Here is a 247,281-nt window from a genome sequence, read left to right on the forward strand (position 1 = left end):
ATTTCGACTTTCAATTTGGAGCTGATCCGACCCGAGAACCGATATCTTACTCGGTTCGGCCCACGGGTCACTCAAAATTCAACCCGACCCGAACCGTGCCCAGGCCTATAGGGGCCACCCCGCTCTCCGGCTGTCTTGAGGACTCCTTGATCTTCTCTCCAAACTCCTTTCTCTCCTCACAGGTGATCTGGATCGACTGCACATTAAAAAAAGCGAAATGAATAATTGAGTTGTTAAGAAACTAAACTGAACACTATGCTGTGCTTTCTCTTGATATCATAGCCGTTGGTATCAATAACTATAACAACCGCGCGTCCTTCTCCTGCCAGTGAATGGGACAAGTCTTTGCTTCACGTGGGCGCTAGGCTTTCTCGTGAGGCCCGCTTCGGTTTATGGACTGCAACCAACCACACCCATACATTTTAGACACTGCGGTTGGGCTTCAAGCTTTAGACCCCAAAACAGGTCCATTGGGGGATGGTTTGGTGGCTTCAGTTTCCAAACTGTAAAAGCCTCCATTGGACTTGCTCTCACTATAGTAATTTTAAGCATTCAGCTACATTATAAAAGAGAAATTGACTTTATGCCAACCGGGTCTAAGGCCATCCCCAATAGTTGGGACTCTAAAAAGGGTTTATAGAGCCCCATTTAGAGCTCCGATGGAATCTTTGGGGCTCTAAGGGAATCACTCCCACAATGGGAAGCCCTATATTCATGGCGGGCTCTATATTTTTTTATGATATAATTTGATTTATGTGGTTTTTTTTTTTTTTGGGTTAACTATTTTAGACAAGATTTGGAAATCAACATTTATTTCATAGATACAATACAACATGATTAAATTAAAACAAGAGATTAACAAAAAAAAATTACAAAAAATTAAATAATCTAGTGAGTGAAAAAATTTGACAAATTGATCAAGAGTAATAAAGATGTTGCGGTGTGTAAAAATTATGAGAGATATGGTGGATATTTTATAGGAAGAATTGAGTTGCAAATCTTTTTTTCTTTTTTTTTAAAGAAAAAAAAAAGAAACAATATGGCCCTGTATAGCCGTTGGACATAAATGTAGCAGTTTATATTTGTTGGCTTTGAAAAAATGGTTTAACAATATAGCCGTTTACACAGCTTTTGAAAAGTTGGTTTAGCATGTTGGGTCAACATGCTGTTGACAAAACCAAAAAATGGCAAGTATGGCCTTGTACAATCGCAATGCAAGTGAGAAAGCCAAAAAGTTGGGTTGCAATCTTTTTCCTTGCGGGACCCACTCGATTTCAAGGACTTCAACCAAGCACATACATTTAGCTATTACTCCGGTTGGGCTTCAAGTTTTAGAGCCCCAAATTTGCACCATTGGGGATGCCTTTTTGAGGAAAGTTTGTATATGTGGGAGCCTTGTGGTGGTTGAGCCCCAAATAGAGCCCTCATTGGGGATGGCCTAACCCAATGGAAAATGACCTTAATTTGCAGTCTAGAGATCTCATATCCCTACGACATCATAGTTGTGTGTGCATGAAAAATCCCTCTTCAAATAGTTAATAAGCGTTTTTATTATATAAACATGTTATTTATAAACATGTCATTTTTATTATATAAAATATTCTACCCATATTGTTTGACTCTACTTTCATTGGAGTTACGACTCAAGATAGCGTCAGAAACATCTGGAGCACTAGCTTACTTACCCTCGTTCACTCCCACGCCGATCATACACCAATGTTTGGCGACGAAATGTTAAAGAAGATCGCACACAATAAGCAGTCAATATTGTAAATTGATTCTTAGTTATTTACTTACCTATTTCTGTATTTGGTTAGTCGTAATTGTAGGCAATAGAATAGGAATGTCTTGTACAATTCTAGTATAAAGCTGTAACTCTTGTTCTGTGAATATACAATAAAATCAATTCTTCCACATTTGGTTTCTCTTGATGGTATCAGAGCGACGATCTGAATAAACCTAACCAAATACAAACATCACCCTAGCAGCACAGTCATGGGTGACAACATCGAAAAGAAGTCAACCGACACAGGCATGCCTTCAAAGCCAAAATGGGAAAACCCCAACCACCCGCTCTACCTTCATCATGCGGACCAACCCGGCGTAATCCTTGTCCCGCAGCCTTTGGTAAAAGATAACTACAGCACATGGGTTCAGTCCATGAGCATGGCCTTAACGATCAAAAACAAGATTGACTTCGTTGATGGGTCAATCAAACAACCAAGTGGGGATAAACCTGATGAATTGCAGCAATGGAAGCGCTGCAACAATTTCGTCAAGACATGGCTATTGGGGTCGATGTCGAAGGAAATTGCTGGCAGCGTCATTCACTGCAAAGACGCGAGCCAGATGTGGCTTGATCTCCAAGAGTGATTTTCTCATGTGAATACTGTTCAGCTTTTCCATATCAAGAATGAAATCCATGATTGCGTACAAGGCAGCATGACTGTGAGTTCCTATTTTACTAAACTTAAGAGCCTTTGGGATGAAAGGGATGCGTTGTGCTCAATTCCTGCGTGTAGCTGTGGAACAACCAAGGAGATTGCTTCATACATAGAGACTCAGAAAACAATGAAATTTCTCATGGGTCTAAACGACTCATATGCCACTGTTCGTAGTAACACGCTCTTATTGGAACCGTTGCCCACAGTAAACAAGGCATATTCGCTGGTCCTTCGACATGAAAGGCAAGCGGAGATTTCTAATGGGAAAACTTCTACCCAACCAGAAGCAGCTGTTTTTGCAGTAAAGAACTCGAGTCGTGAATCCGAATCAGAAGAGAAGGGCCTTCGATGTGCAAAGTGCAACAAGATGAATCATAGCACCAAGAATTGCCGTGCTCACCTTAAATGCACCTTTTGTGGCTGGAAAGGTCACTCATTTGATTACTGTCGCAAGAGAGCGGCGGCATTAGAAGCTGAACAAGGTAGTCTCTCAAAGGGCAACCAGGTTGCATCATATGCATCTGACGCGAAGGGGACGGTGTCCAATTTCCCTTTTTCACATGAGGAATGTAAACAGATTCTCCACATGTTGAGCAAGAAAAAATCCTCTATGGCCAATCAAGTTGGTAATTCTTCAAATCATGAAGAACTATCAGGTAAAGCTTTTTCCCTTACTTATAATGGCAAGAAGAACACTTGGATTTTGGATAGTGGTGCTACGGATCATATGGTTTGTAGCCCTGATTCGCTTACACATTCAAAGACAGTTGAAAATCATACTGTTGAATTACCAAATGGTTCATTTGCTCAAGTCACCCATATTGGACAGATTGTTTTCTCTCCCAATTTCATTCTCAATAACGTCTTATGCGTACCACTTTTTCAACTCAATCTAATTTCCATTAGCAAGTTAGCTTCAGATTCCTCTTGTATCACGGTGTTTCTAAGCCAATTTTGTGTCATACAGGACCTACGCTCGGGGAAGATGATTGGGACGGGATTTGAGCGGGAGGGACTCTATTATCTCGATCAAGCAAAGAAAGGAACATGCAACTTCGTTCAAACTCTAGCCTCTGGTCTTTGGCATCAACGCCTTGGACATCCATCAAAGAAAGTTTTTCAGTTATTTCCCTTTTCCAAAAATAAATCTTGTGATATAGACAAGTGCCTAATTTGCCCATTGGCCAAACAAACAAGGTCACCATTTCCGTTGAGTTCCATTTCCAGTAAAGTATGTTTTGATTTGATACATGTTGACATTTGGGGTGGTTATAAAATTGCTTCTCTTGTTGGTGCAAAATATTTTCTCACTATTGTAGATGATTTTACTCGCAGTACATGGGTTTATTTGATGAAACATAAATCTGATACAAGGGATCTTCTAGTTCAATTCATTCACATGGTTGAGACTCAATTCAATTCTAAGGTCAAAATAGTGCGTAGTCGAGTTCAAACTTGAAAATTTTTACGCCCTCAAAGGCATTGTTCATCAATCTAGTTGCGTCAACACACCACAACAAAATGGTGTTGCTGAGCGCAAACATAGCCATTTGCTCAATGTGGCACGAGCCTTGCTTATTCAAGCCGGGCTACCTAGACAGTTTTGGGGAGATGCAATTCTTGCTTCAGCATATCTCATAAATAGAACACCAACCCCTCTTCTCCATGGTAAAACGCCATATGAGAAATTGTTTCATCAAGCTCCAACTTATTCTCACTTAAGGGTATTTGGTTGTTTATGTTTTGTCTCCACCCATGCACAAAAACCTTCAAAATTTGACCCTCGTGCTACTCGTATTTTTCTTGGATACCCTTATGGTCAGAAAGGGTATCGTGTATTTGATCCAATCCTCAAAAAGGTTTTTGTCTCACGGGATGTTACTTTCTTTGAAGAAAAATTCCCTTTTCAAAATCATGCTCATTCCGCTGCACCACCTCTCTTTTCACAACCTCATGCCCCCCTTTTGACATTTGATGTTGACTCTTTCCCAGAGCCAATATCTTCAACCCACATATCAGAAGAGACTTCTTCTTGCCCAACACCACCAGAAAACATGATCACCTCCTCACCTTCCGCAACCCCATCATCTGATACTACAAACAGTGTGATCACCCCATCTTCACCATCACCCACATCTTCTTCTTCTTCAATACAACCACCGTTACGGCGTGGTGCACGTCAAACCAAGCCTCCACCATTTTTGTAGGACTTTCATGTCGAGGCAGCCCTCCAATCCAGACCCGCACCTTCATCTTCTACGAACGTGGTCAAGTCTTCAGGTACTGCTCATTCTCTTTCACAATTTTTGTCTTATGATCGACTTTCTTCTGCTCATAAAGCCTTCACTACTCACCTCACTCTTCTCAAAGAACCCACCAGTTTTTCACAGGCAATTACAGATCCAAAGTGGCGAGATGCCATGCAACATGAAATTGCAGCTCTCCAAGCAAACAACACGTGGACTCTCATGCCCTTGCCCTCTCATAAACGTCCCATTGGATGCAAGTGGGTTTACAAAATCAAGTTAAAACCAGACGGGACCGTCGAGCGGTACAAAGCTCGGTTAGTTGCGAAAGGATACAGTCAAATAGAGGGTGTTGATTACAAGGAAACATTTGCCCCTATGGCAAAATTGGTGACTGTTCGTGTTCTTCTTAGCATTGCAGCCTTACAAGGATGGCACTTGCACCAGCTCGACGTGAACAATGCGTTCTTGCACGGTGACCTTGATGAGGATGTATACATGACCTTGCCTCCTGGTTTCGGATGAAAGGGGGAGACTCGTGTGTGCAAGTTAAACAAATCCTTGTATGGCCTAAAGCAAGCCTCGAGACAATGGTTTCTCAAACTGTCAACCGCTCTCAAAGCTGCTGGATTTCATCAGTCATTGTCAGACTACTCATTGTTCGTCCGAAATCGTCAAGGTAGCTTCATAGCATTACTTGTCTATGTTGATGATGTGATATTGGCAGGCAACAACTTACAGGACATTGAGGACACTAAGCAATTTCTTTCCAAGAGATTTAAGCTCAAAAACTTGGGTAAGCTTAAATATTTCTTGGGGATAGAGGTTGCAAGGTCAAAACATGGTATTACTTTGTGTCAACGAAAATATGCGTTGGAAATATTGGATGATGTCGGGTTCCTAGGTGCTAAACCTTCACGGTTTCCTATGGAACAAAATTTGTCACTCACACAGACAAATGGAAGGCTACTGAATGATCCATCTTCATACAGAAGGCTTGTAGGTAGGTTAATTTATTTGACCATCACAAGACCTGATCTAGTTTATGCAGTTCATGTATTGAGTCAATTCATGGATAAATCCCGGCAGCCACACCTTGAAGCAGCGCATAAGGTTCTTAGATACATCAAGCAAACGCCTGGGCAAGGAATTCTCTTACCCTCCACAGGTTCATTACAATTACGGGCATTTTGTGATGCTGATTGGGCTCGATGTGCCGATACAAGAAGGTCGATGACTGGTTATTGCATTCTACTTGGCCAAGCACCCATTTCTTGGAAAACAAAGAAGCAAAGCACGGTATCTCGATCAAGTGCAAAGGCGGAGTACCGTTCTATGGCCACTACTTGTTGTGAGATTACATGGCTGAAGAACATCTTAAAGGATTTGAGAGTAAACCACACACAACCAGTTATACTCTTCTGCGACAATCAAGCCGCTATGCATATTGCTTCCAATCCGGTATTCCATGAACGAACGAAGCATATAGAGATAGATTGTCACCTAGTGCGCGAAAAGATTCAAGAAGAGATGGTACGAACAGCTTACATACGAACCATGAATCAACCAGCCGATTTGTTCACTAAGCCATTGAGTTCGACACACTTTGAAGTATTGCTCAGCAAGTTGGGTGTCATAAACATACACTCCAACTTGAGGGGGAGTGTTAAAGAAGATCGCACACAATAAGCAGTCAATATTGTAAATTGATTCTTAGTTATTTACTTACCTATTTCTGTATTTGGTTAGTCGTAATTGTAGGCAATAGAATAGGAATGTCTTGTACAATTCTAGTATAAAGCTGTAACTCTTGTTCTGTGAATATACAATGAAATCAATTCTTCCACATTTGGTTTCTCTTGATATATACTATTGGATGATCATTACAAGGCAAAGTTGTCTGCCATTGGACAATCACGATTGTTCAATGAACCTTATTTGAGCTCAAATTATATTAGCTCAATTTCAAAGGAAGGATACTTTGACCCTCATTTTCGAAAAAGACTAGCAGAAAAGAGTGACGTCTATAGCTTTGGAGTTGTCCTAGTGGAGCTACTAACAATTCAAAAGCCAGTTTCTCCTCCTGGGACTAGTGTTGTGAACCTGGCAAGCTTATTTCGAACTTCAGTGGAAGAGGGTCGCTTGAACCAAATTCTTGATGCTCAAATAATAGTCTATGAAGCAACTTCTGAGACAGCCAAAAAGGTGGCGGCTCTGGCAAAAAGATGTTTGGGGTTACAAAGGAAGGCAAGGCCATCCATCCATGGAACTAGTAGCCGTGGAGCTTGAGGGATTGCACAAGTTTATGGAGAGTATCAAAGGGGAGAAGAGGTAGAACCCAGTTTCTCTTGATATCCCAGAGAGGCCGGACTCATTGCAACCGAAAACAACAATAATAAATTTTTTAAATAATAACAAGCAAGGTACATTTGTTAGTCTGAGATAAATAACATGTGTGTCGCCTACTTCCAACAAAATTTGTCGGCAAATCAACCTCTAATAATTCTCTGTTTATATTCTCCTCTTGCCTGATAAGTATTATATTAATCCTGTTCGGTTCGGGGAAAGAAAAACAAAAACAAGCCTGTGTCTTGTACGCGTTGGTGGCTGAGAGACATCGGTGAAGAAGTTGACAAACTATGGTAACATTAGAAACTCCACTAATTGGTTGCTTCAGAAATTCTTGTAAATATGTCACACCGAAAATTGCTGGATCCGAATCATAAATTACCTATTGCCCCCACAGAAATCCAAATTCATCATCTTAAAAGAGAATTACAATTTTGGGCTAGGAAACAAAATATTGAAAAAGTTCCACTTGAAAGCAAGAAAATTGTCACACTAATGTTCATGTAAAACCAGCATATATATGCCATCAAACTGCTTTCAAGCTGATTCACTGCCTCTTGGAGAACCATGGTTATCTTCATCATCTTCAACAGGGCTCCTATCACCCCTGCGGATGGGGCTTGGGCTGCGACTGCGACTGCGGCTGCGGCTGTGACCATTTTCTTCAGCAGGGCTTCTATGCCTTCTATCCCCGTTCTTGTCTCCTTCAACATCGTTAATAGGGCTTCTACTCTTTCCCCTGGGACTCCTACTGTAATCGGATCTGCGATCCTGGGGGGAGAGGCTACCCCTCACTCGTGGGCTCCTCCCTTCGGGTGTACGATCGTGCTTCCTCCCCTTGGATGGTGGTGGTGAAGCCCTACGCCTCTTAGGGCTCCGGCTGTCTTGAGGACTCCTTGATCTTCTCTCCAAACTCCTTTCTCTCCTCACAGGTGATCTGGATCGACTGCACATTAAAAAAGAAGAAAAGAATGATTGAGTTTAAACCAAAATTATGCAGAAATAGGTCAATATCACATAGATACTTCAAAACCCGCTACTCCCGCCAAAGATTTGCTTCAAAGACCTTTGACAGATCAGGCACAGATCAAAGGCAAGCAGTAAAAAGTCCGGGAAAAATCTCATGAGAAAAGGGATGATGATAAACCTGTAACTATGACCCCTGCTGTAACTACGGCTTCGACTTCTGCCTCGCCTTGGACTTGGTGAACGTGAATGACTACGCCCTCTGCATATAAAATAAATAAATAAATCAGAACTGCAGAATGTCAAAAGGCAGAGAGAGAGAGAGAGAGAGAGAGAGAGAGAGAGAGAGAGAGAGAGAGAGCACACACTTGGTTTTCTTTGGACTATTCTGGCAGTTTCTTTCAATGTGCCCTCGTTCTCCACATCGATAACACTTATTCTTCCAGTCCCCAGCTTTGCAATCTCGAGCCCAGTGCCCATCAAGTCCACAATTGAAACAGCGTCCTGATCCAGGAGGAGGCCCTCTCCCAAGATACTCACGAGATCCGCCAGGACCGCGTGGTGCCTGAATGCAAGCCAGACATCAAGCAAAATATTAGTAACACTTTCTGCTACATTACGAGCGGAGGGAGGGAGCACAAATATCAGGCAAGACAAAAAATAATTATAAAACTAGACCCATGCCACTTTATTTAATGATACATCAATTGGGCAAACAACTATTCAGGGGTTAAACTCTGCAATGCATGATAACAAAAATCAAACAAAAAACATGGGTCAGGAACCACTGGCAATAATATACTAGTAGCACACATTGCCAAAATATGAGAAGCATTCTAAGCAAATAAGTCAGAACATACCCCCCTTGCAAATTCCACAATTAGACGGCTCCCATCAACATCCCGACCGTTCAGGCTATATCTTGCATCATCAGCATCCCGAGGGTCACTAAATTCCTGTTTTTAAGTAAAAAAAGATAGAACAAGCGGAAGATAAAATTTGCAAAAATAAAACAGATCATTTGAGAAGGAAATAGATGATGAAACCACAATAATCAAGTGGAAGAATGGATGAGCACATGCCCGTGCATGTGTGCGCCTATGTGTAAGTGAGAGAGAGAAAGAGAGAGAAGGGTACAGAATAACATACAACAAAGGCAAAGTCGCGCTTCATATCCACATCACGTACTCTGCGTAAACGGGTTCCAGAAACAGTAAGGCCATCATGACACAAGCATCAAAGGGATGATACTTCGCCCCTCACAGATCAACTAAACACCACTTTGAGATTGTTGCCATTTCCATTAAAAAACGCAATAATATTATAGAAAGACTCGCCAAATCCACCAATTGGACCTCTCACCAAGACCTCCAGGTTTGGCAAAAGCCAAGAAACCTTCAACAAGATCATTGAAGTTAAACCAAAGGGACACGTGGAGGGGTGAAATGTTCTCACGAAGATAGAAGAAATACACACTTAAGTAGCACAAGCACTGGCTTGGCAAAGGTTTCATTGTCTCCTAAAAACCATATTCTTAAATTTGGACAACCTCCAATGACCACTAATCCAGCACAGAAAGTAAAAGACGGCAAAATACCCAAAAGCAGATAGGAATACAAATATAGGATTTATTCACTGTTAATTGCATAGAGTGTCGAATGGGTAAATACACAAACATATATTCTCAATGATGCTTGCTTATTTAATGGAACTGGAAGTCCCAATGAGTCTTATGGATTTGTACATGACGGTAATACAGTATGGAATTGCAAACAGGAAAAACAATGACAAAAGGACAGACTCGCGTATACTCCATTGAACTGTGAAAACTCATGAAGCATTCAACCAAGCAGAACAATCAAGAATTGTCTAACCCTTTTTTTCTATGTAACATAACCATCCCAAAACACAAGGAATCTCCTATAACTCATAAAAATCATTTTGCTAACCTTCCATATCTGCTAAATACGTCTTCAAGTTCGCGTGATCTTGTCCGTGATGACAAGCGACCAACATAGAGCCGTGATCCACCATGACGGTCATCATGTCGAGGCATCTTACCTGCAACAAATATGAGTCATCTTTGAGCGCAACCATACCCACTATTTCACAACTTTAAAAGCATACATATGGAATTACATATTCAGAAATTCATCTTGGAAATAAAGATGGGAAAAAAAAAAAAAAAGGATTGCATCCCAAACCGTACAAGGAGGTAAATAACCAAGCTTATTACAGAATCCATAAGATAACACTCGAATAAGTTGTTTGGATTCATAGCAAAGCAATGTTCCATATTATTCTTGGTGGAAACAAAATTAAGAAAAAAGAATAAAATGAGAAAAATACCAAATACCAAATTCTAAAAACCAAACCACTAATTTCACAGATTTCTATAAAGAGAATGCAGACATACAAATTAAATGAATAGTGCCATTTATGCTCCCTGAGATACAGACCCACAAAACTCTTTTCCTATTTTGCTAGCCGAAAGGTCATCAAAAATAAAAAGTATAAACAGACCAAGGGGGAAAAAAAGCTTCAATCCAGAAGCCAAAGATATAACCTAAATACTTCATATGCATAATTCAAGCATACTTCAATATATTCATGGCCAATTCAACCAAAAATATTTTCGACCAAAACAAAAAATTCAACCAAAAATATCACAAACTATGCATACACATACAACAAAAATAGCCGAATCTTAATCCTTTTTCTGTGTCCTGGAATTCATCTATTTGGTAGCTCATTGACCACAGAAATTCGGAAAAATAAAAAGACTGAATAGGTTGGAAGTAAATCTAATCGGAAATATAAATCCCTAAATCTCAGAAATTGTTGCAGGGAAGAAAAAGAGAGAGGGAAAGAGGCGCACCTGAAGAAGACGAGGCTAGCAGTATCCAACCCTAGATTTCTTTCAGCAAAACGAACTTGTTTTCCTCTCTTTGTATTTATAGCGCAGGATAAGATTTTTAAAGACAAGTATTTGTAACAACCCTTCAATTCGTTTAAATTTACGAGTCCAACCATGCTGCTGAGTGCCGACAAGACAATGACTGCTGGAGATGAAAATAAAATAAAGTTTTCACACCGTCTTTCTCTTTTTATTCACTTTCACTTCAGTTTGTTTTTCTTGTTTTCTCTTTTCTTTTATCCACTTTACTAATATAGATCGAATAGAAACCAATTTATTTTTTTCCGAATAGTGAAAAAACCAATATTTTCCGAGAAACGAATTTGGTGGCTGATGCTTTTGCTAATTTCGAACACAAAGTTTCTCTCACTAATTGGTTCTACAATTTTAGATTTGGTTGGTGACCCCCTTGCAATTATTTTGTTTTATCAACTCCAAACTCGTTTTTGCCAACGGGATCTAGCCTAGTGGAAAAGAGCTTTGACTTGCAGATCAAAGATCTCAAGTTCGAATTCCCATGACATCATAGTTGTGTGTGTGTGAGAAATCTTCATCCCCTATAGTTTAGACTATAGCTTGTACGCAAATAAAAAATCAACTCCGGACATCCTCCGACTAAGTAGAAAGTGGGTACTACATGTGTAAATATCGAATAAATTTTAAATCTAATAAGAGGATATCAAATTACAAATATAGCATCATACACTTGAAAACAAAACATTCACAAGGAAATCCAAATATACCCGGGGCATACAGTTTGATATGAATCTACAACTTGTACCAGTGTTTGATCTCACTGATACAGTCCTATTATATTACATCTCTCCCCTCTCAGTTCTGCTCCTTGGTAGTTTTGTAGAACATACACCATCTCTATGGCAGTCACTTGCCATCAAGGTTGCGCAGTAGTTCTTTAGCCACGCAGAAGCAGATTCGAGGATACGAAGCTCGCCACTAAGGAGATCCTGAGCCATTTGCCTCCGGTGAGAAAGTCTTTCACACGTAACAGGAGAACTCACCGGCCCCAAAGACTATGCATGCACTCAAAAAGCACAAAAACGAGTTACTACATGTGTATTCAGATGTGCATACGTAAATCAAAGATGAGCATAAGTTATTCCACCCTCTTTATATGTTTATTACTGCTGCCCAAATGCCTATGAGGCAAATATGTTACAATATGCAGCTGATTCAACATACCTCTGTTGGAGATAAGCAAACAAATTTAAGCAACATTTGTAATTGGTGTACTGTCGCGTGAAATAATGCATTATAACAAAAAATAATGAACTCTTGTTGGACTTAGATTAGGCACATTCGGCAAAAGAATCAGAGAAAGAAAGGGCTGAAAAATTAGCATCTCTACCTTAACAGATGCATCATAATCCTCAGCTAATTGGGTTAATGTTGATATCAACATCTGATGGGCTTTAATCTCTCTGCAGTTGTTCGTTAAAGGACGCCGAGCCAATCGTCCATCATGTTGTGCAGCTTCCTCGACCAGGTCACTAAGTTCTGAATACCAAGAAACAATGAAGAAAAATTTAATGATGTGGTCATAAAAGGGTAAAATGAGCTCGGAATCATATCAAACAATGCATGACACCAAGGTAACATGAAACACACCTTGAGGAGAGGTGCAACATTGAACACGAGCAAATGCACGAAGTGATTGTGGAATTCCTTTCCCTTTTCCACTACCAGACCTGATTTCCCTATGCGGTGACAGGATTATTATTAATCAGAAATAGATTTTTCATCACAAGATATCATGTCAACATGCGGATAAACCAAATAAACAACATTATTATATACAGCCATAGAGCAACTAACCAGTAAACTACTTAAGCTCACAAAGACTTTGCCAGTAGTGATTTAAGTGAACAAGTGCACAATATATAAACACAAAAAACAGAATATTTGGTGACTTCACAAAGTGCCACTAGATGCAAGGGATAAAGACCATCATGTAGGCAAAGGAACAGGAAGAGGGGAAAAGGAAAAGGGGAAAAAAGTGAGAGATAAGTCCATGCATCACTACCAACTTGATAGTGAAAGAATCCATTGAAGAGCTGAAACCATTGTCATCTTTACTGACTGGTCTGTGATGTCTCTTCAAAAGTTCCAACTTCATTTCACGAAGGTTGTCATGATGAGGTATGCTGCCCTGGATCTGGACCTGAAAATAGAGCCACAGGCACCCCTAACAATGAACTTCAATTTTTGAGGGAATTTTTTAAAGAAAGGAAATCTGATTTACCTAATATCGTTTATGTGAAGGTGGAGTCCAATCAGATGATAGTCATGTTTGTACTAGAAAATTAAGGAAACAAAACAATTAATGACAATACTTTTGGGGCACATGGAGATTCTCTTCACAATAATTCCCAATCGATATGTTATAAGCATCTATACGACATGTAAACAAGACCAGAAGCTTATAGGAACACTGACCGAGTTTCATAACTCTCAAACTCAAGACTCCTGAATTGTAGTATATATGCTACCATGAAAGCCAATCCAACTTATCAAAGAGGTTCAGACCCAAAAGGAAAAAACTTATCACAGACGTTTTTATTAAGTACTAGGCCCAAAAACAAAAATTCTGAAAATAAAAACAGAGCTAGTTCTGTTATTAAAACAAACTTTTAGTCGATGTGTTAAATAAAACACATCAAGTTTTTATATTTTTGGTTTGGTCAGAAAAATACATCAAACAAGAAGTATAAATTAAGCTACAGAAAGATTATCCCGCAATAACAAAGCATGTGTTGTGAATACTCAAATTGAAGACCAAGACTGACCTGGTCATGAATGTTGTATGGAAGGGTAAACCCAAAGTCCAACAGCAGGGTAGCATTTGAAAATTTTCCATATCTTATTAGTACCTATACAAATATATCAAAGTGAAGTCTAGAGTTACAACTATAGATGAGTAATGCTGCAACATACCCATAGTCACAGAGTTACAACCCAGGATGTTGCCATGTATATTATCCATTCATAACATATAAACGCATGCTGGAACAAAAGCATGATATGGGAGATTTATGAAAAGACAATACATGACAGACAGTAATGAAAACCGAACTTCCAGTAATTTCTAAACATTAAACCCACTGCATATCTCAAGATTTATTGTGTTGCTTTTTTCTCTAACAAAGATCCTATGTGCATGTGCTGTGATCCTATGTTAAATTAAGAGTTATGCTAAGTCATTACTACAAATACATAAGAAATTAGCAGAAGGTCATGAAAATTTCAAACCCAAACAAGACACATCTAACGCAAGTATGAATGAAAATGTTAATGAACTATCTACCAAAAACAAAGACAAATTCATCAATTTTTCAAACCAAAAAAAAAAATTCAAAAGGGTACATGTAATTCTTTAAACAGGGGAGAAAGTCATCCCAATTAAGTAGCATCTAACCTGTTCACCAGGAGTATAATTACGATCAGCAAGTACCTGCCCAGAAACAAGTAGCATATGCCACAACTTATCTCAATAACTAAACCAAAAGAAAGAAAAATGAAATAAAAAATAATTAATTTCCATAAGAGTGCAGACTGAATTCCTATTACCAAATGAATAAGCATGGCAGAAAATCAACACACCGAGAGAAAGAGAGGGTACCTCTGAAAAAAGTTTGTCTTCATCACTCAACACAATTGATTCTGAAGTCCCGTCATGATTTGAAAAATCAGCAAATGGGATCTAGAGAATAATTTAATAATCCAAACAATTATGCAACTACAAAAAGGCACACATTAAATTAAACTCCATCATAACAATATTTACTTGAAATCTGTATAAATGTTTACCAGGGAATAGCCCTTTGTGCTTCCCCATGCTCGAGAAGTAACTGTAAAATCCATGGCGAACCAGCGAGAATAAGTTTTAAAAGATCTTTAAGAGATGCAACTGCCACAAGTAATTTGGATGCAATTTTAAAGTTTTAGGGGCACTCCAAGTCCTAAAGCATGTAACATGCCTACCCCACCATTCCCTAATTTTATTCAAAAGTTGTAATTAAGTGCAATTGGAGCAAATAATTCTGACAGATTAGAACAAGTAAATGGTTTAAAGCGTAGTTGCTTACCTAAAGCATATGCATGCATGAAATCCTCATAGGTGATACTTTCGAATGTTTCAGGAAAGTTCTTGAGAGCCTGAAAATATATCTTAACAATATTCATAATCTAAGAGGCAATAACTAAGAAGAAGTGCAACAACCCCATGTCCCAAAACCATTAGCTAGAGAATAAAACAATCAAAGTACATCATACCGTCCTAATTGCCAAAAACTCCTGTTGTATTTGAGATCTTTGATTAATTGTTTCCTGATACACAGAGCTTTGACGAATCATCTCCAGCTCACCTTCGCTCCAAAATATCTAAGAATATACAAATAACATCCATGTCAAATATGGTGCAAATTGCTGTGATTCAAGAAATGTATACAACCATACAAATTAAAAACACGTTATGGACTAATATCAGGTAGATTCTTATTTCAATTGACAGAATAACAACATAACGTGCTAAATTTCTCCAGCAAAAACATTATCCACATGCCAAGAACATTTAATCTAAACCCCAATAGGAGCCTAAGAATGGGAAGGGGCAAGTTAAAAAGCATAACACTCACTGTGTTATGCATCTCCTCTGGGCGAGGAAGACGGCTTATGTAAGGGGCCCATTCAGAATCCTGCATAAACAAAAACCTCAATCTCTGCAACAAAATCTTTCCACATTTTCAAGTAAACCAGTACCATAAATAAAAACCAAAAATGAAGTAAACCACAGAACAGTAATGTTACATGGCCCATTTTCTGCTCAAGCAAAACGACAATGGCCAGCTTGGCAACATCGCCAACATCATCACTTAGCAAAGCTTTCAGTTCAGGATTGAGATTATCCGGAGCTAGCTGCTGCAATTTCAATTAACTAAACTCATTAACCATAAATTGATACTTAATTCTGTTATTAGACTCTTAATGATTTTGGTGTTAAGATCAAACGGCACCACATACCGCGTTGAATGGAACCTTCAATATGCAGTCTCCGGCTCTTATGGTCTTCGAAGCAAACAGAGACCTTCCGTAGGCCGATTTCCCAATCGAAAGCACGGACGATATCTTGGTGCTGGCCTTGCGCTCCAACCACGGCAAGAAGTCGTCCAATTCCTCGACCTGACAGAGAGAATGCAACGAGGCTGAGATGTGGGAGTTGAGCTTGGTGCTTGGAGTATGGGAGAGGCTGAGATTTGGACGACGAGGACACCAGTGTTTGCTGATTTTTCGAGCTCCCAGCAGCATTGCGTTGCTGGGACCAGACGTCGTCGTTTTCGGTTCTGTAGAGTGTTGGCGCTATATTGGCCTAAGAGCATCTCCGCCCCCAAAAGCAAGGGCAGGGCAAAGGCAAGGCAAGGTTTGTCACTTTTTTTGTGAATAGTGGCAGCTCTGGCCTTTTTTGTTTCCACTCCAAAGGGCAAGGGCAAGGACAATTACTATTTATTTTCTATTTTTTATACTTAAATCATTAATTTTAGCGTGGGAAGTGAAAAATATGACTAGCTATTTATAAATATAAAAATTCTGAAAAATTTTGGTTTTTTTTTCCGTTGCTAATGTCATCGATGACATCAGCAAACCCATGCAAGATTTGCCTTTGGGCCTGCCCAAGCGTGTGGACCCCATCAACTACCCGGTCTTGACATTGGGCGCAAGAACCAAATGCTGGGCCTAGGCCGCCTCCTGCCCGGCAAAAGAGCAGCGCTGGAGGTGCTCTAAGGGTGGGCATTGAGACCGGAAAAAGGAATAACAAGTCGGACCGGAAAAAAATTGTGTTGACTAAAAAGTCAACAAATCGGTAACGGACCGGAATAGACTGGTTTAAACTGGTTTTGGTATCAGTTTCACACCTTATAAAACCGGATTAGACCCACTGTGTCTTTTTTTAATTTTTTTAAAGTTATTTAAGTCCAATGCTAAATTTCTAATCTTATAACTAATATTTTTCCAAGCTCAACTTTAAAGCACCTTTTTTTTCTAGGCCCAATCATCTCTCTTTGCATGAAATTGGGTCATTTGTGAATTTTTAAGCCCAAAAAACAAAACAAAAATTGTTGTATTTTATTATATTAAAAAAAAACATATGGTCCAAATACCGAAAACTGCACTGGAACCGGTTTAAATTAGACTAATTGGTTTCATAAATTTTTTTCTCCAAAACCTGACCAAACCGCACCAGTTGAATAGTACCAATTTCGGTATGAGGTAGAAACCTGGCCTAACCGCACCTACCCGTATATTGGCCTATCCACGCGGAGAAGGTATCGCACCATTTTCTTTAAACAACCTTTTCTATTACGATAGGCAATAATATACTAAACTCACACACACAACACGTATACTAGAACTTGAACCGCTTTTAAGGGTTAAGCTTTGTGATTTACTTGCTAGGATAACTTCTTCGAGTTTAAGGTATAACTGTTGCATGAATCGGGTGATTAGTGTGGATTATTTCATACAAATTGTTTCATATTGAAATTGAAAAAGAAAAATAATCTGAATCACGTGTTCAAATAAAATTCTATATAATCACTGCCTAAATTAGTAGTCTTACAACATACATATAGAACATGCCAAATCAAATTGTTTGTGAAGAGAAAAGGCTTCTTTCAAACTATATTGATAGAAACAATATTTTCCAACTTGTTGCAAGACCTACTTACAAGGTGAGGTTATAATTAAATTTTGATATAATCACTCACGGTGTATTTTGGATGAATTGAAAAGTTAGAATTTGCACTGACGAAGATATGACATTCAACATGTATGACTTTAGACCATCTCCAACTCAATGGGTGGAAACTCAAATTTTGAGTTTTAAGTCCGAAAATCTTCTCCAACCCAAGTATTTTGGGGGGTGAAAATTTGAGAAATCTCAAAACTTGACTGGAAAATTCTAGTCTCTTTAATGCTTGGACTGATAATTTTGTGGGCCCAAAATCTGCTTTAATTTTTTTTATTTTTGGGGCTGGAAGCCCACGTGATGGCCAGCCCGCTGACAGGTGCGAAAAAGCAGATTCCCATTTCCTTTATTGATGGCCAACAGCTACTTTTTCAAATAATTTGATATGCTTATTTTATTTTATTTTTATTTTATAAATTTATATATATTCCAACAACTATAAAATCAACGATTATGATTCATTTTAGGCAATCTCAACGGTAAAATTTCACATCCAACGGCTCAAATTTAAATTCAACGGTCAAAATAATATTTATAATTAATCTAAGTCAGATCCAACCCCAACACTTATTCCAAACTCTATAAATAGCCATTCATTTGGTAAATAATCCACCAAAAATCATTGTTTTCCTTTCTCCCTTTGTTATAATTTTTCATTTTACATTCATTCTTGTTGTTTATCTTTATTTATAATTATCGTTTATCTTTTTTATGATTGTCGTTTATTTTTCTATGATTAGTCTTTTTTTAAATTCAATGATAAACCATATAATTCATTAAAATCACATAACCACTTTTATAATTTAAACACACTTACATAATTTAAACACACAACATAGCTCATTGCCCCTCTCATTCGCATCTCCAAATGTGGTTGATCAAATCATATCTTAGATTGTGATGCACTTGCGAAGCATGAACTCTATTATGACGGACCATGTAGTCTGAGATAGTTTGTCTGTCTTGGTTTATATCGTACGTGATAGTTGGCTCAAGCTCATAAGCAAGTCTTGCTCTTGCTCTTCTAGATGTTCGTGGACAATTGTCCTCATCATCAAATTTTGCATCTAGATGCTCATACTCATCCTCAACAATCATGTTGTGCAATATTATGCACATCATCATGATTGAATGAAGTTATTCTTTGCGCCACATACGTGCAGGTCCCCTAACAATTGCCTATTGAGCCTGAAGTATTCCGAAGGCTCTTTTGACATCCTTCCTATAAGCCTCTTGTTTTTGGGCAAATAGTATGTCGACACTAAAACTTAACAGATAGAGATGAGTGCAACTTACAAGTGATGTGGACGATCTAGGGATTGATTGAGTGCTTGACGCTGACTCTTCCTGTTCTCAGATGCTGATCCTGAATAGAAGGAAGCCGAGGCTCATGAGGTCTATGGAACCGGTGTGGAACCAGCCTAAGACCCTCCGATGCCGAAGTAAGTTTGTTTCTAAGAGCTTTTGCTATTAACAATGTATTTAACATAAAAGTCAAGCTGAAAAGTCTTACCCTTATATTGTAGTGAAGGGGCCTATTTATAGAGGGCATTTGATATGCTCTTAGTACTTAATTTTGATGTGGGACTCGTGGGAGGGCCCTCTGAGGTTGACACGAGTCTTCAGATATTTCGGGAGGGTCCTTTGAGGTTGATTCTGCAGAATCGGTAGAAGGTACCGATTGTGGACTCCGCTAGGAGGTGTCGACCGTTCACTTCCTCGGGCTATATCATCGGTAGCCGATACCGTTTGTTCGCAGCCTTGGGCAATTGGGGAGTTTCACTAATCCACGTGTCATTGAATTAGTGGAGGGTCAGATATGGTACAAATAGTAGTCCCCCAAGTTACCGATTGAGAAGCGACTTCTTGGTTGGGGACTTGAATTTGTCTTCGGCATTCTGATCCGGACACGATGGTCTCGTTCTTGCCGATGATGGTCATGTAGTCCCCCAAGTGCCCGAGCGAGTGAGCTTGGAAAAGAGACGGCATGTGGTACCGAATGTTCCGAGAGGCTAGGGTAGGTCTTGTTTTGGGGACGCCTGCCGTTCGGCGCGAGTGGAGAGTGAAAACTCATCAATATGCGCCTGCCGTTCGGCACGAGAGGTGAGTGGAAACTCATTAATGTGCGTCTGCCGTTAGCCAGTGAAGTTTGTGTCCGAAAAATGGCGAGAGTTGCAACGTTTGGGGAAGGTGAAGCGTTCCTGAGAATTGGAGACGTTTCGAGTGACGACGGTTGGGCTCCCCCCTGCATGCATGACACATGTCGGCAGGGCTGCGAAGGGTCGAGTCGTTTCGCATCCCGATGCTAAGTTCGTCCTATAAACGTGAAGAGAGACGAGGGTTGGAATACTTGAAGTTTGTGAGGGCAATCAGAGCTTGTGACTGATGACATTTGGGGCAATGCCGGGCATGTCATTGTATGACCAGGCGAAGACTTCTGTATTAGCGCGCAAAAAAGTGATGAAATCGGCCCGTAGTGCCTAACCCAAGGTGGTACCGATTCGGAGAGGGTTGTGCTTCGGAGAGGGTGACCGATTCTAAATCTTCAACGGGTTGCGCTTGTGGGGTGACTGCCTCATCCCTGGGATCATCTGGTTTGTCCGCCCCCTACCGTTCGGTACAATCATTTTGGCAGAAACTGAGTATGCTTCGCGAAACGTAGCTCTTGCCGATTCCTTCGTTGTCGAAACGTAACATATCCGTGCACTCAATTGATTCCCTCACACCTGGCCGACGCCAGCGTGTATGGGGAATTTGAGGAGAAGCATGTGTGGTGACAGCATGGCTTTCATTTTCGTGAGCGTCGTCCTACCGATGATGGCATTGTATGCCGTTGGGCAATTGACTACTAGAAAGTGAGTGTAGATGACCGTTCGTCTAGGGATAGTGCCGACGGCGAACGGGAGCTGAACACTGCCGATCGGTTCAACTACGTCACCAGAGAAGCTTAGGAGAGGGGTGATATCTTTGTTTAGGTGCTGAGGATCTATATCGAGGGCATTAAAAGCGTCGGCAAATAGCACATTGACCGAACTGCCGGTGTCTATGAGGATCCGGCCGACATCGAAGTTTGAAATATCGGCTCGTATGATCATAGGGTCGGAGTGGGGGAAGATGATGCCTTTTTCTTCCTCTTCAGAGAAGATGATAGGTTCCCAACCGATTCCCTGAATTTTGTTGTTGTGTCCTCCCACTACGCTGAGGATCTGGCGGTGCCGAATGGCACAAACATAGTTTTTAACGGAACGATTGCTGGTTTCGGCGATGGGCGCCCCTCCACTGATCATATTAATCTGCCGATTCGATGGTTCGTCCGATGCCGTTTTTGTACTTAGGTATTGATCCAGCTTTCCTTCATTGATGAGGCGTTCGACAATTTTTCGAAGCGCGATACACGATTCTGTATCATGGCTGTTATACTGATGGTATCGCCAGAAGACTCATGTGTCCTTCTTGTTCTGTCAAGGGAGCTGGCGGTTGTTCGGCTTCCGTATCATCTGATTTTCTGTTAGGAGGACGTGCTCGTAGGTGGTGTTGAGCAAAGTGAAAATTTCCTCTGGTCGATTCTTCTTCGGATCTCCGAAGTTGCTTCGCCTACTGAAGTCCTTGCCCCTTTTGTTGCTGGCCTGCCGATCCTGGAAGTTGTCCTTCCGCTTGTTTCGTGCTTCATAAGGAGCAGAGGCAAGGGATGCCGTTTGGTAGGGGGCCTGATTCGTCGTCCGATTTGCTGGGAATCGGTCATAGTTTTGTGTCGAATGCCTATCGGTCGGTGCTATTTTGCTCAGTGATGGCGAAGCTGATCCTTTGGAATTAAAATGTTCAGCCTTGGAGTGGATAGCTGCCTGTTTCATTAGTTCGGCGTAGGTGGTCCAGTTGCTGCTGTGGACTAGATAGCGAAACTGAGATGACCGAAGGCCACTTTTGAAGGCACCGAAGGCTGCCCTATCATCAGTTTCCGGACATCGGGAATCTTCGTGGCTGAACCTAGCCGCGTATTCTCTTAGGGGTTCATCGTCTTGTTGCCGAACGGTATAGAGGTCATCGGCGGAATACAAGCGATCGGTTTGAATCATAAAATGGTTGAGGAAAGTTTGTTTCAACTGATCGAAAGAGTCAACTGTACCTGGTTCCAATCGGTAAAACAAATTTAAGGCAGCTCCAGCCAAGGTGGAGGGAAACAGTAAGCATTGGCCTTCGTCGGTGAGCCCTTTGCAACCCAAGGTTGATTGAAAAGTGTGGATGTGAGTTACGGGGTCTTCCACCCCTAAGTGGGTCTTCCACCCCTGAGTAGAACGATATTCGGAGTGCTTGGACCTATTTTTCGTGTCTGAATGATCGGATGCGACTGGTGAATGGTCCCGGTTGTACCTTTCCCCACGTTGGTGTCCGAGCTTGATTCTGTTCTTCCTCAATGTGGTTCATCTTATGGAGGAGAAGACGGATGGTGGGATCGGTGGAGGGGACATCGTCACCGAAAGGTTCTATTGCTCGGTTCTCTGTGTGTCGGCCAGCGTTGTGGCCCTGAGCTTTTTGATTTGCCGTTCGACTGGAGTTTCTCTCGTAGCTTCCTTTATGCCGATCGTTCTCTTTATTCGACCGGTGGCTATAGTGCTCTTGTTCGGTTCATTTTTACACATGATTTTTCATGTTATTCACCCACTATTTTGAGTTAGTTCTTGACATTTTATAGCTTTTTACTTCCTTTTTGTGTTTTCTTAGATTTTACCTTGGTTGGGATGAAAATGAGCTAAAAGTGCATTATTAGTTATAAATTCTGTTTTTGTTCATTTTCGTAGGTCAACTTCTTGGCCTGGGATCAACATGCTCTGGTGCTCGGATGAGGTCGTGATCTTCATGAGACTTGTTCCAATGGATGTTAACTACAACATATCCAAATTTGAGCTCCATTGGACAAGTATTGCCTATCCAACCAATCCAGCATGTTACCACAGCTCTGGAAATCCGGATTTGGCCAGCTTTTACCTCCTTTGTGTCATCTTAATTTCTTGTTACCATAACTCTTGGTAACAAGAAGTTACCTTAGCTTTGAGATATTTTCTGAAGCAATTGGCATCTTATTGAGGACAAAGCTTCATCATGGCAAGGGGACAATGGGCTAAGGCTTTATCAAAGGTGGTAGTTTAATATTAAAAGGTAAAAGCTGGAAAGGAGGAGAGAGGGAAGGAAAGGAATTGCAATCTGAAGTTGGGGGAGCCTTTTGAACGTGGGAAAGGAAGTCATTGAAGAGATTACACAGAGGAGAGCAGATTTTGGAGAGCTTGGAGCTTGGAGAAGGCCAAGGTGCAGCCAAGCTAAGTGGAGAAGAAAGCTTCCACCATTGATGACCTTGAAGCTTTCATCATTTTCTCAAAATCTGTAAACTCTTTCTAATTTTATTTTGAGTTTGTATTTGGAATGAGTATGAGCAACTAAACTCCATAGCTAGGGCTTAGGTTGAAGCCCTAAACATGATTACCTTATTGTTTTGATGCTTGAGTGTATGAATTTCTAGATATTGTTGATGAATTCCAATTCACCAAATTAATCTATCCTTGATGTGTGTTTTTCCTTGGTTGGCCATCTTTGAAAGCATGCTTCTTGAGATTGTTGGGATTATGTGTATCTTCATGTTATCCTAAGCAATAAATGGATGAAGTAAGAATCATCCATGTGAATTGGTTTCTTGAATACCTAATGTAAACACCATGCTATTAGGGTTCTTGTGATGTTCATATTCTCTTTGAACTTAATGGGTTTTTCTTGTAATTGAATCAAAGTACTAAGCACACCTAGATTCGATTATAGGGAAGGCACAAGTATTGTAGCACTCGTACTGCACTTTACGTACATTAGAGAGAATCAATGCGTCTTGAGCCACTCGTACTGGTCTTGATTGCGAACATCTTCATCAACACGTTTAGAGTTCATCACTTGAGTATTCATGAACATTGGTAGAATTGTTTAGGGTGGATTCCGAAACCCTAGTGTTTGTTACATCTTGATTCCACTCTTTGATAATTCATCTCTGCCTTTCTTATTCAATTTTAAAGTCCATTTACTTTCATGCAATAGAAATAGGTCACTTCAAACAAATCAAACCCCCCCCCCCCCAAATGTGTGTGTGAGTTGCGTGTTTGACACGTTATGTGTCTTTGTTACTAAATTTTATCTATTTCCATAATTGTTTTGGACTTTTGGTCCGCGTTGTGTTCTTGCATTTTCTGTGCTGAATCCAACCGTATAAAGAACGTGAATTTTGGACGTACGGTTGGAAAGTTATAGGCAAAACATTGGACAGAGGTCGAAACTGAAAAACAGAGAATTCGACTCTGCCCAAAAACGACCGGTCGCTTTTACCTGACGACCGGTCGCTTTTCACGTCAAAACAGAGAATTTCGACTCTGCCCAAAAACGACCGGTCGCTTTTACCTGACGACCGGTCGCTTTTCACGTCAAAATTTGAGTTTCGACTCTGCCCAAAAACGACCGGTCGCTTTTACCTAACGACCGGTTGCCAGACCAAAAACGACCGGTCGCTCTTACCTCACGACCGGTCGCTGGTCACTGTTCACAGCACATTTCCTTTTTTTTTTGTGTTTTGTTTGTTTCTTTTACATTTCTTTACTTTCTTTTTAGTTTTAAATTTGCATTTTTGCATTGTGGTGTGTTAGTTGAGTGTTCTCTTTGTACTCGAATTAGAACTTATAGGCAACCGACAAGTTCTTCGTGGGATCGACCCCGTACTTACATAATCTATACTTCGATAGATTCGTGCACTTGCGGGTATTTTTAATTGGTTGTTTGCACATTAAATTGTGTCCTTTTAGGAATGCAACAGCTCTTTAGAAGGTTCTGCTGATCGGTAGGAGATAGTGGTTCCTGGTGAGGTTGGAACGTAATCTGATTCATCTGTTTCCTCCAGGTCGATTGCGCCATACCTTCGGCGCAAAGGGGACTTTGGTCCAAGCGCCTCTAACCGCCGAGCGTTGATTTTTGCTCGAATCTGGATGGGTGATGGCTGCCGTTCCTTGCGCCGATCGTTGATCGTGTCCCGACAATCGGAGTACACTTGGTATTCTGGGTGACGCTCCCATGGGGAGGGTATGAACAGCTTTCGGGACGCAGATGGCTTGCCTACGGCTTGTTGCTTCCCTCTATCTTGAGCACTGGGCTTCCGTACGCTTTTAAATGACTTCTCTTGCCGAAGCTGCATGGTCCGATCCGGATTGTCCTGTAGTTGAGTTGAGTGCGTTTGCTGATCATGCAGTTGCCTCTGGGTGTCATCAAGTTTAGAGGCGAGGATATTGTTGTGCTCTTGCATTCTTGCCATTTCCCACTGTAGAGTTTCCACGCGGGCTTCCAGAGTATTTGGCCTAACAGGCGTCTCTGTCCACGGTGTGTGAAGCAGGGGAGCAGGGCTTGGCTCGCCGCCGATGCCGAGGATGGGGCCATCGGCCGGGAGGGACGAAGATGAATTCATTTTCTGGTCTCAGAGTTTTGAGATATGGGTTGATCGATAAGCGATTCTCACAAACGGCGCCAATCTGTCGACACTAAAACTTAACAGATAGAGATGAGTGCAATTTACAAGTGATGTGGACGATCTAGGGATCGATTGAGTGCTTGACACTAACTCTTCCTTTTCTCGGATGCTGATCCTGAATATAAGGAAGCCGAGGCTCGTGAGGTCTATGGAACCGGTGTGGAACTAGCCTAAGACCCTCCGATGCCGAGGTAAGTTTGTTTCTAAGAGCTTTTGCTATTGACAATGTATTTAGCATAAAAATCAAGCTGAAAAGTCTTACCCTTATATTGTAGTAAATGGGCCTATTTATAGAGGGCATTTGGTATGCTCTTAGTACTTAATTTCGATGTGGGACTCGTGGGAGGGCCCTCTGAGATTGACACAAGTCTTTAGATATTTCGGGCGGGTCCTTCGAGGTTGATTCTGCAGAATCGGTAGAAGGTACCGATTGTGGACTCTGCTAGGCGGTGTCGACCGTTCGCTTCCTCGGGCTATATCATCGGTAGCCGATACCGTTTGTTCGCAGCCTTGGGCAATTGGGGAGTTTCACTAATCCACGTGTCATTGAATGAGTGGAGGGTCAGATATGGTACAAACATAGTCTTTTTTTTGGAGTATCCGGTTGGGAAATTGTCTTAACCAATGTAGTCCAACGAGGGTATATACCATCAGCCAAGTAATAACCCAGATTGTATTCATTACCATTGACAACATATTGGATATGAGGAGACACTCCATTGACTACATCATTGAACAACGGGGAACGAGCTAGGATGTTGATATTGTTGTTCCATCCGGCAACTCCAAAAAAGGCATGCCATATCCAAGTGTCATACGAGGCCACTGCCTCTAGAACGACAGTTGGCTTATGCTTGTAGCCGGTAAACTGGCCTGCCCAAGCCTTGGGGCAGTTCTTCCATTCCCAATGCATTCAGTCAAGACTACCTAACATGCCTGGGAATCCTCTGCGACTAGCCTTGTGCAAGAGCCTGTAAAGGTCGGCCAGATTTGGGGAACGGAGGTACCACTAATCATACACAGCTTCAATAACGGAACAAAACTTTCGCAAACATTCAAGGGCTGTAGATTCACCCAATCTACAGTACTCGTCGGTAGAGTCTGCCGAGCATCCATATGCGAGCATTCGAAAAACGGCTGTTAGCTTCTGCTCTGGGGATAGACTTTGTCATCCACAAGCGTCTATCTTTTGGGTAAAGTATGGCTCATGTGCAACAACATCATTCAAGATGCAATAGAAAAGCTCTCTTCTCATGCGGAACCGCCTGCGAAAGTCCACTTGGGAATAAAGTGGTCTTTCACAGAAGTAGTCCTCCATGAGACTCTTATGGTGTTTTTCTCTCTTCCGATTCTTGTATTCATGGCCTGCAACAGAACCACCATGTTTGGATTGTTGAGCATATTGCTCCAGCAAAAACGTATGGTGTTGAATAGCCATTGCAACCCTCTGTTGATGAAGGTCATCATCATCATAATCATCATTGAAGAAATTTTGTATAGCCTTCCCACGTGAATTCATTGTAAGAAGGAGAATTGAAGGAGATTGTGTGGTCAATTCAGTAGAATAACACTTCTTAAATAGACAAGAGAATGAGATAACCTACATGTTTGAAAATAATTGAATGAAGATAGGAAAAGATAGGGAAAGATAAGGGAATCCAATAAAGTGAGATGAACAAAGATGAGCAATGGTTCATAATGTGATTGAAACAAGACAAGATGGGAAATGGTTCAGAAAATAATTGAATGAAGATAGGAAAAGAAAGGGAAAGATAAGGGAATCCAATAAAGTGAGATGGACAAAATAATTGAATTGAACTATGAATAGGAAGAGTGTGTATGAATTCGACAATTTGGATTAGATACGTACTTGGTTGTTTAAAATGTTCTTCTATGCTTAATGGATTCCTAATGCTTAATTTTAGGTTAGACAACAGATGATCAAATTAGGGAATTAGGAATACAAGGTTAGGACCAGACATCATGGCTTAATTATACTTTAGCTAGAATCAATCCATTAATCTAAATTGAACTTGGGAACTTATTAGCTTGAGTTAGTTATTTTTCTTTCTTTCTTATTTTCAATCTTTTGTAGTTTTTACAATTAAATCTTGTTTCCATTTCTGTTTTGTACAGAGAATCGAATTGAATCAATCTATCATCAATCCTCGTGGGATCGACCTCGCACTTACATATGCTATACTACCGAATGGCTCGTGCACTTGCGAGTATCACAAGTTGAGGATGCAGCTGAATCCATTTTGGTGCAGTGAATCCGACACAACATTAGCTAGGGTTTGAAGAATAATCCTTATTTAATTAGGATTATTCTTACCCAAAAATACGAGATTTGAATTAATCAATGAGATTCAGTGGAAATCTCATAATTGATTTAGGGAGATATTCCTATATTAAATCAAATATAATTCCCCTAATTAAATAGGATTTAATTAGGATAATTAATTGATTTAAAGAATTTCCCTTTTCCACGTGTCACCCGCTCATTGGTCGCCGAAATATATGCTCTCACATATTTGTCGGGTCGAACTATGGGAGGAGGGTGGACTACAAGCCTATGGACCAAGATTATAGGAAGAAGCTTTTTATAAAGGAGAAAACAATGGTTTTCTTAAGTAATCGATGTGGGACTTTTCTATTGCTTGCTACATTTTTTATATTCTTGTTATGTGCGATGAAGAAGGTAAGACTATAATATATATGGAGGAGCAGCATGGACAATCTACTTCATACACATATATCATTTTTCCCCCAAACAATGGACTTAAGTTTCCCATGAAAATCGTAAAGTTTGTACATATTCACCACTAATAAGTTGACATGTGTATATTAGTATTTAAATACTAATATAATTATGAATTTTGTTCGGTATGCATTTCTGTCGGGTTAAGGATATTGTTATCCAACGTTTTAACCAAACATTTCGGTACGGATCGGATCGAAATAATTATAAATAAAAAATAATTATTTAACCAAACCAAACAGTCGAATGAAATACCCACCCCTAACTTATAGTAGTTTAAGAGCTTTTAGGCACCATTCCTTTATAAGGCGAGTTTTTTTAAATATATATTTTATACAAGTGATATATATAGAGATGGGGTAATCAACCCTAAGACCTCAGATGCGCTCCTTGAGCTTCAAACCCCTTTATTACAAATTATTTTTTAAGAGCAAGTTATATAATAGATTAAGATGATCGGTATTTTGTTTGAGCTTAAAATTGAATAATTGAATAATGATGGATGAGTAAAGACCCCTTAAACAAGAGATGAGGAAACATTGCTTGGTAAATTCATAAAGTGTGCTGATTTTCCACTCCCTTTTATCCACTTACATTACATTTGAATGGTAATTAAGAAAGTATTTAAAGAAAATAAAAGGAAATGCAAGTGGAAAAAATAGAGTGAGAAAATCAACTCCTATATTTTTAATTTTTTTGCCAATGAATTTTTGTTTTGTTTTTAATCAGAACAGGGTACATGAGGTTTGAACTTTGGACCGAGCTCCAATTCATAAATTGTACGAAATTTGAAGCAAACGGCGGAACCGCGGAAGTTTTTTACCACAGCGGCAAATAAGATGTAAAAAAAACAGGCGGAAAGATTTTTCGTTCGCAAACTAACATAAAACTCCCCCTCGTTTTATTTGCCATGTCATCGATCCGAGTGGAATCGAAATAAAGAATATCAGCCGTTCGTTTGATGAATCCTCGACAATCTCTGAGCCTACGGATCCTCCCCTGACCATGAGCAAGCCTTCGTCAGGGCATCGCTATAAGTACTAGGCTCAGATCCTTTTCTTGCAACCAATCTCTCTACGAGTGTCGCTTTTCCAATTGAGCCTCGAGGTCGTTGAACAGCTTCAAATTCAGGTTCGTCTCTTCTTCATTTCAATGCTATTTTGCTTTCCCTGTTCTTTTTTTTTTCTTTTGATTTCTACAGACTTTAGGCTTATTGTAGATTTGATTGAAATGAAATTTAGGGTTTGAATGGAATTTCTTCACTAGTTTTCCCCAACAAAATTTATTAATTCTGGCATATAACGAGCTTAATATTTCCTTTTCCTCAGAAATCTCAGCTTGAATCGAAATGTCCGGGCGCGGTAAGGGAGGCAAAGGTTTGGGAAAGGGAGGAGCCAAACGGCACCGTAAGGTCCTTCGCGATAACATCCAGGGCATCACCAAGCCGGCCATTCGTCGTTTGGCTCGCAGAGGAGGCGTCAAGCGTATCAGCGGTCTGATCTACGAGGAGACACGTGGCGTGCTCAAGATCTTTCTCGAGAATGTGATCAGAGACGCTGTGACCTACACCGAGCACGCTCGCCGCAAGACCGTGACGGCCATGGACGTGGTCTACGCGCTCAAGAGGCAGGGCAGGACCCTTTACGGGTTCGGTGGCTAGGGTTTTCTAATTCTTAAAGTCTTGCTGTCAAGAAATGGAGTTGTGGGTTGGATTTAGTTGACAATTAGGTAGTTTTACTTTGTTTAGGAGTTAAAATTGTTTAGTGTTCTTGTTGTAATGTGCTGTGCTGTGTAAAGTGATTAGTGGAGTGTGTTTGTGTAATTGCAACTTAAATTGAATGAAATGATGGTGTTTGATCCGAAATTGATGTGTGGTTTGGTGATTGAGTGGTTTTTGGTTACTTGCAATAAGTTCAAATTGTTTCAACTTATTCACTAATACAAAATCGTCTGTTTGGTTTTCTGGGACAACCTTTGCATTCCCTGAGGCCGATATTAGAGGATGAACCCACTTGTGTTTGCCATTCGTGATCAGCAGTCTAAATTAACGGTGTTGGCAACGTATGTAACATACCAAATTGTTTGCATTTAGAAAAAAAACTGTCAAAATATTAACAGAAACAGCATTGTCTAATTTGTTGCAAATCTTTTTCACATGTTTCTTACCATCATATCCAGTGCTAGTTGGTGAAAATACAGCTTGTGGCCTTATAAATTAATGACATGCAAGTTGTGAGGGGAGGTGATAATTAAATCCATTACGATTACTTCTCATGTATCTTTCGGGCAAATCAAAAGGCTTAAGAACACAAATGAAGAAGTGGCATCAACATATACGACTTTGAGGATCATAATTCGTTATTGCACTTTAATTAACTCGTAAATGAGGATTGTAATCCGTTCTTGTAACGAAGTTACTCAAAAAGTAATATAAATCTACTAAAACTAAATATTAGTTTGTATGCATATACTTAAGATAACAATATTTTTATGAGTTAGGGCAATGAGTCAACTCTATTGCACTTAGGTTCGACTCTTTGTTTATAAATTAATTAATTTAGAATAGATTATCACTTGTATAAAAAAAAAAAAAAAACAATATCCATATTTTATCACATGATTAAAAGTATTTTTAATGATATATACTTACCTTTTTACGCTAGTATAAACATGACCTGACCTAAAAATGAATAAAGAAAGAACTTCCCAAAAATATAGAACGCAAGCATTATTTAGTAACCATGTCACTAATCAATACGAGCAAGAAGTACAAAGGAGGTGAAAAGACTAAGAAACCCGGTAAATTCATAAATTGTACGAAATTTGAAGCGAAGCCGGAAGTTTTGGGCAAAGCGGCAAATAAGATGTAAAAAAAAAGGCGGAAAAATGTTATCGTTCGCAAACCAACATAAAAGTCCCGCTCGATTTAGTTGCCACGTCACCGATCCGAGTGGAATCGAAACATAGAATATCAGCCGTCCGTTTGGTGAATCTTCTACCATCTGAGCCACTGGATCGTCCTGAGAAGCCTTCGTCAAGGCATCGCTATATAAGTACTAACCTCAGATCCTTTTCTTCCATTCAATATCGCTCTGCGTGTCGCTTTTCCGTTTGAGCGTCGAGTTCATTGAATAGTTTGAAATTGAGGTTCGTCTTCTTCTCGCTTTCTTTGTCATTTAGATTTCCCTGAGCTTTCTTTCTTTTGATTTTTACAGAGGGTTTTGAATTTGATTGTTGTAGATTTCCCCGAGCTTTCTTTCTTCTCGCTTATTGTAGGTTTGATTGAAATGGAATTTAGGGTTTTGAATGGACAATTTTCTTAGAGATTATCAATTGTTTTATTGGATTCAACTTTGATTTTGGCAGTGTGGTTTATAATTAGTTTATGGTCACTAGCTGTTCATTCACCGTAGTTGTATCATTCGTAATTCTGTCGATATTTGCAGTCTGTAATTTTTGTTTGGTTTTCGAGAAAATGTGCGGAAAGAAAGTATCTAAAAGTTCGACGAGATCTCAATTTTTCTGTTAAAATTTTGAACTTCCAACCTCTTTAATCTATTTGGACTACCTAATTTTCTCACAAATTTTCTTTAATAGCCACATATGAAGTGCGTTTTCTAATCGAGTATGTTAATCTAGGGTTTGTTCATCGCTAATGAGCTTAATCTTTCAGTTTCCTCAGAAATCTCAGCTTGACTCGAAATGTCTGGGCGTGGCAAGGGAGGCAAGGGTCTGGGAAAGGGAGGAGCCAAACGGCACCGTAAGGTCCTCCGCGATAACATCCAGGGCATCACCAAGCCAGCCATTCGTCGTTTGGCTCGCAGAGGAGGTGTGAAGCGTATCAGCGGTCTGATCTACGAGGAGACACGTGGCGTGCTCAAGATCTTCCTCGAGAACGTGATTAGAGACGCCGTGACCTACACCGAGCACGCTCGCCGCAAGACGGTGACGGCCATGGACGTGGTCTACGCCCTGAAGAGGCAGGGCAGGACCCTCTACGGTTTCGGTGGCTAGGGTTTTCCGATTCTTAAAGTCTTGCTGTCAAGAAATGGGGCTGTTGGTTCGGTTTAGTTGATGTTAATTAGGTAGGTTTTACTTTGCTTAGGAGCTAAAATTGGCCTAGGGGTCTTGTTGCTATGTGCTGTGTAAAGTGATTGATGGACTGAGTTTCTGTGTTTGTGGAATTGCAACTGAAGTTGAATGAAATGGTGGTGTTTGATCCAAAATTGATGTGTGATTTGGTGATTGAGTTGTTTTTATTTACTTTTGTAAGGGTAATGCTAGGTTTACCATATTCATACCACCTCTGGAGCCCACCAATACAATGGGGCACCTCTCTAATAGAGAGGTGGTATGAATGTAGTATGAAAAATATGGTAAGCCTAGCATTTTCCTTTTTTGTAATGGGCCAATGCTATTAATTCTCACATATTTTGTTGTTGGTTATGGGCCTTATGGTCTTTTAGGCCAGGGATCTTATTTGAAGGAAAGGTTCATGGGTAGTTGAAGTGGTAATGAGTCCATTCTCTTGTGGTTTCATTTCAAGTCGCAGGACATGAGCCTCTTCTACTTTCTATTATTTTTATTTTGATAAAATTTTATTATATTATCTTTGGTTTGCTAGAATTAATTTTTTATATAAATATATTCGTATGGTTGCAATGTGACAGCTGATTGTGATGGCAACTTGTAGGGGGGATGGTTTTAAAATTGGAATGTGATTTGTTCGATGAATAATTGAAGTATTGGGTCCCAGTTTTAATCTTGTTTTAAACGGAGCTTGTCCTTTTAAATGACTTTTTCAAATATTTATTTACTAATATGGACAGATGAGTATGTATTAAACTATGGAGAAAAAAGAAAATTAAGAATTGGATGTTTTTCCCTTTACTTGGATCTTTGAATTAATCTGGTGTGGCCATGACTTGGTTGGGTTTGGTTGTTTTGGGTGGCATTTTCCTCCTAGTTTGGTAGAACGTCATTGGTTCCAATTTCCTCAGTTGATGAAAAGTGAAATAAAAGCTCCATATATTTGGATTGAGTGTAGGTAAGGTAACCAGAAAACAATGAGTTTACAAGTAACACTTTATGGAACTTCTAAAAACAATGTTTTTAAGCCAATGTTGTATAACTCAATTGGTTGAATTCTTCTAGTTTCATTTATGTAAGTATAGATTCAAAACCCTCTGAATTCAATGAATATTTGTGTAAACCCCCTTCTCTAATTGCTTATATTGAAAAAACAATTTTTATAAGATTTTTTAAAAAAAATACATAAATGTTTCATAATAAAAGCCGAGCTTAAAACATTTGTAAATACCCAACTATTACAAAGAAATTGCCAATTGGGTCATACCATAGTGAAAAAATATGTTTGGTTTAAGACAGAGATTTCAAATTCGAAACCCGTATGCACTGGTGTGTGACGGAAAAAAACTATTACAAAGGAATCTTAAAATAGAAGTTTGGTATTTTTCCAGAGTGTGAAAACTGAATTTCCTAGTGGGGTTTTCACAGCGTTTTCCTCTTTAATTTTTATTTTCCTTAAAAAGAAGCTTTTCCTTTCCCTTTGGTGAGAGCAAAAGAGTTCTATAACGAAAAAAAGGAAAACATAAAAAAAAATAAAAAATGGTTAAATGAAAAAGTGGAAGCTCTTGACGAACCTTTGCTTGGAGGAAAGGGTGTTGAAGCTGCGCAACACGTCAAAGTAAGATTCGATGGATGCGATGCGAGTTGCGAGAGTACATAATACACGTGTCAAGCGAGTATGGCGGGATGAGAGAGAGTGAGGTCGTCGGACCAAGTTGTCCATGGAAAAAAAAAAAAAAAAATTTGAATGGTAACTCTCAGACCGCAATTATAGAAAAAAAGCACAATCACAAACCCTAATAAGGCTGACAATTTAGGGAACAGTGGGAACCACACCTCCTTGGATTAGATTAGATTCTCTCTCTCTCTCTCTCTTTTTCTATCCCTTCTTTTCTTCTTCAATCAACAACCGCCTCCCTCCTCAATTTCCTAGAAGTTTCAGAGCTTGACCAAACTCCAAATTCCTTCTCCTTCTTCCTCTTCTTCTGCGATCTTTGTGTTCTCTGGCTCTGATTTCATTTTTCGACTTTCGTCAACGCGTCTGTGATTTTGATTTCAGGTATTTCCTGGAATCTTCTGGAGTGTTTTCAATTTCACAAATTGTGTTTTGTTTCCGTCGATTTAACTAGATCTGATTGGTTTCATCGCCATCGGATTCGTCGGTGTGTTTTTGGCAATTGCTGGTTTTTTAGCGTTTGGGGATTGTAAAAATGTTATACTTGTGAAGCAGAAAACTTTCTTTTTAATGGATCATCCGAAGTTCCTTTTTTTTTTGCTTGGAACGTTTTAAACCTCCTGGAGTTTGTTTCGTGGGTTCATTTATTACAACATAAACTGCCCAAACACGGTCTGCTTTTTTGTTTAGGCTTTGGGAATTGATTGTATTTTGTGGGCTTGATTGAGGATTTAATTGGTGTCCACATGGTTGCTTAGTTTCTTAATTATACCTGAAAATGACCTTACAGTTGGAGAATTGATTGAATATGTTATATATATGTTATGTTCCAATTCAGTTTATATGTTCATCTTGGATGATTGCTTCTGTGCTTTTAATCTGGGACTTAGTCAAGGAAAAATAAAATGAAATAATTTTTTTTATTGTTTCGATTAACCGATCAGCCATGATGTGTTCTTTACTTGTCTTCAGATATGTGTGAATCGTTATAGTAGTCTATATATCATATTTTCCTGATTTGTTTATGTCGTTGACTGAGAATTTATTGTGTTATCTTGGAGTTCATTGTAATTGTTTTGGGTTCTCTTGTTAAGGTCCTTAACTTTTTCTTGTGTGCAGGAGCTTCAAATTGGTTGAGTGTGATAGCTAGAAGATTCAGAGAAACCGCGTTGTCTTTGTAGCTAACTGAATTTGGTTTGTAGAAAATAGAAGTTTAGCTGCATATATCGTAGTGCAGTTGTTGAAATTGACTTCAAAATCACATCAAGGTCCTGCTAAATGCTATTGAATTTTATTTATAGACAGAAAGAAGGGTAATAATAAGCTTGCGAAATCTTGGAGTCATGCCTGTATCAGGAAATGAAGAGGTGTTTATTTCATTTTCCAAATTACTGCTAAATGAGATTAGAGTCTCGTTCGAATTTATTGTTTTTCTGAATATTGATCAATTAAATCTTCTATTGGCAGACTGGGGTTAAACCCGTTATCCGGAAATCTAGTGATTATGTTGCAGGTGTTCCTATCAAGAAAAGGAGGTTTCCTATAATGAGGCCTCCATCACCCCCTTCTGAAGAACAAACTTTGTTTCCTAAAAAAGAAGAATCATCTTCCTTTCCTGCAAAAAATGATTCACTTCAGAAGGAACAATCTAGCCCATCTCAGGGGTCGACTCTTTCATATGCTAGTATCACCAGTACTGGATTTTCTGATACAACCAAGTATTCCGAATCTGATTATAGAAGAGGAAGGTCTGATGTTACAAATGTTAATGTGGCCCGTGGCAATGATAATCTCTTTAGAGTCAAAGTTGAAGAACCAAGCCCCGCAGTTCACTCAGGTTCTTTGGATGACATGCAGAGGAAAAGTAAGCTTGTGTTGGCTGATAATCCGGCTTCTCAGGTGACCTTAGGGAAAAGTGAGTTGACTTTAGCACCAAATGAAGCTCATGCACATAATTTGGGGGAGGAGATTATGCATAGCAAAAGTAAGGTAGGAAGGAAGTGTGAAGAAGAAATTCCTGCTGTTGCTGAGAGTACTGAATTATCATTAGGTTTAAAGGAAAATCTTGTTCCAGCTTTGACAGGCAAAAACAGTGGTGGTGATGGAAGTCAGCGGAGTCAGGATAACTTGCCTATTTCACTGAATTTGTCTTTAAGCGAAGAAAAAAACAGCAGCCAATGCAAAGGAAATGGTGAAGATTTGAATTTTGATGGTGCTGACAAGCGTGCATGGCGGGCAAATTGGGATTTGAATACACCAATGGATGCATGGACAGATTCTGTGAGTGATGCTTCTGAATCTCTTGATGGAATCAATGCAATGGGTGGGGCAGGTGTTGCAAAGCAGTTGATTGGTTCAACTGGGATGGTTGGAGCCGGTGTCAATTCAGAAAAGCAGACCATTGTTGATAGTCAGAACAGAACTAATAACACCGTCTCATCCACACTTGCTAGCCAGCAGTGTAATTCCAATGACACCCTTTTACGGCTTAGTTCATCTTGCTCACAGTCGAATCAGTGTCAAAAGCCTTCTAGTGCATGCAGTAAATTGGATTTGGACATGGACAGGGTGATTTCTGCTACAAACTCGCGTAGATTGGCTGGGCCAGTTAGAACTCTGAACACAGGTAATTGTAGAACTGTAAAATCAGAACCATTTGATGAGAGTGTCAAACTGGATGTTAACATAGCTAAACCCAGTAATACGGGATTTTTAGATAGTAATAGAGCAGGGAAACGTGCAGTTGTTGAGCAGTGCACTCTTGGAGCTGTTAAGTCTTCAAATATGAGCACCCAAAAGTTGGTTGATCCTAGATCCATAAAATCTGAACCAAGTATTGTGGATAATCAAGAAACCATAAATTCCATTGAAGGGACATCAGTTCATTTGGATAAGCATGTGATACAAGGTCTGGATAATTGTTCTAGTGACATGACGTTGCCTATGACTGCAGAGATGTCGTGCCTTTCTGGAAAGCCTTTGTGTTTAACAGAGTCCACAGGGAAGCCTTCTTGTTCAACAGAGTTGACTATGAGTAGGGATTTGACAAAGCATACCGGAAACTTGAATGCGAAGGCGCCTCAGGAAGCTTGTCAAAGCAAAGAGCAGATTGCCGTAACTCTGGGTCTTGATACTAAGGGAAACAGTATGAGAACTGAAGATGATAATGTTGACCGTGATTATAAATTGAAGTTCATGAATGATCACCCCCTTGATTCACGTGGAAGTGGTGAGGGTTCTTCCAGTGATGAGGAAAAGATAAATATCTCAGCAGATATGTTGGAAGATTCTTATGGTTCTGATTATGAATCTGATGGTAATCATGCTTTGGATACAGCTATTGATACAGAACAAGATGCTAAAGATGATGATTATGAAGACGGTGAGGTTCGAGATTCAATTGAGCAGACTGCAGTAGAGGAACTCATATGTAACGCAAGAGAAGTGGAACACGCTGATAATGATGATTTTGATAATAACAGGACGGATTTTGTGGGACATGTTAACAATGCTCATCCTACTTCATTCTATATTGAGGCAAAAGACAACAAAACAGACCACCTTGCTGAAACAAGTAACAATGATGATAAAGAATCTTTTGATGTAGTTCTTAATGATAAATCTGATAAGGGCTCTGATAAAGATGCGTGTTTGCAAGAAACATTGGCTGTTGAAGAGTTAACAGGAGGAGCTGGTGTGAAAGGGTCCGTAAAGGATGTGGGAACAGAACCACTTGATCAATCAGGGAATGAGGATGCCCAGAAATGTCAGGATGGAGAGTTCTCCGAGCAAGTCACTAATGAAAGCCAAGGATATGTTCATTGTACAGAGCTGGATGTTAATAAAACCGACCTGGCACCATTGAGTGATTCAAATTTGTCCAAAACATCTGGTAGTGGTGATAATGCTGCTAAGGATACCACTAATGGAGGACAACGGAGCAGGATCATAACTTTGCCTCGATCTTCAACTGTTTCTCCTAGTAAATCAAGATCTATTTCAGGACCATTGCCGTCAAGAGTTGGAAGAGAAATATTACCTGATGTAACACCGGAAGAAGATAAAATACATCCTAGAGGGAGGTGATTATTTTCCCCTGATTTTCTATTTACTCTTTTGTTTGATTTTGAGCGTTATAGTTGTATTGTAACCTAATTCTTCCACCTTTGTCCCTTTTTCCAGAGGTCAACCGTATGATGATAATGCCCACAGATTTTCAAGGGAAAAATACCAGGATCAATCACTGAGATATGCTAGATTGGGTTTTAGACGTGGTAGAGGGAGGATGAATAGTCGCGGTGATTGGGGTTCTGATCGTAACTTTGCTTCGGAGATTTATAATAATCAAACAAACTATCGTGTACCCAGACATAAATATGCACCTGATGTATCTGATGCTGACCTTGAATATAACACTTATAATATGGGTTCAGATAGTGCATATGTTAGTACAGGTCGTGGAGGGAGGCAGATTCAAAATGATGGACCAATCAACCACCGTATACCCTCAAGGAGGCGATCTCCTGTTGGAACACATGCCATTCACATGGCTCGCAGAAATCCAAGAAATATTAGCCCACCTAGATGCATTGGTGAAGATGCTTCAAATTTGGTTGGAATGAGGCATAATGAGAAGTTTATGAGGAGTTTTCCTGATGATAATGCAGATCCCATGTTCACTCGTACCCAGTCTTCATATGAGGGAGTAGATGGTCAATTTGGACGAGGAAATCGGAACTTTTCTTTTGTCCAGAGAAGAGGGGTTCCTCGAGTTCGCTCAAAATCGCCAATAAGGTCCAGGACTCGTTCTCCTGGTCCATGGTCTTCTCCTAGAAGAAGATCCCCAGATGGGTTTGGTGGGCCTGGAGAATTGACTCATCGAAGATCTCCACCAGTTTACAGGATGGAGAGGTTTAGATCCCCTGATGGCCCATGTTTTCCTGGTGAGATGGTTGTTAGAAGGAATCCGTCCAATGATTTGAGGGATATGGATTCTGGAAGGGACCATGGTCCTCCAAGGTCTGTCATTCCTAATAGAAGTCCTTCTGGCCGGGTTTTACTCAGAAACAGGAGATTTGATGTCATGGATCCTCGAGAAAGGCCAAACAATGATGACTACTTTGGGGGGCCCATGCATTCTGGTCGATTGCACGAGCTTGGTGCTGATGGAAATGGTGATGAGAGACGAAGGTTTGGTGAGAGACGTGGACCTGTCCGTTCATTTAGGCCTCCTTATAATGGTGCTGATGGCGAGACATTTCATCTTAATGCAAAGGATGGCCCTAGGCCTTTGAGGTTCTGCCCAGATGGTAATAATGAGTTTCAAGAAAGAGGGAATTTGAGGGAAAGGGACTTTGACAGAAGGATTAAGAATCGGCCAGGAAATGCACCTAGAAGAATGAGAGGCATTGAGGACCAAGACGGAAATTACAGGCATGGTGGGCAGGCTTGGCACGATGGTGGGTTTGATGATATGTCACGGGTGAAGAGAAAAAGGTTTTGAATTTGGTTCTGCCATGACCTTGAATTTGGGATTGGTTGTTCATGCGAAGAAGGTGGACTAGGACACAGATTAGTCACTTTACAGGTTAGTCTGGGACATTCTATAGGCTTTAATCACAAGACAAGTGCCTGTTCTGTGTGCGTCTAATGTTCTGAGGGCATTTTTCCAGTTCCAAGTTTGGCTTATGATTCTATGTGGTTTTGGGACTGGTATCTGCCCTGTAAGTAGCTTGCGTCTGGTACTATGGTGGTTAGTTCTTCATGAGGCTCATATTTGCCTGAATTTCATTAGCAAGTTTTGTACTGTCATAGGTCTTGGTTGTACATCATATCTCTTAAAGCCATTCTCTTTGAGTTGAGGCATTTAAATGCTTATATGGAGATTCTCCTTAAGTTTCTGAGTTACGTTTCTGCATTGGTTTTGATACTTGGTGAGGCAGGGCAGGTACCCTACAAGGAACTGTCATGACTTTTAACTAGTATTTAGGCCATAAAGCTCCACTAGTAACTATGTTGCCTATTGCACTCCTTCATGTCCATCTTCCCATCGCACGAACAATTACTCTAATGTCGTGCTCGGATATACTTGACCTCAGATGAGAAGCCTGTTGATACAGTTTGTTCCCTGGTGCTGAAAATTTTCATGAGGCCTTATTATGTGATCTGCCGCGATTGGCAGAGAAGTTCGGGGCTTGTGCATGGTTTTGGTATAGAGCATCGTATTGTTGGGAGGTTGTAATGATATGCAGAAATGCTGGAAACTGATGTGTGGGAGAAGTTTGTTCTATTAGTTCTTATGTGCGAAGTCGGCAAGTTCTGGATCTGCTGTTAAGCTTTTTAGTGGTTTAGCTCTTGGACTTTTACCTCATAAAATGTTTATGGAGTCTTACAGAAGTTCATGGTTGAATAATGCTGTTCTGGGGTATATTTTCTGATGTGTTCTTTATTTTCTTGAATTGGGTAACTGACATGCTATAGTTGTAGTAGGAAATTTAGAAAGATGATATATTAATGGTCTACTTTCTTTATGTACTTCCTGGAGTTGTCTCCCGATGCGGGCGTGAAGTCTTTATGCAATTTCTTCTGCAGAATCAAAATCTTGATGCATTACTGGTTTTACATTGTAAATGAGCAATATCCTGACCGGAAAATCAGCTACATAATTGGTTACACTGATGAAGACAGTTCTCCCATGGCATTTGCTAACATTTGATTGCACCGAGAAAAATTTGGTTGCATTTGAGTCATACTTTGAACTTCTTGGATCTATTTTTAGAGTAGGTTGCACAGATGAAGTTGTTAGGGAGTTTCAAGACAAGTGCATAGTGATTGATGAAGCTAATTACTGAAACATTGCTTTTGGTTGGGATGGTGTTGATGCTGAGCTAGAATTTTGCTTCTTATGGTGTTTGGTTTGTGCTACTTTCCTGATTTGGTCAACAACAGGGTTGAAGTTGGATCCTGTTTACCTGTAAAATAACTGCCCTCTGCCTCTAAATATAACCATAATAATAACAATAATTAAGATTTGGTCCATAATCTACAATACACAGCAAAACTATGACTTCTGGGTTGCAGATGACTTGAGGGGTGAAGTTGAGAGATGTCATGAGGGATTTGTTCCCTCATTGATTTTGTGCAAGATGACTCTGGTTTTGAAGTTTTCAAGATTTCCCAGTTAAAGTGGGGGGATTTTACTCTTTTACCAAATTGGGTGTTATGTTGATGGGCACCACAGGGGAAATGAAATAACTGTGGGCATAGTACCTGCAGCAGGTGCTGCATTTTCCTATTTGAGGTGGAACCCAGGGTACATAGAATATCATAAAATCACTAGATGTAGTGGTGAGAATCCAAGTCTTGGTATGTCTTGCTTGTGTTTTAATGGCCATCATTGGCTTGATTGGTTGAAGCTCCATGGGAGAAAATGACAACCTTGCTTGCGTGCTTGGCCCTTTTTGGAGTTGTTGAATAATACGCACAGTAGGGCCCGTGCTTTATTGGAAGTTAGCGGGAAATTTGGTTTAAGATATGTATCCATTTGAATACGATGAGATTAAGAATAACTTGAGTGAATGCAAGGTCATTTTATGACATTATTAAATTGAAAATTAACAGGATAAATTATTCAAATGCAATATATAAGTATATTTATCAGTGGCATATAAGTATATTTAACTATTTATTCCTTTTATTGGAATATAATTAGTGTTTTCAGTTGTCACTTTGTTGAAAGATATTCTAAGATTGATTGAGCGGATTTGCTCCACACCTAAGACTTGAGATTAGAGTTAGAAACGTCAAAATATTCTAAACTACTCTAATATAAGGGTAAGGGGATCGAACTCTGGTTTAAGGAGACTGACACCTTACCTTAATCAACTAGCTTAATTCATATTTGGCAAAAAAGAGATTTTTCTTGGCCCCCAATAAGAATGAAATTGAAATATTTTTTTGGAGAGAGAATGAAATTGAAATTCTATCTCGAATATGTGTTTCAAACTTTACACCTTTGGGCTGTTATTTTCAATAATACGGCCCACTGTCCACTCAGTAAATGGTATTGATATCTAGAGGGAGGCCCTGTTAGAGGCTCATCGTAGACAAATTTGGTGGTAGAGTAGAGGGCCTTGTTCTGTTATTCAATCTCTGCATGCCCAAATTTGTCAAAGGAAGCTTCTAAATGCGTCCTGTAATCTGATCACTCCAATCCCAACTTCAAGTGCCACTCCAGTTTGATCATGTTGATTGTGTTTGCACTTGCAGTTTGTCGGTTCTTTTGTTCCATTCCAATTGCAAGCTTAGGTAAATAAAAAAACAGGGTACAAGCAAACCAATGTAAATGCCAATGAGATCTAGGCAAAGTGAAAAATGAGCTTTCACTTTTCATATCAATAGTCTCAGGTTCAAATCTCGATAACATTTTGGCAATGAAAAAGCGGTACACATTAATACTTCTTTAATTGAGAATTCACAGTCAAACAATATTTGACTTTAGATCAAACATTTACTATGTCTTGCGGTTGCCTTTATATAATTTATTTTTCATTATAAATTGAATATTAAGTTATAATAATACTTATTATATGTTTATTAATGAATGAGGTGACATTACTTGAGACCTTTTTTCTTTTTGTGTTGGTCATAAGAGTACAACGAAGAGTTAATATGGTCATCGGTCTATCCACAACCCAAACGTGAACCTCGGAAACAAAAGCATAATATTAATTAAAAAGTTCGTTGCCTAGTTATAATCATATGGTATAAAAACAAAACTTTGTACAAATATGATCTGAGATCGATGCACGCATGCATTCAGCATCAAGCCCCCTACTCCTCAGCAAAATCGTCAAATTAAAATTTGAATACGAGGCAGAAAAATAACAAAAAATATATATATAATTGGAGGGAAAATATGATCAAATGACCTTTTCTCTAAGATTATTGGATTTGTGATAAACGCCTCATAATGTAAATAAAACAGTACAAAACAAGTAGGAAATGTACATTGAATTTTCTTATATTTTACTAGTAACAGAGGTCCCAAATGGTAATCTTCAAGGGATTTGTGATAAACGGCTCGGATTAAAAATAAAACAATACAAAACAAGTAGGAAATGTGCATTGAAATTTCTTATATTTACCAACAGCGTGGTGGCAAATGGTAAATTTAAGGGGTAAGTCTGGGTAAATAAGAATAAGGAGAAAGAGCATCTACAGTTGCAAAAATAATTATCTTCGTCTACCACCAAACACCAAGTCCCTAAACCCGCAAACACGACCCAAGAGACCCAACCTAGACCCCCGGTTGAAACTTCAAGCCCAACCTCCTCCTCCTCCTTCTCTATCTCTCTCATCCCTTTCAGAAATTTCATCCGCATATTTCTTTCGCTGTTCTCGCCAATCTGCCTCAAGTTTTTATTAATTTTCCTGCTTTTTATAAATTTCATACATACTATTGGTGTAATACTTAGGTTTTAATAGTGAAAATTCATTTTTTGTTTTTGGTTGTTCTTGTTCTTCGTTGTTGTTGATCTCAATCTGTTTTCTGGGTTTTCCTCTACCCTGTTTGCCTTCGATTCCATCAATCAGCTTTCGCATAAGTCAAACTGCGTTTCAAGGTTGACACAGTGATGTTTGTTTGAAGGTATGGAACTGAGGATTGATTTTCTTTACCAGCCAATTAGGGTTTTATAGCTTATTATTGAATTTTTGGCATCTCATTTTTGGTTTTTTGTTTTATTAATATTTTTGTCTTGTTATGTAGCAGGATGTTAAAGAAATGATGAACCAAGGAGGTAATACCGAGACCATTGCTCCACTGGACCCCAATTCTCTTGAGGTAATTACTAATACACCAACTTGTTCTCTTTTATGCCTTTTGTATTGAATTCTGTTGAACAGTACGAGCTTCCATTTATGCTTTGTTTTAGTGTTAGAGGTTTGCCTTGACAAGAACAGCTTTGGTTGCCATATAGAATGTGTTTGAACTTTGATTTTGCATGCAATCTCTATGCATACGCAGGCATATGGTAGTTTAGTTGTAAAAAACTAACTTTTTTTTAGTTTAGGTCAAATGGTTATCTGGGTGCTATTATCTTGAGCAAGAAATTATCTTACCAAGTGGCCTACATTGCCTGCCTACATTATCTTGTTGTCTCTGATTTTGCATCTGTTATATCCCATTTGTTTTACTCGATACGTCAACAACATTTATGATAGCCATTTTTAGTTCTATTGGACTTTGTTTAGATTTTTCTTATATATTAGTATTAATTGATTAATGTCTCTGGAATATTAACATCGATTAACAGGGTTTTGCATTTATTTGTGTTTTAGAATCGCTATGTTGTTAATGCAAGCCAAGGACAGACGCCTTCATATCCTCCTTCAACAACTGGTTCAGAAGCCTCATCATGGACCATTCATAGGGTGAATAATAGCTCCACAGATAATGGGACTCATTCTCATTCAACTTATCAATATGATCAGCATCCACAGCCACCTGGGAGTAGTTCATCGAGTTTGGGAACAATAAATACACCACAAGACTACAATACCTATGCTTCATACCAAAATTCTGCGGATCCATATGGTTATGGAAGCGCAGGATACCAAGGTTACTATAACAACTATCAGCCGCAATCCAACACTTCCTACCCACAGCCCGTAGGAGCATATCAAAATACAGGTGCTCCTTATCAGCCTCTTTCCTCATTTCAGAATACAGGGTCTTATGCTGGGTCTGCAAGTTATTCAAGCACTTACTACAATCCTGCTGATTATCAGACAGCTGGAGGTTACTCAAGTAGCGGTTACAATAATCAGACCACTGCTTGGAATGGCGGAAATTATGCAAATTATACATCTAATCAGTATGCACAGTATGCTCCAGACACCAGTGCTGCATATAGTTCTGGTACTGCGACTTCCACTTCACAAAATTATCAGCAACACTACAAGCAATGGGCAGATTATTACAGTCAAACAGAAGTCAGCTGTGCTCCTGGGACTGAGAACATTTCTGTTACTAGTACACCCAATGTGGGATGTCCGGTTCCAGGTGTTACCACTGGGTATCAAACCTCGGACATCCAGCTACCACCACCACCTCCGTACGCTCCTTCTTGGAGGCCAGAACCCAGTCCACCTGAATTGCCATCAGTGCAGGTTTGAATTTCCTTTCGTGGAGGGGTTTAGGAAAAGTTACATGCCCTCATATGATTACTCTTCTTGATATGGTGAATTGTTCATTTCTAATAATGATCCATGCCCTGGTTTCCTTATCATTAAAGTTGTCATTAATGAGTGATATTGTCTTCAAGATTATTGCTGGTGCAAAGGGTAGTTATACTTTCATATTCTGGATTACAGCCTTAGCGTGCATCATGGCATGTGTAACTTTTACTGTCCCCCTCCCCCCTTTCATTTTTAGTCTTATATCTTTGTTCTTTATCATCACTTTAGAACTTACAATTAATACTGTAATTGTTTTAAACCAACCATTATATAGATTTCCATGATGTTCTTGACCACTACAGTTGATGGTTGTATCTGATATTATTGATCTGATCTCAAATTCAAATATCTCTTCTATAATCATGACTGTGCTTTTGAAATATGTTTAGTTGGTAAATTATTGTTGTCATTTTTTGGTTTCTCAGTCTGGTGCTCATGATGGTTACTGGAATCATGGGGCTCCTACTTCTCAATCTCAAATTCACCACAGTAGTCCTATGCAACCGCACTTTCAAAAGCCTTTGGATCAGAAAACTTCTTATGATAGCTTTCTGGATCAACAGAAAAGTGCATTTTCCCAAGCACCCAACATGCAGTATCCTGCTTCTCAGCAGGTGCCCCATGTGTCCAATACTTACCAGCCACCCTCACAATCTGTACCATCCCATGCGTCTCATACTTACCAATCACCCTCACAACCTGTTCCATCCCATGGGTCTCATAGCTACCAATCACCCTCACAACCTGTTCCATCCCATGCGTCTCATAGCTATCAATCACCCTCACAACCTGTTCCATCCCATGTGTCTCATAGCTACCAATCACCCTCACAACCTGTTCCATCCCATGCGTCTCATAGTTACCAATCACCTTCACAACCTGCTCCATCTGTAGATACACGAAGAGTAAATAAACTGCAGATTCCAACAAACCCTAGAATCACTTCAAATCTGACCTTGGGTTTACCAAAAACTGAGAAGGATAGCTCTATAACCACATCAGCAGCAAAACCTGCTTATATCAGTGTTTCACTGCCAAAGCCGGTTGACAAGGTGACATCCAGTGCTACTGCTGATTCTCTACTTAAGGTATGTCTTTTGCTTTGATGATTGTGTGGCCTTTCTAAATATCAAGATTTAGTGAGTTTCTTGCCAGATTGACTAGTAAATACATACAAACATAATGTTATTCAAAAAGGCAACCAAAGCTTCTGTGGTCTTTGCTTGCAATCTTTTCATTCAGAAAGATGTTACGAGTAGGTACTGTGAAATTTGTGCGCCTTTTTAAAAGTGCTCTTGCTAGGTTGCAAGCGTGTTATTTCATATACTTTGCATGGTTCTTAAATTGTAACATAAGATAAATTGGCTTTTCCTGCTACTAACTTTTTGCAAATGCAAGCATGTGCAAGATTCTTACTTAAAAGAAAATAAAAAATGGTATAGTGATGGAGCAGCATATAGTGCCACCACAAAGAATAATTATTGAAATAAGCAGATGGCTTTGAAATGTGTGCTCTTGTAAAGGGAAAAGTGGAGACGAACTGGGGGAAATCCTGTTCCAGTAATGTTATAGATGAAAGGACCTTTTGTTTCCTCTAATACTTTTCAGTTGAAGAGTACTTTTTCAAACATAGAAATAACATGAGATGAACCTACACCTCAAAATACGAAGGATGATTTAACCCTAAAGCCATCTGTAATTTTTCAGGGCTTGCATTATGATATGGTTTGATAGTAATGAAATAAAATGTCATTCCTTCTCTTAAAGTGCCAAGAACTGATGCAAAATCTAGCAAACATATACATTTTAGCTATGTAAGGGGTTAACTGTGGTTGTGGTTGATCATTGAGTATTAAATCCTTGGTGTTGTTTAGGTGTAGTGCATGTCTTTAGCATCTTAATTCATTTTGAATATAAAATTATTTTGCATTGCTATAAGGCTGAGTTTTTGGAGATTGCGTGTCATATGCTACTAACAGGATTATCAATGATGTGTTTTCACTATTTTTGGTGCTTTGTTTGTCTCTGTTCTCTCCTCCTGGAGTTCATGACTTAATAATCTTTGCTGTAGCCAATGATGTGTTATTTATTTATTATCTTTTTTTTTCATTTTCAGCCTGGTATGTTTCCTAAGTCACTGCGTGGTTATGTCGAGAGGGCTTTGGCTCGCTGTAAAGATGATACACAAATGGCTGCTTGTCAGTCTGTCATGAAGGAGGTAAGCCGAATCAGTTAGAATTTATTCTTTGGCAAATGTAAAATCATACATGTTCATGGCCTCTTGTCCCTTCTTTGGCATGAGTTGCCTGATTTTTGGCTTTTAATTGTAACCGCCCTTAGTAACTGTTATCTAATATGTTGTGACGAATATAAACACCATTATACATGTCCAGTGTGAAAAGGTTTGAGTCTTAAGCTCTCTGCAAGATGTAACGATTTTCTATGAACCTAAACTTTTCCTGCCACATAAGATTTTTATATGAAGCACACATGCCTATGAACATCATTTTCCCATCAATTCTCAGATTGCTTCTACCACAAATGTTCATTTGATGGTAGAAATTAGTGCAATGTTTATGACTCAAGTATCCATTTTGCTTTTAAGCATCTGTATGTCTTGAAATTTTTTGTTTCAACTTGAGAGGCAGATCCACATTCTGGCGTGCTGCTGAAACTCTGTTAGTTTCATGGACATGATACATGCAATAGTTTATTTTCTCTGTCCGTATGTGTTTTTGGATAGGATGCATATTATGTAAAGGTCCTTAATTTTCTTTTCAGATTATCACCAAGGCAACAGCTGATGGTACACTTTACACACGAGACTGGGATACTGAGCCTCTTTTCCCACTGCCAAATGAAGATACTGTTAATAAAGAGTACCTCTCTCTCTCTCTCTCTCTCTCTCTCTCTCTCTCTCTCTCTCTATGTTAATGTGAAGCTCACAATGCATTTATCCACCTTGAACTTATTTACTCTACAATTGCTGGACCTTTATTTCCAGTGAAGTACTTTTCAACTGTATCACGAGTATGCACAAAGATATTTTAAAGTTTGGTGATAAACAGACTGTATGGCCCTTCAAGTGGTGGCGAGGGAAACTCGTTTAGTGATACAAAATTCTTATATGAACAAGTGGTTTATAAATACTTTGATAACCACTGTATGGGAAGTGATCAGCCCATTAGTCAGATTTTGGTTTGTTGTTTTGTCACATTTTCTCACCTACTCTGTCCTAGTGCGTTGATTCATTTAATTTTACAAATGATTGTTAGTTCTGGTTACATGATACATTTGTTACACGGTTGAAGTTCTAAGGTTTCAGGTCCCAATTTATAGAACATTGACCCGCTCTTGTTGTGCAGCAGTTTACAGTCTTCAAACCTTGTTTCGTCATTGCCAAAGTACAATAGAAGTCCGAGTAGACGATCCAGGAGTAGATGGGAACCTCTACCAGAGGAGAAGCCAGTTGAGAAACCAGCATCTGTCAATAATGATAGTTTAAAATTTTCATGGGTACATGTCAATAATAAGGAAAGAAAGGTAATTATTTTTTTATCCTTTCCTTTTTATTCATTCTTAGAAAGGTCCAATTGTCTTACTATAGATGTATATTTTATTTATAATTTTTGTATCTGAAATATACATAATCTATGCATAATGCTTGATTAGCTTAGAGTTATATAATTTGTGTTCACATATGCAGCCATGGATGGGGAGTGCTGGGGTCAAGGGTGATAATACAAGTAATGGAAAGTTTGCTTCACTGGAGCAGAAAACTGCAAGTAAGATGACCCAGAAGCCATTTAAGAAGCAGCGTCTTTCTGATAGTGTAAGTACTGCTGAGAATGGTGATGCATCTAGTGATAGTGATAAGGAAGAAAGTTTAACAGCATATTACGCTGGAGCAATGGCCCTTGCGGACTCACCTGAGGAAAGAAAGAGACGTGAAAGTCGCTCTAGGCGTTTTGAAAGAGTGCAAGGACATCGAGCACAAAATAATCACTTCAAACCGAAAAAGGCTGGTGGTGGAAACTTGTATACCAGAAGGGCTAATGCATTGGTGCTCAGCAAAAATTTTGAAGATGGTGGCAGCAGGGCTGTTGAGGACATTGACTGGGATTCTCTTACTGTGAAGGGGACCTGCCAGGAAATTGAGAAACGTTATTTGCGCCTCACTTCTGCACCTGATCCTGCGACTGTAAGATCTATATTTCACACCCTTTTTTTATGAACTGTCTGAATTGAATAAATTAAATGAACTGGTGGGTTTCCATGTGTGATATAATTAATCGGCTAAGGAATCCTTTCTACCTGACAGGTAAGGCCAGAGGATGTTCTTGAAAAAGCTCTGCTTATGGTGCAAAGTTCCCAAAAGAATTACCTTTATAAATGTGACCAGTTGAAGTCCATTCGTCAGGATCTGACTGTCCAACGAATTCGCAATCACCTAACAGTGAAGGTACATTTGATATCTTATGGCCTCTCTTTCTTTTTGATCATATGGGGCTCTAGTTTATCTACCCTTCCTGTGCTGACCAACTATCCTATTTTTCAAAACGGACTGTTGACTACTTTAAAAAACTCAGCTAAGCCTTTTTCAGCTAATTAGAGTCAGGTGCATTAATCCCCTCTTATATCTAACCTTAATGCCATATGCTTTCTTTAGATCCTAATATGACATTGTTTGTCAAACGTGGCTTCCTTTATTGACAATATATAATTTTAAATTTTTTGTTTTTTGTTTAAATTTTTTAATTTTTAATTCTCTTACTGTAAGACACTTTCTTTTGCCCCACAACTACCGACACACAATCCTTGTCAGAGTCATTTTCACATCAGTTTATGTCATTCATTCCACCTAATATCATGTTCAGGTGTATGAAACCCATGCTCGCTTATCATTGGAAGTCGGGGATCTGCCGGAGTATAATCAGGTTGGTGACCTTACTGTGGTTGAAAATAAACACTTTATGGCATGATCAACGACTAAGTAGATGACTATGGAAGACTATAATAACTACATTGACAAGGGAGGTTTTGGGACTTCTCTAAGAGAATCAATAAATTTGATTAGTTTGGCTTCAATACTGTCTTTATAACTGTTTTGGTTTACTTATGACGATATGAATGAACTGATCTAATAGAATTACAAATTGATTTACCTTTTCTTAGAGAAAACAAATACAGATTATTGAATTAAAAAGAACAAATACTACTATTGAATAATTCAATTTTTAAAGCTATTTATTTTCTCATAAGCTGAGGTGTCAAATAATCGACTTTCATGTGGTTTCAGTGCCAGTCACAGTTGAAATCTCTCTATGCTGAAGGTATTGAGGGATGTCATATGGAGTTTTCTGCATACAACTTACTTTGCGTTATCCTTCACTCAAATAATAACAGAGATCTTGTATCATCAATGGCAAGGTCAGTAAAACTCAAAGAAAAGTGACTTTTCTTCGTATGGAGATTATGTGTTGGCTCGTTACTAGAAATATATTAAGTGTTTCTTCTTTTTTGTTTGTTAAAGTTCCACAAATACTTGTCATGAGGGGGGAGTTCATCCCATTGGTATGATAATTTTAATGTTTAGCTTATGAAAGATGCACATTTGGCAGATCTTGGGAAACAAAAAGTTACAAAATTATTTGGATGTCATGGATATTCGGAATGGTTGTCTTTTACTTGTCTACCAGCAACGTTATTTTATTTTTGAAGTACTAACTACACATACATGTGTGCATGATGCCCACACTCTTGCACTAGGTCACACTATGCATGTCCTATATTTCCCGACTCTGGGGGATACAAGTTCATGGCGGTTTTGAAAATTGACCAATTAATGAATGGGTACCTGATTTAGATACAGGTTGTAATGGATACTCTGGCCGAAAAAAGGAAAAAAGAAAAAGAATAAGGAATACTCAAATACAATTCATATTTGATGAAATATAGGACATGACTTTGAAATATAATGCTAAATGTTGTTTAATAAGCTGAGCTAAAGTTATATTTCCCCTTTCAGTTTTTCAGACAATGTAAGATGACTTTGAAATATAATGTTAAATGTTGTTGAATTTAGCTTGTCAGCTGAAGCAAAAAGGGATGAAGCTGTTAAACATGCTCTTGCAGTTCGTGCAGCTGTGACTTCAGGGAATTATGTTATGTTCTTCAGGCTCTACAAGACAGCTCCTAACCTGAGCCCCTGCCTTATGGGTGGGCATCTCATATGAAACTATTTTTATTTAGGAATGTAAAAGGGTAAAATAAAAGGATCATTTCATGTTATTTCTCTCCTTTCTGCAGATCTTTATGTTGAAAAGATGCGGTATAAGGCAGTGAGCTGCATGTGTCGATCATATCGACCTACGATACCTGTTTCTTATGTTGCTCAAATTCTGGGATTTACCACCATTGCACCTGCAATTGAGGGAAGTGAGGAGAAGGATTCAGAGGGATTGGATGAATGCATTGAATGGTTGAAAGTGCATGGTGCATGCCTTATTGCAGATAACAACAGAGAAATGCAGATCGATACTAAGGTAGGTTTCAATTACACCATTTTTTTCCCCCACATGGATATAGATATTTGTAGTCCTAAATATCTTTTATGGAATTGAGTTTGAAACAAAGTATGTTAAAGACATTAACGTACGGTTGAACCTACGGTTCTTTGCATGAAGACAAGATGGCATGAAGCATTAGCAGTTGGATGCTTAGTTTTAGCTGTAACAATTACAGTAGGTATTTTGTATTTAGACAGTATTTTCACCAGATGAGTTTGTTTGATGTGCAGCCAACGTCTTCAAGTCTTTACATGCCAGAGACCGATGCGGTGTCCCACGGAGATGCGAATCTCGCTGTTAATGATTTTTTGACACGGACACCTTTATAGCCAATTTGTATGTACCCAAATTTTATTCTAGTTGAGAGCAGTTGAAGATGAAGATCATGCTCTGCCTTCACAATCTAAAATGCGCAACAAAGAGTGGGCATCCCAGACCGATTGGGCATTCGGGGTTCCCCTGTAACTTTAGAGAAAATAGATCACTGAATGAAAAAGAATCCGAATTCCCCCGGAAATATGCTTTGCCTGAAATATGCCCGTTTTGGGGCTTAGGCCAGTAGTTAGTATCTAATTTTCGTTCTTTCTTTTCGGGGTGATGATAGAAGAATATGGTAAATATACTAGAGAAAGAAGAATAAGAAAATTTTAAAGTTTTAAAGTTTTCTTCTTGTATCCAAAGATTATTCTCCAGTTATCTTCTTAGATTAATCAATGCTTTATTATTTTTTCAAAGATTATTTCTGCGTGAAGAGAAATATTGTTTCTGAAGAACACTGACACGTAGTGTTACCACGGTGTAACTAATCCACATGTCGTAACACCAAGTGGCTGTTAGTGTTACAAATTAAAGGTTAATTTGTTTAATTTTGAAGGAGTGAAATAATATTATATTCAAAGGTTAAATTACAGAATGGGCTATACTATTTTTGACCCAAAAAGATGGCATTACAAAAATTAAAATTAAAACACTTTTTGTTCAATAAAAAAAAAACACTTAATCACATATGATTAATTCGCTTAATGAAAGAGTCAATCTTTGGGCGGCGGAGAGGACTGAGGCCACACACTGACCTTCTCCTTCTCATACTTTATATAGACAGCTGCAACCGCCGCCACGAAATACACCTGAATCAGCACAACTGACGGCGTATGATATTTCAGCACACTCTTCCCCGTCGCCAGGTCCACCAGCAGTAACGCCGTTAATCCCAGAGTCGCGATTCGACCGTTCACCCTTTCGCTGTACGGACTGAACCCGAAATCCACCTTCAACCCGCCCGACACCGGCTCCTTAAGCGGCACCGGTGGAAGGTACAAGTTGGACCCGGATGAGGATCCGGACCCGCTTTTCGACTTCTTGGTCTTCCGGAGCTCCGCTTTCTTGCCAGTTCCGCTGCGGTAGCGGAGTCGGACTTGGCTCAGCTTGCTGTCGAAGTCATCCGGGTCGGACCCAGATTCGGACGAGGGCTCGGAGGGGGGTGTTTCGGAGTCCGTGGCTCGGGTGGTGAAGGAAAGGAGGGGTTTGGGCGCGTGGGATTTGGTTGATGAAGACGCAAGTGGGAATGGGTTCGAGAGTTGCAGAGACGATGGTGGCATTGTCGCCATTTTTGCTGCTTCTGCTTCTGCAGCTATCTCTGCTTTCTGTTTGGATAAGCAAATCTCTCTTGGATATTGCTTTTTATTTTTTTTATTTTTATATATATGTATTTTAGAAAAAAAAAAATGAATCTTTAATTTCTGACCTTTTAAATCTTTTAGATTTTATTAATATTTTTTTGGGACTTCTAATTTAGTGCCCCGGGGTGGCGGGAACCACTCGGGCTAGTCTTGGGGTTAGGTGATATATGGGCCAATTACCAACCCAATAACCACAATGGGGTTTGTGCACAAGCCAAGTCACAAATTTAGGGTACAAAAAAGGTTGAATTATATATTAAGGAGATTAATTATTCAATAATCACTTGGCTAATTTCAAAATGGCTCATCAAGGGTAATGTTTTATTGCCAAATTTGCGTTACTAGACAAATGCTTATATTAATAGGTTACTAGACAAATGCTTATATTAATAGGTTGTGAATCTGAATAACATATTCAACCTCATTAATGATTCAGATTCACAGTCTGACAACATAAGCATCTTATGTTGTCAAACAATTTGTAAGAGTCTTCCCTCAGAGACTTCGAGTTGGTTTAAACCCATAGGGGCCTTATTTCAAGTGAAACCCACCTCTATATGATAGCTAGCTGGAGAGTTGGCTTAATGATTTAGGTAGTAGTTGGCATCCCCCATAGGCTATAAATACATGAAAGTACTAACCTAGCTAATTGAGTCCTATAGTCAAGTTACCCTTGGATAAGGTTGTCCACTATCACACTTTCTTTTTTGTTAAGTTTTTTGTGTAGAAAATGTTAACCTAACGAAGTTGGACTATTTGTTTTACCCTTTCCTTAATTGTGGGGAGCATATTTGCCAGCTTTATGGTAGGAAATTCTTGCAGGCATACATACATACATCATGAGCATGTGCTAGTTAATATGAAAGTGGAGAAACACTAAAATGAACAAGTATAATTAAGTCAGAGAAAGCCACAAGAGGGCATGCATGCAATGTTTTTGCCTTAACAACTAAGCATTAATCTGAGCTGCTGATGTCGAAAACAAACAAGTACTAATTAAGTTCACATGGATTAAGATGTATATCGAATATGCAGAATGCTACAAGAGGGCATGCAGGCAATGTTTTAAAAGTCCGAACGAGTTTTGCATATATATATTTATATATATAGACGGGGATAGTTGGATTTCATGATTCTTTTGTTAGTTTTTATCTGTTTTTGCGAGAGAGTTTTATATTTATGATAACACATGTGCTGGGCTACCGGCCGCCCGGCGGCTTGAGAGACGACTACTGGTCGACCTGTGCCCATGTTCGATCCTTTGTGCTCATGTCCGTTCCTTTACACCCGATTACCAGAAGAACACAATATGTCTTTATTTATATATATAGATACAACGAGCCTAATCTTGTATGTCTGTTTGTGTATGGCATACGTACTTGTAAATTAAACAAAGAGTTGCATTCATTTGAGAATTGCAATCATGAAGGAAATACACTGGCGTTGAAAACTATTAGTTTGTCGGTATAGGAAAGATTTAATTAGTGATTTTGACATGACAGAAATCAACATGTGCGCTTTAGTTATTTGAATCAACAAATCTTTGGATGTCATTCTCTTCCATGTCCTAATCCCAAATTTTGTGTCTCATAATAATGGATAGGGACAGAAAAACAACAAATCACAAGTATATACATATAGAGAACTTTCGTTGAGGAATCCTTCAAATAAGTTTATTCAAGGGACATCTTTGCAGGACCCACTCCGCCTTGTATTTCACTAATCCAAACCGACTATTTTGTAGATATTCATTCAAAGATCATTTCTACAAAAAATCACTTAAATCCGATATCATTTTTTCAATTAAATTATTAAAATTTAAGTACTTTCTTTCTTGTGTTTGCAACCAAGAAACATAACATGCACAATTTGCAACCAAGTTGATTAGTGTTGTTCTAATACTTTTCTTGTGTTTTATCCCACTGTTTCACACTTAATTGCAGCACTAAATCCCTAAACCTACTCATAGTATATAAAAAAAAAAAATCCAAAAGTAAAAGCATGAGATGAATGCGGCACATTTTATTTAAAGTAAATTAAATGAAAAGGTAAAAATTTGGCAAGCAATTGAAGTCTCTTACTACAAATTTATATCAATCCCCAAACCTACTAGCCAGCTGAGCTGAAGGTCCTGAACTTTTTTAAAACACCATCCAGCAGCTACTTCTTACCAGCAAATTACAAAATATTTTAGTTTTGCTATCTCGGCCAATAATGCAATATTGACAGGTGAAAAAGTTATTCCTGCTATGCATGAAAGTCTCTCTTATGTATTGGGGAGCTAATACTAAATTAAACCCTGTAATTAAAGGGATGAACGTGACACGTGAAAGGGGAGCCATACAATTAACAAAAACCAGTCCCCAGGCTGAAAGGCAAAGTATACATCAGTGATGGGTGCCCCCAGTTTTCAGTCTCACGAAAGTTATGTGTCAAACAAGCGCAATTAATTAGTAGTTAATAATAAAGGCACCAGCAACAGCAAAGAGCAAGCCATATAAATGAAGTAGACGAGACGCCAGCAGATGCTGCCTGCCAGAGACCATATTAAACTCTTCTTGGCCAAGGCCTGTTCTTTTGATCACAATGTGTGGCTCGCAGTTCTTTTGAAAGAGACTTGCAGAAAATTAAACTCCCCAACACCCAATATTAATGATTCAATGCACTAGTGTATATATATATATACCAATTATATTATAATATATATATATATATATATATATAAATATATATGGCAGTGCAATTAATTTTACCCATAACACTATATCACAGCATAACACGAGCTTTCCCAAGTTGACTAGAGCTGATGTGCTCTCCATTTTGCACCCGAGTTCAGAACACCTATTATAACATTATATATAATAACTAGAGCCAAAGAAAAATGGCTGAATTGAGGAGGTGATGAATTTGGTTGTGTGATTTTGGGAAGAAAGAAGAGGATACACATGGTCGATTGAGTGTGGTGTTGGGTGAACCAATTAACCCCTACATATGTCTTCTTCTGGTTTTGGTTCTTTCCCGGGATGAGCTATTACTATGTGTCGACGAGATGTTCGTTTTTGGTGTTTTGTGGGTTTTTGTTGTTACATGCATATTTTGACTTTAAGTTCTGAATCATGTATGAACAATGAGAGACATTTCACTCCAAGAAACTACAAAATCATACGCAAAGTATAATTCTAAAATCAGTTACAATCACTATTGGAGATATTTGTCCAACAACAAAACAAATTCAGTATTTATTAGTTGGAGATATGCTCTAAAATAATTGATAAGAGGTACAAGAGGTTGATCTAAAAGTAAAAGATTATTTATTACTTGTCACGAGTAATACCTACATATATAACATGTAACAGTTGTACAATAATATGCATGAAACCAAATTCACATGGTCCTTCAAAATCAACGTAACTCGAATTTAAGAAATAATATTTGGAAGTAAAAAAAAGGATTAAAATTGCCACAAGAATTTCACAGTTTCACACAGAGAGACCGACCTCGCTCCTCCGCGCCAAACAGCTAGCTAGACAGAGCTTCTGCAATGCATGGAATATCTACCCCTTTACTCTCTTTTTTTTCTTTCTTTTTTTACGTTTATTTTTCTTTCTGGGTTTACCTCCTCTTGTTCTTGCTACCAAGCAACAAGGAAAAGTAAAACAAAATCCTGAACAAGAAACCCCACGCCACAGTCACGTAAAGGCAATTCCACTTACTCAAATCCGTCACCCCCTGCTGCTCCAAAATATCCGACCCCGTCGTCAGGCACGTCGAGCTCGTGATCCTCGTCCCCAAAGTCTGGCTCATGCTATCCAGCAGCTTCAACTTCATTGCCGCCGGGACGGACGCGAGCGGTGTGTTGTCGAAAATCTGGACTCCCCTCACGAAGCACTTGGTGGGGTCCTGAAACTCGTTCTGCAACACGCCCTCGTACGGGTACTTCACCAGCGACATGTAGTGGAACCAAATCCAGTAGCCCGGAATTCGGTCCCGCGTGATGAAGAAGCCGCTGAAGAGCAGAAAGTAGGCCAAGATCGCCACGACGATCGTGTAGCCGAGCATCACGTGCGGGACCACGCCGGAGAGGAAAGTGACGAAAGAGCTCCCGGCCCAAAACGACGCGAAGATTATCAGGAAGTAGAACAAGAAGCCGGAGAGCCCGCCGTCCAGCCCCACAGCCCAAAACGTCAGCGCTGAGAATGCAATTGACAGAAACACCAACGACGGCAGCGCCACTAGGGAGTGGGAGAGGACGTAGGAGGATCGCCGGTACGCGTTGTAGGCAGTTTCGCGCATGAAGATGTAGCGTTCTTGGAGGAAAACGGGCAGGGCGTCGGCGCAGGTGTAGAAGGTGGTGGACATGGCGAAGGCGATGAAGCCGAGCCGCTCCTGGACGCCTTTGGGGGAATTGTCGAGGTTCCAGAACATGGTTGCTAAGATGAAGCCGGTGACCATCACGGCGCCGAGCCTGATGCCGAAAAGCTCCGGCATTCTTCTGGCGTTTTTCATCGAACGCTTAGAGAGCACCGCCATTTCGATCCAGAACGGGTTCGCGAATGTGGGGACCATCGAGTTCGGGCTAGGGTTGTTGTTGGTGGCTCCGGATACCAGCTTCCCTCTGGAAATGCTCGCGCTGATCGCTTCCTGGAGCGAGACGGAGTGTCGTGGCTCGCAGGCGATTTGGCACGACGTGTCGTTGTTGGAGTGTTTCATGCTCTGCCAGGTTCTGTTGAACTCCACTAGACTTTTAGTGCCGCCGGCTGAGCCTTCGAGTTCCCGGATCAAATCGAGCGCGAACTCGGTCCGGTTCTCGGATTCGGGTATCGGGTGCCCGAACTCGGCGAAGTACGAAGGCAAGGTCGTAGGGGACCCACTGTAAACGGTTTGGCCCCGAGACAGGAAGAGCAACCGGTCCAGGAGCCCCAGGATCCGATAACTCGGCTGGTGTACGGACATCACGACAATGCTTCCGCTCTGAGCAATTCTCTGGAGGACCTTCACCACCATGAAGGCGCTGGTGGAGTCGAGGCCGGAAGTCGGCTCGTCGAGGAAGAGAACGATCGGATCGTGGATGATGTCGATTCCGATCGAGACACGGCGTCGTTCTCCGCCGGAGACACCACGGTGGCCTTCGTCGCCGATGATCGTCTTCGCGGCGTTCCGGAGGCCGAGCTGGTCGATGAGAGCCTGGACGCGGGCTTTCTTCTTGGATTTGGAAAGCGCGCGGGGGAGGCGGAACTCGGCGGCGAACATGAGCGTCTCTTCGACTGTGAGCATCGGGAAGAGGAGATCGTCTTGCATGACATAAGCAGAAATGACCTTCAGAAGCCGCGATTCCAAGACCTCTCCGTTTAAGCTCACGGTTCCTTTCAAGCTTCCCTTCGCGATCCGATTCGCCAGAGCGTCGATAAGCGTCGACTTGCCCGACCCGCTCGCGCCGAGAACCGCGAGTATCTCGCCTTCCCGAGCTTCTCCTGAGATGTCGTTGAGCAGCGTCTTCGTTCTCGTGAACAGGCTCTCTCCGCCGACCGGCTCTGACTCCGTGGCTGCTCCGAGATGGCTTCTCCCGCCGGAGAACATCCCGGATAAGCTGAACTTCCGGCGAACCTTGACGCTGTAAGTCAAATTAGTGAACGAGAGCACGAACGGCAAGGAGCGAGGCTCGATGCTGGCGTCGGAGAGGTCGAGGGCGTGGTGCGCCGGAGTCTCGCCGCCATCACCAGTAGCTTCCTTGCGGACGTCGCCTACGTGCTTGAGGAGCTGGCCGAGTGAGGGAGACGCGCCGTGGGAGGCGCGTGATAAATCATCGAGCTCCATTGTAGTGAAGAACGGCGATATTTGATTGTCTGCTACACGAGACGACATTCGTATAGCTTCCTTTCTCTCCAAGCCTCCAGATATTTATAGCGTTGGAGGTGCAGGGAGAAAAAAAGGGAGAGAGTGGTTAAGTAACGGCGTGTTTGGGATGGGCTTAAATTCTTCGAAAATGCGTTAAGAGATAGACGAGGCCTTTGCTTTTGCTTAGCGCAGTGGTTTGCCCTCTCAGGTCTCTCTCTCTCTCCCTATCTCTTTCAGTGTGTGTGTGAAGCGAGCGAAGGAGGTGCCTGTTTGGCTGTTGCTTTATGGTTTTATGGCGGATAGTTTTTCAATATATAGAAATATAACTAACTGCAATGGGTGAGGCGTGTGTGGGGTTTTAACTTATTTTACTGTTATTTTTTTATATAATTTTCTGATTTTTTTTTCTTCTACTGTTTTGAAAGGGGGAGGTGAGAGAGAGGTGACCTACAACGCCTAATCCCATCTCCATACGTCTTCTCTTCTCAAGAACAACAGTCCGGTGGACACGTGGGAGATAAGGGCTGGTGACACGTGGCGTAATGGTTTTTCTGTTTTGTAATTTTTCAGGGTTTTTATTAATCTTGTTGACAAGTTTGGGGTTCCATGAAAATTAGGTTGGGTGTTGATCAAAATGTACGTAAGCAAGTAAGCTGCATGTTGAGTTGATGGTGATGGTGATGCATTTCGTCCAGAATTTATAATTGGAGGTGTCTTGAGGGCTACTGCCATTTTTTAATCTGCCCACTTTATGTTTAGTAGGTTAAGCCATCCAGTCAGATAAACTTCCCCATTAAGCCACTTACAATTTATGAGGTGTCGTTGGCGATGGAAGGTTACTGTTTCAGCCAGCTTCCTGTGTATAAACCAGTACAACTGTGGGGGCACACACATGTGTAACAATGGTACAACTCAATTACCAATTTTCATCTTTCTTCTCTTTAAATCAATTTACTTTTCCTTCTTTTTTGGTGTTAATTAATCATGATTTAAAAAAGCGGTTAAGAGCAGTTACCCCTGCACCACCCGAGATCTTAAGTTCGATTTCCCCCTCTCCCAATGTGGTGCTAACTTTTAACTTTAGATTTCTTTCTAGAGGCATTTGTTTTGGATTGATTCAAAACCCTCTTAAAGGGAGAGTTTCTTAAGTCCAAAGAGATGCGCACACACTTTGCGTTATGGTTATGTAGTGAGAAATGCATGATACATATAAATCCAAGTCCACCAAATTATGGAATATTATACAACACACTTTAGCCCATTTTTTCAAGGATGTTACCTAAAAGTGTAAACTTGGGAAAGCGATGATGAAATGCATGAGCGATATAAAGCAAATTGCCTCACTTCACCGTTTTTAAAGGAGAGAAGAAAATTGGAAAAAGGACGGACTGGAAACCAAAATGGGTAAGCTTGACAAAGCATGGTCTATACCTTCTGAAAAAGGGAAGTAAGAAAAACAGGAGGAAGATTAGAACTTAGAAGTTGGTAGTTAAATATAGATAGGCTACCCTATCCCATCCCTCACCGAATTAGAAGCTAACTCAAACCAATAAAGGAGAAGAAGGGCTTAAGCTTAGACTAGGCCCCAAAGTCAAAGCAGAAAATGGACGTGATCACCTATCTCTCGGCATGTGAATGAGCATGGAGGGAGGCAAATATGAATATCTGCATCAACCGTTTTGGTCAAATTTCCTTTTCTACGAATATTTTCATTCAAAAGCTCGCGGCTTTCTTGTAGGAGCTGAGCTGCATGGCACAGTCTACGCTGAAGTTAAGCCTCCTTCGGCGGAGGGAACACTCGCAGAAATCAAAAATCCAGTTGGGAGATATGGCAAACACTTTCAAGAAAGTTTGCTAAGGCATGCTAGTCCACAAATGAAATGGACTGCACAACAGAATGAAACATAAGTTGCCTTGTTCTATATAAAAGCTTGGAAACTAAGTGTCTTTTTGCTTTTGGTTGTAGTGGTATAGAACAATCATGCATGCTAGCTTTATTGCAATGGGGTCCAAGCATCATGTTTTCTGCTGCAAAACATATATAGATAACCCTCTTGGAGATACTATATTCTAGTACAAGCATATAAGAGTCCAACATTAATTCGGCACGAAATCGGTTGGCCATGTTCTATGTTACTCATACTAAGAGGCGAAGAGAAATTTATTGTTTCTAAAGTAACTCCACACATTGAAAAAAATACTTGCAGCGACAACAGAGAAAGTAAAGGCATTATAAACTTACCCACTTTCAAGTTTCAACATAATTACAGCATCTGGAAATGCGAAGTGTTCTCATTGATGCAACTTAATTTGTGCCACACGCATGGATAGGTGGTTCACTTTATATGAGCAATACGCTATCATAAATGATCCCATACAGTTAACAAATCGCACAAAGCAAATTTTCGAACTAATACTCGTTTACCCAAATCCACGGAAGCAGTCTCCAATTACTACTCATCATCCGCAAAATTGACCGCAAGATCCCAATAATGAGCAACGCCAGCATCAGCAAAAATCTTCCGGGCAGCAGCTTCAGTCATGCACTCGTGAACAGAAAATCTATTGAAGCTCGGTCTGGCAACACTTCCTTGCCATACTAACACACACTTGTTAGCAGGCTTATCATTGTTTACATCGTCATCTTCTTCTTCTTCATCTTTTACAGCTTCAGCCCAGTTTATGCGCCTAAGCATAACCTTAGCATACCTCTTAATAGATTTGCTGCCACCTTCAACAACCACTACATTCATACCATCTGAGATCACAGCTGATCCAGTCAGCCGGTTCTCTCGTGCATTAACATCAATCTTGAAGCGGGCCTTTGGATGTGACAATTCATTGATCCTGTAAACTGAGACTATGGTCTCCACATTATTTGGGTCATCAAAAAGCTTCCTTTCTTTCTTCTCACGGCGCTCGGCAGGAGTGAGCTTTCGTGCAATATTCCTGTCTATATGAGCTTGTTCACGCTCTGCAGCTGCACTCCGAATCTCCTTTTCAAGCCTGGTTGGATCTTGGGTTGCTTCAGAGCCAAGAACTTTCATCAAATTACTCATTTTAACTTTTGGCTTCGGGGGTTCGATCAGGCCTTGTCTAATCATCTCCTGCCTATCTTTCTCTCTGGCCAGGCGTTTCTGTGTACGGAGTTTTTTCTGCTCCTTCTTGGTCAACTTCAGTGGTTGAGGTGGTGGAGGAGCTGGCTCGGTAGGGGGCTCGATAGGTTGAGGATGTTCAACATAGATAGTGATTTTCTCCATCTTTAATTTATTTTCCACTACTGCGCCATCAATGACTTCATTATAAGTACCAGAGTGCAATAAGGGCACATCCCTGACAAATTTAGCAAAGCATAATTAGCAAACATCTTTAACATAAAATAAAAGTTCTGAGAGGACCAAACAACATGCAAATCAAATCTGCAATTGAAAAATGGCAAACAAAACAATGAAAACAATACTTCTGGCATCTTAGTTAAAGATATCATTTAAAAATGGATGGAAATTAGGATTTGGGTCTACCCTTTTTGTTTCATCTACAATCACAGATCATGGCATGTTTTCAACATTGAAACAGAAGGGGAGCATTGAGAAGGGGAAAAACAAGATAATCAGTTATCATATTCAATAAACTTTGAAGGTCATCTATTCCTTGCGGTCCGGTCACCACAATCCAAGCGGGGAAAAAATAAGAACCACTCAGCAAATCACAGCAATGCAAAAAGTAAATAGCAGCTTACCACCACTCAATTTCAGGAATTGGTTCCTTTGGTTTTTCTTTGGTGATAACTCTCTCTGACACCTCTATCAAATTTGGATTAATATCTGGTGCCGCCTTTGCCTTTGCCAACTGTGCCTGCTTCGCCTTTTGCTCTTTGGCTTGTGCTTCTCCAAATTTACTCTGTACAGGAAATGGAGAAAATTTAACAAAAAAGACAGGTACATAACTCACTGAAATGATCAAAACAGAATAAAGAGACATCAATAAATACCTTCAACTTTATATGCTCAGCATCTCTTGACCATTTTCCTTCCTCTACAAACTGGAAATTCATCCTCTTTGGCCTCAAAATCTTGGTTTTATTAATACCCATCATTGGATCAAAAAAGGGATTTGATTCAGGATCCACATCCAATTCAGGTTTAAGAATTTGGAATGCGTCTTTCTTCTGTTTGTTAATATTGACCTGAAAAAATTAGAACCATTAGATTAAAGTTCAAACAAATAAAATCCATCTAACAAGAGGAATTGTCTGAAAGGTAATAGCTACTAAACCTTTAGAGTGCTGAGGTTGTTTGGTTTAGTCGCATTCACTAAATTTCCAAGTTCATCTATTTCCCTTCCAAGGGCATCAAGACGAAGAACAGGGGCCTTAGTAGGCTTCTGAGGGGCAGCAACATCAGTTGCCACCTGTCCTGGAAACAAGTTTATAAGAGGAGCAAACTGGGGGTCCTGGCGAAACCCCATACTGGCAGCAAGCTCCTGTGCTTTTTTAACAGCTTCAAGGTTGGGAACAGCTGTAAGGCCAGCTTCTGCAATCATGCCACTTGTAGATGAAGCTGCTGGTGCAATGGGTAGTTTTGATGAATCAAATCTTATCCCTGATGGGGCCGGTGCATGCAGTATTCCAGCAGTGACAGATGGTGGTTTCAGCTCCTTCGATCCCAAGTTCTGGCTAGCATCTTTTCTTGCATTGGCACCCTTGTTCAACTGCATGATGAGAATAGTCATGGTAAATGTATGCTAAGGAATAACTGTAATTAAGAAACAATATTGTGCATAAAATTTTTGGCAAACACAAAGAGGTGAGATGCATTAACAAATTTATGTGAAAATAATACCTGGGGAATCTTCTTCAGCTTCTCAGTCAATTCCTTCTGCTTTTGTAAAGCTTTCTTAATTTTTTCTACATCATCAAGAGACAGATTCCCACTTCTCCCAGCAGTTGAAGATGCTCCATCTGTACTAGATTTTCCATGAACCTCATGAGATCTGGTAATACTAACTCCCTTATTTTCATTTGTGGTATAAATCGAAGATACCTTGGTAGGAAGGGGATGACTAGGAGCGAAAGAGGTCTCAGGCACAATCCTTGATGCGTTAGTAGGTTCCAGAGCAGCACCCTGTAAGTGTTGAAAATTAAACAAGGTCACTATGCATACCGCAGAGGAACTTGATTGTGGTGGAGGGGAACACAAAAATGAAGAATCAAAAAAGACATGAAAAGGAATAAATTTCACACAGATGCCCTCACTCCTCAGCTAATGGAGACATGGCCTACAAGGATACAAAGCACGTAGGAAGGGGAGCTATTTTCTAACAGTAACAGCCTAACAATAATTTATGACATACAGATACATTATAAGACAAAGCAAAGGCTTGCAGAAAGTGTAACAAGACACCTTACATTTTTAAGGAAGAAATACCTCATTTCAAAATCTGTAGCTTCCAATCAAATCAATCATTAGTATACAACACTTCAAATCTCATGAGTAAATAGCATGTAATACAACCAAGAAGATATCAATTCCATACTATAGATGCCTAAAGTAATACTGTAATGCTATCAGAAGTCAGAACCTAAAAATCAATTCCATATCTAACACTATAACTAACAATCACATCGTGCAAAGAGATCAGAAGTCGGAACCTAAGAAATCTATTCCATATCTCAAACTATGATATTAATCAGATAGAGAAATTTAAAGTGGTATATCGTTAAACCAAATTGAATTTCAGATACTTCACTACAGTTTCATCAACCATTAAGAGGATAACCTAAAGTATCACTTAAATGTGGAATGTTTTTACAGTTGTTCAAAGCCTATCAGCTCAAAATTTCAGCATCAAAGAAGCATAATTATCAAATGCAATTCAGAGCAGAACAAAAGAAAGCTAACATAAAACTTACATTACCCACCCAACCACTCCCATTTGGGGTGGTGGTGTCGCCCTGAAAATTACCAAGCTCGTCATCACTCACTTCCTCTTTCTTAACCTCACTTGCATTCACATTCAATTCATTGCTGCGTTCAACGACTCCAACATAATCACCATCCTCTTCTTCCTTTACTCGACGGTCTTCAAACCTCCTACTCTGTCTCTGACCTCCATTCACTTCCTTCCCATCTTCCTCAAATCGCTTCCTATCTTTCCTCTCCTCCTCCGAAACCCTAACCCTCTTCTTATCGTCCAAATCAACAACATCCCCATCTCTACCCTCACTCCTCTCCCTCTCTTTCCTCTTACGTCTATATTCCTCTCTCTCTTCCGACCTCTCGCGCTTCGTTTCGCGATGCCTGGACCTCTCTCGGCTCCCCTCTCTCTCGCCCCTCGGCTCGTAGGACCGCTCCCGCTGGTCACGTGCTATATCGCGGTCGTCGCTCGGCTCGCGTGACCTTTCGCGACGAGATTTGTGGTCTCGGGGCTCGTGAGAGCGCTCGCGCTTGGAATCGCGGTCCGATCGATGGTGGTGGCGATGGTTATCGGAGTCCTTTGATGATCGCTTTTCATCGGCGTCACGGCTGCGATGCTTGTGGTGTTCTTTGTCTCGATCTTCGCGGTGGCGTTTGCTCGATCTCTCTTTCTCCATAGCTAGGGTTTCCAAGGTTCTCACTCTTCCTTTGCTCTATCTATCTCCCTCCAGATGGGGGTTCAGGAGGATAAATTGGGAGGCACAATGCAACGGCTACGATTTATATGGTTTTTCTCGGCGGAAAAAAATAAAAAAAGAAGATGTGGATATTTAGTTAAAATATTTATTTCTTTAAATAGAGAAAAAAAAAAAGAAGAGATTTTTGTTGTCAATGAAACATATGAAGCGGTTGAATATTTTTTTTATTAAAAAAAAGGTTATGAAGCTGTAATTATAAAAGGGTTTTATAATAATCAAGTCAATTTGATAAGAAGTTACAATTTATTTTTATTTTACTTGTTACTTTTATTTGAATTATATATATTGGGTTTTCCAACAAAAAAAAGAATTATATATATATTGGGAGAGAAATATTTACAATTTAAAAAATAATAATTTTAAACTAAATTTAAGTTTTGGGTTAATATTATGGCATCTTTACTAATTCTGATTACGTAATACTTATGTGTTTACTTCGCATTAAGGAATGAAAAAGCAAGCGCAGCCCATACAAAATCAGGAATTAAACTCTTGATTTTTTAGGAATTGGAGTCTTGAGTGGGATGTAGTATTTTAATTCCTCAAGAACTAGCCCATCATGAATTCATTTTTTTTTATAACCATTATATCTTCAAAATTCCAAATTTGTCATCCATTTTAACCCAATAAATTATTTAGAACAAGTGCATTTTAGAAATCAAACTAATTTTAATTCCGATTCAGGAGAATTTAATAAACAACTTATAAGGAATCAATATCATTCCTACTATGATTCCACATAGTTTAGTAAACAACTTTGGGAATTCGGATTCCAACTCCTCAATTCAATTCCTTATAAGCTAATTACAAATGAGTAAACATGACATTAGTGTGAATAAATATAGAAAAGTTTTGTACAATTTTCCCCTAACAAGCTTTGTCACATCTTAATGAGTTGGGCTCTCATACATGCGTACTGTGACACCCCAACCAAGTTGTCATTTGTATGCACCAAAACCCATATCATGAAGTTTGTTTGAGGGATTCATACCTAAAAAAAAAAGAAAAAAAAAGAGAAGTTTGTTTGCGAGAAAAGCTTGTGATCCAGTGAAATTATCCATGTCAACAAAAGCCCAAGATCAAAAGATACATTTCAAAACCCGCAACCAAAACTTGGTATTGTTCACCTGTTGTTCTCATGATTTAGCAAATTACAAACATATAAATTGTGTTTATCGACTGAGAAGTTGAAAACGGACTTGAATCTCACATGATTCTGTTACATTATTCAATAATCTTTTACACTTGCAGGCACAATGTTACATAAACAAAAAGACAGCTTCAGAGCAATCTACCTCATTTCCTCCTTCACCATTTGGGCAAAGACCTTGCTCATTGAGACACCAGCAAGGTCCCCTGCACTTCCCATGCTAAATTCTGCATTAGATACACTGCTCTCCAGGTGATCAGCTTGCAAAGATGGCCTGCGATTGTGATCCGATCGTCCATCGTTTCCTTCGAGCTGAAGCACATATTCTAAGTTCCACAACACATCTCCCACCGTAGGTCGATCAACGCTGTGTTTTGCCAAGCATTTTGCAGCTATCTCTCCAAACTTCTTCAATGAATCCGGCTTTACTTGACCTGCAAGAAGGGGGTCAACAATTTCCTCCAATCTCCCATCTTTCTGCCACTTCAGTGCCCATTCAACTAAGTTCACCTTTTCCCTTTGGAGTGATGGATCAATAACAGGTCTTCCACAAAGGACTTCATACATCACCACCCCAAATGAGTACACATCTGACTTCTCCGTCAGCTGTTGCCTTGTTAAGTACTCTGGATCAAGATACCCAAAGCTGCCTTTGACCGCGGTGCTGACATGCGTTCGATCAATCTCAGGACCAGTTTTTGACAGCCCAAAATCAGCAACCTTGGCCATAAAATTCTCATCCAGTAGTATATTGGCAGATTTAACATCCCGGTGAATAATTGCCTTTGTAGAGCCAGTGTGAAGATAGTGAAGTCCTTTGGCAGCTCCAACACATATTCCAAGCCTTTGCCTCCAACTTAAGCTTGGAAAATCTGAGCCATACAGATAGTTCTTCAGGCTCCCATTTTCCATGTACTCATAAATAACGATCATCTCATTTTTCTCATCACAGTATCCAATTAATGCTACCAAATGGCGGTGGCGGAACTGAGACAACATTTCAATTTCTGTCCGAAATTCTGCACGACCCTGCCTTGAATAAGAAGCTCCTCTCTTAACTGCCACTTTTGTGTTGTCCCTTAAAACTCCTTTGTAAACTTTCCCAAAACCACCAACCCCAACAATTAGGTTCTCACTGAAATTATCAGTAGCCTCTTGAATTGCAACGAAAGGAAAGCGATACCCAATTTTGGAGACAGAAAACATCGCTGTGCTATCGGTGTCTTTACTTTCCATTCCATTCACCATAACATCATCTGTCCTTGAATGGATGGCATGTGTTAGTCTTCTTCTTCTGCACAGCAGGAAGAAGACTGCAGCCAACACAATAGCAATGAATAGTCCAACAGCCAAACCCACTATAACACCAACTTTCATCTTAGAGCTTTTATTAAAAGAAGAGTCCAAGCTGCCCCTAGAATTGCTTATTTTCATGATCTCCAGCCCATTGAGAAAGACAACTGGGTAAGTTACATCTGGATTATTAGGGCCAACACTTACAGTTAGCTTCTCGCTATCACTTACCCTCATAATGGCATCCATAAAATATGGGGTGCCTAAGATATTTTTTGTCAGATATCTAAGATCAAGACTATTAGAAACAAACAGAGAATTGATAAAAACTCTGAGGATGAGAGGTTGAGCAGAATCACTGACTATGTCACAGAAGTGAAACCGAACCAGATACTCAAAACCAGGATCAACATCAAAATGCCATGTCAGATTGGCATTCAGACTAAGATCTCTCGTCGAATCTAACTTAGTCGCGGTGCCATAGACCGAAGGAGGAGCGATATCCTCCGTTGGCCAGGTCGTGTACTTGACAGCTTCCTTTTTTGAAACGTTTGTGGGAAAACCATTGTGCGTCAAATAAGGATCATCAGAAACCCAGAGTCTCCACAAGGTATCATTTTGGGGAGACACTGTTTCATTACCCATATTCACCCTCTCAACTGTCTCTAATGCTCGCTTCCTCAAATTTTGGTGATTTTCCTTTGAACCAATGGTTATGGCATCCTCTGGAATGAGCTCGTCCGGGAGCGAAACAACTTCTAAGGCATTTATAAAAGCAAATGAATTGGTGGCAGGAGTAAAGGTGAGAACTAGACTGTCCGAAGTTATGTTCAAAGAGTATTCTCTCATGCGGTAACCGCTCTCTATTTTGAACTCCTTGAGAAGGGTGAAAGTTTGAGCAGAAACAGAGAACTTTGCTGTGCTCAAATTGTAACCCTCATGAACAAAAGGAGAGAAATAGAGGCGAACCCAATGACGCCCTTGTTTTCTTATTGGAAATGTGTAAAGGGAGGTTCCACTAAATATTCTTGCACTTTGGTACAGAACTGAATCGAAGGAGGAAGATATGGAACTTGAATTGCCAGAGATTTTTTGTGGGGTTGAGAGGATACTGGAATCAGACACATCAGATACAAATACACGATCACCAACTTTTACATTGGTTTTTGATCCACAGGTTATCAGATGTTTATCCACTGGATTAAATCCCAATGAACCACATATCAGATACAAAATTGAAGAAACCCCTATAAGCAATCTGATAGTCCCACCAGCCATCATAACCAGGATTGAAGATAAGAGAGATGGGATCTTGAAGCAAAGCTGAGGCTTATAACAAGACTCAAATGGGCAAAGCTTAGATCACAAATTAGAAAGTTGCAACTTGTAATTGATAGTGGGTGATCATGAAAAGCAAGTTGCTACATGCAAGCAAAACTCAGGAAACAGGTTTCAGAAGGGACAAGGCTCAGATTAGAATAAGGAACGGCACAAAATCAATGTCCTATCTCTTTCCTCACAACACCAATACAAAAAGAACCCAACAAAGATAACCAATAAATTAAGAAAATAACCAAAAGGGTCAGCTTGAAATCACCTGATCACATCAATGTTGAAGAAGCACATGAAGGTTCTTGAAACTGAATAAAAACCCAAGTGTGAAAATCAACTACAAAATGCTCAGTGTCTCACTGACGTGAGTTCCTCAACTTGGTGGACCAAATAAATGAGAACATGAACACAATGTGCACAGAAACAAACGTGGCAAGACCACATTGACTGCAACAAAACCAGCCCTTGTTTATTATTTTCTCTACGTCCTGTTTGACAAATTCATAGAACTGCAAACAAAATCACAAATTTGAAGTAGAGAACATAGTGGATAGAGATAAAGAAGGAAAAAATGTCTGAACAGACAACATAATGGAGCAAAGTTGATGACAGCTATTATGGGTGGCTCACTTTTTGGATTGGAAAATATATACGTTAGGTCCCATGAGAGAGAGAGAGAGAGAGAGAGAGAGACAGATGAGATGAAGGTTCGTGTGATGGTTCTGTGGGGGAATATTTCGTGCCGGGTTTGTTCAAAAAAGAACATTGTTACAGTCGTAGTCGTTGTCAGCTGTGTGCTTAATTACGCGTTTTCCCCAACCACTTTATTAGTGTGGGGGGGAGTTCTACGATACAAGATTTTGGTGGGATTCTGAGTTCGGTGCCCGGTTTTGGTTATGTGGTGTTGGATATTGATTGAATGGCCCAAATGGGACTGAATTTTGTTAACTGTTGGGCTTCATGTGGATAATTTTTTGTTAGCAAAATAATATTGAGAGTATCGGAATATCATCCTTTGTATAATATTTTATAATCTCTTAATTGTTGATCAGTGCAACTCTTCTAATAAATTTAACATAGATTAAACGGTGATGCTCATTCACGGTTGTTCTACGCATAACTCTCATAGTCTCAAATAGCAAATTCAATGAGGTATGTTTCTAGAACTAGAACCCCAAAGGGCAAAATCTCAAAACTTTTACATGGACCCCTCCCTCTACTAAACCCTAACCAACGTCAATAAAAACCTAGCTCCATAACCTACGCCATTGACCAAGTTTTGGCAAGTTGTAGGTGTATCAAGTTTTGCACCTTGACTATTACTTTGGTAAACAATGACATGTATATGTGAAGTAGCTTCGTTAATTGCCACGCATTTGATCCGTCGATGATTCTTAGTTATCGATTAATAAAATATTTAATTAACGACTGATAGTTGTTTACACATATGTGAATGATTATTATAAACATTTACTTTCGTTAAGCTAGAAAAGACAAATCGCATCCTTATTTTGACCCCAATGTACATATCAAAGACAATGACAACTCTTGTAATTATGGTATAATGACAATTTGACAACTTTATTACTTCAAAACCAAAAAGGAAAAATAAAGATATGGTCCCTTGTGGACATTAATTCAACATTGTCAGGCTATGAATAGAAGAAGCAAGCAAATACAAGAAATGGAATTAATGTATGCATAAAAGAAGTGTCCTTGTGTGCCATGAGAGGGACTGGAAGGGGGAGGAGAAGAACTCTTATCACCCTTGTTGGCCTCTATTCTTGTGAACACTTCCATGGCGCTGATTATGGGAGGTAGGGTTGACCCTTTTGCTGAGGCCAATGTCACATTGATCGTAGGGCCCACAACAGTCACAGGGTATATGGTCATCACCTTACATTCGATGTTCTCAGTTGTCACCGTGGACTTCATCTGGCCGTTGATGTATATCTGAATTATCCTGGTGTCGTCTGGTTTGGGGATGGTTACCGTTTCGGTGAAATAGAGCACAATGTAGGCTGATTGTGGGGTCGTCTGTGGGAGATGAATGGACAAGGTAATTGGATCAGCAGGGTTCATTGATTCAATGGAGTCGCTCAACACAGAATTGGGAGGGTCATTTTCTGGAACAGGTAAGAAAGCTGGCAAGGTAGCGACTTCGGTGCAGTTTGGTGGCGTTGTTCCCCGTGTCCATACTCGGTTGTACATTTCCTCACCCCCTGGGAACCTACATTCAGCAATATCTGTACATTCTCAATCAAAATCTAAGAGCATCCACAGTGGGGGGTGTATATAGGGGTGGGGGGTGTATATAGGGGTGTATGTTAAATATACACTCCAAGTCATCGGAATGGTCTCCAATGGTGATATGTAAATGAATGTAAATATACATCACCACCATGGGGATGTAAAATAAAATGTATATTTACATCCATTTTTACATCCCTTGTAGGCGGGACTCACCCGAGAAAAGAGAAGAAAAATGAAGAAAAGTCAACATAAAAGGCTGGGACCCATGGCTACACCCCCGAATTTACACCCCCCTACTGGAGCAAAAAACATATTTACACCCCCCGGAGGTGTAAGGGGATGTAAAAGTGGCTTTACACCCCCCCACTGTGGATGCTCTAACATATCTTGCAATCAAAAATGGCAAAAAAAAAAATGTTGGATATGAAAAGAAAAATGCCGGGTCCTAATAATGTTTCTTTTTGTTTAAGCGAATATGATATCATAATCCAATAAAGTAGACAACGTGTGAGTGATTATTGTTCGTTGGTGTATTAATTGTAACATCTATTCACGTGAGTGTGGACGACTGTACAGATAGTAAATAGCGATCGAATAATTAGAGAAATGTACCTTACTTCTCCACCACCATAGTTAATCCTAGATACTAGATTATAAGCGTAGTTGGTCTCCATCTCACGGTAAAATGGACCGGTTAGAACCCAAATTGGAACAGCTTCTATTGAAGATATAAAGGGAACCACTTCACTCTCATCCTGCACAATACACACATTAAGAGATCCTGCCCCTTGATTAACATACATGGCTTCATGGTATATTGGCCCTTCCACCACCGTTGATGTGTTGACCGTTGACCAATTTCTACCGTTGATATGAATATCAAACGAAGGAGGCTTCGAGAGACCATCGTAGTTGCCGTAGTAGAAGCCTGCCCTGACCAAGAACCGTTGGGTTTGCGCACTGAAAGGTAAAGCATAGCAGTTTTGTTGTGCCTTGTTAGGGAAGGATCGGAGGGTGTTCATCTCTTCAAGTTCTTGCTTTTGTGGAACTTGCTTGTTGATGCCTGCTTGGGTGTAGCCATTGTCTGTGACCCATTGGAGCAAGTTTTTATCCCAACGTAGAGCATTGTTACCGCAGTCAATGTTCAACCAATCAATTGTGACTGAAAAGGTTGAAAGTGATAAGTAAAAATTTGTGTTCAAGCAAAATCGAGAGTTTAACAACATAACATATCAAATATCAAACAGATAAAAAGTTGCAAGCAAGTTACTTACGCTGAGAATAAGCGGTGAACAAATGAAATGCCAGGAGAAGCACCGGTGCCCATAAATTTTTATTCATAGAGATTGTATGAGTTTGAAAATTGAGATTGAATTTCTGAGAGAAGAAACTGAGGGGTGTCTTGGTTGTGAAGTTAGATTTGATTTGGTTAATGTGGGTGATAAAAGAGCAAGTAGCAGTGACAATTTCTTGAAGTTATCTCCTATTTCATTAAGAAACACCGAAGCCATCATTGTAAACTTCAGCCATTTTAAAATTAAGCACGACAAAACAACACTGTTACTTCTCATAAATAATGACCATTTTCTTAAAATTAAACGAAGACAGAGCACTTTCGTAGCTTCATAGATTATATGTAGATAATTCACAAAATACAGAATAACATCACTCAGAAACTTTTATTTCTCCTCTCTCAGTTTCCATAGAACATTAATCATTTATCTTCTACACCTGGGTTTCCAATTTCCCATTTCCGGCCTCATTATGACAACTGTACTTCAACAATTCAGATAACCTCGCAGCTACACTCTGCCTTGCTCCAGGAGAAACGCCGTGCTTTCCGATGATCGACTCTAGAACTGCCTCCGAAAGCAGTTTGTTTTCGATCACCGCGTTCCCAGCTTCTGGTACGGATGCATCTTTGGAGAAGCTAATCTGTAGCAATGAAAGAGATCAAACAAAGATGTCAAAACTCAGATGCAAAATACAAACTCAACCCTTAAAAAAAATACAAAAGTTTAGTAGTACTAACCGTTAATGATCCTTTGGGAGATTGTGTGAAAAGGATCGAGGCGCCAGGTGGGAAGTTTTGATCCTTGAAGACCTCAAGGAACTTCTCAATGGCCTTGGCTTCTGCATCAGTGTAAATTCCGATTGATTTCCAAATCGCAACGCAATTCTCGGAAACCTTCTCCGAGTATTGCTGGCCGGTTAGTGGCAGTATCGTTGTCACCTGTGTGAATTTCTCAAATGGACCTATGAAAGGATAATCAAGATTATAACTTGTGCCTCAAGTTTTGTTTTTGTTTTTGTTTTTTTTTTCATACAGAGTAACACATTAACCCTAACTAATTTTATGAAATTCTGATTGGTTTTAGTCAAATTGACCACAAAAAAGCCATGATAAATTAAATCAGCTAAAATTTTGCATTCTCTCTGGTAGTAATGGAGTGAACAAGTTTTAGCTCAAATTGGATCACAATATCAGGCATTTCAATTCAACCTATGCTAAGTGCAGCATGATGCTAAGACATGAAATAACAACCTTTGAATTGTCTGTCAAATTAAATACTAGTCAAAGCTTTAAGCACGTGTTTTAAGAAGTCCGTTACCTGTAACGATCTCTCTGAAGAACTCAACGGACTCCGTCAGCTCCTGGGCGGTCTTGCCCTTCCACTTAACGGCGAGCAGAGGCACGGCCTTCTCCTCCAAGTACACGCCAATCGCCGTGAACTTCACGAAGTTCCCCTGAATCTCCAGCCCCCTCACCCCTGCGCACATTAGCAAACACACAGCCAATCAAAACCAAAATCAACAAACAATTAGCTGGACAAATTAAGTACGGACGACCATTTACGAACCTGCGCCGCCGAGGAACAGAGTGTTGGCTGAGCCTGGTGGTTTGACTGACGGTGGAAACGACGTCGCCTCGATCTGAAGTCCGGTGGGATTTGGTAGTGCAGCCATTGGGTAGTCTTTGTTACGCTTTTGTGTGGCGATGGAGATGGACTTGTTGTACGAAACGGTGCGATTAAATTGGGAGCTGTACCAGTGAAGGATTTCAGGGGTTTTTGTAGAGCGTTCGGAGTCGTTAGGACTAGGTTGGGTGGTTAAGTAGGAAGGTCAGGGAGTGTAGATGTGCACGTGGGAAAGCAGAGTGTCTCAAAACGTGGAGGGAAGTTTTACCGGTCATTCAAGAGGGCAAGTCACCACAACCCATACCAACTTGTTAGGCCTCTTTGGTGTCCATAAAATTTAGTGTAGGGTTTTCGTCACAAAAAAAAAAAAGAAAAAGTGTAGGGTTTGTTTGGGAGTGGTTATGAAATGGTTAAAAATGGCTTCTCCTAACAGAAAACGCATATGTTTTGCGTTGGTAGAAAACTTTCGTTTGGAATCTCCATATAATTACTTTAGGAGAAGCACGTATGGAGAAGAAATACTTCACCCTATAAGTGATTCTGGCCCTTTTTTTTTTTAAATTTAAAAAAAGCACTTTATTTCTAATAAATTTTTGATGTTTTAATAGAAAGAAGTACTCATGAGTAGAAATGCTCGTTTCCACGAAAGGATGTGATGTTTAAGATGATATAAGTGAATTACCAACTCATAGAGTAGTTGGTGACCGAGAGATAGGTCTACTTTTTTAAATTATTTTATTGTTTCGCTTTTATTACTTTACGTTCATATGGTAAATATTTTCGTTTTTAGTGTTTGATTAAGAAATTGTATTTTAAGAGATTTTTGAAAATTTAACCATTAGTCATATTTCTCTCTCAATGGCATTTTAAGAAAAATGGATTTGATGCATGATCGCCATGAGGCCGGCTGATTAAATCAGAGGTCGTGCATGACTGACAAGTGTTGAGGGGAAGCTGATAGAGGAGGAGGAGGTTTTTTGTAATTTTGCTTTTGAAATAGTTCTGGGTGTCCTGAGTAAATGTAGAGTTATGGTTGGGCAGGCAGATCGTGTTTGGGCCTTCACTATTTCTCAGTATTATAAAAGATGTTTTCTGTTTCGGCCCAAAAAAAGAATTGGACTTTGCTTCATAAGTAGATAGCAGCGGGCCGCCGTCTATCAAACTTCAAAAGAATAGGCTAATAAAATTCAGAAAGGTCCATTGCACCTTACCCGACCTTTCCATAAACCTTTTTAATATCCGAAAAAATCAATATTTTATTTTATTTTATACAAGCAATGTCAAAGGATGAATGTTCGAATACATATTTCGGATGAAGGGTAATTAGAATAATGTTACTCTTACTACATTTGTATATCGTATTCTTATACCATTTTATGTGGCAGATGAGGTGGACAGCCACATCGATTAAAATTAATTTAATATATATATATTTTTTTATAATTTATTGACATTTTTCAATTGATGTTGATATCAACTCCATCTACCTGGTATAAGAATGCGATACGGTATACAAATGTAATAAGAATAGCATTACTCGAGTAATTACTCTATTTTTTTTTTGTCAATACAAAGGTAACTACTCTTCAATCACTTAACTTTGCAAATCAAAACAATTAAACTGATTGACTTTGATAAGCTACGTCAATGTAAAACGCAATTACTCAATTGACTTTGCAAATAAAAAACTCAAATAGAAAATAAGTAATAAACTCCAGAAAAAAAGAAAATAAAAGGAATAAAATGTTGAGCTAGAAGTAGACTGGTGGTTTGTCTGGACTGGTACATTTTAAAGTTTAAACCAAGGACAGCACCCAAGTGCCTCAAAACGACGGCGCTTAAATCCAGAAACGTGGCAACGTAACGCTGACTGTTTCATCCTCTCTTCTTCTCTGTGGCAACTGGAAATGGCTCTCCCAAACAATCCCCAATCCTTCCCCCATTTTTCCTAAACCCCAAACCCCAAACTCCCCAAACCCAAACCCTAAGCCTTCATCGATCTCTCTCTCTCTCTAAAAAACCAAAACCAGAAACTTTCAGCTTTGTTTTAGAAAATTTCTGAATTTTTTTTAGCTGAGAAAAAAAAAGTCAAGAGAAAATGTCGTGGATAAGATCGGCTGTGAGCAAAGCCGTGGAGGCTGGGAACAAGAACAACCTCACTCGGACCGTCAAGAACTATGCCGACTCCGTCGTCCAGCATGCCGGCCAAGCCGTAGCCGAAGGCGCCAAACGCTTTCAGGACCGTATGGTAATTTCAAAATTTCCACCAGTTTTCTCATTCAACACCGAAAATAAAATATTACAAGTACATTTTCTCTTCATCTGATTTACAGGGAGCTCGTAGTTTTAAAAGTGTTAAGAAGAGTATCCAGAGATTGGAAGAAGCAGCTGTGTCTTGCAGGGGGGCTGAAAGACTTGAGATACTGAGAAGGTGGGTGATTATGCTCAGAGAGGTCGAGAGACTGAAGCTTTCTCCGGGTTCTGTGGAAGAAAAAGACAACGCAGTCGAGCAACCTACTGCTTCTGAGGACGCCAACGATATTCGAAGAAGAATATCTCTGGTTCAATTTTTACCTCACTTCTTTCAGCTTTTTCGGGTTCATTGTAGTCTAGTTTGCAGTGGAATCTTATACTTTTTGATAATGTGAATAGGTTTTGTACTATGACTCTGATGTTGGCGGTGAACCCATGACTTTCCGCGAAGTGTTTCTTCAAAGTCAGGCTCTGGAGGGCATAACACTGTCTATGGTATGTCTTTGAGAAATGAAAATATCATTGAAATGAACTATGTCAAATGGGTTTTTATTTTATTTTTCTTTTTTAAACTAATGATGCTTTAGAATTAGCTCACCAAACCAATGATGTTAAAATGGATGACCTTGATGTTCTACATGAAGCGAATGCTTGTTTCATAAGTTAGGGGGTAGCACTTAATGAAAGCATCGTGGAAAAATGATCAAAGTTGGAAATGATTTTGTTGAGCAACCTGCCTTTGGTTTTTCTTAGACACTGCCACATATGCACTTGGTTTTTGAAACCTGTAGTGTTTCCGTCTGTAATCAAACCAGGTGGATTTTTCTTAATCAAGGAAGGAAAAAGGATGATGAGGAAACTTATAGCTACCATCAAACACCTAACACCTCTAAAACTGGAATGAATGTAAATAATCTTATATAATTTGAAATTGCTGATTATGAAAGTTAACCGCAGGTTAACTCTTTTCTATGCTTCAGATTCTTGAAGGTCCGAATGATGAAGAGGTTGCCCTGCTGATGGAGATGTTTAGGTGAGAAGCAAGACTGTACTCTTGTTTAATGCATGCTCGTGGGCAATTAAGTGCCAGTATTCTTTATTCGGGTTAGCCATACTAGGACCTTTTTAAAAAAATCTTAATATTATATGAAACTGCAGGCTCTGTCTTACTGGAGGAAAAGAAGTTCATAATGCAATAGTGAGCAGTATACAAGATCTGGAAAAAGCTTTTTCAAGCTATGAAGATGAAGTATTGGTAAGGACATAAAAAAGTGCTCTTAAAGATCATATCAACAAATGTGAAGTTCTGGAGAAATTTTGATATATTTTCCATAAAGTTTATATAGATATAATCCGTTATCATTCTTTTCCCTCTGGGAATTTTCATGTAACATTTTTTTTACGTGATCCACTAAAGTGTAGTATATAGCTCTAACTGATTCACATAAGCAAATGGGAGTATTGAGTACTCCATTCAATTCATGCAAGACTTGTTCTTCTTTTGGCTCATACTGGTACATCGTTTTCCTTTGTATTCAGGTAAAACGGGAGGAATTGCTCCAATTTGCACAAGGTGCAATTACAGGGTTAAAGATTAATGCTGATGTCATAAGGTGTGCAAAAAATAACAGACTCTCTCTCTCTCTCTCTCTCTCTCTCTCTCTCTCTCTCTCTCTCTCTCTTTCTCCCTATATATATATATATGTGTGTGTGTGTGTGTGCGTGCGCCCTCGGGAGGCATTAAGCTAATAGCAATTTCATGAGTAACATGTCATGTCTACATAACCTAGTTTTATTTACCAGTTGATAATTGATCATGATAAACTCTGATCTTATAGATGTTAATCTCCTTTTTTTTTTTTTTAATGAAGAATAGGAAGTGGGTTTCCCTTCTTGTTTAGATATGGTTTAGTGCTGGCACTTGCTAGATATATGCTTATGCAAATAAATTTGTCTTTCGTTCCTATAAATTTTTTGTAGCTGGCGACCTTAGAGATTTAATTATTCATAGTGGTAGGAAAAAGTGTAAAAGTATGATGCTAGGCTTCAATCATGGGCCAAAAAATTTCTTCTTACCTGTTTAAATGTATCTTGTTACAGAATAGATGAAGAAGTCTCTAGTCTAAGGAAGAAGCTTGACACAACGACCACCCCTCTGAAGCCTTCAACTGAAGGTCATGACAAAGCATCAGAAGAAACAAAATTGGAAACAATAGAGGTGAGGATGGTTGTCATTATAATTTTTTGGTGTGCCTCATGGTATAAGTACCACTGTGCCAAAGAGATGTCAAATACCATCAAGTAGAAGACTAATGGCTCTATGATGGAATTTTAATGAGTTAAATTGGCTAATGTTTACATAAGCATGAAAGTTCTTTAACATTTAAATGAGTATGAAAATTATGGAAATATGGATCTGACAGCCCTAAGTTCTGGTAGGCATTAAAAGAAGCACTTGCACAAGTTCGAGCTTGTTCCAGATTAGAAGGGCTTTTACTGAAGAAAAAGTTGTTGAACAATGGAGATTCTGCTGAGATCCATGCTCAAAAAGTACGTATTTCTTGGTCTGCCTGTTATCATTTGGTTATGCATCTGAAAGCATGGTTTTAAATTTGTTGGCAGCATCTTGCCTTTATTTCTGGTGACCTTCATGCTTTGATTTGAGGGTTTTAACAGTGTCATGCGGTCCTTGTGACAGTCAAGCTTTTGGCTGAAGATGTTGAAAAAGTGTCTATTTAGCATGGACATGGGCTGCTAGATGCTGCAAATCCTTCAATTTAGTTATGGGGTTGCAACTATATATGTTTAGTCCTAGGAGCTTGTTTGTTGATTCACAATGTGTGAAAGGTTTACTTTTTGTGTCTTGTTCAATAAATCTATGCCTTATGGGACCTTGTTTATGATGCGATCCAAAACACGATTCTTACTTAGTTACATGGTTTGACGACAAAATCATCCTTGACTATGCTGTGTCTGATTCTTTTCCCTTTTGCTTCTATCTTGTATTTGCTGGTAATCTCTGCTTTGTATATTTTCTGAGTTAAGTGCAACTCGATCCTTTGATTGTTGCTTGTGCACCCAGAAAATGCTGATTTCCTTTCAAGGTACAAAGCTCCTGTGACCGATGTTATTTTTGTTGTATAAGCAGGTTGATAAATTGAAGGTCTTGTCAGAATCTCTGGCTAGCTCCTCTGCAAAAGCTGAAAATCGTATTTCAGATCACAGGTGTAACAACTTTGGAACCATTTGTTTTATGTTGCTTTTCTTTAGTATTAAATCGTGTTGTTACATTGTTTTTTCTTGTAATATGTGTGTTCATTAATATACTTCCTGTTGTCTAAAAATACTATTGTAAAATGTTCTTCTAAAAAAAATAATAATAATAAAAAACTCTTGGAAAATGTTAAAACATTAAAAAGAAAGTTTATATGATTTGGCTTGATGTATCCATAGAAAGGTTCAGTAAGCCTTGCTTTTTGTAACTGTGTAGTTCCAGTGAAAACCATTGATTTGATTAAAAGTAATGACGTGTAGTCTGTGCTTGATCTATTATTGTTATTAGATGCCAGGTTTAGGGAAAACAAAATTACTTTCTTTGTTCCTTATGAATGACAGACTTCAAAAGGAGGAGGCACTAAAAGTTCGTGTAGCCAGAGCAAGTGAAGTGAGTGAAAGAGAGAAGGTATTGTTCTTCAACATTACTTACCTATAAATGTAACGACATGAAGTTTGTACTCACATTTCTGTAGAGAGGTCTTTAGTGTGTAATTGCATTCTTATCAAGTTTGAAATATGTCAAAATGTTTTTACTAGCTTCTTTATTCTTTCGGGAAATATTATTTGCACTCAAAAGAAGCTTCTTGCATCCTCATGTGTGAGTGCGGGAAGCTAATTTTGAGTGCATATACCATCTCCCTTCCATTTTTCTCCTTCGAGTAAAAGCTTTCTTTTTGGTTCATGATCTTTGTAAATCCATGTTATAGATGTGGTAGAGAGGCAATGCTTGGTTGGTACACGTATGCCATAAGTTTTGGGAAGGGAATTTTAGTTTTTGTCTCAATGACCATTTTCAGGAAATAACAGCTGAGATTACAGAGCTTGAAAAAGAACGAGATGACCTTGAGGCTCAACTGAAAAAGGTTTATATCCTTTGGTTTTCCTCCTTATATATTAAATTAACTTTCTCTTCGTTGATTGTGACTTCTAAACACTAGCCATCTGTTCTAGGTTAATATATCCTTGGCTGCAGCTAATGCCCGCCTTCGCAATACCAGGGAAGAGAGGGAACAATTTGAAGAAGCTAACAATAAGATTGTTTCCCACTGCGAAACAAAGGTTTAGATTATTTTCTTGGTTATTTTTTTCCAGGGCTGGTGATGTTCTGGATACTTTCATGTTATTGCACCTTTAGGTCCTTTGCATCATTTAAATATTTATTTTTGTTTTGTTAACAGGAAGATGAGCTATCGAAATCCATTGCCTCATGTAGGGTAGAGGCAGATATTATAAAGACTTGGGTTAATTTTCTTGAAGATACTTGGGTTCTCCAGCGCTCATATACAGATATGAAGGAGAAGCAGGTCAAGTAAGTTCTTCAACTCTATGCAATTGCTAAATGCTCTTGCTCCTTTTGTCAGCAATTTTGTTCCTTTACACTGAGAAGTGTAGTGAAATTGGATCGTTTTCTTTATTGAAATCTATACATTATTGTTTAAATAACTATTTTTTCCTGTAATTTTAAGCGATGAATTGGAGAAACATGAGGACTATTTCTTGAACTTGGCCATTGATCATCTAGAGGCTTACAAGGTATTGAATCTCTCTCTCTCTCTCTCTCTCTCTCTCTCTCTCTCTCTATATATATATATATATATATATATATATATATATATATCTGTCTGTCTGTCTGTCTGTCTATCTATCTATAACTCTTTTGATACTCTTGAGGCACACCTTTTATCTTTTATGCAGAAAGAGTTGGGGCCTTCTATCAGTCGTATAGGGAAATTTGTAGAGAACCTAAAGAATTTGAGTGAGGGGTAATGTTGTTTGTTGCACTGTGATGGTTGCACCTTCATTTTACTTGCTTTGTTCTTAATTTCTTTTGACCTGACGAGACAGGTCAAGGATGGCATCTACTGCAGAAAGCAAGGATTCTAAAGTATTAAATCCAATAAATAATCTTGAGGAGGAATATTTGGACCACGAAACCAAGGTAAAAAAATGTTGTGAAAAACTCTGAGTTCAACATAATCATAGATCTCTCCTTATCAGCACATTGTGGTTTTTCTGCTATCTGAAAGGAGTGACCTTTATACTTAAATGTTCTGCTCAGTTTCCCAAAGTGAGAGTATTGGTTACAGTTCCTAGCATGTGAAATTTCAAAAAAGAAAAAAATGAATAAACGAGTCAGGATGGATGGATATATATATTCTCTGTCAAAGTCTTATTTTTGCATATCATGTATGATCCAAAATTTCTTTTGCAAGTAGTCTGTAAAAAGTAATGAATTAGGGATGCTTCAATTATGTGTCTAATGCTTTCTTGGTCCTATAATGTGCTCTATTCTGTTTGTGTTGTAGTGTGACATTTATATGCTAACAAGCACAAACATTGATATTGTTGGTTTGCTCCAGATTATTACCACCTTTAGTGTCGTAGATAACATCAAGGAGCAGTTTTATGGCCCACGAGCTGAAATTTCCAGGTATGAACTTGTGAGGGTGTATGAATTATCTCTTTTCCTTTGTACACTATGTCTGAAGATATTCACCAAACCCCCTGAATATGATGTACTTTGCTTGCCTGTTCCAGGAAAGATGACCCTAGGGTTAAGGAGCTGTTTGATGATATTGAAAAATTAAGGGAGCAATTTGAAGCTATTGAGAGACCAAATCTACAACTGGAGAATCCAACCCCAAAATCAGAAACGAAGCCGCAGAGTGGTCCATTTACTCTCCCAACAGAGAGCACAGGAGCGCAGAAAGCTGATACAGATAAGCATCCTGGGTCAGGTGCAGTGAAGGCAGAGCAAATGCATGACACTGAAGCAGAACTAGCAAAGCTGGAATCGGAGTTTGGCAAGGTTGGTCAAGACTACTCGGCAGAAGAGATTGGTGACTGGGAATTCGACGAGCTTGAAAGGGAACTAAGATCTGGTGATTCATCAACAGCCAAATAGACCCCAATACTTATGGTGGCTGGGTCACCGTCATTGCAAGTTTCGTAAAAAACCTGTGTATTATAAACATGATATATAACTCTGTACCTGACCTCCAAAAAGCCACACATACTTTTCTCTGTAACTTATATGTAACAAGTGACGGATTATCAATTTGTTAATTTAATCCTTCTTTAAATTCTCGAACCTATATGCTCGAATATGGAATACAAGTGAATGAAAAGTATAATTTGGATGTAGCTGGTGAATCACAGGAGTTTCTTGTTCAATTTTTTATTTTATTTTTTCTGTGTACGGGCACCGAGTTTCGTAGCACCGTTCAATATGAATGAGAATGTGGCTACAATTTCTTCTTTTCCCTGAAGTGGGTGATGCCCACCTAATGTTTAAGGGGGCCTCTGATGCTTCCACAATCACAAATGGAGGAGCCCAGAGAAGAAAGTGGGGTTTCGAGATTTTTTTGTTTATGTAGCTTTGAAAAGGTTTCCTGATATAGAAGTATAAATTTTGTTTTATCTTTCAAGAGCACCATCATTATGCAGGGCCTCCTATGTTTTCAGCACAAGGGCACATAAGCTAGTGGGCTGGGAATTCCTCCACCCAAAAATCCTCTCTAAAGGTTGTCTCTAAAATGACTTCCAATAGAGGTTTGCTGGAAGCTGCTTAGCTGCTGTTGCAATTCTTGGTGCTGGTGGGATGCCAGGCAAGGATGCCCCAATAGTAGAGCCAGAGAGGCTCTACATGTCAATCCTTGAACCAATCAGAAAGCTCAAACATCCTGGATTTAGGGTTGTGGGCTCATATTCATATGGAATTTGTGGCTATTCTTTGCTTTTCAATATGATTTGTGACAGAATTTGTCTCTGCATAATGTCAATATCTTGGTTATTTGGTGATTCAAGAGTTAAACTTGGGTATGGAGAATAAGAGCTTGTGGAGTTGGATTTGGGGCAGGTCATGTCCAATCCAATCCAAGTGGGGTGGGGGGTGTCTTGACATATCAAACTCTTAAAATCTTTGCTGGGGTTGTATTTAAATGTACATTTTGGAGTCCGGACCCAAGGCAAAGAAAAAACACATTTTTGAATGCTTACTACAGGAGGACAGTTGTGGATCCTTTCTAGTGCCGGCTGTCTGGAAAAAGAACAAAATAATTCAAATTTTTTATTCTTTCTTTCAAACAATTCAATTCTTTTGAGCTTCTGTTTGTTTTCAGTTTTGTATCTCCCGGTAATATACATTTCAATGACAATTCAGAATTTGATAAGGATTACCAACAAGAGTTTTGCTAGGGTCAATCACTCACGAGGTGAATGGATTACTCCCAACCAGCTCACAATGCATTAACGGTTGAGAGTAGTCTCACTAGTGCGTGAACGACTAACGTTAATATGAATCATTGCTTCAAAATAAGACCAAACTGAACAAATTATTATATGGTCAACTTTAGTAGCTAATAAGTGATGAGGAAGTGTGTCTGAGAATAGAATAGGCTAACAGAAGAAGAGCCATAACCAACCATTTGGGGTTTTGAAAAAGGTTGGGAATCCCATTGCTCTGTTAGTGGTTAAAAATAAGCAAATGAAAGAAAACAAGAGAAAAATATGGAAAATAAAGATGGGAAGTGTGTTAAAGGAGAAGACAAATAAAAAGTCTCGAGACTCGCAGGCATTGCATCCGGAATTTCCCTTTCCCACCACCAAATGTCGGGTTGTGTGTTGGCTCTTTATGAGGTTGACAATTCTCTCCTTCACTACAATAAAATCTTCTCTATTTTTTTTTTTTTTTTCTGTTTCATTTTACAGAAAACAAAAGAATGTTCAAGAAATTTAATCTTTAACTTTTGAGAAGCAATTGAAAAGTAAGAATAAAAAAATCAAAGAAAAGAAACCCAGGAATCCAGTAAAAGTAGCAGATCAAGTGAAGTACTTAAAAGTGATTCTTTAGCTCCAAGTATTTAGTATTACTCTACTGATCAGAAAAGCTGTTCCAAGTTTTGTTTTCTTTGAGTGAAAGAGAGAGGGAGAGAGAAGATTTGTTTATGCTCTTGGAGTGCAGAAAAGCCAGGTTTTGAGATGTGGGTTGGTCTTGAGTTTAAATTTAATTTTAAAAGGTGGTGAGTTTGAGAAAAATATGTACTTGTTTTCTTGTGCATGCCCCTAAATGTTTGAGTATTTAATTCACTAATAAATTAGGTGGCACTGATGGGTTTACTGTTACTTGACTGCTAGTCCACTGCAGTCAAATGCAGGCATTGCTGGTTATTTTCAGATAATGAATGAAATCTTCACTCAATTAACCCAAGTTGATGATCATTAAGGGGTTAAAGCAAGTCATCAATAGGTACTAATCCTTTAATCATGGTGCTTGACCACAATATTTCCTCTTTTTCTGAAGTTAGGAACTTGGATTAGTGTATAAATGGTCCCAACAAATTAAAGTCTTATAATGATGCTAAATAAAGTGCTTCTCAAGGAAATCTGAGCCCAGGAGAGAAATGATGCATAATTGGCATTGTAAAACCAATAAAACTCATCACCCACTCAAATTTTTTTTTTTTCCTTTTGCAAATAAGAACAAACAACCACAAATTTATAAATCATAGATAAAAGAAAAAAAAAGTAAAGAAATGGATCAGCGCTGGTCCAACAGAAAATGGTCCACACATGGAGTTTTATATTTGGAAATTGGGAGGATTCAAAAAAATCTCAAATACAGTTATTTCTGTCTATAACTTGGCATCATGGACAAGCTTTAAAGGTTGCATAATACCTTCAAAACCCTCCACAAAGCTCCACTTCCAGCAGTAAGCTAAAACTCTTCAAACAGCACAGAGGCTTGTCTTAGCAGCACAGAAGTGATCATGGCCGTTGATCACGTATCCTGTGACCATGCAGACGACGACTACATCGACATGGAAGTGAGCTCGTACTCTGGCTACCTGTGCCACTCCATGAGCTCTCCTCCACACCCCAGAGAGTTTGAGTTTCAAATGTCATCCATTTCCCTAGAGAGAGAGCCTCCCTCAACTTCCCCAGCTGATGAGCTTTTCTACAAAGGAAAGCTACTTCCCCTCCACCTTCCCCCTCGTTTACAAATGGTTGAAAAACTACTGCAAAACTCCACTTCTGCATTTGATAGCCGAAAAGATATGTTCGAAGAATTCTATAGCACACCATTGATGAACACTGCTGCCCCAACTCCAACCGCAACCAGCACTCCATTTGAATCCTGCAACATCTCACCTTCCGAGTCTTGCCAGGTTAGCAGAGAGCTGAACCCAGAAGAGTATATTTTGGAGTATGCAACTGAAGTGAGTGGCTTTATCCATGAAAACCCAAAAAAGTCTTGGACCAGAAAGTTCAAGCAGTCATTACTGGGGTCAAAGCTGAAGGCTTCCCGGGCTTACCTCAAGTCTCTGTTTGGGAAATCTGGTTGCTCAGATGAGAACAGTGCAGCAGCTGCTAAGAGTGCATATGGAGGAATGGTTTTAAAGTCTGAGGATTTAAGTAAATATGTGAAGGCGGCCAAGAAAAATCCATTTGGACAAATTCAGAAAGACAAATGCCGGATGTCTGCTTCCGGCACGAGGAGCTTCAACAAAGACAAGATCATTGAAGATGGTGCTGGTATTCACAGAAGATCATTCTCACTGGCCATCAAACGGCATTCGACAAAGAACTCAACGTCCTCTTCATCATCATCTGGCTCTTCTTCATCTTCATTTTCAAATCATTCAAATGGGACTCAGGAGCTGCAGTTTCTGAAGAGATGCAACAGTGCAAGTTCAGAAATTGAGAGTTCAATTCAGGGGGCAATTGCGCATTGCAAGCAGTCTCAGCAACCACTTCGTTCAAGAAAGACTGTAAGCGAAGTTGGGTTTTACTCAACGTCAGCTTCCAGGATAGCAGCTTGTGAGGACCAAGAGAGACCAGACCTTTGCAGGGGCTGACGGGGCTCTGAGTGAGTAGAGAAAGATGGAGGGTGCGCAAAGTACAAACTTTTGACTTGGGTTAATGATCTGTTTTTTTTTGTTTTTTTGTTTTGGGCTTCTTTGATAAATTTGATAATGGGTATGCTTTGATTCAGTGCATGGCTGTCAGAAATTCTCATGGCAGGAGATCCAGTTAAAGTTTGTTAAAAGCCAAATAGTTCTTCTGTCCTAGACCTAAATTATAATATGAGTAGTTATCAATACAGATCTAGAACCTTCAAATCAGCAAGCATTCAACATTTATTGATTGATTGATGTCTTTTAAATCATCTGCTACTTTCATGGTTTGTAATTATTTTCTAAGACAAGACATCATGTAACCCTCTGAAAGTTGTTTCACTCAGCAAAATCCATTGCTGTAGCTAACAAATTTCTGAACTGATACTTTTAAGACGTCATAATCAAGTGAAGAGGGAAAGAAAAGTTGGGATAAGTAGCACTCTCCAATATAAAAAGAACTTAAGCAATAAAACATATCTTTTACATATGCTCCTGAATCAAGGCGCACCGTACAACTCAATTGAAAGAAAAAAAGTAAGGAAAGGTACACAGTACAAATAAAAAATCTAAATGAATAGTAGAAAACTAAAAATCGTCAGATAACTGTTTGAAAAGAAAATTACGAAGTCTGAATACTAGATAGAGAGAAGGTAGATGACCATCTTCATCATAATTGTGATCCCAAATCGTCCAAGCTTACAGTCTGGGACATAAGAACTCTAATTTCACTTCTGTTTCCAGCTGACAAAGAAGGCACAAGAAAAAAATTATTCTCATCATATACTGATAGCTAATTTAATCCAAGAAACCATATATTCAAATGAGCCGGCATCATTCCCTGATGAATATTTAACTGCAAAGAACCTTAGATTAGGCTAATATCAACATCTTTACGTCGTAGCCAACCATCGAATCACGAGTTTTAAAAAAACCCACCTATCTACCCTTCAGGAGTAGCTAAAAGACACCAGCCTCCATACAAAATGATTCTTGGATTATCTACCCTTCAGGAGTAGCTAAGAGACACCAGCCTCCATACAAAATGATTCTTGGATCAACAAATAAACTATATGTACTCTTACTACATGATATAAAATTGATCCTAAAGCAACAACAACAAAGCAAAAAAAAAAAAAACAAAGAGTTTAGACCCTGCCTTCTTTAAATGCAGGACATTGTGAAAAAAATTACTAAGTTGACAAGAGGAAATAAATATTCAACAATTTAATATAAGAAGATATTTGGAAGTGCAAAAAGAAAGAGCCTTTTGTTGGCTCTTGTTTCCTTCCTCTTTTCTTTTCCCAGATACTCCTAGTGGGCAACATAAACCTTAAATTAAGTGAACATGTCAGCCAAAAATTTGACAGGATTAGAACAAAGGAACGCAATTAAAAAGTTCAATTGATGTTGTTGAGCACTACAGGTTAACAGATATGCACCTAACCACAAACCTTTCTCCCCACCCAAATTTAAATGTTATCAGGGACAAAAGAAGGCAATGGTAGGCCTTGCAGACCAGCTGGATTGTTAAATCAGTTTGCCTTCTTAATAGTTTTAATTTCACATAAGCCGCAACGTTAGCATAGAAAACTAAGGCATCAGCATCCATACCCATTTAGCCTAATAAAGATCAGTACAAAACACATCAATGCGGCAACAATTATTCTATTCTAAATTTCTAACAGAGATCAGTAAAAGATGCATAACTGCATAGACTTTTTAAGTAAAAGTTTTGATTTCACAATTATACAGTGGTAAATTTCTGTGCTTAACTAGTGGTAAATAACTGCACGGATTTTGCCAGAATGCAACAGCTTAGGCGGAGTTCAGGATCCTGTGTCAATAGCATAGACGGGACGCTGACTTTGATCTTGGAAACAATAGTTGAAAGGCCAACTGAAGCGAAAAATGTTTTATTTTCATTTTTATTAATATTTTGGCTTGAACTATGAACAGGCCTTAGGAAGTTGGTGGATTCATCACCAGGCTGTCCCTATAACCTGAGAGGTTTGGATAACAATCCTTGGGCTAGTTTAACTCTGTCTGCTAGCTCAAGCTCTGGATGAAACAATTATTTGACATTTTCTTTCTTCAATCAATCCCTTATCCTTTGTTATGACCAAAAAAAAAAAATCCCTTATCCTTTGTCATATATAAATATGACATACGCAAACATGCAGATTGCTACTCTTCATTTACCTTTTTAAACAGCTAAATAAATCCAAATATCCAAAAAAGCAATAACAAATTCCACTCCAAAACAAAGGTAAACTAGCCTGTCATTGAATATGATCATACAGCTTACTGTCATCTGTACTTAAAGACAATGATATTGTCAATGCATCACAAGTCAAAATCTCTTATCATTCTTCTTGGGATTCTCATCCAACCAAAAACCAAAATATAACACACAAACCAGATGAGGAAGAATTTACATTATAATTTGACAGTGCACTGTAGACCTGTAACTTGTTTGAGAATCAAGTGCCTTGGTCTATCAGCGTCCATCTTCACAGCCATTTGTGGTCCCTCAGATGCATCTTGCCGTTTCCTGAACGCAAATCAATTCAATCATGCACATGAACACACACTCACTTGTGCAACACAAAAAGACATACACAAACATACAAGTAGACAAGTATGTATGGAAGAGTTAAGCAGATTCATTTGCCACACTTACCACTAATTATACAAGACACGACTCAGTTGACTGCAGCTTGATAACAATCTGCCACAAAACAACTATACCAAGTTATCTCTTTCCCACAAAACATTAAAAGCTTAAACAAACTACACACCATGCTATCTCTCTACCACTACAAATTTCAAAACTTGGGCTCACGTAACATGGTGAAATCAATTGCAATCTATACTAATTACTAGAAAGTACTAAATACCTTTGTTTTCTCATTGGCTCCAATATAATCACATAACCGTTTACTTCTATCAAGCACTTTCCCGGCCCAACAAACCTGCCTCGAATTCTCTCCACTAGATTCAACGTCTGTAAATTTTCAAATTCCCATCAAAATCAAAAGTTTTTCCTGATTGTAATATCATAATTAAAAAACTACAAAAGGGTTACCTGCTAACAGCTTCCGAAACTGAGGAACCGAGTTGAGCTCTCTCTCTAAGGCTTGTACATGGTTTTTCAGCACATGATAAGACAAAGGCCTATTGTGAACAACCTGATCCTGTTATGAAAATCCATACTTTATCAATGGGTTTTCGTTTTCGAGAACAATTCAACCTCAAAGCGTTTGCTTTACCTTTGAAGCATAGGATTTGGCTTCAGATAAAGCTCTAAGGAGAGAAACGGCTGCATTTTAGTAATGAACAAGTAAGTGAGTGAGTCTGAGATCGACGCTTAAGCTTTGTGTTAGCGATTTTTTTTAGCGAAATGGTTAGTCTTTGAACCTTTTGCGTCGCCATGGAGAGGTTCCAAATGAGGTTCGAGCTCGAAAACCAGGCGGTCGATCCTGGATTGAAGATCGGAAATTCGCGAGATTTCGAGGGCAATTTCTTCAATTGGTGACGTGGTTGAACAGTCGTAGAGGAACTCCTTTTGGTCGGAGCCGTCGCCGTGCTTCACGTGGATTCGAACCATTTTCAGCTGAGAACGGCGGGAGCGCGCGACTTTAAGACGTCGTCGTTTGTGCGCCTCTTTCCTCTGTTTTAGTAGTCACTTTTGTTGACTTGTTGGACTTATTTTTTCTGTCGTCATTGTGGATTTTTTTATTTCTTTAATTACTCATGATTTCTTTAATTACCCAATTTTTATTTTTTAATACAAGCATAAAGACGGAATTCTAACTATGGACCTTAAGTGCATCCTCTTAACTATCGAGCTATAAGTCTCTTGCCTAAACTCAATTTTTAAAATTTTACCACTCAAAGGGAGTTCAAGCACTATTCAAAAAAGGTAAAGGACCCACTAGTATAGTGGCTTGAAGAAATTGCTCCCACAGACAAAGCCCTAAGGTTGAATTCTAGCATCAATATAGTGTATAAAAATTTAGTATATTATCGCCCCTCTCAATAGGAAAACTCCTTTTTTTTTTTTTAAAAGCATTATTTAGGAAGGGATTTCGAATAGCTATATTTCTATATCTTGAAAGAAAAAAATTAAGGCAAAAACGCAAAAGTCTTTAATGGACCTTAAACTATTAGCAGTTCTCGTAAAATGACATTTTTAAAAATAAAAGCAAAAATCCCAAATATATATACAAGACTAATCTAGCAAAAGACACCACCTCGCTGTTAAAACAAGGGGAGACCTATTTGAGATATGTTTACAGTACAAGTGGAGTTTGCAAATGTAGTACCAACAAGAAGAAGCAGAGAATAAGTGGGACAAACAAATATATTGCTGTTATTCAACATCCATTGTTTTAGCGTTTCTACTCTCTACAATCCTTCACAAACTTTGCAAAGGGTGAAAATTTCACACATCAAATTCAAAGGGCATAAATTCGATCGATTTCCGAATTGGAATAGTCAGAGGGCATCCATGAGTTGGAACCGCTCCTCCTTGCATGCTTCTCCTTCTTCCTCATGGAACGAATCCGCTTCGACTTTACCACATAATATGTCATGGTGCCAAGAACTGCGGCCATTATCATTCCCCCAACAATTGTTACTAGAATTGCAGCCCACTTATGGTGCCGCCCTACCACTATGTAAGAGGAGGCCATGAAAGCCACTGAAGTGCACACGGAAGCCAGCCACATCAACTTATTGATTATCTCCACCACCCGTTTCTCCGCTTTTGTCTCCCCTCTGACCAAGGTAATTTGAACAACCACAACAGCCAACGACGTAAAGAGAGCAATGGCATTGAAAATGAAGAATATTTTGAAAGGAGGACTCTTCACTACCACAGCTGTCCCATTGTCATTATCACCACCTGGCACAGTAAAGATAGCTGCAAAGGCAACTGTTGCAAATAGAACAGCCACCACAGTGACTGAGTTGGTGGCATTGTTGATTCCTTCCCTGTGGAGCTTTCTGAGTTCTTTGGAAATATTGTGAACATTTTTATTGGTTTTCTTTGTTTGTTCAAGCTGGATATGAACATCGTTCTTGATCTGAGTCACTGTTTTTCTCAATTCATCCCTTGGTTGGTTCAGTTCATTAGCCTTGACAGCACCGTAGCGATAAAGGCAACCCCTTATTTCTGAGGATTCTTCAGAAGGTGGAAGTGCTTCAGCAATGTCAAGAGCCGTTTTGGTCTCCCTGTTCAGTGCATTAACATTGCTGTCTGGAAGGAGTAACAACTCATTCACTATCTGCAAGGAAAGAAAAAAAACCATTACAGATAGATCTATAATTGTAATGGAGATGCGAAAGCATGAAAGCAAGAACTGACCGCTATGCTAGTTCAGCTTGAACCAAAGCTAAAAAGAAGTGCAGAAAATACAATAAAGGTCCCTAAACCCAATTTTTCAGAGAAACAACGTGAATACTGATGACAATTTTTAGTCACCTTAACTATTCTGGTCACACCAGACTAGCTAATATGAACTCATAGTTCATCCCAATTATATTAACACATACAAATCAAGTTATATCACAAAAGGAAATTGCCAAAGAAGAATAGCTCATATTGTAGCAACCATGTGCAAGGATCACTCGGCTGAAGAAAGGATTTTACAAATGGCAAAAGAGTAAATCTAAAAGAAAGGGAAAAAAGCAGTATACACACTAGCAGATACATAATTTTCCTTACATACTAGAAACCGACAATCTTTTTTGAATCAACACAATATCAAGGATATATGTTATTGCTTTCTGCATCCACTAGAAGAAGGGTATATAACTATTCGGAATCAAACTATTCCTATCAGCCTATAAAAATAAAATATTGAAAAAAACTTTCCCTTCCATGAACCATGCTGCCAAAAAGTATCATGGTATAAGTTTAAAAATAAAACTTAGCCTGAGATCTGCAAAACTACTAAGGCTTCATAATATGCAATCACTTAAAGCATCATTGACTCACAGCCACTGTTACTATATTAAAGAAATTGGAATTCACAACCACATACCATTCAAAAGATACATCAGTAAAGATGAGTAACCCAGATATAAAGTACCTCTGCTCGCTTTTTCCTGGTGGCTACATGCAATGCTGTGTTACCAAATTTATCGGGAAGCATAACAATTGCAGAGTCTGCCTCAAGAAGCAATTTCACCACCTCACAGTTTGTCCCCTTTACAGCCATATGCAATGCAGTTTGCCCTTTCTTGTCAGTTCTTCGTGCTAATTGTGGATCCTTACTCAGCAATGCTCCTACAATCTCCACATGCCCCCCTCTCGCAGCTAGATGCAATGCATTCTTCCCATTTGATTTAGAAATCTCCAACAAGGTACAATCCTTTGACAGCAGCTCATCAACTACCGCTATATGCCCTCTTTGAGCTGCAGATATAAGTGGGGTTGCATTCGACGGGCCAATTGTTTTGCTTAGCCCAGGGTCATGATCTAGTAGTACCTGGACGATGGCTGCAAGAAAAGTGGGAGTATGAATGTATTGTCCAACGGCACAGTAGCATTCAGACCATGGAAGCTCTAACTTTCATTTTACTCGGACTAGAAAGAAATCATTATGTGAGTATAGACAAAGAACCAGGGCAGAAGCAACTAGTAAAGGTATCAGAAGGTTTAGGAAAACCAGTGTTAAAGTCTGTCCAACGGAACCAGGAGACAATTGTCATATGGCAAAGTTAACACGTGTGTGTTGTCCACACAAGGACATAGTTTATAATACACCATAATCTTGAATGCTCCACTCTCTATAAATGAATATCTCAAAAAATTGATAGCCTGTATTGTTGATGAGAAAATAAGAGCAGTGGCAAATATTTTATGCAGTAAACACTTGGATACTCCATCAATCAAAATTGATCATTCTTTCAAATCATAAAACTTGCAAACTAAATAATCAGTACTTCCTATTTCCAGTGCAGCTTTGCTCATACGATATACACTCTATTGCCCATTATATTAAATAACTATAAAAACAAGAGAAATGACATAGCCAGATCCCAACATTTCCAAAAAGCAAACTCTAATCCTAATAACCCTCTTGCAATCTTCACCACAACAAAAGTTCCACAGATACCCAAATTCACAAACCAAATAATTAAAATTAGATAAGGAGTTCAAAATCCAAAAGAGCATAAAAGCTTAAGATCATTACCATGGTGTCCTTGACATGCAGCTATATGCAAGGGATCAAACCCCGAGCGGTTCTTCTTCGTAACGCTGTCCTTATTTGAATACTTCAACAGTTCCTTAACAACATCAAGATGCCCTCTATCAGCGGCCGTGAACAAGGCAGTCTCCCCCAGCTCATTCACCTCATTCACCACCGCCGCACGGACCTCAGCCACCTCCGAATCAAACTCGGCCCCACTGACGGTCCCCACCATCTGCGAATCGATATCACCGAGAATCTTCTTTACGGCGGCTAGATCGGCGCGCTGAGCAGCCAAGTGGAGCTCGGTGTCGTTGTGGCGCCCCGTGACCTGCTTCACGTACTTCTTCTTTCCCGCCTGGTCCATGCGCTTGCCGGAGTTGGACAGAACCAACGCCGGTGCCGATGCCGTCGCCGACGGCGATGGAGATGGCGATGGCGAAGGCGAAGGAGAAGGCTCGGCCAGAGGGTTTTGGTTCTTTGTTGGAGTCATCAGACCTTTCTCTAAGTCCCTATCACCTCCTACAAGTTCAATAATCACAAAATTGAAAGTTACAAAACCTGTTCGGTTCAGAGGAAAGGAAGAACTCTCCAGGAAAATTAAAAAAGGTAGCTGATTTTGGAAATGAAATTATGCATGTGGGCAAAGTGACAGGCACCTGACAAGTTGTTGATTGTTAATCCATTTGAGTATTTAATTTCTTAGTTTATTCATTTATTTTGAGAGCTCTAGCTACAGAGAATCTTTTTTTCTTTCTTCGTATCAAATTAATTGGAAATTAAAAAATACGTATGTGTACAGAAAGAGAGGAAGAGCAGAGTACCTTGTTCAATTGAGGTCGCCATGGGAGACTCTGAAAGTGGAGAAAGGAAAAGGCTACGAGTTCATTCAGAGTTGAGCTGTGGAATCTGAGATTGAAGCAGTGGAGCAGAGAAGAGGGAAGAAAATTAGAGGAATAGAGCAGAGAGATAGAAGACAATAATATCACAACGAATGAGGAAGGCGCTAGGAAAAGGAGTGGCTGGCTGACTTTTTTGGACTTTTGTTTTGTTTTCCAGTTTTACTCTCCGACTTTGCACGTTATGATCACTCATTTAGAAATAAACTACCTTCACTCTTTTTTTTCCTCAATGGGTTAGAGATCTTAAGGGGAAGAGAGAAAAAAGAGAAGGCGAATGCCTTGTCATATCAGCATTTTCATGCTTTAAGAAAAAAGACAAATGAGTAAGCAAAATATACATACTCTTCCCAACAAGATAATATTGCATACTTCAAAGTGAAGACGTGTATCGGGCTCTACTTGATTTTTATAATAAAGTATTATCTCTATTCTCTACTCTCTTACCGACTTTCTATAAAATATAATAGTAAATGTAAAATATAAAAATAATTAATATAACAATAGTTTGTAGATTTGCATTGCATGTCCCTTTAAAGTGACCAACTTTTTTCGTGACCTCTTTCTTTAGAAATACTTAAAGGAACAAAAGGTTAAGATTCGTAGCATATACATGCGTAACACACTTGCACACTAACACTTTATACTAAACTTTAAAAAAAATGATTATAGTTGAAATGGTTGAAAATATTTATTCACAAAACTTTGGTCTTGTCTTATGTTCGATTGTCCCTTTTCTTATTTGTTTGTATTAAGAAAGAAACTTCAAAACAAATGACACTCCCGACTGCATGTGGAACTAACAACGTCTGCGACCTTTGGAAACAAGATAGGAGAATGACAAATGTGTCTTGATTTCTTGAGCACGTGTCTATGACTTCCACCACTAGTGCGTGAACTTTATTTAGTACAAAGGAAAAAAAGGGTTGGAATGTTTGGATGCTTATATAGACAAGGAAGCTTCACGGATATTAGCAAGTCTGAGTTTGATTCATCTTCAGCTTGACTAACAAAGTTAGGATCCCTTTTTAAGCTTTTGCTAGATTTTCCTCGAAATTTTGGAGTTTAGAGTCTTAAATTTCTGAAACTTATCCATTACTAGGATGAGGGGCTCCTTCCTCGAACTTGTATACAGACCTACTCATTAAACCTCTTCTTCAATACAAGCAAGAACTTCCATACCTAACTCTTGACTAAGAGTTTTTTTTTTTTTTTAAAAGGATTTTTTTTATTAAGAGGGGCGATAGTATATTAAACTCACACACACTACACAGATACTAGGACTTGAATTCAAAATCTTATCTGAAAAAATAAATACTTAAAACCACTACTAGTTATGTCATTGGGCTTGGGCTTCCTCTGCCGCAAGGCTATATATGGTTGTGGGACTTAAAGAGGCCCGCTATGTTAGGGATCCAATGGATAACAGATACTGGATTTTATCCGCATGTTTCTTGCCCTGATTCTAAAGAATTTCGGAATTTAATGACTAAATTATAGGGGCACCCACAGAGGTGCGCCCCTCCAAAAATAGGCGTATGCCATTTAAAGCGACGAGCACACGGTATTCTTTAGTAAAAGGCGAAAGAATAGTTCGCTTTGTGCTCAACGCATGGCTCCGTGATTTGGAACCTCACATGCTGCTTTGCTTTATTCTACAGAGACTACCTAATTCTTGCTCTCCTGTCGATGTGGGAGTCGTAGCGCTATCGCTCATGGCTCTCTCATACTTTTACGTCGAATATCAACATTTTTTATATTGAGAAGCAATTTCAACTTTGGGCTTAAACACTTCGGATTCAAAGCCCGTACTTCCCAGTGGTTCACTTTACTTTCATAGATAAGCATTTCAGAGAAGATAGGAGGGCGACCAAATTATTGTGGTTTCAGTTCACCACTCCATGACCTCCACATGTATGTATGAACTTATTTTACATCAAGGAAAACGTCTGGAATTTTTGGCTGTTGATAGAGCCATATAAAGAAGCTATATGGACATTAGTAGGTGTGAAATTTATTCATCTTTACCATCGAACTTAATGTCCCTCCTTACCTATATTTATTTTCCTCATAATTTTAGGTGGTTGCCTTGGATATTGTTTAATTATTCACAACAATTGTGAGTCATTGATGCATTGTGAATCATACTTTCTCATGTACAGTTATATTTTTAAGACCACTTTTGCCGACAAAGAAAAAATTATGATTTGATATGATGTCAAATGTCGTGTATCACATGATCTTGTATCCCCTCTCAAATTAATTTTTTCTTTGATATGATGTCAAATGTCGTGTATCACCTGATCTTGTATCCCCTCTCAGATTTTCAATTTTTCAATTTTTCCACAGAACCCCCTGAGAGGTTTCAGATATTAGAATAAAAATAGAAAATAAAGTTACTTTATTTTGTAGGTAAAAATAAAGTAATAGAATAAAAACATTTAATTGAATTGTAAGGGTCACCTACAGAGGTGCACCCATCAAAAAATAGGCGTATGCCATTTGAAGCGAGGAGCACACGGTATTCTTTAGTAAAAGGCGAAAGAATAGTTCGCTTTGTGCTCAGCGCATGGCTCCGTGATTTGGACCCTCACATGCTGCTTTGCTTTGTTCTACAGAGACTACCCACTTCTTGCTCTCTTGTCGATGTGGGAGCTGTAGCGCTGTCGCTCAAGGCTCACACTCTCATACTTAGGGAGAAGCAATTTCAACTTTGGGCTTAAACAAGTCGGATTCAAAGTAAATGGTGATTTACTTTACTTGCATAGATGTGTCTTCGAAAGAAGATAGGAGACAACCAAGGTGGTTGGTGTGAGTGGTTCGGCACTCTCATTCCTTAAGAGAGGTCAGGGGTTCGATCCCTGCTCTCGTACGGAGTCACCACTTTAGCCAACACTTTACCCCTTACAGGCCGACCCGGTATGAGTAAGGATTAGTCTAGGTTGTGGTTAAGGCTTAAAGGTGCCACCCATAATTGGGGCCCATCCAGGACCACCTCATGGTTCAGACAAAAAAAAAAAAAAAGATAGGAGACTGACAAATTATTGTGGCTTTAGTCCACCACTCCATGACTTTCCTCCACAGATATGTATGAACTTATTATGCATCAAGAAAAAGGTAAGGAATATTTGGTTGTTGATTCCGAAGTGTTTAAGCCATAAGAGCTTCACGGACATTAGTAACTGTAAATTTGATTCCTCTTGACCATCGAACTTAAGAACCCTTTTTTCCTAGACTTTTTCCTCGCAATTTGGGTTGTTGCCTTGGATATTAAAACTAATCTTTTACCAGTTGGTTGTGTTCCTTCCTCGAACATGAATCTGTTGTTGTTATTTACAAGAAAGTTGTGAATAATTGTGAGTCATTGATGCGTTGTGGGTCAGTCGCACATATCAGTCACACATGTGCTAGTAAAATGATATTAGCAAAATCTTATATTTTTAAGTGCACTTTTGCCAACATAAAAAATGATGTGATTTGATATGATGTCAAGCTATACAAAGTTTAGAGGCAACAATATTGTCCTGCATAATAAAATGCAATATTCCAAGCTATGCATCATTGTGGTAATTAAGGTCTAAAATATCGAGGGTTTTGGAAAAATCGGTGGTCCAAAAATACTGAAATATTGATGGAAATATCGGGAAAGTATCAATATTGGTAAAAATTGAATACAAACCACGGAAACAAAAACTTGGAAATTTTGATTAAAACTTTAGAGGATGTTTATTTAGTCAAATATCTATTATTTTACCACAAAAAATTGGAAGGAAATGCATTGCTTTGTGGGTTTGACTTGATTTAAGTTTTATATAGCGAATTCACAAACACTGTGAGTGTAGAAAATATGTAGTAATTAATGAAAGAAGATTAAACACACCATAATCATTTATTTATAATGATTTACTATAATATTTTACACTTTATATATTGCATAGTAACATACACAAGTGACTTAGTACCGTATAGAGTTCCTATGAGGTTCAAAATTTTCACTGTCTTTAGTATCTCTAGCTATGTGCAGAGTACAGATACTGTGAAGAGTAGTTATCAAATGATAAATTCCCAAAATTGTTTTGCATATAATTGTTAACATGTCACCCATATAGATTTGAAATTGGTTGACGTTTCCCATAAGCAAAATCATTTGAAGATTGGGTCTCAGATTCTTTCTATGAGCATCTCGATTCCATCCCAAAGGCATGGGATATGAAGGGTAAGAAAATGGTTGGTTTGGCGTATAACAAAGTCATCGACAGTGTGGTGGATAAGGCGTTGGAGGAAGAATGGAAGTGGCAAAGGTTCGAATCCCCATGTGCGCACGCATATAAGCCTTTTAATTATTTTTTCTATTCCATGTCCACGATAATATCGTGATATATTGACCAAATGCTGATGATAATTGAAGGATATTATTGAAGCCGAAATTTCCCTGATATTATTGATATTTATACGATAAGTACATGGATATGTTCCCAAATATCCCCCTTCACAAAAAATGATAACATCCCCGATATTTCAGACCTTGGTCGTGATCATCATTAGCTGTTTCAAAAGATACGGATATGAAATTATAGCTATACAGTAGCCAGTGAGCTTGGATGTATTATGCCCCCAGCCCAAAAGCTTTGTTATGTAAATCATATAACTAGGTTTTTTTCTTTAAAACACTATTAAAACAACTGATCACAGAAGAATATGTTGTGGAGGTAGAGTTGCTAGATCTAAGATGAATCTTTTATTATTGGGTGTTGTGAGATCATGTGGGATGTTGGAGGTGATGTGGACTTTTTTGGCCGGGTAGATGTTGAGCGGTAAGACCCTTTCACTTTTGGTGCTTCTACTTTCATGTTCAAGCAGAATATGTTGTTCTCATGATCTCTCTAATGCATTGGTGGTGCAAGAACTCTTCTTGATCATCTATATGTTAACTCTCAATGAGTTAGGCTTCATTTGTAATGTTTATCCCTCAATATCTTGCTAGATGTATTTTTCCAAATTTATTGTATGCAAGAACCTCCGTTTGGGGTGTATTCTTCTTGTACATCTCTTTTATTTGCCCTATTTTAATGAAATTCTACTTGTTTTAACAAAAACACATAAGCGACCACCAAAGAAGGACAAGGATTTACAAGTATATTTAATGAAGTGTCCCAACTTCCGACTAACAGGAAAGTCTGGCCTAAATTTTTTTACAAAAATATGTTACAGTAAGTTTTTTGGGGGCGGTCAACTCAATTATTACAATTATTTAAATCTGTATCAATGGTAAAAATTCTCCATTTCAACTATAACTTTTACTTGAATTATAAGGGGCACCCACAGAGGTGCGCCCCTCCAAAAATAGGCGTATGCCATTTAAAGCGACGAGCACACGGTATTCTTTAGTAAAAGGCGAAAGAATAGTTCGCTTTGTGCTCAACGCATGGCTCCGTAACTTTAGATATAAGACACTGCTTTGATATATACTAACTACCCTGCATTGTTTTAGCTACGCATGTCGATGTGGGACTTGTAGTGGCTTGTGCTTTTGACTTATATTGCGGTCAACATACTAAAACTTAACTCAGCAAAGACCAAAACAGCGTTTCAGGATCTCCCCTTGATTGTATTTCAGGCCATTCCTCCACAACTCTGTTGGTATATTCTCAGCATCATGACGACTCATTTTCTTTTGCTCCACTTTCAAGTTCAGCTGCTTCTCTTTGATGCCCTGTAGTTTGATTTGTATTTCTTTATATTTTCACTCTTCAAACTTTGCTCATATCAAGTTTGATTAGCCCCTTTTCAGTTCCTAGCCAAGTTTCAAGAAGAACCCATTGCCAGAAAACTCTTATTTTTCTCTTTTTGCGTTTTTGATATTTGGGCGTTTGCTTTAAGTCGTCTTCATCAGGCTGTTTTTTTTTTTTTTTTTTTTCATGACCCCGTTGTTTTACTGCTACACACACATTGTTTAGGCTCCAAAAATGTATCGAATGAGTTGGCCAATGCTATCCTTACCATCAGAAGGTAAATCAGTAAAAGCCCACATAACATCCAGTAAACAAAGCACTTCTCAAATAAATCAACACTGTTGTTTTTAAAGAAATTTACAAGACAATAATGTATGAACAAATCAGTGCTTGGCATTAATTTTGGTTTTGGAAGAGGTATGGCAACTTGGCAAGTGTAGATATGGAGTATCACTCCCTCTCAATGATTTGAATACTTGTCTCAAAGCTTATCTCCAATTAATGCTCAGTCATGGCTTGCCATACTGTTTATTATTGGTTGTTCCTCTGTCTGACTATATTTACTTGTTCATCAAAATGAGTACCTATTATTTGAGCCCCCTTTCTTTAAAAAAAAATCAAAACCCCTCTTCTCTGATCTCTCACACACACAGCAAGGACCATGGAATTCTTCATGGCAATGTGTTTGCTTACTCTTTTCTTTGGCTTGTCTTGGCTCTATAAGTTTGTTCTCTGAAGGAGAGACCAGTCGTGCTATCTGCTGGCCTATGAGTGCTACAAGGCCCCAGAGGACATGAAGCTCCACACTGATTCATGCGTAAAAATTGTTACGTGGAACAAGAATCTGGGATTGGAGGAATTCAGGTTTCTCTTGAAAACTGTTGTCAATTCCGGCATTGGTGAGCAAACTTACTGCCCACGAAACATCATTGAAGGTCGAAATTCAACCCAGGCAGATGAGCTTTGTGAGATGGATGGTATCATATTTGACACACTTGACAAGCTTTTTGCCAGGCCTACTTCAATTTCTCCGTCACAAATCTACATTCTAGTTGTCAATGTGTCATTGTTCTCCCCTGCACCCTCTCTAACATCTCGTATAATAAATCGTTACAAGATGAGGGAGGACACTAAGACCTTCAACCTCTCAGGAATGGGATGCAGTGCCAGTCTCATTTCTATTGATGTTGTACAAAACTTGTTCAAGTCATACAAAAACGCAAATGCACTTGTTGTAAGCACAGAATCCATAGGTCCTAACTGGTATTGTGGCAAAGAAAAGTCCATGATGATCACAAATTGTCTGTTCCGCTTGGGAGGGTGTTCGATGCTGTTCACAAACAACAGAGGCCTAAAGCACCAAGCCATGTTGAAGTTAAAGCATTTGGTGCGAACCCACATTGGCTCCAGTGATGAAGCTTATAATTGTTGCATACAAGTAGAAGATGAGAGTGGAAGCAGCTGGGGGAGATGGTGTGAAACTGAATCTTAAGACTGGGATTGAGCACTTTTGCATTCATCCTGGTGGCAGAGCAATCATAGATGGAATTGGTAAGAGCTTGGGGCTAAGTGGTTATGATGTGGAACCATCTAGAATGGCACTTCACAGGTTTAGCAACACATCAACTGCTGGGTTTTGGTATGCTTTGGGATACATGGAGGCCAAGAAGAGGCTCAAGAAGGGCAACAGAATTCTGATGAGCGGATTTGGAGCAGGTTTTAAGTGCAACAATATTGTGTGGGAACTGGAAGTGCTCAAGGACTTGGACGATGCCAATGTTTGGAAAGACTGCATAAACAGCTACCCTCCTAATACCCTAGTCAATCCCTTGATGGAGAAGTATCTCAGATACTATAAGAATGTGTAATAAAAGATGGGACTTGGTTAACATTAATTCAACATCTGGGCATATCGTTTTTTTTTCATAAATACCAGACATGGTATTAATAATTTCATGATTGAATTGTTAGGGGCACCTACAGAGGTGCAACCCCTTCAAAAATAGGCGTATGCCATTTAAAGCGACGAGCACACGGTATTCTTTAGTAAAAGGCGAAAGAATAGTTCGCTTTGTGCTCAACGCATGGCTCCGTGGTTCGATAGATGGCAGCTGCTTTATTATATATGAGGGAGACCAGCTAGTTCTTGCTCTTCTCGTCGAAGTGGGACTAGTATTGTTGCTTGCCCAAGGCCTCTCTCTGCCTCTGGGGTTTTTGGCATATATAGTATTATTAGACTTGCAAGATCGGTATATCAAGCTTGAACATACAAATTTCGTGAGCAACTTGTATTTTGTTATGAAATAGTTCGAGTTTGGTTCATCTTTCTCCTACTTTGCTCATGAAGTTTAAACTTTTATATGTTCAGTAATCAATTACATTCAATTTATATATATATTGGACATGAAGAATGAAGACCATTTAAGTCAAGCAAAATCTTAAAGCTTAGCTTAGCACAAGCTCGTCCTAGAAAACAAGTTAACTCAAGTCATGATGGCCTTTTCAAAAAGTTGAATCACTGAAAAGCACATATGATGTCAAAAGTGTTGTTTTTTCATAAATTCAAGACAATGAAAAAGTGAAGATAAATAAATATGTACTATATCCTTGTAAATGGATCGAATTTAGATCATATTCGAATTATCAGATTGAATTTATAAATTTATATTCGGCACGTATCGAATTTAAATCGGGTCGAATTATTAGATTGAGAATTTTAGTCCATCTCCCATTAATTATATAGGATTATAAACTCCTATCTATCCACATGTACCTAATATATATCACTCAATCTTATCAATAATTTTGGCAGAAAAAAAAATAAATTCTTATCAATAATTGAGTGGGGTGGGTGGGGAAGCTGCGACCATTTATACTGTGCGTTCGATCATGGCTTACCAAACCATTTATTAGAGCTTGACTTGTGCATACTGCCTAACTATACTTCTTAATGAATCCCTGCTTTTTATACATATCTGGTATTGTTTCCCTCTTTTCGGCCGAGTAGGCCGATTGAAGGAGTTTTTGGTCCTTCTTCTTTTGGATGCGGGGCGTGCCACCACCAAGCCCCGAATTTGGGCTTGAATGGAATGTGAGTAGATGGATGTGTTGCGCTTCTAACTTCTGATCAAACGATTGATCGGCCAAGCAAGGAACCTCCTCTTGGCCTAGGTTCTTTCACTTCCTCGGGCTCGAGGATGGTCAGGTTTCGTACGGATGTTTTTATGATTTTTAAGGTTTTAAGTAAAAATAATGCAATTAAACTAAATGTGCGTATAAACGTAAAGACAAGAATTGAGGTGCGATAAAATAAATCAAAGCGATAAATAAAGCGAGAATGAAAATAAAAGCGATAAGAACAATAAGAACGATAAAATAGAATAGACTTGAAATTGAATTTAATTGAAGTGCGATAACAATGAAAAGCAAAGCAATGGAAATAAACTTGAATCTAAATGACATGAAAATATAAATTGAACAAGAATTGAAACTTACACTAGGAAAAGGAAGAACTCGCTACACTAGGTGCTTGAAAATAAAATCCTAAGTCTAGGAAAAGAAAAGTGCGAGACGAAAGATAGGTTTGTCTGTTTGATGTTCTGTCTTTGTGTCTTCACTTGGTGATGTTTATATAGGGCACTCGTCAGCCCATGGGCTGGCCATTGACTGGCCAATGTCAACTCTTCTTAAAGATCTTTCCTTTTGAAGCCCTCCTAAATCCGTGGGATTGCATTGATTGAGATATTCTGACATGCTTGATTCTTCCTTGCTTTGGAACTTTCGGATTTATCAAACTCATTGATTTCTTTCCTTGTGATGCTTCCGTTACGTGCATATGATCCTCCGAAAATCTGGGCTTGAATTGGTGGCTTAAACTTGGGCCTCCGATTTCTCTTATATTGCCACCCATATAATATACATTAAATTCCAAATATATATAAGCCTAAAATGGGATGAATAAGGCTTAAACTTGGGAGCTGGCCGCACATGCGTATTCATCTACTTATATATACTTATATATATATATATATATATATATAATATTATATTATCACAATATATGAGATGGAGGGCTTAAGCTTGGGAGCTGGCCGTACATGCAACAACAATTGCATTTATATATATATAATATCAATACAATATTAGATAAAGGAAGTTCAATAAAGCCCCGGCCGCATGTTTTGAAGTTCCAGCCCCACTTATTTGAATATATATATATATATATATAATAATACAACTAAACTTTCCAACTCAAACAAATCCTTTAGCCCAATTTGCAAATAACCTAGATGCCCCAAACGTGGCCATTTCCACACTTTAGTCTAAAAACCTTCGGCCGCATCTTCCTCTCAATATACTTCGGCCGCATGTCCCTTGGAAAAACCCCCGGCCGCACTCTAGCCATACTTCGCACACACTTGGCCGCCTTCAATCTCCAACCACGCTTGAAATAAAATCCGGCCTCGATTGAGCAAGGCCCGACCGCACCTGGTTGCCCAGCTCCGTACCCGGCCGTGCCTTCCAGCAGACCCGGCCGCAACTTGCGAGCCCAAGCTCCTTCGACCGCGCCCAACCATGTTCGCACGTAGCCCGGCCGCATTCAAAACCTCAAGCTATTTTGGCTGCTTCCTACTAGCCTTCAAGCTTCGGCCGTAGCTCCGCAACTCAAGTACCCGGCCGCAATTTTCCAGATTTGGCCACGCCCAGCTGTCTCGCAAGCCCATGTTTTTTTTCTAGTCGTGCCCGGCCTTTTCGCAAGTTCCCACTCTCGACCGCTGTTCCTCCAATCAGGTTGTGTCCGGCTTTGCATTTGAAAACCCGGCTGGGCATAATCCAGCCGCCCTTCTTGAAGCTCCAAACCCGATTGCCAAGTTTCAATATCCCAAGCCGCTTGAATTTCATCAAGTGCTCGGATTGGGTGGATTTTCAACACGCCCAAACATTGCCCCCTCGATGTTGAACCTATTCCTAACAACTAAAATGAGTTATTAAAAATAGAAACTTCAATTCTCGCAAGTGCACGAACCATTTATAGTATAGCTTATGAAATACGAGGTCGATCCCACGGAGAATGGTAACTTGGTTGCAAGTTAAACTACTTAGAATGATGGAAAAACTGAAAACAAAGAAACAAACTAACTAACAATTGGCAAGGTCTAGGACAGAATCCTAGCACCACACACGCACTCGAATGGGGGGTTTTTGTTGTTTAAATGAAAACAAGAGAATGAAATGGAAGTGCTGGAAGTAAACAATGGCAGCAATGAACAAGTTGTGAAACAATGATTGAGAAGTGTTAGAGCCTTGGAATCTACCACTAGTCTTCCTATCCAAGTTATGAATGCATAGAAATTGACTCAAGCTTCATTAACAATAGATTATCGCATACAAGCCTATGGTATCTAGGTGCAGGATGCATGATTCTCCTAAGGCATGTAATTGTGCATGGTATCTACACAACACGTGATCTCTAATATGCAACCTAAGCATGGTATCTACTTAGAATAAAGCATATAAGAGTCATTAAGTTCCTTGAGAATATGATAATCACACAAGTCCTAGAACATGGTATCTGTCCTAGTCAACCTATGGTTATTAACCCCTTGAATGATTCTTAGGCCATTCATGTGTTGCTTGTGAAAGGAGAGTAGAATTGGTGAATCTAAACCCCTTCCCAACCTGTGCTAGATGCATAAAATCCTAGTTAGCTACTCCAAGAAAACATACATCAAGCACATAATAAGCTGGAGATTAACAACTTGATAATGAAAGCAAGGAAATCAATTAACTATGAAATCATCCATAACATTGAATATTCATGACTAGGGCTTCATCCTAAGCCCTAACAAAATGGATTAGTTAAACATAATTATGAATACAGAAGATAAGAAATACATAGGTAGAATAAAGAGAATAGAAGAACTAGCTGGTGGCAGCAAGGTAGTTTCCAGGACAGCTCCCAGCTCTCCCTCCTTTGCAGCTAGCTCTCTCTCTCTCTTTGTGGTGAATCTGAATGTGTGTATGGAAGTAATGGATGAAGTGAATTGTGTCTGGGATGTGGAATGGAAGTGGTATTTATAGGGAGAAGGAAAGGGGAATTCTGAATTGAATATGACTAATGCATACAACACTTGTATTTAGATAATCAGAATTGGTTGCTGCACTAATAAATCCCACCAGCAGCCATAGGTCATCTTCATGTCAGCATGATCAAGCATCCATCCAGAAACCAATAGCTCATGCCTAGCTCACCATGACCAAGCATCCATCAGCTCATCCTCATGTCAGCATGATGTGTATTTTGATGGGCTCACGGATTGGGTTTGGCTGAATCCAAATATGACTTTAAGATATCCATTTTGAAGTTCAGAATGTCTCTGATCCAACCACACAAGTATTGGCCCAATCCAAGCTCGGATGAAGAAGATAAGTCCGAAATGAACTTCTAACTCAATATCCAGTTTTTGCACGTTTTGCACCATTTTGCTTCAAAAGCAATCTCTTGCTGCCTTCAACCTATAGAACACACAAACATAGGTAAGTGACTTGAAATAAAGAGAAACTAAACAAAATTACTAAGTAACGAAGGCATGCAAATGTGTGAAATTATGAACTTATCAAATACCCCCAAACTTAGACTTTGCTAGTCCTCGAGCAAACAAAATAAAACTACAACTTAGAAAACAGAAAATAAGCAGCTAGCCTTCCAAACAATATCCTCAAAGAATCATCAAAGTATATGGTTCCAAAGAAACACAACAATCACAATCTAAGTTCCACACATGATTCAAGAGTGTGCAAAGCTTACAATGACATCCTTAAGTGTAGTGTGTGAATGCCAAATCAGAACAACACCTGCAACTCAAATAAGTACATGCGCACACACTTAAAGCACAATCAAGAATTTCGAGCCCCATAAGCTCATTATGAAATCAGCTCTCCACAGTAATACCACACATTACCAAGGATCAAAAGGACTTTACAAGGGTTGTAATGAGGCTTAGGGTAGTGGTTGAATGAAAGAGGAGACATGGAGATATAACAACATTTTGAGCACAACTAAAGCATAGGTAAAAGCATGAGAGATTACTGAACTTTGTAACAAGCAAGGAACACATACATGAGCAGATTTTCAACATAATTTCAGCACCTTCAAATGTGTTATTTGGCCTAATTTTGTGGCTCTTTACCCTAGATCACCATGATCTTTCCTTATAACACCCTAGGGCCGTGACTACATTGGTCACACTTCATTACCTCTTTTGATTAGTTAACAATACCCCAAAACTTATTTCTTTTCAACACTTGGGTTACAGCACTAATGACTCAGTTTTGCTCCAAAAACCTTGCAATCTTTATGACTCTCCTTTAAAGATAGCTTTAATTGCTCAAAGAATAGGTAAAGATAAGAAACAGAGATTTATTATGGTAGAAATGGTTTACACAAAGAAAGGCTTAACGTAGGCTCAAATGGATTGACTAGGGATGAATACATGTAGAGGGATGGTTAGAAAGGCTCAAACGATTTAAACATGGCCTAAATCACTTCCTAAGCATTGTATGGCAACAGAATGTCTCAAGAGATATTCAAATAAGTTCTAGAGCATGAAACCAAGATCATGAAATAAGCAGAATTGCATAACATCTCCAAGTAGCAAGAAATTGGACTAACTTGGCAAAGTGCTCAATAAGTGCAAGGATGGCATGCAAGACAAAGTTCACTCAGAATCACACATAGGCCTTAAACAATGACTATCAATTTCTGAAAAAACCATATTAGTATTAAATCCAAGTCTTATCATAGGTGTTTGGAAGGATAACGAAACAACACACAAAATCCTGCGTTATTAGACACTAGACACACTTAAAAAATTTAAAATTTGACAATAAAACAACATAACTGAATCCTTCCCCCCAAACTTAAATGAAACATTGTCCTCAATGTTTAGAGTATAAGAACAAGCAATGCCTCATAAATGAAAGGAAAGAAGATAAGGAAAAGACATAACCAAATGTTAGAGTTCAGAAAACAACTCCCCTTTGAAGCGATTAGGACGCAAGCAAGCTCCTTGCACGTTCTATCTTCTCCTCATCACCTTGGGTTGCCTCCCAAGAAGCGCTAAGTTTTATGTCTTCAGCCGGACGTCCAAACTTTGGTGAGCTTCAAGAGAGTGGTGGAGGCTCCTTGAGTGCTTGAGACTCAATATTGGCATCAAAGTTGGCATCAAAGTAAGGTTTCAACCGATGTCCGTTCACCTTGAAGGTGCTGCCATCCTTAATATTTTGAATCTCCACTGCGCCATGATCAAACACATTAGTAATAACAAAAGGGCCAATCCACCGAGAACGAAGCTTACCTGGGAAGAGCTTAAGGCGTGAATTGAATAAGAGAACCTTCTGCCCTTCCTCAAACGTCTTCCTAAGAATCTTCTTGTCATGATACTGCTTTGTTTTCTCCTTATAAAGCTTAGCGTTCTCATACGCCTCATGTCGCAACTCCTCCAACTCATTGAGTTGAAGCCTCCTCTTTTCACCAGCAGCTTTCATGTCAAAATTGAATGCCTTGATCGCCCAATAAGCCCTGTGCTCAAGCTCCACTGGTAAGTGACAAGGTTTACCAAAAACAAGTCTATATGGAGACATACCTATGGGGGTCTTATAAGCTGTCCTATAAGCCCACAATGCATCCTCCAAACGCATGTACCAATCCTTCCTTGTGGTGTTCACTGTCTTCTCAAGTATGTGCTTAATCACCCTATTGCTTATCTCAACCTGCCCACTAGTTTGAGGATGGTAGGGTGTTGCCACCTTATGCTTGATTCCATACTTCTTCAAGAGTGCTGCAAAAGCTTGGTTAACAAAATGGGAGCCACCATCACTAATGATTGCTCTTGGTGTGCCAAACCTTGTAAAAATATTTCCTCTGAGAAAACTGATCACAATCTTAGCATCATTAGTTCTAGTGGCAATGGCTTCCACCCATTTGGAAACATAATCGACAGCAACTAATATATATTCAAATCCATAAGAAGTAGGAAAAGGGCCCATGAAATCAATTCCCCAAACATCAAATATATCAATGACTAAGATATTAGTGAGAGGCATCTGATTTCTAGCATGCAAATTACCCATCCGTTGGCATCTATCACATGAAGCACAAAATGTATAAGCATCCTTAAAAAGGGTAGGCCAAAAGAAACCTGATTGTAGCACTTTGTTGGCAGTCTTCTTTGCTCCAAAATGGCCTCCGCATGCATGGGAGTGACAAAACTCTAGAATGCTCTTAAAATCACCTTCAGGCACACACCTTCGAATTACTTGGTCCGGACAATGCTTGAATAGGTATGGATCATCCCAAAAGTAGTATCTTGCTTGTTTCCTAAGCTTGTCACGTTGGAATGTAGATAACCCTGTAGGGAGTTCGTTAGTGCATAAGTAGTTAACAATATCAGCAAACCAAGGCAATGGATTAAGAGAATTCAAAGCACAAATAGAGAAGAGTTGCTCATCAGGGAAGCTTTCACGCAATGGCAGTGAATCCTCCTCTTCATTAGATACATGCACCAATCTACTCAAGTGATCAGCCACCACATTCTCACTTCCTTTCTTATCTTTTATCTCCAAGTCAAACTCTTGCAACAAGAGGATCCATCTAATGAGGCGTGGCTTGGCATCCTTTTTAGCTAACAAGTATTTCAATGCTGCATGATCAGTGTAAACAATGACCTTGTTAGTAATCAAATAAGATCTGAACTTCTCTAAAGCAAATATGACAGCTAATAACTCCTTCTCTGTGGTGGAATAGTTGAGTTGGGCATCGTTGAGGGTTCTACTAGCATAGTAGATGGCATGTGGCTTCTTATCAACTCGCTGCCCCAAAACAGCTCCAACAGCATAATCTGAGGCGTCACACATCAGTTCAAAAGGCAAGCTCCAATCCGGTGGCATAATGATTGGGGCAGTTGTGAGCATCATTTTCAAAGCATTGAAAGCATTCTCACAGTTTTGATCAAACACAAAATCCATGTCCTTGGCAAGGAGATTGCACAAAGGCCTTGCAATCTTAGAAAAATCTTTAATGAAACGCCTATAGAAACCTGCATGGCCAAGGAAAGAACGTACTTCTTTGACAGAAGTAGGTGAGGGCATAGAAGCAATCAAATCAATCTTAGCTTTATCTACCTCAATTCCATTACTAGAGATGACATGACCAAGAACTATGCCTTGGTTAACCATAAAATGACATTTTTCCCAATTAAGCACAAGGTTATTTTGTTCACATCTAGCCAACACCTTAGATAAGTTATGCAAACATTGATCAAAAGAATCACCAAAGACAGAGAAGTCATCCATGAATACCTCAATAAACCTTTCTACCATGTCGGAGAAAATGCTCATCATGCACCTTTGGAAAGTGGCTGGGGCGTTGCAAAGACCAAAGGGCATCCTCCTATAAGCAAAAGTACCAAAGGGACATGTGAAGGTTGTCTTCTCTTGATCTTCTGGGGCTATGGCGATTTGGTTGTAACCTGAATATCCATCAAGGAAGCAATAGTGGCTATGGCCAGCCAATCTCTCAAGCATTTGATCAATAAATGGAAGAGGGAAGTGATCCTTGCTTGTTGCTGTGTTGAGCTTCCTATAATCAATGCAAACTCTCCAGCCCGTGGTCATCCGTGTTGGTACAAGCTCGTTTGCTTCATTCTTCACCACTGTGATACCTGATTTCTTGGGGACAACTTGTATTGGGCTCACCCATTTACTGTCAGAAATAGGGTAAATAATACCAACATCTAAAAGCTTCATTACTTCTTTCCTTACCACCTCCTTCATGTTTGGATTGAGACGTCTTTGGGCATCCCTCTTAGGCACTGCATTGTCCTCCAATAGTATCCTATGCATGCACGATGTTGGGCTTATGCCTTTGATATCTGCAATGCTCCATCCAATCGCAGTTTTGTGCTCTTTTAGAACCCTCAAAAGCTTCTTCTCATCATTTGGTTCGAGGTGTGAGGCAATGATAACAGGTAGAGTCTCACTCTCACCTAAATAAGCATATTTAAGGTGTGTTGGCAATTGCTTTAATTCCAACTCCGGTGCCTGCACAATAGAAGGTAAAACCTTATTAGTAGGTGCGGGTAAAGATTCAAATTGGTTTGCATACCTCTTTCCCACTTCTATGTAGCTATCCATGCTGCAAACAAGCTCAAGAAGTAAAGGAGAGATCACAGCCTCTAATCTGTCCACTTCTTCTTTCCTTATGCTTTGTGTGATGCATGCTTCAATAGGCTCCAAATAACTCATTGGCAGTGCTTCTTTCACCATATTATCAATTGCATCAAGCTGGAAAACTTCATGCTCATCACTTGGAAACTTGGAGGCTTCAAACACTTTGAATGCTATTGTCTCATCAAACACGTTCATAGTCAATGTACCCTTCTTCACATCAATAATTGCACCGGCAGTTGCCATGAATGGACGACCAAGAATGAGTGGTAACTGATTGTCATGAATTGGTGCTTCTTCCATTTCCAACACCAAGAAATCAGCTGGCAAAATCAGCTCTTCTACTTTCACCAAAACATCTTCTAGAATGCCCCTAGGGTACCTGATAGTTCTATCTGCCAATTGAATGCTCACAGATGTGGCTTGCAACTCACCAAGGTTAAGTTTCTCATAAACATGATATGGCATAAGGTTAATGGATGCACCAAGATCAAGCAAAGCTTTTTGAAACTTAAAATCACCAACTATACAAGGTATAGAAAATGAACCTGGATCCTTTAGCTTTGGAGGTAGCTTTCTTTGTAAGACTGCACTAACCTCTTCACTTAATGCAACCTGTTCATGCTCTTTGAATCTCCTCTTGTTAGTGCATAGATCCTTCAAAAATTTTGCATATTTTGGAATCTGAGCAATGGCATTGAGCAATGGGATGTTGATTTGCACTTTCTTGAATATTTCCATTATCTCATCCAAGCCTTGATCTTTCTTTGACTTTGATAACCTGCTGGGAAAGGGTGCAATAGGCCTAAAAGCATTAGATGAAATTGGAACTTGATTAGCATTAGATGATACCTTAGGGCCTGTGCTCTTTCCAAGAGAATTGAGGGGCTGTTTGGTGGAACCTGTGGGCTGCCCTTGTGGTGGCTGAATGATCTCCACGTTTTCTCCATCTTCTTGCTCTTCATTGGCATCTCCAACCTTATTATCAACTTGTTTACCACTTCTCAAGATGTGCACTGCTTTAACTTGCTCATGATGCCTTGGATTCACCTCCGTTTGGCTTGGAAAAGTTCCGGATGCTCTATTGCTCATGGAGGATGCAATCTGCCCAACTTGCACTTCTAGTTTGTTCACTGCATTTTGAAGATTCTGATTGGTTTGCATCTGTTGCCCCATGAACTTCTTGAACATGTCTTGCAATTCTCCCATTTGATCACCCCTTTGCTCTTGCACTTGTTGGGGAGCTTGCTGGAATTGCCTTTGTTGTATTTGAAATCCTGGGGGAGGTCCTTGAGATTGTTGCACATTTGAATTATTGCTCCACCTGAAATTAGGATGATTTCTCCACCCCGGATTGTATGTGTTTGAGTAAGGATCATTCTGAGGATTCCTTCCTTGAAGGGCATTTGCTTGCTCTAGCATGTGCTTTGCAAAAGATTGGTCTTGAACTTCCTCTTTGCTTCCTAGAGGGCCAGTCACTGCCTGTTGAAGCAAAGAACACATAACATCAAGTTTTGCATTAATCTCATTATTAGTACTTACCTCAGAGACCACAGCTTTCATAGGAGCTCCTCTTCCTTTATTGTAGCTCCATTGTTGAGAGTTGGTACTCAAAGATTCAAAGAGAGTAAAAGCCTCATCTGCTGTTTTGTTCATCAGTCCTTCTCCACTTGTTGCATCTACCATCATCCTTTCGGAATCAAGCAAACCTTCATAGAAAGATTGCATTTGCATCCAACTCTCTATATTGTGGTGTGGGCAAGAACTCATCATCTCCTTGTACCTCTCCCAGCATTCATGAAAAGCTTCTCCTTCTCTTTGTGTGAAACCAAGAATTTCCTTTCTAATCTTGTTAGTCTTTTGAGCTGGAAAGAATTTCTGCAAAAACTTATTAGAAAGCTCATCCCAAGTACGAATTGAAGCATTAGGCAAAGAGTATAACCATGACTTAGCCTTATCTTTTAAACTGAATGGGAATAGCCTCATCTTAATCTGCTCATCATCAAGTCCTTGAATTTTGATTGTAGCACATATTTCAAAGAATTGCTTAACATGCATGTAAGGATCCTCAGTGGTATTACCATAATAAGTTGGAAGAAGATGAATCATACCACTTCTAAGCTCAAACCTGTCAATTGTGAGTTGAGGATAGACGATGCACGAAGGTTGATCAGTGACTTTGGGGATGGAAAATTCACGCAGGGGTTTCCTAGGTTGGACAACAAGCGCACCACCTCCTTCATCATTATTGTTGTTGTTTGGAATCTCTGCCATCTTGCTTGAACCTTCAGATTCGTAGCTCTCAGATTCAGCACTTAAAGAACTATAATTCCTCCTCAAACCAACACGTACAGCAAAAGTTCCTGGTGAAATTGGCTCAGAATCAGATTCGGACATATATGCACACACAAGAAACCAATTAGTGCCTTCAAATGGAGATAACAACTAAAAAGAAAAACAGAATACAGAAATAAAAACCAACGAAAACAAAAACAAAAACACTCAAAGTAATCTAACTATAGCACCATCGTTACCGGTTCCCCGGCAACGGCGCCAAAAACTTGTTGAACCTATTCCTAACAACTAAAATGAGTTATTAAAAATAGAAACTTCAATTCTCGCAAGTGCACGAACCATTTATAGTATAGCTTATGAAATACGAGGTCGATCCCACGGAGAATGGTAACTTGGTTGCAAGTTAAACTACTTAGAATGATGGAAAAACTGAAAACAAAGAAACAAACTAACTAACAATTGGCAAGGTCTAGGACAGAATCCTAGCACCACACACGCACTCGAATGGGGGGTTTTTGTTGTTTAAATGAAAACAAGAGAATGAAATGGAAGTGCTGGAAGTAAACAATGGCAGCAATGAACAAGTTGTGAAACAATGATTGAGAAGTGTTAGAGCCTTGGAATCTACCACTAGTCTTCCTATCCAAGTTATGAATGCATAGAAATTGACTCAAGCTTCATTAACAATAGATTATCGCATACAAGCCTATGGTATCTAGGTGCAGGATGCATGATTCTCCTAAGGCATGTAATTGTGCATGGTATCTACACAACACGTGATCTCTAATATGCAACCTAAGCATGGTATCTACTTAGAATAAAGCATATAAGAGTCATTAAGTTCCTTGAGAATATGATAATCACACAAGTCCTAGAACATGGTATCTGTCCTAGTCAACCTATGGTTATTAACCCCTTGAATGATTCTTAGGCCATTCATGTGTTGCTTGTGAAAGGAGAGTAGAATTGGTGAATCTAAACCCCTTCCCAACCTGTGCTAGATGCATAAAATCCTAGTTAGCTACTCCAAGAAAACATACATCAAGCACATAATAAGCTGGAGATTAACAACTTGATAATGAAAGCAAGGAAATCAATTAACTATGAAATCATCCATAACATTGAATATTCATGACTAGGGCTTCATCCTAAGCCCTAACAAAATGGATTAGTTAAACATAATTATGAATACAGAAGATAAGAAATACATAGGTAGAATAAAGAGAATAGAAGAACTAGCTGGTGGCAGCAAGGTAGTTTCCAGGACAGCTCCCAGCTCTCCCTCCTTTGCAGCTAGCTCTCTCTCTCTCTTTGTGGTGAATCTGAATGTGTGTATGGAAGTAATGGATGAAGTGAATTGTGTCTGGGATGTGGAATGGAAGTGGTATTTATAGGGAGAAGGAAAGGGGAATTCTGAATTGAATATGACTAATGCATACAACACTTGTATTTAGATAATCAGAATTGGTTGCTGCACTAATAAATCCCACCAGCAGCCATAGGTCATCTTCATGTCAGCATGATCAAGCATCCATCCAGAAACCAATAGCTCATGCCTAGCTCACCATGACCAAGCATCCATCAGCTCATCCTCATGTCAGCATGATGTGTATTTTGATGGGCTCACGGATTGGGTTTGGCTGAATCCAAATATGACTTTAAGATATCCATTTTGAAGTTCAGAATGTCTCTGATCCAACCACACAAGTATTGGCCCAATCCAAGCTCGGATGAAGAAGATAAGTCCGAAATGAACTTCTAACTCAATATCCAGTTTTTGCACGTTTTGCACCATTTTGCTTCAAAAGCAATCTCTTGCTGCCTTCAACCTATAGAACACACAAACATAGGTAAGTGACTTGAAATAAAGAGAAACTAAACAAAATTACTAAGTAACGAAGGCATGCAAATGTGTGAAATTATGAACTTATCACTCGACTTGCTTGGCTCGGATTCGGAGTAGAGGTAAGCAAATCGAAGCCCAAGACTTTTCAATTTCTGAATTTTGAAACTCTTTGCTTGCCTTGCACGTTATTTAAATTTTGAATCGGGTAGGAATTTAGGAAGACCCCAATTAAATTGGAGGGACTTTTGAACTTCCTATCCGTTAAAAACCCTAGATATTACAAATATCCAAGAGTTCTCCTTCATTTTCACATAAACACTTCCACCATAGCTATAGGCTTTTAGAAGGTTTCCTCTCAAAACCCATATTCTTTTTCCTTCAAATTCATCATTTCGCACACCGCATTCACCCGAATCAACATCAAACTTGAGATTTGCAAGCTTCTAGGTACGTTGCACTAATTCTTGGTTGATTTTGGCATGATTTTGATGCATTTGTAGCTTTCAAAATTTTAGAGTTGAAACTTTGAAGTATGAATAGTGCCATGATGTTCTTCGTGTTCTTGCTTTGAATCTTGCTTGCTTCACCATATTTTTCTTTGATTCGATTTTGCCTCATGTTTGTAGGATGGAATCCATTCCAAGTGAAAGCGCCCAATTTTTTGAAGACATGAAAGTGGCTATGGAAACTGATTTGGGCAAGCAAATCTTCGCCTACTACCTCAATGCTTTTCCCAATTCCGCCCAATACATTCTCGGCCCATTTTTCTCCGCCTATCCGGAGGAGGTGACGAGGGTATGGGTGACGCAGCCGAGGAATGGCCCAATTTATTTTTCAGACTTCACATGGGCAACCGTTTGGGAGAGCACCAAACCATTCAAAGGTTGGCCAACGGGAGGCCCCATAAAAAAGGATTCCGCCCCAAGTAAAGAAGCTCTTTCAAAGAAAGCATCATCCGCCGCCGGGAAGCCCGACCACTCAAGCTCGGCGGATGGAAAGTTTGATTGGTATCATTGGTTCAAGGCATTGGAACCAAAATTGAAGGGCCATTGGAAGAAAATTGGAATATATGATACATTACTCCTATGTGCGGAGAGCCCCTTTCCTTGCGACCGCTCTCTCATCATCGCGGCCCTATGCTTTTGGTCTTCCTCCACCAATTGCATGAGGCTCCGTTTTGGGATGATGACGCCCAACTTGCTAGACTTGGCCGCTATCGCCGGCCTTCGCCCTCATGGAGATGATTTCTCGGCCGCCAACCTTCCGGAATCCAAGGCGAGCTTAGATTTCCACAAGTCAAGCAAGACCTTTGGGAGTTGGGTGAAGACATATCTTGGCCATGGCGGAGAGCCCACCGATCCTCCTTCCATTAATGGCGTCTCCTACATTGAGCATGTGGCTTTCCTTGTCATGTGGCTATGCAAGTTCTTGGCGTGCCCAAAATCCGGCGGGATTACTAAGGAGTTCCAAACCTTGGCGGAGGTACTTGTGGATGGCCATCAAGTGGCCATGGGCCCAATTTTTCTTGCCTATCTTTATAGAGGGCTCCGCGAGGTAATTGCTAAACCCATGGATTATCATGCTTCTGGCCCTATATGGATTTTTCAGTTGTGGCTCCAGCTTTATTTTCCGGAGCTAAGTCCAACCTCCGTTTGCCCCAACGATAAATCTCTTCTCGGCCTGCCCTTGCTCAACGCCCCACGCCGGAAGCATTATGTTGAGGATTGCTTCCGATTTTTCTATGGGTGCCAAGATAGGACTAGGGAGCATCTCTCCATTTGTCTAGACCACCGTTTCCCAGATTATCTAGCCTTGGATCTTTCCTCATTTCCTACAGCGGAGACGAAAGAGGAAAGACATAATATGTGGGCAAGCATCCTCATCAGTCGAGATCTTCCATCCGGCCTAATGGTGAACAAAGGTGGCAACTATCATTGTGGTGGTGAGCTCTATTATCCCGCCGCCGCGGGTTACCAACTTGGTTTTATACAGAGCATCCCAATACCACCTATGGATTCCGTCAACCTACTTTCATCTTGGCGGGCGGAATTTAAGGATGCAAAAGAAGTCACTACCTTGACAAGTTTCAACCAAGACTTGGTGAAATCTTTTAGCATTCCGATTAGAGATCCCCGATTTGGTGACTCCGATATTTTCGTCCATTGGTGGAAAAAGATGTCGGCCAATTGGTTTTCTAAGCCATGCTCGGAGATTGAAGATAGGATCTTCAAACATTGCCCGTGCTCATTGGCCTACAAACAAGAGAAAGAGAAAAAGAAGGCCCAAGCAAAAGGTAAAATATTTATACTTCTCTTCATTTTAATTCTGGCTATATTCCTTCTTTCTAACACTTCAAATCTCATAGCTGACACCACCGAGAAGGAAAATCCTCCCGCCGACATTATTGAGAAAGAGGGCTCCACCCATCCCGCCGATGCCAATTCTGGGCGGGGCGTGAAGAGGCCCAACGCCCCCATCCAAGGTAGGCTATTCTCCATGATTTTTTTATTTCCAAATATTCGCACTTCTTATTTTCTGAAATTTTTTTTTTATATGGGCACCTTTAAAAGTTTAAACCCTCAAATTTTTAGGAGATACGCCCGCCGAAAATATTGTGCCCTCACGAACATTCCTTCGGCCCAGAAAAGTTCCTCGGAACCTCTCACCTCAAGGTTTGGCCGTGCACTTTTTTTTTTTTGTTTTTTTTTTTGATAAAACATACTTGTTGCAGGTTCCCCAAGGCCGGTGGAGCATCCTTCTCCTTCTCACTCGATCGGGGCCGTGCAATCGGCCACTACTTCTTCCGTCGCTCCGGTAAGCTTATATCTCTACATTCTTTCATTTATTAATTTTAGAAGGCCCGAGTTCACCTTTATGCCCAAAAATGTAGGAAGCTCAACCTTCCGCACCTGAGACGGAAATCGGGGCGCAAGTCATGCCCCCGGTGGTCGAAGATGAGGTAAGCCCAATTCTTTGGCCGCTTGAATTTCTTTTTTACACAACACTTCTTTTATGCTCAGTAAATTTTCAAACTTAGTCGGCCGAGGTCAATACTAATGGGCACCCGGAGGAGGCTTCCATGGGGTCACACGAGACTATTCCCATGCATGATGATCACGCCCGTGAGCACGTGGCTGAGCTAACCGAGGAGGACTTCCCACACGTTCCGAACTCTCAGGTTCATTGAAATTTCATACATTAAAAATTTCTTTTACACTTGCCCCCAATTTCTTATTTTCAATGTTTGCACATGCTAGCGGGCCACTTTCGGCCCCGACCTTTCTTCAGCCGACACTACGGCCGTTGAGGCCAACTTTCAGCCTCTTTTTGCCATGAGTTCGGACCCCCTCTCAACTTGCCCTCTCGAGGCGCCTCGAAGTAGCCCGACTTTTCAGGTGATATTATTATCCTTTGTCACTTTTCAAAGCTTTCTAGTTGCTAGAAAACTCATACTCTCCTTATTTAGGCGGATGTGGTGGAGTCTACCACTATCCCGGTCGACTCTACGGTTGTCACCAGTAGTGCGCCTTCCACTACTCCCACCGACGGAAGTGCACCACTTGAGCCTATCCTTATGTTGACCTCGGAGGCTCCCGCCTTGGTGGTTGATATTATTCCGCCCGAACTTCTACTTGAGGTAAGCCCCAAAGCTTTCATACTTTTTTCAAATATATGGGCCATTATTATAACTCTTATGCCCTTTTGCCAGGTTGGAGAGTCTTCACCCCTTATTCCCGCCGAGACTATCACGAGTCCACCGGCGGAGGATGGAAGAAGCTTGGCCATGGTCCCTCACGAAGAAGCCCCTCTACCATTCCCTGATCAGGTATGAAGAGTGAAATACAAGTCTTTATATGCAATTTTACTTTCCCCACTTGAAAGGAAAAAATATAACGCCCATTATTTTTCTTGTAGCCCTCCGGTGATATTTTCGACTTTCTTGATCAGTGGGATGCATCCATATCTTCGGCGGAGGCTTCTACCCGCCTTGCCACTTCTTCCACTACGACCGGGGCCTTACCAGATTCTGGGGCTGAGGCCCTACTTCGGTCATACAGAGATAGAGACCTCGTATCCTTGGAGGACAAGGATGAGAGGGCCAAGCTTAAGGGCGCCATTGAGACTTTGGCGAGCTCGGGCTTCTTCCCAGATCCACGCTCGGCGGCCATGATCACCTATCTCTTTGGCCAAGTGGAGAAGTTTGCCCCCCGTCGTCGTTCTCTTCTAGAGGAGCAAAGGCTGGGCCAAGCCTTGGAACAGCGGATTACCTCATGTAGTGCAACCATGAGGAAGGAGATTGAGATTGTCCGCCAGATGCAACAGGAGGCCGCGGACATCGATGAGCAGATGAGGCAGCTTCAGGAGAGGAAGGCCGCCATTGTTGCCAGAGTCTCCGAGATTGCTCGGAGCAATGGGCCTCTCGAGGCTCAACTTCGACAGGACGCGGCGGCAGCGGGAGCGTACCGAGAGAGGAAGTTGACACTTCAGTCTACCTTGTCGGTCGGAGATACCGCGATGGAGAGCTTCAGGACTGCCCTTCGCACCCTTTTTCCTGATGCTTAGGTTCATACTTGGCCATTAGTTGGCCCATTTTGTACTTAGCTAGTTTCTTTTAGTTGGTCACCACATGTGGTAGAACTAGCTTAGTTTTTTGTGGATGCTTAGGCCATTGCTTGGCCCCATTTTGTAGTACACTTTTGCCCACCTATATATATATGACACATTTTGGAAAGGATCCTTTTATAATGACCACCTTTCCAATAAAAATTGCTATTTCACTACACAAAATTCCTTTGCGGCGGACTATTTTTCAGCCATCTCCCAAATCGTTGGGTAATATTTTTTCAAAAATCGACCATTGATCGGAGAGTCATGGACCCGACCATTTTGGTCACTTAACTTGTAAGCCCCCTTCCCTAAGACTTGGTGGACAAGAAATGGGCCTTCCCAGGTTGGAGACCATTTGCCAAACTTTGGATCCTTTGATCCCACCGGAAGAATGGTCTTCCATACTAGATCTCCAACTCCAAAACTCTTGGCCTTGGTTCTCTTGTCGTATGCTCGAGCCACCGCCTCTTTTTGGGCCCTCAATTTTTCTAAAGCGCCCAACCTAACTTCATCGAGGTCATCTAACTCTTGCGCCATGGCTTGCTCATATTCGTCCTTACTCCATTCGGCGTGACGAACTACCCTTAAAGACTTGACCGAAATCTCGAGTGGTAGGATAGCATCATGGCCGTAGGTGAGGGCGAATGGCGTCGTTTGTGTGGCAGACCTTTTTGAAGTTCTATATGCCCATAGAGAATTGGAGAGAAGAGAATGCCATTCCTTGGGATTATTGTCTATCATTTTTTCCAAAATCCCTTTTATCACCTTATTGCTAGCTTCCGCTTGGCCATTTGATTGGGGATTATATGGAGTGGATTGGACCATCCTAATTCCCCAATTCTTTGCGGCCGCTTGAACAGCCACGCCCATGAAAGCCGTTCCTCGGTCGGTCATGATGGACTCGGGCAAGCCAAATCGGTGGATGATATTCTTCTCAATAAATTCTATCACCTCGACCTGGGTAACTTGCTTGAGTGGAACGGCCTCCACCCACTTTGTGAAAAAGTCGGTAGCCACCAATATGTACTTATGGCCCTTGGATGACTTTGGGTGGATTTGGCCAATCACATCCATTGCCCAACCTTTGAAAGGCCACGCCCTGACAATTGGATTCATTGGTCTGGCCGGGACATGTTGGATTGGCCCATGCTTTTGACAATCTTTGCAACCCTTAGCATATTCAATGCAATCTTTGAGGATGGTCGGCCAATAATAACCGTGCCTCCTTAAAAGCCATCTCATCTTGATGCCAGCTTGATGGGCACCGCATATCCCTTCGTGGACCTCAGTCATTGCTACGAGTTGTTCCTTTTTGCCCAAACATTTCATGAGCAAGTCATCGGAACCTATGCGGAACAATACTTCATCTCTTATCACATAATATTGGGCCCTCCGCCGAACTTGTTGACTATGTGATCCATTTGGAGATTTCAAATATTGCACTATGTCGTGCCTCCAATCTTCCGGGGCTATGGTTAACACCATGACTTCCGCCGGAGCCCCTCTTTCAAAGACGGAGGAGAGTGATCGTTTCTCTACCTTAAAGAGCTCCTCAGAGAGCCCCTCGGAGATTTGCACTCCGGATGCTAATTGGGCCATAGCGTTGGCCTGAGAGTTATGTTCCCTTGGTAGGTGAGTGAGTCTCACATCATCAAAATCTTCCATCAATTGGCTGGCCAAGGCATGATACCCGAGCAAAGCTTGGCTAGTCACCTTGTAGTCTCCGGACAATTGTTTTAAGACCAACATTGAATCTCCCATAACCGACACACTATTTACCCCAAGTTCTCTCAAGATTTCCAACCCGATGATCAGGGCCTCATATTCGGCCTGATTATTGGTACAATTAAAGTCTAATTGAAACGAATAACGAGTTCGGAATCCTTGGGGCGATTCAATGATGATACCTGCCCCACCCATATTAGATGTTCGAGACCCGTCAAAATAGAGGCGCCATGGAAATAAACTCAACGTGCCCACCTCAAGGAAATCCATGTCTTCTATTTCAACACAAGGGTGGGCCGCCAAGAAATCGGCCAAAGCTTGCCCCTTGACGGCCTGCTGGGGCACATATCAGAAAGTGAACTCCGCCAAAGCCATCGTCCATTTTCCTATCCTCCCTCTAATGATCGGCCGAGTGAGCATGTATTTTATCAAATCAGTCTTGGCGATTATATGCACTACGGAGGGCAACATGTAATGCCTTAACTTGGTCGCGGTAAAGTATAGGACCAAGCAAAGTTTCTCCACCGGCGAATATTTCCTCTCGGTGGCCGTTAGAATTCGGCTGAGGTAGTATACCGCTTGCTCTTTCTTCTCATCGTTGTCTTGGGCTAACAAACTTCCGATGGAATTCTCCGCGGCCGAAATATATAATTTCAAGGGTCGGCCTCGCTTTGGTGGAATAAGCACCGGAGGATTGGCCAAGTATTCTTTAATGGCGTCAAATGCATTTTGGTGAGTCTCCTCCCACCGAAATTTCTCTTCATCCTTGAGTTTTAACAAAGATGAGAATGGCTCAACTTTTCCGGCGGAATTGGCTATGAACCTTCGGAGAAAGTTAATTTGGCCCAATAAACTTTGCACACCTTTCTTATTTTTGGGCGGGGGCGCATCAATAATAGCCTTGGCCTTATTTTTGTCAATTTCAATTCCCCTTTGGTGCACCAAAAATCCTAAGAAATTTCCGGCGGACACCCCAAAGGCACACTTCTTTGGGTTCATCTTCAATTGATGCCGCTGCATTCTCTCGAAAGCCGACCGAAGGTCTTCTAAGTGACCTAGTTTAGACTCCGACTTTATGACCACATCATCGATGTACACTTCTAAGTTTCGACCGATCATGTCATGAAAAATAGCATTCATTGCCCGTTGATATGTGGCCCCGACATTCTTTAGGCCAAAAGGCATCACCACATATTCAAAGGTTCCAATGGATCCGGGGCACCTAAAGGCTGTTTTGTGGACATCTTCCTCGGCTATAAAAATTTGGTTATAACCCGAGTGCCCATCCATGAAGGATAAAATTTCATGCTTGGCCGCCCCATCAACTAAAAGGTCGGCCATGGGCATGGGATATTCATCCTTGGGAGTTGCAAGATTAAGATTGCGAAAATCAACACATATTCTTATTGCTCCCGTTTTTTTCTTTACAGGTACAATATTTGAAAGCCACTCTACATATCTAGCTGGCCTAATAAATTTGGCTTTCACAAGCCTTACAATTTCTTCTTTAACCTGTAACTCTACTTCCGCCGACATTCGGCGGGGTGGTTGCTTGAAGGGCTTGAAATCTTCCACCATAGGTAGGCGATGCTCAACCAAGTCACGACTCAATCCGGGCATCTCGGTGTAATCCCAAGCAAAGCAATCCTTGAATTCTCTTAAAAGTTCTTCCATCTTGGCCCGAAGTTCTGGCTCCATTAAACCACTGATGTAGATCGGTCGATGGTTGTCTTCCGTCCCTAAGTTGATCTCCAACAGAGGGTCTTGGACTTCCGCCTTCGAATCATCCATCTCGGTTGGCGCCAACTCTACTTCCTCGAGCTCGAGTGCATCATCGTCCGGACCTTCATGAAGAAATTCCACCAAGTTAACAGTGGACCCATGCTCGGCCGCTCTTTCGGCCCAAAAACCGTATAGCCGTCTCAAAGTGTCTTCCACCGCGGCCTTCTTCTCTTCCTCTATGGTTGTGTCACTCATTTAGAGAGAAAAAATCAGCAATAGTGGGGCGCTCCCCATCTGCTTGGGCATCATGTGCCCCCAAGTCTATCAACTTTTGGGCCGAGACTCCCGTAGGTCGGCCGTTCCTATCTGACCCCATAAAATAAAGAGGCCCAATGTCATCCTCATAAAACTTTGCCTCCACCGCATTGGCGGAAGCCATAAAGGGCCGTCCATCGGCCTGAACAGTCTCTACACTCCCATCCTCGTGCCAAAATTGTAAAAATTGATGAAGTGAAGAGGGCACACACATGCTTCCATGGATCCAATCTCGGCCCAACAAAGCATTAAAATGGGCCGTTGTCTCCACCACAAAGAAAGCAGTCATTCTAACCTTTTGCCCCACTCGGACTTGAAGTGGGATAATTCCCTTTGAAGTCGTGGTGTCCCCCACGAACCCACTGACCGTTGTTTCGGTCGGAATCAATTCATCCGCGCCCTTTTTCAATTTTCTCATGATTGAGGCTGGGAGGATATTGACCGTAGCCCCCATATCTACAAGGACCTTGCTCATCGGGACTCCATCAAAATGAGCGCCCACGTATAAAGGCTTAAGGTGGGAGGATATTTTCTTGGTGGGCATCTCGTAGCACACCTTCTCTGGCAATTTCTCCTCCACTTTGGGCGCCACGATGCAAGGTTGGGCAGTCCCTTCCTTCGAAATTTCTCGGGCCATCTCGATTTCTTTGGCCCCTTCTATTTGGACCATGGACTCAACCTCATCAAAAACATCTCCGTCCATATAGTTGGGCTGATCCGGTCGTGCTTCAAAAAATAGTGGGAGTGTAACCACCATGGCGCTCACTTCGTCAAAATCTCCAAACTTGACCTTGCCCACTTTTAATTCGTTCTCAAACTTGGCCATCTCTTCTTTTCGTTCTTTCTCTAAGTGTTCCATAGCCTCCTCAGGTAGATCCTCTAGGTACTCGTCATCAGCATACTCCTCATCGTCCCCATAGATCTCCTCGTCGTCGGCCACCGAACCTTCGAGATTCTCTAATGGCTCTTTAGCTTCTTCCTCGGCCGTGTGCCCGGCCTCTCTTTCTACCATGTTGGCGTCGACCATGACTTGGTCTTCTTCGGCCCCAGGTTTGCTTAATATCTCATGGGGCTCATCCCCAGCTTCTTGGACCATGTTTTGGTCCTTTTCTTCTTCTTTCTTCTCAACCTTGGTGGACTGAGCAACTTTAGTTACGGTCGGGGCCTTGGCGATCAGAGGCTTGCTTTTGGTTTAAGTCGCCCTCATCTTCTCGCCTTTCAAAGGTGTATCTCCCTTCATCTTGGTTGGCCTACTGACTTCAACTTTGGAGTTATTTGCCTCAAAAGCCCCAGTCAAATGGGCCTCCAACTCCGAGATTGGCTCTTCCGGGGCCGTGACCACCACTCGGCCATTCACCCATTCTCGGCGTATTCTTATTTCCTCGGCCGCTGCTGCCTCCAAGGAAGCCACGGCGTCGGCCTTGGCCAGCTCTAATTCCTCCAACCGAAGCTTCTCTCGAAGTTCGACCAATCGGTCAAGTTGAGCTTGCCTCTTGTCCGCCCACTCTAACTCAGCCTTGCAAGTGGTAGCATATTGCCTCTGAGCCCTTCTTGTTTGAGTCTTACTCAAAGCTATTGGGGGAAGCTTTGCACCCCTGCTTCTATACCATTGGCCCACCTTAGTGTTTGGCACCTTGAAAGTTGGAACACCATTACCATCTGCTGGGCGGGGTCTCGATACATAGGCCACATCTCGGCTTTTGCCCTCGCCCACCGAGATCCACATGCTTCTATTTTGGCTTGAGTTTGGCGAATCAACGTCTCCATACCTTAAAGGGGCATGTTGATTTCTCCTCTTAGGCTGATATCTCGGCCTCTCATACCTATCTTGGTACTCATGCAATGGCCGTTTGTTCGGCCTCATTTCCATCCCGCCCCTTGGGCTATGTGGGCCGTAATTCTCGGCCGGACTTGTTATCACATTCTTTTCGAAACCCCTAGATCTGCCTACTTGGACTTGATCCTTGACTTGCTCCTTAGTTGGTTCCTTGGTCGGCTCCTTGAGTTTTGGCTGGACCACCTCGAGAGTTACCTCGCATTGGCATCGACTGCATAGCACAATTGCCTTTGGAGGTTCTTCCTTGGTCGGGACCTTGGCCACCTCTGAGTACATTTTGGCCTTGCCTTTCGCCTTAGGATCCGCCAGGATTTCCCTTGCCCTTCTTTCCGCCGCAGCCCTTGCCGAGCCACCCAAGTCCAACCTTGACCTCGGTTGGTCTGGCCTTGGGAAGTTGGCATTCACCATGTTGACTTGAGCATTTGGGAAGGGATTCTGGTCGACACCCATTGCAGCTTTCTCCGGAAATTTCAAGATCTTTCGATCGATGAGATCCTGCACGGCATTCCGAAAAACAAGACAATTGTTAGTCGTATGAGACCACACATTGTGAAACTTGCAATAAGTTTTATTTCTAAGTTCATTGGCCGACGGAATATCATGATCATTAGACAATTTTATGATCTTCTCTTTCAAAAGTTGGTCGAAGATTTGTTCGGCTTTAGAAATATCAAATGTGTAGGACTTTGTCACGACCGCCTTTTGGGAGGTTCCACTAAACTTGGAAATTTGGGCCGTTGTCGGCCTTTGATCTTTAGAGGCTTTAAACAAAGCCTTGCACACATATGGCCCTTTGGCCACAATCTCGGCCAAGTTTACCTCGGCCGACTCTTCCTCCTCTTCTAAGTAAACTTCATCATCCATTTCTTCCAAGTCTATGTCTTTAATGTCCACCGCGTGGACCGCCGTAGTTCTAGGCCCGGAAGGTTTGGTCGAATTCCCATAGAAGGTTGGCCGAGGTGCCGGCCGCCCCTTTTGTTGCTCTTCTTTTAGAAGGGCTTCATATCGGTCCACCCGAAGTAGGAGATCATAAATGTCGCGGAACTCAATTCCTTCGAATTTCTTTCGGAGGTCGAGCAACAATCCCCCTTGGGCCAATTTCGCAAACTCGTGCTCCGGCATGTTGACCGTGCACCTAGCCCTTGCCTCTCTGAATCGCCCCAAATATTCTTGAACTGACTCATTTTGCTTTTGGCTTATTTTCGCCACGTCGGCCATTGAGACTTCTGGCTCCGGCCGATAGAATTGCTCATGGAAGATTTGCTCCATGACTTGCCAATTTGGGACGGAGTTTTGTGGAAGCTTGACATACCACGAGAAGGCTGCCCCCGTAAGGGTACTTGGAAATAACCTTAGTTTCAAGCCCTCGCGATGCCCAATCTCTGCACATTGGGCCGTGAATCGGCCAATATGTTCTACGGTCGACTGAAGCCCATCTCCCGAAAATAGTGCAAAATCCGGAACCTTGAAGCCCCTCGGAAATTCCTCTTGATCAAAGTGCTCCGGATATGGCCTTCGGTAGACTGGCCTACCAATCCTCCTAGCATGGGGTACCATATCTTGAATCATTTGTTCGACCGCACCTCGGTCGATTGCTTGATTTCCTAGCAACGGGTTATTTGCATTCCCGCCGAGATTATTCCAACCACCGACTCCGACAAATTGGTTGATATGAGGCCCAGCAAAATTGGCTCCGGCCCCTTGGTGAGCTTGTGGGCGAAATTGATTATATGGCGGGAACACTTGAAATTGGTTGGCCGCCGCATATGGGTTGTTGCCCATCGGCGGAACATTAATCGCTGGGGCTGGGTTGCCCCCAGCTGGTGGATTAGGTTGGGGCGGATTAACTCCAAAGACATTTGGTTGGGCCTCCATTTGAGGCCCCGCTGCCGGTACTCCATTTTGCGCCCCTTGGTTCCCATTTTGGCCATTTTGTTGGCCTATCCATCGATCAAACCTTTCATTGATTTGAGCATTTTGAGTGACCATCGTTTGTGCCATTGTCTCCATGACACGCATGAGTTGTTGGAGTTCCAATGAAGTGGCCGGATTCGGCCTCAAGACTGGTCCCCCAATGACTTCCGTAACATCTTCGACTAACACTTGATCGTGGCCGACAGCCGTGGCTCGGCCGGGGCCATTTTGCTCTTGTTGAGCGGTCGGAACATTTTGTGGCTGAGTATTCATAGGGAGTGATCCAGCCATGCTTGCCTCTGATTCCGACCGAAGTCTAGATTCTTCAGATTCTTGATCTCTTCTAGGATTCCTCCTAGTGTTTACGACCATACAAAACCTAGTGGTCCCACCGGGCGTGCCAAATTATGTTTCCCTCTTTTCGGCCGAGTAGGCCGATTGAAGGAGTTTTTGGTCCTTCTTCTTTTGGATGCGGGGCGTGCCACCACCAAGCCCCGAATTTGGGCTTGAATGGAATGTGAGTAGATGGATGTGTTGCGCTTCTAACTTCTGATCAAACGATTGATCGGCCAAGCAAGGAACCTCCTCTTGGCCTAGGTTCTTTCACTTCCTCGGGCTCGAGGATGGTCAGGTTTCGTACGGATGTTTTTATGATTTTTAAGGTTTTAAGTAAAAATAATGCAATTAAACTAAATGTGCGTATAAACGTAAAGACAAGAATTGAGGTGCGATAAAATAAATCAAAGCGATAAATAAAGCGAGAATGAAAATAAAAGCGATAAGAACAATAAGAACGATAAAATAGAATAGACTTGAAATTGAATTTAATTGAAGTGCGATAACAATGAAAAGCAAAGCAATGGAAATAAACTTGAATCTAAATGACATGAAAATATAAATTGAACAAGAATTGAAACTTACACTAGGAAAAGGAAGAACTCGCTACACTAGGTGCTTGAAAATAAAATCCTAAGTCTAGGAAAAGAAAAGTGCGAGACGAAAGATAGGTTTGTCTGTTTGATGTTCTGTCTCTGTGTCTTCACTTGGTGATGTTTATATAGGGCACTCGTCAGCCCATGGGCTGGCCATTGACTGGCCAATGTCAACTCTTCTTAAAGATCTTTCCTTTTGAAGCCCTCCTAAATCCGTGGGATTGCATTGATTGAGATATTCTGACATGCTTGATTCTTCCTTGCTTTGGAACTTTCGGATTTATCAAACTCATTGATTTCTTTCCTTGTGATGCTTCCGTTACGTGCATATGATCCTCCGAAAATCTGGGCTTGAATTGGTGGCTTAAACTTGGGCCTCCGATTTCTCTTATATTGCCACCCATATAATATACATTAAATTCCAAATATATATAAGCCTAAAATGGGATGAATAAGGCTTAAACTTGGGAGCTGGCCGCACATGCGTATTCATCTACTTATATATACTTATATATATATGTATATATATATAATATTATATTATCACAATATATGAGATGGAGGGCTTAAGCTTGGGAGCTGGCCGTACATGCAACAACAATTGCATTTATATATATATAATATCAATACAATATTAGATAAAGGAAGTTCAATAAAGCCCCGGCCGCATGTTTTGAAGTTCCAGCCCCACTTATTTGAATATATATATATATATATATATATATATAATAATACAACTAAACTTTCCAACTCAAACAAATCCTTTAGCCCAATTTGCAAATAACCTAGATGCCCCAAACGTGGCCATTTCCACACTTTAGTCTAAAAACCTTCGGCCGCATCTTCCTCTCAATATACTTCGGCCGCATGTCCCTTGGAAAAACCCCCGGCCGCACTCTAGCCATACTTCGCACACACTTGGCCGCCTTCAATCTCCAACCACGCTTGAAATAAAATCCGACCTCGATTGAGCAAGGCCCGACCGCACCTGGTTGCCCAGCTCCGTACCCGGCCGTGCCTTCCAGCAGACCCGGCCGCAACTTGCGAGCCCAAGCTCCTTCGACCGCGCCCAACCATGTTCGCACGTAGCCCGGCCGCATTCAAAACCTCAAGCTATTTTGGCTGCTTCCTACTAGCCTTCAAGCTTCGGCCGTAGCTCCGCAACTCAAGTACTCGGCCGCAATTTTCCAGATTTGGCCACGCCCAGCTGTCTCGCAAGCCCATGTTTTTTTTCTAGTCGTGCCCGGCCTTTTCGCAAGTTCCCACTCTCGACCGCTGTTCCTCCAATCAGGTTGTGTCCGGCTTTGCATTTGAAAACCCGGCTGGGCATAATCCAGCCGCCCTTCTTGAAGCTCCAAACCCGATTGCCAAGTTTCAATATCCCAAGCCGCTTGAATTTCATCAAGTGCTCGGATTGGGTGGATTTTCAACACGCCCAAACAGGTATATAAGATTCAAATAATAAGTACCAATTACCAATTAGTTGAGTCTCTCTTTCCCAAGAATGCTTCTTAAGACTTCTTAGGAATTGTATTTAAAGGAAAGAATAGGGTGCATGGAAAGTACAAATTATGAGAATTGTTCCAAGTTGCATGCAACTCATCATTTGACACTCCAAAATTCTGACCCTCCTTCTATCACAAAACCCTACGCACAGAGCTAGCTAGGGGCCATGGAGCTCTTGATGGTGATGTGTTTGCTTGCTCTTTTCTATGGTCTCTCCTGCCTCCATAAGATAGTTCTGCGAAGGAGAGACCATGCCTGCTATCTGCTGGCCTATGAGTGCTACATGCCCACAGATGACATGATGCTCCACACTGATTCTTGTGTTAAAATTGTCACATGGAACAAGAATCTAGGGTTGGAGGAATTCAGGTTTCTCTTAAAAACAATTGTCAATTCCGGCATCGGTGAGGAAACTTATTGCCCAAAAAACATCATTGAAGGCCGAGAAGATGATCCAACCCGATCAGATGAGCTTTCGGAGATGGACGAAGTCATCTTCGACACATTGGACAAGCTCTTTGCTAAGTTTAGTGCAATTTCTCCATCACAAATCGACATTCTTGTGGTCAATGTGTCCATGTTCAGCCCTGCACCCTCTCTAACATCCCGTATAGTAAACCGCTACAAGATGAGGGAGGACATCAAGACCTTCAACCTCTCAAGAATGGGCTGCAGTGCAAGCCTCATTGCCATTGATGTTGTGCAAAACCTGTTCAAGTCGTACAAGAACGTGAACGCCATTGTTGTAAGCACAGAATCCATATCTCCTCATTGGTACTGCGGCAAAGAAAAATCCTTGATGCTCACCAACTGTCTATTTCGTTCGGGAGGGTGTTCTATGCTGCTCACAAACAACAGAGACCTAAAGCACCAAGCCAAGTTGAAACTAAATCATTTGGTGCGAATGCATACTGGCTCAAGTGATGAAGCATATAACTGTTGTACACAGGTGGAAGATGAGAGTGGATATAAAGGTTTTCGTCTTACCAAATACCTTGTAAAAGCAGCAAGTCAGGGATTTACAATGAACCTCCAAGTTCTAGTACCAAAAGTGCTTCCACTTAGAGAAATACTTAGGTACCTGGTGGTATCTAAGCTTAGAAGTGCCAAAAGCCAAAAGCTAAAAGCAGATGAGGGAGTTGGGTTGAATCTTAAGACCGGGATTGAGCACTTCTGCATTCACCCTGGTGGAAGAGCAATCATAGATGGGATTGGTAAGAGCTTGGGGCTAAGTGATTATGATGTTGAGCCATCTAGAATGGCACTTCCCAGGTTTGGCAACACATCAGCTGCTGGGTTTTGGTATGCTTTGGGATACATGAAGGCCAAGAAGAGGCTTAAGAAGGGCAATAGGATTCTGATGAGTGGATTTGGAGTAGGTTTTAAGTGCAACAATATTGTGTGGGAAGTGCTCAAGGACTTGGATGATGCCAATGTTTGGAAAGACTGCATAGACAGCTACCCTCCTAATACCCTAGTCAATCCATTTATGGAGAAGTATAGTTGGCTCAATGATGAAATTCTAAACTTTGTTAGGTTTGATTTTTCTCAATTAGCTGCTTAATTTTGGACTATGTCGGGTATGAATACAAATACATCGATACAATACCATTCGCCGATACGACAAATCTCAAAAAACAAGGATACTGGTAAGCACCTTACGGTGATTAAAATAATATATATATATTATATATGAGTTTTTGTATGTTATTGGTTAAGTGTTGACATTTTCCTTGCATGTTTGTTGGAAGTTGCTCGATAAAGGGTACCTGCTGTACAATAAAGGATTTGTTTCTGAAATTGCATTGTATATTTTTATTGTAATGATAAACATGTATTTTAATAATAAAAATGTAATTTTATTGATAATTAGATCATATTTAGGACTATTGATATATTGACCAAATGCTGATGATAATTGAAGGATATTATTGAAGCCGAAATTTATCTGATATTATCGATATTTATACGATAAGTACACAGATATGTTCCAAAATATCCCCCTCCCCCAAAAATGATAACATCCCCGATATTTCAGTCCTTGGTCGTGATCATCATTACCTGTTTCAAAAGATACAGATATGAAATTACAGCTACACACTAGCGAGTGGGCTTGGATGTATTATGCCCCCAGCCCAAAAGCTTTGTTATGTTAATCATATAACTGGGTTTTTTTCTTTAAAACTGTGTGTTAAAACAACTGACTACATAAGAATATGTTGTGGAGGTAGAGTTGCAATATCTAGATGAATCTTTCATTATTGGGTGTTGTGAGATCATGTGGGATGTTGGAGGTGATGTGGACTTTTTTGGCCGGGTAGATGTTGAGCGGTAAGGCCCTTTCACTTTTGGTGCTTCTAGTTTCAAGTTCAAGCAGAATATGTTGTTCTCAAAATCTCTCTAATGCATTGGTGGTGCAAGGACTCTTCTTGATCATCTATATGTTAACTCTCAATGAGTTAGGCTTCATTTGTAATGTTTATCCGTCAATGTCTTGCTGGATGTATTTTTCCAAATTTATTGTATTTACCTCCTGGATGTATTTCTCCAAATTTATTGTATTACCTCCATTTGGAGTGTATTCTTCTTGTATATCTCTTTTATTTGCCCCTATATTAATGAAATTCTACTTGTTTAAAAAAAAACACACACACACAAGTGGCCACCAAAGAAGGACAAGGATTTACAAGAATATTTAATGAAGTGTCAGTTCCAACTAAACTTTTACTTGAATTATAAGGGGCAAACACAGAAGTGCGCCCCTCCAAAAATAGGCGTATGCCATTTAAAGCGACGAGCACACGGTATTCTTTAGTAAAAGGCGAAAGAATAGTTCGCTTTGTGCTCAACGCATGGCTCCGTGACATTGACACCCAGAGACTGCTTTCCTATATACTAACTACCCTGCATTGTTTTAGCTACGCATGTCGATGTGGGACTTATAGTGGCTTGTGTTTTTGACTTATATTGCGGTCAACATACTAAAACTTAACTCAGCAAAGACCATACCAGCGTTTCAGGATCTCCCCTTGATTGTATTTCAGGCCATTCCTCCACAACTCTGTTGGTGTATTCTCAGCATCATGACGACTCATTTTCTTTTGCTCCACTTTCAAGTTCAGCTGCTTCTCTTTGATGCCCTCTAGTTTGATTTGCATTTCTTTATATTTTCACTCTTCAAACTTTGCTCGTATCAAGTTTGATTTGCCCCTTTTCAGTTCCTAGCCAAGTTTCAAGAAGAACCCATTGCCAGAAAACTCTTATTTGTCTCTTTTTGCGTTTTTGATATTTGGGCGTTTGCTTTCCCTCGTCTTCATCAGGCTGCTGTTTTTGTTTTGTTTTTTGTTTTACTGCTACACACACATTGTTTAGGCTCCAAAAATGTATTGAATGAGTTGGCCAATGCCATCCTTACCATCAGAAGGTAAATCAGTAAAAGCCCACATAACATCCAGTAAACAAAGCACTTCTCAAATAAATCAACACTGTTGTTTTTAAAGAAATTTATAAGACAATAATGTATGAACAAATCAGTGCTTGGCATTAATTTTGGTTTTGGAAGAGGTATGGCAACTTGGCAAGTGTAGATATGGAGTATCACTCCCTCTCAATGATTTGAATACTTGTCTCAAAGCTTATCTCCAATTAATGCTCAGTCATGGCTTGCCATACTGTTTATTATTGGTTGTTCCTCTGTCTGACTATATTTACTTGTTCATCAAAATGAGTACCTATTATTTGAGCCCCCTTTCTTTAAAAGAAATTCAAAACCCCTCTTCTCTGATCTCTCACCTGGCTCTATAAGTTTGTTCTCCGAAGGAGAGACCAGTCGTGCTATCTGCTGGCCTATGAGTGCTACAAGGCCCCAGAGGACATGAAGCTCCACACTGATTCATGCGTAAAAATTGTTACGAAGAACAAGAATCTGGGATTGGAGGAATTCAGGTTTCTCTTGAAAACTGTTGTCAATTCCGGCATTGGTGATGTAGAAAATATATTTCCTTGTATTTGATAGATTACACAAAGTCCCTATTTATTCTAGTACAGGATATCTACTTAAGGTAGGAAATAATATAGACATGAATACAATTCAATTTACAGCAGGAAAGGCTAATTGCTAGGAGGAGATTGTGAAGTTGATTTCTGTATAGGCTAAGAAAGGAAAGTTGGTTAACACCCCCCCCCCCCCCCTCCAAAACTCACAATTTTGGAAGACATATGCTAATGGCGGGGTTTGTGAAGAGCTTTGGTGAACAGGTCCGCAGGTTGGTCGACAGAAGGAATAAAGCAAACTTGATGACTTCCAAGAGCAACCTTTTCACGGACATAGTGATAGTCCAACTCAATGTGACGTGTGCGAGCATGGAAAACTGGATTGGCAGCCACGTACGTGGTGCTAAGATTGTCACAAAAGAGTTGGACTCGGAACCGAAGACGCACACGCAATTCATGAAGAAGGGAGCATATCCAAGTGGTTTCGGCACAAGCATGAGAGAGGGCACGATATTTCGACTCTGTACTAGAGCACAAGATTGTGGGCTGTTTCTTGGAACATCATGAGATGAGGTTAGTTCCAAGAGTAATCACATATCCAGTGGTTGACCGACGAGAATCGGGGCACCCAGCCCAATCCGCATCAGAGTAGGCAGAGAGGCAAGCGGCTGCAGTTTGAGGAGTGAAGGTGAGGCCGAGGTCAATAGTGCCCTTGATGTACCTAAGGATCCATTTGGCGGCAACAAGGTGAGAGGTGCGAGGGGCACTCATGAACTGGGCAACAGTGTTGACGGCAAAGGATATGTCAGGACGAGTAAGTGTGAGATACTGTAAACTGCCAACAAGCTCGTGATACTCGGTAGGGTTGGAGATGATAGCACCATCAGAGACAGAGAGGAGAACCTTGGCAGCCAATGCAGTAGATGCTGGTTTAGAGTTGAGGAGATTGGCTTTCTATAAAAGATCATGTGCATATTTGAGTTGATTGATGTGGAGAGTACCATCCTTGTGAAGAACCTGTAAACCCAAGAAATAGCTGAGCGGACCAAGGTCTTTGATGTCAAAGTGGCCACCTGAAAGAGAGATGAATTGTTGGAGATGAGTGGAATCACTGCCAGTTACCACAATGTCGTCGACATATAGAAGAAGAAAGATGGTATGGGATGCCTGTTGTAATGAAGTGTCAGCTTGGCTTCGTGTAAAACCCATAAAGAGAAGGAAAGTACTGATGTGATGGAACCAAGCACGAGGTGCTTGTTTGAGGCCATAGAGTGCCTTGTGGAGCTTGCAAACATAAGAAGGACGAGTGGGATCAATGAAACCAGGGGGTTGAGCCATGTAGACATCTTCTTGAAGAAACCCATGGAGAAAGGCATTTTTGACATCAAGTTGACGAAGGGACCAACCACGAGAAATTGCAAGACTGAGAACAATGCGAATGGTGGCAAGCTTGACAACAGGACTGAAGGTTTCAGCATAGTCTATGCCCGGAAGTTAATGAAACCCTTTGGCAACTAGACGAGCTTTGTAGCATTCAATGGAGCCGTCAGAGTGACCCTTAATTTGAAAAACCCACTTGCACCCAACCAAGTTCTGAGACAGAGAGGAATGAACCAAAGACCATGTGTGATTTTTGAGGAGTGCATTGATCTCTTCAGTCATGGCGTCACGCCATTCAGGATGCTTAGTGGCATGTGAAAAACAAGTAGGTTCAGTATGCTCAACAACAGTTAATAAGGCACGGGGAATGAGATATTTGACAGTGCCATCGGTATGAAGCTTGGGCTTTTGAATGCCATCTTGAAGACGGGTGCGCATGCGTGAAACAAGGGCAGGAGATTGCGGAGCTGCTGGAACCGGGGGGGTCGGAGCTGCTGGAACCGGGGGGTTCGGAACTGCTGGAACCGGGGGGTTCGGAGCTGCTGAAACCGGGGGGTTCGGAGCTACTGAAATCAGGGGGTTCGTAGCTGCTGGAACTGGGAGGTTCAGAGCTGCTGGAATAGGGGCAGGCGCAAGCGGAGAAAGCTGTATGCAAGGGCGTTGGGAATAAGTTTGGAGCAATGGCTGGGATAAAGCAGAAGAAGTGTCGTTGAGTGGACCATGGCTTGTGACTGCAGCAGCGGGAAAGGTGCGCACCAGGGAGGTGCCGTGAGGTTGCGAGTCTGAGACAGGAGTGATCAATACGGGCCCAGGTGCGGAGAAGGGCAGAATTGGGTGGAATTCAATATCCACATACTCTGAAGAAGATGATACCTGCAAATGCTCAAATGGAAAATGCATTTCGTTAAATAAAACATGGCGGGACGTGTAAACACGACCCGTGGAGAGATGTAAACAATGGTAACCTTTGTGGTGAGAACTGTATCCAAGGAAAACACATTCAAGGGTGCGATTGGTGAGTTTATTTTTAGTATATGGTCCAAGGTAAGGGAAACAAGAACACCCAAACACTCAGAGATGAGAGTAGGAGGGAGGATGTTGGAAGAGACGATTGTATGGGGTGTCCCATTGAAGATTAGGAGTAGGTAAGAGGTTTATGAGATGGACAGCAGTGAGGGCAGCTTCGACCCAAAGATTGTGGGGAGTGTGAGAAGTGGTAAGGAGGGTATGGATCATGGTGGCAATGTGTCTGTGTTTACGTTCAGCTAGGCCATTTTGTTAGGGAGTGTGAGGACATGAGAAACGTTGATGGATGCCTAGCTGACTGCAAAGATCATAGAAAGCATTATTGACATATTCAGTGCCATTGTCACTTTGAAGGATTTGCACAGTGGCGTGAAATTGATTTTTAACCATGGCAAGAAAGGTTTGAAAGTGAGAAAAGACCTCATTTTTACGGTGCATAGGATAGATCCAGGAGTAACGGGAAAAGTCATTTGTAAACAAGACATAATAGCGATAACCAGTGACAGAAATGATCGGGGACATCCATACATTAGAGTGAATTAAATAAAAGGGAGATGGGGCAAATGTTTTATTACTAATAAAGGATAGTTTGGTGGATTTGCTAAGTGCACAATCCTTACAGAAAGCATGAGAAATTTTAGAGCCTAGAGATGGCGCTAAGTGAGAGAGCACAAGATGGGATGGATGGCCAAGGCGACGATGCCAAGCAGGAGAGTGCACGGTGGTAAGAGCACGAGGGATAGTGGACGAGTGAGAGGAGAGAGAAAGTGGGTAAAGACCATCTTTAGAAGGGCCCTGAAAGAGTAACGAACCAGTACGTAAGTCATAGATTTGATAAAAGTCGGGAGTAAAGACAAAGAAAACTAAATTATCACGAGTAAAACGAGCAACAGAAAGAAGATTAGTACGAAGAGAGGGAAGACAAAAGACATTTTGAAGAGAAAATTTATGAGAACCTAAAGGAAGAGGAAGAGAGCCAGTATGAGAGATAGAGAGAGAATCTCCATTACCAAGAAATACAGAATTATTACCCTGATATGGCTGTTGATTTTGGAGATTAGAAGAGCTACCAGTCATATGATGAGTGGCACTTGTGTCAGGGTACCAAGTGGAGTCAGGTGGTTGCATGAATTGAGCCCCAGCAAAGGAAGGAAAAGATTCTGGGCCATTGTAGCGATGGGGACATGTTGCAATAGTATGTTGATTGGTATTGCAGGTGGTGCACCAAGCGGGTCCCAAGACACCAGGAGCTGAGTTGGGCTGGGCAGATTGGGCCTAAGGAGGCTGAAAGGAAGGCCAGTTGCTTTGAGATCCAGAACTTGGTGAAAAAGGAGGCCACGGTCGATTAGGCCATTGGGGCTGCTGGGAGCCATTCCACGGGTTGCTCTAGGAAGATGAGAAGTTGCGCCAGTCACCACGGCTGCAACCGCGCCAGCCACCGCGCCTGTTGCTGGAAGAGCCACCACCACGGTGAGAAAGGAAGGAAGTAGGACCGGTGGTGTGGGAAGAGGATTGAGTGGCCATTAGCGCTGTGTTTTGATCAGGAGAGATTCTAGGAGCCTGTGCGTCAAAAGCTAACAAACGAGCACAAAGATCAGCAAAGTTAGGAAGCGGAGGAAAATTGAGAATTGTCGTGACGAGCACTTTGTAATCGGGTCCTAAACCCCGAAGCACAGCAGTGACAAGTTCTTTTGGGGAGACAGGTTCATTGATGGTAGCCAATGAATCGGCAAGGGACTTAGCATGACGAAGGTAAGCATCAATGGGTTGAGAGCCTTTTTTGCAAATCCATAAGTTGAAAACAAAGTGCAAATTCGATGGCCATAATGGATTGATAGAAGTGGCGTTGGAGACATTCCCAGAGATCTCGAGCAGAGGTGCAGCCAACGGTGAGAGAGAGAATAGACTCAGAGAGTGTACTAGTGATGTAGCTAACAATGAGTTGGTCTTGTTGGTACCACTGAGCATGGGCGGGATTGGTTTGGGTAAGAGTGGCGGTGGTGGTTGTGGATGTTTCAGTGGAAGAAGTGGAGGTTTGGGCAGAAGGTTGTTTATGAGTGCCATCAATAAATTTCCAGAGGTCATGACCAACTAAAAAGAGTTTGAGTTGGCGGAGCCAAAGAAGATAGTTGGAGTCAGTAAGCTTGATAAAATGAGAAGAGTTTGGGCTAAGGAGGGAGATGGTGGATTGGATCGAATAAGGGAGAGGGAGGAAACTCTAGGTTAGGCTGATACCATGTAGAAAATATATTTCCTTGTATTTGATAGATTACACAAAGTCCCTATTTATGCTAGTACAGGATATCTACTTAAGGTAGGAAATAATATAGACATGAATACAATTCAATTTACAGCAGGAAAGGCTAATATCGTGAAGTTGACTTCTGTGTAGGCTAGGAAAGGAAAGCTGCGTTAACAGGTGAGCAAACTTACTGCCCACGAAACATCATTGAAGGTCAAAATTCAACCCGGGCAGATGAGCTTTGTGAGATGGATGGTATCATATTTGACACACTTGACAAGCTTTTTGCCAGGCCTACTTCAACTTCTCCGTCACAAATTAACATTCTGGTTGTCAATGTATCAATGTTCTCCCCTGCACCCTCTCTAACATCTCGTACAATAAATCGTTACAAGATGAGGGATGACACCAAGACCTTTAACCTCTCAGGAGTACCAGTCTCATTTCTATTGATGTTGTACAAAACTTGTTCAAGTCATACAAAAACGCAAATGCACTTGTTGTAAGCACAGAATCCATAGGTCCTAACTGGTATTGTGGCAAAGAAAAGTCCATGATGCTCACCAATTGTCTGTTCCGCTCGGGAGGGTGTTCGATGCTGTTCACAAACAACAGAGGCCTAAAGCACCAAGTCATGTTGAAGTTAAAACATTTGGTGCCAACCCGCGTTGGCTCAAGTGATGAAGCTTATAATTGTTGCATACAGGCAGAAGATGAGAGTGGATATCAAGGTTTTCGCCTTACCAAAAACCTTGTAAAAGCAGCAACTCAAGGATTTACAATCAACCTCCAAGTTCTAGTACCAAAAGTGCTTCCGCTAAGAGAAATTCTCAGGTATCTGCTGGCATCTCTGCTTCATAATTTAAGTACTAAGAGCCAAAAGCTAGAAGCAGCTGGGGGAGATGGTGTGAAACTGAATCTTAAGACTGGGATTGAGCACTTTTGCATTCACCCTGGTGGAAGAGCAATCATAGATGGGATTGGTAAGAGCTTGGGGCTAAGTGATTATGATGTTGAGCCATCTAGAATGGCTCTTCACAGGTTTGGCAACAAATCAGCTGCTGGGTTTTGGTATGCTTTGGGATACATGGAGGCCAAGAATAGGCTCAAGAAGGGCAAAAGAATTCTGATGAGTGGATTTGGAGCAGGTTTTAAGTGCAACAATGTTGTGTGGGAAGTGGTCAAGGACTTGGATGATGCCAATGTTTGGAAAGATTGCATAGACAGCTACCCTCCTAATACCCTTGTCAATCCCTTCATGGAGAAGTATAGTTGGCTCAATGATGAAATTCTAAACTTTGATAGGTTTGATTTTTCTCAATTAGCTGCTTAATTTGAGATCTTATTGGTTAAGTATCAATGTTTTAGTAAATCTCATTACGAACCCAGAGCTGGTGTTTCTACATTAGTGCATCTCAGATACCAAAAGAATGTGTAATAAAAGGTGGGGCTTGGTTAACATGAATTCAACATCCGGGCGTTAAGTTTATTTTTTCATAAATACCAGACATATTTAGCATTCCTGGTAATAAAAATTTCAAGAATTGAATTGTTAGGGGCACCCACAGAGGTGCCACCCCTTCAAAAATAGCCGTATGCCACTTAAAGCGACGAGCACACGGTGTTCTTTAGTAAAAGGCGAAAGAATAGTTCGCTAAGTCAAGCAAAATCTTAAAGCTTAGCTCTTTAGCACAAGCTCATCCTAGAAAACAAGTTAACTCAAGTCAAATTCAATTGTGAAAAAGTCGAGTCACTGAAAGCACACATATGATGTCAAAAGTGTTGTTTTTTCATAAATTCAAGACAATGAAAAAGTGAAGAAAAATAAATATGTAATATATATATATATATATATATATATATGATTGTAAATGGATCGAATTTGGATCATATTCGAATTATCATATTGAATTTATAAATTCATATTCAACACGTATTGAATTCAAATCGGGTCGAATTATTAGATTGAGAATTTTAGTCCATCTCCCATTAATTATTTAGGATTATAACCTCCTATCTACCTAAATATATATCACTCAATCTTATCAATAATTTTTGCAAAAAGAAAATAACATTCTTATCAATAATTGAATGGGGTGGGTGCGTTCGATCATGACTTGCGCTTACTGCCTAACTATACTTCTTAATGAATACCTGCTTTTTTTTTATAGATATGTGGTATATATCCTTCAAATAATAAGTACCAATTACCAATTAGTTGAGTATCTCTTTCCCAAGAATGCTTCTTAAGAATTGTATTTAAAGGAAAGAATAGGTTGTATGGAAAGTACACAAATTATGCGAATTGTTCCAAGTTGCATGCAACTCATCATTTGACACTCCACAATTCTGACCCCCCTCCTTCTATCACAAAACCCTACACACAGAGCTAGCTAGGGCCATGGAGCTCTTGATGGTGTTGTGTTTGCTTGCTCTTTTCTATGGTCTCTCCTGCCTCCATAAGATAGTTCTGCGAAGGAGAGATCAGGCCTGCTATCTGTTGGCCTATGAGTGCTACATGCCCACAGATGACATGATGCTCCACACTGATTCTTGTGTCAAAGTCGTCATACGGAACAAGAATCTTGGGTTGGAGGAGTTCAGGTTTCTCTTGAAAACAATTGTCAATTCCGGCATCGGTGAGGAAACTTATTGCCCAAAAAACATCATTGAAGGCCGAGAAGATGATGCAACCCGAGCAGATGAGCTTTCGGAGATGGACGACGTCATGTTTGACACATTGGACAAGCTATTTGCTAAGTTTAGTGCAATTTCTCCATCAGAAATCGACATTCTTGTGGTCAATGTGTCCATGTTCAGCCCTGCACCCTCTCTAACATCTCGTATAGTCAACCGCTACAAGATGAGGGAGGACATCAAGACCTTCAACCTCTCAGGAATGGGCTGCAGTGCAAGCCTCATTGCCATTGATGTTGTGCAAAACCTATTCAAGTCTTACAAGAACGTGAACGCCATTGTTGTAAGCACAGAATCCATATCTCCTCATTGGTACTGCGGCAAAGAAAAATCCATGATGCTCACAAACTGTCTGTTTCGCTCGGGAGGGTGTTCGATGCTGTTCACAAACAACAGAGACCTAAAGCACCAAGCCAAGTTGAAACTAAATCATTTGGTGCGAATGCATACTGGCTCAAGTGATGAAGCATATAACTGTTGTATACAGGTGGAAGATGAGAGTGGATATAAAGGTTTTCGCCTTACCAAATACCTTGTAAAAGCAGCAACTCAGGGATTTACAATGAACCTCCAAGTTCTAGTACCAAAAGTGCTTCCACTGAGAGAAATACTTAGGTACCTTGTGGTATCTAAGCTTAAAAGTGCCAAAAGCCAGAAGCTAAAAGCAGATGAGGGAGTTGGGTTGAATCTTAAGACCGGGATTGAGCACTTCTGTATTCACCCTGGTGGAAGAGCAATCATAGATGGGATTGGTAAGAGCTTGGGGCTAAGTGATTATGATGTTGAGCCATCTAGAATGGCACTTTACAGGTTTGGCAACACATCAGCTGCTGGGTTTTGGTATGCTTTGGGATACATGGAGGCCAAGAAGAGGCTCAAGAAGGGCAACCGAATTCTGATGAGTGGATTTGGAGCAGGTTTTAAGTGCAACAATATTGTGTGGGAAGTGCTCAAGGACTTGGATGATGCCAATGTTTGGAAAGACTGCATAGACAGCTACCCTCCTAATACCCTAGTCAATCCATTCATGGAGAAGTACAGTTGGATCGATGATGAAACTCTAAACTTCGTTAGGTTTGATTTTTCTCAATTAGCTGCTTAATTTTGGACTATGTTTTATGGGTACGAATATGAATATACCGATATAATAATAATAATAATAATAATATATATATATATATATATATATATATTATATGAGTTTTTGTATGTTATTGGTTAAATGTTGACATTTTCCTTGCATGTTTGTTGGAAGTTGCTTGATAAAGGGTACCTGCTGTACAATAAAGGATCTGTTTCTGAAATTGCATTGCATATTTTTATTTTAATGATAAAACATGTATTTTAATAATAAACATGTAATTTTATTGATAATTAGATCATATTTAGGACTATTGATCATAAAAATTTCATGACTTAATTGTTAGGGGCACCCACAGAGGTGCAGCCCCTTCAAAAATAGGAGTATGCCACTTAAAGCAACGAGCACACGGTATTCTTTAGTAAAAAGCGAAAGAATATTTCGCTCTGTAGCTGCTTTAATTTATAGTTAAGAGAGACTACGATAAGTTTTTGCTGCTCTTGTCGATGTGGGATCACAGTTTGCTAGTCTATTGCTGTTCCTGCTACTCTCTCGCTTTGCTTTTTTTTTTTGGTCAAGGCTCTCTCGCTTTGCTTAATCCTTGAGAACCTTTGATCATACTCATATTTACCTGTTCCCCGCCAAAATCTTACCCATCGAAGATTCATCAAATCAGTCCATTTTAGAGTCCCAAATTCATATCCCATTCAAAACTCCGAGCTTTCTACTTCTTTTGTCAATTTTATCCCTTTTTTTTTTATAGCATTTTGCGCTTCACTTGTGAGTGTAGAAAAGAACTATAAAATATTCATTTTAAGAATGCATATAGCGAAAAGATAAGTGTCAACATTTATATCCTTATTCTTAAATAAAATCAGTCCTTGATTTTAAACCCAAGTGGATATAAATTGACAAAATTAAGTTGGAAGACTCATCCCCTGTAAAATAATAGTCTAATGTTCTCTGAGAAAATTATTTCTGAAAATGATTCAACACATTTTTTTGGTTTCCTAAGCAAGAAGATTTTTGGAAAATATCTGTGTTCGTTTTCATAGTATAATTAATAAGAAAAATGCTAGTGAGGTGGCCTATAAATGCGGTCAGCCTAATATGAAGTCAGAAATCACAGCTACAAACTAGCGTGGGCCTGGAAGCACTGTAGGACGACCAACGGATTGGGTTTAAGTTTGTAGCACATTACCGCACAGAAACAGTAACAATCGAATAACTCGGACTATAATTATAAGGGGCACCTACAGAGGTCCGCCCCTCCAAAAACAGGCGTATGCCATTTAAAGCGACGAGCACACGGTGTTCTTTAGTAAAAGGCGAAAGAATAGTTCGCTTTGTGCTCAACGCATGGCTCCGTGATTCGATTAGGCCTCAGCTGCTTCGTTTTATATGAGGGAGACCAGCTTGTTCTTGCTCTTCTCGCCGATGTGGGACTAGTATTGTTGCTTGCGCAAGGCCTCTCTCTGCCTCTGGGGTTTTTGGCATATATAGTATGATTAGACTCGCAAGATCGGTATATCAAGCTTCAACATACAAATTTCGTGAGCAACTTGTATTTTGTTATGAAATAGTTTGAGTTTGGTTCATCTTTCTCCTACATTGCTCATAAAGTTGAAACTTTTATATGTTCAGCATTCAATTTATATATATTGGACATGAAGAATGAAGACCGTTTAAGCTCAAGCTTAACTTGTTTCTCAACATGAGCAAAGTCAAGCAAAATCTTAAAGCTTAGCTCTTTAGCACAAGCTCGTCCTAGAAAACAAGTTAACTCTAGTCAAATTCAATTGTGAAAAAGTCGAATCACTGAAAGCACAGATGATGTCAAAAGTGTTGTTTTTTCATAAATTCAAGACAATGAAAAAGTGAAGAAAAATAAATATGTACTATATTTTTGTAAATGGATCGAATTTGGATCATATTTGAATTATCATATTGAATTTATAATTTCATATTCAACACATATCGAATTCAAATTGGGTCAGATTATTAGATTGAGAATTTTAGTCCATCTCCCATTAATTATTTAGGATTATGAACTCCTATCTACCTAAATTTATATCACTCAATCTTATCAATAATTTTTGCAAAAAAAGAAAAAAAAATTCTTATAATTAATTGAGTGGGGTGGGTGGGGAAGCTGCAACCATTTATACTGCGCGTTCGATCATGGCTTACCAAACCCTTTATTAGAGCTTGACTTGTGCTTACTGCCTAACTATACTTCTTAATCAATAGCTGCTTTTTATAGATATCTGGTATATATCACTCAAATAATAAGTACCAATTCCCAAGAATGCTTCTTAAGACTTCTTAGGAATTGTATTTAAAGGAGAGAATAGGTTGTATGGAAAGTACAAATTATGAGAATTGTTCCAAGTTGCATGCAACTCATCATTTGAAACTCCAAAATTCTGACCCTCCTTCTATCACAAAACCCTACGCACAGAGCTAGCTAGGGGCCATGGAGCTCTTGATGGTGATGTGTTTGCTTGCTCTTTTCTATGGTCTCTCCTGCCTCCATAAGATAGTTCTGCGAAGGAGAGACCAGGCCTGCTATCTGCTGGCCTATGAGTGCTACATGCCCACAGATGACATGATGCTCCACACTGATTCTTGTGTAAAAATTGTCACACGGAACAAGAATCTTGGGTTGGAGGAGTTCAGGTTTCTCTTGAAAACAATTGTCAATTCCGGCATCGGTGAGGAAACTTATTGCCCAAGAAACATCATTGAAGGCCGAGAAGATGATGCAACCCTAGCAGATGAGCTTTCGGAGATGGACGACGTCATCTTCGACACATTGGACAAGCTCTTTGCTAAGTTTAATGCAATTTCTCCATCACAAATCGACATTCTTGTGGTCAATGTGTCCATGTTCAGCCCTGCACCCTCTCTAACATCCTGTATAGTCAACCGCTACAAGATGAGGAAGGACATCAAGACCTTCAACCTCTCAGGAATGGGCTGCAGTGCAAGCCTCGTTGCCATTGATGTTGTGCAAAACCTATTCAAGTCTTACAAGAACGTGAACGCCATTGTTGTAAGCACAGAATCCATATCTCCTCATTGGTACTGCGGCAAAGAAAAATCCATGATGCTCACAAACTGTCTGTTTCGCTCGGGAGGGTGTTCGATGCTGTTCACAAACAACAGAGACCTAAAGCACCAAGCCAAGTTGAAACTAAATCATTTGGTGCGAATGCATACTGGCTCAAGTGATGAAGCATATAACTGTTGTATACAGGTGGAAGATGAGAGTGGATATAAAGGTTTTCGCCTTACCAAATACCTTGTAAAAGCAGCAACTCAGGGATTTACAATGAACCTCCAAGTTCTATTACCAAAAGTGCTTCCACTGAGAGAAATACTTAGGTACCTTGTGGTATCTAAGCTTAAAAGTGCCAAGAGCCAAAAGCTAAAAGCAGATGAGGGAGTTGGGTTGAATCTTAAGACCGGGATTGAGCACTTCTGCATTCACCCTGGTGGAAGAGCAATCATAGATGGGATTGGTAAGAGCTTGGAGCTAAGTGATTATGATGTTGAGCCATCTAGAATGGCACTTCATAGGTTTGGCAACACATCAGCTGCTGGGTTTTGGTATGCTTTGGGATACATGGAGGCCAAGAAGAGGCTCAAGAAAGGCAACAGAATTCTGATGAGTGGATTTGGAGCAGGTTTTAAGTGCAACAATATTGTGTGGGAAGTGCTCAAGGACTTGGATGATGCCAATGTTTGGAAAGATTGCATAGACAGTTACCCTCCTAAAACCCTAGTCAATCCATTCATGGAGAAGTATGGTTGGCTCAATGATGAATATCTAAGCTTTCCTAGGCTTGATTTTTCCCAACTATTTGCTTGACTTTGGCTGTTTTGTTTAAGTATCCATCTTTTTCCTTAATTGTATGCAGTATTGCCTATGGATTTAGGGCTAGTTTGGTATTGTTGTGCTTAAAAAAAAACTGTTGTGTTGCGAAAATAATCAGTTGTCGAATAAAGCAGTTAAGTGTTTGGTAAACTCTATTTGTAAAATTGAGCAATATTTGGTGCGACGTTTGGAAAGTGCTCAAGGACTTGGATGATGCAAATGTTTGGAAAGACTGCATAGATAGCTACCCTCCTAATACCCTAGTCAATCCATTCATGGAGAAGTACAGTTGGCTCGATGATGAAACTCTAAACTTCGTTAGGTTTGATTTTTCTCAATTAGCTGCTTAATTTTGGACTATGTTGCATGGGTACAAATATGAATACACCGATACAATACCATTTGCCAATACGACAAATCTAAAAAAACTAGGATACTAGTAAGGCACCCTTATGGTGATTAAAATAATATATATTATATATGAGTTTTTGTATGTTATTGGTTAAGTGTTGGTATTTTCCCTGCATGTTTGTTGGAAGTTGCTCGATAAAGAGTACCTGTTGTACAATAAAAGGATATGTTTCTGAAATTGCATTATATATTTTTATTTTAATAATAAACATGTAATTGTATTGATAATTAGATCATATTTAGGACTATTGATAATAAATATTTCATGACTTCATTGTTAGAGTCACCCACAGAGATGCAGCCCCTTCAAAAATAGGCGTATGCCACTTAAAGCGACGAGCACACGGTATTCTTTAGTAAAAGGCAAAAGAATAGTTCGCTATGTGCTCAACGCATGGCTCCGTGGATTATACACTTCTGCAGCTACTTTAATTTATAGTTAAGAGAATATGATAAGTTTTTGCTGCTCTTGTCGATGTGGGATCGCAGTTTGCTAGTCTGTTGTTGTTCCTGCTGCTCTCTCGCTTTGCTTAATCCCTGAGAACCTTTGGTCATATTTACCAAAATCTCACCCATTGAAGATTCATCAAATCAAATCTATTTTAGAGTCCCAAATTCATATCCCATTCAAAACTCCGAGCTTTCTACTTCTTTTGTCAATTTTATCCCTTTTTTTTTCTAGCCTTTTGCTCTTCACTTGTGAATGTAAAAAAGAATTATAAAATATTCATTTTAAGAATGCATAAAGCTAAAAGATAAGTGTCAACCCAAGTGGATATAAATTGACAAAATTAGTCGTTGATTTTAAACGCAAGTGGATATAAATTGACAAAATTAAGTAGGAAGACTCATCCCCTGTAAAATATTAGTATAATGTTTCTCTGAGAAAATGATTTCTGAAAATGATTCAACACATTTTTTTGGTTTCATAAGCAAGGAGATTTTTGGAAAATATCTGTGTTCGTTTTCATAATGTATAAGGGTTGGGTATAATGCCGAATTGCCCCTTGAACTTGTACCTAATTATCAATTTACCCCCCGACCTTTTTTTTTAGCGAATTAAGGGCTCGAATGAAATTTTATTATCAATGTTCCCCCTGTCGTCTAAATCATTAACATTTCATCCAATAATCGATTAAATCATTTAAAAAAAATTAAAGAAAAAAATTATATTTTTGAAAAAATTAAAGAAAAAAAAATCCTATGTACCCACCCACCCCACCCCCTGCATCTTCTTCTCCAACCTATCCTCCCTCTGCAACAAAATCCCACCATTTTTTTTCTTGCCAAAAATTATTTCTCTCTCTCTCTCTCTTCCCATCCCTTTCCCATTCGAGCTCCCCCCCATCCCCCATCACAGACCCACCCCACAATGAACCCATATTTTTTTCACAGCCCCCCCCCCCCCCCACGAACCCATAACCACCGCAAACCCATTCGCGCGCCTTTCCCCTTTAATTTTTTCCCCACAGCCTTAAAGGTCCAAACCTCTTCACCTCACAAGTTCATTGCCCCTTCTCCCAAAATCTCAACCCTAAATCGCAGAGAGAGGGTGTTTGAAGAAAGGGTTTGGTGTTTGGTTGGAGAGAGGGAAGAAAGGGTTTGGTGTTTGGTTGCAGAGAGGAGAGAGTTGCAGAGAGAGAGGGAGTCGTAGGGAGAGAGGGAAGAAAGGGTTTGGTGTTTGGTTTTGGTGTTTGGTTGCAGAGAGGAGAGAGTTGCAGAGAGAGAGGGAGTCGTAGGGAGAGAGGCAGAGAGGCAGAGAGGAAGAAGAAAGGGTGGGTGGGTCCCACCCCTCTATTTATTAAAATGATTTTTTTTTCATTTTATATGTCATACTATTGTATTTTACAGTATTTAATTATTTTTAACATATGAAATGACCAATTTGCTCTCATATTTAACGGCAAATTGGATGAAATGTTCGAATTTTGACGGTGGGGGGAACATTGATAATAAAATTTAATTCAAGCCTGTAATTGGCTAAAAAAAAAGGTCAGGGGGTAAATTGAGAGTTATGTACAAGTTCAAGGGGTAATTCGGCATTATACCCTAATGTATAATTAATAAGGAAAATGCTAGTGAGGTGGCCTATAAATGTGGTCTGCCTATTAATATGAAGTCAGAAATCACAGCTACAAACTAGCGTGGGCCTTGAAGCACTTTAGGACGACCAACGGATTGGGTTTAAGTTTGAGAAATGCTAGCAACCTTCTCTCTAACCTTCTCCTTTGGACTTTTTCCCCTCTTTGCTTGACATGTGTCATTCTCTCTACACTTAAAACAATGCCATGAATATATTATACAAGCTAACTTTTGCTTTCCAAGTTTACCCTTATACATGTATTCAATTTATCCAAAAAAAATTCTCAACTTTCTTACCATCTTATTATTATTTTTTTTATAAAGAAAATATCTGTTTTTAAAAAAAAAAAAAAAGAGGAAATGTCCCCTTTTTTTTTAACGTCAAGTTTAGACTTTTTTTAAAAAAAAAATCTAAACCCTTTGTGTTTTATAAATAAAATAAAAAAAAGGGACATTTCCTCTTTTAAGAAAAAAAGCACATATTTTTTTAAAAAATATAATTTATATTAAAAAAAGATTAATAAGATGGTAAGAAAGTTATGAATTTTTTTTGAATAAATTGAATACATGTAATAAGGGTAAACTTGGAAAGCAAAAGTTAGCTTGTATAATATATTCATGGCATTGTTTTAAGTGTAGAGAGAATGACACATGTCAAGCAAAGAGGAGAGAAGGTCCAAAGGAGAAAATTGTTAGCTTTCCCCTTTAAGTTTTTAGCACACTACCCGATAGAAACAGTAACAATCAAATAATTCGTACTATAATTATAGGGGGCACCCACAGAGGTGCGCCCCTCCAAAAATAGGCGTATGCCATTTAAAGCGACGCGCACACGGTATTCTTTAGTAAAAGGCGAAAGAATAGTTCGCTTTGTGCTCGACGCATGGCTCCGTAAGTTTATCCTAAAGCAGCTGCTTTCTTTTATAAGCGAGAAACTACTTGTTCTTGCTCCTTCTGCCGATGTGGGACAAAAGTTCCTACACCTCAAAGACTTTTCATATATTAGTTCAACGGCCAACTTAGAAAAACTTAGCTTAGCATATGCAGTGAAGATTACCCTTCTCTGCCACACTTAATATTTCCTCTAGTCCTTCATCTTCAACCGCAGCATGCCTCTGCTCATCTTAGTTATTCCCATCCAATCCCAATGACCCAAAGCTCTGAGTTTGCTAGTTCCTTTGTCAATTTCATACCTTACATAAAATAAGCCCTTGATTAGTTTTGAACCCAAGTGGAAACTAGTGGACGAGAATTGTATAGGAGACTCAGTCTGTGTATAATTGTCATTAAGTCCTGGTTGAGGCTTTTTGGTCAAATCCTGGTTGAGGCTTGGTGGATAAAATTAGTTGTTCACTTCAAAATGTGAATTTTGACAACCACAGATTGACAAATAGTTCCAGTCTCTTCAGTTTAATGCTTAAAACGTAAATTATTTTTCAGGGATACAGTGTATCTGACTAAAGGCCTAATTTGACCACTATTGTCTAAAACCAGCAGACAGGTGATTTATTACTCTTATTGGCCAATTTATTACTTTGATGGTCAAGACAGCATTGGCTAACTTTTGACTGAGCCAACACATGGGGAGAGAAGACATTTAATTCAGAATTTATTGTGTATCAAACATGTCAGTGACACAATCAAATATTGGTGAACAACACTGCAATGAAAATAAATTTCCCAAGAATCATTCTTTGTTTGAATTGTATCTTTCATGTAATTTGTTTCCTAGAGATATCAGCCAATTGCCATTTCCAAAACCAGAAGCCAAGATAGTGGATGTGAACCTCAGAAGCCACTCTCAGAAGAGAGACATTTCAAAGAAGTCACCTTTTACTAGGCATTCTTTTGGCATATTTATATGTGAAAATGATAAACTTCCAGCGCCAATATGCATACGTTTCAGCCCCCCATCTCCCCCTCTCTTTTTTTTCTTATGAAGTTAACATTCATGCAGGTCAGAGTACAGCTTGACCATTGATTTGATGAGTTAGTAAATATTTTCAGCATATGTCAGTGAAGTAATGCTTTGTGCTTCTGTTGGAGTTTGAAAAATATATAGTAGAACAAGCTTTCTGTTTACTTTAACACAATGAACATGCTTTCACAATTAGTTGATGAAACAAAACACTACCCTTTACCTGAGCAACTTCAAACAATCATAAAATTAAATAAAATCATACGCAATGCGGAATACATTTAAGGAAAAGGATGGATACTTAAACAAAACAGCTAAAGTTGAACAAATAATTGGGAAAAATCAAGCCTAAGAAAGCTTAGATATTCATCATTGAGCCAACCATACTTCTCCATGAATGGATTGACTAGGGTTTTAGGAGGGTAACTGTCTATGCAATCTTTCCAAACATTGGCATCATCCAAGTCCTTGAGTACTTCCCACACAATATTGTTGCACTTAAAACCTGCTCCAAATCCACTCATCAGAATTCTGTTGCCCTTCTTAAGCCTCTGCTTGGCCTCCATGTATCCCAAAGCATACCAAAAGCCAGCTGCTGATGTGTTACCAAACCTGTGAAGTGCCATTCTAGATGGCTCAACATCATAATCACTTAGCCCCAAGCTCTTACCAATCCCATCTATGATTGCTCTTCCACCAGGGTGAATGCAAAAGTGCTCAATCCCGTTCTTAAGATTCAACCCAACTCCCTCATCTGCTTTTAGCTTTTGGCTTTTGGCACTTTTAAGCCTAGATACCGCCAGGTACCTAAGTATTTCTCCCAGTGGAAGCACTTTTGGTACTAGAACTTGGAGGTTCATTGTAAAAGCCAGAGCTGCTGCTTTTGTGAGGTGTTTGGTAAGGCGAAAACCTTGATATCCACTCTCATCTTCTGCCTGTATGCAGCAATCATACGCTTCATCACTTGAGCCAATGTGGGTTCGTACCAAATGCTTTAACTTCAAAATGGCTTGGTGCTTTAGGCCTCTGTTGTTTGTGAACAGCATCGAACACCCTCCCGAGCGGAACAGACAGTTGGTGAGCATCATGGACTTTTCTTTGCCACTATACCAGTTAGGACCTATGGATTCTGTGCTTACAACAATTGCATTTGCGTTTTTATATGACTTGAACAAGTTTTGTACAACATCAATAGCAATGAGACTTGCACTGCATCCCATTCCTGAGAGGTTGAAGGTCTTGATGTCCTCCCTCATCTTGTAACGATTTATTATACGAGATGTTAGAGAGGGTGCAGGGGAGAACATTGACACATTGACAACCAGAATGTCGATTTGTGAAGGAGAAATTGAAGTAGGCCTGGCAAAAAGCTTGTCAAGTGTGTCAAATATGATACCATCCATCTCACAAAGCTCATCTGCTGGGGTTGGATTTCGGCCTTCAATGATGTTTCGTGGGCAAGAAGTTTCTTCACCAATGCCAGAACTGACAATAGTCTTCAAGAGAAACCTGAGTTCTTCCAATCCCAGATTCTTGTTCTGCATGACGATTTTTGCGCTGGAATCACAGTTGAGCTTCATGTCCTCTTTAGCCTTGTAACACTCATAAGCCAGCATATAGCAGCTCTGGTCTCTCCTTTGGAGAAGTAACTTGAAGAGGCAGAAGAAACCAAAGAAAAGAGTGAGAAGAGACATTGTCATGAAGATCTCCATTGCCCTACAGCTCTCTTTGTTTGTGGGTGTGAGAGATGGAGAGAGATAGAATTGTGAAGTGTTAAATGTGAGTTGCATGCAAAACTTCAACAACTATATAAATCGATGGTGATGAACTAATGCTGCTTGTGATCACTAATGGAAAGACCTCTACTTTTTACCTACAAATGTAGCAGGTATTTATTAAGATTAATTTTATGGGTAGGCAGTAGGCACAACCATGCATTAAACCGACAAGCCATGACTGAACGAACAACATAAAAATGGTCAGAGTTTCAGTCAAGTTATTGAGAGGGAGTTATGCTTCATATCTACACTAGCCAAGTTGCCATCTCTCCTCTTACAAAAACTTTAACGCTAAAATTAATATCAAACAGTTCTAAATTCTCTCTCTCTCTCTCTCTCTCTCTCTCTCTCTCTCTCTATATATATATATATATATTGTCTTGTAAATTTCTGTAAAAACAACACGACTTTTGAATTTTTTTGTTGTTGAAATGTTTGGTTTTTGGGTTTTGTGGGATTTCATTATTGCCCTGCTCAAGAAAATGTAACTTTCTAAGGTGTGAATTATCTTTTATCATCTCATAATTTCTTCCAAGAGATATGAATTTGAATTTGAAGCTGTGTATGTACATTAAGTCTTTGTGTGCGTGTTTACTTTTCGGTTTATGTGTGTATGATAATTGTGTAGTCCATCAACAACAAGGAATTGGAGTGTTCACGCACAACAGAAGTAACTCTCTCCAATAGAAGACAGTTGCAATGAAGTCTCTCATATTTATAATATATAGCACATTCAGTTGGATTTCTTGGGAGTCGGTGCATATTCTCAAGTGCATTCCCATAGAAAACACTATATTTCTCTAGATGGCAAAATGAAATAAGTCTATATATGCTTTCCAGTTGCATCATGTTTGCATTTTCAGGTTCTAATTCAAGGTTGCAGATCCCCAGAATATATTTGAAAACTCATGAGTTCCGCTCTAAGATATAAAATCAATAGGCTATGATCAAAATGGCAGATTGGTCTTCCACTAGACTAATGCACCACACTGGTTAATCAGAAACCAAACTGCGCTCAAGGCAGTTGCTTTGCTTATTTCAACCCACCATCTTACTCAAACCCAGAATACAAATTTAAACAAATTCATATGTAACTAGGTTTAAATATAAATTGATTTGCTTTCTTCTTTGAATGTTGGACGGTTGTCCCACTGGATATTGGAACAGCCATTCTATTACAACATAACTATAGATAAATTAGCTGAGATGAAAAAAGTATTTGGAAAATCCGTTGCAAGTATGGGTCTTCAACTTCCTGAGGTTTATCAGCCTTGAAATTTAGTTGGGTATAATTTGCTACATCCTATTATAGCATAGAAAATATGCCTCCAGCGAACCATGTAGCCTGTGGAATTTTTTAGTTATATTCGTAAATAATTAAGTGTTATATGCTTGTTACCAACAATGGGATCGAAATTTGTTTGACTGGCTATCTATTTTGACAAAAATAAGTTTTGCTACATCAGCTGAATTTGATCATTTTTACTTTTTTCCGTGAGAAACAAAAGGAGAAAATAAAATTAGTCAACAAGACTTAGTTGAAAAGGACATTGACTTGCAGATCAGTGGTCTCACATGTTCGATCCTCCATGGCACCTTGGTAGTGTGTGATCACAAAACCCCACCTCCCCTAATATATCTTGTATCAAAAAAGAGATAAATATTTCAATAATTTTTTAATACATGCTTTTGGGCCAAAATCTAAGGCTTTATATATTGGACCACATGTTTATTAAGTCTTGGGCCTTGATATTTTCAATATATGAGAGGTTTTGGGCTAAAACCTTGAAGCCTTTACTTATTTAGGGTGCTGTGTAGGAATTTTGCATGCAAAATATTAGCCAAGTGTCTTATTTTTATTGGCAAAGTATTTGGCTAGATGGGTGAAGAAAACATTGAAGTGTGGCATGTATTGGGTCCGCCAGTTATTCAAACTGTCTATTTTTCAAGTCTTTATTTATAAATCATCCTTGCATAAAATTAGACAAATTGAAAATCATTTAGACATCCAGTTATATCTAGTAAGATTTCAAATTTGTTCAAAGTGTTATTGACAGTATTTGAGGGATTCCTCAACGGAAGTTATATATAACATGGAAGTTATATCTGATAAGATTTCAAATTTGTTCAAAGAGGTGTTATTGATGATCAGAGTGATAATAATTCCAATTTGTTCAAAGAGCTGTTATTCACACTAGCTCCCAAGAAAAATTAGGGGAAGTATATACATTATTGCCCTGCTCAAGAAAATGCAACTGTCCAAGGTGTGAAGTATCTTTTTATCATCTCATTATTTCATGAATTTGAATCTGAAGTTACAGCTAGCAATTCGAAAGTGAATAGTAAATGCAATTCCAACTATGGAAAACAGAGCATGCTATTCACATAACAAAACAAGCCATTTGGGTATAAAAGTAAATGACAGACACCAGAAACAGGAAGAGGAAAGCCCAAATAGTTCAAACTTATATTATAGGGGCACCCACAGAGGTGCGCCCCTCCAAAAATAGGCGTATGCCATTTAAAGCGACGCGCACACGGTATTCTTTAGTAAAAGGCGAAAGAATAGTTCGCTTTGTGCTCGACGCATGGCTCCGTGAGTATTCAATCAAACAGCTACTTTATTTTATAACCCCGACTGTAGCTTGTTGTTGCTCCTCCAGCCGATGTGGGACAAAAGTGCCTCCACCTCAACACTTCTCAAAACGGCCAACTTAGAAAAACTTTGCTTAGCATATGCAGAGGAGATTGCCCTTCTCTATCATACTTAATACAAAAGTGCCTAGTTCTAAAGCAATTCCAACGACCCCAAACTCTGATTTTGCTAGTTCCTTTGTCAATTTCATACCTCACATGAAATCAGCTCTTGACTAGTTTTGAACCCAAGTGGAAACTGGTGGACGAGAATTGAGTATGAGATACTCAGTCTGTGTATAATTTCCATGATGTTCTATAGAAAAAAGAACAAAAAAAAAGTAAATTCTGCAAATGATTCTACACATTCTTTAAAATTTTATGCTTCCTGGTTGAGGCTTCATTTCAAAATGTGAATTTGACAACCACAAATTGACAAATAGAGCAGTCTGTTCAGTTTAATGCTTAAAAAGTAAATTATTTTCCAGGGATATGTATCTGGCTAAAGGTCTAATTTGACCACTATTGTCTATGAAGTCGGCTCATCAACTTTTCCGCCTGCTATTATTATGCTAACTTTGATGGTAAGGACAACATTGGCTAACTTTTGACTGAGCCAACAAATGGGGAGAAGACTATAGGTATAATTTATTGTGTATCAGACATGGCAGTGGTACAATCAAATATTGGTGAGGAAAGTTCTTCATCACCTCCTTTCTTCTTTTGGTAATGTAATTTGTTTCCTAGAAATATCAGCCAATTGTCATTTCAAAATAAGAGGGCTCGTTTGGGAGTTATTTTAAATAGGCCAAATAATCACTTCTCTCATTTTATAGAGAAGCACATTGAATGTGCTTTTCCGCAAAATCACTTAAAATCACTTAAATTGATTATATGGAGAAGCACATGGAAGGTACTTCTTTCCAGAATAATTAAACTATCCAGAATTACTCCCAAACAAGCCATATGGGATGTGAACTTCACAAGCCACTCCCGAAAAGAGACATTTAACCTCAGAAGTCACCTTTTACTAGGCATTCTTTTGGCATATGTGAAAGGATAAACTTCCAGCGCCGCCTAATGCATACTTTTTAGTCTTACTTTGCACACTGTAGTAGTTCATATTTATTTGGAAAGTTGAAAAACACCAAGATCAAACTGTACGTACGAATATATATCATTGGATCCCGTCATAAAATTAAACATGCAGGTCAGAGTACAGCCTGACCATTTGATTTGAAGAGGTGGTAAATATTTTCAGCATATGTCAGTATAATAATTAGATGAATCTTATGCTTTGTACCTCTGTTGGAGTTTGAAAAATATATATAGTTGATGAAACAAAACACCACTCTTTGTTGAACAATATAAGTCTCACGTAAGGGATGTGTTGAATACACACCTGCTTAAAATACAAGATATAATGAATGGTTTCACTATTAATATTACCGAGGTCTTTTGTGATAAAACTTCGTAGTTACTGGGCTTTATAGGTGGTTAATTTGGAGACAATATCGGTGTTGTTAGTAGTGGGTCGCTAGTCAGTCTCTCTAAATTTAATATGGAATCAGAGCGGGTTGAATGACTGAACCTGAAATATTGGGCATTAGACCTAATATGTGGTGGTCACATATTGGGCTTGAATGTTTACCATTACCTATTACCCAATATGTGGTCACGTGTTAGGCTTGAATGTTTGACTCCAATATGGACTTGGCCCCACATATAGCCCACTATGTGATGGTTCCACGTGAGGAGGCGTGTTGAATATACCCCCTAAATAAAATACAAGATATAATAAATAGTCCCACTACTAATATAACTAAGGCCTTTTGTGATAAAACCTCACACCTATTGGACTTTGTAGGTGATTAAGTTGTGGATAACATTGGTGTTGCTAATAGTGGGCCGCTACCCATCTCTCTCAAATTTAACACACTTTACCCCCGTTTGGGGCTGTGGTGCGTTGAAACTTGAAGCGAGTCTTATCCCCCCACTTTACTCTTCTTCTTCCTCGTTGAGAGCTGAAATCCTCAGCCCACCAGCTATGTCATCTCTAGATCTCACTCTTTGATTAACGTTTCCGATTCTTCCTAAAAAAAAAAGGAAGGAAAACAATGATGACAGTTGTCTAACAAAATTATGGCTGCATGTATATGTTGAAATTCTAACTGCCGTTTCATATGTTGTAATGTTCATCAAATAATTTGATGAGATTAAAAAAAAAAAATCAAATAAATTCATGAGATAAAATATTAATAAAATGTAGTGATATTGATTTTTTCTTTTCAGTAAATAAATAACACTTTTAACATCATGCATGTGTGGAAGTTTACCAACACTTTTAACACTCACAATACTTTTATAAATGGAGTTTACCAAATATTGCGCACTTTTACAAATAGAGTTTATCAAACACTTAACTGCTTTATTCGACAATTGATTATTTTCGCAACACAATAGTTTTTTTTTTTAAGCACAACAATACCAAACTAGCCCTAAATTCATAGGCAATACCGCATACAATTAAGGAAAAAGATGGATACTTAAACAAAACAGCCAAAGTCAAGCAAATAGTTGGGAAAAATCAAGCCTAAGAAAGCTTAGATATTCATCATTGAGCCAACCATACTTCTCCATAAATGGATTGACTAGGGTTTCAGGAGGGTAACTGTCTATGCAATCTTTCCAAACATTGGCATCATCCAAGTCCTTGAGTACTTCCCACACAATATTGTTGCACTTAAAACCTGCTCCAAATCCACTCATCAGAATTCTGTTGCCCTTCTTAAGCCTTTGCTTGGCCTCCATGTATCCCAAAGCATACCAAAAGCCAGCTGCTGATGTGTTACCAAACCTGTAAAGTGCCATTCTAGATGGCTCTACATCATAATCACTTAGCCCCAAGCTCTTACCAATCCCATCTATGATTGCTCTTCCACCAGGGTGAATGCAAAAGTGCTCAATCCCAGTCTTAAGATTTGGTTTCACACCATCTCCCCCATCTGCTTCTAGCTTTTGGCTCTTAGTACTTAAATTATGAAGCAGAGATGCCAGCAGATACCTGAGAATTTCTCTTAGTGGAAGCATTTTGGGGACTAGAACTTGGAGGTTCATTGTAAAAGCCAAAGCAGCTGCTTTTGTGAGGTATTTGGTAAGGCGAAAACCTTGATATCCACTCTCATCTTCTGCCTGTATGCAGCAATCATACGCTTCATCACTTGAGCCAATGTGGGTTCGTACCAGATGCTTTAACTTCAACATGGCTCGGTGCTTTAGGTCTCTGTTGTTTGTGAACAGCATCGAACACCCTCCTGAGCGGAACAGACAATTGGTGAGCATCATGGACTTTTCTTTGCCACAGTACCAGTTTGGAGCCAGGGATTCTGTGCTTACAACAATTGCATTTGCGTTTTTGTATAACTTGAACAAGTTTTGTACAACATCAATAGCAATGAGACTTGCACTGCATCCCATTCCTGAGAGGTTGAAGGTTTTGATGTCCTCCCTCATCTTGTAACGATTTGTTATACGAGATGTCAGAGAGGGTGCAGGGGAGAGCATGGACACATTGACAACAAGAATGTCGATTTGTGAAGGAGAAATTGAAGTAGACCTAGCAAAAAGCTTGTCAAGTGTGTAAAATATTATATCATCCATCTCACGAAGCTCATCTTCGATGGTTGAATTTCGGCATTCAATGATGTTTCTTGGGCAAGAAGTTTCTTCACCAATGCCAGAATTGACAATAGTTTTCAAGAGAAACCTGAGTTCATCCAATCCCAGATTCTTGTTCTGCATGACGATTTTTGCGCAGGAATCACTGTTGACCTTCATGTCCTCTTTGGCCTTGTAACACTCATAAGCCAGCATATAGCAGCTCTGGTCTCTTTTTTGGATAACTAACTTGCAGAGGCATAAGAAACCATAGTAAAGAGCGAGAAGACACATTGTCGTGAAGATCTCCATTGCCCTACAGCTCTCTTTTGTTTGTGTGTTTGTGAGAGATGAAAAGAGATAGAGGGGGGTTTAGAATATTGTGAAGTATCAAATGTGAGTTGCATGCAAAACTTCAACAACTATCTTAGTACTTACTCTACACTGCACAGTCATCTCCTTCTATAAATAGATGGTGATGAACTATGCTGCTTGTGATCATTAATGAAAATCGCTCTACTTTCTACCTACAAATATAGCTAGTATTTATTAAGGCACGACCAGAAATTGCCACCTGTCCTCTTAGATCTACACTAGCCAAGTTGCCACCTCTCTGCTTAGATATACTTCAACACCAAAATTAATATCAAACAGTTTAAAATTTGTCTATATGTATTTTCCTGTAAATTTCTGTCAAAACAACAGGTTTTTTTTTTTTTTTTGAGTTATGTGGGATTTCATTAGTTTATTTTTAAAGGCTGGATCAAATGATTAATGATGATCATCAAGTGCATGCATATCTGACCATGTTTTTGCTGGTTTTCTATTTCATTACCATTAATTCCATATGTTATCTTTGGCTGGAAATCTTTAGAACTAGCTCTATATAGGTTAGAAAAATGATAAGAGAATAAGTTTTGTTCCTATGTCCTCTTTAAAATACTGAGAAGGAGCTAAGAACTCTTTGATTAAGACTGCAAAATATGGAATATGGTACAGCCTAAGTATATGCAGACATCTTCTCGTTGGTTGTTAATTAGGCGCCGGCCTAATTGTGTGAAAGCAAAGCAATCTATTTATCTGTTGCACATTTTCAGAAAGGACTCACTGCTGAAGGAACATATGTGCTAACTAATCATGAGGAAATGAGATTATTTAATACCGGATTATGATTAGTTCCTCATGTACTTTTAAAATGCATCTTAATTTTTAGATGGTGTTAATCTGCTGCTTGTTAATCTCCTTTAACTCTGATACCAGGCTCCCAAGAAAACTGGCACATGGTTATACCGTACAATGGAAAAGATCAATGGCCCCAGGAAATAGCTGCAGATAATGTGATGAGCTCCTGATGTGCCTACATGATTTGTCTTTTTTGTGGAGCATTTTCTTTGAAGGGAAAAAAAGGAAAGGTTGGATTTGTTCACACTCCACGCTTGAGGGCTCCCCAAGATGTATAAAATGTAAGTTTGAAGTCTTAATGTCATGACTCATGTGTCATAAATGAACAGACAATGGATCTGGTAGATAGCATTGTCATGTTCCCTGGGAATTAGGTCCTTTTTTTTTTGGGTGAACAGGCAGGCAAAAGCCCCTAAGGAAAACTGGGGATTAGGTGTTTGATTTGTAGTTGTACTCATCAGCACAACTGAGACTGACAGTTAGGCCAGGCAAACAACATATGAAAATGGTTCTGAAGTTATTTATGAAAAAGGAAACAAATTTAAGCCCAGTATTTTAAATCGCTATAGCGTAACGCACAATTAGGCCAGGCTAACAACATATGAAAATGGTTCTGGACTTTTATGTGTCCTTTAGGATGATTTAAAGCATGTATCAGCTGAAAACGTGTTCTAAATAATCATGATCAATGCACCTCCCCAAGTTGTTGAAGTTATTAATGAAATAGCAAAAGAAGAAAGATATAACGATGTGAAATGCGAGTAAGAGAAAGGATGTTGTCGGTAGGGGAAAGCAAGATGATTAGTTTCCTTTTCATCATCCTGCTTATGGGGACCTACAATGACATTTAAGATTGATCATATTTTTGGCCAAACCTTATAATGGGGGTAAAATTATCTCCCAAACATGATCTAGTTTCTCTATGGGTTGAAGATGAGATTTATTGAACACTCTTGTCCCCACTGGATTGATATATGCAGGCCACCATCAGCACAACTGACAGTTCCCTAACCTTTGTTTTCACTTTCTTACTGCATGGTCACAGTAAAGCCACACTGAAAGAAACCAGGTAAGGTGTGATTGAAGATGATCTAAATTCTCCAACTCAGAATTTTGGCAGCATGAAAATTACTTATTCTCTGTTCAAATGATGTAGTGGTAAAAAGTTCTTGACTAGCTTTTATTTACTGCTTCCTAATTTTCCTCCTCTGGTTATTTTGGCTGCATGGCTTAGCATGCCAGCCACTCACCATTGTTGACCTAGGGGAGGTAAATTTCAAACCAACCATCATCCAGTTGCACTGTCAAATTAAATGTGGAAGGACAATTTCATCACCCAGTTGGTACTCACTTTTGCAGGTTTTTTTTATTTTTTTATTTGTAATATGTGATTTAACTACTCACTTTAATTTGATAAAAGCACTTTTCGGGAAAGCCAGAATATGAGTTTGTGAAAAGGTATATGCCTTTGAAAAAGTTACCCGGAACAGAACTTCTTGACCCTTCAGGAAATACCAAGTAGTCTTATTGAGTTAAAATGCAGACTTGGTTGTTATCTTCAGAAAATACATCATGCTCCTTTCTGGAGTTCAGATTGTAGCAGAACAGTTTTTTGTTCTTTCTTAAACACATCATGGTCCTTCTGGAGTGGCAAATATAAATCTTTACAATTACCATATAACTGCTACATGGTTTTTTGATAGTTCTGAAATCAAATTGTGTTGTGAAATACATCAATCTCTGTGGCAATAATTACAAATGCAATATATTACAAAAGAAACTAATTGCTCACAAGAATAGTTCCTCACATAATGCAATTTGCAAAGTAAGGGTGCTGCATAGAAAGAATATATCCTCCAAAATGAGTGAACAGATCAAGCTTATAAAAATATTCTTCATTTTGATCTAACCGATATCTGTACCTCTCTAGAAAGGATTGACCAATGTTATTTGCAGTCTTTTCAGACATTGGCATCATCCAGGTCCATCGCCGCCACCTACACGCATTGCATTCATAACCTCCTCAAATCTGACAAAGCTTAGGCGTTCATCATTGATCCAACTAAGCCTCTCCATGAAAGGGTTGACCAAAGTTGTTGGAGGGTACCTTTCTATGCAGTCTTTCCACACATTGGCATCATGCAAATCCCTCAACACTACCCACACACAATTATTGCACTCATAACCTGCACCAAAGCTCACCATCAGAATCTTGTCTCGCTTCTTAAGCCGCTTCTTGGCCTCCATGTATCCCAAAACATACCAAAGGCCACCGGAGGATGTGTTGCCAAATCGGTGAAGTGCCATTCGAGCAGGCTCTAGATCGTAGTCATTGAGGCCTAAACTATTGCCAACCCCATTAACAACTGCACCTTCTGTAGGGGGTATGCAGAAGTGCTCAAGTCCAGCCTTGAGATTCAAACCTGTCCCGCCTGCTCCAACACCGCGGCGATGCTCAGCAACTTTGTTTTGGCAGCGAGACACGATCACATAGCGCAGCAATTCAGTCAGCGGCAGCACTTTGCGCACCAGCACGCGCAGGTTCATAGTGAGAGCTTTGGCAGCAACTTTGGCTATGCTTTTGCTGAGATTAAAACCCCTGAACCCATGTTTATCTTCTACTTGTACGGAGCAGCCATAGCCTTCATCACTCGAACCAAAATGGGTTCTCACAATGCATTCCAATTTCAAGAGGGCTCTGTGCTTGAGAGCCTTGTTGTTTGTGAAAAGCATAGAACACCCTCCTGACCGGTAAAGACAGTTAGCAAGAATCATAGGCTTCACTTTGCCGCGGTACCAATTTGGACCAAGGGACTCTGTGCTCACAACAACAGCATGTACATTCTTGTATGTCTTGAACAAGTTCTGCACAAGATCAATGGCCACAAGGCTCCCACTGCAGCCCATGCCAGAGAGGTTGAAGGCCTTGATATCCTTCTTCATCTTGTAATGGTTTATAATCCTAGACGTTAGAGAAGGCGCAGGGGAGAAGAGTGACACATTGACAACAAGTATGTCGATTTTCGAAGGTGAAATTCCTGTTTTGTCAAACAGCTTGTCAAGTGTGACGGAGAATATATCATCCATCTCCCACAGTGCATCTTCCAAGCTAGGGCAATCTTCGCGGCCAGCGATGACATTTCTTGGACCATAAGTTTCTTCCCCGAGGCCCGAATTGACAATGGTCTTGAGGAGAAACCTGTATTCTTCTAGACCAAGGTTCTTGTTCCGCTGAATGATTTTGACACAGGACTCAGTGTCGAGTTTCCGGTCATCGGTGGCGTTGTAGCACTCATAGGCCAGCAAGTAGCATTGTTGGCTCCTCCATTGAATAACCAACTTACAGAGGTAGAGAAAAGCACAGAACAGAGGCAATAAACACATTGCCATGAAAAGCTCCATGAAAATGGAGAGAAAAAGCTGAGAGATTTTCACTTGCTTCTTCTTGTGTGTGGAAACTAGTACCACTGCACAGTACTTTATACTAGAAATTGTAGATTATAATTTGGAACTCTTGTTTATGATCTAAACAACATAGGATGTGACATGTGAAAGCTCACATGTTGCAAATCTAAGTCCAATTAATGCTTGATTTATCTTCTAATTAATGAAATCAATTATACATATTTTTTGCAATAATTAAGATGAAGTTGATACGTATTATCTCTCCTAATATTTTGGACTAAATATTAATTATGTTGTACACCTTGTGTATAATTGTTGCTGAAAAAATGAAAATAAAAACATTAGTATAATTATTAATTAATTATGTTGTCCATATGCATAAATTTTAAGATCCAGCCTGTAATGAGAGTTGGGTGCGACTGAAGTAAAGGCCTGTGGTCTCATTAAATAAAAAAAGTAAAGGCCTGCGATGCAAGAAAGAAACCATACACCAATGGGCCAGCCTTTCCATTTATATCATCAGAGCCGTACATGCTCGTTATGTAACTCTTGAAAATGAGGGCCTCCCAGTCCTCGGGCTCTTTCATTTTCTTGGCATCTTTCTGTCTTTCCTTTATTTATTTATTTATTTTTATACAATTTTTTTTAAAAAAAATGGTTGGTGAGATATTGGAACCCTAACCTACCCTAATTGAAGTTACTTTCTCGTTAATAATATGTATGTATTCTCACGGATTTTAGTTTAATTTTTAATTTTTGTCAATTTGTGTATGAGCCGGCGTCTATGTACTCGTCACATGCAAGAGTATTATGATACTTTCATGCTTATTTCATTGTTTGGTGTGAAAATCCACGATTCAATGAAATGGACACAAACGACCAAAATTCTCCTACACAAAATAATAGGAATTAAAGAGCTTACTAGGGTTGGCGACCGATGAACACCGCAAGGTTTTTGTTAACAAAACTAATACACTTATATTTGAATATAAAATTCAGTAAATTCATCTTACATTCCTCCCTTATATTTTTGCATTTTTTAAAGTTTCACTAATGACTTTTTTAAAATGCCAACGACATGTATAAAGAGTGATTTGAGTGAGAAATGTAGAATTGTAGTTGAGGAGAGGAGGCACTATTAAAAAAAAATGCATCGTCTTTTCTCCCAAAAAAAAAAGGTGTAATTGGGAGTAAACATAAACAACGGTATAAAAAAAGAAGAAAAAAAAAAGAAGGGGTAAATCAGTTTGCTGTTGTGATCCGCACGTTCGTTTTTAGGTAAATTTCGTAACCGCCAGATTTAACTAACGACTTCATACACAGGTGGCCAATACAATTTGATTTCAGACACAGGAAGACGGACATGGCTTCGCTACCGTACGCCGACGTGGATTTCAGCTTGAGAGCATTGTCTAGTCGGGCCGAGGGCTTCGGCAGGTTTGCCATCGGCGGCCTCCACGGGCCGCTCTATTTCGTCACCACTTTGGCAGGTTCGTCTGGTTTTACTTCTTGGCCATTTTTAAAATCATTTAGGTCAGTGATTGTGTAGCAGTCAAATTTCTATATGAATATCATATCCCATGCTTGATATTGTGTGGGGTTTTGTTTCTGAGCAAAATTTAATGTGGGGTTGGAAGAAACTGTCTCACATGGCTGGAGGAAGGGACCAGATTGGCTGGATCCCATAGCTGTTTTTTTTCCTTCGCATTGATGATATTTCAGGCTTTCTACCCACACAAAAAATGAAAAAATGGAAAATTTGAGCATTTTATAAACAGCTGCTAATGAAAAAGAAAATTTGGAATTGGATTTGTGGAAGTGACAATATCACTATTACATTTCTGAGAAATTGGGTTATTTCTATGAAACTTTATATTTGATCTGTGAGTTTTGTTTATTGGCTGGATGGAAATTCGAAAACTTTCCATGTTGCATTTGGGATAAATAAAATGTTATGTTGTGGTATTCAGATGATGGTCCAGGCTCACTTCGTGAAGGATGTCGAAAACAAGAACCACTGTGGATTGTCTTTGAGGTTTCTGGCACCATTCACCTTTCGTCTTACTTGAGTGTGTCATCTTATAAGACAATTGATGGACGAGGCCAGAGAGTAAAGCTCACAGGAAAGGGCCTTAGACTGAAGGAATGTGAACACATAATTGTCTGCAACCTCGAGTTTCAAGGCGGTAGAGGACATGATGTTGATGGCATTCAGATAAAACCGAATTCTAGGCACATTTGGATAGACCGATGCAGCCTTCGTGATTACGATGATGGACTCATAGATATCACCAGACAAAGTACAGATATAACTATCTCTAGGTGGGTTCAATCTGACGTGCCTTATAGGATATAAATGTGGATACTGAGATAATGTATCTTATGATTTCTTCTTCACTTTGCACTAGATGTTACTTCGCACAACATGACAAGACGATGCTTATTGGAGCAGACCCCTCCCACGTTGGCGATAGATGCATTCGGGTAACAATTCATCATTGTTTTTTCGATGGGACAAGGCAAAGACAACCTCGCCTTAGATTTGGGAAAGTTCATCTTTACAACAATTACACTCGAAACTGGGGTATATATGCTGTTTGCGCCAGCGTAGAATCCCAGGTAACTGAGGCCTCTTTAATATCTTTTCATTTCAATATCTCCTTGATATGTTGAATTTATTCGACATATTCTAATTACATTTTTTATATCAGATATACTCCCAATGCAACATATATGAAGCAGGAAATAAGAAAAAGACTTTCGAATATTATACAGAAAAGGTACATGACCATCTCTCGCTCATTTATCGTTAGTTTGGTATTAATCTGAAGAATGCAGGTTCACTACATCCACAATACCATTCAATTCTGAGACAGGGTGCAGTGATGCCACAATCATCTGCGTTAGTTTAGAATAATGTTCAAGTCTTAGTAAAAGAACCTAGAATTAGTAATATGTCGCACATGCTTTTGTGAGTAAGATATTTATTTACACTGAAAATAATATAAGCTACATGTGTAAGTTATTTTTAAGTAAAAAATGGTTACAACTCCCATTGTCTGTGAAGACACTCTGTCTCAAATGCTTGCAATCTTCCAACAGGCAGCAGACAGAGAAGAGGCAAAATCTGGCTTCATAAGATCTGAGGGCGACCTATTCCTGAATGGAGCTCAACCATGCACATTAACAGGGTTCAGTCAAGAATGCATGTTCCATCCAAGTGAATTTTATCCACATTGGACTATGGAAGCAGCATCAGATTCTCTTAAAACTATTCTCCAAATTCTTACAGGTTGGCAATCCATTCATAGGCCAGAAGAGCAGGCGCAGGCGGTAACTGTATAGCTTTTTATTATCACACATGTATAACCGGATTTTATAGATCCTGCTACAGAATATGCTTTACTTCTGTTTTAATTTTGTTTAAGCTGAGTGAATGAACTCCAAATTTGCTATCTTTTTATTGTAGCTTAAAGGAGTAATCCATCAATTATGATAAGTATTCCATAACACACATACACGTGTATGCATTTACCAATGCTTGTTATCATGTATGCATATATGGATCCTATAGATGATTGTATTTCCAGAGTATTCATGTTAGGCAAATATATATCTTGTGATTTTCTATGCGTGTGTGTGAGCTTTAGGCTAAATATTATATTTCCAGAGTAATCATATTAGGCTAAATAAGTACATTAAAAAGATTGTAGGCTTAAAACCCAATTGAGTTTATTTAAAATGGCTTAACACCTTTATAATTTGCAATCGTTTGACTTTGTGTAGCATCCCCTAATTAGTTTTGTTTAATATTTTCTGTTTGGAATATCAAGCATTCAAAAATAGACATCTTTTTATATGACCATCATTTGGTTTAAATAAAAAAGTTTGGTAAACTTCCAAAGTGATCTGTAGTGACCAAGTGAGCGATATGTGAATGAAGGGATAGCAGTACAAAATAAGTGTCATTAATTTTTGTATAATCGACTAGATGATTCCCTATATTCTAATCATAGAAATAACTTGAAGCTTGAGGAAGTCGGCAGTTCTTATTCTCACAGTATCATGCACCAGCCATCAAAATGGTACAGTTTGTATTGTCATAGCACTGCATCATTTTAGATGAGGAAGCATCTCTGAGAAGGCACCAATGAAGATGAAGTTGTAGAACTGACTGAGGCGGAAGTCCCGTGGAACAAATCAGACAAGTAATTCCCCAAGTCATTTGGTGAAACTCTTACCAACAACTCCAAATTTTTCTCCCCACTTAGCATCACCATGTATGTGTCGTAAAATTCTTGATAGGTTGGTACTAGTTTCTGTGAAATTGACACCTTCAAGTCATCCCTCAACTTCCCATCCTCTACAATCCAGGATGTCTGTTTCCTATATGCCTCTTCAAACGCTGTGTTGAACTTCCTAAAACACTCCTTTGCCATTTCAGGAGATATGTCTGCTGACCTCTCTGGTAATGATGATAACACCTTTGTCCACGCTGTGGTTTCATAGTTTGAAGCATACAGTTTAACCTTCTTCATGTGTTCAGATACCCAATTTTCACCGAGGAGGAGTTTCAGGTTGGGTGTGTTGTTCACCTTCTCAACAATGAAGTGAAGATTGTTGGCAAGGAAGAGATATGACAAAGACACATCTTTATAAATCTCAGCTTTGATGTCAAGCTTGCACAAAAGGACTAAAATGAGCCAAGCTAGGTGGACTGACACTTCTGGTGTTGAACAGTCATCTGACACTACGCTTTTGAATTCTTGAAATGATGAATTCCCTGGTGGTGGATGGTCAGCAAGGATATCAGAGAGAACTCCATAGTAATCTGCTAGTGAAGATACATAGTTCATCACTGATTGGGTCAGTGGGTGAATCCCGCCTCCGAAAACTAGAATCTTTGATGAGTCCTTTTGAATTGTTGATTCGAAGTCGGAAAGAATGGTCCGAACAGAATCTGAAAGTTTGAGCCATGATGAAAGAGCTTGTAGTTTTATAGCTTGGGTTGATTCAGAGTCGAATATAGATTCAATCTCCGGCCAAAGATCAGAGACTGCTTCATAGATTTCCAGTTGCCAGAAAATTCTTTCTGGGGTTTTCTTGTTCTTCACAATGAGTTCAGGAAATTTGAATAGGGTGGTGGCTCCTTCTTTGGTTATCTCATAGAAGCATGACTCTTTGATATTCTCAGATGCTGAAAACACATGATCACAGAGATATTTTTCTCCACGAAATAGTGCTTTCACAGCAATCTTTACAGCATCCATCCAGTTCCTGAGTATGCTTTCTAGTCCTTCCGAATCCATTTTATGAACTTGTGGAGATTTGAACTGTTGGATTCCAAGGCGAAACAATCCTCCATCCACTATTGACTTCCGGATATTTTTGTATATCTTCACGCACTCTATACCATAGCCAGAACTGATCATACAATCAGCTATTGACTTCAGGTCTGACATGGCAAATGCTGAGGCTCTCTCAACCTCTGTGATTGACTCACCAACAATTTCCAACTCGTCTTCTGATCCAGCCTCGTCTGCATTATAAAATTTGGCTGATCCTGAGGATCGACTTGAAACTGATTCAGGGTCAAGGATATCCCGGTTTGCAGACAATATCTGGTAAAACTCTTTTTCAAGCCTTCTCATCGCTGTTTGCATTAGATTTTGAGCAAGTACAAGCTTGCTGGATGAGCTTCCACCAACTAAAACATGCATAGCACCACGCAAGTAGTGTACGGATTTGAGGAACTCTTTGGCTTCTTTTCTGCTATGCTGGAACAGAAAAGTGATTTTGGTGTATGAGGAAGAGTTTGGATCCCATTTGGTGATGATGGATTCAGCAATTGCGATGTTTTCTTCCATCATCAGTAGAGAGAAGGTGCGGGCAGGGTTTGAAGCAGTGCAAGAGCTTGAAAGTGAATATGAAGAAGAAGAGTTGGTTTTGGTAGATTGGAAGAAAAAGCGGCTTGGCGTTCCTTTTCTTGGTGTGAGTGTAGTAGCACCACTCTTAGGGGTCTCTGATAGCATCATTGAGCCTGGAAAGGGTGTTAAGATGGAGAAGAAGAAGAAGAGCTTGTAAGCCCAAAGATTCTAGAGAGAGAGAGAGAGAGAGCTCACTGCCTGTTTTTCTTGGTTATGGTGGTTTGGCTTTGGAAGTGTTTTATAGAGGAGAGCCGTTGGTTCCCAATTGAGGGAGGTGGATGTGCTTGGAAATTTTAGACTTGACTGGCTCTGGCTAACAGTCTATGTGTCCCTCTGGATAAAGACCCAAGTAAATCAATTTGTATTTTATAGTAGCCATTCTAATTTTTAGCTTGGTCAAGCAGTTTTTTGCATTGAATTTTCTTGGTTTTATTTAATAAATATTATATTCAATGAATGCATCATAGTCAAGCTGCAGCCTTGCAACGCCACTTCATATTTATGCAGCTGATCTCATTCTTAGTATTAATATAAATATCGTCATCAGTATAAACCGGCTTGACAAGAGAGATGATATCCTCCAAAATGCAGGGTAGACTCGAATAGGAAGCAACCTGGAAACAGAGGATTTGGGGTTTAACTAATGAAACTGTTTCTCTCTCAAGGACTTTGAGCAACCTGGACTTGTAAACCCTTTTTCTTTTTTGCCAGTTCCAGAGTCTCCCAAACCAGAACAAAAGTGACTGACTTGACAGACTTGGGTTTGCTTTGCTCGCCCGCTTCTTCTTCAGAAGAAAAATGGATACTTCTAAATTGGCTCCTTCCTCTAAGTTATTATAGAAAGCCACACCCAAATTTCGTGCTCCCAGTCTTTGGAAAAAGCAAGACCAACCCCGTGTAAATTTGGTAAAGAACCACTAGCTATGTACGTAAGCAGCTGCCTCCAAAAGCGCACGCCAATTTTGCCAATTGATTCATGTTTCCTGTGAACAATAATTGCATTGTTTTGATTCAAATAATGAAATCCTAATTAATTTGGTGTCAATTGCGGCTTTTCATGCATGCACAAACTCTTTGTTGTGCACAATGTTATAGAGAAAATATTAAGAAAGATTGTGTACGTGGATGTCGTGTAATATACGTGAATCTCACAATGAATCCCACATGCATTTACGACTGACAACCATGAATAAAGAATCTAAAAATTGTTGTTATATTGATCGGATTTATTGACCACATCTCTAATAGAGGTAGATTCATCCCTTCACACATGAATCCTACTCAGACGAACCCCATCTCTAGAGTTCATCAATAAATATAATACAAGTGTGCATATTATGGGTTTGAAATGTTCTTCATTATTGTGATAAGCTCTCAAGTAGCTAGGTAGGGGAGATAAGCTCATTATGACTAGTAAACAGGGAATTGGGTCAATCTTGAAACTAATGTATGTATCTAGAAACCTATTTTAAACATGTGCACTTTTCATACCTAGAAAAGTAGGAGATTTGGGACAATGTTGAGAGTATGGTCTGTAGTCTATGCAGTCGGCATGTATTTTCCTTAAACTAGACAATAGCAATTGGTGGGTCTTCTCCCAATAAAGCCAACCAAACCTAAAAATTCGAAATTGCAATGCACTTCTCATGGCTCTGTCTTTTCTCTCTTTCCCACTCTGACGGGAAAGATGCATGCACGAGTCATGAGCACACGGCGAAAATGATGGGAGCCTTAGAGCTTAATAAGCAATAATAATGCTTACCAATGTTGCCAAATTGCACCACTAATGTCTAATCTCATCCACCCAATATCCTTCAAGGAGACTAGAGACCTCCACAAACTGACATTTATGCGTTTGCTGGGATAACGAATTATTAATTCATGTGTTATAATATGCGTGTTGCTGTGTTATTCGTGTTGATTGTCTTCTCGAGCCTCTCACTCTATACATACATAAACCAAATAAGAGAGGAAAACGCAGTTTTAGATGCACATGTATGTAACGCACAAAGTCCAACCAAATAATAACAAAGCTGTAGCTGTCGTTGAATGATCAACACAAAATTTAATTGGTCCAAACGTATGAAAAGGTTTTGGTTAGTTAACAATTCGAATCTTTGAATAAAAGTAGAGCTCAAGACTGAGTGGACATTCGAGAGGTTTATACACACGACAAGCAACAAACTAAAATGGACCGCCAGAAATAAAGACTTTGGATGGAATGGTGATGCTGCTGATGGAAGCAACAAGGCCTTTAAATCAGTATGATGACGTGTCGCTATTTTTATTTTGAGGGAAGAGAACAAAAACAGGGTTTCATTGTAATATAAAAATGAGGTTGAAGACAGAGCAAATAAAAGGTCGAACGCCGCAATAGAATACCAATGATTTTTTTGGGAGGATTTAGTCTAAATTAAATGGGAGGGGGGTTTCTCACACACACAATCAGAATATCATGGGAGTTTGATCCTGAGATTTTTAGTCTGCAAATCAATGCACTTTTTCATTGACTAGAACCCATTGGCATTAATACACTAATTGCAAGGCTGTGGTTCTAAGTCAAGTTTTATTTGTTTATATTTATTTTTTGATGAATGAGTCAAGTTTCATCAAAACAAATCTCAGTTTTTCAATACATATGACGTGTCAGATATTGCTAAAAATAAATGAAATCAATAAGTTGAATCAGATATGAGAAAACAAAAACACTGTCATGTTATTTTTCTTATAAGTTTGTTTATGTTTCTTTATCTAATACACACAAAAATAATTTAAAAAAACCCCAATTTCAAGACTTGTTTAATTGTTTAATTGAGAAGCATACCATATGTGCTAACTAATTTTTTTGTCCTGAATAATTCGTAAGCACTGGACCAAAAAATATATAGATAAATTGTTTGACTTGCCATGAAGAAATTAGTTAGCTGGAAATGAATTATAAATTAGTTGATTGAACAGCCATGCCACAGAACAGGGATCGTTCATTCCATCCCATTTGACTTGTTCTTATTTATTTAAAGTTTGAAGTCGGCAGCCATTCAATTTTAAAATGAAACATCCATTTTGAAGGTTTAAAAATGATGGGTTTTGTTTTGATGTCACCTAAAAAATACAAAAATTCGGGCGAAGAAAATTAAACATTCAACAAAACCCCAAGGATCATGTATATATGTCAATCTTGTCTGACAATCGAGTGTGCTCTTATTTATTAAGGATAAGACTTGTCACCCCGCGATTTTCCTATAAAAATTTGGTCAAACAAACTAGGAAGGAACCTTCCCACCCTTTTCGTTGTTTCGGCACAAGATGGAACAAGAACACTTACACCCATAAACCAAAGGGCCCAAACGTTGTCCAACAATAAGACTAGAAGCCCAACGACACAAAAAGCCAGACAGGGTTACATGCCGAAGAAACCCAAAGAATCAAGAATCAAGAATCAAGAATCAAATTAACCATAATGTTAAATACTGAACATTCACACGAGAATCAGCCTCAGAGATTTGCGGCTCCTCGACCACATAGGCAATGTAAGGAACTTAAACCTAATCTGAATGTGAAAGTGGTGGAAAACTGAAAACTAGCAACAGGGGATGCACCCACAGCTGCAATACCAAATCTCTTGATATCAGTAGTAGCAAGTGCCAAGGTTTGAAAACACTGGCACTTGTCACAGAGCTAAAGTATTTCTAATCAAAGATCAAAGGGCATCAAAACTTAATTGGTAATTTAGAGACAAGCACAACAGACATAGATCATTAGAAATCACGCCTGGATTGTTTAAGTGCAAGGTAATAGAGATCATCTATAAATATATAGGAGGTAATAGAGATCTCATAAAACAAACCTAGTATAAGAACAGCAACGGAAATACTTTCAATTGGATGATTTTCATAATGAACCTAGTTCAGGCCCAAGAATGGGAATGAGACATCACATAGACGCACCCCAATGCCAAACAAAGCCTTAAGCCGAAGCAGCCAGCCAAATGTTTCCCAAAACAGATTAACCAAACCGAATGAAATGTAAAAATAAAGATGGGCAATTGCTTTCAGTAAAAATATAAGCAGGGAATAATGAGCTCAAGTCATTTATCAAACACGAACAGAATCTGAACTATCATTGCACCCGAAGAAAATTAAGTTGATTTGGGCAAGACATGCCTCCCCAAACCTAGACAAGTAAAATTAAACATCAAAATCTCAGGTCTAATTTCTTAATCAAAAGTAAATCCAAAACTTGAGAACAAAAGGATTCTATTACAGCAAGGTACCAAGATGATCTAACGTAATCGATCCAACACTCTAGGCCTTAATGGCATACTTCCTCAAGGGATAGTACATTTCTTTCTTCTTCTCCCTCTCGGTCTTCAAAGATGCCTGTGCAAACAATAGCATAACAAAATCACACCCCAACACAATGAACTGGGCACTCCAGTTTTTCAAAGAAATTACAAAATCCAATGCATTTAATATAAAGGTTCATAATATCTGATGGGTTCAGTGTTTAATGCGCTAGAACTTCAGCTAAAACAGTTGCATCAAATGCCACTACAGACTGGTTCATCATTTCAATTTCAGTCCACAAATGTAAATAAAAGCAATCAGAAAAAAAGTTTAAGTACCTGGTGCTTGGTGAGCCTTCGGCGGATAGCTCTGGTCTTCTTGGGACGCAGATCAAGAGGCAAGAACTTCTTGTTCTTGTACACTTCTCTCAGGGCAGACTTTTGCTTCTGTGAAATCACAGTCAACACTTGGGCGATCGATAACCTCACAACCTTACTGCACAAACACACACCAAAATTTAAATGCCAAAATCACTGAGAAAACAAAAACACAAAGACAAATAAGGTTTTGTTAGTTACATCTTGGAGAGCTTGTTGGGTGCTCCACCAGTGACCTTGGCCACGCGAAGAAGGGCAAGCTCTGCCTTGAGATCCTTGAGCTGGTTCAAAAGCTCAGCCTTTGTTTTCTGCCTCAGCTCGTGTACCTTGATTCTCGCTGTCACATTTTACAAACAACAAACAAATATCAGAGAAAGCGACGATTTTTTGGTACGAAACACAATCCAGGAGAGAAACTGGAATTACCCATTGCTGTGTTATGGGAGTTCTGCAGCGGCGGCTCTCTCTTAGCTTCACGGGAAAATGAAACCCTAACTGCGAGTGTTCATGGGTTTAGTGGGTTTATATATACCCCGGCTTTATGGACTTTTGGGTTGATTGAGATTGGGCTATGTTGATTTGGGTTCTGATTTTTTTTATCGCAAAGTGTTTGTCCACACAAACGGGCACTGGTTGGCCCAATTATTCATGGAGCCCATCAGCCTTGGTTATACCCCAAAGCCCATGCCTAGAGAAGCTTAGTAAATATTTTGTTAATTCTAAAATTTAAAATTTTATGAATGGAACGGGGAGCCTCATCCATGACGGGAAGTCGGTATCCGAGGGGATTCTAATACCCATTCCCAATAAGATATGGGACAATAGTGAGGATGGAGATGAGGAGGAGGGTAAACCGGCCCCGCCCGCCAAAAACGTAATATTTAAAAAACTTTGACTTCGGATGTAAGAGTAACTATATACGTAATTTTTGCCATCTATTTTGGATCCTAGTAATTGGTTGAAACTTGCTCATAGGGCTTTTTTTGTTTAAGCCCATAAGGCTTGAAGAGGAGAAAGATTATGAGGACCTGGCCTTAATCCTATCAATGCAGCCCATTCTTCTTTGATGAACTTGTGGAGGGGACGGGGTAGTTAGATATTTTTAGACCGTGTGTTGAGTCAGTCTGTTGTGATGTACTCCTTTACTAAGATTTTTTTATTTTTTATTTTTTATTTTTGTGACTTTTCTTATCGAGATGAGCGATAATATACTCACACATACTACCAGAAATTCTCTTATGCGGACATCCGGATGTTATTATCGTGCGGACGCCGTGTATTTTGTACTACCTCTCTCTGTTTTCCTGCCTGTTTACAATAGGATTTGCACGATAATAACGTGCAGACATCCGAATAAGAGAATAACTGCACATACTACACACTAATGCCAAGTCTTTACGGCTTTTATCTCTTTGTTTCTAGTTATATCAAATAATTAATTAATTCCCATGACAAAAAAAAATCACCGTAAATTGTCATAGCAGCAAACCTTGCATATGCAGTGTAAAAGGCTGACAAATGAGAATTTAAATTACAAGGCATGCCATTGAAATCATATGGTCAATTTCACATCAATCTATATAAGTATATTGAGTATATTGCAGATGCAATGCAGATATCCATTGATAACGATATAAACCAAACCCATAAGTTATAGCCTCTCTAAAGCATAGGGATGGTGATATCATGCATGTTTAAATTACTCAAAACTAGTTGATTTTTGGAGTATCTTACTTTCTAATTGGTCTGACTTTGCAAACCATGACATCATCCACATGCATTGATACTAATACAATAATGCAAACCCACATGAAAGTGATACCTGCTGAAAAGAAATATACTGGAAAGGGAATTTGAGTCATTTGGTCAGTTTTTTATTCTGATCAAAAGTCCACCATCAACATGTTCACAGCTCTATGTTGATTGCAAATCTCTTTATAAATCTTCAAAGTAATCTGTTGATTAGATAGTATTATCTCGTATACGTTTCAAATAATTAAAAGATGGTTTTTAAGTAAGAGATTTGTTGCTCATGTAAGTAACAGCATTCACTCGTGCATTTGAGAGGGATCTGTGTTTGATTCCCCTTCTCAAGGTACCGCTTGTTTCAAAAAGATAAATGCGTCTTCTACACTTTGAGTAAGATAGCGACAATATGTAACAAGTGATATATATCTAAGATATGATTATGCTCTTTCTTTGGTTACAAGGAGGCCAAAGCCAAGACGAAACAAGAAGAAAAAACTAACAAATCACAGGCCCTCTCAAGGGCCCTTCCTAGCACATTGTCCAATAAGACGTTCGAAATAGAAGTCGGAGCAGACTCAAAATTATGAAGCCCAAAAGGTAATTCATACCCCAAATTAACAAGGTGGTCAACATCTCTGTTTTGCTCCTTGTAAACACGAGAAATCTTGCAACTCCAATCATGGTTTAGCAGTAACTTGCAATCTTCAAATAGACAAAAAAGGGGTGGGATTGGTCAGACACCTTGGCCATCAGAGAAACAACAGATAAAGAGTCGCATTCAACATCAAGAGACGTAATACCCTTATCCCACGCCATTTGCAACCCCTTAAGGAGACTCCACAACTCAGTCTCAGCAATATTTCCAATTCCAATATTAACAGAAAACCCACATATCCAAGAACCAAGTGAATCCCTCAATACACCACCTGCAGTGATCTTCCGAGAAATAGCTATGCTCCTTTGACTATAAGGGAAAATAGATTTAGACAACCATTATTGATCTAAGCCCACTAAGCTGCGGATGTCACCTCAGTCCAAAATGCCGACCCTCTTCAAATTATTATCAGAATGATAAGATAAGTATGATTACAATGAGAATATCTATCTCATCATCAACACTTAAATATTGGACCGACGACATCTAACTGTGAATTAAATAGGGTGCCACTATATGACTATCTTCATCATCGATTGCAATACTTGACTAACAACAGCACCATTTTTACTTTTTCTCCACGTCTCCATTTCCAGGGTTTAACAGTAAAAAGTTAAGCGTTCCTTGCATTGTTTCCATGTCTCCATTGTAGGGTTTACAAGCACATAACCAACGAAATAGAACAAAAAAAAGCTATCTGCCTCCCCCAGCAGGCCAAGGCCATGCATCTTTTTTGGCTTATATACTTGGAAACAAGCTTAAATTCATTTTTTTTGGGTCCAGTTTCTACTCAATTTTTTGTTTTTTGTTTTGTATGATCTGAAAATAAATTGCTCACATGTTTGTCCTTTTATTCGTGGGAATTGGACGTCAGGCCCAAATGAATGCCTGCCTCACTGCAACCGCGTTGACAATTTCTTTTATTCGTAACTCTTTTTTATTTATGGAAAGTAAAATTTGATCCATGAAATAATAAAACTTAGAAGGCTTCCCACCACAGTGGTGGTGGATCCCCCCTTCCCCCATGGCACCCAGGATCGAACTCCAGTGGGGTTTCTTTCCTCCAATGTAACCAAAAAAAAAAAAGGTGTGCGACCAAATAAAACAAGAAATAAAATAAAAAGAGGGGTCAAAGGTTGCATACTGTACATATATAATAATTGCACGTCGGCCCAAAATAAAAAGAAAGGCAGGTGCTCGTGAAATTCATGATCCATGTGTGTGCCTAGTCAAAAGCACCAAAATAATAGAAACGTCTCTCTTTGTTGACCCCAAGCATTTTAGAAATTAGATTCCCCAATTCCAACAGTTCTCATCAAATATGGTAAGTATATGCATTCGGACAGGGGATTCGAATTTGGGTACAAAGTAACGGCGCACCTAACCTACTTTGAATTTGGATACAAGGGAATGGCGCACCTAACCTACTTATGCAATATGATAAATATTTTAGCGCTTAAAAAAGAAGAAAAAAGATGGCAATTAGTACAATCCACTGGCCAATGGAGACTTATCTCTCTAGTCATCTTTCCTTCTTATCTGGTGTTCCCTAAATTGACCAGAAAAATCAAAAGAAGAGGAAATTATACTTCCAGAAAAGGTGACCGGGGCATGTTGTTGCAATGCAGAAAACTGATCCCCCCCCCCATGTCATCCATTTGTCAATTTGAGAGGTAATCCGGGCTCCTCAAACAAGTGCAAAAATAAATACACTCAATATCTCTTTTGAGTTTGTTTCTTTTTGTTAGTATATAATTAAAAATTAAAAAAATACCAAAAAAATAATTATAATTATTTATATTTTATTTTATGCAAGAATTATTAGCAACCCAAATTAAGATGCTTAAATTGTTTGCACCAATTTTTTTTTTTTATATTATCATCTTTTAGTATTATATTAGCAATTGGGTTGTTCTAATTGGGTTGGATGCATAAAAGTAAGAGCATGTGGGGTTGTTTGTAAGTTACTAGAGTGTTAGAATATGCTTTTACAACTATGGCGTGTGTGACAGGTTGATGGCTTATGCTATTTTCAGTCACGTCCATTATCTTCTTTCATCTATCTAAACCTTATCAAAAAGTCCAAATATATAGGGTTTCCCAAGTTGACCGCATTTAACTCTCCAAGGCGGGCCTATATACATATATTGGCTTTGCTCTCTCTCTCTCTCCTATCCTAGCCAGGAAAGGCAAAGCCAGAGTTTTCTATATAAACAAATATCAACTTCCCAATACTTCTCTCTAATTGCCAACTTCCATCTGAATCTGGCATATATTTCTCTCACTCATACTCTTACCATTCTTCCTGATATCAAGCACTCTAACACATCATGGTATTTTATCTCTCTCTCTCTCTCTCTCTCTCTCTCTCTCATCTTGGTTTTATGTATGGGCTTTTCTTATTGTTCTTTTCCAATTATTGCAGGCCTCTGATATGGAAGGTGTCAAATATGAAGAGGTTAGCCTTTAGTTCTGTTCTGTGCTGGGTTTTGATTTGTTTTTTTGACAAATATTGTTTCTGTGTGTGTTCTAAATCAATTCCATTCACTAATTATATATGCAGGAGTTCATCTTAAATTCTCGAGGAATGAAGCTTTTCACATGCAGATGGCTCCCAAAAAACACCACACCCAAAGCCATAATCTTCATCTGTCATGGATACGCCATGGAATGCAGCATCACCATGAACAGTGAGTATTAAAATTAATCTTCACATATCTGTATAATTTTATTGTATCTTTTCCCATCAAATTTCAACTCCAAACAAAAAAATAAACCCAACAGAAAAATATATATAACCCTGATAATTAATTAACAGAGTTTCAAATTGTTTTTTTTTCCCAGGTACTGCAATCAGGCTTGCCAAAGCAGGCTTTGCCTTATATGGGATTGACTATGAAGGCCATGGAAAATCAGCAGGCCTTCAAGGCTATGTCAAAAGCTTTGATGATGTAGTGGATGACTGTACCAATCACTTCACAAACATATGTGGTTAGATTTTAGCACTGTATCTCTTCAACTCAATTATTTTTCTTTTTAGTCATTTGTTTGTGTCAAAATTTGTTTGTTGGGTTCTGACTTGTGAATTAACGTGCTGTGGAAAATTCAGAAAGCAAAGAGAACAAAGGAAAAATGAGGTATCTGTTGGGAGAGTCAATGGGAGGAGCTGTGGCTCTGCTGATGCACAGAAAAAAGCCAGAGTTTTGGGATGGTGCAGTTTTGGTTGCACCTATGTGTAAGGTCTGTTTCTCTTAATTTGTTTTTTGTTTTTGTTCTTTTTCCATCTTCTATTTGGAGTTTCTCAAGCTGCGTTTTCTGTTTGCTTTATATATTTATTTAATCCTCTGTCAATTTGGATTTGGACCCCAACATAAAGACCGCTTCTGTTATTTTATCCTTATATTTTCTTTTTCTTTAAAAATGAATTTGTTGACCAAATCTGTTTGTTGATAATAATATAAATTTATCTTAATCCTAACAATAATTGAATCATTCTAGTTTAGCCTCCCTTTTTTCTCGGGTGATATTATAAAATGAATAATGATACTCTTGCCACATTTTTCTTTTTAATTATATAATTTTAACCAACTGAAAGCTGACCCTTCATCCAACTCTCAATGAAAACTATTTTCTTTTTTGGGGTTTGACACCGTCACATTTCCATTCAACAATATTTTCTTTTTAATTATATAATTTTAACCAACTGAAAGCTGACCCTTCATCCAACTTTCCATGAAAACTACTTTTCTTTTTTGGGTTTTATTTAAAATTACTGAAAATTCTGTCACTTTCGAAGGCACCCTTTTTTTTTGGTTGAGAAAACTAATAATACAATTTAGTTAGTGGACTTTACAGATATTGCAAAGAAAAAGAAGATGAAAACTCAAACTAACTCGTTTTGTGGGGTTTTTTTTAAAACCTTTTTTTATTTGCAGATTGCAGATGAGCTGAGGCCATCTCCTTTCGTCATCAGTGCTTTGACAAAGCTCTGCAAGTTCATTCCAACCTGGAAAATAATCCCAACAAATGATATCATCGACGTTGCTTTCAAAGTACCCGAGATAAGAGAACAGGTAAAATATCTGCCCTACTTAGTTTGGTGCATGTATATATATGATGATCAACTAAATTAGTTGCAGGTCAGTGCTAATAATAATTCTAACTTGATTGCAGATTAGAGAAAACCCCTACTGTTACAAAGGCCGGCCTCGGCTTCAAACCGGCTCCGAGCTTTTGAGGGTGAGCTCGGATCTTGAGCAGAGGCTTGAAGAGGTCACCTTGCCATTCCTAGTTTTACATGGGGAAGACGATAAGGTGACAGATAAATCAGTCAGCAAACAGCTCCATGACGTGGCTTCTAGCCAGGACAAGACATTGAAGATGTACCCAAACATGTGGCATGGTCTCCTGTACGGAGAAACACCTGATAACATTGAGATTGTGTTTTCAGACATAATCAGCTGGTTAGAGAAGAGAAGTGCTTTTGGCAATTCAAGGTTGGAGGGAGAGTTGAAACGTGGAAATGACGATTCGTCCAAGTAGAAGAAGAAGAAATATAGATATCAGTTTTGTTTCTCTCTTTGTAAAATTTAAACACCCTTTCACTTGTAAAATTCATTGGACGAAATAACAACAGTTGCCTATAAAAGTAACTTTGCATTGATGCTTCATACTGGCAACAAGTAGAGGGATTCAAACTCGAACTTGAGTACAAAAGTACGTACGCGAATAACATATAAATACAAGGTATTTGAGTTGACATTAAATATAACGTTTTGAATTTGAAATATTTAATTCTTTTTCCTTCATTCAAATCCAAATTATACATTACTAAAATAGAAGTCGAATCTCACGTTTCAAATAGACTCTCAATGAATTCAAATATCACAGACATCAACCACAATATCTAAGTTCAGTGCAATATTCCAGAGTGGCTTACTAACAGATACAGAGAAAATGTAGCATCAATCAATCTTGCTTAACATCGTTCAACTGAGAAGGAAAAGGGGAGGAAATCTATTCTGAATAATTACAACAAGAAGGAATGCTGTCTAATTGGCTGCAAAGATGCCTGTTGCTTCTTACGATATACTTGGCTTAGTCTCAACCATCAGCGTCTGAATTTATTGAATCAGAAACATTCATCCACTCCTGCAATATTAGGAAAAGACAATCACTAGCATGCTTGTCCTGTTAGTGTAACTACAGTCAGCAGCAATCGAAGCAAAATTGACTCGAGAAACTGCACGTCAACCAAATTCTCATTAGTATCAAGCATTCGTCCACTTGAACCTTTCGACAGAACGATGTTATCTGATGTATGCATGCTAAACCCGAAGGTACAGTAAAATTCGGGAAGGTACTTTTGAGCTTGCTCTTCCTTAAATGATCTTATTTCGAATTTCCTCAAGTTTCTTCAGTATCTCTCCAGGAGTTCTATCTAACTCATCCGCAATTTTTCTCTGCAGATCCATAGGCAATGTTGGGAACTGCTCGCACAGATCTCCATCAATCACATCCTGCAAAATTAAAATACTGTCACCACTGATTCAAAATTATCAATTAAGGCTTTCTAACCGAAAAATAAGCTTTATCTAAATTAAGACATAGAACAATAAAATTCAAAATATCTCCACATTAATCGCAGATAATTAGAAATAGGCACCCGCTGGATTACCTTAACCGGAAAATAAGCTGATCTATAAGCCATGTGATCTCTACCACACAAGGGCGGATGCTCCTGCCTCATATACATCTCCAGGTGAGAAAAGAAGTCAACATCATCACGAGAGGTGAATGCAAGCAATGCACCCAAGCTACCCATCACTGTCCCATAGATGATGCATTCCCCACCACCTGGAATTAGAGATGCCTTCTGCACACAGCTGACCACATCACCAACATGAAACTGCACTATCTCCTCTACTTTGTTGGGAGCGCCATTCAACTTCCCCTGCTCCCATTTTATCCTCCCACCTGTTGGATCCTCTTCTATCTCATCTGAAACATCCTGTGGTAACCGCACAAAATAGACATTTCCAAACTTGTCTGCACCTGCCATGGTGTCAAAATCTATATGATATGACGCTGTAAGCCATCTTGGAACACAATCATCAGCAAAGATATACAACTGATTCTCATCCCGTCTGTACTTGCAGTAGTGAAATGACTGCCAAATAAATTAACATCATAGGAAATATAGTTAGTGCCTTGCGAAGTGAACCAAGAACAGCAAGCCAGAAGAATAAGATTCTGTACATCATACAAAAATCCACCACAAAAAGCACCTCAAATCAGGTATACAAAAAATTGATACAGGGATATAAACATGGATTAAAGACCAAGCACCAAACACAGAGTCATCATATGTACCAGTACCTCTGCACCCATTATATATCAGCCAACAAGATATGTCAATTGCAATTAGTATCTGGACCTCTTAGCCTAAATTTCCGCTATTTGACCATTGCAGAAGATTTTGAATTAAAAACTTTTCTGAGCGTCTACTTACTTATTTACACTATGCCTCTAAAGGTTAAATAACTTGAGTTTTAGATAATCCATATGGAGAGACACTATGACACAAAATAGGATACTAGCATAACACAGATAAACATGTATCGACAAAGAAAATGTAAGAGTGGGAAGGTACCACAACAGGAGGCAAAAGCAAATAACAAGTAAAAGAAATTCTAGATCTGATACAACTACTGAGAAAGAAGAAAGAGATACCTCTTGAATGTCACCTACGTAAATCCTATCACGATAGGTTTGAATAGATATAATGGAGTTGGGAAACAGCTTATTCTCACATTTTCTAAGCAATCTTTTTTTCCCCAAATCATACAGTCTGAGCACTGGTCCTATGCCTGCTAGTAATCTTCCCTGAAACTGGCATAAAGCAAGAGGAACACCATCCACTTGTGTCTTGTGCAAAAGTTCAAGGGACTTTCCATCATCTAGAAATCTATAGATATGAATATACCCTGCCGTTACACTTCTTTTGGGCCAAAACTGCAGTCCCTTTGCTGTACCAACAGCTAAAAGCGTACCATACTCCTTATCGTGGAAATTCACTGTGCATATACTGAATGCAGCTTCGTTATCCTGAAGCTCCAGCAGACAAGTTGTAGTTGCTGTCTTGGGGTCAAGAACTCTAATGCAAGAAACCCATTTGTCAGACTCTGCCTTAGGATAGCCATAGTGCTCATCGGAGAGGGGATCATCCTCATTATCACCACCATTTTCCATCTGATCAACATTACCATTTCCATTTTCACCAATTCCCGCAGCCTCAAAGCACTCCTTTTTTGCAGCTTCACGCTCTTCTGCTGTGAATGCTCCTTGATCACTTTCAATAATTACTAATAGCTTTCGTTTGAGTTGAACAACAAACTTTCTAGGAGTATACCTCAGTGGAACCACAGTTTCGTTAAAGGTTTCTCCCAACCTTTCAATAGTAAAAACCCTCAAAGCATTTCCAGCAACAGCAACTACACCTTCCGCACATTGATCAGATGAAAATGAGGCGGCATATTCAAGTGTCTCATAAGATAGGGGTGTTAACAGAAAATGTCCTTGATGAATATAACCGAGCCAGGGCCGACTTGACAAACAAAGCATAGCATGCTTGCCTCTCACACTAATAGAAAATAGCTTCGGAGCTCTTAGTCCTAAGAATCGAGAACGGGAATCAGAAAGCTGACCTGTCACCATATCTACCACTGTCCTGAACAGAATCCCAGTACGTAAACCAGCATTAAGGAAAAGGCTGGCAGGATGATCAGCACCATCCTCCCCACCAATTGATGCCTGAACCTCAAGAAATAGGAGAGATTCTGGAATTGAAGAAACACTTTGCACACTCAGAATCTGCATACAGTCATCAGGATCCAATGACAAAATACGAATAGTGTTGTCATATGAACCAACTGCAAGGAAACGAGATCTCTGTCTCCCTTCAGGTACAGGGGCAATGTCCAGACAAGCTACATCACCAGACATTTCATGCTTCTCCACCTCCATCAATTGACCCGTCATATCAACTTCAAAATATATAAGTTCTCCGCCGCTCAGAGCAATAACCACTTGAAGTCTATTAGAGCCAACCTTGACGATCGTTCTCTTCCCAGGAGTTCTCCATTCATTAATACGTCCATCTTCCCTAATATGCCTAATTCCATTTGGGTGAACTTGCATGAGAGAATCATCACCTATCAAAGAAACTGCAAGTGATGGGGTAGTGTCAAGAAACCCACTGTCACTAACTTCTTCCACTGTCTCACCAATTGAAAGCACAAGGGTAGCATTTGCAAATGACACCACAATGTATGCGTCAAACTCATCAGATACATTCTTTTTCACTGTCCAGACTGCACTCGGTACACCTGGAAGCTCTGACACAGCCATCTCACTGATAGCTAAACCGGGCCTTAGAATCCTGAGGGATGAACGAGGGCCCCGCCCACAAAGTGTAAATATTTGAGGTGTTTCTTCCTCAAAGAGATTATTGACCTTCATATCCATTATCGGCATTAAGCTCTCAACCTGATCAATCCTAACAAGGTTCTTAAGTCTTCTAGGCTGGAAAAACAAAGGTTGGAAACCTTCTTCAGTTTCCATCAATGTAGCTGAGGAAGACTCCACATCAGGATCTTCGCCTATTGCTCGGAACTGGTACAAAGAGTGATTCCCAAACTCTGACGCAGCAAACAAAAACCCAGATTTTAACACACACATTGAAGTTGTAACTGGAATTGTATCAAAATATTTGATCTTCAGTTCTGAGACCTTGTCATTATCATGGTCCAGAGTAACCTTAAATATATCCCCATACTCTGTCTGCAAAAGGAAAAAGAACATTGACTTCTGCTTGTGCATAGCTGCTGAAACTATAAGAACCCCACGCTCAGCCGGCAAATCTGCACGCCTAGGAATCACGGCCCTAAGATCTGGTTTATCCTGATTCTTGTAAATCACAAAATTTTCCGCACAGACCAATACACCACTTGGCCCATCCCCACCTCCAGGAACTGTGACCAGTAAATTTGCCCCATTATCAACCTGATCCGACCACTTCCTAGAGACATGGTTAAGCCCAAGGTCGAGCTCGTAGAAAGTCAAATGCTTCTGTGCCTCGTTTGCCGCCTGCCCAGTAGAGTCCTGATCGGCTTCCGAATAATCCAACTCAATGGCAGCAAATATGGGGTTATCAAACCCACAATCAACCCCACAAATTGAATACACTATCGTATGCGACTTGTGGGCCTCCAAGGGGGATGATATAGTTAACCTTGCAGATGTATCCCTATTCAAAACGTAAACAAGCTTCTGCTTTTCACAGGCCCCAACCATAACAGCCCTCCCCTTGGGGTCAATGGCCAAATACTGGCCCGGAACTATCCTGCGACAACCCGACTTACCGAAAGTTTCTTGGTGGACTTTATCAAAGACATTCTTTTCCTTGTTATACTCAAGAATTACTATTCGACCAGAATCGGACCCAACAACAATATAGTCTTTCTGAGAACCAGTGAGCCTAAACTGAGCTAAAGACCTAATGACGCCGAAAATTTCAACAGAGAGTAGAGTCTGGATCTTACCATTTTCGTCGGGTCGAATAAGGTCGAGAACTTTGCCTCTGGCGACGACAATCTCTTGGGCCTTTCCGCCGGAGAAATTGCCATTGATGGCACAGACTATGCCCGTCGCTCGCTGAAGAGTGAGGCTGTACAGGTACATGGCAGAGGAATTTGGAGTTCCACAGAGTGTGCAATTTAGGGTTTTGGAGAGTGGCGAAGTAGAGTTAGGACCTTGCGAGGTTTAGGCCCCTTTTATTTTAGGGTTTTGCTGAAACTGTGGTAAGATATCGGGATGTGTTTATATGTAAAAATTAAAGAAGAGCCGCACTCCGCAGAATAAAAATCCCTTCCTTAACGAAAAGTCAAATTTAAATGTTGTCCAATTGTTCAAAAATTAACTGTCCAAGTTCACCAAAACTAGTTACTCGCGGCTATACTCTTTTTGAAAAAATATTAGAAAAAACCGGGTATAGCCGACCGGCTATACTATTTTTTTAAAAATTAGGAAAACCCGAGTATAGCCGGGCGGCTATACTATATATATATATATATATAAAAGGACCCTACTAGCGCCACGTGTCAAACAATTAAGCCGGCCGGCTATACTTTCGCAGCAATGGTCCCCAAGTTACACTTTGGTCACTCGACTCAAATATTAGTTGCAGAGGTCACTCAATTAGATGTTTTGTTGCACCGTTAGTCCTACCGTCAAGTCTCTCTAACGGTAGGGACTAATGGTGCAACACAACACCTAATTGAGTGACCAAAATGTAACTTCGAGTATAGTTGAGGGATCATTGCTACAAATAATCTTAACTGAAAAGTCACATTTGCCCATCAATAATCTAAGAGATGCTTGCCACGTTATCATTTTAAATAGAAAAAATAACAGACTTGACGGTAGAACTAACGGTGCAACAAAACACCTAATTGAGTGACCTCTGCAACTAATATTTGAGTTGAGTGACCAAAGTGTAACTTGGGGTATAGTTGAGGGACCATTGCTGCGAATAACCCTTAAAAAATATTAATAAACCGAGTATAGCCGCGCGGCTATACATTTTAAAAAAAAAACATGAGTATAGCCGCGCGGCTATAGTATTTATATATATAACCTAGCGGCTGTACTATATATATAATATATAAAAAAGGACCGCCAACCGACTAGGCGCCACGTGGTAAAAAATGTAAAGCCGTGCGGCTATACTATTTTTAAGAAACATTGATAAAATCGAGTATATCCGTTCGGCTATACTAGTTTGAAAAAAATAATAAAAACCCGTATAAATCCGCCCGGCTAGACTATTTATTTATAATAAAAAAAGTTGCTGCTTAAATAGTTGTTTTATTGCCAGCATCATATATAGATGAACATCAACATATTTGTTGCTGTACACCAAACAAGTTTTATTTTTCTACGCTTTTTCAATTTTTCCTTTTTTTTGGTTGCGGTTATTATTTTATTTTATTTTATTTTAGTTGCTGTTATTATTTTTTTTGTTTCTGTACATCATATCATATATATGATAGCCTTCTTCATTGATTTGTAGTCATCCTTTTTTGTTTTGTTTTGTGTTTTCCTTCTTTATCAATGTACAATATCTATATATATCTAGTTCATGCCAAAACAAAAAGGAAAAAAATTATCTTCATATATATATTTTTTTCTTATGAACTAATTAGAACTCTAAATATCCCTTCCTTTTTACGAAACGTGAAATTTAAATGTTGTCCAATTGTTTAAAAAAAAAAACTGTCCAAAAAAAAAAACTGAATTTTAAAAAGGGTTTCTTCGTTATTGATAATTTGGTCAAGTGACATGTACAAATTTAGGGGTATGGATTGGTTCTCTAATACATAAGACAATTGTCTAATTTAATGGATTAAGTATCAAAATTGTTAAACCATGATAGTTAGTTCAGTTTAATTGATATTACTTTCTAGTTTTGACCACGGATTGGCTTTAATTATCTATTAAGTAGTGATGAGTAGCTTATAATACTTTACTATTACTACTATTTATGAATAAACTAGTGTAGACCCACACACTAGTGGCTTTTCCATTTCACATCTAAGTAATTCCAATTACCCACCCCATGTATACCAAATCCACTAATGTCTCCTCCTCTTATAGATGAATAAACTACCAACAAGTACAAGGTAGCTAGAGACACAATCTCAATAATGAAAATGGCCAATCACCCTTCCATGCTAACCATGGCCTGCTTCCTCCTCCTAGTCACTACCACCACGAACCAATCGTCTGCGGCGGCCGCTCGAAGCCTAGACAATTCAACCCCAACGCACCCTCACCACAACCATCACGAAATCACGTTCCTAATGCGAGATGTGCTTAATGTGACTCACCCCTCATCCAAGTCCAAACCTGCAACAACTAAAGTAACTAGTCAGCTGCCCTTCTCAAAGCCATTAGGCTTGTTTCCTCCAAATGGAGGAATCCCCCTCCCTGAAACCAATCCCACTACACAATCCCTAGATTTACCCGGCATCGGACTATTTTTCCCAGCTAGGGCAACACTTCAAGAACTGGAGTTCGGGATTGTAACCCTGATTGATGAGGACATGTTTGAAAGTTCAGGGTTTTACGGCTCACAAGTGATTGGAAAAGCACAAGGGATATATGTTGCAAGCTCTGAAGATGGTAGCAGTCACATGATGGCCTTGACTGCATATTTTGCTGATAGTGAATTTAAGGATGGATTAAGATTCTTCGGGGTGCATCGGACGGATGTGCATGAAGGGTCTCATATTGCTGTAATTGGTGGCATTGGGAAGTATGTGGGTGCAAATGGCTATGCAACAGTTAAGGCAGAAAATGCAGGGGAAGAAGGCAACAAGCTTCTTAGGCTCAAAGTTTATCTCAGCTAGTACTAGTAGGAACCTTGTTAGGTAAAAGTCATGCAGATCATATATATGAGATCATTAAATTGTTATGTTCTCAAAGAACTGTTATAATTGTAGATTTCTGGTTTATCAGATTTCAAAGAACTTTACAAACAGACATCCTTTCAATTATGAAACAACTACTTTTTTCCAATGAACTTGGTTTTGTAAATCGACTCAGCTGTATTTGGGTTTATATAGGATCTTTATTGGGCTAAAATTAACTGTACTAAACTTATTTTTGGTGGATGAAAAGGTCGTGCAGATTGTAACAGAGATTAAATATGAGATGTTGGAACCTGAGCAGGCAAAGTTTATACTCGGCCAATCCAACTTTTGTTCCAATGATTTTCAGTGCAAAATGCATGGGATAATCAAAGTAATAATTAAAAGCTTCAATGATTAGAAACCAACATTATTATTAACACCTCATGCTATCAAATGAAGTTGTGCAGTTTTCTGTTCAAGTATGACACCAGATGATGAGCAATGTCCCAGTTTCAAACTTAATTTGATGAAAAGTCTACCATAACTCAACTTAACATAACCTTGATCAGTTATAGTAACATAATGAACTTGATGCAGGCCTTGATTACTCAAAGAATCAGTAGAATTACGACTCTTGAAAGAGCACATATGGGTTTCGTTTTCCGCAGCCTATGATTATGCTACGGAGTACGGACGCTGAATAACCTTTCATTACAAACAATTTCCAGGTTCCAAAGAATCACATTCCCTAGTTCTGAAGACAAAAACCCACCTGTCACAGACATCTTGCGACAGAAGATTATATACACATACAAATAGTTTTTCCAGACCTGAAATTGGTATTTATGTTTACTGTTTTACCATTTGCATATGGTATGGTTTTACTTACTGTAAATGATCTCTGGGTAAATCTGCACTAGTTTATCACTCAGGTCATGCCAAAACTAGAGGCTGTAGTGGATGGCACCTAATCATTCTCATACCAGTACCATCTCAAGTTCTTAGCTACTAAAAAAAACAAGTACCAATTCCATTTGATATGGGAGTTGGTTTTCCAACCAAAGACACCCTGCAAAATAAAGGGTGCAACAACTCCATCACTTTAAGAGACTCTAGGAAACTATATATATTGCAACACAGAACGTTTCATTCATCAAGCACAACTCACTGAAATCCAATACATTCTCTCAAGAGCCAAGACTCAATACAATTCATTCCTTCAAAATCCATTGAACATGGCCAAGTCTCTTTTATCCACCTCCAAGCCGCTCAAGGCCACACTTTACATATTGGTCCTAGCCATCATCCTTGGACATGCCAACTCAGCTAGGATCCTTGATGAGGCACTTCCTGAAGCGTCCAATCCTCTCCCAACACCTGTCCCCACCTCAAATCCTCAGACAAATCCCACTACCTCATTGCCAAGTGGCCAAATTCCCACCATCGCCCCCACAACCACAACCGTTGATGACACGGAGGATGATGCTGACTCGCCAATTCCAGAGACTGATGTGGCACCACCAGTAGTCCCTCCTGTCACCACTGTACCAGAAGCTGATTCACCACAACCCGAGACTGAGGAACCTGCCACCGTGCCAGCACCCATTGCTGACGTAGCCCCTGTTGCTGGGGTGGCACCCGGTGTAGGTCCTGCTGTCACATCACCAAGTACCCCAATCCCAGTCACCACACCCGTGGCAGGTCCTATCCCCACATCACCAACTGGACCCACCACCCCAACCGCCGCCGCTGCCAGCGCTACTGTGGCAAAACCCGGCGCGGAAAACCCACATTTGTCCTTCTTCATGCACGACATTCTAGGAGGATCACACCCATCAGTCAGAGTGGTCACTGGCCTGGTAGCCAACACAGTTTTCAACCCCGCTTTCTCCAAGGCCAACAACAACATCTTCCCAGTCAGCGGCGGGACCCCGTTGACCAACAACAACATAAACGGCTTCCTCAACAATAACAACATCCCAGGCATCGCAGGCCTCACCGGCCTCACCAACTCACAGAGCAGCACAGTGATCCAGAACAGCGGCAACAACAACGTCGTCAGTGGCGGCAGCAACCAACCCTTCGTCACGGCGGGCCAGCTGCCGACTGGAACCACTCTCCAGAAGCTCATGTTTGGCTCGGTGACGGTGATCGACGACGAGCTGACCGAAGGACACGAGCTCGGTTCTGCCGTGCTTGGAAAGGCACAAGGTTTTTACTTGGCAAGCTCGTTGGACGGGAACAGTCACACCATGGCTTTCACTGTGTTGTTGCATGGCGCACACGATGAGGTGGAGGACACCATAAGCTTGTTTGGGGTCCACCGTACTGCCTCCCCTGTTTCTCACATTGCTGTGATTGGTGGGACCGGGAAGTACGAGATGGCTACTGGGTATGCGGCCATTGAGAGCCTTCATCAGGAGGACCAGCACACGACTGATGGCGTGGACACTATAATGCAGATCAGTGTTTACCTCTCTGAGTAGTTGGGTTTGTGTGTGGGAGTTTTATTTAGCAGTTGCCTGTTGTGAGCTTGAAAATGTCAATGTGTAATTTGATGTATCTTTTTAATGTATCTTTAATTGAATGAAAAATGAAAACTTTCTGTTAAAAAGCTCTGGGTTTTCTATCTTATGATTCTTATCAGACTTTGTTTCTTGCTTATTTAAACAAAGATCAAAGTGAATGTGCAGGGACCCTGTTTTTCTTTGATCCAACCAAAGCTGAATCCCACCATGGGATTTGGTCTATAACCCAACAGTTGATGTTTTTCAATTGCATAATATGAATTAGCTCCTCTGCATTTTTGGTTCAAATTGACAAATGGAGAGCAGAGATTTGTTTGAGTTACAAGGTAGTTGTTTGATGGGAGAAATGAATTGGTGATGCAAAGCCAGGCGCAAAGCCCTGCAAAGGTTAAACATAATCTGAGATTCTAGACCACGCTAAGTTCTCCCTTTTCAAAGGTTCATCATTGATAAATTTGATATGAACTGATTTTTCTGTACTAAAAAGTTAAGACTATTTCTTCATCTTGGTCAAGAAAGCCTGCACATGATTTGTTTTTTCATAATTTCAGCCGTCAACAATGTTGCTGGACCAACATTTGATATTGAAATTTTGTTATAAGATTCGTAAGATTCAGCCCTCGTAGCACCCTTTAAGCGTTTGTTGTTTGTAAACGTTGCGAATCCCACATCGGCTGAACTAAACAAGTAGGGAAGTGAATGGGCCTATAAAATAAGGAACAAGAGAAGAGAATAAGCATACCTTTCTCGGCCTTTTGGCTAAGATCAAGTGTAGTATCTGTTCTTATCAGTTTAATATCTGATACGTGGGCCAATGGCCCACACGATATTAAATTAATTTCTTTAGGGGGAGGGCCCACTACAGTAGCTTGCTACTGGGGTCCTCGCGCGTCGCCCAAGCGTTGCACTACTGCATGGGCCTGGCGCACCCCACCAAATCAAGTTTAAAATTGACTCGGTAAATATGCAAAGCTGAAAGTAGTCCGGAAATAAAATGCAATCATTTTTACTGTGAAATCACATACAAATTACAGAGCAAATTTTTACTGCTCCTTTTGGGATTCTAAAACAAACTTGAAATACAAATGCTGCTCAATCAATCACAGAAATTAGTAAGTGAGATAAACTGTGAATTGCAGCAGAGTCTCTGCCCCATCAGTTTGCTGATTGGAAGCAGGGAAGGTCTTGACTATGGCAAAACCTTTGGCATTCACATACTTGCCAGTGCCACCCATGATGGCCAAATGAGACTCTGATACAGCCGTCCGATGAACCCCAAAGAAGCTCAGGCTATCGGCATAGCTCCCGCTTTCGAACATAGCCGTGAACCCCATAGTCTGGCTGGTACCATCTTCAGAGCTCACCACATAGAAACCTTGTGCCTTCCCAACCAAACCAGAGCTAAGCTCATGCCCTTCAGTCAGCTCATCGTCAAACACACTCATGGTGCCAAACATGAGATTTTGGAGCACGGAGCCTGGCTGGAGCTGTCCACTGTTTATCGGGAAGTTTCCGAACCCGCCATTGATCCCGTTGTTTTGTGCCACATTTGATGTTGTTCCACTTAGCCCTGTGAGAAAAGGGATGTTGTTGTTGTTGTTCTGGGGTACCCCGTTGTTGTAAGGTAGGACTGCCCCATTGGGTTTGGCAAATGGCAGTTGGCCATTGGCTGCAGGGCTGTTGACTATCCCGGTCATGGCTCGAGCCGTGGGGTTCGATCCTCCGAGGATGTCGTGCATGAAGAACATTAAGGTATGTTGATCAGCAACATTAGCATTGATGATAGGTGTCTCGTCTGTATTGGACGCCAATGGAGGGACTACAGGAACTGGTAGCTGCTCCTCCTCGAGAGTTCGTGCTGATGTGGCAGAGAAAATGGTGAGTGTGAGAAAGAGTAGGTAGGCTGTGACAGAGAAAATTTTGTGAGCTTCCATTTGATTAAGAGAGGGGACTAAAATATGGGAGTTGAAATATTTTGTTCTTTCTGTTTTGGGTTATGGATTGAAGGGTGTTGTGTGGATGTATGTATAGATTGAGATTTTGAAAGGAGTTGGTCAGATGGAGTTGGTGTTAATCTTTCCTGTTTAGTGTTTTGGTTTAGGCGCCTAAGAAGTAAGACCCTAAAGTGAAGAGGAATGGTTTGGATATGGACAGAGGTTTAGGTAACCTAAGAAAGATCCTTGCTTTCACAAGGCTTGGAATCTTTGATATATCCTAGTAATTAGCCACACAATTTCAGGGATATTGGCTTCTAATATTGATTCGTCTATAATTTTATGTTGAGCTTTCAATATGGTTATCAAATTCTTCTATCTGGCCAATGCTTTAAACATATGCATAGACAGATCCATAATGGAATGCCTTCTATCAGGGCAATGCTTGATACCAAATCTGTCGAGCGAGTAAGTAGTTTTCGCTCAAATTACTGCAAAGTACTGAATTAGAGAGAGAAGCTCAAATTGCACCACATCTTAATTTCACTCATGTATGAAAAAATTGAGTCTGTACATATATCCTTTTCAAACCCTTTCACTTGATCAAAACTGTTGCTACATACACAAAAATATCTTTGTCTAACTTGTACACAAAATTATTCTACCAAAAAAATAATCACTAGTGTTTAAGAAACAAACTCCGTTACAAGCTCATCAATCAAGAATCTCTCTATTTCTGTACCAATACTGTCAATATCATCTCCCAAGTCTAACTCCATTTCGCTTCCTAGCACCTTTTCTGCCAAGTCATTTCTTGTTTCCTTCTCTTTGCTAACAAGCAACATCCACAAATCTTCCTCTATCATCTCCTGGCCTGCCCTGGATCTAATCCTTCTTGATACAGGCTTTGTCCATGCGGGAACACCCATACATGGCTGGAGAATCTCCATTAGCCCTGCATCTATACGGTCAAACAATAGCCTCCTGTCTGACCTTTTCCATGCCATTTGATCACCAAACTTCTTCTCCAGGGTCTCAAAGACAGAAAGGCTTACTGGCCATTCCGGAGAGTGCCAGGTACCAAAGTCCATGGTTGAGTGCCTATCATATAAACCTATCTCTGATAACACATCAACAAGGTAGGAAAAGTCTCTACTTTCTTCAACTCTGAACAGTCTCATTAAATCCTCATTTTCTCTGTAATTGCTGGCTGATCCTTCATTAGTATCATCATCACTTGACACAACTCCAGATCCTTCCGAGTATGTATCAGAGTACTCTGATTTCAAAAATGCGAGTTGCACATACAAGTTTAGTATGGAAATATATTGCAAATCAAATCATCTTCAAAAGCATGAAGAAATAAAATTAAGTTGATAATTTAGAAATAGATCTTCTAGTCAACTCACCACCGATGTCAACATTGAGCTTTCCCAGGTATTCTGGTGGAGGTGACCTCTCTCCTCTAAATGGTGGTTCCAGAACTGAAACTGGACTAGGCTGATAAGCCTCCTCCAAGCTCATCATACAATCCAGCTGTGTGGTGGAGCAGTGCAAAAGAAAAGAACTTTCTTTGTAAGATATTTCCTGCAATTTTACAATAGTTTAGAAGAAAGTGTCACATGACAGTATTGATATCATGAATAACCAAGCAACGAGTAATTTATTTTTCTTAAAGATATGGATTATCACAGTAAACTGATACAATAAACAAACCATATAGAAAAGCTTTGACCAAATAAAGAATACGGAAGGGGCATTGGGAGGGTAGAACTATCACCACTGTGCAGCCCAGCAATATGGACAAGGGACTACCTATATTCTAAAGAAAGAAACACCAAACCTGTTGAACTGAAGTATCAGTGACGTGAAGGAAAGAATCATCTTTTTTGTCTACAGAGATGCAGGCTCTGGCTCCAGATTGCCACTTCTCAGAATTTCTTGAAGCCTTTTCTACCGCGTGATTGCCTTTTGATTCCAGGCCAGGAAAAGATTGGAATTTCTTACAGATGGATCTCAACTTTATAGGTCTAAAACCATCATTCTGGTTGAATCTGTACTCCCTTGACTTATGCTGCCCCAATTTAATAGACCCTTTCCTCCTGAAATTCCACTCATTGCAAAGAGCTTCATATTTATCTTGATGTGTTCTAAACTTACTAAGATCTAAGTTTTTAATGTCACGCGTAACAAGCTTTCTTTTTGGTTGAAAATGCCTACCAAGCTTGTAATCCAATTTTCTTGGCCCTGTTTTGTGGCCAGGCATGGAAAGCAAATTCCCAAGGGTAGTGCCTCTGCCAGCCATTCCTATTTCTTCACACTCTTTAGTCATCTTCCCTTGTTCTGAAAGCTGCTTCCTGGCTTCCTTGGCTACATATGACTCATCTGAATAAGAAAAGGACTGCTCTCTCAAGGAAGGAGGCCTCATCAATTCAGATTCCACTACAATGGAGTTGCAACCTCTGGATCCTAACCATGACACCTTTGTATCAATGTTGGTTTTGTTGCACCCAGTATCTATGCCAAGCTTCCCCATTATTTCCCTAGAAACTTTTGACCTTAAGCTTATTGGTTCCATGTCATATGCCAAGTTCTTCCTTTCTTTTACTGGAACATGTATTTTCCCACTACCAAGACTAGGAAACTCCGTGCACTTGCTATCACTGGAATGAGAAACATCGAGGGAACTCAAAGAAGGGAAACATCTTGCAGAATTCTCAGCCTTTCCATGCTTCGGTCTCAAAACAACAATTCTAGTAAGGGGAGAGCATCCTTCTTTGTTTAACTCCAATTGAGATCTTGAAAACTTACGTAAATTATAAAGACCAGTTTCTCCAAGGGATTCTGCACCAATCCCACTCTCAAGTTTTTGAAGTAAAGTAACATTTGGCTGTTCATGTTTCCTCCCTGATTTCCTACATAAATCAACATTTCCAGTGCCAGAAGTACATGATGACTTCGAGACTGTTGTGTTCCCAAATAGTGAGTTAGAAGGGGAAACTTGCAGATTATCCAGATGCTTGTTAAACAAAGAATTGCCCCATGGGAGACATTTCGGGAAATGATCATCCTCATAATCCATCATTTCTGGTGATACTTGGAATCCGTTCTGCGTTGTAAATTCCATCTTTGCTTCTGAGAAACCTGTGTATGTTTTTCCCTTTTGAACTGACAGGTTATCAAGCTTGTCTGCTTTTAAAGTATCTACTACTTCAAAAACATCTTGAAATTCTTTCCAGTCTACTTTCAACCTGAATGAATGACGCTTCTCTCTGACACCAATGGAAGCAACTTTGTGTAGGTAATTATCAGACAGCACTCTTCTTTGTTTTTGGACAGGTGGCTGAGGGGGAGATTCATCTTCCAGACCCATTAAGTTTGCTATAACACTTGGTGTACCTGGTGCAGATTCCATTTCTGTCAAGGATTCTTTGATCTATACAGGCACTGTGTGCACTTTACTTTCTAGTAAATGCAGGAATGTATCTGCACAAAATCAGAGAATGCTTGCTTGGTGAAGAAGGGAAAAGAATATAACACAAATATCCCAAGGATTTTTTTTTTTGGAAATCCGTACAAGAATATAGCAAAATAAGAGTTGCTTACTGTATCTTACTCTGCAGTCCTGCTGCAGCTATGGCAAATAGCAGATGGTAAAATTGGAGGATTTCCAGCTTTCTAGACCCCCCTGTTGCCTGCAAATGATTCTACAATACTTCAATAAATATGCAATAGGATTGTAAACATAAACGAAAACCAAATCAAATAAATAAACCAAATTACAAAGCGTTAACACCACAAAGAAAAACACTTTGATGAGAGAAAAAAAAGGCTATTCTTCTCTTTTCCAGATAATACCCTTCCAATCATTTTGAAAACAAAAAAGAAAAGGGCACACCTTATAAAACCCAAAAACAACAAAAAGAAAAAAGATTCAGTGAACCCCTTTTGAGACGTCCAAGCATCTATACGATCATTAAACGAATTTCTCGAGACCTAGTAGATACAGAACAATAAAGTTTGAAGCAGAGACCAAATTATTAACACTTCTTTTGGTATGCAATCATTGGAACAACAAAGAAACAAGCTCAAGTAAATTAAGTAAATGGAACACAACATCATCATTGCAATTTTAGACCTGTAAACTTCAAAACGCACACTGCCATAATATGATATGATCATAGCAACTACAAAAACAACAACAACCACCTCAACTTTGAAACAAAAGACAAAACTAAATCATTTAGATGCCACCATCACAAAGCAATAAGCATCACTACGAAAATCCATTGAAAACAAAACCATCTTTGACAAAACCACACGCAATATCAAAACCCAACATGAATTGTGAATTTTTATCTCTCTATTAATAAAGCCCATGAATAAGAAAAACCCCAGAAAATGAAAACTCATGAATTAATAAAAGGATCAAAGGCTTACCTTTCTAATATTGGTCAGGTACCCATAATTTAATTCCTCCACCAAAAGCAACAATCTTTATACAACTCGCTTCATTGTTAGATTATAATTTAATGAAGTAATAACTTCAGCAGCCACATTCTGGGTTTTCGATTATAAATCAACCAAGAAAATGACACGCCGGTATATCCGCAAATCTGGGTCAACAAAATAACTTTTTAAAAAGAAAGTCAAAAGTGTAGCAAATTTTGTATTTTTGGGCACGGAAATGGTTGAAGCATAAAATCTGGGAAATGGGTTTTGGATTTAATCCTTGGATCAAGAAATGAAGCGAAGAATCAGTCTTGGGCTCTGAAGTAGTAAACAAGAAATGATTGGGACTGTAGAATACAGAGAGGCAAAGGTGGCGTTGTTTGGCTTTGGCTTTCGTGGGGGGGTGGGGGATCGTTTTTTTGTATTTGTTTTGTCGTTCTTGGAAATATTACCCAATTATTTAATTGTCCTGCTTGCGTGACTCCCGCCACAAGGATATGGTTTTTTATGAGGATTTGATGAGAGCTTTCAAACTTTTACTAAGAGCAGGCATGGAGGATCTGTATGGGTTGATTTTGTAGCAAAATAGGGGGTGGAAATAGAGGAAATATTTGTACATATATGCGGTAAGTCAATGCATATGATTGCATGGGAAATTGGTTTTGAGGTTTGACTTTTACTAGGGTCTAGGGCCTACGACCTAGGGGGTCAGGTGCTCCTGGGTTTTTGGAGATTGGGGAAAAAGTGGGTTGGGTTTATTACTGGATTACTATAAGGCTTGGGCCTGCTAGATTGTGGAACAAAATTTGGTCCAAAATAAGCCAATCTTAAAATAAAAATTGACATGGGCTTGACCAGCTGCAGGTCAACTACATTATACTTGTGTACAATTTTAGGTCTATCACATGCAAGAATTCTATAGTGAGAGCCTTACATGATACTTCAGCATGGACACTGTTAGGTCAATTGCATGATAAAGTAAGGTTATCTTGTGCTTAGATTTAGAAGATGATATTTAAGGGGTGGATAAGATACATATTTATAAACGATAAGTTACATGTATGGGAGGAATTTTAAATAGAAAAATTATTTTTGATGAAGTATAGTCAAATTCTTACTGTGAGTATGGAGTAAATCCTCATACATATTCGAGGATTTACTCAATTGTTAAAGCGTTCAATGTGGCTTTTGAGGCTATTTCTCATTTTTGAGAAACACTTGTGTGAAACATGGATAATATTGTTTTTTTTATCCTCGATCAATCACAATATACCGCGCGTGATAACTTTTCAACGTGACAATTTGTGATTGACTGAAAATAGCAAAATAGTATATTTCTGATTCGCACAAGGTTTTTTTTTCCTTTCCCCATTCTCCCCTGTGGACAAAAGTATCCATTGAACATTAAAACGTGAGTGAGTGGTGGCCCCAAATTATTTGAAAAAGGAATGACACCATGATAGTAGGCAATATCAGAGTCATATCATATAAAAAGTCGGTTAATTGAGAGTGAGCATTCATATATGCTTTATCAAAAGTAAGAAATCATGAAGATTCAGTCACTTCCATATATGACTTTTTAATATTATTGGGGAGAAATATGTGGTAGAAATTGGATCGGTTAGAAATGCAAACAAATGATTCTATTAAATATGTTGACAAGTAAATAATCCAAAGGCTGGCTTGGATGTACCATCCATTACTTATGTTGCTCAACATTATTGTACTTAAGCTATTGCTATTGTTAGATATTCTCAAATCAAGCAAAAAAAAGCTTATACTTAAAAGATTAGGACAACATGCAAAAAAATCCCATATCATTTTTCTAATTTTCATCTAATATTCATAAAGTGGAAATAATTTAAAAAAAAATTAATTTCTTTTTATTTACTAGTTTAAATAACCTTCCATTTGGATAAGAGAAAATAACTCAGAATTTAACTAAAAGTCGGGAATTTAAGAGGAGAAATTGACAATTCCCTTGTTTGGCAACTTAAGCATGGAATTTATTAAATGATGCGCGGAAAAAATCATAGAAATTAGGGCATCAAATTCTTGAGTTTAATTTCCATCAAAATAGGCGTCATTTTACAATTTCCATAGTGCCATTTACAAAATTCGACATACATAAATCCAAACATTGAAATCTTCAATTGCCAGAAATTGAAATGATGGAAATCTAAATTCCATCATTTTAGAATTCTATGTAATTTTCAATTCCTTAATCCAAACGGCCAAACGGAGAGTAAAAGTTTTAAAAAAAAATTACATTGGGAGAATATTGTTATGTATTTGGTTAGAAATTAAATTTTGTCTAGAAATCTTTAATATAAAAAAAGAAAAAAAGGACATTCCGGTTACTAAAAAAAAAGGTGAGTGAAACGAGGGCCGCGTTATGAATGCAGCCAATGTTTCAGACCATGTTCATAAAAAAGAAAAAAACAATTTTTACGGGTTTTTTTTTGGCTGCAAATTTATGTTAATATAATTTGCTTTCGAAGTTCCCTTTTAAAAATATATATATATATATTCTTTCGAGGAGGTTCCACAATCTGTGGTTGATCGCTTGACACATAATCGACTGCTGAAAAAATCGAATGTCGTTGCCAAGCTAAAGGTTGCAGTTGGAGAATTCATTTCTTAATTAATGTTAATTTAGCCAATCACATTTCTTAAATAATTTGCCTTGAAAATATTAAAAGTCCTTTTGCTTTATTTACAAGTAAAAAAAGAAGAAGTTATATTTGATCTCAAAAATACTTTAGTGAAGAAATTTTTGGGTCAAACACCGACCAATGCGTTAATAAATACTCACAACTGCCTCGGCTCTTCCAGAACATAACCCATTTAGCTATCAGTTTTCCTATATTCTACTCCCTCACTCTCCTCTGCTTATCACAATGGCTATTGAGATTGCTGTCAAGGCTGCTGCTGGCGCCCCTGATGTTCTTGGCGACTGTGAGCTCACATTTCTCCTACCTTTTTTTCTTCGATTTTCTTTCTGGGTTTTGATTCAGTTTTTGTTAATTCGGAAAATTTTTGTTTTTGGGTTGATTGATAGGCCCTTTCTGCCAAAGGGTTCTTCTAACATTGGAAGAGAAGAAAGTAACTTACAAGTTTCACCTCATCACTCTCAGCGACAAACCCAAATGGTATTTTTCTATGTTCTAAATTTTTAAGCCAATAACCGCATCCGCATGCACGCAGAGATTCAAATGTTTGATTTTGATTTTGATTTTGATTTTGATTTTAATGGCTTGTGATGTGTTGTTTTGAGGGTTTGAGCAAATGGGTTTGTGGTTGATGTTGATGCTTTGTAGGTTTACCGAAGTGAATCCAGAGGGAAAGGTGCCTGTGGCGAAGTTCGATGACAAATGGTTGGCTGATTCTGACGTGATTGTTGGGATTATTGAGGAAAAATACCCTGAACCTTCTCTCAAAACTCCTCCTGAATTTGCTTCTGTGTATGATTTCTCTCTCTCTCTCTCAAACACATTTGGAACATACTTGTTCTCATGGATATTGTTATTTATGTGCAACTGTAGCCTCTTTTATCCTGTTGTATTACTTTGATTTAATTGATGTGTTTTGCCCTGAAAACGCCTGAGCAGTAACCTTTTAAGCGATTTATCTTTAACTTTCTTTCTTTTAGGTTGTCAAAAGGCAAATTAACTTTTATTGATATGTCCTGTTGGGTTGTTACGGTTTTCTTGACTGAAATTTGTGAAGTTCCCTTTGTTTCTGAATATTTTTGGAATTTTTTGGGTGAATTTTCAGGGGATCAAAGATATTTGGTTCATTCGTGACATTTTTTAAGAGCAAGGATCCCAGTGATGGGTCAGAACAGGCTTTGGTTAATGAGCTGAAGGCATTGGATGAGCATCTTAAGGCGCATGTATGCGTGTTTATATAAAGGAAAAACAACTCTTTTTCTGTCTAAAAAAGTTGTGTTCTTTGTATTTGCTTCAGAATATGCCGTAACATGTTTTGGATGAAAACAGAGTCCATATATTGCTGGGGAGAAGATCACTGCCGCAGATCTAAGCTTGGCACCAAAACTGTTCCATCTCAAGGTGGCCCTTGGCCATTTCAAGAAGTGGACTGTTCCTGAAGACTTGACCAGTTACTATAAGTACACTGAGGTATGCGGTTCTCGTGCATGATGTTGCCTACTTGGAGCGGTATATTTTCAGTAAATAGTTGTTTGGCATGTATGTTTTATAAGTGGGAGATAATTTTGTCTCAGTAAGTTGAAGCTCCTTTAGATTATTGGCTACATGGTTGTTCATCTTTTAGCTATGTGATCATTGTTAGAAGTTGTCATATGTTGAATTTGTCTATGTTAATTATGTTGTCTAGTAGTCAATTAATGTGGCTAGTAATAGTCAATTAATGTTTGGCACCTACTATGTTTGGCACCTACAATATTTGGGGGGCTTGACTAGTTTGGTTGCCTAATTAGTTTGGTTGCCTAACTTGGTTGGTTGCCTAACTTGGTTGGTTGCCTAACTTGGGGGGCTTGACTAATGTCTTAGGAACTTGTATATATATGTGTTGATTGTAAGTAATGAACATAAGTGAAAATCAGAAAATATTCAACAACTCTCATTCTCTCTACTCTTTCCACTTTCTTCTCTCAATATTCTCTATGTTTTGACATGGTATCAGAGCAGCGATCTTGCTGACTCTAGTCTTGAATTGTTGTTTCCATCATGGGAGAAGATGATTTTTCCCATGTTGAAAGTAGCACCACCGATCCTACTACTTTCACCGAATTTGCTGCTCAAATGGCTGAGTTGATGAAGATACAAGCATCAACATCGAATACGACCCCGACCCCGACCCCGACTATTACCTACGAAACCTCTCCTGCACAAATTGGCATTAAGTTGGATGGCTCCAACTATGCCTTATGGTCTCAAGTTATTGAGATGTATGTTGCTGGCAAGGATAAGCTGGGATATCTCACTGGTGAACTCCCAGCACCTTCTCAGACGGACTCGACATTCAACCGATGGCGAACAGAAAATGCAATCGTGAAAGGGTGGCTAATCAACTCCATGGAGCCAAGATTAATTGGCAACTTCATTAGATTCTCGACGGCCAAAGGAGTTTGGGACGCAATAGCCACAACTTACTTTGATGGCTCTGACACCTCCCAGGTGTATGATCTTAAAAGACGAATCTCCCGTATGCGACAAGGGGGAGGTTCGATTGAAGCTTACTACAATGATCTCCAAGGCTTATGGCGAGAAATCGATTTTCGCCGTCCAAATGAGATGAAGTGCGAGTTGGATATCAAAAAATACTATGATATCATCCAAGAAGATCGAGTTTATATTTTCTTGGATGGTTTGGATGATCGACTAGACAAAGCCCGAAGTGATGTGCTCCAAATGAGTCCATTTCCTACAGTAGAGCAAGCTTATGCTCATGTTCGACGAGAAGATATCCGACAAACTGTGATGTTAGGAGCTCCAACACCAACCGGAGTAGGATTGGTAACAAAAGGAACATACCGACCCTCTCGCCCAATTCCAACTGCTCATCTCCAGCTACAGACAGCTGCCAATAAGACTACTCCACCTTCTCGACCCAAGGCTCCCACAGATGGGAGTGGTTGCACTCACTGCGGGAATCCAAAGCACACTCGAGAAACTTGTTTTAAACTACATGGTTATCCAGATTGGTGGGATGGTCTCAAGGCTCGTAAACTTGCTGCTGGAGGAACGGGTCGTGCTGCCCTTGTCACCTCGGATCCTCTGGTAACGTTAATTCCTCATGAAGAGTCTACCTCAACATCAGAAAAGGACTCTTCATCTTTCAGTAACTCAGGTAACTGTGGATATGTATTTCATACATCATATACAAGTGACTCCACAGGTTGGATTATTGATTCAGGAGCCACAGATCATATGACGTTTGATCCAACCGATTTTCTAAGCACAACCACACCACAACGAACAAGTATTGCCAACGCAAATGGTGTTACCTCTCCTGTGATTGGTGCTGGAACCATTGGACTCTCTCCATCCCTTACTCTTCAAAATACTTTGCTTGTCCCATCGTTGTCTAATAAATTGATATCTGTTGGCCAAGCTACTGAGCAACTAAATTGTTGTGTACTCATGTATCCCGATTTTTGTTTATTTCAGGATATTCTCACCAAGGAGATCATTGGTCGTGGTACTAAGAGAGGGGGGTTGTACTATGTGGATGATTTCAGTATGGGAAGGGCACATAGTGTGAAGCACTCATCGACTTGGAAGGATCGACAACTTTGGTTATGGCACCGGCGTTTGGGGCATCCGTCTTTTGGCTATATGAGACATCTATTTCCAGATTTGTTTTCGAATTCCTGTACCACTGATTTCCAATGTGATACTTGTATCTTAGCCAAGAGTCACAGAGTCTCTTATCCATCAAGTACAAATAAAAGTGTTGCTCCATTTGCTTTGATACATTCTGATGTTTGGGGTCCTTCACCTATCTCTACAACTTCTGGCTTCCGGTGGTTTATCACCTTTGTAGATGATTGTACCCGCATGACTTGGCTCTTCATGATGAAAAATAAAACTGATGTGTTCCCTATATTCCAGTCATTTCACAAGCAAATTGAAACTCAATTCTCTACCAAGATTCAAGTCCTTCGTTCTGACAATGGGGGTGAATATATCAACCATGATTTTCAGACTTACTTCCAGATACATGGCATCATCCATGAGACCACTTGTCCTCAAACTCCCCAACAGAATGGTGTTGCGGAACGAAAAAACCGACACCTCCTTGAAACAGCACGAGCTCTTTTGATTGGCGCTCATGTTCCTCGCCACCATTGGGATGATGCTATAGTCACCGCAGTGTACCTCATCAATCGAATGCCTTCCAAAGTTTTAGACTTCCGGACTCCATTACAAGCACTTGCCCAACATGGGCCCTTGCCCTCCGTTCAGATGCTTCCGCCCCGAGTTTTTGGTTGTGTAGCATTCGTCCACCTCCATAAGAATCAACGTGGCAAACTTGATCCATGTGCTCTCAGATGTGTGTTTGTAGGCTATGCTGCCCATCAGAAGGGATACCGATGCTATCACCCCTCCAGTCGTCGTACATATGTCACTTTGGATGTCACTTTTATGGAATCGGAAATGTTTTTTCATGATCCGATGTCCAACTCTTCGCCTCACAGAGACATACAAAGAGAACCACTGGGCAAGGAGGCCCTGGAAATTCAAGAACTTGAAGATTGGAGCAAAACGGATCCCAAAAGTCCAGAAGAAAATGTAACCTGCCCAAAAGCGACCGGTCGCCAGGAGCCTAGCGACCGGTCGCATAGAAGTTCTGAAGGTGAAATTCGAACCTGTACAAAAACGACCGGTCGCCAGGAGCCCAGCGACCGGTCGCTTCCAAGCGCTGAAGCTGAAATTCGAATCTGTACAAAAACGACCGGTCGCCAGGAGCCCAGCGACCGGTCGCTCCACAGCAGAGAGCACAATATTTTTTCCTACTTCGCCGACGATAATGATGAAGACCCCCCTCACATCTCAGTACCAGCTGATCAATCTCCTGAGAATACTCCTGAGGTACGTGATTCTACTACATCTACTGTTTTAGTTGATGAAACTGTTAGTTATAAATTACCTGATAGACAGAATCGTGGAAAACCGCCAATTCGGTATTCACCGGATAATGGCAAGGTATCAAAGTATCCAATTGCAAACTATGTTTCTGCGGAAAAATTATCTGCACCCCTCCAAGGCTTTGTACACCAGTTATCCGCAATTCATATTCCAACCAAAGTGAGTGAGGCATTGAAGGATCCAAAATGGGTTCAAGCAATGAGGGAGGAGATGCATGCTCTGGAGAAAAATCACACATGGACACTGGAGAATTTACCTCAAGGAAAACGGACTGTCGGATGCAGATGGGTTTACACTTTGAAATACAATGCTGATGGGTCAATTGAACGATACAAAGCACGACTTGTGGCAAAGGGATACACGCAGACATATGGTATTGACTATGAAGAAACATTTGCCCCAGTTGCAAAACTTAACACCGTTCGTGTGCTATTGTCCATTGCAGCAAATCTCGATTGGCCTCTCCACCAATTTGATGTGAAGAATGCCTTTCTCCATGGAGAACTCACAGAAGAAGTCTACATGGATATCCCACCAGGATACGTTACATCTACTCCTGCTAATGTGGTGTGCAGATTGCGAAAGGCATTATATGGATTGAAACAGTCTCCCCGAGCATGGTTTGGGCGTTTTACCGTGGCAATGAAGACTTATGGTTTTAAGCAGAGTAATTCTGACCATACTCTGTTCTTAAAACACAAGGGAGGAAAGGTAACTGCTCTCATCATTTATGTTGATGATATGATTATTACTGGGAATGATAAGCAGGAAATTTCTCAACTACAAAAATGTTTGGCAAAGGAGTTTGAAATGAAAAATCTTGGTGGACTCAAGTACTTCTTGGGCATTGAAGTTGCTCGATCAAAGCAAGGCATATTCCTCTCACAAAGGAAGTATGTTCTAGATTTATTGGCAGAAACTGGAATGTTAGATTGCAAACCTGTGGACACTCCAATTGTTCAGAATCACCGCCTTGGGGAATATCCCAATCAAGTACCCACTAACAAAGAAAGATATCAAAGATTGGTGGGACGACTGATCTACCTATCCCATACCCGACCCGACATCGCGTATGCTGTAAGTGTTGCTAGTCAGTTTATGCATTGTCCAAGTGAAGATCATATGGATGCGGTTCTTCGGATTCTTAAATATTTGAAGTCCGCACCAGGAAAAGGACTTATGTTCTCTAAGAATGGTCATCTGAATATCAGTGGCTATACAGATGCAGATTGGGCAGGGAATGTCACTGATAGACGATCAACATCAGGGTATTTCACATTTGTGGGAGGTAACTTGGTTACTTGGAGGAGCAAGAAACAGAATGTTGTTGCTTTGTCTAGTGCAGAAGCGGAATTCAGAGGAATGACCAAAGGAATTTGCGAACTTCTTTGGTTGAGAAAATTGCTTACAGAGATTGGATATGCACCTACATTAGGAATGCATCTACAGTGTGATAACAAGGCTGCAATATCCATTGCACACAATCCAGTTCAACATGATCGCACCAAACATGTTGAAGTGGATCGACACTTCATTAAAGAGAAAGTTGAAAATAAAGAAATTCAGCTTCCGTTTGTCAAGTCCGAAGACCAGCTGGCAGATATTTTGACAAAAGCAGTTTCTAGCAGAGTATTCCACAACTCACTGATCAAGTTGGGCATCGGTGATATCTATGCACCAACTTGAGGGGGAATGTTAGAAGTTGTCATATGTTGAATTTGTCTATGTTAATTATGTTGTCTAGTAGTCAATTAATGTGGCTAGTAATAGTCAATTAATGTTTGGCACCTACTATGTTTGGCACCTACAATATTTGGGGGGCTTGACTAGTTTGGTTGCCTAATTAGTTTGGTTGCCTAACTTGGTTGGTTGCCTAACTTGGTTGGTTGCCTAACTTGGGGGGCTTGACTAATGTCTTAGGAACTTGTATATATATGTGTTGATTGTAAGTAATGAACATAAGTGAAAATCAGAAAATATTCAACAACTCTCATTCTCTCTACTCTTTCCACTTTCTTCTCTCAATATTCTCTATGTTTTGACAATCATTGCTTGCCAGTCTAATCACATTGCAATAAGATGTGGTTCTGCTTACTGAGGTTTGGTGGTTAATCAAATTGTCTAGAAACTGTGCTTCTGAAGTCAGGCACGATGAGATTAGACGTGGTGCTAATCTCTTCTCCCTTCAGCACACCACCTATGTGTGAGAAGTCTGCAATTTTGGGAAAGTTTGTTCACTGGCATGTGTCTGAGTCTGTGGTTGTGCACTTTGATGCATTGCATCATTCTCAGTGCAATGCTATTTTCTGTAAGAATCGTAACTGACATTCCTCGTAAGGGCTTGCCTGTGACCGGCATTGGTGGAATGGTACGAGATCAATCGAATTTTATTTTGGTGGATGTACAGTAAACTTTGTATAAGAACCTCTCAAGTACTCACACAGAATATCAATGTTAAGTGCATTTAGTCTGTTGTCCAAATAGTGGAGATGGAAATCTCTCTCTCTCTCTCTCTCTGCATGTACAATGTGCACTTATGATTTTCTAATTATAATCTATGTTTCCTATTGCAGCTGCTCTTCTCAAGGGAATCTTTTGTGAAGACCAAAACTGAAGAGAAATATGTTATTGCCGGCTGGGAGTCGAAGGTCAATCCATGAAATAGTTCTAGATTATGAGGTCATGTCAAGTTTAGCTATGTACTGGGTGAGACGTGTGCATGTCAGATGTGGATTCTTAGCTTGACTTGGGTTATTCTAATGTCAAATAAATGTATTGATCTAAATCTATTATTAGCTTTGGTATCTGCTATTACTTGGTAACAGCAATGCACAGTATGCTGATTATGTTGTGTCATTTTCATCTTTTAATTTTTCTTAGGGGAGTTACAAGATCCTTCGTGGTAAAACGCAACCCCGTTAGGTGCAATATAAAGCATTGAAATACAGTAATTATTGTGGTAAAACGCGGTTATGGATGCTTAAACATGAAGGAAGTTGAAATTTCATCCCAAAATCAATGGGAAATGAGGGAAGAAGTCCAATATTTTCACATTTACATTCTCATACATCTCCGCATGTGTGGCGAATTTTGAAACTCAACGCATAGAGACGTGTAGCATGCGTGGCCGTTGGGCTTTCACACATGGCAAACCCACTGTAATACCATGAAGAGTTGAGGTTCCATCCCAACCTCTGAAATCAAAGAGAGACGGGTTAAAGGGTTGTCTAAGCCTAGAGGCTCTGTTTTGGTTGGGGACTTTCAAAATATGGAATGGTTTACAATGAAGCAATCAAGCTCAATCCCCCAGCTACTTTTATCTCTAAATCTGTCACCCATTGATTGACAATTCGACATGATTTGCACCAACACCTAGTCCCAAAAGAATTGGCCTATGAATTCAGGATCAAAGCCCCTACCTTCTTTACTCTTCTTTAAGATTGAACTCTTCCCATACTTGAACCTTATCAAGTATGTTATCCACTTCTCCTTGCTGTAAAGAGAAGAAAAAGTACTTTTTTCGCGGGGATTGTTTTTTTTTTTTTTTTTTTTCACATTAAAATTCGTATTCCAATATCTGAAAAAACCAGAAAAGTTGATCCCGCACTCATTTCTTCTGTCCCCTATTCCCTCGTTTCAAAATGTTGATTAAAGATTGAGCCATACCCTAGTGAGCTTGAAGGCCCTGGACCCCTGGGGTTGAGATGGGTTTGGGTTTGCCCTAAAAACAACTAATATCACCAGCCCACATAATGGGTTTGTGCTGTTTTAGACTTTTTTTTAAAATCGAATTGAGCCCTAATGTTATGTTTTTCACTTACGAATTGAGCCCAACTAGAACTGAGCTTTTTTCTTGTATGGCTTTTTACCTTCAACGTGAAAAAAATAATCATCTTTCACTCTTACAAATATTAGTCCCACTCCAATTGGGATGACAAAATTGTAACACTTTTATTTTATGAAAAATAAATTAAAATAAACAAAAATGACTGGACGTACGATGATGACATAGCCAAACACAGATGTCACTTTTTTAACCAGAGACAACGCAAAAACCAACCAAGTTAGTCTAGGGTATCATAATTTCATAAACCAACGACCATGATTTGTTCTTATTCTTATGAAACCACATGTGCAGTCGAGATCTTTTCCCAAAAATAAGATTGTAAAAAAACAAAAACATACAAACAAACAGAGAGACAAACAAACAAAGAGATGAAAAATACAGAGAGAGAAAAGAAAAAGGTATATGATTTGGACGACACCACAACGCATGCAGTGACCACATTATATTTATTATCATAAGCTCTTTATTTTCAAAATAACATAAATATATTTATAATGCCATTGCGATCATACACAATACAACAAGACAAGCCACAAAGACAATTCAAATCACTTTCGTCGACACATGAAGTTTCTAGGACACAGTCGCCCACCTGCCACTAGGCGACTAAGTTCAGAAAAAGAGCTGCGGACAGTACCTCTCTAGCTATAGTATTTACCACAATTAATGTAATTTCACTTGTTTATATATACTAAATATAGTAAAAAGGTTCGAGTCTCTTCACGCACACTAAATTTACTATTTTTTTGCCAACAGGGTCTAGCCCAATGGAAAATGACCTTGACTTGCAGACTAGAGGTCTAAGGTTCAAACCTCCATGACATCATAGTTGTGTGTGTGTGTGTGTGTGTGTGTGTGAGAAATCCTCCTCCCCTGTAATTTAGACTATTACTTGTACTAAATATATATATATATATATGGTAAAATTAACACATGTTTATATAGACTAAATAGTAGTATATTTTCTTTTAATATAAGCGATAATCTAAATTATAAGGGATATGGATTTCTTACATGGAGTTCAAACCTGAAACCACTGATATGTAAGTCAAGACCCTTTTTCATTGGCTAGACCTCGTTGGCTAAATAGTAATAGAATTAAACGTACGGGATGGTGGGTTTATATTAACCCAACATTTAAGAAGTCAAATCCAAAAACATTAAAGCTTCTGAAAGTGCTTGTAAGAAATTTTCAACTTGCTAGGTAAAAAAGCTCTTCTAGCAAAAGCAAGCACTTTTATGAGTAGAAATGTCTGTTCCAAATAGACCTTTAATCAGGGGAGGCCTTGAGCACATGTAGGGAAGGCAGCCGCCTAGGGCCTCCAAATTGAGAGGGCCCTCTCAATTTGTATAAACCTCTATATATACATACGTATGTTACTTTAAAAAAATTGTACTATATTAATTAATATTATGTTAGACCCAAATATTGTAAAAAAGGCCCAATTATTCATTGTAAAACTAAAACGGAGAAATTCAATAAATGGCTCATTATTATTTAAACTTATAGCTTAAGTCAATTAACTTGGTGGAATGGCAACTTTTAATATAAAAAAAGTTAAATTAAATTTGGTGGTTCGCTTAGGGCCTCCAAAACATTAGGACTGCCACTGCCCTTAATCACATCAAAAATAAAAAATAAAAAATTACATAGTTTCTCCTCTCAATTTCTAAAAAAGAATAAGTGATATAGATTCATGTATAGCGAGGTTATAATAAGGTCATTCAGATTCTCTATTATATTTTTGGCGCTCTTCTTTATTGTAGAAGGAGTGAATTGGAAAATTAATACTTTTATTTGAAAAAAGAGACTATGAAATATGATATAAAGCTAGAGTCCATGCTCTTTCGTATTATTTATTTTCATATAATTCCATAAACATAAAAGTTAAATATATGTGCATGGGACCGGATAATAAGACGATGATCTATCGATCTTATTGCCTATTGTAGTTTGGCTGCATATATATCTGAAGCTACCTACCAGAAGCCAAGGTAAGATCGCTTTCGATCCGTGGCATGGCATGTTATAACTAGTCGTCGGAATCTTTGGAATTCGATATCATCTTTTGGATCAATTGGCTTGTCTCTTCCTCTGACATTCGATCTCCTTTGTTTTGAGACTGTGCATATGCCTCGAAGAACTCCTGGTTCACTTTCTCCAGTTCACTCCACACTGCACCAAAATCATTCATATCATGATCTACGTTTAAGTTCACATATATAATTTATATTTTTATAAACATTTAGTTTGGCACAAGTTTGGATCATATAGAGGCTGCTTCTCTGAAGATTCTTGAAGGCCATAATCTAGTTAGGCTCAGTCTTATTTTCAATCAAACTGATATCCATGACAGAAGGTGTTCGAACCTAGTACCTCGGGTGTGAATTGCAAACAGCCCACCACTGAGTTTAATTTAGATCAGCGCAAAGGGTTACTTGGGTTATTAAAGTTGAGCTAGAATTAATATTCATTGTTTGCCATAAACTGCATAATGTTTTGCAGCTTTGTGTACGTGATTTACAGAACAAATTTTGAGTCACGGGAGATTATCAACCTCTATAACCATCACAGCCTCCTTAAGAACTTGTTTGATGCATGGCTTAATTATGTTTGCTTGCATGCATGCTATGATTATATTACCACAGAAAATTAACAAGAGAGAGAGAGAGAGAGAAGAGTCGCGGAAACACCTGTTTCTTCCATATTTTGGACCTTAGTTCCATGGAACAATATAATAACTACTGCTGAAACATGGAAGAAGAGAGAGAGAGAGAGAGAGAGAGAGAGAGAGAGAGAGAACTAACCGGTGGAGGTGATGACAGGCTCGATGTTTGCATGCTTAGACAGAGCTTCCATGCACTCTTCTTTACTCATGTGGTAGATCAGGCACTTCTCTATCAGGTGCTGCACCTATATTTTTAATGAATTAGGGCACCCATCATCCCATATCAGAATTAACACCAATAACAGAAATTGAAACATAAACATGTATATACATACAAATCAAGAGATTAATGAATATGGAATTAACCAAATCAACAAAATGAGCACTGTACATATGTATATAGTTTTATGATATCTCAGTTACCATGTGTATGTATGATGCTGATGAAGAATCTCCCATGATCTTCTTAAGTTAGCTACAACTCTAAATATTTTAACCACACAAATATAAAACGACTGGGGAGGGAGACAAGAGAGTATAATATGATTGGGACTGAGTGAGAGGGAGTTGCTATAGCAGCTACTGCAGTGTTTAATATAAGATACACAAAGGCAAAGCAGGCCTGAGAGATCACAGGGAGCTGAGAGTCATATATATATATAATATATGATTGGGGAGATATATAGATCAACAGATCCAATAGCAATAAGGATCGATGGATGTAGAATTTAAAAAAAACAGTTTCTTAAAAGAGAAAGGCAAATGGGGGCCAGCAGTAGTGGGTTGGGGAATTGGAGAGTCCCACGTGGGAGATAGATTATAATTGGTTGAGAGGGGATTAGAGGAGATTTGTAAATGACCATTTCCTTGTCTTCTATCCAGTGGCATTAGGGCAGCCCCTTCTCCACGTGATAAGTGGGTCCCATTCCAAGTCAAATCCCTTCAAACAGGACAAACCCACAAAGAAACTCGAGCAAGGTATCCCAAAAACCTACAAAAATAGAATTCATGTTCTTCCAGTGATCATATAGGCAGGAGGGTGTATGTGTGTCTTGTGAATGTGACTGTATAGTAGCTAGCTAGTGTTCCAATTCTCTCATGCTTTCCCTCTGTTTGCTATGCTACAAAATTTGCCCATAACCATTACATGTCATATGGTGATTGGAGATTGAGCACCACAATAATATCAACCTGCTGCCAAGATATATATCTGCCAAAAGTTTGAAATATTGCTCACTAACTCTTTATCTAGCGATTTTTTATATTTAAATGTTGAAAGAAATTTTGAGTTTGAATCCCTCACTTAATTATGTTGATTTTAAAAAGAAAAAAGAACATTGGCTTGTTTAATTTGGCCGGTTACTTGGCTCTTCAAGAGCACCAATGAGCTAGCTATAATAATGGGAATAATCGGAGATGAATTTGATGAACTTGCAATCAGCTCTAGATGCTAATAATATTAATAATTTTGTTTTTCATTCCAAAGAGGAAGATGTTTCGAGTTCGAATCCCACTATCTCTTGATTTAAAAAGGAAAAAAAAAAATTAGGTTGTTTAATTTTGGCCCGTTACTTAGCTCTTCAAGAGCGCACTGGTGAGCTGCATGCTAATAATGATGATGTATTGCAATCGACTCTCTCACACTGTCTTGTCTTTGGTTAATTTACCAAGAAAGAGCCGAAATTCTGTGGGATCACTAAAACTGTTTTAGAATCTTAACTATTTGGGGGCTGCTTTCTCTTTTCTAAAAGCATCTCCAACCGATATGTCAAAAGTGCCACATAGATATTAACCGGCTAGAAATAACATCTCACATTACTCCAGCTGAATTGCCAAAGCTGATGTGGAATAAAGGCTAGAGGTTCAGCTGTTACTTTTGACATCCCAAAAACAAGATGTCAAATGAATATTTTATTATTTTTTAAAGACAGCTAGCTGTTACTTTCATTTATTATTTTCATTTTTTTATTTTTTTTTCTTCTTTATCTTAAATGATTTGACTGTTACAAATTTTTTCCTTCTTTCTATTTTCTTCTTTCTCTTTCCAATTTATTTCCAATTTAAATCAACACTAAAATGTAATAAAATAATAATTTAATTTGACATATATGGTGGAGTGTAAAACCATCAAATTTAAATTTGATGATTGGTATTTGACATCTCCCTTGGAGATGCTCTAATTTAATAATCATGTACATCTTTTGGTTCAATATATCATTTATGCTAATTGCTCAAATATATATGGATCGCATCAAACGACTCTTAAAGGAATTGTTTTTGGGGTGAAACTTCAACTTCCTTCATGGTATCATAGTGGGTTGCCCATGTGTGAAAGTCCATCGGCCATATGTGCTCCACGTCACTCAATATGTGTTATCCACATATTAGGCTTGAAAATTCGCCACACACATTGAAAAGTTGAGAAATCTAGCAAGAGCTTATAAAAAGTTGAACTATTCCCTCTATTACCAATTAACTTTGAATGGAACATCAACTTCCTTCATAGTGCAACATTACAATATGCATGAATTATTGCGAATGGGGATCTTTCATCCAATAATGGAGCCAAGAAGCAATATATGGTTAGTACACTGCTAGATTCTTTGGGCTGCAGTAAGTTTCTCCTTTCTTGCAGATGGGACAAATGTATCATCATATCTATCTTAGAAATTAATTGTTCAAGTGTCTTTTTATTTTTTATTTTAGTGGAAAGAACACATAACAAAGGCCCTACCCCTGACTAAATTAGATAACTATTTACCTTCAACCTTATCACTGCCTTCCATCTACAAGGAATTGTACGCGCATTAATTGGTGATCATGATACAACATCTGGATATCCATTATGCACCACTAAAGTCTAAGCCCTATATCACTGGATTTATCCTTATCTCTTATATGCACCATTGAAGGCACACGTTGGGCATGCATCATAATGCTATACCTCCGACTGCCACACAAAAAAAATCAGTAGCTAGTCCTATTATAGGGATGGTATATAATTGCAATTCCGGCGACAAGGGAAAATATTTGTAAAGACTCGTTTTTCTTTACAAACAAACAGTTTGACACACGTACATCAACTTTTCCTTTTGTATTTTTATCTTCATGAGTCAATTATATGTGTATGTGTTCGACTGTGATTGACGAGAAATGACTTTGTTACGGAGAACTAAAACGTACACAACCATGCTTAAAGGTGGGCTAAGCCCAAACCAGCATAAAGCAACTACAATTAGGTTCTGCTACAGATGTGGTTAGTTGAATCCCATCAAATTTGCACACTGAAATTGCCCAAATTTGGTGGTTTGCCTAAAAACGGCCCAGTGGATGTTTATTTCCGGGACAATTTTTAATTTTGTTTTGTATCCATATTCCCAAGGAAGTTAAACCCCAAAATGAACTACCCTTTTGTTCTGCTCACATTCTCTGCATCTCTGCATAGACTTTAATTTCTATGAATTATTTTGATCTGTTTCTCAAAGATTTGCTGGCCTAAGCATTTTAAACTTGCAAATATTGCCTCCTTCCTTTGCTTCTGAAGCGGTTGGGCCTAGCAAGAACTGAGAATCGAACTATTATTGGTTTTTGGTAGGCTGCTGGGCCATAAAGAGCTAAAAAAATTCATAGCTGGAAGAACTTATATATGAATATATAATGGCCCTCATTATATGTTGTTGGTTTGTGATATTTTAAAATAATTAATAGAAAAATATATCACACACCAACACCTTTTAATCCATCTAATTTACAAATAGAATATTGGGCACCCATCTACATGACTATATATTATAATCTGCTATATATATCTGGAACTTTATCTCGTAGCTGGTGCTATCACCGTGACATGCAAATTCGGTAGAGATTTAATGAGTAGGGACTACACTACTGTTATTCTTGTTAGTAGTTATGATATGCACTGTGATGCAGGGGAGGGCCACACCGTGAAACTTGAGGTGTCGGCAAGTGTTGTATAAATTTTCATTGTGTGTGCCTTGCTTTGTCTTGCAACAGTGATGTGTCATGCTCATGTGTGTGTATATATTTATAGATTATATAATTAATATGTATTATTAATGTTAATTATGAATTGGAATTTATATTAAATCAAGCAAATAACATGGGGATCCTAGGATCATCCTACGTTGGAATTTATATATTCAGTATTCTTGTTTGCTTTTTTCTCTTTTTTCATGATAATATAGAAAGAAAAAAGACATGAAAAAATGGATGGAAACTGGTTGGCAGGAACAATGATTCAGTAATTTGTCCCTATACCACTTCTTTAATTCTTCTCTTAACCATACATTATACATTATGTATAGTATTAGATTATGAATATGAATTAACTAGTTCTTGATTCGCAGTCTGATAATATGTAAAATAACCAATCACTTCCGATGGAACGTTAATTATCATCAGAATGCTTGGAGGATTCCCGTATCATGCTTCGGGTCAGTTGGCTTGTCTCTTCCTCAGACATTGCATCTTGTTTGTTTATTGATTGTGCATAACCCTCGAAGAATTCCTTGTTCTCTTTGGCTAACTCATTCCATACTGCACCGAAATCACTCCAGATCATGACTAAGCTACTGTCCTAAATTCTAAGTAACATTAATATTATCATATAGTTTGATATGAACGTCAAACATTGCTTGTATTCTTTGCTTGCATGTATATATATATATATATATATATATATATATATGTGCGCGCGCCGCGCGCGCACGAGCGATCGCCTGCGCTCGAACAGCAAAGGGCTTTAAAAAGAGAGAGTTGAAGAGAAAGAACTAACCAGTGGAGGTAATGACAGGTTTGATGTTTGCATGTTTAGATAGGGCTTCCATGCACTCCTCTTTAGTCATGTGGAAGATCAGGCACGTTTCTATCAGGTGGTGTACCTATTTCGGGTTGGTCACCAAAATCACACATATTGATTATTAAGCATAAACATCATTAAAAACAAAAACAATAACAAAAACATAAATTATGTAAACCAAACAATAATAAGAGACTCAAGTTTTATGGTATCTCAGTTACCAAGTGTATGTATGTTGCAGAAGAATCTGCCATTATCTCTCTGTAGATGTGTAATTTTAGAAACAGAAGAAGACTGCAGGGATTGGGGAGTGAGAGAGAGTTAATATATAGACATTAACAGATATGCAAAAAAAAAAAAACTTTCGTGTACGTATGAATTAATTAACAGTGTCACATCATATAATATCAGGAGCTAATAACTAAAAGCTCTATTTGACTTTAATTTCCGTGTTAAAATAGGGCAGGTGGGAGAGATGAGTCCACATGGGGCGATAGATGATGGTTGAGATCAAGGTCTTAAATATTGGTGGTTTAAAAATATGGAAATATCGATAAAAATATCGGAAAAGTATCGATATCGGTAAAAATTGTATCAAAACAACAGAAATTGTGATAAAAATATGAAAACTTTTAATGAAACTTTAGAAAATGTTTATTTAGTCAATTATCTACTAATTTGACAAAAACAATTGAAGCAAATGTATTGCATAGTGAGTTTGAGTAATTTAAGTTGGGTATACTGCGAACTGATAAACACTGTAACTTAAAAAATATATAATATATAAGCAGAAGGGCTTAAAAGTGAAACATTCAAAGGCCTTTGCACTTGACTAATAAAAATACTACAACAAAAGCTATTTTATTAAATAGGGATAAAACGGTACGATCACAATTTTCTTTATATTAAAATAAATAAATTATAGTGAATAAATAAATAAAATTAAAGGAATTAAATAGAAAAGAAAGAAAATAATATTAGAAACTTAAGTAATTAATAAGGATAAGAAATAGTAATTAATTAATTAATCCAACTCCTTAATTTCGGCAAGATTTTAAGAAGCCAAAAATACCATCCATTTAGCACAAAGAAATATAAATGCACCTTTACCACAGTGGATAAGGCGCTACCGGGAGAATGGCGTGGAGGTTTGAACCACCTACATAGCATGTGCGAGTGACTAATAATGTTATGACACATGTGATAAGAGATTTACAAATGATCATATAATAGTATTTCAATCTTACCCGTGTTATCAAAATAAGGTATAGTTCCTTCTCCACAGTAATGAGTGGGAGGGCCCACTAGAACTAAGAAATTCTTGTACGCATCCTAACACGCGTGTTATTCTCGTTTGGGACCATTTATTTTTATTTTTTATACAAGTAATATTGGGGAGCGGGGGAATCGAACCTAAGATCTCAAATGCAGAGATCAATGCTCTTAATAACTTGAGCTACAAATTCCTTACTCATTTGGGACCACTTCACAAATATAACATTAGTTACAAAGCGTAGTGTAAAGTATAAATAGAAACGTTCAAATTATTCCCCTATTGACATGAACTTTTTACTACCCATTGATTGATAGCCACTAAATAAGATTCATAGTTGGCTCAAATGAAAGCAAATAATAACTGCCATATGCCACTGCGTTCTCTTGCTTGAATTTCAAAGAAGAGCCCTAGTTGTAGGGATCACCAAACATTTTAGAATGATGAATTTTGGTATCAATTGACGGTGTACATTTTGTCCAGCTACAATCTTTTTTTGGTTCAAATATGATTTCGAACATACGGAGCAGATGGCTCAAGCCATACATCAGCATTCACATGCATCACCAGTCTTTTTTTGGGTACTTATATCATATATGCAACAAGGACCAATAATTCAGCCAAAAAGTAATTGATGTTACACGCGTTGTCCCACTTTGTGTACCTTTCTCATGCATTTTGTCTTTTAAAAAAAATCATCCTAAAGCCGTTTTTACTTTTTTGTTGGGGATGGGCGGCTGCATCTTGGCTTTGGATCTCCACTTGTTTTTCGGCGGATCTCCATCACCATTCTTTTTGCAGTTTCTTTATGTTCATAATAAGTCACAGAGACTCTTTGAGTTCTCTGTGTAGTTTTTACCTCTCATTTTATAAGAGTTTTTCACCTCTTGTGAGAACTTTTCATCTCTCATTTGTGAGAACTTTTCATATCTCCTTTGTGAAAATTTTATTTGTATTGTTATGACTTGGTTTTTTCAAGTTTTATCTCTTTTTGATTATTCTGAGTTTGCAATCTTAGTTGGGATGCCTATGCCAGAATTTCTTCAATCCTGCTTGATCGTTAGTGGAGGCGTATCAAATTGTCTTAATTTTGATGTTAGACCGCTTTGTTATTGTAATGGTCCTTTATGACTAGTCTGTATTGGCCTTTTATGACTGGTAATTTTTTTGGCTAAATTATGAATGCAATCCTAAAATTTCTATATAAAAAAATGGGGCCAGAAAGTATCTTGCTCATTTGAGCTGAAGTCCTCCTGTAGATGGGACAAAATATATCGTCATAGGCTAGCTATGTTGGTCAGGCTTAGGAGGGTAATTCTATGGACACCCAAGAATTTTCTCTAGATACCATAATCTCCAGATAATTAATTTGCCCCCTTCACTCAAGTTCGAGTTTTCTTTTTCATAAATGAGATTAATTTAGAGAAATTTAGATTATCGCTTATATAAAAAAATACGAAAACAAAGAACTAATGTTTCGTGTCATGCTTGATTAAACTTAATAATGATTTGAATGAACTAGTTAAGCTGACAAGAAGGTCACATAATTAGAGAAAATGGTCCCTCCCCAAAGGGTATGATGAGAAGAATGGTTGATGGAGGCTAGCTGGCGTCAACAGTATTGAACCAGAGTTTGCACGAGATTCACTTTTTCTATCAATTCTCAAATAAATCGCCTTTCCTCTTCTTGTTAAATAATGAACTAATATATAGAGACTACACAGAGAAACAAACAAAATTATGTGGGTTTCCAGTTGTGTGATCCTGATTTGAATTCTAATAATGCCACATGCCTTTTATTTTGTTGCATCCTTCCATCCACGTGGATTTAAGTAAGTAGGCTTAGCTACCATCCATCCATTACTCAGAAAGGTCTGGATTTGAAGTTGAGAGCTTTGGCTTTTTGTAAGACATTTGGGGGATTGAAGTTTTGAGAGTGTTAAGACACATCACTGAGTTCATATTATATGGTTTATAAATGAACCAGAACTTCAATGGGACTAAACCATTCTAATCAGAAAATTGTTGCGTATGTGGGATTTGATGCTCTAGAAGATTTTGTATTTTATGATTATATTCTCTACCTTGATTCGCTAAGACGAGACAGCTTGTTTGTGCATGAAGAACACAAAGTTGGAGTTGAAGCAGGTTCCTACCTTGTCATTCGCCCTTTCTCATCAATATTTTGTCTCGGCTGTAAAATGGAACTTTCCATCCAAATCAGAAATGAAAAAGAAAAAAAAAACGAAAGAAAGAGGGATAGTAGACTGACTGAAAATCCCTGCAATTGAGATCCTAAATTTAATTTTGCTTGCAACCGAGATCCTAGATTTAATTTCGCTTGTATTAAGAAAAAGAAAAATGAGTGGCATAAATTTGGAGGACTTTCTTATTTTTCTGGGACCTATTTCAGCCACTAATAATAAGTGCCGCTGGATATCTTGACTTCTACATACCAAACAGGCAGGTGTAGATTAGAATAGTTAATTCATTTTATTTCAAATTATATTAAGTTGAGGTTAAAAAAAGCTTAGAACTAAGATTTGTGAGGGTAATAGGGAGGCCCGCACGAGCGAGTTCTGCAAAGTAACAGCGTCAACACTCGGCCAGCCTATAACCCCTCCATAAATTCATGCGCACATTATGCGTTGCGCGGCGAGCGGCTCTCACCGCTCGCTTTGTTTTCCTTACTCATTAGTTTAAGGCAAGTTTTAACGTTGCGCGCCATCTTCTATTTATAGCGCTCTACTTGTACCAACTCTCTGTTGAATTTCGATGTGGGACAAATCGTCTTGGAAAGTTAGCCTTCCCCTCCACCGCTTCCAAGACTAGTTTTATCTTTTACAACTTCTGCCTCCTGCTGCCTCCGCTGTGCAGATTTCTCAAGCACCTTGCAATTTGGGCGCATTTCACACTGGAAAATAAACATTTAAGATCAAGTTACCAACATGTAGACTAGAATGAGAAATAGAAAATTAGTCCTGGAAAGTTGATATATAGAACCACTGAAACCAAGTTGTTTCTAGCCTTCTAGTGGTAAGAAACACAGATCGGAAGAGCACGTAGAGGGGGAAGGAACGTCGATTGAAGAACGACGACTTACATACTCATTAAATCGTTGTGTGAAAGTTGATTTTTTACATTTATTCAAAGTGCATTACTTACAATTTTTGTCTTTTCTTTTTTCCAATGAGAAAGCTCATGCAATACATTTTACAGTAAAGAAGCCTAATTAAATGGAAATAATCAACCCTGAAGAGCTAAAAAAAATGGGATGAATATGTTCAAATATAAAGCTGCCTTGCAAAAATTTAGGCATCATATATTACATGTCAAGAAAATCATGAAGATTTTCGTGACAGTAGTGGTTCCAACTGAGGGTCAATATCCTTGGAGCCAGACTCCAGTTCGGCCACAGATGAATCCTCTGTTCGTTGCTTAATCAATCTCTGGAAGGAAGTCAGTCTCTCTTCAGACGATGGGTCTGCTGCCTTAGGTGTCTCCTTTAAGCTTTGCACATGCTGAAGGCAAACTTGAACAGCATCATGCACTCTCACAAAGTACCACTCCTTACCAATCAGGTCAACTACACCTGCGCTTGATAAGGTCATCAGAACTTCTCGATTCGGATTGGAAATCGCTATCTGGATATCCCGCAACTTGTACTCCTGATGCAAGTCTTTTAAGGCTTGAACGGCGCTGGAGTCTATATACGTTACAGCTGCAATGATGATAGAGATACAATTCAGAAAATCAGCAGAATCTTATTTTAGATCAGCCTTATGAGCAAGCTCAGCAGGCATGCTGTTTCAATGCACATCTAGTCATTAAATGCTTCTTAATAACTGAAGAGGAAGACAAAACTTGAAAGAAAAAATAAAAAGGCATGGGATTAGCAAGACTTACGCGCCATCTCTATGATAACAAAATAAATTCTTTCAACTTCTGGTCCACGACTCATAGACCTATCAACCTCAACTTCATATTCCCGTAGCCTGAAGGACAAAATTAAATTGACTTGAATATGCTTTCTTAACTGGGGAAATCGGCAACTGACTCAGTTGTAGAGACTTGCTAAGTAAATAAACTGTGGTACAATGAGATAACCAGATTGATTAGATTTATAATATATCAAAGTGATAGAGCATGAACTTGTACCTGTCCTTTATGTAACTAATGTTTGCAAAATAAATAGGTGCATCAATCCGAACAATCACAATTCCATTATATGTATATGCTTCTGGATACTGTTGAGTATTTCTATACACAGTTGTGCCTGGAAGACGCCCCAAGACAGCTGCAACATACAAAAATTTATTGAATAATCAAATTCTGGTATTAGCATACCCCCAAAATAAATGTATCTTTATGCTTCCAATCCTAAAAAAGCAAAAAATACATGGGGGAAATATGTTATCTTGTCAATGCAAAAGGATTGGCCAAGGCTTTCAGAAATTATCATTACACGTACTGTCGTTGATTAAAAAGTCCATGAAATACAAATAACAACCAGAAAGGTAAATAGAGATGAAGATGATGATGATGATGATGACAACAATAGAAAAGAAGATGATAGCATGCTGGACCTTCTAACTGGAATCATAGATAGTTGAAACATGAAACAAGTGAAATACCTAATGTGTGGTAATACAGGAAGCTATGAACATGGTGCATCTACTTATGTGCGCAGACTTTTATGATCAATTGAACTGCACTTACCAATATGCGGATTTGCTGATTCATGAATGACAAATGCAAGTGAAACACCAACCTGCAATCACACAAGCACATTAGAAAATAGAGAGAGAGAGAGAGAGAGAGAGAGAGAGAGATTTCGTGAGAAGTTTAATGATATTTATGCAACTTGTACGGTAATTGATTGTCCAAAAGCTTGAGCCAATAAGAAACCAATTAAAGCTATATATATCAAGCTAATGCAAACTAACCCTGAAATCTTATTTTGAATGGATACATAATTCACCATCTTAACTGTCTATCTAAGATTCAGGTACTGAGAAACATTGGATGATTATCATGGAAAGGTTTTGTCTAGCACAACGGTTGATAGTTATTATGCCCTAATCAGTCTTTCTCGTAAAAAAAATGCTGATTCTTTTGGGTATAAAGAGTTAGAACAAGTCTCCCAAAACTAACATTGATTCATTTCCATTGTATAAATGAACTATTTCCCCACTAGATACTGATAAAACTGCTTCAAGTACTCACCCCGACAAGGACGCCAATCTCGATGCCAAGGAACAATGTTGTAGTGCTTGTAATGGTCCAAAGAAGAAAATCTTTCTTATCCACACCCCATAAAAATATAGCCTCATCATAATCCACCTGAATTGGATTACATAATAGATTTTAAAATATTATTCATAAAACTTTACCTGCAGTTCAATGTTATGTATGCATAAAAGCCAATAAAGATGATCCTCTAAGGGCATCAGATCCCATAATACAACTAAATCAAATAATATTTTCTACGAAATGCGATATCTACTGAAATGCCAACTCATGTGGTTATTAAATAGTAAAATTACATGACAACAACGAAAGCTCAAAATGTAAGCACAACTCTTCAGAATTTTAGAATACCCACCAGGCCTATTACAGCAGAGATCACAATGGCAGCGAGAGCACACTGAATTACATAAAGAACAAATCCCATAGTTAGGACATCAAAAATTATACATCAAATGGGAATGATAACAGTGATAAAACAAGTAAACACATCATTTGACATAATAGCAAAGATGCCACCTTATGTTTTCAAATTTTTGCAACTAGTGAACGGTCCCATGAATAAATTTCTAATAGAATGTAATGAGCAAGAGGGATAACAAACGACATATTCTAATGACGAGGGACAGCAAAAGCCATCAATCATGAGCTTCACAAGATTATATTCCTAAATGAAAAGGCAAATGCAATAAGATGGAACTAAACCTGCGGTATATATTCAAACAGTGGCGTCATAAATAGGAGAGCGCAGCCCATCAAGACTCCCATAACAAGTCCAGATAAGCCAGTTTTAGCTCCACTTTCATGATTCACAGCTGACCTAGAAAAAGAACCTGCACGACTCCAAAAAGTATAAAATATATAAAAAATAATATATATAAATGAAAATCCTGCCTGCAGCTCTTAGAACCTCATAGGCATCTCACCTGTTGTGGGATATGCCGAAAAAAATGAACCAAAAATATTGGCCACACCAAGACCGAACAACTGGTTAAAACAAAAAAAAGATTCATTAGATTATAGGGTACAGTTTCCTTGCTTGCTACCAAATGACTTAATCAAATTCACCAAGAATCATGTATCAAGAAGCAATAGCAATACAAAGACAAACGGCCAAGCATGCAGCAAACAGTTAAGCTTTAATCACAAAGTTCTTACTTAAACTTGTATTTTTGTTTTTATTGATAACCAAGAGCTATGGTTATGAGCATATGCTCTACCAATTTTTCCAAAAACATACCTCTTGATTTGAGTCCAGCTCATACCCATTCTTTGCTGCTAATGCTTTTGCAATGCCCACAGATTCCTAGAGATAAAAATGAATTATCACAGGACTGATAGTTATGATCATTTAAACAAAGAAAGCAAAGCTACAAGTAAAAGGTTCTATGGAGCTCATCTTACCAAAATAGCTACACCAGTAATGAGAAGTGCAGTGGGGATCAAAGACGTAGCATATCCAAAAGCTCTAGGAATAGAAAAGCTTGGTAGGCCCTGAGGTATATCTCCTACCTAAACAACAGTCAGGATCCTTTAGTAACCTACTACTAACTTAAAGTTATGTCGAATTCTTCTATGAGAAAAGAGACATTACATGAAAACAGAAGGAATCATACAACAGGAAAAATAGCAACATAACTAAATAGGATGTTTTCTGTCTCCTACATTGATAGTTATTCAATTTTAAAACAGGCACCAGATTAGATTGTGACTATTTAGGAAACTCTATCATTCTATGTAACAGGCCTGCATTCCAAATCGGCAAGCTCACCATGCTCTCTTTACCATCCCAATTTTCAAACAGATGGCATAACAAAGCTTGCAAAACTCTACATTGGTTATTTTAACTATTAGAGAACGATAGGTAGTGAATCTAATAGAGAATGAATAACTAACTAGGAAATTCTTCTTCTTTTTTTCTTCTCAAATATCCTGGATGACAGGTTCATGAGTGTTCACAGGCTAAGATTTTAGACAGGTGCACAACAGCAGACTTATGGTTTACAGAATGTAGACAAAAACAGAACATTCCATATATAATCTATTACTAAAGCAAGCATAAACAGAACATCTGAAAAGTATTCTGTAATCACTACATTGTTAGATTGAATAACCGCCAATTAAAGTGAATCTAATATACATCACACTCACCAAAGATATGGAAGATGGATTAAATATTTTTACAAAAATTGTGCCTGAAAGGACAGCTGTGATGGGACCTGCTGCTCTCAGGAAACGCAAGCACTTCCTTGTTTTTCCCTGAATGTATATAATTATAATTAAAGGCAAAATTATGCTAAAGAAATATATTCCAAAAAGTGCAATAAAAAAGCTCATACCAAGTGTTTCATGATCAAAAGTACTGCAAGAATGACAGATCCCATCACAAAAGGAGGCCATGAGAACTACAAAAGAAAAAACCTGCCGCAGTTAAGAAAGGGAATTGATAAGTAAAACACAAAGCAAGACACAGTCAACAGTAAGGTTAAGTTACGTATGAAATTATCAGTCATTTTTTGGGGCATAATGAATGTTAAAACCATGGTCTAGGTATCAGCACATATGTTATTGTGTTGATAGCCATCAAGATTGATGTGATTCCAGGTATTCAGGTTTCAAGGTTCTGGTGCAGATTGATATTTGGTGAAGTGATGGTGCAAAATAACCATCGAGTGTAGTGTACAAATTAACTATAGGGGACCAAGAGCTTTTCTTCCAGTTTCCGCTTATTGGTTTTACTTTGATGTACTGATACTCCATTTTCAAAACCTACCCACATGGTTGAGTTGCCCAAAATGATGTCTTAGAGACTGAACATCTGATGATTGACTCTTGTCAGTCTCACTTCATGCATACACAAATAAAATATTAACAGAGCTCCATCTTCAAGGTCAACCATCTATGACTTTGAAGGTTGGAAATAAGGTTTGAAAGGATCTGAGTTCACTCTGATCTTTAGACTTAATCTCCACACGTCTTCCGTTAAGTTGTTCACAGGTTGTATCTTGTGGAAACTGACTGTAAACCGTTGTAAAACTAACTGCAAGTGATAGACTTCCATTCTTAAATATACTAAATCAACTACCCTTGTATATTATGGCATGTGGACATCCCTCAAAGAAAAAACAGAAGTTGTCACCTATTTGCAATTTCCACAGAGAGAGAGAGAGAGAGAGAGAGAGAGAGAATCTGTCATGAACCACTACATAGGCTAATTGGTATGACTACATAAAATGACAGATGAAATATAATGCACAACATCCAGTAGTTGCACTATGATTCTGATTGTTGATCACGGCCACATATATTTGACAATTAGAATCACAAGTTGAAAACTAAGAAATTTAATATTCCGTTGAAGTGTAGAAATAAAATTCCATATTATTTATCAGATTAAAGATCATTATTAGAACAAAGAATATTGATAACCACCACGGCTAGTCATAAAAGCGATACATTAACATGAGAATTGCAATGTTGGATAAGAAAATGCAAGCTCAAACCCAAATAGGAAGATAATATACGAAAGGTATACCACTTGGGCATGCAAGCAAAGCATACCCCATCAGCTCCAGATATAATGCTCTTGATCAATGGCACAATCTTGCTACTTCGTGCTACATTATATCCCAAAAAGTATTTTGCCTGAGATAAGGCAATCACAATGGCTGAAGCAGTTGTAAAGCCAGAAATGACAGAGTGGCTGATGAAGCGAATAATCCATCCTAGCCTGAACGGGCAAAGACTATAATGTAACTGAAACTAAAAAAACCATCAAGGTGATTATCCAAAGATAAACCTAATTTTATGACTAGTACAAACAAGAACTAATGTTGTGGTGTGATCGATATAGGATTATATAGCTCCCGATTCTGGGTTAGCTACAATTACCAACAACATTATCAAGAAGTTTTAGGCTCTGGCTTCTTTAAATGTCAAAACAGAACGTATATAATTGCTGAGGAAAGTGCATTTACATGCTGTATCCATGAACATGCTCCTGTAGAGGATAAAAGCAGAAGTACTTACCTCAAGAGCCCCAAAAGGCATTCCATGACCCCAACCATAAATGCCAGTAAGATAGCCATTTCTGTGTATAATTCATCAGATGAATCAACTATGCCACTTAAGACATTAGAGACCAGGAGAGAAACCAATGCCACTGGACCAACGGCTAGCTGACGAGAAGAGCCAAATATGGCATACACAAACAAAGGTACAAAACCAGAATCTGCCTTGCAACATCAAACAACAAGAATTACAAACATGCAGATAAAATGATGGATAAACAAATTATCAGAAAATTTAATGACTTGATAATACTGTGTCAGAACTTACAGAGTCCGTATATTGGTTCAAGTCCAGCCAATTTTGCATAAGACATTGACTGGCCATTTCACAGCAAACGGTCAATAGAAGAACATACAGTAAACAATGTACATGAAATATTTAATTTAAAACCAGTCTCATTGCAATCACGAATTAGAAATATCTTGATTTTATACATGGCAAGCGACAGTAGTCACTTTTAAATTTGTAAAGGATTTATTTACTGTTTACAAAAGAAAATTAATTATTAAAAGAAAAAACTAAAAACACCAAGTTCTATTTATATCAACTTATTATGATGAATTTTTTATTTTTTGTATAATTACGACAAGCTTTAAACAGTTTATAAAATATGGAATAAATCATATATTACAATGATCGTTTTTTTAAATAAGGTTTATCACGCAAGATTTATAGAGTGAAAAATTCGAATCATTAATCATATAATCCAAAGTACTAATTTTTCAAAAGCACCTAAGGAAATGTACTTAATTATTTTTACGCCATCACAGAAACAGTACTAGTCTCTCCAATCACACGTCTTTTGCCTCGACGCCGATCAAGCCAAATGATGATAAGTACAACTGGAAGTGGAAAATTTCTACACGCATCTCGAGTTACGACTAATTTTAATCCAATATTTAAAGTAAACAAAAATAAATAAACATGTGATTGGACAGACGAAATGAAAAAGAAGCATGTGATGGGAGAAAGCTTGAAATTTGATCCTGTTTGGTCGGAAAACTGTAGGAAATTAATGTTTTAGATTTCAAAATTTTAATTTTTTTTTCCGAGAACAAATAGCAATTGAAGAAGAAATACACTCAAATGACCTGGTTCCAGCTTAATTAGAGGCGTGTGTTTCGAAAAAAAAAAACCCAGCGTTAAAATCGGTTTGCTTATCCTCATAATTAATTAACGTCACAAGATTAGAAACCAAACTGACCAAAAAAAGAAAAACGAAGAAAAGTCTTTTCTGTTTGGTTGCTGAGAAAAGCAATGGTTCTGGCAACGAAAAGGCTATAAATTATCAACGTAAGGGCATGGCAATTCCATTTCAGTTTAAGAAATAAAAAACAAGAAAGAAAAGAACCGAAACTTGTAATTAAAATAAGTAAAAAACACTCAACTCAACGTGGAAAACGAATTTGCGGAATTGAGTTGAATAGTTAAAGCTCAGAATTTTCTTTCCGTTTCCTTCATTTTCTCGGCGACCAAACAGAGGACGACGACCAGAGCTAAAAACGGAAAAAGAAAAGAAAAGGCAATTTCTACCTGAGGAACGAGCATGACGCCGACGGTGATGCCAGACATAAGATCGACCTGCAAATACTCGCGCCATTTATAGGTCCGAATCCAGCGGGTGCAAGGCAAGAAGACCTCCAGCCACTCGACCCAGGTCATGCTCTGGACCTTGGATTTCCATCTCGACAGCGCGGCCCACGTCGACGACGAAGCGCTGGACGAAGAAGACGTCGTACTGGGGTGCTGGAGGGGGATGATTCGGACGGGTCGGGTCGATGTCGGCATGGAGGATCCGTCCGCGAAGTCCGTGGAGCTGGGAGATGCGTAGGTTATCTCCATGCGCACCACCGGCGCATGAGAGAGTTTTATTTTATATCGTGGCTTTTGATTTGAGTGTGCGCGGCGCTGGGTGGCCGAGAGAGATTGCTGATGGCTTACTGGTCCACTTCGTTTGGTAAATGGTAATTTAATTAAGGAAAATGAGTGAGATTATATAGTTTCCAATAACGGCCTTTTATATCCGCGGTTTTCAATTAATCGCCGCTTTAAAAAAGAATTTAAAAAAAGAGGGAAAATATGATCGGCAAAGGGGAAGAAATGTCAATTTGATTAGAAATTAGTTGAGGAGATCAGATTCTAAAGCTGTATTATTCTTCCAATTTTACTGGTTTCTCTGTATTGGCATTAGAATATGCAAATTTACCAAAATACCAACTAGCAAAGGAAGGACTGGTTTTTGCCGTGGGAGTGGAAATTTCCAAGTAGCTACGGTTGTGAGAATTGAGAACAGAGGAGGACCATATGAAGGAAAACGACAAAAATAGTGAAGGTTGAACCAAAAATAGATGTACAAATTTACCAACGAAAATATAGAAATACACAAACAAAACAAGTTATGGGTAAGAAAAACTTGGTTGCAACCGGCATGACACTATTTTGTTATATCCAATTTAATAACGTTTCACGAGTGTTATAGCTTTATTGATTCAAGATAACAAATCAGTGTAACGGGATTGTTTCTAGTTTTGGGGGCTTTTGGGGGTTTGAATTGAATGAATGTGGACTAGAGTACGGACAAGTTCAAGCCGGCATGATTGAGGATGAAGGTGTTAGATAGGCACACGGAAGCGGGTTTTGCTGGGACAACTCACCACGTGCATGTATCAGGCTCGTATTTTCACTTTTTTAAGATATTGGACCGGGGCTGCCCACTGGGGGGCGGTGGGGAGCTTATAAAATTCAATACTATTATTAGTACTCAATTAATTAAGAGATTTTCTATTTAAACCCGCACTTCTCTTTGTTCACCCCAATACTTAAATAATTAAGTTGTAAATTTTATTATTGTGTAAAAAGACAAAAAAGGTCATCCAACTTAATAATTAATCCTATTACATCTATACAGACACCCCACACACCCCACCACTCTTCATATTAAGTTTTAGAAAAATACAAACTCATCTACATCCTATTGCCAGATTACTCTTCTCTTTTAAAGATATAGAATATTGACGAGCCTACCTCTTTAAATATGTGTGGGAGTTGATGGAAAAGTTTGTTGATTGTCAACTCAACAATACCCAAAAGTATTAAATTTCGGGTTTGGGGTTCCATTTGTTTGTGTTTTTTTTTGCTGGGAACAAAGAAAATTGTGGGGTTTAAATAGAAAATCTCTTTTATTTCTTATTTTTTTTCAATTTAGGGTGTATTTAAGGGTAGTTTGGGAAGATAGTGGGGTTTTCTTAGAAATTGTGAAAATTTAAATTAAAAGATGGGGTGAACTTAGAACATGAGGTGAACTAAGAGAAGTGTGGGGTTTAAATAGAAAATCTCTTAATTAATCGCATATTTAATTTCTTATAATATCACATTAAAATTCCCAATTTAACATTTAAAAATTAAAAAATTAAATTGATTACGGGAAGTAGTTAATTCCATACCCATTCTTCTCTTCCCATATTCCTAATTTTTCCAACTTCAATTGGGCCTAGTTCATTATGTTTTCATGCACTCTCCTCCACCAATTTGGGGGCAAAAGCCAAAGTACTAGGGACATTGATAGGATTTTGGTCCACCACATAAGGGCAGAGAGAGTAATGTCAACTTGTGGGTTGTCTTTTGCTCCCTTTAATTCTTACAATTGCTGATATTTTTTTGGCAGGTATGGCAGTTAAAATGTATATGCAGACTGGAGAGAGGGAAAGAAAATGTGAGAGTGAAAGTTTTGAAATTACCGTGTTATTTAATTGGAAAACAGTTTCCAAACCATATGATATTTCTTTGTTTTTTTTTATTGAGAAGATCTAAAGCCCACACCTAAGCTCAAGCAATCTAATTTAGCACCTGGGCTGGACCTATCAAGTTGAAATTGCTGCGTCTCATTTTAGTATGCATGAGATTGGGACCATGCCATACACATATGTTTGTTTCCCAGTGTTAGTAGAAGAATCCATCTTGTTCTTGACGCCTAACCAAATATCTACACATTTTTCAGTTTCATTTTGCCTCCCGTTCCGAATCATGTCTAGCAATCACGTGGAACAGTAATATATAAATAAAAATCCTCACTTTATGAATGTGACTGTGCGTGCTCGGGCTTGTGACTGAACTCATAATCTAGATGAACAAAGGCACGCTCGATTTCGGGCAAGAGCTCGAGCTTCTCCTGCAGCGTTTCTCCTATGTCATGAGCCTCTTGTAAGGGCATGTCTGCTGGCAGGACAATGTCAACCTCAACAAAGTAGTGAGAGCCAAAGGTGTAAGCCCGCACAGTATCTATATGCCGTACCGCCTTGTGATGGTTCCAACAAAGGTATGTCAGCTTTTGTAGATATTCTGGAGCAGCTGATTTTCCAACTAGGGAATTCACATTTTCCAAAACCGTCAAGGACCAGGTGCGAATGGTGTACAAGGCCAGCTGCAGAAATCCAAGGTTACATATAAGTATAGCTTCCAGAAATCCAAGGTTACATATAAGTATAGCTTCCAGAAAGTCCAAGGATAATATGAAGGTAGCCCTCAACACCTATCAGCATTGGATGAGCCCAAATAATTGACAAAGCATCGATTGACATTTAACACATAAATTGGAAGATAATCACCACACAGATTTCTGGCCAAAAAACAAAATTCCCCTGTTATTCTATAATCAATATAATTATATTTTTAAATATCAGGAAGGCCAGGTTAATAGTCATATAAGAATAGTAGTGGTTGTGGCCAAAAAGGAAAAGTAGTGGCTAATACAGTCAAATTCGCAATCTCTTGATCAAGAGAACCCAATAAAGGGAGTTCAAGCTCTAGAAGTCCATTGTTTAAAAGCATTGGAAGAGTATGAAAATAATACCGTAAAAGTAACCAGCTTACCTCAGTTCACGGAGAATGCATGTATGAAAACCTTTCATCTAACATCTTGCTCAATTACTATGTACTTCATAAGATTCACCATTAGGTGAAATTCTATCTTAGAGTAGAGTCTCACACCAACCCTTTCATAAAGACGCAAGACTTGGCACCCTTATACAGGTAAAGTTCTTATTTCAGCATTAGTATTTGGGGGGAAGAAAGATTGGAGGAATGGAGAGAGCAGGAAGTCACTTACAATGATAGCTCCAACTGGATCCATCCAATCATCAAAGTAATTAGCAAGGAGCACGGCAACGAGACCAATGATGTTAGTTATAACATCAAAGAAGTGATCCTGGGCATAGGCTTTAACAATTTCGTTCTTGAAAGTGCGACAATAAAGCATCAGAAGCAATTTAACCAAAGTCACTGAGAGCATAATGCCCATGACCCAATGCTCTTGATCTTTGGTCAAGCTGAACTCATCCTCCTAGTAAAACATATAAGTTTGAAAAAGCAACGTAAGAGTGTTAGTTTTAACAAAAGATGGAAGTGGCAGTTTATTGTAAGTTTGTAACAAGAACATCCAGTTCTTTTTTCTTAGCCAGACTATCAAGAAACCCAGTGTTCAACCCTCCAAGTAAATAAATTTCTTTATATGCTTGAATATCAGCTCATAATAACTTACATCAGAAACTAGTGTGCGCATTGACTCTAGGATGATCTGCAGTCCCAGGGTTGCCATGACAGAGGCAAAAACAAGGATTCCCTGCATATTATTTTCAAGCTTCAGATTTGAGTATGACAAAGACATTTCAACAATACCTCAAAAAAGGATGAGAAAACATATGCAATATAATAACTCAAATGAAATATATCATGACTGCAATATGTAAAAGAAGCTATCTACTTCTTGACCCTGTCCCATGTCTTTAAAGCAATGGCAAATAAGGATGCAAACAAACCAGTCTATAGCAAAACAAGTCAACTACCTCACGAGCCTGCTTGGTGTAAGGCTAGGAAAGAGGGTGTGTTGAGCCCTACGTTTGACAAACTACCCAGACAAGCTTATGGTGGTTTTGCTCACGACTCGCTCATTGGCTTGTTTGAGTTATATATGTAATCATTATAAATACACACACTTCATATGTATGATCTACTCCTAACACATCACAACAATTCATCACATACAAATTCCAATGGGCACTAACACGGCCAGAAAAATGAACCAATTTCTCCTTTAAAATATAGCCTAGCTTGCAGCAAAAGAAAAACAGACAAAAAAAGAAACCATAGTAAATTCTCAACGAAGAAAGAAAAACGGTTGAGATAAGCCAAGAAAAAATCCAGGGAATCAACTAAGACAACGGTCAAGCATACAAAGAACTGCACATATCATTTGACATGAAGCAGCATGAATCAAGATTAAAGAAATGGTTAGAACTTTCCTCTCAGTGCTTAGATTTTGTTCAATGTAGATTAACAAGAAATAAAAAACTATCCAGCTTGAAGGAACAATTTGTAGGGTTGTCCAACAAGGAAAAAGGTACGACCATTACAAGTTATACGGATACATACCTTCCATCTTCATTCCCAAAAGAGAAAATAAAATAAAAATGCTATCCAATCTCAACAGTCAAGGGCCCCCTGTATGGGTGAACCCCAAGCCCATTAACAGTTGAGATTGGATAGTCACATGAATACTCAAGCTGCACAACTAAGCCTAGCAACCATGAATGGGGGATTAAACCTATGATATCATAAGTGTGTGACTTTGAAGACAACATAACTTGTATGTGTAAACATAGAAAACATCATATGGGGAGTGCAGTTGCATGCATCAACATCCGGTGCAATTTGAAACTATGGCTATAATTACCATCAACAATAGTACAGAGACATACCAATGGCTGCATGCGTTTCTTCCCAATAGGGTACTGATATGGGTTAGGGGTTTGCATGGAGAATGCAGTAAACCACAGGATGAAGCCAGACAAAAGATCGAGCAATGAGTCTAATGTGGATGCAATGATGGCTAATGAACCACTTCTGACAGATGCATAAACTTTAGCTGCAAAAAGAACCATGTTTGCAATATTTGATATTCTGATGGCAAATGTTTCACTGTTTGCCAACTTTTCCTGCTCTTCCTGCAACAGATGTCGTTATATCAGTTTAAAAGTTATTTGAGTGTACTGATATTTACAGAGACAGAGAACATGAGGCAATATAAAACCTTTGACATTCCAGGAATAAAACCACGCTCTGCTAAGGCATCCATCTCGGTAAAGCCCTCAAGCATTTCTACCTGTTGTTGGTAGTACTCTGCCACATTATCTTCTGGGCCTGAGGCCATCAAGCAGAACAATTAACATGGTACCTGTGCAAGCTCCTCATATGCTAATCGCATATATATATATTTATTGCATAAAGAATAATAGTCGTCTGCACATATTCCCTTTCCCCATTTCCCCCTTTCACATAGATGATGAAAATATGAAACCCTCGTTCACCCTTCGCACAGATGATGAAACTATAAACTAAGTCAGCAAATACTCATACTCCAACCACAACCAGAAAATGCTTTATTTATCAGATGTTGCAAGTGAACTAACACTCTGACAGTCAGTCCCGAAGATCATTCAATTCGGGGGCAGCACAAGTAAGGACCCTAACAATCCTACAAGGTCCCTTCCATTAAGAAAACTAAAGAAACTTTGCATAACACAGAGCACATTAAAAACCCCAAAAACTATAAACCGCTCAACTCCAGCACTCTCCCACAAATGTTTGTAATTCACCTCCACTTTAAGCTTTTCGATTACATTTTTTATATAGCAAATTGTATCCTCCACACACTTTGGAATCACGAATATATGCATATGTAGAAAAAAGACAAATTAAAATCTAACCACGAAAATTAATCCGACTTGTTTAATTCATTTATGTATAAAAAGTGAGCTACCGAAACAAGAAAAATTCTGGGAGACCAAAGCACGCAACAGAATATTGCTATTTGAGACCATACAAAAGAAAAAACAAACACCACCCAAAAATATATAACATTACTTTCACAATGAAAGTAAAGATGCGAAATTACCTAGAACCCCAAGGCAGTCATGGAGGCCACGGGGAGGCCTTTTCTCTTTGTGCTCAGAGGATACCTGGAAACCGTCGAAGTTCAACCGCCACGACCTGTCAACATTGCTCGACCCTTGCAGGAGCGAGCGCTCCTCGTCGTAGTCGGGCGTCACCGGCTCCACCATTTCCTGGTTGCTGGGAGAGTGAGAGAAAAGGCACTAGGGCAGAGAAGTAGCACCGGATGAGCACAGGAGCACTGAGGGTAGGGAGTGAAAATTTGAAGAGACTCGGAGGGCTTTTTGGGGAAGTATAGATTTTCTTAGTACGACTCTGTTGTGGTCTGTATAGTCGGAGAGTCGAGCGCCAAGGGAAAGTATATGGGGATGGGTTACGGTAACGGAAATCGATCGCAATCTGACGCCACGTGTAGAGGCAGGATGGGGTGATGGTGAGGGTGAGATAGAAATGGACAGTGTCTGAGCTGGACAGAGCGGGATCGTAAAATAGATTGTCTAATCTGGGCCACAGATTCTCGTTTCGTGTTTGGTTGAATTCGGTGGGGCCCATGTCAAACTGCGGGTCCTATCGGATTCAAGATATGGACTATCTGGTGCGGGAGATGAGCACCTACCCCCTGGCTTTGAGACCGTCGGATGGTGATGAGAATGTGATTTTTCTAATCCTGCGGTACACAGACTTAGTCCGACGTCTGAGTTAAAGTATGCAAGTCAAAGTTGGTAGGCTGTTTCGTATAATTGGGAATAAAGGATCGCGATATGTTGGATTTGTGGGCCCACGATGGGAGACCTGCTGACACATCGGACAGCTCCACTTGTACTTTGGGCCTTTGGCCTCTATATCTATTATTCTATTGTAAAATGGGTCGGTCAGATCCTATGTGAGTTTAATGGCTAACGAACAGTGGCATCATAAATAGGAGAGAATGGGCGGCGCCCATTAAAGCTGCGGTATATATTCAAACAGTGGCGTCATAAATTGGAGGAGGGCCCCGGCGCAGCCCATTAACAAGTCCAGAACCAGATAAAGCCAGTTTTAGCTCAACTTTCATGATTCACAGCTGACCAAGAAAAAGAACCTGCACAAAGCCAAAAGGTATAATGACAATGCCCACGGATTCAATCACAATGGCTGAAGCAGTTGTAAAGCCAGAAATGACAGAGTGGCTGATGAAGCGAATAATCCATCCTAGCCTTAACGGGCAAAGATTATAATGTAACTGAAACTAAGGTGATGATGATCCGAAGCCAAACCTAATTAATGTTGTGGTCTGATCGATATAGGATTATATATCTCCTGATTCTGGATTAGCTACAATTAACATCATCAACAAGTTTTAGGCTCTGACTTCTTTAGATGTCAAAACGGAATGTATAAACTGCTGAGTGGCACAAGTTTCAAACTCATATGACAACTTGTTCTGAAAGTTGGAAGTTTTAGATAGGTACTTTGATTTTAGTATATGACTTTTAACTGGGACCCAATTGCAACTGGGGCCATTGCCACAAAAAATAGACAATGACAATGCATCTGCTGCAAATTGCAATTCATTTGCGATAAAAAACAATACAAGTTGTAGGCATCTAAATGATAGGATGCATGGCTAAACAAAAACATGCCCCATTTTTGACAAACAACATAACAAAGCACTCCTTTCTCTTTTGCTTTAACTCTAGAGTACAATTCATTCTCTATTCTCTACTCTTTTGGAGGACAAGCCTTAAAAAAAAAATAACCAGTATAAGGGTCGTAGGTAAAAGAAGAATTCAAATGCGTTGCGGGCACATATCAGGCCAGTGGTCATATGGCTTCCCACAGATTCTACAATTCATGAGGATTGCACGTCCACGGGTATGACCGCATTTGGCACAACATGAGTCTCTAAACCTACATCCGCAGACAATACACTGAACCGAACAACCCTTACCAAGAATTGCATTCTTTGGGACATCATACTTGTAAGGGCACCGTGTGTAATGTGATCATCCACATTTAAACAGTACCTACATTCACCTGTGTGCAATTTGTAAACCCATTGTTAAATACAACAAAAGCAATAAAAATAAATACTTTTTGCTTCTTTTTTTTTGGTTAATGAAGAAGATAAATCCCAAAAATAAGTATTGTGAGCACATGACATAGAATTATAACGTATACGTAGATATTATGTCATACAGTTAATACATGGATATTATATTATAAGAAGAGAGAAAAAATATATGTAAATACAGTATGGATCTTTTTTTATATTATGTATAATTAAAAGCATACCAATAAGATTAGGATGGAGGAGGGAGGAGGGAGGTGGGAGGGCTATCTATTTTTGTTTTTTTTCTTTACGTCTCTAAAATCAATAGGCCAACAAGGTTTTGCCTAGTGGAAAAAAGCCTTAATTTGCAAACTAGTTGTCTCAAGTTCAAAGCCACATGACAACTCGATAGTGTGTGTGAAACACCCACCTCACCCTTATAGTTTATACTATGGCTTGTATCATAAATAAAAATAAATAAAAAAACATACCCGCAGGAATAGGAGGGTCCGGGGCCTTCAAAAAGTCAACATTTGGTGACGTGTGATTAACAAAATAAGTGATAAGTTCTTCAAACCTCCTTTGTTCTGCAGTCTTTGGTGGTTTAGCCTTGTCATCTTCTGTTTGCATGCAATTACGTTGTTAAATACAAAAGTAAAAAGGAAAAGAATGGGTGACAACGTTAAAGAAGTTGGAAGAATGACATTGATCCTATTAACAAATAACGTCAAAAACAACAGTTTCTTTCGACCAACTTCAATTACTTCCCAAAAATAAAAGAGACAAAATTTTTGTTGAGAAATACACTCAATTAACCAAATGGAGCAACGATCTTCCTCTTAAAGTATTTTCAAATCAAATAGAACTAGGATATTATACAAAACGAAATTCTACCACATAAACCAGAAAAACATACATACCCATTGACTTCAAAATTGAATTCCAAAGCGACTTATCGGTGTCATAGCCGACCCTCTCTTGCGGGGAAAGGTCCATTCCCCCGCCGCCGTCCTTATCGAGCACCACCGATTAGCCCTTGTTCTTTTTTTTTTTTCCTTCCCTTTTATTGTTAGTGCCGTATGGAAGACACGTCTTGGAGGGTTTTGGTACAAGATTTGATATCAAAAGTTATCTCTGTTTTTTGTCTCCCCACTGTTTTTGTTCCTTTAGATCTTTTTTTGGTTTTGCATCTTTTTTCCAGTGTACTATCCCCAAAACAAAAGGGTAATATTTTTTATTTATTGATTTCTTGAGGTTCAAGCATGGAAAGGCTATCGCTTGTCTTCTCGTTTTGTTTAGCGATAGTTTGCGAGTCAAATAAACAACTGGATTTAACCTGAAACCGAAAATTCATTAGATTTTTTTAGCCCATCTGAAAAGGACCTAAGCTTGAAAATTCATTGCATATTGCAATTCATTTGCGATAAAAACAATACAAGATGTAGGCATCTAAATGATAGGATGCATGGCTAAACAAAAACATGCCCCATTTTTGGCAAACGACATAAAAAAGCACTCCTTTCTCTTTTGCTGAAACTCTAGAGTTCAATTAATTCTCTATTCTCTACACTTTTGGAGGACAAGCCTTGAAAGAAAAAGAACCAGTATAAGGGTCGCACGTAAAAGAAGAATTCAAATCGCGTTGCGGGCACATATCAGGCCAGTGGTCATATGGCTTCCCACAAATTCTACAATCCATGAGGATTGCACGTCCACTGGTTTGGCCGCATTTGGCACAACATGAGTCTCTAAACCTACTTCCGCAGATAGTACACTGAACCGAACAACCCTTGCCAAGAATTGCATTCTTTGGGACATCATACTTGTAGGGGCACAGTTGCGTAATGTGATCATCCACCTTTAAACAATACATACATTCACCTGTGTGCAATTTGTAGATCCATTGTTAAATACAACAAAAGCAATAAAAATAATTACTTACTTTTTTGTTTTTTTTTTGTTTTTTTGTTAATGAAGATAATAAATCCCAAAAATAAGTATTGTGAGCATATGACATAGAATTATAACGAATACCTAGATATTATGTCATACACCAAATATATAGATATTATGCCACAAGAAGAGAGAAAAAATATATGATGAAATATATGTGAATACAGTATGGATCTTTTTATATATTGTATATAATCAAAAGCATACCAATAGGATTAGGATTAGGATGGAGGATAGAGGATGGAGGAGGGAGGTGGGAGGGCTAACTATTTTTCTTTTCTTTTCGTCTCTAAAATCAATAGGCCAACAAGGTTTTGCCTAGTGGAAAAGAGCCTTAATTTGCAGACTAGTTGTCTCAAGTTCAAAGCCATATGACAACTTGGTAGTGTATGTGAGACATCCACCTACCCCTTGTAGTTTATACTATGGCTTGTATCATAAATAAAAATAAATAAAAAACATACCAGCAGGAACAGGAGGGTCCGGGGCCTTCAAAAAGTCAACATTTGGTGACGTGCGGTTAGCAAAATAAGTCATAAGTCCTTCAAACCTCATTTGTTCTGCAGTCTTTGGTTGTTTAGCCTTGTTATCTGTTTGCATGCAGTTACATTGTTAAATACAAAAGTAAAAAGGAAAAGAATATGGGTGATAATGTCAAAAAAGTTAGAAGGAATGACATTGATCTTATTAACAAATAACTATATTATTAAATATCGGGTATTAATCGTGCACACACCAAAATAACTTGACTGGAAAAGATGAAAGTGATTCAAAAATTTGGGATAATACATACATCCTCCAACTACACCAACATAAGTAAAACAAAAACAGCAGTTTCTTTTTTCCAAACCGCACAAAGCCCAATTGTTTACGAAAAAAGCGTTTTGGTTCTAATTAACCTGTTGGATATGTGTACAAACAGTCAACACAAAATCAGTTATAGCTTAATTTGATGAATTAGCAAAGGTTTCGACCAACTTCAATTACTTCCCAAAATTTTTGTTGAGAAATACACTCAAATAACCAAATGGAGCAACGATCTTCCTGTAAAAGTATTTTCACATCAAATAGAACTAGGATATTGTATGAAACGAAATTCTACTACATCATAAACCGAAAAACATACATACCAATTGGCTTCCAAAGTGACGTATCGGGGACCATCTCTAGCGCCTTCAACCCGCCGTCCTTATCGACCACCTTCCACTCGCCGTCCTTATCGAGCACCACCGCTTGCCCGGCTACACAGATTGGCATATCGGCGTTGAGGGTATACTATTTGGCGAGAAAAGGTCCTTTTGCACAGCAGAGATTGGGAGGGATTTTAGGGTTAAGGGCTTCGCGTAGAGATGAGATTGTAAATACTAAATACTGAGATTAAAAAGACGGGTGCTTTGGGGTAGCTGAAATAAGGAATTTAGTTGGGAACTAGCAATTGCGGAAAGGTACCATCCCCAATTTCAATTAATTTCCTGTTTTGTTGTTTTGACCAACAAAATGGTAATATTTTTATTGATTTCTTGAGGTTCAAGCATGGACAGTCTTAGTTCATAGGGTAATATTCTTTTAATTCCTAAAACAACAACTCGCGTCTTATAAAAGGATGACTGCCGCTTGAATTTTTTTCAAACTTACAAAACAACTTTTTCTTTCTTTCTCAACAACGAATTGGTGATTGGAGCCGAGTTGAACTTTTGTTTTGCATTATGGCTGAAGCATATTCTATGACCAATCAAGAGTTGAAGGTTTGTGACACTGCCACTAGTTTTTAAAATACAATTATTATTACTTTCTATCATATTATGTGTAAAATGTATATCTATATCATATGTACTTACTAGCCTCTTGGTTTTTTTTTTTTATATTCTGAGTTCTTGAAAATAAACTGGGATTTCGAAATCTTTTTTATGCATATGACGACGCTTGTTTTAACAAACCGTCGTCTCTCTCAACAAGAAACCAGATTGGCTAATTGATGCCAAAACCAAGAGGAACCATCTTCCGACTGGTTTTCCAGTTGAGAAAGGATGACAAATCAAAGGGATATCTCTTGAAACTAGTGTTTTCATATGAGATATCCTTTCTCCTACCTATGGATAAACTCACGAGGACAAATCGGCATCTGGATTTGGACAACACTCAAGTATTATCCTCCAGCCTTCACTGCCATCGTTGAAGTTTTTTTTTTTTTTTTTTTTTTCTACCTATAAATATATAGGCTCAACAGCAGCACTCGATGACTCTCTCTCTCTCTCTCCAAAATCGAACGCAACGTCTGTTGTACTTTTATAACTGACACAAATTAATGTGCAAACAACCAATTAAAAATACCCGCAAGTGCACGAATCTATTGATGTATAGATAATGTAAGTACGGGGTCGATCCCGCGAAGAACTGTCGGCTTCCTACAAGTTCTAATTTGAGTACGTAAAGAACACTTATTTAACACACCACACATGCACAAAACAAATTGGAAACTAAAAATGAGTAAAGAAAGGTAAAAGAAAAGAAACAAAACAAGAAACCAAAGAAAAACACAAACAACACTTCCTATCACCCTTTTATCACCACTGTATCACCTGTTTATCACATGTGAACAGTGCGTGAACAGTGGTTGGCGACCGGCCAAAAATTGTTGTATTTGTTAACTAACACAAATTAATGTGCAAACAACCAATTAAAAATACCCACAAGTACACGAATATATTGAGGTATAGATTATGTAAGTACGAGGTCGATCCCACGAAGAACTGTCGGCTTCCTACAAGTTCTAATTTGAGTACGTAAAGAACACTTATTTAACACACCACACATGAACAAAACAAATTGGAAACTAAAAATGAGTAAAGAAAAGTAAAAGAAAAGAAACAAAATAAGAAACCAAAGAAAAACACAAACATCACTTTCTGTCACCCTTTTATCACCACTGTATCACCTGTTTATCACATGTGAACAGTGGCTGGCAACCGGTCATGAACAGTGATGATCGGTCGTTTTCTGGCAGATTGGCTGGCGACCGGTTGCCTGAACAGTAACGACCAGTCGTTTTTTGACAGATTCATTTTCTCTGTTTTTCAGTTTCGACCTCTGTCCAGTTTTTGACCTATACTGGAATCACTACATTTTCAAAACCTACACTCATGGTTGAGTTGCCCAAAGTGATGTCTTTTAGAGACTGAACATCTGGTGATTGACACTGGGATTCTGATTGTTGATCATGGCCGCATATATTTGACAATTAGAATCACAAGTAGAAACCAAGAAATTTAATATTCCATATTATTTATCAGATTAGGAAAAAGAATATTGATAACCACGACGGCTAGTCATGAAAGCGATACATTAAGAATTGCAATGTTGCATGAGAAAATGCTAGCTCAAACCCAAATATGAAGATAATACACGAAAGTTATACCACTTGGGCATGCAAGCAAAGCATACCCCGTGAGCTCCAGAAATAATGCTCTTGATCAATGGCACAATCTTGCTACTTCTTGCTACATCATATCCCAAAAAATATTTTGCGGCAATCACAATGGCTGAAGCAGTTGTAAAGCCAGAAATGACAGAGTGGCTGATGAAGCGAATAATCCATCCTAGCCTGAACGGGCAAAGATTATAATGTAACTGAAACTAAGGTGATGATGATCCGAAGCCAAACCTAATTTTATGATGACTAGTACAAACAAGACCTAATTAATGTTGTGGTATGATCAATATAGGATTATATATCTCCTGATTCTGTATTTCCAACGCCATCCTTATTCTCCAAACCTGTGTCATTCATAGCAATTCCTCCTCAAAGGACTGAAGAAAAGAAACAAATAATATAGTAAGAGAAGAGAAAGGGATAAACCCAAAATCAAATACGTCATTTCAAATTGATCATATTTGACAACTTGTACTGCAAGTTGGAAGTTTTAAATATATACTTTGATTTTAGTATATGACTTTTAATTAGTTTTATTTCAACTACGTATAGCATTTACGGAATTTGGACATGCTGGGTTTCACATCGATTACATTGCTGGCAGTGGCAACGATACTCTACTTCCAGAGGTTGTCGAAGCATCACTTCTTGGCTTGGCCCTCATATCATATGCATAACACTGCGATAATATCTTTGAATGTATTTCCAACTCCATCCTTATTCTTCAAACCTTGGTCATTCATTCCTAGTTATTGTTTAGCAAGTCTTTAAATTAATATAAAGTATACTAATCCCATAAGAGAAGAACAAAAATGTTGAGATAAAAACCACCTTTTTTACTTGAGACGTTTTCTAAATAGATGGATTGGATTCCCACAGCTTCAAGCATAAGAATATAACAATGACAATGCATTTGCTGCAAATTGCAATTCATTTGCGATGAAAACAATACAAGATGTAGGCATCTAAATGATAGGATGCATGGCTAAACAAAAACATGCCCCATTTTTGGCAAACGACATAAGAAAGCACTCCTTTCTCTTTTGCTTTAACTCTAGAGTACAATTAATTCTCTATTCTCTACTCTTTTGGAGGACAAGGCTTGAAAGAAAAATAACCAGTATACGGGTCGCAAGTAAAAGGAGAAGTCAAATCGCGTTTCGGGCACGTATCAGACCAGTGGTCATATGACTTCCCACAAATTCTACAATCCATGAGGATTGCACGTCCACGGGTTCGGCCGCATTTGGCACAACATGAGTCTCTAAACCTACATCCGCAGACAGTACAAACAACAGTACAACCCTTGCCAAGAATTGCATTCTTTGGGACATCATACTTGTAGGGGCACAGTTGTGTCACGTGATCATCCACCTTTAAACAATACCTACATTCACCTGCGTGCAATTTATAGATCTATTGTTAAATACAAGAAAAGCAATAAAAATAATTACTTTTTTTTTGTTTGTTTGTTAATGAAGATGATAAATCCCAAAAATAAGTATTGTGAGCACATGACATAGAATTACAACAAATGCATAGATATTATGTCATAAGAAGAGAGAAAAAAAAAATGATGAAATATATGTAAATAGAGTATGCATCTTTTTTATTTATTACATATAATCAAAAGCATACCAATAGGATTAGGATGGAGGATGGAGGATGGAGGAGGGAGGTGGGAGGGCTATCTATTTTTTTTTATTTTTCTTTTCGTCTCTAAAATCAATAGGCCAACAAGGTTTTGCCTAGTGGAAAAGAGGCTTAATTTGCAGACATGACAACTCGGTAGTGTGTGTGAGACACCCACCTCCCCCTTGTAGTTTATACTATGGCTGGCTTGTATCATAAATAAAAATAAATAACAAACATACCAGCAGGAATAGGAGGGTCCGGCTCCTTCAAAAAGTCAACATTTGGTGATGCGCGGCTAGCAGAATAAGCCATAAGTTCTTCAAACCTTCTTTGTTCTGCACTCTTTGGTTCTTTAGACTTGTTAACTGTTGGCAAGCAATTACATTGTTAAATACAAAAGTAAAAATGAAAAGAATGGGTGATAACGTCAAAGAAGGTTAGAAGGAATGACATCGATACCATTAACAAATATCTATATTATTAAATATCGGGTAGTATTCATCGTGCACATACCAAAATAACTTCACTGGAGAAGATGAAACTGCTTCAAAATTTTGGGATAATGTATACATCCTCTAATTACACCAACAAAAGTGAAAAAACATACATACCCGTTGGCTTCCAAACTGACGTATCGCGGTCATGGGGTACCATCTCTAGCTCCTTCAACCCGCCGTCCTTATCGAGCACCTTCCACTCGCCGTCCTTATCGAGCACCACCGATTGACCGGCCACACAGATTGGCATATCGCCGTTGAGGGGATACTATTTGGCGAGAAAAGGTCCTTTGCACAGCAGAGATTGGGAGGGATTTTAGGGTTAAGGGCTTCGCGTAGAGATGAGATTGTAAATACTGGGTGCTTATTATATAGGCGTGGACAGGGCTTTCTTTTTTTATTTTCTTTTTCTTTTGACCCCAATGCACGCATTTGACGTCTTTAATAAGCATAATAATGCACGCATTAAATGTTTTTATTATTTGTTAATATCATTATTATTTTTTCTCTAAAATTGTATACAGCAATTTATATGTGTTTATGTGGTTTGCTTTGTTTCCCGTTTAGCCCTTGTAAATTCATCTACTTGCTAAAAAATAAACAAATTTCAAACAGGGAAAGGCAAGATTAAGGAGGAAGCAGGAAGCACGTGGGAATTCAAGAATGCAACTTTTGGCTTCTCATCCTTGCGATATTTATCCCATGTTTCCCAAAATCCTCCGCTTGGAGGAGCCACTGCCTTTTGGCTAATGTAAAGTTCGATCTTCCCACAAAAAAAAAGATTTGCTTTGGGTAGCTAAAATAAGGAATTTAGTTAATTGCGGAATGGTACCATCCCCAATTTCAATTAATTTCCTGTTTTGTTGTTTTGACTAACAAAATGGTAATATTTTTACTGATTTCTTGAGGTTCAAGCATGGAAAGTCTTAGTTCATAGGGTAATATTCTTTTAATTCCTAAAACAACAACTCGCATCTTATAAAAGGATGATTGCCGATGGAATTTTTTCAAACTTACAAACCAACTTTATCTTTCTTTCTCAACAACAAATTGGTAATTAGAGCCGAGTTGAACTTTTGTTTTGCATTATGGCTGAGGCATATTCTATGACCAATCAAGAGTTGAAGGTTTGTGACATTGCCACTACTTATTTGAATACAATTATTATTAATTTCTAGCATACAATGTGTTAAATCTATATGGATGAGGCACATTCTCATCCTTATTTTCTTAACCTAATAAATCTATATGGATGAGGCACATTCTAGCTTGTAATTCACCTACTTACTAAAACATAAACAAATTTCAACAAGGGAAAGGCAAGATTAAGGAGGAAGCAGGAAGCACGCGGGAATTCAAGAATGCAACCCAATAAACAAATTTCCAGAGTACTATCCCAAAAACAAAAGGGTAATATTTTTATGGATTTCTCGAGGCTCAAGCATGGAAAAGGATGACTGTCGCTTGAACTTTTTCGAAACCAAAACAACTTATAATTAAAGGCAAAATTATGCTAAAGAAATACATTCCAATCAAAAAGCTCATATACCAAGTGTTTCATGATCAAAAGTATCGCAAGAATGACGGATCCCATTACAAAAGG

General features: G+C 39.2%; 33 protein-coding genes, 1 long non-coding RNA gene, 13 other non-coding genes and 9 pseudogenes across 54 annotated transcripts; 20 read left to right on the plus strand and 36 right to left on the minus strand.

Annotated features, from left to right (window-relative positions):
- Positions 1-1,995: 1,995 nt before the first annotated feature.
- LOC148296986 (uncharacterized) lies at positions 1,996-3,449 on the plus strand. Its single transcript, XM_088248293.1, has 2 exons — positions 1,996-3,100; positions 3,412-3,449. Exons 1-2 carry the CDS (start codon positions 2,443-2,445, stop codon positions 3,447-3,449), a joined length of 696 nt encoding a protein of 231 aa, XP_088104419.1. The 5' UTR covers positions 1,996-2,442.
- Positions 3,450-7,333: 3,884 nt separating this feature from the next.
- Positions 7,334-11,004, minus strand: LOC110745949 (serine/arginine-rich splicing factor RS2Z33-like). 2 transcript variants are annotated; one of them, XM_088248295.1, is made up of 7 exons: positions 10,884-11,004; positions 9,955-10,066; positions 9,155-9,194; positions 8,866-8,961; positions 8,374-8,570; positions 8,187-8,267; positions 7,334-7,985 (listed from the first exon to the last, which is right to left on the minus strand). In XM_088248295.1, exons 2-7 carry the CDS (start codon positions 10,059-10,061, stop codon positions 7,577-7,579), a joined length of 930 nt encoding a protein of 309 aa, XP_088104421.1. In that variant the 5' UTR covers positions 10,062-10,066; positions 10,884-11,004; the 3' UTR covers positions 7,334-7,576. The 2 variants fall into 2 exon arrangements, with proteins under 2 accessions (XP_088104421.1, XP_088104422.1); XM_088248296.1 differs by having other exon boundaries at positions 9,155-9,400; positions 10,884-10,911.
- Positions 11,005-11,628: 624 nt separating this feature from the next.
- Positions 11,629-16,339, minus strand: LOC110745950 (SET domain-containing protein). 3 transcript variants are annotated; one of them, XM_021946113.2, is made up of 13 exons: positions 15,960-16,339; positions 15,747-15,854; positions 15,575-15,634; positions 15,213-15,320; positions 15,026-15,095; positions 14,748-14,788; positions 14,560-14,640; positions 14,356-14,391; positions 13,727-13,810; positions 12,968-13,101; positions 12,549-12,637; positions 12,289-12,437; positions 11,629-11,953 (listed from the first exon to the last, which is right to left on the minus strand). In XM_021946113.2, the coding sequence occupies exons 1-13, from the start codon at positions 16,242-16,244 to the stop codon at positions 11,738-11,740; spliced, it is 1,461 nt and encodes a 486-aa protein (XP_021801805.2). In that variant the 5' UTR covers positions 16,245-16,339; the 3' UTR covers positions 11,629-11,737. The 3 variants fall into 3 exon arrangements, with proteins under 3 accessions (XP_021801805.2, XP_021801804.2, XP_088105851.1); XM_021946112.2 differs by having other exon boundaries at positions 15,747-15,857; XM_088249725.1 differs by lacking the exons at positions 14,356-14,391; positions 14,560-14,640 and having other exon boundaries at positions 15,747-15,857.
- Positions 16,340-18,534: 2,195 nt separating this feature from the next.
- On the minus strand, positions 18,535-26,744 carry LOC110746889 (uncharacterized; annotated as a pseudogene).
- On the plus strand, positions 22,300-23,231 carry LOC148296987 (uncharacterized). The gene is made up of 2 exons (XR_015834077.1): positions 22,300-22,350; positions 22,479-23,231. It is a non-coding gene; the product is annotated as an uncharacterized LOC148296987 (long non-coding RNA).
- Positions 26,745-28,956: 2,212 nt separating the features above from the next.
- LOC148296988 (histone H4) lies at positions 28,957-29,850 on the plus strand. The gene is made up of 2 exons (XM_088248075.1): positions 28,957-29,117; positions 29,315-29,850. The coding sequence occupies exon 2, from the start codon at positions 29,335-29,337 to the stop codon at positions 29,644-29,646; it is 312 nt and encodes a 103-aa protein (XP_088104201.1). The 5' UTR covers positions 28,957-29,117; positions 29,315-29,334; the 3' UTR covers positions 29,647-29,850.
- Positions 29,851-30,998: 1,148 nt separating this feature from the next.
- On the plus strand, positions 30,999-32,212 carry LOC110756716 (histone H4). The gene is made up of 2 exons (XM_021958176.2): positions 30,999-31,133; positions 31,660-32,212. The coding sequence occupies exon 2, from the start codon at positions 31,689-31,691 to the stop codon at positions 31,998-32,000; it is 312 nt and encodes a 103-aa protein (XP_021813868.1). The 5' UTR covers positions 30,999-31,133; positions 31,660-31,688; the 3' UTR covers positions 32,001-32,212.
- Positions 32,213-33,903: 1,691 nt separating this feature from the next.
- On the plus strand, positions 33,904-40,284 carry LOC110756702 (uncharacterized). Its single transcript, XM_088248227.1, has 4 exons — positions 33,904-34,134; positions 34,870-35,117; positions 35,218-37,832; positions 37,933-40,284. The coding sequence occupies exons 2-4, from the start codon at positions 35,094-35,096 to the stop codon at positions 39,251-39,253; spliced, it is 3,960 nt and encodes a 1,319-aa protein (XP_088104353.1). The 5' UTR covers positions 33,904-34,134; positions 34,870-35,093; the 3' UTR covers positions 39,254-40,284.
- A 2,698-nt stretch (positions 40,285-42,982) lies between these two features.
- SAC3A (SAC3/GANP/Nin1/mts3/eIF-3 p25 family) lies at positions 42,983-52,294 on the plus strand. Of its 3 annotated transcripts, none has more exons than XM_088248431.1 (14): positions 42,983-43,399; positions 43,520-43,594; positions 44,092-44,922; positions 45,417-46,079; positions 47,108-47,209; positions 47,773-47,870; positions 48,357-48,534; positions 48,698-49,192; positions 49,313-49,453; positions 49,869-49,928; positions 50,291-50,421; positions 51,077-51,210; positions 51,301-51,536; positions 51,791-52,294. In XM_088248431.1, exons 2-14 carry the CDS (start codon positions 43,535-43,537, stop codon positions 51,887-51,889), a joined length of 3,228 nt encoding a protein of 1,075 aa, XP_088104557.1. In that variant the 5' UTR covers positions 42,983-43,399; positions 43,520-43,534; the 3' UTR covers positions 51,890-52,294. The 3 variants fall into 3 exon arrangements, with proteins under 3 accessions (XP_088104557.1, XP_021813776.1, XP_021813777.1); XM_021958084.2 differs by having other exon boundaries at positions 43,523-43,594; XM_021958085.2 differs by having other exon boundaries at positions 43,523-43,594; positions 48,360-48,534.
- A 202-nt stretch (positions 52,295-52,496) lies between these two features.
- LOC110756575 (FKBP-type peptidyl-prolyl cis-trans isomerase) lies at positions 52,497-53,243 on the minus strand. Its single transcript, XM_021958013.2, has one exon. The coding sequence runs from the start codon at positions 53,165-53,167 to the stop codon at positions 52,592-52,594; it is 576 nt and encodes a 191-aa protein (XP_021813705.1). The 5' UTR covers positions 53,168-53,243; the 3' UTR covers positions 52,497-52,591.
- A 3,284-nt stretch (positions 53,244-56,527) lies between these two features.
- LOC110756631 (ABC transporter G family member 6) lies at positions 56,528-59,364 on the minus strand. The gene has a single exon (XM_021958070.2). It carries the CDS (start codon positions 59,099-59,101, stop codon positions 56,852-56,854), a length of 2,250 nt encoding a protein of 749 aa, XP_021813762.2. The 5' UTR covers positions 59,102-59,364; the 3' UTR covers positions 56,528-56,851.
- Positions 59,365-61,262: 1,898 nt separating this feature from the next.
- On the minus strand, positions 61,263-65,757 carry LOC110756636 (Pre-mRNA-splicing factor 3). The gene is made up of 6 exons (XM_021958076.2): positions 64,986-65,757; positions 63,916-64,197; positions 63,350-63,784; positions 63,066-63,260; positions 62,814-62,974; positions 61,263-62,407 (listed from the first exon to the last, which is right to left on the minus strand). Exons 1-6 carry the CDS (start codon positions 65,664-65,666, stop codon positions 61,528-61,530), a joined length of 2,634 nt encoding a protein of 877 aa, XP_021813768.1. The 5' UTR covers positions 65,667-65,757; the 3' UTR covers positions 61,263-61,527.
- Positions 65,758-66,834: 1,077 nt separating this feature from the next.
- Positions 66,835-70,204, minus strand: LOC110756664 (Protein kinase superfamily protein). Its single transcript, XM_088249104.1, has one exon. The coding sequence runs from the start codon at positions 69,469-69,471 to the stop codon at positions 67,039-67,041; it is 2,433 nt and encodes an 810-aa protein (XP_088105230.1). The 5' UTR covers positions 69,472-70,204; the 3' UTR covers positions 66,835-67,038.
- Positions 70,205-71,055: 851 nt separating this feature from the next.
- LOC110756674 (putative LRR receptor-like serine/threonine-protein kinase MEE39) lies at positions 71,056-73,223 on the minus strand. Its single transcript, XM_021958128.2, has 3 exons — positions 73,050-73,223; positions 72,388-72,937; positions 71,056-71,752 (listed from the first exon to the last, which is right to left on the minus strand). Exons 1-3 carry the CDS (start codon positions 73,114-73,116, stop codon positions 71,170-71,172), a joined length of 1,200 nt encoding a protein of 399 aa, XP_021813820.1. The 5' UTR covers positions 73,117-73,223; the 3' UTR covers positions 71,056-71,169.
- A 97-nt stretch (positions 73,224-73,320) lies between these two features.
- LOC110756675 (chalcone--flavanone isomerase) lies at positions 73,321-74,866 on the minus strand. The gene is given in 5 exon segments (XM_021958129.2): positions 73,321-73,518; positions 73,521-73,710; positions 73,808-74,031; positions 74,388-74,546; positions 74,637-74,866. Coding segments are annotated over 5 exon segments (708 nt in total). The 5' UTR covers positions 74,743-74,866; the 3' UTR covers positions 73,321-73,489.
- A 1,647-nt stretch (positions 74,867-76,513) lies between these two features.
- Positions 76,514-83,313, plus strand: LOC110756580 (structural maintenance of chromosomes protein). The gene is made up of 18 exons (XM_088249257.1): positions 76,514-76,941; positions 77,027-77,254; positions 77,346-77,441; positions 77,927-77,979; positions 78,105-78,201; positions 78,486-78,559; positions 79,047-79,164; positions 79,386-79,496; positions 80,095-80,171; positions 80,562-80,628; positions 81,020-81,085; positions 81,174-81,281; positions 81,401-81,531; positions 81,689-81,755; positions 81,918-81,985; positions 82,068-82,161; positions 82,583-82,653; positions 82,761-83,313. The coding sequence occupies exons 1-18, from the start codon at positions 76,792-76,794 to the stop codon at positions 83,125-83,127; spliced, it is 2,043 nt and encodes a 680-aa protein (XP_088105383.1). The 5' UTR covers positions 76,514-76,791; the 3' UTR covers positions 83,128-83,313.
- A 2,573-nt stretch (positions 83,314-85,886) lies between these two features.
- Positions 85,887-87,267, plus strand: MAKR4 (membrane-associated kinase regulator). The gene has a single exon (XM_021958201.2). It carries the CDS (start codon positions 85,991-85,993, stop codon positions 87,077-87,079), a length of 1,089 nt encoding a protein of 362 aa, XP_021813893.2. The 5' UTR covers positions 85,887-85,990; the 3' UTR covers positions 87,080-87,267.
- Positions 87,268-87,619: 352 nt separating this feature from the next.
- LOC110756704 (uncharacterized) lies at positions 87,620-90,815 on the minus strand. Of its 2 annotated transcripts, XR_015833578.1 has the most exons (7): positions 90,539-90,815; positions 90,391-90,440; positions 90,207-90,315; positions 90,019-90,125; positions 89,802-89,849; positions 89,557-89,672; positions 87,620-87,862 (listed from the first exon to the last, which is right to left on the minus strand). XR_015833578.1 is itself a non-coding variant. In XM_088248164.1 (6 exons), exons 1-5 carry the CDS (start codon positions 90,726-90,728, stop codon positions 89,808-89,810), a joined length of 498 nt encoding a protein of 165 aa, XP_088104290.1. In that variant the 5' UTR covers positions 90,729-90,815; the 3' UTR covers positions 89,350-89,672; positions 89,802-89,807. The 2 variants fall into 2 exon arrangements, 1 of the variants encoding a protein (XP_088104290.1); XM_088248164.1 differs by lacking the exon at positions 87,620-87,862 and having other exon boundaries at positions 89,350-89,672.
- A 651-nt stretch (positions 90,816-91,466) lies between these two features.
- Positions 91,467-95,404, minus strand: ITN1 (Ankyrin repeat family protein). Its single transcript, XM_088248959.1, has 4 exons — positions 95,145-95,404; positions 94,324-94,842; positions 93,217-93,626; positions 91,467-92,409 (listed from the first exon to the last, which is right to left on the minus strand). The coding sequence occupies exons 1-4, from the start codon at positions 95,164-95,166 to the stop codon at positions 91,579-91,581; spliced, it is 1,782 nt and encodes a 593-aa protein (XP_088105085.1). The 5' UTR covers positions 95,167-95,404; the 3' UTR covers positions 91,467-91,578.
- A 1,316-nt stretch (positions 95,405-96,720) lies between these two features.
- Positions 96,721-96,837, minus strand: LOC148296989 (U5 spliceosomal RNA). Its single transcript, XR_015834248.1, has one exon. It is a non-coding gene; the product is annotated as a U5 spliceosomal RNA (small nuclear RNA).
- Positions 96,838-97,677: 840 nt separating this feature from the next.
- On the minus strand, positions 97,678-97,794 carry LOC148296990 (U5 spliceosomal RNA). The gene has a single exon (XR_015834255.1). It is a non-coding gene; the product is annotated as a U5 spliceosomal RNA (small nuclear RNA).
- Positions 97,795-100,533: 2,739 nt separating this feature from the next.
- LOC148296991 (U5 spliceosomal RNA) lies at positions 100,534-100,650 on the minus strand. The gene has a single exon (XR_015834249.1). It is a non-coding gene; the product is annotated as a U5 spliceosomal RNA (small nuclear RNA).
- Positions 100,651-101,465: 815 nt separating this feature from the next.
- LOC148296992 (3-ketoacyl-CoA synthase 19 pseudogene) lies at positions 101,466-102,851 on the plus strand (annotated as a pseudogene).
- Positions 102,852-102,923: 72 nt separating this feature from the next.
- LOC148296993 (U5 spliceosomal RNA) lies at positions 102,924-103,041 on the minus strand. The gene has a single exon (XR_015834251.1). It is a non-coding gene; the product is annotated as a U5 spliceosomal RNA (small nuclear RNA).
- Positions 103,042-113,921: 10,880 nt separating this feature from the next.
- Positions 113,922-114,028, plus strand: LOC148296994 (small nucleolar RNA R71). Its single transcript, XR_015834211.1, has one exon. It is a non-coding gene; the product is annotated as a small nucleolar RNA R71 (small nucleolar RNA).
- Positions 114,029-130,964: 16,936 nt separating this feature from the next.
- Positions 130,965-132,441, plus strand: LOC110756680 (3-ketoacyl-CoA synthase 19 pseudogene; annotated as a pseudogene).
- A 1,180-nt stretch (positions 132,442-133,621) lies between these two features.
- On the minus strand, positions 133,622-133,735 carry LOC148296995 (U5 spliceosomal RNA). The gene has a single exon (XR_015834247.1). It is a non-coding gene; the product is annotated as a U5 spliceosomal RNA (small nuclear RNA).
- Positions 133,736-139,698: 5,963 nt separating this feature from the next.
- On the plus strand, positions 139,699-140,851 carry LOC110756659 (3-ketoacyl-CoA synthase 19 pseudogene; annotated as a pseudogene).
- Positions 140,852-141,074: 223 nt separating this feature from the next.
- Positions 141,075-141,187, minus strand: LOC148296996 (U5 spliceosomal RNA). The gene has a single exon (XR_015834259.1). It is a non-coding gene; the product is annotated as a U5 spliceosomal RNA (small nuclear RNA).
- Positions 141,188-141,752: 565 nt separating this feature from the next.
- On the plus strand, positions 141,753-143,428 carry LOC148296997 (3-ketoacyl-CoA synthase 19-like). Its single transcript, XM_088247955.1, has one exon. The coding sequence runs from the start codon at positions 141,920-141,922 to the stop codon at positions 143,315-143,317; it is 1,398 nt and encodes a 465-aa protein (XP_088104081.1). The 5' UTR covers positions 141,753-141,919; the 3' UTR covers positions 143,318-143,428.
- A 215-nt stretch (positions 143,429-143,643) lies between these two features.
- Positions 143,644-143,759, minus strand: LOC148296998 (U5 spliceosomal RNA). Its single transcript, XR_015834258.1, has one exon. It is a non-coding gene; the product is annotated as a U5 spliceosomal RNA (small nuclear RNA).
- A 785-nt stretch (positions 143,760-144,544) lies between these two features.
- Positions 144,545-144,661, minus strand: LOC148296999 (U5 spliceosomal RNA). The gene has a single exon (XR_015834256.1). It is a non-coding gene; the product is annotated as a U5 spliceosomal RNA (small nuclear RNA).
- A 985-nt stretch (positions 144,662-145,646) lies between these two features.
- Positions 145,647-147,326, plus strand: LOC110756679 (3-ketoacyl-CoA synthase 19 pseudogene; annotated as a pseudogene).
- Positions 147,327-147,878: 552 nt separating this feature from the next.
- Positions 147,879-147,987, minus strand: LOC148297000 (U5 spliceosomal RNA; annotated as a pseudogene).
- A 2,454-nt stretch (positions 147,988-150,441) lies between these two features.
- Positions 150,442-150,558, minus strand: LOC148297001 (U5 spliceosomal RNA). The gene has a single exon (XR_015834252.1). It is a non-coding gene; the product is annotated as a U5 spliceosomal RNA (small nuclear RNA).
- Positions 150,559-151,819: 1,261 nt separating this feature from the next.
- LOC110756677 (3-ketoacyl-CoA synthase 19 pseudogene) lies at positions 151,820-153,407 on the minus strand (annotated as a pseudogene).
- A 2,435-nt stretch (positions 153,408-155,842) lies between these two features.
- Positions 155,843-155,959, minus strand: LOC148297002 (U5 spliceosomal RNA). Its single transcript, XR_015834253.1, has one exon. It is a non-coding gene; the product is annotated as a U5 spliceosomal RNA (small nuclear RNA).
- A 2,426-nt stretch (positions 155,960-158,385) lies between these two features.
- Positions 158,386-160,093, minus strand: LOC110756678 (3-ketoacyl-CoA synthase 19 pseudogene; annotated as a pseudogene).
- A 2,315-nt stretch (positions 160,094-162,408) lies between these two features.
- LOC110756705 (3-ketoacyl-CoA synthase 19 pseudogene) lies at positions 162,409-164,314 on the minus strand (annotated as a pseudogene).
- Positions 164,315-165,509: 1,195 nt separating this feature from the next.
- On the plus strand, positions 165,510-167,757 carry LOC110756541 (Pectin lyase-like superfamily protein). Its single transcript, XM_088249268.1, has 5 exons — positions 165,510-165,733; positions 166,214-166,565; positions 166,652-166,862; positions 166,955-167,023; positions 167,346-167,757. The coding sequence occupies exons 1-5, from the start codon at positions 165,607-165,609 to the stop codon at positions 167,586-167,588; spliced, it is 1,002 nt and encodes a 333-aa protein (XP_088105394.1). The 5' UTR covers positions 165,510-165,606; the 3' UTR covers positions 167,589-167,757.
- Positions 167,758-168,020: 263 nt separating this feature from the next.
- On the minus strand, positions 168,021-170,459 carry LOC110756540 (exocyst complex component EXO70H1-like). The gene has a single exon (XM_021957976.2). It carries the CDS (start codon positions 170,276-170,278, stop codon positions 168,362-168,364), a length of 1,917 nt encoding a protein of 638 aa, XP_021813668.1. The 5' UTR covers positions 170,279-170,459; the 3' UTR covers positions 168,021-168,361.
- A 3,801-nt stretch (positions 170,460-174,260) lies between these two features.
- LOC110756739 (large ribosomal subunit protein uL29) lies at positions 174,261-175,370 on the minus strand. The gene is made up of 4 exons (XM_021958206.2): positions 175,260-175,370; positions 175,035-175,170; positions 174,795-174,951; positions 174,261-174,549 (listed from the first exon to the last, which is right to left on the minus strand). Exons 1-4 carry the CDS (start codon positions 175,261-175,263, stop codon positions 174,475-174,477), a joined length of 372 nt encoding a protein of 123 aa, XP_021813898.1. The 5' UTR covers positions 175,264-175,370; the 3' UTR covers positions 174,261-174,474.
- Positions 175,371-179,363: 3,993 nt separating this feature from the next.
- Positions 179,364-181,907, plus strand: LOC110756537 (caffeoylshikimate esterase-like). The gene is made up of 7 exons (XM_021957973.2): positions 179,364-179,570; positions 179,663-179,695; positions 179,801-179,927; positions 180,082-180,228; positions 180,347-180,477; positions 181,173-181,310; positions 181,411-181,907. The coding sequence occupies exons 1-7, from the start codon at positions 179,568-179,570 to the stop codon at positions 181,777-181,779; spliced, it is 948 nt and encodes a 315-aa protein (XP_021813665.1). The 5' UTR covers positions 179,364-179,567; the 3' UTR covers positions 181,780-181,907.
- Positions 181,908-182,086: 179 nt separating this feature from the next.
- LOC110756536 (spliceosome-associated protein 130 A) lies at positions 182,087-187,114 on the minus strand. The gene is made up of 3 exons (XM_021957972.2): positions 183,970-187,114; positions 182,915-183,406; positions 182,087-182,756 (listed from the first exon to the last, which is right to left on the minus strand). The coding sequence occupies exons 1-3, from the start codon at positions 186,976-186,978 to the stop codon at positions 182,619-182,621; spliced, it is 3,639 nt and encodes a 1,212-aa protein (XP_021813664.1). The 5' UTR covers positions 186,979-187,114; the 3' UTR covers positions 182,087-182,618.
- Positions 187,115-189,134: 2,020 nt separating this feature from the next.
- Positions 189,135-189,707, plus strand: LOC110756578 (dirigent protein 16-like). The gene has a single exon (XM_021958016.2). It carries the CDS (start codon positions 189,159-189,161, stop codon positions 189,705-189,707), a length of 549 nt encoding a protein of 182 aa, XP_021813708.2. The 5' UTR covers positions 189,135-189,158.
- A 1,185-nt stretch (positions 189,708-190,892) lies between these two features.
- LOC110756724 (dirigent protein 24-like) lies at positions 190,893-192,240 on the plus strand. Its single transcript, XM_021958186.2, has one exon. It carries the CDS (start codon positions 190,946-190,948, stop codon positions 192,194-192,196), a length of 1,251 nt encoding a protein of 416 aa, XP_021813878.1. The 5' UTR covers positions 190,893-190,945; the 3' UTR covers positions 192,197-192,240.
- Positions 192,241-192,976: 736 nt separating this feature from the next.
- Positions 192,977-193,172, plus strand: LOC148297003 (U2 spliceosomal RNA). The gene has a single exon (XR_015834260.1). It is a non-coding gene; the product is annotated as a U2 spliceosomal RNA (small nuclear RNA).
- LOC110756709 (dirigent protein 25-like) lies at positions 193,012-194,561 on the minus strand. The gene has a single exon (XM_021958166.2). It carries the CDS (start codon positions 194,170-194,172, stop codon positions 193,348-193,350), a length of 825 nt encoding a protein of 274 aa, XP_021813858.1. The 5' UTR covers positions 194,173-194,561; the 3' UTR covers positions 193,012-193,347.
- A 110-nt stretch (positions 194,562-194,671) lies between these two features.
- Positions 194,672-199,079, minus strand: TRM18 (Phosphatidylinositol N-acetyglucosaminlytransferase subunit P-like protein). 2 transcript variants are annotated; one of them, XM_021957962.2, is made up of 5 exons: positions 198,613-199,079; positions 197,789-197,867; positions 196,016-197,658; positions 195,582-195,759; positions 194,672-195,451 (listed from the first exon to the last, which is right to left on the minus strand). In XM_021957962.2, the coding sequence occupies exons 3-5, from the start codon at positions 197,585-197,587 to the stop codon at positions 194,859-194,861; spliced, it is 2,343 nt and encodes a 780-aa protein (XP_021813654.1). In that variant the 5' UTR covers positions 197,588-197,658; positions 197,789-197,867; positions 198,613-199,079; the 3' UTR covers positions 194,672-194,858. The 2 variants fall into 2 exon arrangements, with proteins under 2 accessions (XP_021813654.1, XP_021813652.1); XM_021957960.2 differs by having other exon boundaries at positions 197,779-197,867.
- A 2,335-nt stretch (positions 199,080-201,414) lies between these two features.
- LOC110756668 (glutathione S-transferase DHAR2) lies at positions 201,415-209,117 on the plus strand. Its single transcript, XM_021958120.2, has 6 exons — positions 201,415-201,582; positions 201,686-201,776; positions 201,945-202,088; positions 202,402-202,519; positions 202,626-202,766; positions 208,835-209,117. The coding sequence occupies exons 1-6, from the start codon at positions 201,525-201,527 to the stop codon at positions 208,919-208,921; spliced, it is 639 nt and encodes a 212-aa protein (XP_021813812.1). The 5' UTR covers positions 201,415-201,524; the 3' UTR covers positions 208,922-209,117.
- A 2,812-nt stretch (positions 209,118-211,929) lies between these two features.
- Positions 211,930-213,482, minus strand: LOC110756703 (uncharacterized). Its single transcript, XM_021958158.2, has 3 exons — positions 213,201-213,482; positions 212,917-213,022; positions 211,930-212,284 (listed from the first exon to the last, which is right to left on the minus strand). Exons 1-3 carry the CDS (start codon positions 213,234-213,236, stop codon positions 212,142-212,144), a joined length of 285 nt encoding a protein of 94 aa, XP_021813850.1. The 5' UTR covers positions 213,237-213,482; the 3' UTR covers positions 211,930-212,141.
- A 3,522-nt stretch (positions 213,483-217,004) lies between these two features.
- Positions 217,005-217,974, minus strand: LOC110756528 (uncharacterized). Its single transcript, XM_021957964.2, has 3 exons — positions 217,818-217,974; positions 217,573-217,678; positions 217,005-217,334 (listed from the first exon to the last, which is right to left on the minus strand). Exons 1-3 carry the CDS (start codon positions 217,848-217,850, stop codon positions 217,186-217,188), a joined length of 288 nt encoding a protein of 95 aa, XP_021813656.1. The 5' UTR covers positions 217,851-217,974; the 3' UTR covers positions 217,005-217,185.
- Positions 217,975-221,411: 3,437 nt separating this feature from the next.
- On the minus strand, positions 221,412-230,277 carry LOC110756652 (putative sulfate transporter 4.2). Its single transcript, XM_021958096.2, has 16 exons — positions 229,721-230,277; positions 228,455-228,503; positions 228,146-228,347; positions 227,678-227,846; positions 226,456-226,521; positions 226,268-226,375; positions 225,521-225,628; positions 225,357-225,422; positions 225,043-225,103; positions 224,822-224,949; positions 224,475-224,516; positions 224,096-224,212; positions 223,589-223,640; positions 223,028-223,166; positions 222,776-222,864; positions 221,412-222,590 (listed from the first exon to the last, which is right to left on the minus strand). Exons 1-16 carry the CDS (start codon positions 230,027-230,029, stop codon positions 222,211-222,213), a joined length of 2,085 nt encoding a protein of 694 aa, XP_021813788.1. The 5' UTR covers positions 230,030-230,277; the 3' UTR covers positions 221,412-222,210.
- Positions 221,425-221,577, minus strand: LOC148297004 (U12 minor spliceosomal RNA). The gene has a single exon (XR_015834149.1). It is a non-coding gene; the product is annotated as a U12 minor spliceosomal RNA (small nuclear RNA).
- A 1,770-nt stretch (positions 230,278-232,047) lies between the features above and the next one.
- MTP11 (Cation efflux family protein) lies at positions 232,048-236,552 on the minus strand. The gene is made up of 6 exons (XM_021958117.2): positions 236,136-236,552; positions 235,272-235,381; positions 234,940-235,185; positions 233,724-233,804; positions 233,292-233,525; positions 232,048-232,607 (listed from the first exon to the last, which is right to left on the minus strand). The coding sequence occupies exons 1-6, from the start codon at positions 236,299-236,301 to the stop codon at positions 232,260-232,262; spliced, it is 1,185 nt and encodes a 394-aa protein (XP_021813809.1). The 5' UTR covers positions 236,302-236,552; the 3' UTR covers positions 232,048-232,259.
- Positions 236,553-244,432: 7,880 nt separating this feature from the next.
- LOC110756684 (uncharacterized) lies at positions 244,433-245,999 on the minus strand. The gene is made up of 3 exons (XM_021958135.2): positions 245,793-245,999; positions 245,421-245,546; positions 244,433-244,943 (listed from the first exon to the last, which is right to left on the minus strand). Exons 1-3 carry the CDS (start codon positions 245,926-245,928, stop codon positions 244,627-244,629), a joined length of 579 nt encoding a protein of 192 aa, XP_021813827.1. The 5' UTR covers positions 245,929-245,999; the 3' UTR covers positions 244,433-244,626.
- Positions 246,000-247,281: the final 1,282 nt, after the last annotated feature.

This window comes from Prunus avium, chromosome 2 (genome assembly GCF_965620075.1).
Source record: "Prunus avium chromosome 2, drPruAviu1.hap1.1, whole genome shotgun sequence".
Taxonomy (NCBI): domain Eukaryota; kingdom Viridiplantae; phylum Streptophyta; class Magnoliopsida; order Rosales; family Rosaceae; genus Prunus; species Prunus avium.

Excerpts from the sequence above, each read along its gene's own strand:
- LOC148296986 (XM_088248293.1), top strand. The coding sequence starts at position 2,443 with ATGACTGTGAGTTCCTATTTTACTAAACTTAAGAGCCTTTGGGATGAA. Across the intron at positions 3,101-3,411 it reads AAATCATGAAGAACTATCAG|GACCTACGCTCGGGGAAGAT; the intron begins GTAAAGCTTTTT and ends TGTGTCATACAG.
- LOC110745949 (XM_088248295.1), bottom strand. The coding sequence starts at position 10,061 with ATGCCTCGACATGATGACCGTCATGGTGGATCACGGCTCTATGTTGGT. Across the intron at positions 9,195-9,954 it reads GTATTTAGCAGATATGGAAG|AGTACGTGATGTGGATATGA; the intron begins GTTAGCAAAATG and ends CCGTTTACGCAG. Across the intron at positions 8,571-8,865 it reads TTGTGGAATTTGCAAGGGGG|GCACCACGCGGTCCTGGCGG; the intron begins GTATGTTCTGAC and ends GCTTGCATTCAG.
- LOC110745950 (XM_021946112.2), bottom strand. The coding sequence starts at position 16,244 with ATGCTGCTGGGAGCTCGAAAAATCAGCAAACACTGGTGTCCTCGTCGT. Across the intron at positions 14,789-15,025 it reads CATGCATGCATATGCTTTAG|TTACTTCTCGAGCATGGGGA; the intron begins GTAAGCAACTAC and ends TGGATTTTACAG. Across the intron at positions 12,638-12,967 it reads ATGGATTCTTTCACTATCAA|GGAAATCAGGTCTGGTAGTG; the intron begins GTTGGTAGTGAT and ends GTCACCGCATAG.
- LOC148296988 (XM_088248075.1), top strand. The coding sequence starts at position 29,335 with ATGTCCGGGCGCGGTAAGGGAGGCAAAGGTTTGGGAAAGGGAGGAGCC.
- LOC110756716 (XM_021958176.2), top strand. The coding sequence starts at position 31,689 with ATGTCTGGGCGTGGCAAGGGAGGCAAGGGTCTGGGAAAGGGAGGAGCC.
- LOC110756702 (XM_088248227.1), top strand. The coding sequence starts at position 35,094 with ATGCCTGTATCAGGAAATGAAGAG. Across the intron at positions 35,118-35,217 it reads CTGTATCAGGAAATGAAGAG|ACTGGGGTTAAACCCGTTAT; the intron begins GTGTTTATTTCA and ends TTCTATTGGCAG. Across the intron at positions 37,833-37,932 it reads AAAATACATCCTAGAGGGAG|AGGTCAACCGTATGATGATA; the intron begins GTGATTATTTTC and ends CCCTTTTTCCAG.
- SAC3A (XM_088248431.1), top strand. The coding sequence starts at position 43,535 with ATGATGAACCAAGGAGGTAATACCGAGACCATTGCTCCACTGGACCCC. Across the intron at positions 46,080-47,107 it reads CTGCTGATTCTCTACTTAAG|CCTGGTATGTTTCCTAAGTC; the intron begins GTATGTCTTTTG and ends TTTCATTTTCAG. Across the intron at positions 49,193-49,312 it reads CTGCACCTGATCCTGCGACT|GTAAGGCCAGAGGATGTTCT; the intron begins GTAAGATCTATA and ends TCTACCTGACAG.
- LOC110756575 (XM_021958013.2), bottom strand. The coding sequence starts at position 53,167 with ATGGCGACAATGCCACCATCGTCTCTGCAACTCTCGAACCCATTCCCA.
- LOC110756631 (XM_021958070.2), bottom strand. The coding sequence starts at position 59,101 with ATGTCGTCTCGTGTAGCAGACAATCAAATATCGCCGTTCTTCACTACA.
- LOC110756636 (XM_021958076.2), bottom strand. The coding sequence starts at position 65,666 with ATGGAGAAAGAGAGATCGAGCAAACGCCACCGCGAAGATCGAGACAAA. Across the intron at positions 63,261-63,349 it reads ACAACCTCAGCACTCTAAAG|GTCAATATTAACAAACAGAA; the intron begins GTTTAGTAGCTA and ends TAATTTTTTCAG. Across the intron at positions 62,975-63,065 it reads CTGAGCATATAAAGTTGAAG|AGTAAATTTGGAGAAGCACA; the intron begins GTATTTATTGAT and ends TTTCCTGTACAG.
- LOC110756664 (XM_088249104.1), bottom strand. The coding sequence starts at position 69,471 with ATGATGGCTGGTGGGACTATCAGATTGCTTATAGGGGTTTCTTCAATT.
- LOC110756674 (XM_021958128.2), bottom strand. The coding sequence starts at position 73,116 with ATGAATAAAAATTTATGGGCACCGGTGCTTCTCCTGGCATTTCATTTG. Across the intron at positions 72,938-73,049 it reads GTTCACCGCTTATTCTCAGC|TCACAATTGATTGGTTGAAC; the intron begins GTAAGTAACTTG and ends CAACCTTTTCAG. Across the intron at positions 71,753-72,387 it reads TATGGTGGTGGAGAAGTAAG|GTTCCCAGGGGGTGAGGAAA; the intron begins GTACATTTCTCT and ends TGCTGAATGTAG.
- LOC110756580 (XM_088249257.1), top strand. The coding sequence starts at position 76,792 with ATGTCGTGGATAAGATCGGCTGTGAGCAAAGCCGTGGAGGCTGGGAAC. Across the intron at positions 79,497-80,094 it reads CTGAGATCCATGCTCAAAAA|GTTGATAAATTGAAGGTCTT; the intron begins GTACGTATTTCT and ends TTGTATAAGCAG. Across the intron at positions 81,532-81,688 it reads ATGAAGGAGAAGCAGGTCAA|CGATGAATTGGAGAAACATG; the intron begins GTAAGTTCTTCA and ends TGTAATTTTAAG.
- MAKR4 (XM_021958201.2), top strand. The coding sequence starts at position 85,991 with ATGGCCGTTGATCACGTATCCTGTGACCATGCAGACGACGACTACATC.
- LOC110756704 (XM_088248164.1), bottom strand. The coding sequence starts at position 90,728 with ATGGTTCGAATCCACGTGAAGCACGGCGACGGCTCCGACCAAAAGGAG. Across the intron at positions 90,441-90,538 it reads TCTCCATGGCGACGCAAAAG|CCGTTTCTCTCCTTAGAGCT; the intron begins GTTCAAAGACTA and ends ACTAAAATGCAG. Across the intron at positions 90,316-90,390 it reads CCAAATCCTATGCTTCAAAG|GATCAGGTTGTTCACAATAG; the intron begins GTAAAGCAAACG and ends TTTTCATAACAG.
- ITN1 (XM_088248959.1), bottom strand. The coding sequence starts at position 95,166 with ATGGCGACCTCAATTGAACAAG. Across the intron at positions 94,843-95,144 it reads GGCGACCTCAATTGAACAAG|GAGGTGATAGGGACTTAGAG; the intron begins GTACTCTGCTCT and ends TTGAACTTGTAG. Across the intron at positions 93,627-94,323 it reads TGCATGTCAAGGACACCATG|CCATCGTCCAGGTACTACTA; the intron begins GTAATGATCTTA and ends CTTTTCTTGCAG.
- LOC148296997 (XM_088247955.1), top strand. The coding sequence starts at position 141,920 with ATGGAGCTCTTGATGGTGTTGTGTTTGCTTGCTCTTTTCTATGGTCTC.
- LOC110756541 (XM_088249268.1), top strand. The coding sequence starts at position 165,607 with ATGGCTTCGCTACCGTACGCCGACGTGGATTTCAGCTTGAGAGCATTG. Across the intron at positions 165,734-166,213 it reads TTTCGTCACCACTTTGGCAG|ATGATGGTCCAGGCTCACTT; the intron begins GTTCGTCTGGTT and ends TGTGGTATTCAG. Across the intron at positions 166,863-166,954 it reads GCGCCAGCGTAGAATCCCAG|ATATACTCCCAATGCAACAT; the intron begins GTAACTGAGGCC and ends TTTTTATATCAG.
- LOC110756540 (XM_021957976.2), bottom strand. The coding sequence starts at position 170,278 with ATGATGCTATCAGAGACCCCTAAGAGTGGTGCTACTACACTCACACCA.
- LOC110756739 (XM_021958206.2), bottom strand. Across the intron at positions 174,952-175,034 it reads CCCAACAAGCTCTCCAAGAT|TAAGGTTGTGAGGTTATCGA; the intron begins GTAACTAACAAA and ends GTGTTTGTGCAG. Across the intron at positions 174,550-174,794 it reads GAAGGCTCACCAAGCACCAG|GCATCTTTGAAGACCGAGAG; the intron begins GTACTTAAACTT and ends TTGTTTGCACAG.
- LOC110756537 (XM_021957973.2), top strand. Across the intron at positions 179,928-180,081 it reads ATGCAGCATCACCATGAACA|GTACTGCAATCAGGCTTGCC; the intron begins GTGAGTATTAAA and ends TTTTTTTCCCAG. Across the intron at positions 180,478-181,172 it reads TGGTTGCACCTATGTGTAAG|ATTGCAGATGAGCTGAGGCC; the intron begins GTCTGTTTCTCT and ends TTTTATTTGCAG.
- LOC110756536 (XM_021957972.2), bottom strand. The coding sequence starts at position 186,978 with ATGTACCTGTACAGCCTCACTCTTCAGCGAGCGACGGGCATAGTCTGT. Across the intron at positions 183,407-183,969 it reads ACGTAGGTGACATTCAAGAG|TCATTTCACTACTGCAAGTA; the intron begins GTATCTCTTTCT and ends TTTATTTGGCAG. Across the intron at positions 182,757-182,914 it reads CAGCTTATTTTCCGGTTAAG|GATGTGATTGATGGAGATCT; the intron begins GTAATCCAGCGG and ends TTAATTTTGCAG.
- LOC110756578 (XM_021958016.2), top strand. The coding sequence starts at position 189,159 with ATGCGAGATGTGCTTAATGTGACTCACCCCTCATCCAAGTCCAAACCT.
- LOC110756724 (XM_021958186.2), top strand. The coding sequence starts at position 190,946 with ATGGCCAAGTCTCTTTTATCCACCTCCAAGCCGCTCAAGGCCACACTT.
- LOC110756709 (XM_021958166.2), bottom strand. The coding sequence starts at position 194,172 with ATGGAAGCTCACAAAATTTTCTCTGTCACAGCCTACCTACTCTTTCTC.
- TRM18 (XM_021957962.2), bottom strand. The coding sequence starts at position 197,587 with ATGGAATCTGCACCAGGTACACCAAGTGTTATAGCAAACTTAATGGGT. Across the intron at positions 195,760-196,015 it reads CTGATACTTCAGTTCAACAG|GAAATATCTTACAAAGAAAG; the intron begins GTTTGGTGTTTC and ends GTAAAATTGCAG. Across the intron at positions 195,452-195,581 it reads GCTCAATGTTGACATCGGTG|AGTACTCTGATACATACTCG; the intron begins GTGAGTTGACTA and ends TTTTGAAATCAG.
- LOC110756668 (XM_021958120.2), top strand. The coding sequence starts at position 201,525 with ATGGCTATTGAGATTGCTGTCAAGGCTGCTGCTGGCGCCCCTGATGTT. Across the intron at positions 202,089-202,401 it reads CCTCCTGAATTTGCTTCTGT|GGGATCAAAGATATTTGGTT; the intron begins GTATGATTTCTC and ends GTGAATTTTCAG. Across the intron at positions 202,767-208,834 it reads GTTACTATAAGTACACTGAG|CTGCTCTTCTCAAGGGAATC; the intron begins GTATGCGGTTCT and ends TTCCTATTGCAG.
- LOC110756703 (XM_021958158.2), bottom strand. The coding sequence starts at position 213,236 with ATGGGAGATTCTTCATCAGCATCATACATACACATG. Across the intron at positions 213,023-213,200 it reads CAGCATCATACATACACATG|GTGCAGCACCTGATAGAGAA; the intron begins GTAACTGAGATA and ends TTAAAAATATAG. Across the intron at positions 212,285-212,916 it reads GCCTGTCATCACCTCCACCG|TGTGGAGTGAACTGGAGAAA; the intron begins GTTAGTTCTCTC and ends ATTTTGGTGCAG.
- LOC110756528 (XM_021957964.2), bottom strand. The coding sequence starts at position 217,850 with ATGGCAGATTCTTCTGCAACATACATACACTTG. Across the intron at positions 217,679-217,817 it reads CTGCAACATACATACACTTG|GTACACCACCTGATAGAAAC; the intron begins GTAACTGAGATA and ends AACCCGAAATAG. Across the intron at positions 217,335-217,572 it reads ACCTGTCATTACCTCCACTG|TATGGAATGAGTTAGCCAAA; the intron begins GTTAGTTCTTTC and ends ATTTCGGTGCAG.
- LOC110756652 (XM_021958096.2), bottom strand. The coding sequence starts at position 230,029 with ATGGAGATAACCTACGCATCTCCCAGCTCCACGGACTTCGCGGACGGA. Across the intron at positions 228,504-229,720 it reads GCGTCATGCTCGTTCCTCAG|TCAATGTCTTATGCAAAATT; the intron begins GTAGAAATTGCC and ends TGAAATGGCCAG. Across the intron at positions 228,348-228,454 it reads TGAACCAATATACGGACTCT|ATTCTGGTTTTGTACCTTTG; the intron begins GTAAGTTCTGAC and ends GTTGCAAGGCAG.
- MTP11 (XM_021958117.2), bottom strand. The coding sequence starts at position 236,301 with ATGGTGGAGCCGGTGACGCCCGACTACGACGAGGAGCGCTCGCTCCTG. Across the intron at positions 233,805-234,939 it reads AGAAACGCATGCAGCCATTG|GGAATCCTTGTTTTTGCCTC; the intron begins GTATGTCTCTGT and ends AATAATATGCAG. Across the intron at positions 233,526-233,723 it reads TGCGCACACTAGTTTCTGAT|GAGGATGAGTTCAGCTTGAC; the intron begins GTAAGTTATTAT and ends ATGTTTTACTAG.
- LOC110756684 (XM_021958135.2), bottom strand. The coding sequence starts at position 245,928 with ATGCCAATCTGTGTGGCCGGTCAATCGGTGGTGCTCGATAAGGACGGC. Across the intron at positions 245,547-245,792 it reads GTCAGTTTGGAAGCCAACGG|TTAACAAGTCTAAAGAACCA; the intron begins GTATGTATGTTT and ends GCTTGCCAACAG. Across the intron at positions 244,944-245,420 it reads GGACCCTCCTATTCCTGCTG|GTGAATGTAGGTATTGTTTA; the intron begins GTATGTTTGTTA and ends AATTGCACGCAG.